Source organism: Tasmannia lanceolata, unplaced genomic scaffold, assembly GCF_043159265.1.
Source record: "Tasmannia lanceolata isolate RefF3 unplaced genomic scaffold, GAP_Taslan_0.1 ptg000008l, whole genome shotgun sequence".
Classification (NCBI taxonomy): Eukaryota; Viridiplantae; Streptophyta; class Magnoliopsida; order Canellales; family Winteraceae; genus Tasmannia; species Tasmannia lanceolata.
This window is the reverse complement of record NW_027518685.1, coordinates 13,758,449-14,046,806: the sequence shown is the minus strand read 5'-3', so window position 1 is coordinate 14,046,806 and position 288,358 is coordinate 13,758,449. Positions and strand designations below refer to the sequence as shown.

General features: G+C 37.9%; 18 protein-coding genes and 1 non-coding gene across 36 annotated transcripts; 9 read left to right on the top strand and 10 right to left on the bottom strand.

Moving 5' to 3' along the window:
- Positions 1–2,686: 2,686 nt before the first annotated feature.
- Positions 2,687–20,264, bottom strand: LOC143884461 (transcription factor HY5-like). The gene is made up of 4 exons (XM_077388053.1): positions 20,004–20,264; positions 19,360–19,522; positions 3,313–3,469; positions 2,687–3,158 (listed from the first exon to the last, which is right to left on the bottom strand). Exons 1-4 carry the CDS (start codon positions 20,098–20,100, stop codon positions 3,030–3,032), a joined length of 546 nt encoding a protein of 181 aa, XP_077244168.1. The 5' UTR covers positions 20,101–20,264; the 3' UTR covers positions 2,687–3,029.
- Positions 20,265–22,185: 1,921 nt separating this feature from the next.
- Positions 22,186–27,843, bottom strand: LOC143883172 (cytochrome P450 709B1-like). Its single transcript, XM_077386524.1, has 5 exons — positions 27,570–27,843; positions 25,142–25,365; positions 23,848–24,098; positions 23,280–23,655; positions 22,186–22,691 (listed from the first exon to the last, which is right to left on the bottom strand). The coding sequence occupies exons 1-5, from the start codon at positions 27,841–27,843 to the stop codon at positions 22,260–22,262; spliced, it is 1,557 nt and encodes a 518-aa protein (XP_077242639.1). The 3' UTR covers positions 22,186–22,259.
- An 8,979-nt stretch (positions 27,844–36,822) lies between these two features.
- On the bottom strand, positions 36,823–40,934 carry LOC143883173 (transcription factor MYB118-like). Its single transcript, XM_077386525.1, has 3 exons — positions 40,251–40,934; positions 39,857–39,983; positions 36,823–37,674 (listed from the first exon to the last, which is right to left on the bottom strand). Exons 1-3 carry the CDS (start codon positions 40,790–40,792, stop codon positions 37,087–37,089), a joined length of 1,257 nt encoding a protein of 418 aa, XP_077242640.1. The 5' UTR covers positions 40,793–40,934; the 3' UTR covers positions 36,823–37,086.
- Positions 40,935–45,090: 4,156 nt separating this feature from the next.
- On the bottom strand, positions 45,091–55,387 carry LOC143884460 (ATP-dependent RNA helicase-like protein DB10). Of its 4 annotated transcripts, none has more exons than XM_077388048.1 (9): positions 55,247–55,387; positions 53,422–53,931; positions 52,158–52,355; positions 50,057–50,125; positions 49,245–49,514; positions 47,460–47,810; positions 46,679–46,956; positions 46,061–46,456; positions 45,091–45,972 (listed from the first exon to the last, which is right to left on the bottom strand). In XM_077388048.1, exons 2-9 carry the CDS (start codon positions 53,764–53,766, stop codon positions 45,273–45,275), a joined length of 2,607 nt encoding a protein of 868 aa, XP_077244163.1. In that variant the 5' UTR covers positions 53,767–53,931; positions 55,247–55,387; the 3' UTR covers positions 45,091–45,272. The 4 variants fall into 4 exon arrangements, with proteins under 4 accessions (XP_077244163.1, XP_077244167.1, XP_077244164.1 ...); XM_077388052.1 differs by having other exon boundaries at positions 46,679–46,923; XM_077388049.1 differs by having other exon boundaries at positions 53,422–53,974; positions 55,247–55,382.
- A 1,839-nt stretch (positions 55,388–57,226) lies between these two features.
- On the bottom strand, positions 57,227–67,059 carry LOC143884459 (SGNH hydrolase-type esterase superfamily protein). Its single transcript, XM_077388047.1, has 6 exons — positions 66,769–67,059; positions 66,496–66,573; positions 61,785–61,925; positions 60,128–60,204; positions 57,773–57,937; positions 57,227–57,598 (listed from the first exon to the last, which is right to left on the bottom strand). Exons 1-6 carry the CDS (start codon positions 66,865–66,867, stop codon positions 57,430–57,432), a joined length of 729 nt encoding a protein of 242 aa, XP_077244162.1. The 5' UTR covers positions 66,868–67,059; the 3' UTR covers positions 57,227–57,429.
- A 7,431-nt stretch (positions 67,060–74,490) lies between these two features.
- Positions 74,491–82,598, bottom strand: LOC143884457 (putative boron transporter 2). The gene is made up of 12 exons (XM_077388046.1): positions 81,292–82,598; positions 80,898–80,980; positions 80,584–80,776; positions 80,323–80,461; positions 79,270–79,435; positions 78,853–79,019; positions 77,684–77,857; positions 76,150–76,245; positions 75,921–76,058; positions 75,506–75,825; positions 75,132–75,402; positions 74,491–75,052 (listed from the first exon to the last, which is right to left on the bottom strand). Exons 1-12 carry the CDS (start codon positions 81,393–81,395, stop codon positions 74,729–74,731), a joined length of 2,175 nt encoding a protein of 724 aa, XP_077244161.1. The 5' UTR covers positions 81,396–82,598; the 3' UTR covers positions 74,491–74,728.
- Positions 82,599–86,391: 3,793 nt separating this feature from the next.
- Positions 86,392–86,502, top strand: LOC143885645 (U5 spliceosomal RNA). Its single transcript, XR_013253523.1, has one exon. It is a non-coding gene; the product is annotated as a U5 spliceosomal RNA (small nuclear RNA).
- A 13,071-nt stretch (positions 86,503–99,573) lies between these two features.
- Positions 99,574–116,737, bottom strand: DRM2 (domains rearranged methyltransferase 2). 4 transcript variants are annotated; one of them, XM_077388044.1, is made up of 13 exons: positions 116,392–116,737; positions 116,133–116,190; positions 115,975–116,054; positions 115,806–115,845; positions 115,582–115,710; positions 114,176–114,272; positions 114,028–114,074; positions 111,831–111,959; positions 108,760–108,859; positions 105,043–105,146; positions 104,809–104,874; positions 102,287–103,397; positions 99,574–99,668 (listed from the first exon to the last, which is right to left on the bottom strand). In XM_077388044.1, the coding sequence occupies exons 4-13, from the start codon at positions 115,806–115,808 to the stop codon at positions 99,595–99,597; spliced, it is 1,860 nt and encodes a 619-aa protein (XP_077244159.1). In that variant the 5' UTR covers positions 115,809–115,845; positions 115,975–116,054; positions 116,133–116,190; positions 116,392–116,737; the 3' UTR covers positions 99,574–99,594. The 4 variants fall into 4 exon arrangements, with proteins under 4 accessions (XP_077244159.1, XP_077244160.1, XP_077244157.1 ...); XM_077388045.1 differs by lacking the exon at positions 99,574–99,668 and adding an exon at positions 100,743–100,983 and having other exon boundaries at positions 116,392–116,736; XM_077388042.1 differs by lacking the exon at positions 99,574–99,668 and having other exon boundaries at positions 102,052–103,397; positions 116,392–116,736.
- Positions 116,738–122,646: 5,909 nt separating this feature from the next.
- LOC143883166 (PPR superfamily protein) lies at positions 122,647–125,355 on the top strand. Its single transcript, XM_077386519.1, has one exon. The coding sequence runs from the start codon at positions 122,996–122,998 to the stop codon at positions 124,991–124,993; it is 1,998 nt and encodes a 665-aa protein (XP_077242634.1). The 5' UTR covers positions 122,647–122,995; the 3' UTR covers positions 124,994–125,355.
- A 4,416-nt stretch (positions 125,356–129,771) lies between these two features.
- Positions 129,772–134,085, top strand: LOC143884454 (putative polygalacturonase At1g80170). Its single transcript, XM_077388036.1, has 9 exons — positions 129,772–130,225; positions 130,390–130,518; positions 131,150–131,320; positions 131,424–131,444; positions 131,786–131,993; positions 132,096–132,177; positions 132,295–132,403; positions 132,488–132,604; positions 133,488–134,085. Exons 1-9 carry the CDS (start codon positions 129,986–129,988, stop codon positions 133,782–133,784), a joined length of 1,374 nt encoding a protein of 457 aa, XP_077244151.1. The 5' UTR covers positions 129,772–129,985; the 3' UTR covers positions 133,785–134,085.
- Positions 134,086–135,652: 1,567 nt separating this feature from the next.
- On the bottom strand, positions 135,653–150,209 carry LOC143884455 (shaggy-related protein kinase epsilon-like). Of its 4 annotated transcripts, none has more exons than XM_077388040.1 (14): positions 150,013–150,209; positions 144,749–144,929; positions 144,510–144,602; positions 143,493–143,552; positions 143,068–143,340; positions 139,838–139,912; positions 139,709–139,765; positions 137,762–137,902; positions 137,599–137,649; positions 137,394–137,489; positions 137,203–137,286; positions 136,938–137,040; positions 136,002–136,108; positions 135,653–135,880 (listed from the first exon to the last, which is right to left on the bottom strand). In XM_077388040.1, the coding sequence occupies exons 2-13, from the start codon at positions 144,860–144,862 to the stop codon at positions 136,026–136,028; spliced, it is 1,230 nt and encodes a 409-aa protein (XP_077244155.1). In that variant the 5' UTR covers positions 144,863–144,929; positions 150,013–150,209; the 3' UTR covers positions 135,653–135,880; positions 136,002–136,025. The 4 variants fall into 4 exon arrangements, with proteins under 4 accessions (XP_077244155.1, XP_077244156.1, XP_077244153.1 ...); XM_077388041.1 differs by having other exon boundaries at positions 135,653–135,822; XM_077388038.1 differs by having other exon boundaries at positions 135,653–136,108.
- Positions 150,210–161,954: 11,745 nt separating this feature from the next.
- LOC143884451 (polygalacturonase At1g48100-like) lies at positions 161,955–167,486 on the top strand. The gene is made up of 7 exons (XM_077388033.1): positions 161,955–162,323; positions 163,552–163,683; positions 163,913–164,104; positions 164,394–164,438; positions 164,571–164,778; positions 165,477–165,667; positions 166,623–167,486. The coding sequence occupies exons 1-7, from the start codon at positions 162,006–162,008 to the stop codon at positions 167,013–167,015; spliced, it is 1,479 nt and encodes a 492-aa protein (XP_077244148.1). The 5' UTR covers positions 161,955–162,005; the 3' UTR covers positions 167,016–167,486.
- On the bottom strand, positions 164,407–188,668 carry PDF1B (peptide deformylase 1B). Of its 4 annotated transcripts, none has more exons than XR_013252870.1 (8): positions 188,369–188,668; positions 178,592–178,730; positions 177,026–177,218; positions 175,616–175,726; positions 171,615–171,677; positions 170,108–170,214; positions 165,525–167,888; positions 164,407–165,401 (listed from the first exon to the last, which is right to left on the bottom strand). XR_013252870.1 is itself a non-coding variant. In XM_077388035.1 (7 exons), the coding sequence occupies exons 1-6, from the start codon at positions 188,568–188,570 to the stop codon at positions 170,113–170,115; spliced, it is 810 nt and encodes a 269-aa protein (XP_077244150.1). In that variant the 5' UTR covers positions 188,571–188,668; the 3' UTR covers positions 165,437–165,608; positions 170,108–170,112. The 4 variants fall into 4 exon arrangements, 2 of the variants coding, with proteins under 2 accessions (XP_077244150.1, XP_077244149.1); XR_013252871.1 differs by having other exon boundaries at positions 165,525–165,608; XM_077388035.1 differs by lacking the exon at positions 164,407–165,401 and having other exon boundaries at positions 165,437–165,608.
- Positions 188,669–191,970: 3,302 nt separating this feature from the next.
- VPS34 (vacuolar protein sorting 34) lies at positions 191,971–224,729 on the top strand. Of its 3 annotated transcripts, none has more exons than XM_077388031.1 (18): positions 191,971–192,353; positions 193,354–193,450; positions 193,555–193,651; positions 198,670–198,828; positions 199,014–199,223; positions 202,498–202,676; positions 203,140–203,287; positions 206,017–206,112; positions 208,703–208,838; positions 209,101–209,222; positions 209,414–209,608; positions 209,700–209,870; positions 211,144–211,281; positions 216,119–216,273; positions 220,210–220,353; positions 222,423–222,570; positions 222,751–222,855; positions 224,434–224,729. In XM_077388031.1, exons 1-17 carry the CDS (start codon positions 192,248–192,250, stop codon positions 222,829–222,831), a joined length of 2,382 nt encoding a protein of 793 aa, XP_077244146.1. In that variant the 5' UTR covers positions 191,971–192,247; the 3' UTR covers positions 222,832–222,855; positions 224,434–224,729. The 3 variants fall into 3 exon arrangements, with proteins under 3 accessions (XP_077244146.1, XP_077244145.1, XP_077244147.1); XM_077388030.1 differs by having other exon boundaries at positions 191,974–192,353; positions 222,694–222,855; XM_077388032.1 differs by lacking the exons at positions 191,971–192,353; positions 193,354–193,450; positions 193,555–193,651 and having other exon boundaries at positions 198,693–198,828; positions 199,004–199,223; positions 222,694–222,855.
- A 2,120-nt stretch (positions 224,730–226,849) lies between these two features.
- LOC143884449 (ADP-ribosylation factor 2-like) lies at positions 226,850–234,451 on the top strand. 3 transcript variants are annotated; one of them, XM_077388029.1, is made up of 7 exons: positions 226,850–227,003; positions 227,914–228,073; positions 229,039–229,109; positions 229,209–229,328; positions 233,010–233,128; positions 233,227–233,308; positions 234,192–234,451. In XM_077388029.1, exons 2-7 carry the CDS (start codon positions 227,926–227,928, stop codon positions 234,195–234,197), a joined length of 546 nt encoding a protein of 181 aa, XP_077244144.1. In that variant the 5' UTR covers positions 226,850–227,003; positions 227,914–227,925; the 3' UTR covers positions 234,198–234,451. The 3 variants fall into 3 exon arrangements, with proteins under 3 accessions (XP_077244144.1, XP_077244142.1, XP_077244143.1); XM_077388027.1 differs by lacking the exon at positions 234,192–234,451 and having other exon boundaries at positions 233,227–233,335; XM_077388028.1 differs by lacking the exon at positions 234,192–234,451 and having other exon boundaries at positions 226,869–227,003; positions 227,918–228,073; positions 233,227–233,335.
- Positions 234,452–235,664: 1,213 nt separating this feature from the next.
- Positions 235,665–240,457, top strand: LOC143884448 (iron-sulfur cluster assembly protein 1-like). The gene is made up of 3 exons (XM_077388026.1): positions 235,665–236,026; positions 236,198–236,252; positions 240,118–240,457. Exons 1-3 carry the CDS (start codon positions 235,735–235,737, stop codon positions 240,269–240,271), a joined length of 501 nt encoding a protein of 166 aa, XP_077244141.1. The 5' UTR covers positions 235,665–235,734; the 3' UTR covers positions 240,272–240,457.
- A 17,669-nt stretch (positions 240,458–258,126) lies between these two features.
- GOLS4 (galactinol synthase 4) lies at positions 258,127–260,991 on the top strand. Its single transcript, XM_077388024.1, has 4 exons — positions 258,127–258,586; positions 259,788–260,108; positions 260,302–260,436; positions 260,574–260,991. The coding sequence occupies exons 1-4, from the start codon at positions 258,251–258,253 to the stop codon at positions 260,781–260,783; spliced, it is 1,002 nt and encodes a 333-aa protein (XP_077244139.1). The 5' UTR covers positions 258,127–258,250; the 3' UTR covers positions 260,784–260,991.
- A 2,294-nt stretch (positions 260,992–263,285) lies between these two features.
- Positions 263,286–279,336, bottom strand: LOC143884446 (type 2 DNA topoisomerase 6 subunit B-like). Of its 2 annotated transcripts, XM_077388022.1 has the most exons (12): positions 279,258–279,336; positions 279,042–279,150; positions 278,511–278,594; positions 274,472–274,498; positions 271,435–271,543; positions 271,252–271,327; positions 270,985–271,005; positions 268,254–268,450; positions 266,845–266,992; positions 264,670–264,867; positions 264,385–264,516; positions 263,286–263,770 (listed from the first exon to the last, which is right to left on the bottom strand). In XM_077388022.1, exons 1-12 carry the CDS (start codon positions 279,291–279,293, stop codon positions 263,456–263,458), a joined length of 1,452 nt encoding a protein of 483 aa, XP_077244137.1. In that variant the 5' UTR covers positions 279,294–279,336; the 3' UTR covers positions 263,286–263,455. The 2 variants fall into 2 exon arrangements, with proteins under 2 accessions (XP_077244137.1, XP_077244138.1); XM_077388023.1 differs by lacking the exon at positions 274,472–274,498.
- Positions 279,337–283,230: 3,894 nt separating this feature from the next.
- Positions 283,231–286,966, top strand: LOC143884445 (MYB-like transcription factor EOBII). The gene is made up of 3 exons (XM_077388021.1): positions 283,231–283,408; positions 283,683–283,812; positions 286,508–286,966. The coding sequence occupies exons 1-3, from the start codon at positions 283,234–283,236 to the stop codon at positions 286,791–286,793; spliced, it is 591 nt and encodes a 196-aa protein (XP_077244136.1). The 5' UTR covers positions 283,231–283,233; the 3' UTR covers positions 286,794–286,966.
- Positions 286,967–288,358: the final 1,392 nt, after the last annotated feature.

Sequence of the window (288,358 nt, the reverse complement as noted above, 5' to 3'; positions counted from 1 at the left end):
TTTAGGCAAAATTAATTACCATACATGAAAACATCTTATTTTAATTTTGCCTCATTACACATCGATTTCCAATGAAAGAACAAATATGTGAAGTAACAAGATTAAAATGTTTCATGTGGGGACATTTAGACAAATTAATCACCGTTCAGAATGCTGTGGAGATGTCTTGTATTCCGGTGGTGATTAGCATTTTCTTAACTGAGAGAAAAGATAGAAAAGAGAGTTTTAACCTTGAGAGAAAGGATAGAAAAGGGTTTTAACCCTAATATCGATGGTAAAAGTCCATTATCAACGTAGGCACATTGCCGAACTACTGTGCATTTGTGTTTCTTTTATCTCATTTTGTCATTATGCATTTGTGTTTCTTTTATCTCATTTTGTCGTCGTTACACATCTGAGTATGTGAGATGGCTGACACTCTAGCTAAGGCGGGAGCAAACCGGGAGGACTTTGAAGTGATATCTTATTTGTAACGAATGCATTCCAGTAAGGAAGGATTTTTTATTTCTATCTTTTGGAAGGGCATTTAGGACTTCTCCTCTCTCAAATTATCGGATATGTCCGGTGCTCCACTAATATTTGTAACAGCAGGCTGGGACTACTGGTCCCGATTGTTATTTCAATATTAATGAAAATTGTCATCTTTCAAAAAAAAAAAAACATCCGAGTATATCCTTTTTTTTGGAGATTCAAGATCTCTCGGTTATTTTTTCACATAAAAAAATTCTTATTTTATTTATGCCTTATAACACAATTGAAGTCCAGTTAAAGAACAAATATGTGAGGTGATCGGACTCTAAAATATCCCATCTCAAAAAAAAAAAAAAAAAAAAGGGTTGTTTTTGACATCCCACAAACAAGTAATCCAATCACAAACAAAAGAGAGAAAGGTGCTCATACTCGCTTAGAAAAGAATTCTCCGAACAATTTTTTAAGGAGCTGAGATGGGTACAACCACTGGTTTGTACATTAGTTATAGGTGATGGATACCATCATCATTAAACTACATTAAAATGCTACCACTTCCTACTGAGTAGTCTATTTTTATTCGTTGGTAAAATGATGGGAAACAAGCATTTAGGTGGCTAGCATATAGACTTTCATGATGGGGGAAATGGAGAACCAAAAGTAAGTCTGGGAAGAAAATATGCAAAGGATTGACAACTTGCTTTTCATCTTCAATATGCATCCCTGACATCCTAATCACACGCACAAAAAAACACAATAGCAAAATATGTTTAGGATTTGACCCATCTGCCTAGATGCGCACTAGAGGTTGGAGAAACAACTAACTTTGTTGGTCCAAGGAAACAGTAAAAATGGGGCATCATCTGGAGATGAGAATGACCACTCACAAAATTATTCTTTTTTGTCCTATATGGGGGCATGCTTATGTGAAATCAAGACCGCTGATCTTGCAGAACATCGTGAGTCGACCCCATGGTCTTGGTCCCATCCCTGATGGACATCACATGCCATAATCTAAAGGACTACAAAAACAAAAAAGAAGCAATGGTTTAGTTTTTCTTGGCAGAACCCTAAGAGAGGATTGATAGATCAAAGGCCAAGGATGATCATCCGATCAAGGTGTTCTCAACGGCATTTGGCCAGACTTATGGTTGCTAATCAGATCGACATAACTGATCACGTAAACTAGGTAAAGGTGGGGCGCAATAATCATCATTCACGAAGGAGTGTAGAAATGACTTCCTTTTAAAAAAAATTTCCCTTGGAGAAATACGCATACCAAATCCCACATCTTCTAATATTGAACGAATGGAAATTGATTTCGGAACTTCGCATCCACCAATGCAGACAAAACCCTAACCAGAAAAGAAGCTAATCACCGATACACAAACAGATGACTGTTATTTTGATGTCCAAACCATAGTTGCCAGAAACTCCTTGGGCGTTGGGAAACTCGTTTCCCCTAAAATGAGGGAAACATGTTTCGGAAACGTTTCCAAAATATGATACAAAATTGAAGAAATGTTCCTGAAACAGATGGAAAACATATGGAAAACTTATGTAAATAATGTGTAAACACGTGATAAACGTATGCAACACTCGTAGAAAACGCATATGAACGTGTAGGAAACATGTGTGGAACTTAAGAAAATCATTTTAGAAAAAACGCATGATTTCCTAAGACGTTTCTCGTACGATTTTCTATTGTTTCTCGTTTCTTGTTTCCCTTGTATTTTTTTTCATGCGTTTCACGTTTCGTTTCCCGAATTCGTTTCCCACCCTGGTAACTATGGTCCAAACCCTCAGTTACCGAGTAATATAACGCCAATCAGAATAATCAGCCAGAGTTGTTGGGGAACAGGAGAAATAGTCCTATACAGCAGAACAAATACATCTAATTTAGAAACTTCTGACCATCTTTAAAAAAAATTAGAAACTTCTGACTAGATACCCTGTTTTCCTGATTAACAAGCCATCTATGGCCTTTTGATAATCAAAATAGCACTTCAATAGGGCTCCAAATCAACTATACCTAATATACATTATTCATTATTCACAATTATTGGTGTGTTTTTTTTTATTTGACAGCAACTTCAGTTAAAAATTTATTCAATGATTAGTAAGCACTTGAAAATAATACCAGGCTAGATGAAATCAAGATGATTTGTGTGACTGGGTGCGGGTGCCACTCACAAGCATTATGTTGTCTCAAACAAAATACTCACGAATGCAATAATCAATAACATCTAAGGAGCAAGCTAAAAAGTGTTAGTTCTTACAATCAGCTATTAGGAATTCTATACATATTCATCATCATACAGAGAGAACAAAGATGAGGGCAGAATAGAACTAAGACCACATAACAAATAAACAAAACCTTGAAACAGAGCCATGTCTGCAGCTGGAATGGTGGCCTCACTTTCAAATTGTTCTAGACCGCCACCATGTCAAGGTTAGAGATGAGCAAGTAAGAACTTGAAACATGGGAATCCATCTTGCTATAAACACTTTCAATTAGTTACAAGGAAGATTGCATAAATACTAGTCTGATATTTTTTGTCTTACATGTGAGCCGTTGCTTTGGGAAAAAGGCTTTGTTGAGTTGAGTTGAGTTGATGTGAGCTGTTGCCTTTCTGATCATTTGGAGGCTCTGTACTATCATCAACTTTAGGCCTTGTGTTCATAAGGACCTGTCCATCATGAGAATCTACTCAGAAAAAGTAAAGGGTAGAAATCATAACCAGTCGAGGATATGGAAAATCAGTAATAGTGATTCAATCACAGAGCAAATGGAAAACAGCAATAGATATTCAATCACAGAGCAAAACAATGTCCATAAATCACCTTTCGAAGCATGGTATTTTCATTGATAAGAGTTGAAATCTTCTCCTCTAATTTGGAATTCTTGTCTTGCAACTCTCTGGCTTTTGATTCCAAATCATTTACATAGACCTTCTTTCTCTCTCGAGCTTGTTGAGCAGAGACCCTGTTTCTCAGCAACCTGTTAATAGATGTAACTTTTTGTTCAGGAAATCACACACATCATTCATGATCATTAGAATCAGCATCAGGTGCACAAAATTGACCACTGGTCATTTTTGAGCACCTGAATTATACATAGCCATGACAGCACCTTGCCAGCAGAACTCGTCATTCATGGAGAAGGAAGAGCATCAAGGCAGCACTTCAATGGACATTTTATAGGTCCGAAATTTATTTTCATTGGTGATATGCCTCTCAGGAAGAGACCAAGGATCAAAGAAAGGGTCCCAACTCCCAAGTGTCTAGATGAAAAAGAGCCACCCACATAACAGCAGTGCCCAGAATCATGACAACGGCAGGGAAAATGTCTACGGGCTCAAGCCAAGATGAATCGACACAGAAATCAATGAGGTAATTTTTCTAAAAGAACATATAGAAAAACTTCTTTTTTCCTCTAATTACAATATCTAAAAAGTAGTCACTCAAAGCTAAATTTCCTATTTCCAAAAAATAGACTTACTCAGAGATACCATTGAATATTAATTTACTCATCTTTAAAAATACACATACCTTCTTCTATCTGAATACTTCTATTTAAGTGTATAGTGTATCTATTTCTGTTCTGTACTCAAAGCCTAAAAGTAATTACGACGAAATTCCTTATTAAGATTTTCAAAGCTACCCAATCTCAATGGTACTTATCTCTGCAATAAGCAAGGGAACTTAACCAATAGGGGTTCTCTATGTGTGATGTGCCCCAGAGGGTATCAGCTAACCCATTCATCTTCCTGTGCTAAACCAAGGAGGAAGTTGTGCAATAGAGTTATTTTCAGGGAGAATGGATTGCAGTGTTGTTTTGCTTTAAAGTGTGGACTGATGTGTTTTTGAAAGAAGACTGTTTCACATGCAATTCATTTGACACTCTTAACGACACACCTTCCCTAAGTAATAAGAGACAACAGCATAGAGGGATTCGAACTATCAATACAATTTTAGAAAAGGGATAATAGCAGAGAGGGATTGAATTATCAATATAATTGTATATGAAACCTCTATGATTCACGGCCCTCCAAAATAAATCAGAAAAATTAATGGCAAAAGTGGATATCATAAGGTCAAAGACCCCCTCTGACCACCATCATCGATATGAACTATAATATAATAAATAAAAGACTTATATTTAAGAACTCCAAATATGCGAACATTTTGATTCCCATTTCCCAATGCAAAAGGTTTTGCTCTTTATTTGGTAAATGGTAGAACTAATCTTATAGCCCAAACAAGAGGCTCAGCCTTTGTTCGCAATAAACGCTAGCTATAAAGTTTTAGTACTTTGATACCCAGACTTTCGCAACTCTTAGGCAAACCAAAGTTGATGCCAATTGAAAAGGTGAACTTCTCTAAGAAAGGGATCACGTGCAGATGTCTTGTATTCTGGCACAGGACCACGACAAACTAATGTGTGCAACACACTTGATTTACGGTTTTGCACTAAAGGCTATTTGGTAATTTTCTCTATGTAGCGGCATTGATATATAAGCCACATGTTAGGGTTATGGGTAGCTAGGCTTTATTTGTGTTTTCTTGGACAGGAAGAAGAGAAGTTTGTAACCCTAAACCGAAATAGTACTATTCTCCCGTGGACGTAGGCACACTGCCGAACCATGTAAATCTTGTGTGATTGTGTTTCTGTGCATTGTTTATTGATGTTTTGTTGCACATCGTGTTCAATCCCAGTTGAGAAGGTGTTTCTCAGTTTTTAACAGTTCATCGTCGCATGAGAATTCTCCACTTTTTTTAATATTCCCAGCCACATCAAAGAAGTATTCTGCCAAACCAGAAGCCATGGTTTTAAATCTCCACCAAAACTGACACAAAATGACCGATTGTTTTCATCACAACTGAATGTCAAAACCAAAACTGAACATCAAAGGATTATTCTGCCAAACTAGAAGCCATGGTTTTAAATCTCCACCGAAACCGACACAAAACGACCGAATGTTTTCATCACAACCGAAATGCATGCCAAAACCAAAGCTGAAAGTGTATTAGGGGTATACCATATCAACATGTGTTATATGATTCAACATGTGTTATATGATTTTATTTATATGAATTGCATGTGAAATGTGGTCTATGTACTATGTATAAATATTTATATGAATTAATGTGAAATGTAGTATGCACTGAATTATGAGACATAAACGAAGGAAATCGAAATTTAAAACCTCAAGCATACCCGGCTAATGAGAAGTCGGTAACACTTCCAATTCAAGAAAAATCCTCAACCTTGACACCCCAAAATGCTTCCTCGTAACCAACCATTTAATGATAGATAGCTCGATAATTGGTTGTTTTAAATTCTTGAATACATTTTTCTCCTTCAGTAGAAACATTATGAATTTGTTAAATGGGAAATTCACAAAGTTCAAGGGCTAATTAACACTTCTCGAATAGATCAAACGCACATTCCCTTCCAAGTAACAATGATCGTGTTTTTCAAGTTGACAGAGTATCACACAAAATGTAATTAAGCTTCCCTTGATCTAAGATTCAAACATCTCTCTCAAGTACCTTTTATCATAATCAAGAGCCTCAACTAATTGCTAATGGCAATAACCATCACATAAAGAAACTAAAAAACTATCCTTATGCTTTCTTTAAATCATGAATGGATATGGCTTGTCTCGATATATCTTCCTCAACAAAACATTTGCGAAACTAGGTTATGCAGTCCACTAATGCAAATCAAAAGTCAAAACTATAGGTCCCCCAAGTGTGAAATTAGAGAATAGGGAGACCTCCAGAAAAAGAAAAAATACCCAACTTAACCAACTGATCCAATACATACAAAAAGAATGGAGGAATATACAAGTCAAAACATGGCTTGATAGAGGCTACAGTAAAGATGCCAACATGATGTCAGCAAGTGGGTTGATAGGGCTTTCTTTGGAATGAAAACTGGCAACCTTCCAATAACTCTATCTCGCCTCATCTTATCAGGAAAAAAAGGAAAAATAAAATCTATTTCCTTGATCACAGCCAAACAATTTTAAGCAATTCCTTAACATGCCCTGTCCTCTTATCACGAGGGCTTTAGTTTTTTTTATTCATGAGAGACTTGTTTAGTTCTTTTATTTAGAATTTATTTTTACTTTTAGTTATATTTTTAATCCCACACGTGGATGCCCACATCAACATATGGCTTACCTTTCTCACTTTTTTCTCAAGGCTTACCACCACTTTAACCCAAGCACATAAATCACTAATTCAAAATATGAACTTACTATGTTTAGTAAGCACAACCTTATTGCTTTTAGTGAATATGGACTTACTATTTTACTAAGTATTGACTTATAGTTTTAGTAAATATGAACCTTAGAAAAAGACCCTGTGGCCCCCATATAAAAGACCTAAAAGAGAAAGCCCTACGGGGGATTTTGTAACGACCTGGATTATTGGATAACTTTAAACCCGGACCATTAACAAAAGACATCAATTTTTTTTTTCTTGCAAAATTGAAAACTCAATTAAAAGCTTACTAAAAAGTCTAACAAGAGGATTTGACATAATTACCAAAAACAGAAAAAAACTAAAAATAAGACGAATAGCCGCCAAGGCCACACGGTGTTGCGAACCCGAATGGTTAACGTGATTGATCTTCTTAGAGGGAAGATCAGCCTCTTGATCCACTTCGAGGGAAGGATCAATCCTCCTTTGTGCACAAAGACACAATTTTTCAGATTATTTCTTCATTCCCTTATGTGCCTATATAAAGCACTTGCACTTACAAACAAAGATAGAAAGATCTTGAAAGATCTTATGATAATAAGAGAAATAACTAAATAAAGATTATCTTAATCTAAATTAGCATCCTAATATATTCTAACTACTAAATATATAGCATCTTAAAATATTCTAATTACTAAATATATGAGATGTGGTAAGATCTAATCTTATTCTCTAAAATACCAAAGTAATTTATTCCACCCCAAGCGGGACCCGTCTAGGCACGTAACACACGGCCACACCAATTACTCTATCCTCGCTCTTGTACACCCCTTTTTATTCTCGATTTCCTCATTAGCATTTGTCTCAATGACATCAATTGTAGCAAAACTTGTGGGGGATTTTTTGTGTTAGTTCAAAGAACTATGTAGATTCATTCGGTAATAAACATATACATTTAAACAACTTTTGAATTTAAAGCATACAACTTAATTCATTAGGTGAGCACGTAACAACAATCATCTCTAAAGAAAGCTGTTAACAGGGATCATGCTATGGCATTTAAACAAACAGTTATTCTAGCAAGGCAAACAACGTTTTATAGGTAAGAAACTTATGTTTGTTATTATTATTTGTAATGCATGAAACGACTCATCCAAGACAATCAAACTCCTTTAGCTTGTTGTCCCGCCCCCAATACGTTCCACTACCCTCGTCTACAAGTAGTGGGCATGGGGGACTTTTTACGACGTGCCTACTGGCCACTCCGCCTCTTGACATCACGGTCTAAGAGGATGCATTTACCGCCAATAGGGTGCGCTAAAACCCAAGGCCAGCACGAAATTTCATTATTCCTGGACGACTCATACCTCCGCCCAATCCACCAAATCATATTTCCCAACGCCATTTATTTCATTTATTTATTACCAGTTTTTTTGGTATGTCATCCATTTTTCAATATCCTTAAGATATTCATTAGCAATTTTCTTGCTTCCAAAATATTTTTCCTTAACAAGGAAAAATATCATTCCATCATTTGTGAGCATTAGCATGTCATTATTTGTGGGCATAACATCATTATTAAATCGATTGCATGCTACTAATATGGTAAAACAAGAGTGAAATATATATCATTTAACAGCAGTTATGTCCACAAGTCATTATCATGAACCACCTATGAAGCACAGGTACAGGTACGGGGTGCGGGTACGACACGACACGGGTAAGTAATTTTTCAAAAAAACTGGGTGCGGGTACGTTTGGGTACGCCGAATATAATAATATATTTAATTACTTTATTATATATTTATAAAAATTTAAAAAAAAATTGGAGAGCAATCAAATAACAATAACATCACCAAAATGAAAAATTCTAATATTACTCTTCATTTCATAAGTGATTAAGTTCCATATTTCATAACATGAGGCATTAATACATCATTCATTTGAAAAAAAGTCTGTTGTCACAACTGTTGACCGGTGCCTGACAAGATGAATAATTTTTAGAGACCAAATTATGAGATTTTTTATACCTGACTTTTGGGATTTAATAATGTTTGGACATGATAGATTTTATGAATTTTTAAATTTTGAAAGATACCCCACCGTTTGGAAGTTAAGAAAGTTAAAATTTTGACCCAACCTTTTTTCTACGAATTTTGTACTAGAACGGGAGAGTTGACTTTTTTTCCTTTTAGATTTGGGTCTTGAAACTATTTTTAATAAATCCAAATGGGGGGTATTCCGTTATTTACATGTAAATCTTAAGTAAATGGACATTTACTTAAATGGTTTACATGTAAATACTAAGTACATGAAAGGAGAGAGAACAAGCAGGAAGGGTTAGTACAGGAAAAGAGAGAGGACAAGCAGGAAGGGTCTACAAACCAACTTAGAGAAGCAGGATGTGTCGGGTACGCGTGGGAGCGCACCCCCAACGCACCCGACACACACCCAATACTAGAAAAATGCTTCTCTTTTTTTTTTTAGTTATGGGGTGCGTACCCGGGACGTACCCAAGGCGTACCCAAACGTACCTGCATCCCATACGTGTCAGGTACGTACGAGTACGGGAGGCCCGGGAGAGTACTCGTGCTTCCTAGTAAACCACTAAGTATCTTCATTGCATACAATTAAATCAATCATTGTCTAAGAGTGTAAGTTTAGAGTACCGTCACCTACCTGTTATTTGTGATGCAAAAGAGTGGGAAATTCCTCTCTGTCTGAATAGAGTTTACTACTGGATCTGAAATAAAATAATGTATTCATTCTAAGTTATCAACCTAGATTTCCAAAGGATACACACACATACACGTAGCAAAGGCTTGTGTGAAACTATATATTGTAGGGACTCTTAATTATCTTAGTTTACACATATTTGAGTGCATATTCATCGTTTGGGGGCTGTTTTATTGAAAAGATAGGCGTAAACAATCTTCTTACATATTCTAATCCTCACTCTCATTGAAAATGATTTTACAATATATATTCTATAACATATATGAGCTGTTTTAACCAAAAGATACTCTTTAATCTTAAATGTATACCATTTATGTGCTGATTTTTAAGAAAATACAGTCTTTGTGAATAGTAACATGTACACACCATACGAAAAATATATAACGAATTAATTGAAAAACAAAAATTAATGCATGCTGATTTTGTATGAAAAACACCCTACAACCATATAAAGATCACACGCATAGCCTCAATCTTTAAAAAACAATGCCCTGGAAATTTTAGATTACAGTCAATAATATTTTTCATCAAGAAATATGTTTCTATATATGTTTGGGGCATAAAATCTTAAAAAGAAAAATCAAAACAAGATTCTTGATTTAAAAGAAAACCACAAATTCAAGAAAACATAGCTAGAAACTCTAATTAGATTATCTGCTGGGTCGAATGGGCTTTGGTGGCCGTTGGAGATGGTGGATCCGAAATTGTTTAGCGTCTGCTTGGTTCTCTGTTCTGATCAACGGCTCTGCCAAGGGTTTTTTCAAATCGACTAGAGGTTTGAGGCAGGGGGACCCATTGTCTCCTTTTCTTTTTGTGATAGTAGCAGAATCCCTTTGCAGATTGATGAAAAAAGGAAGTAAGTTGGCTCTCTTTGAAGGGTTTCTAATAGGCAACATTAGGGTAGAAGTATCGATTCTTCAATTTGCGGACGATACTCTCCTGTTTTGCCCTCCGGTTGTCTCCCAGATTCTAAATCTTAAAGCAATCTTAAGGTGCTATGAGATGGTTTCGGGCCAAAGATCTAATTTTGCGAAATCCAGGTTGTATGCGATCAACGTTCCCGAGTGTGACGCTTCCTCCTTTGCAGGTATCCGGGGTTGTGCATTCGATTTTCTACCAGCCTCTTATCTTGGCCTTCCGCTACGAGTGGGAAGACCAAACAAAAATTTATGGATCTCCATTATTCACAGAATTGAGCGGAGATTGGAAACCTGGAAGCGTAACTTGGTATCCAAAGGGGGTAGGCTGATTCTCATAAAGGCAGTTTTATCAAATATTCCGATATATTTTCTTTCTCTTTTTAAATGTCCTGTGAGTGTAGCTCAAAGAATTGAGCAAATCCAGAGAAGATTTTTGTGGGGAGGATCCGATTCTTCAAAAGGGATTCCTTTGGTTAAATGGAGTGTGGTTTGTCTCCCTATAAAAAATGGAGGATTGGGTCTTAGGAGGGTACAAGGTTTTAACAAGGCTCTATTGGGAAAGTGGCTTTGGAGGTTTGGCGAATAAAAGTCTTCTTTGTGGGTTAGAGTTATTGGAAGTAAGTATGGGTTCTCGAAAGGAAACTGGTGCTCTGCTGACAATTATAAATTCAAAGGTGTCTTGGTGTGGAGGGATATTTTGAAGGTGGAGGTTCTTTTTTTCGAAAGGCATTCGTTTCAAGGTCTATGTGGGGGATAGGATTCGTTTTTGGCTGGATCCTTGGTGCTCGGCTGTGCCTCTCAAGGAGCTTTTCCCTGAGTTATTTATGGTGTCGTCTCAGAAAGGGGCATGGGTCAAAGACTGTTTCGAAAGAGTGAATGCGAAAGTGGTTTGGACTCCCAAGTTTAGAAGAGCCTTTTTTGATAGAGAATTAAATTATCTTCAAGAATTCCTATCCCTATTAGAAGCTTGCTACATCAAGAAAGTGGGCGCAGATAGTCGAGTATGGGTTTGGAGCACTTCTGGCTTATTTTCAGTTAAATCTTTTTACCATCACATGAATTTTAGTATAGTGGAGCCTTTGTCTTCCTCAGTATGAAAGTTCTTTTGTCCGCCGAGAGTTGCTTTCTTTGGGTGGTCAGTTTGCAGTGGTCGTATTCAGACAATGGATTTTTTGAGGAAGCGTGGAATGTGGTTGATAGATCACTGCCCTCTCTGCTTATCTGATGGTGAATCAATAGATCACCTTTTCATCCATTGCAAGGTAGCTAGAGTCATTTGGGGTCTCATTTTCGCTCGCTTTGGGGTTTGTTGGGTCCCATCCAAAACTATGGCTGACTTCATTAGGAGTTGGGAGTGGAATCCTTAGAGAAAGAAAGGCAGGATTCTCTGGAAGATGTGCCTACTGGCTACGTGGTGGTTCTTGTGGAAAGAGAGGAATGCGAGAGTTTTTGAAGGAGAGGCTAGGTCTCCCTATTGGATTTACGTAAAGCTGATAGCTGCTGTTATATCTTGGGCTCGGAGCCTCCCTTTGTTTCGTTTTGTTACAGCTTTTGACCTTTGGGAAGGATGGGCAATCATCTGTAAGGAAGGGGTCAGCAAAGTGAAAATCATTCAATCTTGGCATCCTCCTTCAGAAGGGCAAATGAAGCTCAACTTCGATGGTTCGTCTCTTGGTAACCCTGGAGAATCAGGAATTGGGGGTTTATGCAGAAATGACAAGGGGGAAGTTCTTTGGGCTTACTCGGGACCTATCGGAGTAGCGGACTCAAATGAAGCAGAGGTCAGAGCTGTTCATAGCGGGATCAAGTATTTGGATAGATCGGCTTTTGACAAAATTATAGTGGAAGGGGATTCCTTAAATGTAATTCGATGGCTTTCGGGTGAGGCGATCCCTCCTTGGAGATTTTGCCTTTTTTCGGGGAGATTGAGGACTTGGTTCAGGGTTCTTCTATTGTGTTTGACCAGGAGATCAGCCAATGCTGAAGCAGATTCTCTAGCTAGGGGAGGTGTTTTTAGGGCGGCCTTAGAGTGGTTTGATTATCTTCCTCCTTGACTTATTGTAATTTTTCTCTTCTCTTTGTTTCTCTTCAGGACCATCTCGGTTCTGTTTTTATATAAAACTGCCTTATTCAAAAAAAAAAGAAACTCTAATTAGATCACATCAAGAACAAATAAAAGAAAAAATTCACAATTCAAACAAGAAATATGAGACGGATTTTTCGGGCACTTGCTCTAAGGCAAAGCCCCAAAACAGCGAAAAACATATATCCTTCTTCTCCTTTTCTTCTCTTCTTTTTTCTCTTTTCTCTCTCTCTCTCTCTCTCTCTTGGTTTTTTGACGTGCACAAGTAGGGTTGCAAAAGCTCATGTTTTGAGTTTTTAATAGCTAATGAGTTTTGTGCTTAAAGTAGGTTTCCCAATTAGACTTAATGTTAAAAGTTAGTTTCTTAATCCTAGTCTTCCACAATTAGCAAGAGTCCATCTTTATTAAAACTCCCTAAGGGTGTACTTATCAAATTTGACAATTAAACTAAAGTTTTTAAATAAAAATAAAAACCCAAAAGTTGCCTAATAAAACAAAACTCGTAACTATGCCTAACCCTAACAGAAAAATGGTCATAACTTGCACAAATCACTTCTGAATCGCTAAATCTTGGATCTGTTGGATAGGTATTCGAAATACCCATCTACCGGGACCAAAATCATGTCGAACGGACAATATTTGATGCCCCAAAAATTTGTTATACTAAAAAAACGAAATACACTGTGATTTTTGGTCCGGGAATCTACGGTCCAGATTTAATTAAGGTTATTAACTTTCTACGCCCGTTTGGGGCGAGTCTTTACAGATTTGGGCATGTGATTCCATCCAAGAGCAGCCCCCCCGGGAAGAGGGGGAGGGTTGGGGGTGGTTTGTTCCTCTTCCCTTCTCCTTTCTCTCTTCCTCTCCCTCTTCTCCCTCTTCTTCTTCTCCCTCTCTATCTAATGTATCCCCTTCTCCTCCATCTCACTCCTTTTCCACCCTTTTCCCTCCTCTGTATTCCCTCTTTCCCTCTTTCCCTTCAGTTATGTCTCTACACCTGTCAGCCTGCAGCCTAGGAATTTTCCTGCCCCCTAACTTTCCCTTCTTTCCTCTCCTCCCTTACTGGTCGGCCTTCTCCATGCACCTCAGTGCAACTGACAACCCACACATCATTTCCACTCTTGCAGCCACCAAATAGCAAACTAATATTTGCAGGTTATGGTTGCACCTTCCTAACCTTTCTTTCCTCATTACAATCTTCTCCTCGATGAGCAGCCAACTGTTATAGCTATTATCCAACCTCTACTTGATTGTTGATTTCCCGTGTTGCATGGATTCTTTGGTCCCCTATGCGAAATCCGTGAAAACACGTTTCGACATGCGAATCGAACATGGATTCGCGTGGGACACACCTGTATTCTAGTCATAGCCGTTTCTCGCACGAATTCTGTTTTTTCAGCCAAAACAAACCATCACTTTCCTCTCTCGACTGCTACTTGTTGCCCCAATTGTTCATTTACTATTTCCGCCACCTTCCCCATCATCTTTACATCATCTCGGTGGATGGTTTGGTCTTCTTGGACAGATCGGGTTGATGCTACTCCCCCACCGCTTGACATTCCTTAACAGGTTTGAGGTTGATGCACACATCACCAGTGAGACCTATCCTTTTATTTATCTTGCTTTTATCGACCATATTTGTTGTTATCCACCCTTATTCAGCCCTCCATCCACTCGTACCCCATTATTGACATCAAGGTTTTAAATTTCGGTTTCGGTGTCGGTTTCGATCACCACCGAAACCGAAACGTTTCGGTTTCGGGCAGAAATTTCGGCCGAAATCATGTAAAAATATGATTATGACTTCGTTTTTATTTTGAATTTCGACCGAAATTTTGGCGACTTCAGTGGAAATTTTGATTATTTCGGTGCATATTTCATAAATTTCGGTGGGAATTATAACATTTCGGTGAACTTTTTAAAAATTTTGGTGGAAATTTTGTAAAAAAGGCTAAAAACAAATTTTCAACCGAAGCTTGGTGACATTTCGGCCAAATTTTGGAATTTCGGTGAAATTTCGGTGGAATTTCGCCGAAATCTTGTAAATAAACAACTTAATGTAAATTTCGTTTCGGTTGCGGCCAAAACCGAAATATTTCGGCCGAAACGAAACGTTTCGGCATTAATTTAAAACCATGATTGACATCACCCTACCCTAAGTTGGTATTGGGCCCTAGTTTCATTTTATCCTATTATTATTTTATATTGTAGACTTGTTAACACATTGTTGCCCTATTTATATATGCCTGCCTCATTTCTTTTGGTGTGAACTAATTGTTGCAAGTTGGTTTGGATTAAATCAAACTCGTTGATGAATTATCTTTAAAGTAAACATCCGTATGAAACCATAGCCGAGACTTGATTTAATCTTTTATTGTCTAATCCGATTTGGATTGGTATCACTAGTTTTAATAGAAAGTTACACACATCACTACGCTCCTAAGAGTTCTCCAAGAAATCGGCGAACCCTAGGTTTGCATCAAAGTCATATTAGAGCTCAGATCCCTTATAGATTTCCTTCATTTTCAACCCCCTCATATGTTCGGTAAAATTCTAGTTAGAGTCTCCCTAAGTTATATGCTTTAGGTATTTCATCTAGCACCCTCCAGATATTTGGCAAAATTCTTATATAGTCTAGGTTAGTGACTTTTGTCTTTTAGGGGATCTTTATAAAGTAGTTGAGTTTGTTAGCATTGTACTCTACCTCAGGTTATTTTCGTGTCAGTTACTTGGTAACATGTCATTATATTTGTGCTTAGATGTCTTAGTACCTTTCTATAGTCCGTAGGGGTGTCTTGCATGCTGAATTATCCACTTTCAACCATAGCTAACAGGGCCAATGCTCCACATCAGGGACAAGGTCGAGTCCAACCTTGAAAGACATGGCAACGAGGCACTCAAACTACATTAGATCAGCAGTCGAACATGTTAGCTGAGATTACGTTATCCTAAATCGTACTGACAAACATCTTGGACAGTTGGGATTAAGGCTCACGGGGATGCCATGACTCCTAGATGCACGCCCAGCCTATCCACTGTTGCAAGGCAAGGCAAGGCAACGCAAAAGGACCCTGCCAAAGTCCCTTCTACCCCAACCAACAAAAGCCCCATGACTAGTCACTCAAACCTAACTCTTCCTCTTAAAAGTACAACAATGAGATAACATAAAGGTGAGGCAAGTGTGGGATGCGGATTTCTAGGGCCTGAACCACATGATACCAATATCAAATATTTCATGAATCAGGTTGCGGGTCATCAGATTGTCCACAACGAGGATTCAATCATGGGAACCAATTTAGCAAAACCCGTAGACGATGAGAATAGAATTGGCCATGAAGGAGAAAACGGCTCCCATGATGAAGGTTCTCCACATGAGGGGATGAATGGGCAATCTCGTGAGGATGGGCACGATAAAACTGTGGTTGATGAGGATTGTGTGAGAACAATTTGTGTGACCCAGTGCGGGGTGAGTTAGTCAATTCACAATCAAAATCCCGGTCCTATCATTTATTTCCCTATTGTCAAGATTGCTAGGGCCCTGTTCGTTTGATATTATGATAACAGACGGTGAGGCCCTATACCGATTGTTGGACTCAAAATTACTGTAATTTCAGTCCAAAAATCAGTTTGGGAGCTCACCATCGATTGTCATAATCTCAAACGAACAGGGCTTAGGAGATTTGAGTCTGTCGTTGTTATTGTTGATGGGTTCTCAGATGTGTCTCATATTTTGTGTAGCTAGGTTATCCAATGTGTCCCATTTTTGGCACATTTGATAGAGCAAAATAAGAGTTATAATTCAATTTGACAGCATATACTATCGACAGCATTTCCCCTATCAGATGAACCGACAAAAATGATCACTCACAGCTTAGGGCATTTGTGGAAGCGCTTAGCTGGTGAGGAATATTATTGATGTAACTTCATTTTATCCACGACAGAGTTTATATACTATAATCCCATGACCCATCATTTTGATACCATTTATGGTCTTCCCATTCCATACCTACTAGTCCATGCCTCTATATTCTGTCCTGGGAAAGGCAATGTCGAGGACGATGCCTTCGTTCACTGTATCGAGGAGATACATTGAACAGTGTTAGAGAGCTTACGACTAAGTATGGGCGTGGTTGGGAGGTGGCGGAGGCTATTGACAACATTCCATTGATAGTACCGATTCATGATTTGAGCCGGTCATCATCAGCACCTTGGAGATTTTACTATCATCACTTTGTCACCTTTTGGAGTTTCCAGTATGAAAGTTCAACTGACTGAGATCCGCCATGGATTTCACTAAAGATATACCTCGTTCGTTGGGGAGGGGAATTACCTGGTCGAGTGTTCGTGGTTGGATTCAGTACATTTTCCCCTTTTCTCTCCTCCTTTTCCCTGTTTTCCCTCTATTTTCTCTCTTTCCCTTTCCGTTTTGCCTCCATACAACTGTAGGACTGTAGCTCAACAATTTTTCTGCAGCCGAGAGACCTATCTTACCTTTCCCTTCTACTTTCCTCTCCTCCCTTGTTGGTTGGCCAACTCCCTGCATCTCATTGCAGCTGATAGCCCCTCTTTTCTACTTCTGTGGTCTTCGTACAACAACTTGCTGTCTGCAAATTTTGGTAGTGACTTCCCTTCATTTCTTTCCCTTGGTCATAGTATCAAACCAATAACCTCCACTTAAAGCCCTTTTAATAACTTTTCTTTTAATCTGTTAGTCAATTATGGGGCCACCACTTAAATAAATAAGCCCTCTCAATTATGGGGCACCACTTAAATAAATAAGCCCTCTGTAAAAATACCCACAAAACCCTACCAAAGCCCTATTCTTGGAAGAATGAGAAAGAGAACACCCCCCCCCCCCCCCCCCCCTCTCCTTCTCCCCTCACCGTCCATCATTAATCTCACCATCTTTCTCCCATTCTTATAGTCTTCCCTCCCACTTCGTCTCTTTCTTCTTTGTCTCATTCTTTGTAGTCTCATCTCTCTTTTCCTCTCTTTCCTTTCATTTGCATCCTCCCCCTTTCTACGCATATCTTTCCTCTTTTCTTGATGTTGATCTCTTTCTTAATCTTGATCTTTCTGGGCCCCGGCCCTAGCCATCCTCTCTGCATCCCCGTTTGACATTTAAGGAGTCCCCTTCGACCAATACTTTATTAAAATCCTCACCCACTAGGAGCTTGATCCCATTGTGTGCCGCACGCACTTCCTTCCATGACATTATTTCCCCAAAATTTTGATCGAAATTCCCAAAATTTGACCGAAATGGTCAGAACAATAAAAAATTGAAAGATGTTATGATTTGAATTTCGTTTCATTAATGTAGATAATGATATTTGGTAGGCAACATCGTTGAATTGCACATCAAAGTAATCGTATCTTATGCCTGGGATGTCAAATCCGCATGTGTCCATTAGTCCAATAATACCTTGTAACTCTATGGGGTATTGAAATGGAGTTGGCGCCCTTATAGGGGAAAATGGTCATTATTATTATTTTTGGAATGGCAGGGAGAATGGTCATTGTACTTTCTTATTCTTCATTACATTGTACTTCTTAATTGACTTTGTTGTTCCAAACATGTGGGACAATCATGTCACTAGGACCTCGATGTGATTAAGCCATTATGGATGGATTTCTTGCTTATATGATGGTTTCTAAGTATGAATTTGTGCTTATTCTAGCATTTCCCAAAGTTTCATCTTAAAATTTCATCATTTACATATGTTTCCATACATTTCCGTCATTTTATAAGATTTCTACCGAAATTTCCACCGGGTAGAAATGTTTCTGTTTTTGTGCCAATCGAAACCAAAATTCAAAACCATGTCAAAAAAATCCCCCATGTCATTATACCCCAAATAGTTTAGAGCCTCAAGATTGCCTTAAAGTGGGAACGTAGAAACTTACTATAATCAACAACCCAGAAAACAAAAGGCTGTAGACGGATGTCGATAAATCAAAAAAAAAAAAAAAAAGGGTGGGAGGAGGCTATTCCCCAGTCAAGTAGAGATCAACATTGGAGGCTCCGATGAGTTAGCTTCCAGTGATGTGCGTTATGAGCCAACTCTAGCGCATTGTCACTTCCAGTATGTTAAGACTTAAGACTCTATAAGTTCTGTTGTAGTTGTTCTCCAAAGTTTTGACCATCTCAGTGAGGTCTTTTTGGTTGCTAGTAGCCTTTTGCTCTTTTAATAAATTCTCATTGTCATTAAAAAAAAAAATGATAAAGAATATCAGAAGGAACACCAATTGAAATTGATTCAACTAGAAAAAAAAAATAGGAATAAAAAAAATCACTAGAAATCCGACCTTCAAAAGCTGCTCAGAACTCCTACTTCTAATAATAAATCAATAAGACATTAAATATCAAATGCTCTTATCAGCTAAAACAACTCAATAATAGAAACTCTGGAACTCTCCAACTTACTAGAATAATTATTGTTGTATAAATAATCTCAAAATAAAAACCAACACTTGTTTTTTGTTTTTTGTTTTTTTATTTATAGGTAAGCTGGGTTTAGGCAGGACCACAGGAGCAGGACCCCTACCAATGTATTAATATATAATAAAAAAAGATAATACAATCAAAAGCAAAAAGCACCAATCCTATCCCTAAACACCATATCTAAAAAAAAGGAGAAACAAAGAATCGATCCAATATCTATTGTGGGTGTATCTCAAAACTCAATGGATGGGTGCTGAGTTACATATGGAAAACTAGAAAAACTCTTCACAGAACTTCCACTTCCACTTGGTCCAAAATATAAACCCCCCTCCCTCTTTCTTTCCTCCTCTTCTACCGCATTAAAATTTTATTTCTGTCCCAAATTTTCATCTTGCTTGGATAGAAAGTTTCCTACTAGGAACTACATAATAAAAACTGCCTTGTCTTCAAAATTAGTTTGAAACAAACAATAGAAAGAGAAAGAATGAGAGGAATACCTCTTCAGCCTTTTGCATTCCCTATCAGCAGGATTCCTTGCTCTCCGCCGCTTTCCGGCAACTCTGCCACTGCTATTACTCTTCTGAATCTCCGTCACCTTTGCCGAATCGATCGGCCGAGCTTCCATGTCCGGAACCATGAACAGATCTTCATCACCCTCCTCTAAAAATTATAATAATAGTAATTAAAAAAGAAAATCAGTTCTCCAGTTTCATTCACAGACAGCAAAGCAAAAAAACAAAATTGCATCACAGAAACCCTAACCCTAACCCTAAAATCTGCCAGAACCGTGAACAGATCTTCATCACTCTCCTCTAAAAACTATAATAATAGCAATTACAAAAGAAAATCAGTTCTCCAGTTTCAGTCACGACAGCAAAGAAAAAGAAACCTAAATTGCATCACATAAAACCTAATAACCCTAGCCCTAACCCTAGGATCTACCAGAACCGTGAACAGATCTTCATCACTCTCCTATAAAAACTATAATAATAGTAATTACAAAACAAAATAATTAAAAAAGACAATCGACTCTCCAGTTTCAGTCACAGACAGCAAAGAAAAGAAACCTAAATTGGCATCACAGAAACCCTAACCCTAGATCTACCAAACAGAAGTCAGAAAAGGTGCAAAAATCACCAACCTACTTTGCTCTTTTCACTCTTCGCAGCAAAAAAATTCCGCCATGAAGAGCTTTGATCGTGGTTCGAACTCGCCGGATTCACGTCGGGAAGTGACATATCCGACCGCCGGTGAATTTCCGAGGAGAATGTTCTAGAAGAAGAGGATGAGAATGGTATTCTAGGGTTTCTGATAAGGAGAATTGAAGAGAAGCGAGAGAGTCCATTTTTTTTTTTTTTTTTTTTTTTGGGAGAAAAAATGGCGGGCGAGAGAAGCCCACGTTGATGTAGAGAGAACCGCCACTTTCTCTAGAAAACTGGAAATATATATTAAAATATAAAAGAAAATAAAGATACCTAAATTCCTAATATAGAAAATTTGGAATTTCCGGATTTTGGGGATTTGTGATCGGATCCGTTAAACTCCCCCCGGGAACAGATCGAGGGTCGGGAGTAACGCCAAAGATAAACGTGTTTTGGTTTTTTTTAAGAGTCTGACTAATATACCCTTTCCAAAAATTACACTTTTACCATTGATAGCAAAGGTTGCATATGATTATGATTATGGTTAAGTTAGAGGGATATTATCATAAATAAATTGAAGGTCCCTCTCTAAGTAAAATTTGAAAATCGTTTATTCAAATTATCTTTCTTTAGACTTGGACGCCTTGCAAAAACAAGCTACAAGGGCGCCCCCATCTGTCCATCTCCGCTGAGTGAGCACAGATAATTTTTTGTGCCCGCTTGGTGTAGAAGGACCAATAGGGGCTCCCATGCAGCTTGTTTTTTTCAAGGGCGCCCTTTCGAGAAAATTCCTGCAATCCAAACAGGGCGTAAATAAATTTTTTCTGTATTTTCTAAAAAATTGTAACCCTAAACTTGACTCATAATAGTTTTTTTTTTTTTTTACTGTAAATAATAAAAATTACTGTCCGGAAGCTTCCAAAATGTCGAGCTAGCCTGAACAAATAATTGAATCTTCTTTGGGTAATTACAATGAATTTAATTAAATTTACTTAAATGGGAGAAATTAACTAATTAATAAATGACCTTCATTTTTCTAGGCTTTTTGCTATGATCATCTGGCGTGGCAGATGACACCTTCGTAGAGTTCCCTGGGAGGATTCCAACACCATATCATAACCCTCAATCCAATGATCAGAGTTAAAATTATGATTGCTTGAGCTTTTTACCTTCTAACTTGTCTTCTTTCAACAAGAAAATATCACAAACTTAAACTAGTGAAAAATCATAAGGGATTTATAGGAAAGAATCACTAGATTCCAAGATTATAAAAAAATCTGCTACGAGTCTTTTCATTTTGGCTGAGTCTTTTCATTTTGGGCTGCCTACTATTTGAGTACAACTTCTGCTCTTTGTTTTTTTTTTTTTGAAATGGCAATAATTATATATAGCAAATTTAGGAGGCCGAGATGGACCACCCATATCTACAATAGGAAGCAAGAAAGAAACAGGAACGAAGAGAAAACCCCTTATCAGGGAGGAAGGTGGTCGAACCACTGCTCTTTGTTTTTTGAAACTTCTGCTCTTTGTTGCTCAATACAATCCAAGACAAATATCATAAATAGTCACAATCACAATTCCACTCTATGACCACTTCAAGATAATTTTTTTTATCAAAAACCTTTCCATCCCAAATGCCATTTTAATGTCTTTATCTACTCATTCTAATAAATTTGCAGAACTGAAGTTGCGAAAATGGAACTCTCTCGATTAAGGAAGTTTGATAATTTGCTGTTGGATCAAATATCAAGGGTGGTACTTCCATCGTATCATCTTTACGTGTTTGTACGCCCCTTCACTTAGAAGAAATTATATGATGAAAGGGCATACAAACAATACTCTTGATCCCATCCTTGATATTTGATCCAACAGCAGCTCACTTTTGAGAAGCTGCTGTTGGATCAAATATTAAGGGCGGTGCTTCCATCCTACCACCTCTACCTCTACGTGTTTTTATGCCCTTTCATCGTATAATTTCCCCCTTTTTTTAAAACTACAGGTCAGCTAAGGAACTATAAATACCAAAATCAAGGGCTAGGAGGTTTGTTACTTTGACGGTCGGGCATCATATAAAAACTCATCTGAAAATCCATAACACATTTCTTCACACAAAGCTAAAGGGTGTTCTGATCGAGCGTATAGAATAAGTTCAACACTGACATGACATGACCCAATCAAACTAGAAAGACCCTTCAATGAGTAGTGAAATAGAGAAAAAAGGAAAGCAACTTAAGACTGAAGAGTCTTTTCCTGTTTTATACATGCAAGGGTCTTAGAAAAATAGGAAGGCCAAACTCTGGCTGAAGAGTGATGTTATCTTTTGGCGCATGCTTATACTGCGGGGAGAGGGTGAAGGAGAACTTCTGAAGGATCATGGAGAGAACCATCTTTGCTTCCAACATTGCAAAATTCTGCCCAATGCAGACTCTTGGACCTATGGAGAATGGAATTAGAGCATTTGGGTGTTTCGCTGCTCTTGAGACCCCATCTGCAAATCTCAATGGCTTGAATTCATTTGCATCATCACCCCAATATTTCTTGTTCCTGTGAATTATATGCAATGGGATTGATATGGTGGTGTCTTTTGGGATCATCAATTTCCCCAACATTATATCTCTGGAAGCCTTTCTGAACATCCAAATCACTGGGCCATAAAGTCTTAGGGTTTCCATAAGAACCATGTTCACCTGCAAAATTTGTCAATATCGTTCTTTGTGTAAAATACATTAGATAGAACTATTGACACTCTGTAATTTGCAAACTGAATTGGTGTTGGTTTCTAGTCCGTTCTTAATGAACAATCAAAAGTGGTTTCATAATTCTCAAGTTAGATGGGTATCATCAATTTGTGCTCTATATGCTAAAAAATTGTGAAACAACCAACTACTCCAAAGCTTAAACTGTTAGAGTTAGTGTTACCCCTCACGTGTGGCCCCTCTTTTTCTTCTGGGGTTGCCCATACACGTGGCACATGTGGCCCCTCTTTGGGTTGGGTTCGCTGTACACATGGGCTTTTAATATTAAGGACTTGTTGGGTTTTGAACCCAGGACTTGCTGTGAGGCAATAGCTTTGACACCATGTGAAACAACCAATTACTCCAAAAGCTTACGGCGAACCCAAAAGAGCCACGTGTATGGCCAACCCAGGAAAAAAAGGGGACACAAGTGAGGGGGAGTGTTGAAGTATATAAATGTTAAATAACAACTCTTACAGCTTAAGCTTTTGGAGGAATTGGTTGTTTCACAAAAATGGAGAAAAGCTGAAGTGATCGTACCAAGTTTAACTTGCTGAGCTTGTCTCCATCTGGAATTTCCATCCCGCATTCACTCAACACTTCTTCTCTGAGTCTCTCCTGCCATTCCGGGTATAAGCTTAGCAAGAACATAGCCCAAGTTAGTAAACTAGCTGTGGTATCATGCCCCGCAAAGAAGAATGTCTTGCACTCATCCATGATCTCCTTCATATTTAGATTTGGGCCCACTTGCTTCCTATCAGATTCAGTTGAAGATATTCCCATCATCAACCCAAGTAGATCATTCGTGTTGTTTTGATCCTTGGAATTTAACCTACTCTCTATGATGTGCTTAAATACATTCTTCATTCTTCTATTGAGTTTCCACATGTGAAGGTTCAATCTTGTAGGAAGATACCTGCAATTAAAAGATCATTTAAAATTCTTCTACAATTAAAAAATCATGTAAAATTCTTCTAAAGTATTGAAATAGCATATCATGTGGCATGCTTGGCTCATAGGATGATGCATTTTATTTAACAAAATATTGCACTATGTTTAACCCATGGGTTTGAAATCCTTAAATAGAGTGAGGGAGTGAGGTAATTACTGGCTACCAGGAATGTTGACATCAATAGTAGAAGCTGCGGCCAATTGTTGAAGTTTTTTTTGCACTTCAAAGACTTCCTTTCCTTCATTGAAATTACTACCAAAGGCAGTGTGACAGATTATGTTTGCACTTAGCTCTTGAAATTCCATGTTCATCTCTATCTCTTTACATTGCCCCTTGTCTTGAATCACCAGATCTTGCCACCTATCAAGCATGGATGAAGTGCATGCTGCCATTCTCTTGGTCATTACCTTTCAAATCCAAAGCCATGAAAGATAACCTTATAATTATATATTGGAAGTGTGATTAAGCCAAACAATACAATACACAATCAAGCGCTTACCAGCTGGGAAATGATGGGACAAATTGGTATGACGAATAAATGGTGGAGAGTCAAAAAATCAGCGTAAGAAACACAAAAGAGAAAATAGAAAGAGGTATAGAAATGGGAGATAGGCAAGGCCTTATCCCACAACTTTTGCTTCTCTTTTCGTTCCATTCGGTTTCTTAAAACCATAGGTCAATCTGAGATCGGTTTCTAGTGTGGTTCGTAGCCTGATTCTTCCATCTAAAGTGTTTTTTATTTGCTTCACAACACAATGTTGTTATACACGTGAGAAGAAATATAATGAAAAATGATAGCCTAACATCTGAGGTAATGGTGTTATATATTATAAATTATATTATATTACTAATAATGTAATTGGTATTATAAATTATATTATATTACAATAATGTATTTTGAAGGGAAAAGTAAAGTCTTGAGATTTGTGAAAGTTCCCTCCATTATTTTAAAGGGAAAATCAAAATCTTGGGAGATAGAATTTCAAGAGTCCATCTACAACTATACGTGGGAAATTATTATCTTAAAGATAGCTTCCTGAAAGTACCTTGCCCAACAAATTCAACTGTTCTATTTTCTGCTCTGTTCTGTCTTATTATCTACAACAAATAGGCTGTGTTTTTTTTTTTTTTGAATGGCAAAGATATGTATGGTAACCCCTGCCGATCAAGATGATCAAAACAATACAACAAAAAACAAGAATACAACACCACGAAAATACACTCAAAGTGGTAGGAAATCAAACACTTCCCATGACAAAAATGTTTAGAAAGTGATATTAAGACCGAAAAAATGGATACCTATGTGAACTTGAGCTTAGGATCTTAATAAACTGTGAAGGTGCTCTATTAATTACATAAAAAATGGGCAGCGATACGATATTGAACTCAATTTATTGAAATGTATATATATGTTTTTACCGTCATGAAACAAAGGGAACAAGCATCTTACCTTGAGCTTGTCTATGTTGAAAGCAGGATTGACAGCCCTCCTACGCTTAACCCATTCCAGCCCCTCAGTAAGAAACAATCCCTTCCCGAGCAGGGCTAATAGTGAAGGCCTTATCTTGGGTTTGAGGAAGAAACTAAACTTGTCTGACAAGACTTCTTTGGCTAGCTGAGGTTCAGTTATGCATATCCTCGGTTCTGTCCCTAAAAAATATAAAACTCTCTCTCCTGTGGGGCAAATTACACTAGAATCAATCACTAGAAGAGAATGGAGAAACTTTTTTTTTTTTTTGATGGGCAAGCTGGGGTTCGGCAGACCCCTACCAGATTCATTAATAATAAATAAAAAAGATAATCATATTGATAGTCATATTTGTTAAAGCTGGGGTTATAGCATGGAGAAATTAACTATAATGATAATCATATTTGTTAATCTCACCGTACAAAAATCCTCTGCAGTAGCACAAATGTACGAGCACCATAGTCCATAGAGAATTTATATGATGTGACTGTACAAACCCGTATTCTTCAAAAAGTAGGATATGGCCCACTATATAAGATGATTTAGACAGTCCATTTATTGGGCATATATGTATAGGCTGTGCCCCAAAAATTATTTCCATAGGATGATCCTAACCCTCCAATCTATAGAAATTTTTATAATGTTCAGTCCCTCTATAGATCGGAGGCTTAGGATCATCCTATATAAATGATTTTTGGGGCACAAGCAATTTACGTTGTGGCCCAACAAATGAACGGTCTGGATGATCCTATGATGTGGGCCGTATCATACTTTTTGAAAAATATGGATTACAGCCACACATCTTATAAAATCTCGGGCGTCATTTCTAGTATACATTTTGGTCATCATAAAAATAGAAACATTTAAACCCGGAAGGGTGTGGCTCTTTGGCGTAAAGTCATGGGTTTGCTCCCCAGTGACGAGCGTTCGAATCCCCCGTTGCTTACCCGATGCGCATGGTTTCCAGGTGATTGCACATATCCGTAGGGACATAGTCCTACCCCATAGGGGGGTGGGGACACTCTTCGTTACCAAAAAAAAATAGAAACATCTCTCTCTCTCTCTCTCTCTCTCTCTCTCTCTCTCTCTCTCTCTCTCTCTCTCTCTCTCTCTCTCTCCTGCATATATCTCTAATTGCTGACTCTAAAGGCAAATACTAGGGGTGGACATGGTTCCGGTTCGAACCGAACCGAACCGGCACATTTGGTTTGGTTCGGTTCCATTTCTATATGGTTCGGTTCCGGTTCCAAAATCCGGGAACCGGTGAAAATTCGGTTCGGTTCTGGGTTTGGGATCCCGGCACCGAGAACCGAATTGGTTTAATGAGGGCCTGTTTGCTTTGGATATTAGGGCCTAATTATTTCCCAAATCTGTAGTTCATGGCTTCATGCATTGCCAAAATTTGTGCATGATTATCCCACCTGTTTGTACTTCTTCATACTTCATATAAGTTTTGCATTGCCCAAATTTGTGCCTGTTACTGTTAGTGCTTGTAATTCATATATAAACAGGGCCATTGGTGAAGGTTGGATAAACCCAGAACCGAACCGCACCGAACCGATTATATATGGTTCTGGTTCGGTTCTGGTTCCAATTTCAGGGAACCGATTATACATGGTTCGGTTCTGGGTTTAGCCCAAAACCGAACCGAACCGAACCATGTCCACCTGGCCCTAGCAAATACCATGAGGTAGGGTGGAAAGAACCCTCTATGAGTGCAATAGAGAACCCAAAGACATACATGAATCATCCTATGGAAAAACAAAAGAGGCCATGTACCATAAGAAAAGAGACGAAATTAATGGCAATGCATGCATGCATGAATAGTAAAAAAAAAAAAAAAAAAAACGATAATGAGATTTTTGAGAGTGAGGTTACATTTTAGTGTTTTGGACGTGTTTAAAAACTCCTTGACTCGACAAGTAACTCACGCGAGTCAACTCCTTTTTGCCTTGCCCACGTTCCGCGTTGCACCACATCCGCATTCCTTGTTTTACCCTATAGAGTCAATGTACTCATTTGACTCTCCCGAGTTATGACAGCGTCGACTGCGTCAACCACGTTTTTTGCCAGGTCCGTGCCGAGTCGACAATGATTTTTCTTGGCCGCGTTCCGTGTCACATCCGTGTTTTTAAATACTGGTTTGAAAGAGAAAGAAAGGTGACTGGGGTGCGGTTATATATTAAGGGGTAGGGGTGACAGGGTAGGAGAGTCCACCCCTTCCACAAACCTTTGTCCGAATCTTCTATATTTACTGATAGGAAGAGGAATTGGTTCACACCGGCCAGTTGTTCAAGGAGGACAAAATGTGAAGATATATATACCCACCGTTTGTTATTTGATAGGAATGAAACCCAACGTTTTACACTGAAAGATAACATAATAAGAGAAGTGAAAAGAGTGAACACACCATATTGTGAGGACCATTTGCCGTAGTGAGGTAAGACCTTGGGTATGATGTCATGGCAGTGATTATCCATGACCATCTTCTCAGCATTCTTGTTCAACCTCTTAATTTCTTCTTGAGAACCAGACATGAATGAGTATGGGGGTCCTCTTACTCCTTGCTTTGCAAACCATTTAGTTAAGGCATTAGGCCTCCACAGGACAACTTTGAAGAGTTTCCAAAGCCTTGAGATCACCACGACTACCAAAACCTCCGGCAATATGGAAAGATAATCCATCTCTACACAGATATGTGTGTGTTTGTGTGTGTGTGTGAGAGAGAGAGAGAGAGAGAGAGATCTGTTCTCAATTGTTTGATGGATGACAATGATATGGTGTTACTATTATTTATAGGCTGGACTTCATCTTTGCCTTTCCATGTGAGAGAAAGTAGTGATGTAACCATAGGCTTGGAAGAGAGAGAGAGAGAGCACCAAATCTCTTGCACATTGGTAAAATTATGTATACAATTATAGAGTTTTATATGGTGTACGCCCATCAATGCCGGATCGAACACTATATAATTCCACATAATATATAATAAGAGATTTGTTAGGCAATTCGGCCCGAAAGCCATTTTGCGGATCACTTTTGCAGGAGAGAACAACCACTTACAAGCTCACAATCTTTTAAATAGTGAGCCTGTACGTGGTTGTTCTCTCGTTCGAATGTGAGCCTCAAAATGACTTTCCTAGAAATTGTGTTGCAAATCCTAAATAATAAGGCCTCGTGTGTAGGCCCAAGCCCAGCCAGCCCGATTACAAACTTTAGCCCAGTTTCCCTCTCAAAAGCGCAAATGGGATCAACATGCATGATTAGTAATAGTTCTCAAATTTATTCAAAAGCATTTTTGTTGAATGTAGGTCATTTTACATGAGATAGGTCTATATTTTAGGCCCATTTACTATATTCTAGACTGCCCCGGATCCTGCCCATTTGCACCCTCCTATCTATGGGAAAGAGACGAACATGTAGCGTGCCTCCTCCAAACCACAATTTCCAACATGTCTCGGTAGCGTACCTCTTAAGACAACTTCCCACAGGAAAGTGATATATTTGCCCCTTTTTTTTTTTACTTGGGACAGCCCTCTCCAGTGTATTTATGACTACTCATTTACACTGGCCGGCCTATCACAAGTAAAAACAAAGGGTGAATATATTATTTCCCTTTTCCAAATATTTCATATAGGATTTGCCAGTTAATTTTACATAGGATTTGCTAGGCAATTATGCGGAAAGGCATTTCGTGGCCCATTTACTATAAACTTTTTTACACTAGAGGGATAGAGGAGAGAGGCTACCTACTGGCTCGAAATCCATGAAGAATAGGACAAGCGGATCTGCACACAAAAGAAAAATGGAAATGATATATTCGCTCCCTTTTCTTCCCAGGGCCATACCATTCCGGTGGAAAAAATGTACTCGTAAATACTCGAAAGGGGGTTGGCCCGGGGAAGAAAAGGAGAAGGACATATCACTTCCCAAGAAAAAAAATACTAAATCATATGTGGAATAACTATTAGTATCTAGTAGACTGTGGACCAACGACTGAATGAGATTAAATATGTTTTATCAATTGGATCAGCACATATTTGATTGTTTTCTAGATAGTGTGTGGGTTACTGTACGACTTAGATGACTGATAAATTCACCCCAAAAATGCCCCGTTCACCCCAAAAATGCCCCGAGGTAAGCCCAAAAAAATCCCCGGAGGTAAGCGACTAGTAACTCTTGAAAATATACCCTATAATATCTTCATTTTTATAAAGTAAATCAGCTTCCATTCTTAAATTATCAATAATTAGAGCAATGATAGAATGAAGGCACCCTTCATGAAACCACCTTCAAGGGTTGATTTTCTGCGAAGTGCATATATGGTGGTGGCGCCCGAAAAAATGGATGACACCTTAAATAGAGGAAACCGTGTTAGACTTTGCAGAAATCAACCAATAGGGGCCCTCTTGCAGCTGATTTTTTTATAGGGCTCCCTTCATTCTATCATTCCTCCAATAATTTTTTTATCTTAAATATCGAAAATTCCTCAGTATCTTGTTCATTTACAAATTGCAACAAAATATTTTCTTTGTGTATCGGTCAATAAGAGGGTTTTAAAGGAGAGGTACTGTACATTATAAAAACCTCAATATATTGGAGGGTTGGGATCATCCGGTGGACGTGATTTTTGGAGAACAACCTATTTACAATGTGGCCGAACGAAATGCACAGTTTGGATCATCCTATGAAGTGGGCACATGCAGTACTTCTTGAAAAATACTACACAACAAATCCACAAACCATATAAAATCTCTCTAAAAAGATATCTCTTAAAAATAGAGAAATTATATGGTGCCCGGACATGCTCGTGCAAGTAGTACAACAAGCATGCCACCCATGATTTTTTATCCAAATATAGGGATGAACCTGTTACCAAGGTTTAAAATTTTGGTTTCGGTACCGGTTTCGGACTCTGGAATTTCAAAATTTTGATCGAAATTTGGTACATAACCCAAAACCAATATTTTATTTTATTTTCCGAAATTTCAGTAATTTCGGTAAAATATTAAAAAAAAAAACAGTTTTTTTGGGTCAAATTTCGGAAAAACCAAAATTTCGGCCGAAATAAATGACCATTTCGGTTTTGGTCGATTTCGGTGTCGGTCTCCACTGAGATTTCGGATTTCGGTCGAAATTTAAAACCATGCCTGTTACACAATACCTGCTTTGGGCACCATATAAAAACTCCTTAAAAATGTACCCATACCTTTTTTCAAAGAGGGTTCTTAAGAAGACACCCATTTGGGGAGCTAATTTGAGATGTAAATTTTCGAGAGAACAGTAAATCATCTCTTCGAAATTCAAATACCCCCAATGAGAAATGAAAAACGAGGCTTTCTTTAAAAAACTGCAGCTTTAACCACATTTCATTGAAACTAAATCAGACTTTCTGTATGATTAGATGTCATTCATGCATATTCCTACCAGTTACTATCTTTTTAGCGTTTCTTTTTATGTATAAAAAGTTCCAATAAAAGTGTAGCCAATGGCAATGAGTCCTTGTGCTCTTCTTTTAAGCATTTTTCTATTTTCTATTGAAGGTTTGCCTATAGAAGGTTTGCTAAGATTATTTGGACTGGATCCGAAGAAGTTCAGCATGTTTTTATCATGGGTAAATTTTTTTATGGAAATTATTCATGAAAGTAAATATTCCACGAAGAGACAAGGGTTTAGCATGATCAAAATTTTCTTAGAAAACAAAACCTTCAAGTGAAAAAATCTAGGGAAAATGATTTAGCCAAATGTTGTAAAATTCATTTTCCAGAGATTTTTTTTTAGAAAATTTTTACCCTAAATCAACCAAAATCATTTTTACCCTAAATATTCCACATGTAGTCAGTGATTCAAGACATGTGCGGAACTGCGGATGCGAGCCAAAGTGGGGCCAAAGCAAATCCTTGTCGGCTCGGCATGACGCAGTTCTCAATTAACGCTGCTGTGTACTCAGTTGACGTGGTCATAACTCGGGAGATTCAAAGCTGTTTTGATTGAGTTTATAGGCAAGATGCAAGACCATGGCCAAGGTAAAAGGGAGTCAACTTGGGGGAGCCCACACGGGAGAGTTTTGACAACCGATGATTGTGACTGATGCAAAGACACCTACTGCCACTGATTTGCGGATAGTTCTTGATTTAAGATGAAACAATAAAAGAGGAAATGAGATATTCACCTCATTTTCCTTGGCCATCCCCTTGTAGCGTAAAAAAGTAGTCATAAATACACTTGAGGGGGTGGCCCAAGGAAGAAAAGGAGGTCCTGTTTTTATAATTAGTTGAGGTTTAACCCTAAGCGAGAACTAAGATACAAGATCTAACAGCTTAAACAAAGGCCATAGGTTATAAATAATATCTATCCCGCTTGTAAAGATCTAACAAGATCTAGCAGCTTAAACAAGGGCCATAGGATATAATATATATCCCGCTTGTAATGGAGCTTCGTGCCTTGGAAGAAGAAAGGGAAAATTTTGTGGGAAGTATGCTTGCTTGCCACTTGGTGGGTGGTATGGAAGGAGAGAAATGCGCGGGTGTTTGAGGGAATGTCCAAGGCTCCTCATTATCTTTATATGCGGATAATTGCATTGGTTATTAATTGGACGAGATGCCATCCATCTTTCCGGTTTGTCTCAGCGTTTGATCTTTGGGAAGGATGGGGTGTGGTGTGTTTGAGTAGTGAGTGGGCTAATAAAGTTCTGCAGAGATGGGAACCACCGCCTCAAGAAGTGTTAAAAATAAACTTCGATGGTGCTTGCTTTGGGAATCCTGGTCCAGCCGGGGTGGGAGGTTTATGTCGTGATGATGCCGGCAAGGTTCTTTGGACTTTTTGGGGCCCTTTAGGTGTGACTGACGCCACGGAGGCGGAAGTCCAAGCGGCTTTCAATGGCATAAAAAGGTGAGTAGGGACCGTCTGAAGAGTGTAATTGTTGAAGGGGATTCGTTTAATGTTATCCGATGGCTGAGGGGTGGGGTGGCTCCACCTGGGAGGTTTTTGGATCTTTTTGACGAAATGGAAGATATATTGGCGGAATCAGATATTGAGTTGATTCATGTTAGAAGGTCTGCTAACGAGAAGGCGGATGCGTTGGCTAGAAGAGGGGTGGTATGCAACTTGATGAATTGGTCTGATCAATATCCTATTTGATGTCCTATTCATTGTGTAATTAGTTTTTATTTTTTGTTCTGTAACTTTGGGTATTCCCTTTCGGGTGTCCCTTCTTATTCTTTTATAGAATTTGCCATTTCAAAAAAAAAAAAAAAGAGGATCCCACAACTCTCGATATTGAAATCAAATGCTCAAATCTCAAAACGCTTGGGCCATTGTGAGTCGAAAACTGATTATTGGACAAACTTTTTAGTCCAATAATCAGTTTTGGACTCACACTCGGACTCAAAATTTTATATAGGCCTGTTCGTTTTAGATTTGGACAACCGATTGTCAGTCCAAAACTGATTATTGGGCTCAAAATCATGTTTAACTTTGAGTCCAATAATAGGTTCTGGACTCACAATAGTTTCTCAAAATCTAAAACGGACGAGACCTTAATTTTGAGTCAAATAATCAGTTTTAGATTAACAATCGGTTCTCAAAATCCAAAACAAATCGGGTGTTAGCCTTTTCTTCTTAGGTGAGAAAAACCACTACTAAAATTCAAAAAGCAAAGAAAAATGGCAAGGAATCAATAACATGTCAGAAACTGAAGTTTAAAATTGAGAAAAGTATTTTAAATTGGACAGAACATCTATGAGTTAAATTGGGCTCTGAAATAATTAAGGTTCTGTTTGACAACTAGAAAAAAGGGAGTGACCAAAAATCATGTGAGTCCTAAGAGCTATTTAAGGTGAAGGTAGACGAGAAGGAATGCAATGTGAACAAAGGCAGTTCAATCCTAAAGGATTATAATTGCAAGTGAACCATAAATGAATTGAATCAAGCTAACATGTACCATTGGTTGCCCAAACACACTGAAAACAGAATAAGAGCATTCAGGGGTTAACAATTTACTCCATTCCAAACAAGTGAGCATCATCTAGAAATGGTTAGTATGTTAACTACATTCCATGTTTTCTTGGTTATTAGTATGTCATGTCTTTGATCTCTCATTGGATGACCTGAATATGCAGATGGTTCCAAATGTTCAGTCAATGATTAATAGTCACAACATGACTGTTGTAACATGTGAGAACCAACGAAAATCTCTAGAATGGTTAAAGAACGCACCCTAGTAAAAATAGATTATGCGCATTTTTGAACAATTCTACTTCTACTAGTTTTTCATTCATCTCTCTCAAGTCCAGTCACCAGCGCTCTTTTCTTTCGATTGCATATCTAACCCCGGCCCCTAAGGCCCTAGCCCACTGCATACCACAGTTGCGTGTCATGCTCGCTCGTTCCAGTGTGAGAATTTTAACGGTATAAGATGTAATTAAGTAGGACCTACTAGGACACTCCAATGGTCTGATGAAGTGTCCGAGATAAAATGGGTCTTGAACGAGACAAATAAATTACGATCTGAAGAACACTCGGAATCCAATCTGACCGATAAGAAATATGAATGGATCGTTACTAAGACATATCACATAGGTGTTTCCCATCGTTTCCGATCCGAAGTGGATCCATTGACACCCCTACAAATGGATAGTTGTGCCAATGATCTTTTGCGAGTTCTATAAAATTTAGAGGTGACCCACCAGATCGATTAAGGGCCCCCAAACCACAGATCGGTGTTACATGTGTCGTGGGACCCATCTCTGCGTGAATATTCTCACAGCGACATGAGCCCAACAATAGAACACATGTATTACAGCTCAAGCAATTAATCTAGTGTGCCAACTGTCATGAATTCAGTGGGTTCAATGTTGAATAATGATCCAACCGTATGTCGGGAAGGGATTTGGTTCGAGCATGTGAAGATATAGCTCCGATATTGTACCACGGGCCCACTAGGTCTTTGTGAGGACTCGGCCCACAAGCAAGGCACCAATAAGGTGGCAATCCCTGCCATGCAGTCCTCCTCAGCTAAGGCCCTGTTTGATTTCGATTTTGAGATTTGATTGTGAGTCCTATCAGTTTTGGACTCACAATCTGAAACGTCCCTTTTTTTTTGTCTTTAAATAATAATAACTATTACTATTATACACATATAATATACGTCCAAGTGATTGATGAGAAGGTGTTTTTGTCCCAAGTTGAAAATTTACAAGAGTCCTTAATTATTTTAAAGAAAGTCTTACTTGATAGATGGAAAAACTTCCTAGTCCAATAAGATTAGGATACACGAAATTTAGGAATTGAGGGACTCTTAAAGGAAATCCATAAACTTACGTTAAACACAAAACGTGCAACACTCTTCCCTAAAGAAGAAAACTTTGGAACGTGGAGTTTGGAAGAGAGAAAACTTGTTCTTCCCCAAAGGCATACGAATTAAATTAATTTTCTTATTTTGATCTTAATAATCTATTTCAAATATATAGTTATGATTAAATAAATAAAGAAAAAAAAACAAGATTTATTCTTAGATCGTCGTTATATTTGGGAGAAATCATGGCTTTTCGAAAGACCTAATGTTAGTTTATATTTAATCTGTCTGAAATCTGGGTCTAATTTCTGTTACTACCTAAAAACGAGGGTCTTCTGATTTGATATAGGTTTTGATGTGTTCTTTGAAATTATAGATCTTTTAGTCTTCTTTCAAATGGCTTTTTTTTTGTAATTTTTAGATTTCAGATGATTATTTAATGAATATTCTCGTACAGTGGGTTTAATCTGCCTGAAATCTGGGTCTGATCTCTGTTACGACCTAAAAACGAGGGTCTTCTGATCTGATCTAGGTTTTGATGTGTTCTTTGAAATTATATATTTTTTAGTCTTCTTTCAAATGGATTTGGTTTCATAATTTTTGGATTTCACTTGAATATTATATGAATATTTTTCTGCCGATTGTCTAGTATGTCTAAAAATGTGTTTGAAAATCAGGCAGTACCATTGTAGCGGGAATACACCTAAATTATATTCTAAAGATGAACTAACTTTCTAAATTAAAATATTACTTGGATCATAGGTGATTTGGAGGGTCGATCTTAAAGGTTTAAAACGAGATCAGTTGTTCAGGCTGTGGTAAGTAATCTCGTGCTTCGGTGTAGGATGTTTTTCTACATGAAAATTTTGATTTGCGAACTATTTTGGAAATTGAAAACTTTGTTTAAGAACTGATGTAAATCTCGTTTATTCAGAAGGCATGTTTGGTTTGAGAAACTCATGAAAATTGGATCAAGTACTTTGTGTTTGTTGCATATAATTGATTGTATTAAAATCTGCAAATTGAACTATGTCTTATGGTTGTTGATCTCATTATTGCTCATAAATCTTAGTGAGATATTGTTGCGATATGATGATTGCTACCAATTGGGTGATTATTGTTCGATTCAAGTGAATCATAATTTGACATTGATTGTATTACTAGTATAGCTAGGTTGTGGTATCATTAGCCGTCCGAGTGGAAGTGCATGTTGGGAGAGTTTCCATTGACATCTTTTGGCATTCCGAGTGGAAGCGCATTGTTTTAGGGGAGAGTTCCCTTTGATACCTACCTATATCTAGAAGAATACGAATTGTTCTTGTATTGTGCCTTGGAAAATTTGTTAGTTGTTGATTAGTTATTTCTTTGTATCTCTATACGATTATACATCGGCACATCACATGTTTCTTACGTAACAAGTTTTATTCTTTTAATTTGGAGGTTGTGATTTGTTTGAGAGATACTTGATCCAATCTTGCATAGAATCCTTGAATTACTTATTGAGTGTAAAAACTCATTCCACGCCATCTTTTATTTTTACAGATGTCGAAGGATAGCTTTGGATTGTGGGAATGCGGGCATGAGGAAAGCTATAGATCGTATTAGAGAGTTTAGATTTCATAGTTCAGTAGTTGCTTAAGGATTTATTTATTTTAGTAGACATTTGCTTATGCATGTAGTAGGGATTTATTTTATCATTGTGGATCGCGAGCATATTGACTCATGGGTTAATTAATATGGATATTTATGAATTTCTTTGGAATATTAAATTTGTCTTCCGCTTGTTGCTTTGAAAATGGAATATGGTTAATTGTTTTGGGCTTGCATGCCTAAGTCGTTGATTTTGTTGGAGGGCGTGCGGCAATGTTACAGGTACCCCGGCTTAGGGCGTGACACAATCCGTTTCCAAGATCCAACACAAACAGGGCCTAAGAATGTCTCTTTTGGTTATTTTCTACAAGATAAGGGGACTTTGGTCATTAACCATGAGTTTAGAGTATTTTTTTGTCATTTTTATGAGAGGGTATTTTGATTATTTTTATGAGAAACAACATAGTTTGTCATCTTCTAGAGAAATGATAAATTCACCCCCTCTTTTACATAGGACAGCCACCTACAGTGTACGTGGCTATCAGGCCCGTTGAATCCTTCTCACATGGAGTAAATCAGCCCCTATGCAGTCATAAATACACCAGAGGTGTCTGTCCCAAGTAAAATAGTGGGGGCGGATATATCACTTCCCATGTTCTATGATTTAAGGATAGTACTTTTTGTTATTTTCCATGTGACATGAATATTTTTGTCATTTTTTTTTAGTAGACAGAGGTATTTTTGCATGAATTCTAAAGCTCAATTGACAATCAAATCAAAATACTAAAAGTAGGAAAATACCATCCATTTGAAATGTTGAAAACAAGTAAAACATTCTCCAAGAAAATTACTGTTGTTGCTTACATTATCTTCCTCTCTCTATCCTATAAAACCCTAACCTAAGTTCCATAAATTTCACTTCAACCCAACCCGTTTCCCATTACCTTGCTCTTATTTTTCACTCTCACTTTCTTGGGTCTTACACCTGAAATTTCTAACATTTATCTAAGCTTTGGAAGAAAGCAAATTAAAACAGATATCTTAATTAGAACTTGTTCTTGGTCTGATTAACCATCTCCATCAAATCAATCTCCCTCTTCATGTTCTCACACGGCATGAGAGATGACAAATCCAACGGTAGATCCATCTCCACGCAACTCTCATCCACAAAGGGAGCACCATTCATCATCATCTCATCAAAAAGAGAAACACCATCACATCTCGCCGGAAGTAATTCTCCGGTGGTGCCGTCCACCGGAAAATCCATAACATCTCCAAAATCATAATTGGGGACTAATCGGTCGCTATAACAAGAATCTGGAATCTCCGGTGGGGCGGGTCTAGTACTTTTTGCAACCATTGTGTTATTTGGGTTCTTTTCAATTTTCCTATGGCCCAGCATTCCTAAACTCACACACTTTATGTAGTCTTGGAGAATGGAGCTTGTTTTGGGGTATTTGGTGCTTCGACACTTTCGCCGCGAAAATTGCCTCCTCTTGGTTGCATTCCAATGGTTCTTAATGGAGTTTTCAGTTCGCCCGGGTAATCTTTTTGCAATTTCTGCCCATTTGTTCCCTATCTCCGAATGAGCTTGGATTAGAATCCTGTCCTCTTCCTCACTCCAAGTATCTTTCTGCAGTAGTAATCAAATACACAATAACGAAAAAGAATACAACAATTTGATTTTCATGGACATTTCCCTATTATAAAATTGTGAAGATATGTGACATCATATATTAGTAAATGATATTTAAGTATTTTCAGCCTGGATAACAATATGCCAAAAGCTCAAGAGCTGATTGATGTTGTTAGGCTAGGCCCTTTAAACATGCCCTAAACCAGGCTGAGTCCCACCTAGTCCCATATACACCTAACCATGTCCTTACTCATGACCACAATATCAGGGTGGGTCCCAACGAGTCCCATATCTAGACAGGTCCCCACTCAGGACCATAGAAGACACATTTGTCCTTTACGCCATGTCTGCCGGCTAGGAATTTTTTTTCACAATTGATTGCACCTTGTCTCCAAGGTGGTGAGAGGGGGATAGGGCAGCATGAGAAGGAGAGACAATTGAGAGGGCACACTGAGATGAGCCTAAGAAGTGGCTAAAAATCAGAAAATCATTTTTTTGTTTCCTGATTTTTAGCCACTTCATCACTTGGAGACAATAGTTTCTTGTTTTCATTTCCTGACTTTTAGCCGCTTTACCCTCATCTCCACTTGGAGACACCAATTTATCATGAAAAAAAAAATCATGGTAGCCAAACGTGCCCTTAGGCTCCCATTCTTTCGACATAAATTAATTGAGTGTAAAATCTGTTTTATTCCCATTTTACGTCGAAAGAAAGGTAGACTTAAGACCGGTCGAAATACGTCTGTATCTACTTTTATGTATGAATAGTAGAAGTAAAATGGTGAGCCCCAACACATCAAAAACATGAGGTGTAAAACGGTGGGCTCCACTGCATCAAAACCTGGTGTAAAATGGTGGGCACCACCACATCAAAACATGGAATGTAAAAAAAAATCATAGAAAATAATATTTCATGGAAAAAATCCAAGGTAGAGTAGGTTTGCTATTCTTCTTGAAAATAGGGTAAAGTTTCAATTATGAAAAATACTGTCCAAGTAAAATGAGTATAGAAAATTCTAGAAAATTTATGTTCTATGGATAATTTTTTTCATAAAAAAAAAAACCGAATGACAAAAGAACACTTCACATTTAGTATATACTATAGATAGACATATAGGAAATGATATTTCCACATTTTTTTTGAATGGCCATAACATTTCCACATTTTTTTTTCTCATATTAATGAAATTTTAGGTGCTTGCCCGAATTGTGGGCTTAAGAAAAACAAATTTCCACATTGGTTTATTCTCTGCTTAAAATAAAATCAGTTTTAGGAAAAGACAAAATAAAGGGAGAAAATATTCTCATTTTAGGAAGAGACAAACAAATGCAACTATTTTTAGAAAAAGATTAACAAAAGGGGATGGAAATGCTCACAAAGGGTATGGTGACATTACTTCCCAATATACATATATGGGATTTGCTAGAGACCATCGCAGAAGGCATTTCGCGCGCTGGCCATGAGAGAGCAGCAACATAGTCTCACTTTTCAACAGATTTTGTCTTATTCATTTAATTCATCTGAGTTGGCTGCTCTCTCATGCAACAGCCGGCCTGCAAAATGCCTTTTTGCGATGGTCCCTAGCAAATCCCTACATATATACACGCACACACGTGTGTAGTTTTTCTCTAATTATTCAAAAACAATGGGTACAATTTTTCAAATGATCTCTAATTTCTCTAACTGAACAAAAACTCCAAATTAATATGTACATTATATGCATTTACATTATTTTATACATACGAAAAGATTCGTACTCCCTCCGTATTCTTACTCGTAATTATCGAATACATGACGACATGCTAAATTTGGATTGCATGCATTTGTGCTAACATGTGGCATGAAGGGCATAATTATTCGCACAGATGCGAGTGTGTATACCAGAAATCCTATTGCATGCATGTCGACAGTTTATCTTAATTATATATATATAAGAGAGGAATGCTAAACGAAAGGGCAACTTGCAAAATAAAGAAATAATAAATGGATATTGGTGACATGGATCCAATGGAGGCGCAGGTGGGCGCTCTTCAGTTTACCATTCCCCATGTGTGTGTATTGTGTGTGTGCGCGCATGTAGTGAGGGAAACAAATGGATGATCTCTAACAATGAATTTAACAAAAAACTATCTACTAATAGGGTAGGCATGAAGAAAATGGGAAAGAAAAGGAAAAAACCTTGATGTTAGGCCTTAGATGGTTGTGCCATCTTTCTCTGCATTGCTTTCCTACTCTTCCATTCAGCATCTGAGCAATATGAGACCATTTCCTCACTCCAAACTGGTCTACCAAACGAACTAACAATCTACATGTATCAATAGAAATGATCAAATACAAGAAAAAATCAAACAAGAGAAGCGATATCAAATTTTTTATTAACAAAAGACGTATCATTTATAATTCAACATATCATAAACATCAAACTCAAAAACATGAGATTGGAGATGTTTGATCAACACAAATAAGATTAAAGGAATATCAAAATCAAACATAGAAAATTAAAACGTAAGATTGAGAATCAAACACCCAAAAAAAGAAAGAAAAGAAAAGGAAATGAGAAAATTCTTCTTACCTATCTTCTTCCATTGTCCATTGCCCTTTGATAACCTTGGATCTCCTATTACTTCTACAAATCTTTTTCACCAGCACGCTCTTCTTGATCACACCCTCCTCTCCATAAAATCCATTGTCACCAGTTATGCATGAAACTTCATCAGGCAGTCCGAAACCCATCGGATCGACATTTAGAAAATTCATGATCTGATTCTGATCCAGTTCAATCCGATCCATCATTCTCTCCTGATAGTTCAAGACGCCTCGATTTTGGAATTTCTCCATGATCACATTAGCACAATTGTTGGATAAATTCGGCAAATACCCATTTGGAAAAGGTTCGAAAGGATCGATATACGGAGTCATCGAGAAGCCGAATTTTGATGAGTTTGATGAAAACACCTCAATGGGAAATTGATCAAAATGATACATATCATGAAACCCTTTTGAAGAAGGGGCTTCAAAGGGAAACCCAACTCCAAAATCAGGGTTAGAACTATTTTCAATAGCAAATGTTGGTGGGTGAGAAAGCTCTTCCCTCATTTTCTTCTCAAACTCCATGAGAGAGAGAGAGGGAAACTGTTGAATGTTGTGATCAGTGGAGCTGGTTGGTGTTGTTCTTATTAGCAAAATAAGAAATGCATTGATTCTTGTGACATTATGGCCGTCGATTTTGGGATTGATCGCACGGTTTGAATTGCACAGTAATTGTGACTGTTAAACTTCCTATGTTGGTGGTGTTAAACAGGGTAAAGGCTACAATGATTGCGTCCTCTTGCATGTTTCTATATTTAGAAGTCTTTTTTAGTCAAAACTCATTCCACGTAGTTGACGTTCATAGGCTTTGCTAAATTTATGGCCCTCACAAAAATGTAGGATAAACTCTTGTTTATGTTTTCCAACCACGTGCCAAAAAGAGCCTTCCGTTCTAACATTTTTGCCAAATGACATATTTATCCTCCCCTTTAAACAGAATGACTGAAATCATTTTTTCAAACTCGAGCTTTGTTGTGTATAAGAACATGGTGAAATTATATGCTCTCTTCGCAGTGATGTCCAGTGTCTTTCCAGAAGTACATCGTGGCCCACTTCGAAGGATGATCCAAACCGTTCATTTGTTGGGCTGTATCCGTAAATCATCTCTGCAGAGGTTTATATAGTGTTCAGTTCACTACAGATCGGAGTGTTAGGATCATCCAATGGAGATGATTTACAGGTTACAGACTTACAGCCTATTTACATTGTGGCTCAGTAAATTAAAGGTTTGGATCGTCCTTTGAATTGGGCCCAACAATACTTAGGGGGAAATAGTAGACTTAATGGGCACATACCATATAAATTCTCTACAAACATGTTGTGTTCTCTCTAGAAGCCATGGAAAACAAGCATGTGAACGGACTAGTGTGAAATGTTTATGTTGATCAAATTATCATAGCAGTTGGATCAAGTGGATGGACGGTTAAGAAAAATTGAGCAAGAAAATGATTAATTTTCTGTGTTTTGATTAGGACTAAGGGGCCGTTTGGATAAACGGATTTTAGAATCTGGGATTTCTTCAAAATTGTAGCTAAGAGACGAGAGAAGAAGCGGACCGGCCGTCGTTTTTTACTTCTCGCCCTTCTTTTCCGTTAGCAAGAGAGTAGCCCATATTTACAGGTTTTAGAAATCTCAGGATGCAGGAGAGATTTTTAAAACCTGGATTTCTCACTTTAAATTCAAGAAACGCTGTCAGGACAGCATACAGCAGCTTGATCATGAACCCTCTTTTACACTGTTTCCAAACCAAAAACCTGAATTCTAAAATCCACATATCCAAACGGCCCCTAACAATTTCTTGGTGGAAAAGCCAGGGGTCTTTTAGTAATTTCCCATTTAACTCATGTTATTTTGATTAGAACTAAGAGTTAAAGCTTTTTTTATTAGTGACTAGTAAAGCAATTTTTATAACTGAAAAGCCACATAACTCTCCTTAAATTTTGACTATTTTTCAATTCTCATTATTGTTATTTATAATTTTTATTTAGTGTGCTTAATGACAATTACTTTTTCTAATGACTCAATTAGTTTGCATTTATTTTCTAATTGAATTCCGGATCAAATGTCCCTTACTCAAATACAAAACATGCAGCTCTTTTTGCCCTAAAAACATTGATTCATTAGAGGAATTTGTCCAAGACAACGTGGACAGTCCACGTTACATACATCTGGACCGAACCTTGATCGATCTAGGCCGTTCGTTATGGTGCAACCACGTAGGCCTATCCATGTCTACCACTTTGAAGTTTGAAGATAACCTTTCCATTAAAAATCATGGAGATGGATGGAGAAGAAGATTGTAGCGAAGATTCCACAATTGATCGGATGGATAGGATTGTCCAATGTGTTGCATGAACGGTCCAGATTGAATTTTCAAGGAGCTTTGTCCGCTGTTGGATGAACATATGTATTGCTTATGTAGTATTCATTCGTCATTACATAATTATATTAGGGGAGTGATAAATCGACTCCCTAATATCTATCTTAAATCTACTCCCCATGTGTCTTTCTCTCTCTAACCCAGAGGAGAGAGAAAGACACATGGGGAGTCGATTTATCAATGCCCTTTTATTATCGTTGTTCTCGGTTCTCACCATGACATTTTCTAAACTGCATGGATTGAATTTAAATTTACGTTATTTTTTATTTAAGATAGTAAATACATGTTTCAAATGTTTTTAAGGAGAGTTACAGCATAGTAAACCCAAGTTTATGATAAGTGTTACCACACTGATCGATCTCGGCCATACAAATCAAACAAAATCCTATTGATTAGATTGTTGCGATTGGCCAATTGGTCGATCAATGGTCTATCAGAAACACGTAAGGTACATATTAGCTGAGTATTGGGATTGAGCCTCTAGCTTAGTAGTTAAGGCTTTGTTCTTCAAACTGGAGGTTAGAGGTTCAATCCCAGCTTACGAACCAAAAAGAGAGATTAGCCGAGTATCAACCATGGTAAACCTAGCACGAGTTTGTGATCAGAACCCTTGAATGGCTTATTCTTTTTGTTAACTTGTTTTTACCAATCCATTTGTAAGGCAGTGATTGGATTGCCAAGCTATGATTTTTGTTATGGCCCACTAGATTGACGGACATGATCGATCACCTTTCATGTGTGCTGCGTGTAAGATGGAGATTATGAGATAGGGACACATGCTCCACAAGGCATGAGCTCTAGCAATCTGGCCTTTTTGTTAAAAAAAAATTATAAAGCATGAGGCTCCCTTAAGTTAGAAGACTATTTCAAAGCAGAGAAAACTTTTTGCAAATAAAGATGAAAGTGAAAATGTTTGAAATACCCTCATTAGTGTAAGATTTTATATGTTATACATACGCGTATGGCATTTTTTAAAAAGTACTGGGGCCAACTTCATAGGATGATCCAAACCGTTCATTTGTCGGGTCACCATGTAAATGGTTGTACCCCATAAACCATCTACATGGGATGATCCTAACCCTTCGATTAGTAGAGGGACTGCACATGTTTTGAATCATCCTATGGAGATGACTTGCAAGCGCAGCCAATTTATATTGTTTATCATGTTTTGAATGGTTTGGATCATCCTACCAAGTGAGCTCCACAGTACTTTTTGAAACATTCTGTACTTCACCCACGCACAGCAAATAAAGTCTCCATTACTGTTAATTTTTTTAACTAGTGCTATCCTCACAAAAGCTTCTCACCAACAGCGGCATGAGAGCTCAGTGGACTCGCATCTCTCAGGCAAAACCGGGCCCGTCTTAAAACTGGTCGTAGACTCTCTCTCTCTCTCTCTCTCTCTCTCATGTGCCTTCTGTTATGCCCTGTTCGTTTCAGATTATGACAACCAATTCTCAGCCCTAAACGTACCATTGGACTCAAATCTAAATGTAATTTTGTGTCCAATAATAGGTTTTGGACCTAGAATTGGTTTTCATAATCTGAAATGAAGAGAGGGCTTCTAGAAATGATAAATTACTAAAGATCTTCTCAAAAGATAGTGGAAATTGTTTAAGGAGTCATCCCAATATAACACTGAGGAACTCCTCCGTTTAACGGGTCATTTGATGTAAAGGACACTCACTCGCCTTTGCATAAACACCCCTTCTTCAACAAAATTCTGGATGACGAGAGGAGATTGAGGAAGTTTCGATGGGAGGCTAATAAGGCAGTGGGAATTCGGAGGGTGGAAGAAAGGCTCGCTGGTAAAAAGATTCTTGGAATTAAGGAAATAGAACTTGAGGACCCCTTCGACTTCATAAATGTGCTGGACTATGAAATTAAGTATCTCTTGGGAGAGTTGGAGAAATGCTCCTTATAGGGGAAATTTTTTATTTAGGGGCTTTTTTCATTCATGGGTTTGTGGTTGGGGGAGATTCTGCTTAGCTTCAAGATCGAAGATCGCAAAATCTGAAACGAATAGGGTCTTACCATTCTAACATGATAGGGGGTTGACCGGCGTGCCATTGGTGCCTTCAGCCAAGCACTGCAGTAAGCAGAGTTTTAGCAATACACTGTTCCAAGGAAGATACAATTCAATATTAGTTTGGGATATTAGAGCGGTTCAGGGGAAGATGATTCACTGTTTCAGGAGCCCTGTTGCAACTTGGGCACCTATTCCCCTCGTTGCCATCCGTGAAGTTTTTGTAGCCAGTCGCTAGTGGATGGCTTGTCAGAGAGAGTCTAAATCCTACATGAGAGCGCCAAAATTTTGGTGTTGAGTTTGAGCCTGGAAAAGTCTTAATCCTACATGGGAGGTCAAAAGTCTTAATCTGGATGGTGCTGTGCTGCTCCTGTAACTCACAGAAAAGCAGCATTTACAAAAATTTAAACAAGAACATGCAAAAGTTCTCCCTCTCCCATATTATAAGAAAATGTAAGTTTGTAAGTTTGTAACCCAGTCTTGCTATTACAGCTAAACCTGACTACAGTGGGTACAACATAACAAATGCTTTCTCTAAGACAAAAATTCATCAAAGGCGAAAAAATCGTATGGCCACCGCACCACAGAGTGAACCACAATCAGTTAGGAGAATGGGATACCTGCAGCGCAGTACCAGGTGAAGTCCTACCATCTTCATCATCTGCAGGGATCATACCTTCCTCATCTTCTCGAATCAACCCCTCCTCTTCTTCCTCCCCGTGGTAAGGTAATGGCGGCTTGCGCTGCTGCCAAGCTGCCTCATTCACAAACCCTTCCCTCTCATGTTGCAGGGATTCTCTATGCTTCTGTAGTGGACTAACAGACCGCTTAAAATTCTCCTGGCCCTCCTCAAAAGGAGAACCACCTGATCTCATCATCTGTGGGCTCATTGAGTGAATAGGTTTGACAATCTCTCTCAATGGTGATCCCTTCTGCTGATGATGATCACGTGGTGAACAAACTCGATTCACTTGTTTATTACTTAGTGAAGAGACATCCCTCCTCGGCGAAGGAGAATGTCCACGCACTGGTGGCTCTGCTCCATATCTGTCAAAGCTGCGGCTTCTGCTTCTACTACGGCTTCGACTGTGTCCATGGTTCCAACTTCGACTTCGGCTCCTGCTCCTGCTTTTGCTCCGGCCACCCCATCCACGGCCCCTGTTCATGCTAGGGCTACGGCTTCTACTACGGCCTCTGCTCTTATCTTCTATGTGCCGGCCATTATTATCACCAGGGAACCCTCTATCATACCTACCACGTGCATCCACCTCGTGAGCATCATGGAAGCCTCGATCGTACCTGCCGTTAAAAAACTAGGTTTTCAAGAATATTCTGTGAAAAAAAAGAGAGGTCTTGGTGGAAAGATAGATGGAAGATGTGACCGTACCTGTCACGAGGCTCATGATTGTTGTGTCCACGGCCTTCTTGGCTTCTATCCAGCCTTCCGGAAGACAGTGACGGGCCCCGTCCACCCCTACCACCAAAACCGGAAGAATCATTCCGGACATCACCATTAGATCGGCCTCCATTGCGACCACCAGAGCCAGAACCCCATGGACGTCGAATCCTGCCCATTCCACCACCACGTGAAGCCAAGCCGCGAAGCTCTGGAGGAACTCGCTGATCCGCCCCTTCTAGAACCTTGATGAGATCATTCCCATACTTTGAATCCTGCTCGCAGAAGAATGTGTATGCCATACCAGTGGCTCCTGCTCTTCCAGTCCTACCTATCCTGTGAACATAATCTTCAATTCCCGTGGGGAAGTCATAGTTGATAACCACCCTGAAACAGAGGATGGATATGAGGCCTTCATTAAAATTAGTGTTGCAGGGACAGCATGATTGCCAATAAATAACATGCTGCAGGCAAACTATCTCAAAAAAAAAAAAAAAAAAAAAAAGCACCACCACCACCAGGACAAATCCAATGCAAGAAATTTCAGCCACAAATGCTTCCACTTTCTATGTGCAAAGAACCAAGAAAAGGAGAATCAGCAGTAATTACCTGATGTCCTTTATGTCCAGTCCTCGAGCCGCAACATCCGTGGCTACAAGTATGGGAGATCTCCCAGATCGAAATTGGCCCAATACCCGATCCCTCTCATCCTGAGATTTGTCACCATGAATAGAAGCAGCTCCAAACTGTCGAGTGATAGTGCGAGCCAGTTGATCACACATCCTCTTGGTCGAGCAAAAGACAATGACTTTAGAACCCGGTTCTTGGGATCGCAGGATCTGCTCCAACCGCCTCTGTTTATCCATAGGCGTGACCACTTCAATATACTAAGGAGACCAAAAAAAAACAGATAAGGGTTTTAATGTTTCTGATTCTGAAAAAACAGGGAATAATATCAGCCTCAGACCCCGCACAGCAAATGCCATTAATCTATGAGCAGAAGTTTGTTGGGTATGTACAAAATAACCAGAGGCAAATATATATTAATAGTAAGGGATTTGCTAGGGTCCATCGGAAAAGGCATTTCGCAGCTGGTCTGTCGCATGTCAGACCAGCCACCTAGTGAATGAAGACAACAGCTTTTGTCTCCATTCATGACGTGGTTGGTCTGACATGCGACAGACTGGCCGCAAAATGCCTTTTGCGATGGACGTTAGCAATTCCCTAATAGTAATTACATATCTACTTCAAGAGCACAGGAAAAACACAATAATCTAAAAGCAACGTTTGTAGGTCATGTACGAAATAACCGGAAGAAAATAAAGAAATAAAGCAGGTATCTAATTCAAGCAACAGGAGACCAGTAAGAGAAGAATTGTGACATCCATACCTGGGTGATAGACTTGTTTGCTACAAGCTCATCTATGTTGCCAATGTTAACCTGAACAGGATTAACCAGTAAATCGGCAGCAATCTTACGAACCTCCTTTGGCCATGTCGCAGTGTACATAAGAGTTTGGCGTTGGGCAGGTATCTCTTTCACGATCTTCCGTATCTGAGGCTCAAAACCCATGTCCAGCATGCGGTCAGCCTCATCAAGCACCAGGTATGAAACCTGACGAAGGCTGACTCTTCTCATCTCTAAAATATCGTTCAATCGCCCTGGAGTTGCAACTACAATATCTGTTCCTCGGTCTAAATCTCTTAGCTGTGGACCTTTTGGTGCTCCTCCATATAAACACTGGAATCAGATAAGAACTTATTTCAGCAACCAAAAAGTGAAGCATGGAGGTATGTTGTGAGGCGCTAGACCATGGCTTGAAGCATGACGTGTATCAGTTTTTCAATTGCAAAATAAAAGTGAAGAGAAAGAATGTATCATTTCATACAGTTACATAATTTATAGAAAAAGACCATATTGAATTTTGGGGGCATTTAATGTGTATTCTTGACTCTTAATCTACGCCCAGACTGACGGAGCAGAAAAATGTATGGAAAAAGAGGGGTATCTCTGTATCAGAAATTCATGACAGTTATAGCCCAGCAAACTATGTTGCATGGATTCTTTGCCACCCTATGCCGAATCCGTGTCAACACGTCTCCACATGAGAATCGGACATAGATTCATGTGGGACACACCCGGATTCTTGTCGTAGCCGTGTCCCGCACGAATGTTTTTTCGGGCGAATCCGATTCATCGCTGTCTCTTTTCCGCACGAATCCTGTTTTCCTTTTATGAATCCAAGTCATCGTTGTCTCTTTTAAAATGCGAGTCATGTATATTTTCCCTTTAAATGTGTTTTCTTAACTTTTTTATATGAAAGCACAACCCATAGTCTTTTAATAAAAACCCTAGTGCCTCGACCCTCAAACATGGACCCCCTTCCTCCTTTGACTGTCTTAATACAAAACTTGCAACAACCCTCTACCCTCAATCTTTTCATGAATATATATACATATGCATATACACACACATTTAAATTTTTAATTTTTAATTTTAAAATTTTTATTTTATTTAAAAATTACCGAATCCGAATCCTACTTTTGGGGGCTTGCCGAATCCAAGACCTCAAATCCGTGTCGGGATCACGAATCCGAATCCATGCTGGGAATCGAATATCACAGCAATTCAAATTGTGGGGAGATATTTTTTGAAAGAAAGCTACTGTCACACTCGCAACACAAAGACGCAACCATTATTCAATATCCGAATGAATGGGGGGGCCAAGGAATTTGTTATTCCTCGAATTAAGACTAAGTGACAGGGAAATTAGTTCCAGGTTATTTATCATTTGATTCTGTTGCTCTTTCCCAATGCACATAATACCTAGGCTTTGAGCATGTAATATTCAGGTTCTCTAATATTTCCGTGAAAGTTACTAAAATAAGAAGACAAAGATGTAAAGGTTTTGAAGCTAGAGGGGTTTACACATTTCCCTTTTCAGTTCAAATTTTGGCAACTGCCCCAGGGATAAGACGTCAGCCCATAGCACATGCTAAAATTGAGCCAAAGTGAAATGATAATCAGTGAGAACGCTTATGATGTCTAGCTTTTGCACAAGTGGTTAAACTAAGTCATTCTAAAGTCAGGCATGGAGACTGATACATAAGTGAACAACCCTACACGACTAATAACAACTATGGAAGAAAAATAGTCATGGAAACAGAGACATACCGTGCATGAAATTCTCGATGACCTGCCAAACTTTACGGCTTCAACTTGTATTTGCGTTGCCAGCTCCCTAGTTGGCGATAAAACCAACACTGTAGGACCCAATTGGGGATTGTTGCGAGAACGCTTGAGATGAATAAATCCCGGAACAAGATAACCCAAGGTTTTCCCTGAACCCGTCTTTGCAATAGCTACAATGTCACGACTTCGTAAAGCAATAGGCCACGACTGGGCCTGAATAGGGGTGGGCGCAGAAAACCCAGCATCCTGTACCTGGAAAAGCAAAAGAACACCGCGAGATCTCCATAAGAGGAGTACTGGCTTAAAATTTATCTTTCTGTTTGTTTTCTTTTTGGAATTAACCGGAGGATTAGCTAGGAAAGAAGAAGCAAATCCCCCATATGCAGACAGCCACTTGCTGATGCAAGCTGGAGCAGGAGAAAGGGGCTTCTTCTGTTCGGACCGAGTGGCAGAGTGAACCATCACCGGAGGTAGCCCCGGCCACGAACTGGTGATTCGGAAAGCCCTTCTCAAATTGGTCCACTGTATATGGCGCTCCAACTATATGCAAGCCCTCCCCAAGGAGTACGACATTAGCTCCTCCCGGGAGCAAATATCGCATCTGGGACAAAAGAAGTACAGACGGAAAAACGGACATGAGTCTGAAGCTCAAAGTTAGACACCTCCAGCAATCACAATAATTGCATGCAGAAACACTGTTAGGTAACAGAGTTGAGCAAACTTACTGAAGCTTCTAGACATTAATGTGCCTACAGAGGGGAAGACTAAAGCGAATGATGTGAAGCAAAGCATACCTCTCTGAGAATCTCTGAGGGAAAACTTGTAGACTCAAAAGTCATAAATGGTGCTGGTACATCATCTCCCTGAACATTTTTACATTGAAAGAAGCCTACTCTGTCAGTACGCATCAATAACTCAAAAATCAAAATAGAAACATGACACAGGAAAGTTCACATTGATTGGTAACAAAAACTCCATCAAATTCAAAACTTCCTAATGTTAACGCACAAGACTTGCAAAATCAAAACCAGCTGTTTTGGTCAGTATTGGCCTTCTGTAACATGTCTTTCACATCCAGTATGCAATCAGATTTTCGAAGTTTTTTTTTTTTTTTTTTTTGAATGGTGAATTTCCAAAGTTTTTTTACAAATTAGGTTGGCTACTTGAATCGATTTTTTTTTAGTTCCTGGGGACCGGGGACTTGCACAGGCAAGCTTTATACTTTATCTCAGTAGGAGGAGCTCGCTAACCCCCATGTTAAGCACATACCCAAAAAAGATTTTCGCTTACTGGCTTCATATAATTCAAGAAACACTAGTTTTCTCAAAGCCTCTTGCTCACATCTCTCATTGAAAGGTGCTATATTATAATGTCTGTCCAGTAGGTCTCCCGCTAACCCATGAGAGCATTCAAATATCTGTCCCACATTCATTCGCGAAGGTACTCCTAATGGGAGAGAGTGTTGGAGTTCCACGCGAAAGCAAAGATCCCGCATCGCATAAGTGAAAGGGTGTGGATGGGCTTATAAGGATTTGGGCACCCTCCCCTTAACCACTAGCTTTTAAGGGTGAGTTCTACCCAGGTCCCAACAAAAGGAAAGTTTATCTTTGAATGCCACCAAAATTGGTCCCTTTTTTTTGTTTGAAATAAGTATCAAAATTGGTCCTTATTTGCAAATAACATTATTTTAGTGAATCCTATTTGAGAATGTGACAATGGAGCCTTGTTGGAAGGCATTCAGAAATATTGTAAGTTTTTAACCATTATTTGTAAATAATAATGGTGAACTTATAAGTTCCATTCAAAATCGGGATCCTCCTCCTCAAGGACTCTTAAAGATGAATTTTGATGGATATATTATGGGGAACCAGGGTCCAGAGCGTATTGGAGGTGTTCTTTGAAATTCAAGTGGAGAGGTAATTTGGGCTTTTGTGGGGCCAATTGGTATTGCAGATGCTAGCGAGGCGGGGGTTCGAGCCGTATACCGAGGAATGCAACATTTAGTTAAAGATTGCTTGGATAGGGTGTGTGTAGAAGGGAATTCCCTTAGTGTCATCCAGTGGCTTAGAGGTTCGTCGGTTCCCCCTCGCAGATTCGCCCACTTTGTTTTTTACAAGATTCAAGATATAATTGATGGTGGCTCTACTACATTTTTTGCATGTTCGGAGCTCGGCCAATAGTGTGGCAAATAAGCTAGCAAGGGATAGGGTAGTTATGGCGAGGATTGAAAATTTTGACTTCCTCAGTGAGTTCTCGGATCCCGCGGCTTCTTTTTGTTTTGTTAATTCTGTCATCATCCTTGTATTTCTCTTCCTGTTTTTCTTTTCTTCTTCACTTGTATTGTTAGGATGGACCATCTCAGTCTTTTCCTTGTTTTTTTTTTAATGAAAATAGCTACCATTCAAAAAAAAAAAAATAGTAAACTTAAAAGAGGTGCATATAAATTATATGCATTATCTGAGGTACCCCCAAAGAGGCCCAACCATTGTGAACTAGTCACATATGCAGATATGCTTACATACAAGTTTGGGAAACAATAAAAATTTGGGAAACATTGTGAACTCGATCAAGATTTTAAAAAATTTCATCATAAAAATTGCAAGCCCCTTAATAAATAAAGGGAATAGGTCTATCCAACCAATTCCTTGGTGGGAATGACTAGGTACACACAAAATGACATGGGAGCCCCTTGACTTGGTATGGCCCCATCGCATGTATCATTGGCAAAATCAACATGTTATAATTTGGGGAAGCCCCATATAATACTAAAGTGGATCTCAACAATATATATATAGTGCAACTTGAAAACTGTAAAATAGCAGGCATCTGAGAGAACCATGAAAGATTTCATGCAAAGAGAGATGACTCTTGGATTAGAAGGCATTAGATGCATACAGAAACAGATATTTCATGGTGACGGCGATAGGACTCCGCAGATGAAGCACCACCCATATCTGAGGATCCAGGCACTCTAGCAGATGATCTTGAAGTGTGCCTTCCAGGGCCATGGTTATACACACTAGCTGCTCCATTACTAGTAATGACCGAACCATTTGGTACACTATGTAAGTGGGAACTGCTACCTCTCGCACCCTGATGCAGAAAAGAACTTTTATTAGCTTTGGAGAAAAGATGAAATAAAAAACATTGAAAAAGAAATCGGTTACTAAATCACAAAGTGACTTAACAACTAGGCAAACTGAAAGAGCTGAAAAAAAGAAAGAAAGAAAATCAATGGAAGGTGACAAAAGTCACAAAATTAATATCTGCATATCATTTATATGGCCACGAGTACCATGGTTTAAGCTGATGATTTGCACCCTCATTTTTTTTGAATGGCATGATTTGCACCTTCATCATTTTATTATAGATAAAAGGCAGAGGTCATTAGGTCTTATCTCATCATATATAAGCGAATCACAGGAACAGTATAGCTCCAGAGCTTCAATGTTCAAAGTTCAAACCACTAATGATGTACAACAGTAGCCAGATATATGGATTGCCCATAGTTAATACTACAGAATGCAAGGCCACACACACACACACACACAAAAAAACTCCAGATTTCTAGGACCACTTTCATAGGCCATCTATAGCTGAGAAAAGAATCGGTAATCACCCCCGCCCCCTCTCTTTTTAAGAAAAACAGCTAAAATAATGAATCCAACCACATAAACTAAACGAAACATATAAACAATTGTTAATTTAGCTACCCAAAAAATAGTAATACAAAGAGCATATGGTGACTTTTAAAATTAATATGAACAATTTAATAGAATGTACATAAGAATTTTTTGAATTTTAATTTGAGAGCTTTCCTTTGAAAATGGAAATAATGGAAATATTCATTAGATTCCTAAAAATCACAATACAAATCACCCAAGGGGCAAATGATTATCATGCAGCTTTTGGTTGTCACAAGCAATTGGGCCCCTACCTGATACACCAGTTTTGCCACACAAGGCAAAGGATAATCCTCTGACTCTTAGATCCCACAGAGAAGTAAAAAATTCCTTTCAGGAATGCGCACTTCAATATCCATGTATGTTACCACACGTTCACAATTTATATCGGTTTCCAGATGAACCGTTTGGTAATTAAGTAAAGAATGCCAAGAAAATAACTAATAGATATAAATGAATAATAGGATGACCATTACCTGGTGGTTCTGTGCTCCAGGAATTGCTGCAAGCTTAGGCCCACTACTACTACTGTTATATCGGCCATTTTCCTCATTAGACTTATACTGCTGCTTCCCTTGAACTGAAGAACCTGAAGATTGCTGAGTTTGAACAGAAGAACTTATAGGAACTGAAGCAGATTTTGGGGGGAGTGGGCCTGAAAGTGAAGTAGGCCTCTCATACTGGGTTACATTGGTCTCTGGATTCCAGAAATACATATATCCAGTGTTCCCATCGACCAGGCCTTTCCATGGCTTGGGGAGCGTAGGGTCTTCTGGTGCATAGCGCGGACCATTGGAAGAAGTAGATGCAGTAGAAGCCATATCAGAGAGAACACCAATTGGGTGCAGAAGCAGCAGAGAAGGCAGGGCTTGAAAGAGCTTCTCAGATATCAACACTCCAAAGACCTGATATAGTGATTGCAGAACTCTGAGTAAATCCCAATAGAGTGTTGTTTGGTAAATCCTTAGGAACTGAATTTACTGGCCCTGGAGAGAAGAACAGAATTCTTGGGGTAAATCTCTCAAGAAGCTAGACACCAAAAAACAAGCAAAAAGAAGACCTATCAATATCAGAACAGACCAACAATTCACTATACAAGTATAAATTCCAAGCTGGCATCAAAAGATAAAGCCAAAATACCCCGAAATCCCTTCAAGAATGAAGACTCAGAAAATTAGAGCAGGAACACCTAAAGCCCTATAAATTCAGAGGTCTAACAGCTTATAAAATAAAAGTGCTGTACTAAATTTCAATATTCTGCAAACCCCAGATGCGAAAGATACAGCATGAAATCAATACCTTGATGACAAAGAGATTAGAGCAAATTCCTCCCTTGCTGTAGAAACTTGGGGTCTCTAGGTTTAGTAAGAAACAAATCCCACAAACTTTGAAAACTATTGTTTGAAAGAAGCAGGAACTCTGATAGTTAAAAAGAGTTGACAGAGAGCCAGAGTCCCTCTAGGAATTTGAAGCCTAAGGTTTTGAAACGTAAAATATCCAAAATATGTAACTTTACTGACAGCCAGAAACCCAAAAAACTAGGTACAAAAGAGATTAGCCTGGGAACTTACTTTCTTTTGACGACCTATCTTTTCTTTTCATTTATTCTAATTGTTTCACACAGAAAAAAGTTCTCCTTTTTTAAATCATTTGATCCAAAGAGCTCTCGACCTAGAAATTTCAGAAGGCCAAAAAGAGTTGGAATCTCAAAAACCTAACAAAGAAAGAATTCAACTGCAATACGCAACTTTCTTCAAAGATTTACAATTCCTCCGGTTCCGGCAGGGGTACCAACCTCTAAACCTACGATTCCCACAAATCCTAGAATACAAAAGAATCAGAAGCACAAAACCCTAACAAGGGTACGAGATCGAGTTCCAAACCTAACTTTCCAATGAGATTTATCACTACTAGGGTTTCCACATGCATAAAATACTCCAAAACCTAAAAATTCTCAGAAATCGTACGATCTGAAAGGGTCAAAAGCGCAAAAAGAAAAACCTAAGAATGTAAAGAAATAGAATCTCAAAACACTGCCAAACCTAACTTCCTAAGGAGATTGACACAGTTTAAGGGTTTCTTCAAGCTAGATATACTCCAAACCTACGAATTTCGGAAGAAACCCTAGAATTACAAAAACTCGAAAGCGCATAAAGGATAAAAAAAACGAAGAATTCAAAGAGATTCACGTGCAACAACTTACCATATCTAGAAGATCTTTGGTTTTTCTAGGGTAAAAATTCGTAGATCGATGAATCTAATAAACCCTAGCTGTTAAACTAGATAGAGAACATGGCTTACCTTTGTCTGCAGAGCGCGTGGGAAGAGGAGGGAAATAAAAGGCGGAAATTTTTCCACGTCTTTTTCCTCTCCTTTTTCCCCCACCCAGAAAATGTGAAGCTTCAAACGAAAGAGAGCTCCTAAATGTTCAGTCACGTATTTATAGAATAGGAAAATGATTGTGAGCTTGAAGCTCTTATAGCTTATATGAGCCAGAGGGCCCACCACATAGCTTATATGAGCTTGAGGGCCCAAACACATGTAGGCCCACATTGTTAGGATGATCCAAAGCATTCATTTGAAAGGCCCTTATATATACAGGATGTGTACAAAAAATCAGCTTCATAGGATCATCCTAACCCATCCAAATGTGGAGGGTAAAATGGACAGACACCGTTTGCTACAAATTTGCCCATTTTTGCCCTCCGCTTTTGGAAGGGTTAGGATGATCCAATGGATCTGATTTTTGGTACACACCCTATCTATGATGGGGCCTTGCAGATGAATGGTTTGGATCACAACAAAAAATGTGGGGCTCATGTGTTTGGGCCCTCAAGCTCATATAAGCTATATGAGCTTCAAGCTCACAATCATTTTCCTCTTTATAGAATTATAGACCCTTTTTAGAGATCTAACGCGTCGGGTTCGAATTCGAACGGTACTAGGGTTACATAATTTAAGGTGTTAACTATACTAGTATCGCTCGGGCCACTTAAAATTGTGGCCCTCCATAGTAATCAAACGATCGGATGATCTTAGCCGTCCGAACAATGAAAATTGCATAGTAGAAGTAAACAATTTTGTTTTGTTTTGAGTGTATATAATTTTGATTAGTGGGCCATGGCTAGTTTCCATTGATCGAGGAGACCCTCATTTTGATGGGCCACATTGGATTTTTTTTTCTTGTTCACTGGATTGGGGCCCACAAAAAATCAATGATTAAACTTTATTCATTAATTTCATCTAACTACGATTATCTAATAGTAGTGGGCTGATGACTACAAGGAAAAGTGTTGTGGGGTCCATATAATTAGATAATCTAAAGGGAAGTGATATATTGGCCCCCTTTTCTTCCCTGGCCCAGCCCACTCTAGTGTATTTATGAGTTATGACTTGTGACTAGTTGACTACCCTTTTACACTAGAAGGGATGGCCCTAAGATTCAGTCCCTCTATAGATAGGAGGGTTAGGATCAACCTATGGAAATCTTATGGTGCGGCCATACTGTACTTTTAATAAAGTGAGGAGTGCCATCATCAAAATACAGTAATGCTGATAACATTTCCCTATATATTTTCCCTAATCTTAACGATTCATATGTAGGTCCCTAGTGTAAATGGGCCATACCCCAAACATATTCTTGATAATATGATCCTAGCCGTTGATTTTTGGAGGTTTCGATAAAGTGAGAACTTCCTGATGGACATCTCCATTTTAACTATAGTTAACGGGAGAATAGTATCCGCGCGTGCCTATTGGATTACCGTAGTAAGTGTTGCTCCGCAAGCAACAGCTGTGGGTACTTTGATAAAGGAGAGAAGTCTCTCCCTTCATAGCATGCCTCACTCTAATAGTACACAAATTATACCGGCATGTGCACCTGAAGTCCAGTATTTTTCCTTAGTAAAGTAGGGCCCACTTCAAAGTATGATCCAAACCGTTCTATTGAAGGGCCACAAGGTACATGGGTTGTACCTTTTACAACCCATTTCAAATAAGGGGTGTGGACCATACTTGTGGCTTAAACAATAAATGGGCCCACTTCAAATTAGGATGATTTTTCTCTCTCTCTCTCTCTTCTCTCTTTGCAACCAGAGCCCTCTCTCACAATTTCCAGGGCCCACACCATATAGGCCCCATAGTACAACACCAATAATGGGGCCTACAATGATTTATTATTTATTTTCTCTCATAAGGCTCCAACAAAATTAAACATGGGCTCAATCCCTGCATTACCTCAGGGCAAAGAAGAGAGCAATCAGTCATTCACAAAGAACCAAATGAGCACAATAAGATAATCATCCATCACTAATTAGATTAGTTTTACATGGTTCAATCTCTAGTTTACCTCTTAAGGCAGAGGAGATCATAAGAACCAAATAAGCATAATAATATTTTCAAGAAAAAGTATCCAGCAATGAGTCATCAAAGTAAGAAAGGGGAGAATAGGAAAAGAAATTGATCAAATAAAACAAAATCATGAATCAGGAGCTCTGGTGTTGAAAAGCATTCTCAGGCTTTTCTGGGTCAATTTCTGAATGGTGAGGGAAATCATAGGGCATCTCCGACGCAGAGAGCCAAGCTTCATTGAAAACTCTCACCACTTCCCCATGGACTACAGCATTGCCTTCTGCTGTCAGATGCAAGCCATCACTGACAAACAGAAACCACGCATAACAGTTAAATTTCTCTTTGATGAACAACAGCTATCCCAGTTATATTAATTTTGATAAGTAAACTTAATTACAGAAAAAAATTTACTGTCCTAGTATTGTTTGGAAGTCTGTGGTTCCAATAACAACTGATTAAACAATAGATCTCACTAACCTCAGGAATTTTTTCTGCCACCCTGTGGTCTCCTGCATCCTGGACCACAAATCAATGGAGGGAAGACCCAATTCTTTAGCTACATTAATGCATTGCTTCGCATAAACACCTGCCATTTCATTCGTCCTTTCGGGAAGCTTAGTGGCTTTCTCACCATAAAGTGATCTACAAAACAACTAATTAAGATGCTACCAGTATGCATACCAAAAAAGGTTAGGAAAAATGCTGACAGGTTCGAAAATTTACTTTCTGTAATAATAACAAATTTCAACCACTTCTTTTTTGGTAACAGGGATGAAGTTTGAACCCCTGACCTCAATGCTACATGCTTGATGCAGGATTACGATATCCCAAGGCACCTATAAACTCTATCAATGGGTGCAGTACACTACAATTTCATGGAAGTGTAAATATGTAACCCATGATTTACCCATGCCATACTAGGATATAATAGATGATATCTTGTAGTGAAGCCATTTTTTATTTCTAAAATATAGGCAAGAAAACTTTTAAAGAGATGGACCTCTTTCAGGAAATGACAACAATGTGGTCATAAGCCGTAACCTAGACTCCATTTAAAGGTCAAAAGTACTTCAGGTTTTCCATTTTAGGATATGGTGTTTTTGTTATCTTTCACTTTGTAGCTATGATTTGGCCGACACTTTGAATTTATTGTTGACACATGTGTCGTGTCGTGTCCGACATGACATCCGTGTCCACATGTGTCGACGCTCTTTTCGACACTTTAAATTGTCTGCTAGAAGTGTTGGTAACTTTATATGTATGTATGTGTATGGGGATGCCACTATTTCTAGATTTTTAGGGGTTGCCATGTCAGACGCCCCATATCTGTGTTGAAACTCAGCACAAAAATCCATATCCACAAATCAAAACTATATGTACTTTCTATTTCAGCTGTGTCCCCGTTTCTAAGGGGCCGTTTGGATACGCGTATTTTAGAATCCTGGATTTCCTCAAAATTGTAGTTGAGAGACAAGAGAAGAAAGAGACCAGCCATCGTTTTCTGATTTCTAGCCCTTCTTTCCGACAGCAAGAGAGCTAGTGATCGTCCCATGTTTCCAGGTTTTAGAAATCGCAAGATACAGGAGAGATTTCTAAAACCTGGTTTTCTTACTTAAAATCCAAGAAACACTGCCAGGACAGCATACTAGCAGCTTGATCATGACCCTCTTTTGCACTGTTTTCAAACTAAAACCTGGATTCTAAAATCCGCATATCCAAACGGCCCCTAAGTTTTGGTAGTTTGCCGAGTCCGACACTCAGTGTCCATGTCGACACGCGACACTCGTGCCGTGTTCACAAATCATAGCTTTGTAGGAAAACAGGAAACCTACAATTATTACTAGATCATTAAAAGGCAAAGGCCTCACACAGGTACCATCCAACTTTTCACAAATAATCAATTTATATATTTTGAATATCCGGTGCTTAATATAAAAAACTGTTTTCCACTATTACTGTATGTTACGAGCAGCTCATAACAATAAGGAATTAGGACCTTTGCAAAAACGAATAGTATAAAAAATAATAGTATCTGTGTCACTTTCATCCAATGTTTAAAAACAAAGGATTCAAACATTGGTTTCCGTCTGGACTTTGGTCCCCACAGAAGTGAAGTACTTTGTGGATGTTTATGGAAGTCCATGGAAATTTTGTAAAAATAATGTAAGCTTATGGAAATTCATGGGCATTAAAATTTTAAGATGGAACTTCAGAAAAAGCTAGAAAAGGCACAAAATACAAACTTGGAAACCCCCACATAAGCCAGAAAACTATCCATAACAGTTAAACAAAATCAAATATTTAGTGACATACGCTGTCGTGCATGTCTAGAATAGTAAGGTTCATTCCAAACATAAATATTTTAAATGTTTTGAAAGATGATGTGCCATTTCTTTTACTTTTGAACTTAGAATGGGCATTAATATTTTCTGAATACGTGATTTTTTTTTATTTATGTGCGTACGCAAAATTCAGACTTAGGTCCTCAGTAGTCGACTTTAGCCCGATTCAATCATCGACTTGTTCAAGTCAACTCGGTTTTACCTTAGCCATATTCTTGTTTGAGTCTGACTTTAGCCCTACTAAGTTAATCAAAAACTCCTTTGACTTGCCCAAGTTAAAGCATCTATCGTTACTCACTCGTGTCAACTCGGTTTTATACTTTGGTCGAGTCCGAATTTTTAGACCCTGATTCACATAATCTAGGTGAAGCAGTTCTCATTTATTTATAAAAAAACAGGCCATTCTTCAAATATTTTGAAGGTAATCTCACAACTTTACTGAACAATCGTGACATACTTAACATGAATTAAAAGGAGATATGGATCTAACCTTGCATATTCCATCCGCCCACCCTCATCAACTGGAGGTGGAGTGATTAGCACCACCAACATGGTGGGGGAACATTCCTGCCAAAGCATACACCCTTTTAAAGATGAAAATGAATTTCAAATTGCCCATTTACAAAGATATTCAATATACGCAAGGGAAACTAAACTAAGCCTGGCCATCTACAGTGTTAAAACTTCAAAGCAAGCTGAAACATTTGATGACAATATGATATGGATGAAAAATCTTTGATTATGGAGATAATCTCTTATCTTCTCGATCTTGATGGGATGCCTTGATTGCCCATTGGTGGGATGCCTTCGGTTATCCTTCTCTTCTTTCTATATCTTGATCGCCCATTGGTGGGAGGCTTTCGGTTATCCTTCTCTTCTTTCTATCTTCACGAGGTATTCTCTAATCTTCTCTTATCTTTTGTTCGAAATTCAAGATTTTCAGTTCGTGTGACTCTCTTCAAATGCGTTGCTAGTTTTATTAGAGGATTTTGTCAAGAGCATTAATTGAATTAATATGATCGACTCTGGTCTTAGATTCATAGACTTGACCATTCGATCTTAACCATCAAACTTTGTGAACTGCAATGTAATTGTTGATTTTGGATTTTAATGTTCTCGTGAATGCATAAGTATAATATCATTAAAAGGAATAATCTGAACGGATCTGATCATGATTTCGACGGTTGATTTGAGTTGATCTCAAACATCTGACCTATAGATTAGGTTGATCTCAAGATCCGAGTGTCAGATCAATTTTATCTTGATTTAATAGTGATTTTTGAGGCATACTGGAAGGTTGGATTTGATTTATTTTTAGAAAGTGTGAAACTCAAATTTTCGAACATAACATTGGAGATTTTGTATAACCTAGTTAAAGCATTGAACTTCATCTATTATCCTACAACAGAGTCCTATTCAATTATCGATGTGTGACTTGTTCAGAGTAATATCAATGCACCCACGGACATTCCAGTAAAGAAAATAACCTAGCTCATAGGAAAATAACTTTTATGCTTGCCAATGCAATAACATAGGGAAAAAGAGACCACGTCAAGTAAAAAGGTCAGCATTATGCATTGCCATGATTACCTTAACTAAGATGTCTCTTTAATTGTACTAACAACAAAATTCCGCAAGTTTTCCATGTTAAACTATGAAATATAGACCAACAAAAGATTCTGTTGATGCCTACAAAGGAATGCTCATGCTATAAGTAGATTTCCACACAATGTACGGACAAATTTGTTTTTTTTTAATGGCCAAAGATTAAATTGAGAAAAGAAATATGGGACCGAGATGGTCAAGACAGCAGAAGAAAGAAAAACAGGCACATATACGAACACTACGATAAGATATAAAAAGGAAAAGGAAACAGAACAGAAAACTCAAGGGGGAAGATTGTCATATAGCTCCAATTCCTCCTTGGAAACCCCACTTTTGGCAAGTCTATCAGCCACATCGTTGGCTGACCTCTTGACATGATTGAAAGAAAGATCCAAGGCCCCCATTGTTAAAAGATAATAAGAATATAGCTCCCAGAAATATTGCGAGTTCTGAAGAATCATAAGAGGGGCCATATGAGTGATTTGAAAGATTAACAAAGCTTGTTTCATACCATTAAAAAAAACATGAAGCATGTTTCATACCTTCAAATGATGAACAATATTTTTGAGATTTTCTGTGTACTCTTCAATCGGCACATGTTGATGTTCATTGGTTCTCCCCAAAAGGGCTGCATCATTAGCACCAAAGAAAACAGTGACAGCAACAGGAGGCATTGTACATCTCTGCAAAAGAAAAGACATAAGGCAACCCCCTTTAAGCACCTTCAGAATGAAATGGCGACGACAAATCCCTACATAACTTATCACTAGGAAAGTACAGAACCACATATTGAACATCAAATACAATGTTCCTATGCTTTTTTAATGGAAAATAGATTCATTAAAATGGACTGGCGACCGAGATGGTCAAGTACAACGAGGAAAACATGGCCAATGGAAGAACAAGAAAAGAAAAAAGCGTGAAGATAATAAAGGTACAACTCTCGAGGGGGTAAAAAGTCACACAACTAGAGCATCTCTTTCTACTCACTGAAATACCCTCCATTATATCTCATCAAACATGTGCGTGGATCTCCACGGGGGCGGCTAGCTCCCGCTCACCCACTAATAACATTAAGGGAATCCCCCTCAACTATCAATCTGCTCGGATCCAGTCCCTCAGCGATCCTTATTCCCTATAATAAAGCTCTTACCTCAGCTTCATTTGAGTTTGTTATTCCAATTGGCCCAAGAGGGACAGTATGGTATCACCCCTCTCATCTTTAAGGACTCCACCAACCCCAGCTGGTCCTAGGCAACCAAAACAGGACCGTCAAAATTAAATTTCAGCATGGATTGGCCTGGGTTCCCAACTAGGGGTAGGGGCGTGCACTTGCTTTCTACTAGCACAAATCTCTCTTATACCATCCATTAGTCATAAGAAGAGATGAAGGAAAAGTTGGAAGGGTCTTAGTTCTTAACCCGACATATGGTGAGGGCTATCACTTTTGTGCACAGGAAAGATGAGCTCTTTGTAAGGCCATTAAAGACCCTATCATTCCTTTCATTGCAAATCACCCAAATAGTAGCGAGGAGGAGCACAAGCCATAGTATATTTCCTTTTTCCGGCCAAGGAACAGCAAGCCAAGACTCTAGCAGGTGGGTCAGGCTTAGGGCCGAAATACCCAGGGCATCCCAAATCTCCTTAGGATGTAATTCCATATCACCCTTGCCATCTTGCAATAGATAAAAATGTGATGCTTCCACGCATAATGCACAATGATCAATAATGATCATCTCATGGTTTCTGAGGTGATTTACCTTGAGGATCTTATTGCAGAGGGCTGTCCAGTTGAACATGTGGACCCTTGAAGGAGCAGGAATACTCCACACCATGGCTATACGCCGGTTGGGAAACAAGTTGCAACGTGGTGGTAAAATGATTTGACATTGAACATGCCAGACAAGCTTCATGTCCAAACCCTTTTGTCATCTCCCCCCTTTTGTATACAGCAGGACCCCAATTCCTCTACCCATTCTATCTCCTCTTCAAAAAAGTTGCATCTAAAATGTACTTTCTATGATATCCTCCCCTCTACCCACTGAGCAATCTCGTACAACCGCCTATTTGTCGACAGCCACCCTGTACAACTCTTAAAAAATCTCCATTAAAGGTGAAGGCCCACACCATTTATTGTGCAAGAAACTTACTTTATCACTCATATAAACTCTAAATCTTATCCCCTCATTGAATTTGAACTTTTGTCTCAGGATTTCTCTCCATGGTGTCAGCCCACTGAATCTGTACATGTCGTCAGATATCCAGTTTACTCGAGTTAATATAATGTTGATGTTTAACATTGAACTATATCTATATATCTTTGAGTTTGATCCATGTATCTATGGGTCCATGTGCTCTTTTTCGTTATGTCTTTGCATTATTACATTAGGTCTCATTATGTTTTATATCTATTTTCTTTTATGTTTGGATAGGCTGACGACAAGAATGAGCAACTATCATTGATAACCACATTGAATGGGGAAAAGTCCATTGATCCAGTCAATAAAACTTATGGGACATGATCCATCCATGCTGAATCTTACAATTACGATGGTCTCAACATGTTGTAGAGATGTCTTCAAGTATCAACCCCAATACTCAACCCAAATATACTACAATCTGTAATTAAATAAATATTTTGTTAGAAACTTACCGACTTCTCCAAAAGCTTAAGCTGTTGGAGAAAGGCGTTATTTTATCTTTTATACTTTAACACTCCCCCACACGTGTGGCCCACTTGGTAAACACGTGGTACCTGGTCCCACTTTGGGCCGACCATCGCATGTGGATTTTTGCTATCCGGGAGGTTTGAACTCGAGACCTTTGGTTCTGATACCATGTTAACTTACCAACTTCTCCAAAAGCTTAAGTTGTTGGAGAAGGGCAGTATTTAATCTTTTATACTTTAACACTCACATGGTATCAGAGCCAAAGGTCTAAAGTTCAAACCTCCCCAATGTCAAAAAAAAATTCACATGCAATGGTCGGCCCAAGGTGGGACCATATGTGCCACATGTTTGCCAAGTGGGCCACACGTGAGGGGGAGTGTTAAAGTATAAAAGATTAGATACTGCCCTTCTCCAACAGCTTAAGCTTTTGGAGAAGTTGGTAAGTTAATATACTTGACTATTTGTTTACATATGCATGTGATATATAAAAGGAAACTGATTTGAGGACATTGCGGGGGAGGAGGTAGGGCAGGACGGCCTCTAGCTGTGAGCCCTACAAGTGAGCCAGACCCCCTACACAGTCTGGCCCACATGCAGGGTATGCATCCAAAGGCCATCCAGGCCTGGAATCCCACATGCGGCATCCTGCTAGCACTTTTTTTGAATAATAATGAAAATATCATAAAACAAAAAAGAGAAGAACAAGAAGACGGAGGAGGGACTGCTAGCACTTCTCTATAGAAAAATACATCAAGTTAAATAGAAATGCAGTAGAAGATATAATTAACACCAAAATATAGGAAAAAGTACGACTAAATTTTTTTCTTTATAATTGTGTCAACACATATCCATAAAGCCAACTTCTTGAAAACATACTTTCCTTGTTACATAGTATGAAATTTGACGAATAAATGAATACTGATGAAGATTCTGAGCTTTGAGCTTTTAAAGAGATCATGAAAATGATGGATAATGATTTACCAATGGAACTAATTTAAAAGAAAATATCACAAACTGTTCATAAAATTGGTGTTTCGTTGAGAAAACTTAAACAAATGACATTAATCATAAAACAGGAAAGAAATAAAACAATGAAATTGCAGAAGATTTTTGCGGGTTCAAAATAGAAAGAGATTTACAGAATTAAAGAAGACATTAATCATAAAACAGGAAAGAAATAAAACAATGAAATTGCAGAAGATTTTTGCGGGTTCAAAATAGAAAGAGATTTACAGAATTAAAGAAGATAGTCTTTGTCACTTTGCTTGCGCTCAAAATGCTTCACTCGATTAAAATCAGAGAAATAGAACCATCGAAACAATAATAGTGATAAAGCACAATTTTAGGTCTGACATTCTTAAAGAAGGAATATGCAAAAAGAAATTCCTATTGAAATCTAACATGTCAACTAAGTGCCTAGGCAATGACATTTAAGAACGTAATCAAAACCAACAGTCCCATCACAAATCAGTACCACCATATGGTCCACATTACAAGAAAAACATAGCACTCAGTCCTCTATTACCATAAACAAACAAAATATATTCATGCACACCTGGAATTACAGTTTAAATAGAACAGAACAAAGACATAGAAATCAACAAAAAAATCAACACATCCACCAAAAATTGATAGATATTCCACAAGATACCATGACACTCATAACTGCATATAAGATCATATTCAATCCATAAACTACAACTTTTAAACAATGAAAAGTAATCAGAACATTTTATTGAGAACTGATATGTAAATGCAAGTGCCTTTCCAGTGACATATTAACTTATGATTAAAAAAAATACCAATCAACCATCAATAAACATCGCACTCTATCCAAGAGAAGGAAAAGGGGGGGACATCATAACCATCAACAAATAAAATCACTTCAAATTCCATGGACTAAAAGCTTATACAGCAAAAGGCTAAAAGTAAAAGTCCTCTAATTGAAAGTGGTGAAAGAAAAATAGTAATGACAAAAGATACCAAAGAATTCAAGGTTTTGAATTCTTAAACGAAACCAATAAACTGTAAATAGAAATTACCTAATGAAATCAAGGCGGGAACAATTCAAGTTATTGATCAATAAATACTAAACATCACAGTCTCAGCTACAATCCTAATCTAGATGTTAGGTACCTAAACAATACGCCCAAGTCCCAGAGCTGATGGAAGACATTAGACTAGACCCTTTAAACTCGTCCCATACCAAAGCTTCGTCCCACCTAGTCCCAGGCCTCTGCCTAGGACCATAACAATAGAACACAATAAGAACTACATAGCCCAACAAAGAATTCTGACTTAAAATTGGTGCTACCTGATCAAAATAAAGAATGCCCTTAACAGTAAAGAACAAAGAAATCTGATTTAAAATTGCTGTTAAGTGATCAAAATAAAGAATGCCCTTAACAGAAAACCATTTCCATCAAGAAATGAGATCACTTCATTCCACAACCCAGAAACTACAATCCTCATAAAGAAAAAAAAACGAGACCTACTGCATCCATCAAAACTATAGGATTCAAACTACATTAAAAATGACCAATACAGACAAAAAAAAAAAAATGCAAATGGGTACGAGTCTCACCAGAGGAAAAAGGTGATTGAGCAAGAACAAAGCCCATCTGGTGTTGTATCCACCATACCCACGAACAATTACATCAGCCTGCAAATTAAAAAGGAAAAATACAAATAAGAAGAGAAAAAGGCCAATGAATTCGAATTGGGTTTTCTCCAAAATCCGTGATAAATTCGAGAAAAAGAAACAAAAAAAGAGAATTAAGAAAATAAGATATGCAAGAGTAGTATATGCAGAAAAGGCAACAAAACGACAAAAAAATTCATTAAAAAAAAAAAAAACCTTTCGAGAGTAAGAATCTGCGAGAGCTGCTCCCCATCCGCCTAGCCTAAAAGATTGCTCTGTGATTGAATCTCCAAATAAAACGATCTGAGGCCTCATTTTTCTTCTTTTTTGTTGCTTTAGTTAACAAAACAGAAGGAAACTGATTTTAGCTTTCTGAGTGCCTCTTAGAACACATAGATTCGTCTTAAAACACACAGAAACTGAAGAAATTGTACGTTACGTGTGTAACAAGATTCGTCTCTCGATATTCCCAAGGACCTGTTCGTTTTCGATTTGAGAATTGGTTTTGACTCTAAAATCGATTGTGGGACTCAAATTGATTTTGATTTTGATAATCGGTTTTGGACTCAAAATCAATTATTGAAATCGAATAAAACAAACAGACCGAAGATTGAATCCTAATTGGGCTCTATGCCTCTATCTTCGTATCATTTCGAAATTGATAACCGTTAGATGCAACCAATTACAGTGTACATTTGTGAAATGCCTTGTGATTGCCCCTCTCGGATGATCTGGAGCGTTCATCTAGTGAGTGGTACAATGTGAAGTAAAATTTTCACTCGATAGTTGTTACGAACTCAAATCGGTTCACAAAAGATTTGATCTTCTTAGAGGGAAGGTTAACCTCTTGATCCACTTTGAGGGAAGGATCAACCATCCTTTGTGCACAAAGACACATTCATTCATTTCCATTACAGTAGCATGTTCATAAAGCACTTCAAAATAAACATAGAAAGACCTTATATGATGCCCGACCGTCAAGTAGCGTCAAAAAGCTACCACCCTTGATATTTGATCTAACAGCAGCACACTTTTTAAGAGACTGTTGTAGGATCAAATATCAAGGGTCATGGTCGGGCACCATATAATTTCTCGAAAGATCTTATGATAATAATAGAAATAAATAAATAAAGATTAACCTAGTATTGACTTGTATCAAAATCAATCATATTTGCTTAATCTGCCTGATGCCTAATCTACCATCCAATTATCAAACCTTAGAGATCTAATATATTTTAAATCTACTAATTTATTCGACTCTAGTGGGACCCGTCAACAATAGTTGATCCTAACCATCTAATTGGAGGGCTTGAACGTGGATCATGTCTCTTTTTTTCTTAGTGTCCATTTAATCCCAGATATTGGGATTATTGGAAGCATTAAAGGAGTGAGATTTTAGTTGTGGCCTCTCTATGATGCCACGAGATGAATGGTCCAAATAAGACCATTACTTTTTATTTTACATCCCACATTGTATCTTCAGCTGTGGTGTGTCTATGGTGGGACAAGATCATCCTACAAATTGTTTTTTACCTTAATTGAGTAGATATGCTCTCCTTTTAGCACAAGATCAATACCCACCATGTGGATTGGAAGATCAACGGCTCTGATCACCCTATACATGTCCAATTTGTATGGTGGAGGTCCAAAGCTTTGTTGGGCCCACTGGGGCTGTTCGCCATAGGGATAGCAAGTCGGGGTTTGTTTTATCCTTGGATAGATTTGCTATCCTCTGTTCATGTAGACATTTGTGCTTGGATAAACTGCTACTAGGACAAATTGTTGAACAACGAAACAAAATAATTTCAAGTCAAAAGTTTGGATAATCAATCATAGGAACAGCTTATCCAAGGATTTCTTTCCCAGAGGTGAACAGCCGGGATGGCAAAGCCAGGTTTATTTTATCCTTGGATAAACTTACTATTCTCTCTTCCCATCAACCATTGTTCTTGGATAAAATATTGTCAGGAGGATAATGGACAAGATAATTCAAGATAAACTTATCAAAGCATAATATCCAATCCCAAGAACAGCTTATCCAAAGATTCCTATAAATCAGCCTTTCACTTTCTTGTGAAGGGCTGAGATTAAAAACCAGGCATTCTAGTGAGATTAATCTCAGCCCTTCATAAGAAAGTGAAAGGCTGATTTATTGGCGATGCATGTAGTCCGGAAGAGGTTTCCACTGAGGTGAAACGGGCTAAAATATAAAATACCCACTGTATCTCCCATGGGCTGAGACTAAAAGGTAACTGAATGTAAAGGCCCATACATTTTATAAAGGCCCATGCCCAAGATAAGCCTACAAAAAAATTTGGGGCTGGTTTTTGTGGTAATATGGAACGAGATGGGGCCCACCTAATCGGCATCATACTTTTAAGAGTCAGTTTGGATGCATGGTTTCATAATCCTAGATTGTAAAATCCTGGATTTTACAAGCTAGAACCTGGATGGATTTTATAAAATGGTTTTAGCTTATAAAATCTAGTTTTTTGCTTGTAAAATCCATGAATCCAAACTGCCTTTTAAAGGTCTGGGCAAATTAACCAGTGAACCCCCATCATTTTGATTGCTATAGCTAAAAAATTTCTCCAAGTTTTTACCCATTAAATATGGATTATTGTTCTATTGATCATATCGGTCACTGGGCTTTGCCCCATTTTAGTGAAATTAAGAAAAGAAAGATCTCAGCTTAGCTCAGACTTGATGGAGGATAAGAACCAGATTGGTAACTGTACTAAGAATTTCCTTCAGAGTATAGTCATTTGATGATTATACCAAGAAGTTCATATAAATGTTTGTTTTAGGCATTTGATGATTCCTTCTGGGTCGACTATGCTAAGAAGTTCCTTTAAATCACTACATGTTTTGTTTTAGAGTGGAAAGAGCTTTGGACAAGGTATCTAACCAAGCAAGGAATGCATAGGCATAGACTTGTGTCAGAAAACTTCGTGTGGTTTGTTTTATAAACTCTCTGCACTTAGAAGGATTCCTAGCCTTTTTTTTTCTAATGGAGTTATGGGTTTCATGCCAACGGCAAAGAACCAAATAAGGTGAGACCTGATGAAAGATCTCTCAAAGTACTTGTCTTGTAAGCAATCAATCTTATAGATTAGGCATGTGGCTCTTAAGATAAGGGCCCAATGTGGTTCTCAATCCCAATCACTCCCACATGTACTTGAAAGTATGAAATGCTTGTTAGAGATTTTCAAAATGCAAAGTGGTATTTGAAAATTCCAATGGTTTTACAACTTTTTAATTTTAAATATAAAAACTATTTTCAGACAGGGACAGTCGACTGGAGTATACCGGGCGACCGCGGATTAGTTACTGAAAACTTAATTGATTTCCAGGAAGGTGTCGGAGGTCGATCGCGGTTCTTTGGAACGTAAAAAATAAAATTGACAGAAGCATGCCGGCGGTCGACTGCGGCAGTAGGGGCGGAGCCAGGAATTTACAGTTGGGGGGGCCGGATTAATTTACTCTTGTCTGCTTTGGTTATTGGGGGGGCCATGGCCACTAAACTAGCTTGGCATGCATGTATAGCCATGCACCATATAAAGGAATTTTCCAAGTAAGGGGGGGGGGGGGGGGGGGGGGGGGGGGGGGGGGGCATGGCCCCCCTCAAGCTATATGTGCCTCCGCCCCTGCGCAGCAGCACGATCGACCACGGCTGTTCGAAAAACTATCCGTTGGGAGAAAATAGACATGGCTTTTCACTTCCATTTTTCATCATTTTATTCATGTCTTTTGCTTCCCATGAGTCATGGATGTTTTTCAAACACAAAGGACACTTTGTGGGTGATCAAAGACACTTAAATCACAAAGAGTTGTGATCGAATGGTCATTATTCAAACCAATCAAAGGGATGTCTATAAAAAGAGCAGAAATCTGTCTTTTCAATAATGAGAAAAACAGTTATTCTTGTAGTTTTCTTCTTTCTCTAGCAATCTCTCTTTCACTTGTTTTTTCAAGTTAAATTTTGTTCATAAAACAGAGCACTAAAATCTGTTTTCTGCATAAACAGTTTTAGTGATTTTTCTCTAAGGCTTGAAGTTCTTAAAAGGTGTTTTCGATTTGATTTTGCTTGTGCAAAGCGTCATCAAACATTTGTAGAATTGTTCTACAAGGCTTCATTGTATCTTGGAGACAATTCGCAGATCCCCTTTGCACACAACTGCTGGGAGCGAATATTGTCTTAAGGAAAGCGATTACGCGCCTTGAAGCTTCTCTTCTTCTTTCTTATAGCCTTGACTGAAGGACATTCCCACCAACAATGCTTAGGTCTTCAATTATTTCCAGTAACTAGGCAATTAAACAACTGTTTAAAAACTCCCTGAATCCATCATGTATTGGTATGCAATTTAATGGAACTCCATGTAGCATTAGTCCATGGCAAGAGGTTAAAAGACAAGGTTTTTCACTCAAATCTATGGGAGATTTCACAAAATCAAAACTATCTTGTGTGATATAATGGAAAGTGCTACCAACCATGAGAAAGTTTTGCTTTAGTAGGAAAAAGGATAGGGATAGTAAGACTAGGTACTCAAACAACAATCAAATTACTCACTCAGTTCAATATTCCCACTGAGATCATTTATCTTATTGCTGAAAAAGTAGCACGGATAGTGGGAGACATGGTATCATCTTCCAATAACTTGTGTGCCAAAATAGCTGAATAGCTAGAGTCCAAGAGATCCTATCTAATCAAGTGGCTGCCCTTTTACAGTATCTATGGCTAGGAAATGATGCCTAGCACATTTGTCCACAAGTGAGTGTTACTTTTTTACTTTGCTTTTCTCCTTTTATGGTTTTCAATCAGTTGATGGAAAAAATTTAAGGAAATAAGCATAATGATCCTAGGACCAAGAAAATTTTCAACACATGATAATAATGGCAGCAACTAGCATAATAGTCCTCATAACCCCACCTGCTATGTTACATGGATTCTTCTAAATGGCCAAAGTACCAGCGTTGAATGCGTGCCCTAGTCCGACACTCCATGGATTCAATCACAACACAACACTTCCAGATTCTATCTATGGTTTCAGTGTGCCTATTAAAATTTCGAATATATAACATGTTATGATCATATTCTTATGCAGACATATCAAATTTTAAAATTTATTAAAATATATTACCGAATCCATACCATTCAAAAAAATTACTGAATCCATAAGTCATTTCTTTCTAGGTTTTGCGAATTTGACAATTTGACAATTGTTACTTGTAACTTCTGGCACTCTTACCTGCACCTATGCAACATAGCCCACCAGATTAGTAGACCTGTAGACTGGCACCACTGACGATGTATAGAAACAAGAACAACATGAAAGGAAGGATAATCATGAGACTATCTATACCTCCACCAATGAACAAATGAATAGATACGATAAAGGTTCCCTTAAGTTTCAGACATTCACTTTGAACATGTTATCTGAGTGTCAACCATCAACTTGTCGAGGGAGGGGCAGCTGCCACTGAGGCATAGGACGACACCCCGGCTTTATCAGGAGAGACATGGACAACTAGAGTGGTGTAAATAAGCTAGATACTAGCAATGAAATAGAAAAAGATTTCCCATCATTATTGCATGCTGGTGGACATGAACTTCATCTGTGGCAGGCAGAGATAATGTCAAAGAGGGAAATTATCAGAAATAAAGGTTTGATGTCCACAAGAGTGTTGATGCAACATGCAAAAGCAATACATATTCCTACAATCATTCACATTTTTTTAGTAGGTAAGCTGGGATTGAACCTCCCACCTCCGGATTGAAGAACAAAGCCTTGACCATTGAGCTAGAGGTTCAATCCCACAATTCATTCACATATACTGAAAGAAAAAGAGCCTAACCAGGACAGTTGTAGTCAATGTGAAGAACCCATCATACAATCCACATTTCTTATCACCATCCTCCCTAAATATGCAGTTATATGCACAAACATATAAAATACATGCAACAAACACAAACCTATGTGTCTTAGCACCTCTCTTGCTTCCTGAATCTTGATCTATGTTGCATCAGTACGGATACGAGTGTCGAAATCCACACAGATATGGAGTTTCATATTCGATAAACAGTAAACCACAAAAAGAAAGATTTGTGGATTTGCAAAAATATGTTAATTAATTTTTAAAAATTATTTTTTTACATAATAAAATGATTTAAAAATTAGTATATTGAAAATTTAAATGGGTTAACTAAATACAACGTTTTAATTCAATATAAAAACTTCCATTAGGATGGATAAAACTCAAAACATGTGGTAATTTTAAAGTTTTGGTAGTAGTATTCAGAAAGAAAACATACAAAAGAGGTCTACTGGTGTTGCAGAGAATCCTAAACTATTGGAATCCAACACGTGTCTGACACTGATACTTCGCCCTTCAAAATAATTCATGTAACATGGATCTTGAACTACATGTACTTCAGGTATATATACATATCATCATGCATATGTATGTAGTTACATATGCATGCATGTACTTGCTAAATCACATAACGGGTATCACTCTATATGTAAATCTAGGGTATCACTCTATAAGTAAATATAAGTTATGCATGTTATGCATTGCAGTCTTGTCTATACATCTAGAGAATATTGTCTGACCAAGTAGTATTGTGTAGCTATGCATGACTCAGGATGTCTCGGGTGCTCTGTCACGATCATGGAGATACTACTTTTATTTGCACTTTTTGGAAGTTTTCGAACAAGCCAACCTCAAAATCAATCAATGAACTGGGTCAGATGTCACAGTCATTGTATCCACACTTCCATGAAATTAGACATTAGTAGATAGAGAGATCCAATTAAGATGATAAGTGGAATTGCAATTTTTCAACATAAGATTTGTGTCGGAGCATAACCTAAAGGATGTGTGGGTTAGAATTAGCTTATGACAAGATATGTTTTTTGTTATGTAGGGTACGAGTTAATGTTCAATCTTTCTTACTTGAGGGTGGTATGGCTTTCTCAGCTATGTAACTTCTTAATGAGCTATGTAACTTCGTAATGAAACTACAATGACTAATCCAGCTATGCATGCTGGGCCTCTAATTTCTCCAATGCTAATTTCTTCTAGATTCTAAAATATAATGCTGTCTTTTGGTATTTGGTCATTCAGCTACAACAGCGTGTCAAGAAATTTTGAGGCAAAGTAAGAAATCCAACAAATCTATCAAATTGAGACTCAACTCAACTCAACTCAACAAAGCCTTTGTCCCAAATTGAGAAATATTAAATAATTACACAAGATAAGAAGGAACATTCTTGATTCACTGTATTAAAGCTTTGAAGATTAAGAGCTGACCAATAATAAAGTCTTCATATTTGAAAGGATCAGTCTTAAAATAAACAAGTGGCAACATGATTTATACTACGTAACCTTAGGTGGATAGTGAAAAATATCCCTGAGATCCCAATATTTTCATGATATTAGCTGCTGATATTCTCAAGAACGAGATTTTCCTCAGATTTCCCAATATTTTATTATTATTATACCAATACGCTCACAAAATTTCTGTATTAGTATGCTTTTCTTTCTTTTTTGTATTCTGTTTTTTATTTTCTGTTGGGTATTCCCAATTATATCCCAATTCCCAAGAACAAACTTGAAAATCTCCCAAGAAATCTCTAAGTTGATAAATTTGCAAGAAAGATATTTGTCATTGTGCTTAGGAGCAACTCTGCATGGTACAATTGATATCAAAAGCTCTTCCATAGTGATTTTGGATTCTAATCCATTTTCCAAAGCTTCAAGTTCTGAATTCCCTGAGAAAAAATAAGAAATTTACTTGGGAATTCTGCCATGTTTCATGAACTTCACCTTAAACTAGAGTAATGCTTATGTTCGAATATATTATAGGATCAAACTCAACAAAAGAATGCGAATTTCAAATAGGAATTAGTAGCTTTCTGCTAGAAACGGGAATCGTGGCATAATAACATATTCCAACCTCGTATTGTTTTCAGAGATGCAAGCAAGTTGGCATAACAAAAACAGCTTACACTATTGACAAAGGTTAACATGAGACCCCTCGAGTTCATTACACAGCAAAGAAACACTACCAACAAGAATAGTTGACAAGTTCACAACTGACACAACTTACATGGATTCAATATGAGACCACTCGAGTGACACCAACAAACTACATGGATTTAGTGTTAAGGATTTAACCAAGGGTTGAACTGTGAGGGATCTGTCCCAGTGTAGAAGCCCTAGGACTGGGTGTTTGCTTTGATTCTGGCCCCTTCATGCCAAACCTCGGACTGCGTTCCATCCTTAGCTCACTCATGCGAGGGCTGAATGCCCTCTCTGAAACCCGTGGGCTGTATGTGGGTTTCAAATCATCTTGTGAATTTGTAGTTGAGCTTGTTACTTTTGGACTGTATGTATGCCGTATCTCACCACGGCTTCGAGTGATAATCTCATCTAGCATTTCACCCTCATCCGTATGACCATTTCTTGTTCTTCCAATTGCATGTGGATCTCCATCCTAAAACATATGGATTATCAGCTAAGTACAGAAATTTCAAAACTTAAGCTAGATTAAGTAATGTATCTAACCAGCTTACAGTTAATGAGATGTTGTATGCTACAGCCGGCACTTCTTCATATTCTGCTGCATCCAAGTCTTGGAGATGAGCGCCTTTAAAAAATTTGGGGAGCAGATACTGCCTCACCGGGACTAGGAGCATAATTAGCAATGGGAATAAAACCCCAGCTACAGGAATCCATGTAATGCCAAAACATACAAGCAGGTAAGTTGTCTGAAAAAAGGTGAATATGGCTACTGCTTTGAAAGGCACCGTTTCGATAAATGTGGCGTGATACTTCTCCAGCACCCTGAAAAAATTAAGGATCACCAACTCATCAATAAAAAAATAATGACGTATTTCCAAATCAAAGTGCCTATTTTTCATAGCCAAGGCATAAGTGAATAACTTACTTGTATCTTCGACTTGGAGCGGTGAAAAGCAATAATATCCTCTCCCAGAACTGATTGCCTGGCAAGCTTTCGATCGCCATGAAGGCAAAATACCCCCAAAGAACTGCTGTCGGGATTTTTTTCAAAAGAGGCATAGCTGCAACACAAGCACCAACCATCATAGCCTGAAGCAAATTGCTAAGGCGTTGTTCTTTGACCTCAACGGGGAGGAGATCATCAATATCCTTCTCCATATCAAACACAGATTCATCAACAGGGGCATCGATGGTGCCGGTGGTCGAAGCCAACTGAATTGTTGATTCTTTCAACTCCCTTAGTCCCTACTCAAAGCATGAATGTCAGATAATAGAACCAATAATTTTCTGTATTATCAGCATAGGTTTAAATCATGGGTATGGCTATTGGCTAAATTTACCAGAGCGGCTGGAGTTTGATAAACCAATGGAGTCTGCATTTGATTATACGCTTCCTGCATGCTTCCATAGAACTGACCCAAGCTTGCATTTTTACTGATACTTCTGCGTGCGGTTGATACAAGCTTATTGCGCAGTAGCTTTTACGAAGCAAGGACCACCCATGTTAAAATATACTAGATGTAACTCTTGATTGATGAATATAAATATTGGTTTAGATGTCATGCATACCTGATGTTTCAGAGTAGCCAAGCTTTTCGTATGCATTGGAGATTGGGGAATAACACCATTGGAAGGAGGGATGCCAATAAGGCCACATAATATGACCTGCCTCACAAAGCACAGTAAAAATCATCACATGCCTACCAAACTAGTAAGGCGGTGTATGTTGAGCAACAAACTGTCAAGAATTCACAGCATTCAATGCTTCAAAGGTTTAAACACGGACCTCATAAAGAAGAACATAATTCAAGAAAAGTCTCACTCAAACAAATATAAATAAGAACTCAACATACAGAATGCACAAATACAAGGTCACATATACATGTGTATGTATGTAGATGCATAAATCAGGTTGTTGTAGGATTGGATGATGAAGACATCTTGCAAGGATGCATCCATTTCCAGCTGTATTTTGAGAAATTATGTGTGCTAAAACTATAAAGGAAATCAAACGCAGGTGCTCACAAATATCAGCAATTGACAAAAACAAAAGGATCAGCTAATCACAAACACTTATGCATAACCACCCAAGAGATCAAGACGAATGGGATTTTTTCCACATTTTGAAAGAATACTGTATGCTTTTGCCTAGTAATTTTGTTAACACGTCAAAATTAAGCTAAGAGCAAAAAAAGAGCTGAGAGCCTGAGACATCTTCACTCACATCTGTCATTAAGTGTTAATGATGAAACTTAAGAACATCAACTGTTTGACGAGATTTATAGTGTTCTGGTTATAACTTGGCCAAAATATTGCTATCCACAGAGCTCTGGAAATGGAAATTTGCGGTTGAAAATCTGGCTTTCTTAGTTTGGCACCAAAGTAAAAAATGTCCCATTTTTTCTGAAGAGATCTCAATGCCCTTGATAAATAAAGCATGAAGCTAAATTTAGAGATGGTTTAGCAAAACACATAGCTAGACAATCAAGCACTTTTTCTTTCAAAAATGTCTCGATAAAAAATTAAAATCCATAACCATGATAGAACTTCAAAACAAGGTTTATAGTACAGAAAAACTTCGTTTTCTGTTATAAACTTGATTCTTGCAAAACAACAGTCATGCAAGAAGAATAGCAATCGAAGGTTTAAATCTTTTTGGAAATGACATATATCTTGGTTTCAGACAACAAAAAACAGACACTCATAGGAACCTTCATTAGAATCTAAATTTTGAAATCATGATGATCTTTAACTATAGTTAGAGTTTGTTGTCTCATTTCAATAGATGCTTATATAATAGAAAATGAAAAGTGACTAAAAATTTCTTATTTTTCTGGAAATATCAGTAAAGAATACCTCTTACTTTGTGTGTATTGTGTAAGACACTACTCTCTAGGTTACATGTATATTAGATACAAGTGAGCATCCACTCCGACACATGTGTAGTCCTTTACTATTTTATGTCCAACTGAAATGCATTAAAGAAAGGCAAGAACAAAATGTCCCAAAGAGACAAGCTATAAGGCTAAATAGAAGTTCATTTTTCCAAATTGCACCCTTTAGAACGATGAAGTAAACAAAAATTTCAATACCAATAGCTTACCAGGAAACCCAAAAGAAGAAGATCATAATGAAAAGAAGGTGGTTTCTTCAGATTGAACTCCTTTTGCTGAGCAAGTTGAGATGCAACACTATGATCAAAGTAGTAGAGCACGGCAATCATGGTGGCTGGAATAAATGCTCCGACAATATATAGCAGCGGTACATTCAACATTTCCTGTGAAGCAATCAAATGTAAATTTCTAGACGAATATGCATCATACTTGTTAACTTACCAACTTCTCCAAAAGCTTAAGCTGTTGGAGAAAGGCGTTATTTATCTTTTATACTTTAACACTCCCCTGCACGTGTGGCCCACTTGGCACCTGTGGTCCCACTTTGGGGCGACCATCGCATGTGGATTTTTGGTATCCGGGAGGTTTGAACTCGAGACCTTTGGCTCTGATACCATGTTAACTTACCAACTTCTCCAAAAGCTTAAGCTGTTAGAGAAAGGCGTTATTTATCTTTTATACTTTAACAATACTTAACAACCAATAAGTGGAAGCTAATTTACATCATGCTTAACAACTGAAGAGTAGAAGCTATTTCAGGAGTGGAGAAACAATGGAGTGGTTCGTTTCGCCTAAAACGCGTTTCTCGTGGTTGGGAAACTCGTTTCCCCTAAAATGAGGGAAACACGTTTCGGAAACGTTTCCAAAATATGATACAAAATTGGAAAAATGTTCCTGAAACACATGAAAAACATATAGAAAACTTATGTAAATAATGTGTAAACGCGTGATAAACGTATGCAACACTGGTAGAAAACCCATATGAAATGTGTAGGAAACATGTGTGGAACTTACGAAAATCATTTTGGAAAAAACACATGATTTCCTAAGACGTTTCTCGCACGATTTTCTATTGTTTCTCGTTTCCCGTTTCCCGTTTCCCGTTTCCCCTGTATTTTTTTTTATGCGTTTCCCGTTTCCGTTTCACATTTCGTTTCCCGAATTCGTTTCCCACCCTGGTAACTATGTTATAGACTATAATATAAATTAAGAAATGAGACCTGATAACATAGACAAAATTGTATAAACTGTTCCTATTGATTGCCCATAGATATTTGCAAAAACTCTTTCACAAGGTGGATGTGGGTGATGATGAGTATGAGCTCACTTGAGAAAAGCAGTTGAAAATATTAAATGGGATAGAGAAGGTAGCAATTACCTTGATCACAGTCCAATTTGAATAAGCACCTGAAGACCATGGGTTTGGGCTAAAAAGGCGCCTAGGAATCCCACTCGGAACATCTTTGGATGGTATATAAGATACAGCAGTCCATACAAGCACCATCAGAGGTACCCCATAATCCGCGATGAATCCTCGTACCCACGCTATAAATTTCAGTCTGTCATTACTACTATGATGAATTACAATGAGAAGTACATGCAAATGCAATTTTTTATTGCTAGTAACAAGTATAGAAAATCTGAGAATCACCAAGTTAGGACTAAGGAACTTATGAAACCAGAAAGTGCAGAAACTGAATCTTTAAAGAGTTAGATGACTGGCAAAAAACCATAACTTAATATGAATGCATATTTTCTCATGTGGCACATTATTTGTTAATCCAAGTTATTATACCTGTCCCATAGCGCCACGATCGAGCTTTACGACTCCTTAGTGCAGTAAAAAGAAGGCCAAAGGACATAACCAATGCAAACATTCCATTTCCAAAGCGCCATGATGGAAGTAATGCAGTCTGACTAGGGTTTTCTCTGTCTGGTATACCAAACTCATCCACAACTCCCTACAGAAGAAAATTCATGAACTTCAAATTAAAGAGCAGAGTAGTTAATAAAGGATTCAGTCTGATGTTAGAATAACTTCATAGGACTTCAATCTGAAAACATATTAATATGATGCAGTATTCATGGCACTGATTTCTGTTGGTCAATTCACAGTTCTTTCTTGAGCTATGCAGTTGAACACTGCAAAGTATAAATGATTAAATAACACCAACTCTATCAGCTTAAGCTTTCTGAGCAATTGGTTGTTTCACATGGTGTCAGAGCTATTGCCTCCTGGCAAGTCCTAGGCTCAAAACCCAACAACTCCTTGGTATTAAAAATCCACATGTACTGTCAACCCAAAAGAGGGGCCACATGTGCCATATGTAGGGCCAACCCACACGTGAGGGGGAGTGTGAAGTATAAATGATTAAATAACACCAACTCTAACGGCTTAAGCTTTTGGACTAATTGGTTGTTTCACAAACACAACTAGCTCTTACCTTGAGTTCTAGCTAAGTTGGCCAGCATTTGATGTGGGATTAACATCTGCAATTCAACTAACATATACATAGTTTCAAGGAAAAGGACAATAGGTTATCTTTCTTTTTTTGGATAAGCAGCGCACGGAGTAAACAATCACAAGAAAGATTACACTAAGGGCAAAGCTTGCACAATAAAAAACTCCAATCCAGAAACACCTTCATTAGCTAAGGATTCTGCCAAGTCATTTCTTTTAAATTCCTAATGTGATGCAACTGTTTTAAAAGAAAATTCTCCACAAATAATAATCAGCTACATAGCACATCTGAATCCAATTAAATAGCAAGATCTTCAACCAATTAGTCTTGGTAAAAAATAACTTAAATATCATCTATAGATAGAGAGGAGAATAAGGAATCCTCACACGAATAGCCTGTTGCATGAAGAGCATCGCTATCAGCAGACCGAACAGTTCACCGGCTATGCGGGTAAATCTATTGATAATGGAGCATGCACCCAAAATAGCCAGCAAGAAGAGCAACAATGCCGTCCACACACAAACCCTAAAGCCCGAAAAATTAAAGAAAAAAATTAACACAAGAAATTAGTTTGACATCCATCAGAAGTGTGATTGAAAAATAGGTCTACTGGATTATGAGTCACAGTGCAAGAGCATATGATGTACCATCCTGTCCAGGCTAAGAACAAATTTTGCCCCAAATCTTCTCTGTCCTTCACAAAGTCAAACATGAACGTGTACATTAGTACCGTTGGCTCGGCAACCCCTAATATAAGCAATGGCTGTCCTCCAATTATTGAGTGTATGATGCCACAAAGTGCCGTAGAGGCAAGTGTTTGAACTGCAGTTATAGTCCCATCTGTGACAGCCCAAATGAAGCATGCCATTTAGAATTTGAACCCATGCTAAGTTAAACACAGTAGTGAAGAAACTTGAAGAAAGGCTTAAAGTAAGAATATTGTTTCAAGAAGTCCTCCTACTTGTATTCCTCTCCAGTTGCTCCCCAAATGATATGACTGGAATAGCTGAAGCAAAGAATATGTATGTTGTGGGAGCAAGGATCCTGCATAATCAAAGCATGCCATTTCTTCATGGGAAAATTAAATAACTAAAAACTAAAATCCCCATAATCTGATTATATAAAGGGACTACCTACCAATGTTTTGTTCTTAAGGGCCAAGCATGGTCAAAAATAAATTTAAAAAAAAAATATGCAAATTTTGAATATTGATTTCTTAAATGCACCATTAAAAAAAGAGATCTTAAATGCAAAATTACATATTCACTAAGACCTCAATACTAGCATCTCTATATCATGAAATAAAAGAAAAAAAATGCTCTTGATGGAAGATAAGCCTTTTAGAAAATTAATACCTGAAACCCGCACGGAAACCACCTGTCCAATCTTGTTTGTAGCATAGTAATCTTCCTTCCAGATCATTCTTGATTCCGCGGAAAGGCACAAATGTTTCCTCCATGTTTAAAAGGGGATAGACAAAATTTGAAGGCTTTGAGACTCAAACAAGAGATACAAGAGACCTACAAACAACACTAACTCGGACACAATTTTATGGAACTCGAGAGGCCATTACGATACGTAAACTTGCATCACGTATACCTTAAATCAATTTCATCTTTCCTATGGGAAGTGAGAACAACTATGGGCAGATGAACATGAAAGCTTGATACTTAAAGAATCAGGGATAAAAAACTGACCCTTGAACAGTTCCATGAATTAATCTGTACAAGTTTGAATACTACATCTCAAAGAATACAAACAATTGACTGCATATGAATGAAATTTTTTTTTTTAAAAGAATGGAGCTACCAATCTTGCTTACTTGAATTCCATCTCTCCACAAATCAGTAATGGTAGGGCTCAAAGTTCAACCTAACTAACATAATTAACGAATGCTCTCCATCTGATCAAATTATCAACTAACAAACGAACTCAACAGACATCGGATCCATCTCCCCCTCTTTCAATAATAAAAAACTTTTACTCATCAATCAGTAACAACCAAATCCGATTGCTCAAAAAGAAACATAAATGGCTCAGAAACTAAGTAGTCAATTACATGAACAGACTGTTGTTATAACTCACAGAAAATCCTCCTCAGTGGACTACAAGGGTCTACAAGTTTGATACCACGAAATTAACGAAAACCCATTAGCAGAAATTGATTTGGTGTGAATTAGAACAAGTTAAAGAGAATGGGCATTGGAAATCAAAAGATTAACGAAAACCCATGAGCAGGAATTTATTAGATGTGAATTAGAACAATAAAATGGGAATTGCCATATCAAAAGACTAGAAATCTGAACAAAATAGACACCGACACAACAAAAGACAACTCAACTCAACTCAACAAAGCCTTTGTCCCAAACTAGTTGGGGTCGGCACACAACAAAAGACAAGCAACCAATAAATCCTTTGAACTCTACATGATTCAAATAAAAGCCCTTTTCAAATAGCAGCAAAATGAGAAACTCTAGACACAGAAAACAGATTATAATCTTCTTACATAATCCACAACAAAAAAGCACCAACAAGATTAGCAGAATAGCATGCAGTTTACAGAAAATCAAGTGATTTAAATGTACCCAGAAAGTATTTTGAGGAATGTGATGAGAGTCTAAGCAAGGAAAGTTGAGAGAAATGAGAAATCAGCCTGTGTGAAAGTGGGTGTAGGGAGAAAGAATATATATAGATGGTTCAAGAGTTGATAAAAATACATAAAATATGAAAACAGTTGCAACTGAAATGTAATTTTGTTGAACTTAGAAAAAAAATGGGTTTTTAGAAAAATAAGTTTTTAACTTTATCTTGTTTTTTCTTTCTCATATCACATATTGGCACTACCGTGTTTTGATATATGCACTAACTCACCTTGTTTTTTTAATATTTAACCAACTGTGAAATGGTTATCAACAATTTCCGAAGATAGATGCTCGCTTTCTAGAGCATCTATCTTCGGAAATTGTGATTATCATTTCACAGCTGGATACATAGTAAAAGACAAGGTGGGTTACTGTAATTATCAAAACATGGTAGTGCAAATATCAGTAGCCAAATAGCATCAGCTACTGAGATCCGCACAAGTGCACAACCATGTTTTGATGATGGGACTAATCCCTTTGTTTTACATTTTTTTTCTGACTGGCTACTGAGCCGTTAAAATATGTAAAACAAGGTGAGTTCGTCCTTATCAAAAGATGGTTGTGGGTATATCAGCAGTCTATATTTTATAATACCAAATGGACATTTTGGGTACCAAACAAAGGGCATGGTTTAATGAGATGGTTTCAGCCTTTCACGCTTTTGTGTAGGGCTGAGATTAAAAAAACATATTTTTCGGTGAGATTAATCTCAGCCCTTCACAAAAAAATGAATGGCCGATTTTGAGCACACACTTAACCCTCAAACAGTTAAAGTTGGTTATTATTATTACTATTTCCTGTTTTTAAAACTCAACATGACAAAATTCCTGAAGAATGTAAATTGGAGAGGAGGTGAAGGAGATTATAAGATGCAAATGAGAGTACAAGAAAGAACTTCAAAATCCAACTTGTTCTCTCAAGGGATTGGCTTTATTTCGTAATCTCTTCAATAATTCATTCATCCATTAGCATTTTCTTCTAGATGGATTCTATGCTTTGTTTGGTTGCCGGGTTTTTTTTGTTCCTGGGAGTTTTGTGGGAGAGTAAGTTAAATTTTGGTCCCATCCCATGTTTGGTTGCCTTTTAGCACTAGGTTTATTTTAATCCCACTCTTGTAATGATTACTTGTGGGGTGAATTTTTTAATCCCACTTTTGTAATGATTGCCTTTTCATCCCATCCCAAGATAACTCAGGAACAAAAATAAACTCAGGAACCAAAAATAAGCTTGAGAAGAATTTTTTTCTACCCAACAATTCAAGCAACCAAACAAAGGTTTTTTGTTTTCCCACCATATCTCCCAGGGTATTTTTTTCTCCCACATAACCAAACATGGGATTTTTATTTTACCAGGATACTTCCAGGACTTTTTTTTTCCCACCTATCTCCCAGGGTATTTTTTTCTCTCACATAACTCCCGGGAACAAAAAAAACCTGGCAACCATACAGAGCAAGAGAATCCTAGCAATAACTCTCTCTAATTGGCAGTTTGGATATATGGATTTTACAATCCTAGAGTTTACACTCTAAACTTGAATTTTAGCCTGTAAAATTCATGATTTTTCAATCCGGATTATAAAATCCATGTATCCAAATGATCCCTAATTGGGTTATTAAGGATTTTATCATTTCACAACTACTTAGCGCATGTTTTGCAAGCATGAAAATCTACATTCATGTTGTTTGACAAACATGACTGTGGTGGAGAAGTGAATTCTAGGATTTTGTCATTGGAATTTTAAGAAAAAACGAGGGCAGAATTAGTCTTTTTTCCATCGGTGACGAGTTTATTTCACTAAATAGCGTACAGTTATTTGTCCCTTTCTATTGAGGCAACTGAAGTGAGATATTGGTTTATTTAATTCTGATTTGCTTTTGGCAACGATAACTTATAATAATTTAAAATTAACTGGTTATTATATTAATTAGTAGAAAGTAAGTACTATTCACATCACGTGGATTGGGCTTTAATTAATCTTTTGAGCCTATGACATAGCTCTTTCAGGCATTTCGACGTAAGGCTTTTCTATCCTTACATATTCAAAGACAATGAGATCCTTTTTCCGCATTTTTCAATATAATAATTAGGGAAATTTATTTAAAAAATGCAAAGTTTTGCTGAAATTATGAATCAAGGGCAAACTTTTGAAAATCATGATTGACGAATTGTCAGGTACGGTCAGATGTGTTTTAGGACAAGAATACCCTTCTTGCTTTTCCCTCCATCTTTTAGCACTGATCAAAATGCCATTTCACCTGCCCTTTTCACTTTATATCTTCCAGTACGAAAAGAGTGGTTTCATGATAAAAAGAGTGGTTCTAATATCAAAAGAGTGGTTCCAATATGAAAATAGTGGTTCCATTATGAAAAGAGTGGTTCCAATAGCAAAATAGTGATTCTAGTATGAAAAGAGTGGCTTTGCATTTATGAAAAGAGTGATTCCAATATCGAAAGAGTGGTTCCAGTATGAAAAGAGTAGTTCCTAAGTCAGAAATAGTGGTTCCATTTCCAAGATAGTAGTTCCAAGATTTAAAAAAGTGCTGCCAAAATCAGAATTGTTGTTCCAAAAGAAAAATTATAGTGATTCCATGGTCTAAAATAATGATACCATCACAGAATATCATCACTGTCCAACACATATACACCACCGGCCAAATATGGAAAGAGTGGTTCCATTATTATCCAAAGCAAAATAGAGGACAATGGACATATCATAGCATAGGTTTAGGGAAATGTTATCAGCACTATTGTATTTTGATGAGGGCACTCCTCACTTTATTAAAAGTAAGGTATGGCCCGCACAGATCGGAGGGTAAGGATCAACCTATGGAAATGATTTTTGGGGCACAATCTATTTAGGCTGTTTCCCATCTAATGGATGGTTTGGATCATCCCATGGTGCGAGCCATACTGTACATTTAATAAAGTGAGGAGGGCCCTCATCAAAATACAGTAGTGCTGATAACATTTCCCTAGGTTTATTATTATCCAAAGCAAAATAAAGAGAACCAATGGACTTTTTTTCCTAATAGCAATGACAATGGAGTTTTTTCCTAATGGCAATGGTAATGGCAATGACAATGGCAATGGGTATGGACTTTTACCGTTTGGAAGGCTTGGGGAAGAAGAAAATAAAAAGTGAAAAGGGTAGGTGAAATGGCATTGGGATCCGTGCCTAAAAGGTTGAGGTAAATCCAAGAATTGTATTCTTGTCCTAAAACATATCGACGCACCTGACAGCTCCTCTCTCATGATTTTCAAAAGTCTGCCCTTGATTCATAATTTCAGCAAAACTTCGCATTTTTTTAATAATTTTTCCTAATAATTATTATGATTATAGAAGGAGCAATGCTAATCGCTTTCACATTTTCATGTTTAGCAAGACTGCTTTCATATATATACAAAATTGCTTTATCACTAAGATTATGTGACTTGCCAAGTCATTGGAACATAATAATAATAATAATAATAAATTGGAACGCGTCCTTGCTAAAAACAAGGGAGCCCCCATCGGACCGTCTCAACAAAGTCCATTTATTTTAGATAGAAGCCTAAAAGAATCAACGGTTTAGATTTTTTCCAAACTTGGGGTCCTGTGTTGAATCAAAAGACCAGATCCACGTTCATGTTGCATACGTGGGTCCACACCACAGTGACCATAAGCATTTATTGGGTAAGCTGCCTTAGTCTGTGTTGAAAGACTGCAAGAGTAGTAGTTGCTGAGACCTTTTAGTCCCACATCGGATGATTGGAGAAATCTCCACTACTAGCACTTGTATATAATAGAAAGGAGAAGGACGTTTAAATCCATGCCCCCTCGTGGTTAGCACAGAGCGAACTATTCTGTCGCCTTCTACTAAAGAATACCGTGTGTTCGCCACCTCAAGAGGCATACGCCTATTTTTGGAGGGGTTTTTTCACCCTACGGTGGAAAAAGCCCCAGCAAATCAACGCAAACTTTGAATCGGGGATTCCTTTGATTTTAGTTATCTTTGTGAATACCCTAGATTCATGAGCCCAGCCCTGCCCAAGATTGTTTCTCTTGGTCTGGTTTTTATTATTTAGGATACTGTTTAATTTCTACTTTCAGTTTAAGAAGGAACTAGCATAAGGATAATGACTAATTTCTAGGACCAATTTAAGAAGGAAGTTATTTTTCCACATCCAAAAGCATGATCAGCCCAATTAAAAAAATTATATCAATATATTAGAAAATAATCTGCCATGTTATTCAAGAGAGTTAAGAAAGTAATAGTACACCTATAAGAGTCGGACTTTTCAACTTAAAGACCTACCCAACCAAGTACCCATGATTTCTTAAAACCTTGGTTGGGACTATATCTCATTGGCTGGGGCATTGTATCTCAATCTCAAGGTAGCAGGTTCAACCCCAACTTGTATCTCAGCCTTGAGGTCGTGGGTTCAATCCCAACTTACCCACCCAAAAAAAAGATTTTTATCTAAAGTCCCAGTAGTTTCGCTTGCTTCATAGGATGATCCATACCGTTCATCTGTTGCCCCCTAAATCATCTCTATAGGATGATCCAAACCCTCCATAGGCTGCTCACAATCACTTTCCCTATATATATATATATATATATATATATATATATATATATATATATATATATATATATATATATATATATAGAGGAAAGTGTTTCTAGTCGGTAGACTAGATAAGCTTATCTACTCCGCCTTTTAAAAAAATACAGTGGGCCCACGCTTCTTGGATGATCCAAACCATTCATAGGATAGGTCTTAACATAGATAGGGTGTGCCCAAAAAATCAGCACCAAAGGGTCATCCTAGCCCTTCATTTTGTTGGGCATTGTGGTTCCCAGAATGGACACATATAAACGTCCACGTTTATATGCGTCCATTTTGGACACGGTGTGCCCAACAAAATGAAGGGCTAGGATGACCCTTTGGTGCTGATTTTTTGGGCACACCCTATCTATGTTAGGACCTATCCTATGAATGGTTTGGATCATCCAAGAAGCGTGGGCTCACTGTATTTTTTTAAAAGGCGGAGTAGATAAGCTTATCTAGGGGGTAGACTAGAAACACTTTCCTCATATATATATATATATATATATATCAGATCCCCACGATAGTAGATCAACCAGGTTTTCATGCTACTTTTTTGATCTCTTGCATCTTTTTTGGATCTAATGTCATCTCATGGGACTCCAAGCAACAACCAATGGTTCCACATTTTATCACGTAAGCTGATGCATCATGGCTGCAAAACTTTTATTAATCAAAATCACGTAGGGATTTGCCTACGATCTCCAATAATGAAGCCACGTGCTCGGTCGCAAATCCGGTTTTTCGCCCAAATGTTGGGACCCGGGTGCAATTCACCCATAAAAACTAGCCGTTAAGGGGAGGGTGTCCAAACCCTTATAAGCCCATCCACATCCAGATCGGCGAACTCAATCCTTAGGGTTGTAGAGGAAGCACAAGAATTTAAATTCTTGCCAAATAATTAGAATATCTCTTCTTCTTCAACAAAAACTCCATTTACAAATGTTTGCTACACTTTTAATGGAGGGCTACTTGAGAAAAAACGTTCAAGCGATCCCACTGACTAGTTTAGGGACTCATACTCATAAATAACTTAGGAACTCTCAAACACCGAACTCGGTTAGTAAGAGACACATTCCGCTAAAACAGTCTTAACACTCCAATCACTTTGTCCAATTTACAAGTGGCTATACTCTTTGGAAATATCTCAAAAAGATCTACAACTTCTTAGTTTACCAATTTTTCAGATTCTGCCATTAGTAGTCCAAAAGTCAAGCTGAAAAACGGGTTGGCGGGAATGCACCTGCATCATCATGGCACATAGAAATTGACTATATATCATTTACTTAAAGAATGTATGACTAAGTGATCCAGGCCATCTTTAAGTTGTGGGTGTCTTCACCGAAGGACGGTCATGTTTCAATCACTACCTAACAAGCTAACTGTCACACCCCTGACTCAGGTTGGCTGACTAAGTTTGGAGGACTTAATGCCATTGCGGGTTGCCTTCGAGAAGAGCAGAATTACCCCCTGACACTAAACATGGTTATTGGCGATAACCATTATCTCCCTTTGGATTGTATTAATTTGCTGTATTTTCTTATCATCGCTGCCAATGAATCATTTAATCCTTATCTCCTCATTGGGGACTTAAGCAATAGACGTGACCACCACTTTGCTACAAGTACAACAATTTACAAAAGAGAAAATATTTTCCCGGATGCCTTCCTTGAGCAACTTCATTTACTCCCAAATCATTCAAACACGACCTTTAGAATGTACAAAAGTGCAATGGAACTTTGTGAACACCCCACACACACACACACAAAAAAAATTGGTTTTTACAGTTTCCTCCAAGAGAATCAAGGAAATTTGGAGAGGGCGATATGAAAATTGAAAGGCGGCTATTTTTACTTTTATGATAGAGGAGACAATGACCTGCAAAAGAAAATTCATACGTGAAATAGCCCAAGATATGGCAAGGGCTGTGTTGTGACCACAAGCTATGATTCTCTACCCACTTGACTGGAGTGCAAAACAGTCCAGGTTCAATGAACAAAACTTCACTTTGGTATGCAGACGTCCTTACAGCTTTGAGATTTCATCACAAGTCTATTATTAATCAAACATATGGAGACTATAAATAGAGAAGAGGGTGGTCATCTCTTCACGCATCAAACCATCTTAGACATTTAGGGTTGACACTTTAGACCTTCATGTGTTTTTGTTTGTGGGTTTGTGTAGGGAGGCTCAACAAGTTGGGTGTATCCCTGAAGTTCCTCTAACCAATTCTGCATTACTCTGCAGCGTTGCTGAAGTGTTTGGGGGAACTCTGGGTGTTACTCAACACTATAACAATCTCCCAAGCCTAAGAGATCTCAGTCATATATGATAGAAATATACAGCTAAGTTGGGATTGTACAACAAGTTGGCTTTCCCTTGGAGTTCCTCCAATCACTTCTGAAGTATCACGCTCCAAGTTGATATCTCTGAAGTGTTTGGAGGAACTCTGAGAGTCGTCCAACACTAGTCATTTCCGGCGCCGGAGAGAACATGGAAGTCCTGTGTTTGGGTGAACTACAGAAGCTGGTATTTAGTTTTCTCTCTTCTTTTTTTCTGATTATTTATGGACAGGTAGGTTTTGTGAGGACATTGAACCTTTATGGCAATAGGATTGGCTCAAGACTCATGACTTTGAATGAAATTTCATGCAGAGTGAGAATTTTGTGTGGAAATCCTATAGTGGGATTTCTAGGATTTCTAAGGCGTGAGAAAGGAACCATTAATGTTGTGAATAAAAATCTAATGACTTCAATTCTGAAATAAAAATGATTTTCATCGATGGGCAAACCTATAGATATTGAACTAGCTCTATGAGAATACACGCAATGGGGCTGTTCTGTATGGGGATAGCTAGCTGAGGGTTGTTTTATCCTGGGATAAACTTGCTATTCTCTGTTCACGTCTACCTTTGTTCATGGATAAAATTTTATTAGAAAGTGGAGGAGGAAATTTTAAGATATGCTTAATCCAAGCAGGATAGTCAACCCCAAGAACAACTTATCCAAGGTTTTTAAACCCCGTGGTGAACAACCTAAACTCAATTCAAAGTTAAATCGAAATGTTCATCAAGTGGGCCCCTTTGTAAATCCCTCTGCATGACATATAGTATAAACGCACATTCAATGGGAATAGACAAGTGAATATTGTTTCAGTAAAGTAAGCTAGCTTTGTCATTTTATCGACAAAATAGGGGTGTTTGTTGTAATAAAAATTATTTGTGTATATGGTCCACAAAAGAAAAGTGGGGCCCACGTTACTTGGTCATCTAAACTATTCATTTAATGGGCCCCAAAGTAAATAATAGGCTGTGTCCGGTGTCCCCCCCAAAAAACACTTCTCCATAAGATGATCCTAAGTCCTAACCCTCCTCCGATTTGTGAAGGTTTCCATACAGTGCCATCAATTTTAAACATAAATAAATCAGAGGATTAGGATCGTCTTATGGAGAAGATTTTATTGAATATCTAATCCCAGAAAGGTTTAGATTGCAGGAATTTGTGGAAAGTTTGGAAGGGAAAAATATTTCAAAAAGTCCTTATTTTTTACAAATGAAAGAAGATGACTTGAAGCGACCCTATTCAATTTTTATTTAGAGGGGCCTTCAATTTATGATAATATTAGTTTAAATTAACAATAATCATGTCATTTGGAAAGAAGAATTTTTTTTTTTTCCGTCGGAAATGTTTTTCTTGCAATCCAAATGGGGCCTAAGCTTTAACTGTGTAAGTAGTGCATATGAAACTCTGATAGACAGCCCAAATGGATTTGAAAGACACTCTCCTAAAAGGAACGGACTAAAACGAACGCTGAACGGATCTTGACTAAGAAATAGTTGATTCGATCCCAAGTGGGTCCATTGACAACCCAATAGAGAAAGGTAGCTCAGCGGATCTTGACTAAGAAATAGTTGATTATATCCCAAGTGGGTCCATTGACAACCCAATAGAGAAAGGTAGCATTTCCACGACGGTAGAGATATGCCCGCAGGCCTGCTTACAACTTATAGGTATTGATTGCACTATTACTTGGGACACCCAGCAGCAATGTATCAATGACTGCAGAGGGGCTGATGTACTTCACATCAGAAGGATTCAATGGAGCTGATTGCCACGTATAGACAGCGGGATTGGGTGCTTTTTTTTAAAATGATGTATTTGGTCAAACGGTTAAGATCACTGCAAGCTATATAAATATTTTTAGGCAGATTCTATTGGTGCATCATGGCTCAAGTGTCTACATCATTTGACAAGTTCATGGCCCGCGCATAGCTATGCGAAATGTATGCTGATAAATGGGTTTGGGACAATCAAGGTTTTAATGTCCCAACAGTGACGATTAAATTTTGTATTTCACAAGGGGATATGCATGTGTAATCGAGACCGTTTATCCTGTAGATCATCATGAGTCGATCCAAATAATCCTAGTCCCATGATGAGCAAACGTTCCATTCACAAGATAGATGCCTAATCGCTTTCGCATTTTCATGTTTAGCAAGCTGCTTTCACATATACAAATTGCTCTATCACCAAGATTATGTGACTTGCCAAGTCATTGGAACATAATAATAATAATAAATTGGAGCGCGTCCTTGGTAAAAACAAGGGAGCCCCCATCGGACCGTCTCAACAAAGTCCATTTATTTTAGATGGATCGATGGGGCCGGCCTTGTAGATTGATTTTTGCAAGGCACCCTTCACTTTAGCATTCCTCTAATAATGATAATAATAAGAGTAATGCTAAAGTTCGGGTCGCCCTTGCAAAAATACGATGAAAGGGCGCCCCCATTGGTGGAAAGTCACCGAAGTGCATTCAATGTTCATTGACTTTTACATTTTATAAATGCACTTTGGGAAATTTCAATCAACAGATTTATTATTATTATTATTCTAATAATAATAATAAAATAAGAGGAATTCTAGACTGAAGGGAGCCCTTGCAAAAAAGAGGTGAAAGGGCTCCCCCATTGGCCGCACATCACCATCATGTTTGACTTTTCAGCCATTATTAATGCATGATGGTGATGTGTAGCTAATAGGAGAGCCCTTTTACCTCTTTTTTACAAGGGCTCCCTTCAGTTTAGACCTCCTCTATTAATAATTATAAGGAATTACTAGTCAATTTCATTTTGTGGCTCACTCTTGCATGCGATAACAACCACATAAGCTCACCTTTTAGCAGATTTTGTCTTATTCATTTAATTCATCTGAAGTCGCTATCTTTTCTTGCAAACATGAGACGCGAAATGCCTTTCCACCAAATGGCCTAGCAAAGGAGCTTTTATATGGGGTCCACATATATATACTCACGTATATTGAAAAAAACAACAAGCGCCCCCTCCATTTGATGATATGCAAACCATTTATTTATCCGTGTCCCCCAAAACCATCTACATACAATGATCCTGACTCTCACATCTGTTGAGCTTTCTATGAAGTTCCGTCCCTCTACAGAAAGGAGGATTAGAATCATCATACAGAGATGATTTTCGAGGCAAGGCCTACTTATGTCCCAACAAATGAATGATTTTATGATTTGGATCATTCTATCGATGGTCTCTAGTATATCTTTTTTTTTTTAAACATGTGCATGTGTGCATGGACAGCATATAAAGACTCATAATAAAGGGGGAAGATACTCTCAGGAGTTCAACTTCTAAGCTGTGTGGTTAGGTCCACTCGATAATTGATCCCAATTAAGCCAAAGGCGTGCAAAATCACAAATGTCTCGTGTAGGTGTATCTTATAGTACGATTCCCCTTAAATTAACAAATTCTAATTACAAAGATGATAGTCAATTTTTTTTATGAGCATATATAGAGATCTTCATCGAATTGCTGACATTTCCTTCAGATACTCAAGTTCAAATCTCAAGATGGGTGTTCCCTACACAAAAATAGAGTTACAAACAGAAAGCTAAAATGATGGTTTTAAAAGAGAAGAGAATATTATATTGTCATGGTTATGCTTAATTTCTTCCACTCTACAGAAGGATTGAGTGGTTTCAGATTGAATATCTTCATCTCTTGATGTCTTTGCCAGCTTTGATGGAATGAACGTTCTTTCATAAAGTCTCGATATTTTTGAGATGCTTTGACAACCAAATTATGAAAGTGAAGAAGAAAGGGGCACTTTAAATAATGTATCATGGGGATGGAAATTAGGTCAATGGTTAGGTAGAGAGAGAAAACCTAGATAGCCCAAACCTCATATGAGAGAGAGAGAGAGAGAGTCATATGTCTCTTTAGAGCTTGGGTAGGTAAGCCAGTGACAGATGAGCCTATCAAATTAAAGATGTTCGGACTTCCGATTCAGAGTTTAAGGCAGGATTCCCTAGTGGTTCCGGCGTATAAAATGTGGTTCCCTAGTAGTTCCGGGGTAGAAAATGTGGTTCCCTAGTGGTTACGAGGTAGAAAATGTGGTTCCCTAGTGGTTCCGTGGTATAAGATGTGGTTCCCTAGTGGTTCCGGGGTATAAGATGCGGTTCCCTAGTGGTTTCGGGGTATAAAATGTGGTTCCCTAGTGGTTCTTGGGTATAAAATGTGGTTCCCTAGTGGTTCCGAGGTATAAAATGTGGTTCCCTAGTGGTTTCAGGATATAAAATGTGGTTCCCTAGTGGTTCCGTGGTATAAGATGTGGTTCCCTAGTGGTTCCGAGGTATAAAATGTGGTTCCCTAGTAGTTCCGGGGAATAAAATGTGGTTCTCTAGTGGTTCCGAGGTAGAAAATGTGGTTCCCTAGTGGTTCCGTGGAATAAGATGTGGTTCCCTAGTGGTTCTCGGGTATAAAATGTGGTTCCCTAGTGGTTCCGAGGTATAAAATGTGGTTCCCTAGTGGTTCCGAGGTATAAAATGTGGTCCCTAGTGGTTCCGAGGTATAAAATGTGGTTCCGGGGTATAAAATGTGGTTCCTTAGTGGTTCCAAGGTATAAAATGTGGTTCCCTAGTGGTTCCATGGTATAAGATGCGGTTCCCTAGTGGTTCCGTGGTATAAGATGTGGTTCCTAGTGGTTCTGGGGTATAAAATGCGGTTCCCTAGTGATTCCAGGGTATAAAATGTGGTTCCCTAGTGGTTCCAAGGTATAAAATGTGGTCCTCTAGTGGTATAAGATGTGGTTCCCTAGTGGTTCCGAGGTATAAAATGTGATTCCATAGTGGTTCCGGGGTATAAAATGTGGTTCCCTAGTGGTTCTGGGGTAGAAAATGTGGTTCCCTAGTGGTCCTGAGGTATAAAATGTGGTTCCCTAGTGGTTATGGGGTATAAAATGTGGTTTTCTAGTGGTTCCAAGGTATAAAGTGTGGTTTCCTAGTAGTTCCGGGGTATAAAATGTGGTTTCCTAGTAGTTTCGGGGTATAAAATGTGGTTCCCTAGTGCTTCCGGGGAAGAAAATGTTGTTTCCTAGTGGTTCCGTGGTATAAGATGTGGTTCTCTAGTGGTTATGAGGTATAAAATGTGGTTCTCTAGTGGTTCTGAGGTATAAAATGTGGTTTCTTAGTGGTTCCGAGGTATAAAATGTGGTTTCCTAGTGGTTCCGAGGTATAAAATGTAGTTCTCTAGTGGTTCCGGGGTAGAAAATGTGCTTCCCTAGTGGTTCCGTGGTATAAGATGTGGTTCCCTAGTGGTTCTAGGGTATAAAATGTGGTTTCCTAGTGCTTCCGAGGTATAAAATGTGGTTCCCTAGTGGTTCTGGGATATAAAATGTGGTTCCAAGGTATAAAATGTGGTTCCCTAGTGGTTCCATGGTATAAGATGTGGTTCCCTGGTGGTTCTGTAGTATATGATGTGGTTCCGTAGTGGTTTTGGGGTATAAAATGTGATTCCCTAGTGATTCCAGGGTATAAAATGTGGTTCCCTAGTGGTTCTGAAGTATAAAATGTGGTCCCTAGTGGTTCCGTGGTATAAGATGTGGTTCCCTAGTGGTTCCAAGGTATAAAATGTGGTCCCTTAGTGGTTACGTGGTATAAGATGTAGTTCCCTAGTGGTTCCGAGGTATAAAATGTGGTTCCATAGTGGTTCCGGGGTATAAAATGTGGTTCCCTAGTGGTTTTGGGGTAGAAAATGTGGTTCCCTAGTGATTCTGGGGTAGAAAATGTGGTTCTGATTCTGAGGTATAAAATGTGGTTCCCTAGTGGTTCCGAGGTATAAAATGTAGTTTTCTAGTGGTTCCATGATATAAAGTGTGGTTTCCTAGTGGTTCCGGGGTATAAAATGTGGTTCCTTAGTAGTTTCGGGGAAGAAAATATTGTTCTCTAGTGGTTCCGTGGTATAAGATGTGGTTCCCTAGTGGTTATGAGGTATAAAATGTGGTTCTCTAGTAGTTTTGAGGTATAAAATGTGGTTCCCTAGTGGTTTCGAGGTAGAAAATGTAGTTCCCTAGTGATTCTGTGGTATAAGATGTGGTTCCCGGGGTATAAGATGTGGTTCCCTAGTGGTTCCAGGGTATAAGATGTGGTTCCCTAATGGTTCCATGGTATAAGATATGGTTCCCTAGTGGTTCTGTGGTATAAGATGTGGTTCCCTAGTGGTTCCGGGGTATAAAATGTGGTTCCCTAGTGGTTCTGGGGTATAAGATGTGATCTTTTGGAACAAACTTAGATGAACCATTTGTTTGATCAAGGGTCTAGGATAATCTAATCAAACTTATGGATCTCATATTTCTTAGGTGGGACACAGGTGGGGCCCAGTGAACATAAACCATTTATTTGTTTGGGCCTGTAGATAGATAGGACTTGCTTCCAAATTGGTCTCCATAGGATGATCTGAACCATTAGGATTATAAAGGGTTAGAATGAATGGATCCGATAAAAACAGCCTTAACAAATCAGATGGTTATGATCATCCTGTAGAGAAGATTTTATGGCACTACATGAAAGAGCCCAGCAAGTAAATGATTTAGATCATTGAAATAAGCAGGCACCACTATATTTTTTCCCCCATATCCTCCACTGTCTGTCTAACTATAATATGGGATTTGGTAGGGACTTTCGCATGAAGGCATTTCATTGGTGGAGTTGCATGAGAGAGCAGCCAGTATGGCAATGGAGCTTTTTCACTATGGCTCTGTTCACTTCTTTTCCTCGGAAAGGAAAGGAAAGGAAAGGAAAGGATTTCATTTTCCTTTCCTTTCTAGGTGACATGGCAGAAGGAAAAGGAATCTAGGGAAATTGTCAAAGAAAAGGTTTCGTTTTCCTTGGAAAGCCTCTTTCCGATATATTTAATCGGAAACCAAATCTCGAGTAACAAGGAAAAAGTCAATTTCCATGTCATTTTCAGCTTTTAAATAAGAAATTCCACATCTGATAATATTTTTCCCTGGAAAAGAAGTGAACACAAAAATTCTGTCTTGTCAGGGAAAAAAGAGGCTGTTTTCCAGGGCCAAGGAAAAAAAGTGAACAGAGCCTATGACAATGGAGTTTTCACGTTGGAAGGAGGAAAGCTTAGGGAAGAAGAAAGAAAAAGGTCAAATGGGTAGGTGAATAATATAGGGATTAGAACCACAAAAAGTGGTGGGAAAAAGCAAGGGGGGTATATTTGTCCTAAAAGCCATATTCTCTTACTGACAGCCCCTTTTTTGTAAAATTGAAACTTCTACCCTTTTTCACAATATAACCAAAACTATGCATTTTTTTAAAATAATTTTTCCTTATTATTATTAGAATAATAATAATAATAATAATAATACGGGAATTGCTAGTCAATTTCATTTTGTGGCTCACTCTTGCATGCGATAACAACCACATAGGCTCACCTTTTAGCAGATTTTGTCTTATTCATTTAATTCATCTGAAGTCGCTATCTTTTCTTGCAAACATGAGACGCGAAATGCCTTTCCACCAAATGGCCTTGCAAAGGAGCTTTTATATGGGGTCCACATATATACTCACGTATATTGAAAAAAACAACAAGCGCCCCCTCCATTTGATGATTCAAACCATTTATTTATCCGTGTCCCCCAAAACCATCTACATACAATGATCCTGACTCTCACATCTGTTGAGGTTTCTATGAAGTTCCGTCCCTCTACAGAAAGGAGGATTAGAATCATCATATAGAGATGAGGCCTACTTATGTCCCAACAAATGAATGATTTTATGATTTGGATCATTCTATCAATGGTCCCTAGTATATCTTTTTTTTTTAAACATTGTGCATGTGTGCGTGGACAGCATATAAAGATTCATAATAAAGGGGGAAGATACTCTCAGGAGTTCAACTTCTAAGCTGTGTGGTTAGGTCCACTCGATAATTGATCCCAATTAGGCCAAAGGCGTGCAAAATCACAAATGTCTCGTGTAGGTGTATCTTATAGTACGATTCCCCTTAAATTAACAATTCTAATTACAAAGATGATAGTCAATTTTTTTTATGAGCATATATAGAGATCTTCATCGAATTGCTGACATTTCCTTCAGATACTCAAGTTCAAATCTCAAGATGGGTGTTCCCTACACAAAAATAGAGTTACAAACAGAAAGCTAAAATGATGGGAAAAGTCCGAGAGAGAGAGAGAGAGAGAGAGAGAGAGGAATAATTTTACTGGGAGATGGATTTATGGGAGAAATTATACGATGAAGGGCTGTAGAAACACATACTCATCATCCCATCCTTGATATTTGATCTAACATGTACTTCTGTCTTACCACTTTTACGTGTTTCTGTGGCCTTTCATCATATAATTTCTCGGATTTATCGCGCACTAGTAGTAAGCTGACATACATTAAGACTAAGGTAGCTGATCAATAAAACAAATAATAAAAAAATAAGATTAGACGGAAAGGTGATCGAGGTGATGGATACATGCAAATAATAATAACAATAATTTATTTTTTTAGGGTTTTTTTTTGTTGAATGTGGTGGTTTTTTAGTCAAATTCATGCATTGAAAAATATAAAATTTTAAGCTACCATGTCGTCCAATTAAATAAGGTATAAAGTCACCATTATTATCACTTGGATTACAATCAAGAACAGTATTTGACCTTTTCTCATTGCCTAGCTAGTAAGAATTTGGTCACATTGGGGTAGTTTGGGGGGCTTTTCTTTTTATTAAAGAATCACATTTCAAAAGAGAAGAGAATATTATATTGTCATGCTTATGCTTAATTTCTTCCACTCTACAGAAGGATTGAGTGGTTTCAGATTGAATATCTTCATCTCTTCATGTCTTTGTCAGCTTTCATGGAATGAACGTTCTTTCATAAAGTCTCGATATTTTTGAGATGCTTTGACAACCAAATTATGAAAGTGAAGAAGAAAGGGGCACTTTAAATAATGCATCATGGGGATGGAAATTAGGTCAATGGTTAGGTAGAGAGAGAAAACCTAGATAGCCCAAACCTCATATGAGAGAGAGAGAGAGAGAGAGAGTCATATGTCTCTTTAGAGCTTGGGTAGGTAAGCCAGTGACAGATGAGCCTACCATATTAAAGATGTTCATATGATGTGATATGTTTATAAAGATGACAACTGTTCATTCTTTCTTCCATTCTTTCTTTTTTTATTTGGTTTTCAATAACTGCAAGGAGCAATCATACTACATGTCTTGCTTTGAAATGATGTTAAGACCTCTAATTAATGAAAATAGTGATTAATTTTAATTCACAGCCCAAAAGCTTGAAAACTCCGACTAGTTGAATGAGTAACAAGTCAATCCTTTGTATATAAGCAGACCCAAGAGATTATGGGGGATAAACACAAATCACAAGGCATGTGATGATCCAAAAAGTACTCGATTAAGATCAAATCTATAAGGCTACTTGGGCATTGACCATTTACCTGTAAGAAATTCCTTACAATGGATAGTTGCAACTCCGAAAAATTGAATTCAGCGGACATTAGTCGAATCACTATATGTCACAGAAAATTAGTACCAAAAAAAAAAGAAGAAGAAGAAGAAGAAAATGAAAAACTTGAGGGAGTGGTGATCTAGACAACTTGGCAGATTGGTCTTGGCATAGTCTCTTATGTTCTCCAAAACTTGAATTCTTATGGACCGGATAGTAATTTTAAACACTATTTTAAACTAAAACTTTGCTCAATTTCTTGATAGAATCGAGCTTTTCATGTATTCCACTCATTTTAACTAAGGGAATCAACCACTTTATGTCAAATTATAAACACTTGCTTAATTTCTTAACGAATAGATCATTTCTGAGAATCAGACAAATTTTATCAAACACGTACGAGCAATATCTCTAGGCACTATTAGGATTAGTAAACCGGCCCAATCGCCAGAAAGAATCAACCTTCAAATTTGAAAAACTAGGACAATTCTAGAGATGAGAGTCGACTAGGCTGTGTCATATGGTTCATTTTCTTTTTGCTTAATCCTGTTTGGGGCTAAAAAAAAATGGATTAATAAATTTTTCAAAGAAATTACAGAATTTTGCTTTTCATCTGGAAGACAAGGTACAAAAGCTGTAGTAAATGTCATCTCAGGTCACGTACTGCTCTTGTGGTGAGTAACATCATACCGAAAGTTAGTTTCATGTGGGTGGTGATTCCTGCAATAATACAAGATATCCACTTCAATCAATGGAGCACAACTTCTCTGCTTTTAGTAGAGCATTAGTCAGGCCAATGTGAAAAAAGGGAATGCTACTTCCAGTAGCATGTGTCTGGTAGTGAAAGCCCACATTCCTTTATATATATAGAGAGAACGACTAGACCTTTTCCTTGCACCTACACTGCATTATTTTACTTTAGATAGTACATTCCCTTAACATCCCGACAAGTCCCTATACAACCATGTGTGTTAACAGTTCTTGTAACTCTATATAAGTGTTCAGACGAGTGGGATTGGGATTATGTAACAAGTGCAGGCTAAGTAGTTTCCAAATTGTGGGCCCCACAACAGATCAGCCCATCAGTACAAAGTTCGGGTTAGGAATAATTCGGTGAAGCAAATGTTTGAAAACTAAAGGACTGTTTTGAGGAAATTTTGGAAAAAAATGCACGTTTTTCTCTATTTGCATTAGGTAATCCCGAACTTTGAGTAGATTTTTTATTTTTCATGTTTTTCAGCCCCTTCTCACCCTTCCCTCAGTCTGCCCTCTCAATTCTCTCCATCACCCACCCTCCTTGCCCCTTTCCCGCCACTGGATAAACTTATTTTCCATGAAAAAAAAAAGTCACGGCTGCCAAACATGTCCTAAGAAAGAACACAAGGCATGAAAGGGTTACTATGTCCATGTTTTTTTTTCTTTTTTAAAAAAAAAAGTACTATGTCCATGTATTATTGTATTTGCTAGACCTAGGATGTGGGTTTAGTTTTCATGACTGAATTTTTCATTAATTTTGAATATTTCACAAGAAATGTCCGAGTATTCATCAAATTTGCATTTAATTATAAAAAGAAGAAGAAGAATTTCTAAATTCTAATGTGCTTGAGATTTTCTTAATTCAAAATGGAGAATAAAAAATATAGGAATTTTTTCAAGAATTTTGTAAGTTTGAATTGGCCACACCCGTTGGATAGTTTACTTAGCCATCGCATCTGTTACTTTCAATGGTTCATTTACAAGCCATCGGTGGCACCACTAAATAAAAGGCTACATAGAATTTTCATTTTGTGCATATTGTTTTTAAAACAGAAAGACAATGGGGCCCATATTATTCAGTGATCCAAACCATCCGTTTAAAACATTTCTAATTACCTGTTTAAATACTGTCACAGAAGAGCTACCAACATCCTATCAACAAAGTGTTTAACAAAGGAGTGCCGCTATTAAAATGTGGGAGTGCAGATATTTCATGTATTAAGATTACAACACATCGTAGCCATTGATCCCACGGGCAACTGTCAGGCATAGCCATTCTCTGCAATATAGTATATTTGTATGTGTTCAAAAAAAAGAAGAAGAAGAAGAAACATTACATCAAAAAACAATTTTATTATTCATCAAAGTAAAATATAAGTTTCAAACCCTTGATCAAAGGTTCCTTTTAATTAATTAAACATGTAACTTAGGAGATTTTATATGGTGTAAGGGCTTACAACAATACGGTAGGGGTCCCCTCCCCTACCGCCCTTGATATTTGATCCAACAGCAGCTCACTTTTTGAGGAGCTGCTGTTGGATCAAATGTCAAGGGTGGTACTGTACAGAGGCCTTATTGTTGTAAGCCCTTACACCATGTAATTGCTTGTAACTTAGGTGGTAATTGATGGGTATTGACCTATTTTCACTACGTTAGTCAACGATCATTAAGCATGTTAAAAGATCACAGAAAGGAGCTATTTGGTTGACTACGTCACACACTGTCACACACTGGGCTTCCAGTTCTATCATTTTTCAGGATGATATGAAGCTTCTAATGAAAGGCATAATTTACAGACAGGATATGAGTGTATTATTAAGCTCATTAACAGGAAGGGCCAAGAAGCATACTACAGAAATGAACAAATTACCCTGTTCATCAGTTCACTTGATTCGAGTTCGGTTTATATGTGACTCAGACCCCGTTCATTACAAGCAGAATTTCCAGGGGAAGTTTGATGCGGATCAAGCAGCGAAACTCACCTTCAATTGTCTAAATCATGTAGATACATGTGATCCGTAAACAGAGTAAAGAGTTTTGATGTTGAACCAAGGGGTTTCAGAGCCAAATCGAGGTTAGAAACAGTTCTTCAAAAGAGGACAGCAGATTATCCAGATTTACACTCTAGGATTAATTCAAGCACTGTGTGTCGTGGAAAATTACAAACAAAAAAAAAACTCAGTTTCGGATATGCCATTAAGCTTCGTTTCATATGATAGATAATTGTTCAGGAATTGTTGAGTATATAATTCCGCTCAGAAAAGTCTCTGACACTAAATGTACTCAGAACAATTCATGAGACATTTGGCATTGACGTCTAGTAACTGGAAATTGTAGTAGATCTAAGTAGGTAAAACAAACATGAAATGGATTTACGGAGTTCATAAGAACATGGAAATGAAATCAAATTGAAAGGAATTCATATCAGCTAGTAAACTTAAAGCTGAAAAGAGAGAGAAGAGAAAGGAACCTAATTCCTCCAAGGTGCTTTCTCCTAAAAAACAATCACAAGGTTTTTTGCATAATATTCTTCACAATATCTATAATACGAAAATACTCAAAGAAGAGAGCAGAATCCTTACCCTCGAGTCCATCTCTGCTCACCCTATTGCTGCCAGTAAGGTTATTGCATGGACTCCCACCGATAATCAAATCGAAACCCCCAAATGAATCGATCATCTGCTCCAGTCTGTCACTATTCAGTTGCTGCACATCTGCAATATCTATCAAATTTCCCTGCTGGTTTGTCTGCTCCCACCAACTTCGAACAATGTTTCTATTGATTTCCGATATCTCAACCGAAACAACCGTCTTCAGTGGAATCCCCAGCCGATGTAAAGCAACCTCAGCACCCCCAATACCAGAAAAAAGCGACAAAACATTGATTCCATTAGGGAACATGTCTTTCAAGACAGAGAGATGGTAGGCCACTGTGTCAACCTGAAAAGAATTGCCCAATGATTTATACCTATCTGTCCTACTGATTCCACCGCCTCTGGTGTGGTTCCTTGGGAACCCAAGTAGCATCTCAATCTCATCTGGCTCCAGAGGTGCGACCTTATGAGTGCCGACCCAAACCAAATTCCATTTTCGGCACTCATTAAGGACATACTGTTGGATTTTTTGAGGTGGTGGATCATCTGAATCGACAAGGGCTTGCCGTATTCTCTCTGCTAGCTTAGCACTCGCAATGCAAGTTTGTAAGCAGTTCAGTTGTGTTCTTGGGTCCCACGAAGGCCACCATTTTCTTGTCATTGGAAATGCTTCATGTATTGTGCGTGGGGGGAGTGGCTGAAGTGGAAATCTGCCGTGAATGGGAAGGTTGTGAATGTAGCCTCTTTTTCTTGCAGCAGCACAGAAATGCTTAGAGTCGACAAACTCTGGCTCGATATCATACAAGAAGCGTGATATTGTTTCCCAAACACCTTTTGGAGCGAGGGCCACGTTTTCAAAATAGAAATAAGGTGGCCCAATGGCTGCTTCTGGAATCTTCCTGTGAGTTCTGACCATTGGCTCATTTGGAACACCAAAACCAATCATATGTTTTGGAACATTCAATCTCAAGGGCCTATCATCCTCATCCAGGAAAATATTCTTCTGTGAATGAATGTTTCTTCTAGAACTCCCTTCTCCAGACCATTTCTTCCTATGCTTGGATCTAGAGGAACCATTATACATATAGCTCTGGTCATCCTGTAAATATATACAAAAAATAAAAGATCAGACAATCACCAAGGGTATTAGTCTGTCTCATGGTTTTAAATTTCGACCGAAATCCGAAATTTCGGTCATTCGGTCGGGACTGACACCAAAATTGCTAAAACCCGAAACGGTACTTTATTTCGCCGAAATTTCGAGAATTTTTACTACAATTTCGGTCCGAAATTTTAGGAATAAATTATATTTTATTCATTATCTAATATTCCCCCGAAATTTCGGGTGAGTAATTTCGGCCAAAATTTGAGGCGGGATAAAAAAAGGCCTTTTTTTATTCCGTTAGATTTCGAACGAAATTTCGATTTCGGTGGGGTCCGAAACCGGTACCGAAATCGAAATTTAAAACCATGGCCTGTCTGCAGAATGAGTAAAATCGAATCATGCAATAGATGTTGTCTCATAATTGGCAATCAACATGAATGTAAAGCTGTTGAATGCATGTTGAAAATGATATTAGATGGCTTCTCATGTAATACATGCTAGCTTATCAGATGTGGTAATAAATTTCCATACCAGTGCTAAAAGTAAAAAGAAAAAGAAAAGTATAGTTCGATGCCAAGACGTATTAGACATTACATAATGGATTGTCAGGTTACAGACAAGTGATACAGGACGCATATAATATGCATCCCCATATCATTAGTATAGCATCATACAACTAAGTCGAGCCAGACTATAAGAATATACAAGAAATAAGATCATCCATAACCATGGTATTAAAAATTAGGAAAAGGTTTCTGAGCTCGAGCTCAGACTGAGCTAGAGCTCAGAAACCACATCTCCCATTGTTGTTTGAGTCATCCAACCCATTAGTTCTATAGGTTATAGTTAGGATTATGGTTATGGTTATGGTTAGGATTATGGGTTATGGTTAGGGTTATGATTTGTGGAGGTTTAAAATGGATGGCTAAAAATTATGGTCTTATAGATCGGATGGTTAGGATTATGGTATGTAGCTGGTTTGTTAGGAACACCCTATCTATGTGAGGTAGTATAAAATGAATGGGTTGGATGAGTGAAACTACTATGGGAGATGGTGTCTTCTAAGCTCTAGCCCAGCCTGAGCTAGAGCTCAGAAACCACGCCCTCATTAAAAATTGTATGTTTGAGAGATGATACATATTCTGGATTTTCAGGTTACGGATGTGATATGGTGCAGTGTATATTATGGACACCCATATAACAAGATCATGCATTTATAGATTTCATTTTTCCAGATACTAGATGAAAACATAGGGAAGACTTTTGCAGGCTTTTAGTAATTACAAAGAGCTAACATTTATAAGTTCACAAAAGAAAATTAATCGTAACAATCACAGAGATGCATATCATTCAGGAAAAAAAAACATTCATAGAGATGAAAAGTGCAATGTGTAGAGCATAGTACCTCATCTTCAGACCATTTCCTCTTCTTTTGTCTAGGGGAATCATCATAGAAACGCCATGGCACAGTCTGCAAAAAAGAGATCAACAATCATAAAATCTACTAGATATAGCTTTAACAAAGAGGAAATGACAAACGGGTCTGTAATAATTCGAACAAGCAGAATTTATGGGATTCATTACAGAAATTTGAACTGCATAATACTATAGACGAAAAGTAGGATGAGTAAAAGGGCACCTCATTTTTGTCGGAACTTGTTAAAGATAGTTCATTGTCTGATGCATTTTCTGTTTGGGCGGCATATATGGAATCCGCGAGCTCCACAAGTGAAGCATTAGGACCTTCAATATGTTAACAACAGAATTTGTAAGAATAAGAAGCAGAAGGTACTATTTAAAAGAGACTGGAGAAGATATACACACTGAAGGTGCCATTTAAAAGAGACTGGAGAAGATATACACACTAGCAAAGTATATTAGGGACAAATTTGTCATTATCCAACCCAACGTAAGATTTGATGGCACAGGTTTCAGGATCAAACTTGAGAACCTTCATGCCTCGCAAGGACATGAATACGGACACAGACATGGGAAAAGGACACAACTTTACATTTTCCAAAACCTGTGACCCAGATGTGCGTACAGGTATCACACACCATGAGATCAATCACAAGACATATATAAATATAATACTATAAGAGAAATTTTATGATGAGCGGGCGTAAAAACTCATACTCATCATCCCATCCTTACTATTTGATCAAACAGCAGCTCACTTTTTGAGATGCTGCTGTTGGATCAAATATCAAGGGTGGTACTTCCATTGTAACACCTTTACATGTTTGTAAGCCCATTCATCATATAATTTCTCATATTATAAGTACTTAAACTACAAATCTATATAACATATACTAAAAACTACCGTTAAAAAAAAAACAATATACTAAAAACTATAGTTGCAAATATGAGACACTAACAGACAATAACCATCATAGTTAATTCCAAAAGAGTGGCATGTTTAAAACATGAGAATTATTGACCAAAATAATATCCATGAAGTGTCTGATATCCTATCGTGTTTGACACAATACCTTGGGCCAACAGAAGTATCGAGTATAATGTAGGGGAATTTATAAACAGGATATCAGGGATTAATATGAAAGAAAATCAGAATAAGAATCAGTCACACAGTAGGTTGTTCAAAACTACAGAACCAGATTTGGATTCATTGATATCTTTTCCACGTGATGGTTTGTCTTTTATTCCTATTTGATGGGATTAAAATTGAAAATGGATCCTGTTCTAGTTCTTTGGAAAAAGATATCTATCAAATTTCTTCAATTGCATTCCTACTATTATCCATGTCCCAACCTTCCCTTCTAACTTGGTATTTGAAAGTAGCATCACTAAACAATTGAATTGTAGCGTAACTTTTTTTATCCCCTCACTACATTTTCAAGATCTAGAAATGAAGTAGATTATTGGTTTTGGATGAGGATAACGAACTCCGTACAGTCATCCCTACAGTGTGTCATTCAGAGTAAGGCGATCATCCCACTAGAGTGTACATGTCGCATTGTCACTTACTCACCTATGACATATTTAGTTGAAGTCTTTTAAATTTTTATTTCCGAATCACTTTAAATCAAGTAGAGTCAAAGTTGAGTTGTGAGACCATTTTTTAAAACATTGTAGAACGACTTATCCATTCAGTATCAATAAAAGTTCTATTCCATTCTCTTTAAGTCATTTGGATGTGTGGCGTCCTGCTCCTTTAGTATCTGCTTCTGAATTTCGGTATTTTATTTTGTTCAATGATAATTAATCACGTGTTACTTGGATATATTTGATTAAACATCGTTATAAAGTCATGTATATAGTCAAGATCTTTTACAAAATGATGCAAAAATCAGTTTGCTGTCACATTTGGGTATTTAGCTCAAACCAAGGGTTTGAGTATCTATGTGAAAGTTTAAAGGAGCATTTTCTTGAGAATGGTAGTACACTCAACTTTCTTGTGCCTACACACCACAATAAAATGGTGTGACAGAGAAACAAATGTCACCTACTAGAAGTGACTTGATCGCTTTTCAACAGGATGAAGTTTCCCAATATCTATTGGAATGGAGCAGTTTTAAGTTTAACCGCATCCTACATAATTAATCAAATGTTTACACCTACCCTGGAGAGATATTATCCATTCAAACTTCTCAAACTGTATAATAGATTGTTCTCTCCCTCCAAAATATTTGGGTGTGTGTGCTTTGTTCTTGTTTTGGGTCCAACAAGGAACAAGTCAGATCCCAATCCAGGAAGTGTTTATTTTTAAGATACTCTAGTATCCATAAGGGATACAAATGTTTGTGTGCTTTGTTCTTGTTTTGGGTCGAACAAGGAACAAGTTAGATCCCCAATCCAAGAAGTCTTTATTTTTAAGATACTCTGGTATTCATAAGGGATATAAATATTTCTATCTAGTCATCCGGAAACGATTTGTATCAAACGATGTCACTTTAAAATAAAATAAAATAAAATAAAAAGGTCCATGTATTCCTACTTCTCTATGTTCTCTATTCCTTTATCCTCCTCTAATTTGACTATTGCCCTCAGTAAAAAAATAGAGGGCTTGAACTCGTCATCCTAGAGATCATTTTGTTACCTATAGTTCATTGTCACCTTCTTTTCAAGCATATCTTATGTCTTTTTCCTCTGTTTCTATTATTACCAAACTTACAGATGCTATCGTTCATCCTAAGTGGAAAGAAGCTATGCCTGAAGAAATGGAAACACTTAGGAAACAGATAATTTGGGATCTAGTTCACTTACATGAGGGAAACCATGTTGTTAGAAACAAGTTGATTTACACTGTGAAAGTACAAACCCGATGGAGATGTTGATAGATATAAATCCCACCTTGTGGCAAATATCTTTACAGAGATCTTTAGGAGAAAGTATGCATGAAGCAACCTAAATGGTTTCATCATCAGGGATGAAAGGGATGGTGTGTCGCAGTGTTTAAAAACGTGGATGTGACCCGCGGAACATGGCCAAGAAAAATCCTTGTCGACTCGGCGAGTACGCGGCCAAGAACGTGGTTGGCGAGGTTGACACGGTCATAACTCGGGACAGTCGAAGGAGTTTATTGACTCTGTAGGGCAAAACATGGAATGCGGATGTGGTGCAATGCGGAACGCGGCCAAGGCAAAAAGGAGTCGACTCGGGGGAGTTCCTTGTCGAGTCAGGGAGTTTTTAAACACTGGTGTGTTGACTTAGAAAGACCAATTACAAGTTGAGTTAATCATCAGAGAAATGGTTCAAATGGCTCAGTACTGCTCTTTCTTCTACGGCTTTCAAGAAGTACTTACGTTGACCAAAGCGACAGTTCAAGCTAGTTGCCATGATACTTTGGGCAAGTTGGGCATGCGTGATATTTATGCACCAACTTAGAGGTGTAGAAGAAATAGATATGGCTTCTCATGTATGATGGGTTTCGCTTTTGGTTTTTTTATTTCATATAAGTGGTTAAGTTACTTAAGTGGCTTATTTTGTGGGGCCCACTTTCGTCTTTTTGCATAGACGAGTAAAATAAATTGTTTGTGGGTTGGATTTCGCAACCTCACTGACATCATTCCCTTCTATCAACATTCTTCTTTTGTCTCTCTTCTCCTACTTTCTCCAAATCTCATTGTCCTCCCTCGGTTGCAATTTCTTCCTGGTCAGTTTAGAATATATTTTATATTTATATAGCAAACAGTCTAGAATTGACATGACATCAAAAGTAGAAAGAAATAGCACAATGGAATTTATAACTTTAGAGCCTAAATTAAAAAACATTTTAAGTAACCCTGCAAATTAAGGCAATAGCAACAAAAACACTTTGCTTCCATCATTCCAACATCATGCCCATACAAAGGTGTAAACCAATACAACTATCAAATAACATGTAGAAACAAACCGCATCTGTCCATAGCTGAAGAAGCTTCATTTGTGTCGAAACCCATTTCCACTAAGAGCAAAAAATTCTTCTCCTTCTCAGACAAAGTATCCATGGTTACCTGGCATTACAAATTGGGATCACCAGCTGTATTGCTATATTAAGTCACAAGTTACAATAAATATTATTTAATCATACATGAACTCTAAACAATACCCATAAAAAAATCATACATGAACTCTAAACAATACCCATAAAAAAATTCTAAACAAGTATCAGTTTCCCATAAAGGTTGCGAATTTTGAAAAATACTTGGGAAGGCATTTATGAGATGTATCATATGCAACAATACTAACAAAAGAAGCTATATGATGTCCATCAATATTTTATCATAGGTGGAGAGCACTACTTAATCTTAACAGTTTGTTTGCCCTCCCTGCAAATATACCATGCACCAACAATCATCTCCAAGAAAAGATCATGGCCATCCATATTGCAGGGTATGATATGGACAGCTCAGAAAATAAAAAAACAAAATTATAGAAAACTCCACAAATGATATGGTAAGGATTGTCCAGTACAAGTATTTTTGGTTCACTACTCATCCACTGGAGAATTCAAATGATCAATGGTTTTGAACGCCAAAAAGTTGGACTTCATTTGTACTTTTTGTTGCATATATTTTTCCAGAAAAATACACGCAGACATCATCTAACAGCTTGTGTAACAAATGCAAATGAAAAACTCGCTTTTACATAGTTCTATGTTAGAAGCAAGCAATAATAACTACTTCAGCACAAAACTAATTGTCAATCGGATCATACCAAATATATGGAGCATAAAAACAGAGGAGTGCAAGAAATTTAGAAGGTGCACTTTAGTATTTTCCTTGAAAACCCATGAAGTTTTCTTCCCCAAACACGTGCTTCTTAGAATCCATGTCCTTGCCGTATCCAATCTAGGGGTGCAACTAGGGTCTGGTTGGGTCCAACCCAAACCCAACCTGAGGAACCATTTACCCAACCCGAACCCGACCAAACCCGAGTTCCAACCCAATTAGGTTCAACCCGACCCAACCTAAGGAACCATTTTTTTTCCAACCCAAACCTAACCCAACCCGAGTTTTTAAGCTTTAAATGTACAAACTAAAAAAATGCCGGGTTTCACTAGGGTCAGGTTGCCCAAGCACTCAACCCGAGCCCGACTTGAACTCAACCCGGGTTAGTAAAACTCAACCCGAAAGAAACCCGACCCAACCCCACTTTTTTCAGGTTGAACCCGACGCGGGTTCGGTTGATACCGACCTGAGTTGCACCCCTAAATTCCAATATGAAAAATCTTAAAATCGTTTTAAGTATTAACAGTTATATTAGTATTTTTTTAATGGTAAAAGTTATATTAGTATTTACTCAACATTAGTTAGTATTTTATTCATATAAGTTTTTAACTAATGATTTAGATTACGATTACACGCATCTATAAAATTCACTGGCCTATAAAGATATATTTTTGACTGATGATTTAGATTACAATTACACACATCTATAAACTTCACTGGCTGATAAAGATATATTTTTGATCTGGGAATAAAATAGTGTTGGAGCTTTCACCGTAAAATCCCTCTATACCTAGTTTCAGAAGGAAATGGAACCCTTCCTCCTAATTTTGTGGTGTTCCCTACGGTTGGCTCCTTACAGAAAAACATTAAATGATACTCAGCTTGAGTAAACAAAAAATTGTTCAATGACCTAATGCAGTTACATGGGAATCCATCTAAAGAACCCTCGCATATCTTTGTTCAATTCTCATGCTCTCTCAAGTCGCAGGAATGGATATCTTCTATTTATTTAGTCTTTTTTCAATCTTGTAAATCTTCCTCATTCTGGGAGTTTCGAAAATAGTTGTGTACGCCCATGAACAAGGCTATCTCAAATAGCAAAAATAAATATGAGCATGAACAAGGCTATCTCAATAAGCACGATATCATATAAATATGAGCATGATTATGGGCATCCATATGAAATAAATGAAAATATGCTGAAAGGCCATACAAAACTCCTACAACACATCTCTTTGCACATTGTAGATAAATGTTGTCGAACTTGGGGTCGTTTTTGTAAAGATCTTTCAAAAAGTCCAAACATACGACGTCAACTGCAAGTTCCTAACAAGGCTACTCATCAACTCAATGCATTTGCTACTTGATAATGTGTATTCTTACAAAAACGCAACACATTTATCGTATCCAAGGTTAAGCTTTTTATGGGAATTGAGATAGTTGAGAGCCTCATGATTGAAGATAAGATGAACTCACAATGAACGAAATATTATCTCCAAAATTACAAGACTTAAATGGCATATAACTCTACATTATAAGTTGGCTATATGTGGCATGTAAGCAATAGGACACTCTTGATTTAAGAGTGCATCAATGCCAATCTGTGAGGCATCGTACTCAACCTCGAACACCTTGTTAAAAATCAGGCAAGGCTAGAATGGCGTGCAGGAGATCTTCTATTTGATGAGTTTAATACTCATTTATAAGGGTCTACTTGAAGGTGACAAGGTTCATGCAATTGTTGATTGGTGCCCCCAATGTGCTGAAGTTTATGACGAAACGAATATAAAAGTTGCAAATCCATGAAAGCTCCTAACTTGCATGGTAGTAGTTGGCGTAGGCCATTCTACAATAGGCTTCACTTTCTCTTCATCAACTTTGGTGCCTTCTGGTCAACATACGAACAACCAAAGACCTTTCCTATGGCTAGCATTGAATCAAGAGAAATTTGGTATTACACAGTTAAAGTTAATTTAGCCATGATATCACCAAACTACAACCAGTGTAAAAACCATCATATACCCAACAATACATAGTTTTTGCTACAAATATGAACAGGCATATGGAGAAGACGTTATAAGATTTCCCAACAATTGATATCCATATGCAGCCAGACATGCACATAACGTGTATTTAATATTTATCAATATTATTGCTGCCAGCTAGATATGAGAGTAGCAAAGGAATGTATGAAAGAAACCAGCACATGTCATAACAATTATAAATGAGTTTTTGGCAGAAAAAAATGGAGTACCTCATCTTCCTCATCTCCGGGAGAGCTATCAAGGTCTGAAAGCTCAGTATCCAGATTATCCCTCCGGCTTTCTGAAGAACGTGGATAAGTTCGGAAGCTTGCACGTTCCAAAGGTGAATTCTCAAGAGCCTAATGGAAACAACTTAATGTTAATACCAAGTTTTCTTTGAGATAAATGAATAACAGTTAAGACCTATACATTGTATCCTCATCACCTGTCAAATAAAGATTAGGATACAAAGTATGTACTTGTAACATAGCATGGCATATTATAGTTTAGAAATAGAGTTTTGGTAGCTCTGCTACCGACCTTGCCTGAAACAATATGCTAACCCACTTAAAAAATTGAAAATCCAGAAAGAAGAATATTTCATGGATAGCACCTTTTAAAAGCATTCGAGAGACACAGATCTAAACCATGGGCAGCTAACAAACGATAGATGAAGACACTACTAAAAAACACATTTTCCTTACACAAGCAAAAATGCCTAGCAGAATTTTGAAGTTATTTTTGACAACATATAAAACCCCATCTATATTCATGCACAAACAGAAGCAGTGTATATGACTCCCTGTTTGAAAATCTTCAAGATTATTGTCATAAAGTGTACGAATATATGTACATATCTGCTACTTAAACATGTTTGACAGCCACAAAATAACATGAAAATACAAGATCGCCACCAATACCGGGACATGGTTGCTGGAAATTCAATACACGAGAAAACAAACATTGCCTTAAATCAGAGAGATTAATCAGCAACAGTGAAAAAACAACCAGGTGTGCTGCTTGGAAAGCCCTCCCAAAGTATATGTAGTTTCAATCATATTGAACTAATATCAAATTGACCAGAACAAACAAAGCAAAGTGATACAAGAGATAACACTCCTGAACAAAATATATTTTGTATCATTTTAAGCCAATAGAAAATACCGGGTATATGTTAACAAAATATATTTTGTATCATTTTAACAAAAGGGAAATGATTTCGGCCCCCCAATGTTTGGATAAGCATGTGCTCCCATGTTTGTCGTGTAGTGATTAAAGGGCTTTAAGAGCTTTTTGAGAACCTTAATATTCCTCTGACAGCCCTTTAAATACTACACGACAAACATGGGAGTGCATGTTTATCAAAACATTGGAGCGCTGAAATAATTTCCCTTAACAAAATATGTTACTTGGACATATTTCAATGGTGCCATGCCCGTCGTTGCTACAGCAGGAAGTATGTGGGAAGCAAAAGCAGAAGTGAGAATTCTAAAAATGCAGGCAGTGACGAGCACTGGAAATGGACAAAAAGGGATAGGAAGCAAGTAGAAAAAAGAGTGGCAGCAAGCAAACATAAAGTGTCTTCCGAGCATCATTGTTATATATATATATATATATATATATATATATATATATATATATATATAGAGAGAGAGAGAGAGAGAGAGAGAGAGAGAGAGAGAGAGAAAGAGAGTAGCTTAGGAATGCAAGCCTTAGAGATCTGTGGTTTTGCAACTTGAATGAAGATGATCGGAGTGGTAGCCCTAGAGGGATAGCACACCACAGTACTGAAACTTTGAGTCAGCTCATTGCCAAGGCAGGCCCTCTCCCATTACCACGCTTAAATTTAATTTGAAATTGTATTCCTATAAAAAAGGATAAGATTTAGAAAAAAAAAATAAGTTGCAAGAAAAGTTCCCTTCGACACTAGTTTTTTTTTTTTTTTTTTTTGGATAGGTAGGCTGGGATTGAACCCCTGACCTCTAGATCAAACAACAAGGCCTTACCATTGAAAAAAGAAACACCATTCAACACTTGTAACTTTTAAATACCCTACGAAAAAATCACCTAAATAGGAGAAGTGACCTTAAATCTTAATTAGAGGAAGGAGGCTTCCGTAAATGAGTTTCTAAATAATAGAAGGTGGCGAACTGCATTCAAATTAACTAGGAAGAATACGGGTATAATTAATTAGGAAGTATGCTTCCACAAGACTTTAGAAGCGAGAAAATTTAGCATCTAAAGCAAGCTCTCATGGAGAAGAACTCCTGCAAACCAACCATGGTCACACCCTTGTTAAGGCGACATGGTATAGAGCATTATTCTATAAGTCAAAAAGACTGAAGAAAAAAAGTGCCAAAAGATAGAATAAAAAATCAACCAAAATAGATGAGAAACAATTAAGGGCTAAAACACAAATGCACTCACTGAATATGTGAGCAAAATTTCCAGTATAGCCTCTACATCCCCTTCTCCTACATGTCATACAGCAAATCTCACTTTACAACTTTCAACAGTAACACTGTGCATGTACCATTTGTTATATTCATTATTAAAAACGACATTTTGTGCGTACCATTTTCCTCTATTGCTTTTGTGACCAAGTCTTTAGAAAAGCCCATTTCAGCAAAATGAGAAACCAACTTGGAGCAGGAAGGGCCCGCAGCATTTCCCTAAAACAGATAAAAGAAAAATTAACAAAAGTAAACAGAGGAAATAATGTTATAAAAATATCCAACAAGGATACATGCAACACATGGTTTCACAAGCAAAAAAATCAAAGGCATCAAAAAGTAAATTGCAAAGAAACTCAATTAAGTTGTTGAAATCCAAAGGCCAAAGTTTAAAATTTAAACATAAACCGCCAAAGGGCAGTAAAAATAAGAACTACCATACATTTAAAGGTATACCTTCGGGCTATGCAGTCACATTCACCATCCCCTCCTCCCTCCCCCCAAACCCCCACCCACTACGCTCACCCAGCCCACCACTTATCCAATATCTTCTCTACACCCAGCATCTAAAGGAGCATATGGGAGTATATCTTGGGCCTTGTTAGCCCAAATGCACCCTAAACAACAAAATTCCATAACCAAGTCCGCATCAATTACCCAGAACAGATTGTTAGAAACCCCATGGAACATCAACGTACTAATCACAATCTATATCAATTAAGAACTCCGATACTAACCTAGTCTATAATCTCCGAACGCCGGTGGTAAATCGCTACTAAGGTTGTCTATAATCTCAGAGCGCCAGTGGTGAATAATTCATTCAATAACATGGGAAAGAAACCCCAAAATCGGATTAAATCCTGACAAATCAAGTCACCTGTATTCAAGCATTTAACATAGCAAAGACCTGATGAAACCTATGATATCTATATACAAATACGGATGCAGGCAAGGACACAAGGAGAGGAGATACGAATTTAGATTTTTTGAAATCTAAGATGTGAATAAGGATTTGTATTAGATAGCATGAGAAATGTGCAACTCCAACAAAAGGTCAGTGTTACAGTTAATTGGGCAAGATTGGCACATTTTTAAAGCGTGATAGTTTTTTTTAATGGTAGAGCTTTATCAAAAGCAAAAAATAAGGCCCTCGATGGCGCTCGATCAAGGTGGTCCAAGCCAACAATGTGTGGAGTTGACTAGAATACATGCCAGTATGTTCCGGTTCACAGAAATAGAATGTTCCTAAAACTCTGCACAAAACTATAGTTACAAAATGGATGATTTGATTGAGTTCAAATCTACCAAAATAATTCATTGAATCTAATCTTATTATGCATAAAAAAAATCTCCAATGTCAAAGGACCAAATACATTCAAGAAAGAGCTAATGCTGTTCTGGCACCAAAAGCATTACATGTTCATGCTAGTAAATTTAGAACCGAAAACTTTACTATCCAATCTTTGTGCTATTTTCGGAACTAAAGTAATAACGGGAATTCACAAAAAGGTCAAAAAACACTCTTCACCTGTCCTAAGCCAGAAACAATGTCTTGAGGAGGAATTGTAGCACTTTGATGAGAAGAAGATGCCACGTCAAAATCATCTTCACTATCCCAATCGAAGCTCTCATTATCTCCGCTATCGACACCCCCACCCTGGACAAACAAGAAGCAACAATGAAGAAAATGAAAAAGAAATACTAGAAACATGATATTTAGTTGAATAAATAGTTAAATACAAAACTACTCACCATTTCTCAACAAATCGTAATTGCTAACAGCCAGAGACTCCTACAATGTTAAGAAGCAGAGTGCTACAATCAGCTCCAAACTAAATCCTTCTAAAGCAAATTATCAAAAAGACCAAACAATTGAAACAACACAGCCATGAAACACCAAAAATTCGCTTCAGCGTCTTACCTTACCAAAAGAATATGGCCTAATATCCTCAAAGAATACCAAATGTACAGAAATCCTTTAAATTTGGCAATTAGTAAACCCTGAAAACAGAACAAAATTAGAAGATTATAAAACCCTAACAAACAAATTTCAAAAATTAAAAAGATTAGATGATATACCAAATGAGATAGGGGAAAGATGCCAAATTACAGCATTCAAAACACCAAGTTTAAAACCCTAAAAATAAACGGGTTTCAAAAACACAAAAACACTCAGAAAGATCAAATGAATGTAAAAAAACGTAGAAGCTAGCATGCAGTTTAAGCCGATTTTCATTAGAAGTACTCTGATTTTTTTGTTTTTTTTTTTTTGGATAAAACATAGAAATTAGAAAATGAAGAAAGAAAAAATCATTTTCCAAATGGAAAGCGATTTTACCTGTGTGAGAAAAATGCTGAGAATCTCACTCACTCACTCTCTCTCTCTCTCCTCTTGTAGAGATGCTTGGAGAGGAAAAATGATTTAATAGGGTTAGAAAGATAGGGTTTAATGGTGGAAAGAAGAGATTCAAGTGACTGAAATTCACAAAAAAAATGGTCAGATGCAGTAGAAAGGGAATTCAAATCCCTTTTTCAACGGAAATGGAAAGCTAATTTACAAGTGTGAGAAAAATGCAGAAGGAATCTCACTCTTTCTCTCTCTTCTTGAAGAGGAAAAACGACTCCTGCTAGGGTTTAATGGGAAAAAAAATGTTTGCATGCAGGAGAGAGAGAGAGAGAGAGAGAGAGAGAGAGACTGAATAAAAGAAAAGTGAAATTGCTGTGTAAGAGAGCTGAAAGAAGGATCCCAAAAAATCCCTAACAGCCTTTCATATTACGCCACGTCTTGAAAACGTAATAATATTGCTTCATGATCACAAAAATACCCATATAGTTTTCTAAAATGACAGCATAACCTAAAACGACAGTCCTCATCGTTTACCCTATGATGACGACATGAGAACGTTTTTGACATAATTCACATCATATTTGGCGGGTATGCTGACAGGAAACTCGATTTGTACTTTTAACCGTTGATTGGGTATGTCCCACAAAACTGTCACTCATCTAACCATCAAAACTAATTTCCATGGGTGCCCACCAAAAAAGAGAGAAACAAATTGAATTCATCGCCGCAATTTTTAATAACTTGATCACTCAAACTAATTTCCATGGCTTAGATTGTTGACTTTTTCGGATTTTCGCCCATCGTGGTGGGTCGTATGGTTACTTACATTATATGGGATTTCCGCAAAAGGCTTTTCGCGAAATAGGGCAATGATAAATTCGATCTGACCAGCCGCGAAAAGCCTTTTGCGATTTACGCTAGCAATTCCCACATTATATATATATATATATATATATATATATATATATAAGGAAAGTGTCTCTAGTCTCTCCCCTAGATAAGCTTATCTACTCCTCCCTTTAAAAAAACACAGTGGGCCCATGCTGTTTGGATGATCCAAAGCATTCATTTGATAGGTCCTAACATAGATAGGGTGTGCCCAAAAAATCAGCACCAAAGGGTCATCCTAGAACTTCGTTTTGTGGTGCCTTATGGTACCCAGAATGGACACATATAAACGTCCATGTTTATATGCGTCCATTTTGGACACGGTGTGCCCAACAAAATGAAGTTCTAGGATGACCCTTTGGTGCTGATTTTTTGGGCACACCCTATCTATGTTAGGACCTATCAAATGAATGCTTTGGATCATCCAAACAGCATGGGCCCACTGTGTTTTTTTAAAGAGAGGAGTAGATAAGCTTATCTAGGGGAGAGACTAGAGACACTTTCCTCTCTCTCTCTCTCTATATATATATATATATATATATATATATATATATATATATATATATGAGAAAAGAGAAGGTACTCCCTGGAGTAGATAACTTATCTACTCCCTAACTTAAAATAACAGTTGGGGCCACATTGTTTGAGTGATCCAAAGCATTCATTTGATGGGCCCTCACACAGATGGGGTGTGCCCAAAAAATCAGCTCGATAGGATCATCCTAACCCTATGAAATATGGAGGCAAAAATGGCAAAAATTTGAGGGCCCATCAAATGAATGCTCTGGATCACCCAAACAATGTGGCCCCAACTGTTATTTTAAGGTAGAGGGTAGATAAGTTATCTACTCCAGGGAGTACCTTCTCTCTCTCTCTCTCTCTCTCTCTCTCTCTCTCTCTCTCTCTCTCTCTCTCTCTCTCTCTCTCTCTCTATATATATATATATATATATATATATATATATATATATTCGCACTCCTGTAGGATAATTCACACCACAGTAAAGGAGGATATGTGGCAGACTTTAACGCATTCTAACGTGACACTGGTGTTTTTGGGGGGGTTAGTCGCGGCGGATTTAAATGTGCGGACAAACTGTCCATGACTTTACAGAATTGTCCATGACTCTCTGGGGACTTGGACTTTAATGTGCGGACACTTGGGACTCTGGGACTCCAACAGGAACTTTTTAGAGTCACATTGAAATCGCACGTTAGTCATTAACAAATACATGTATTTGAAGTCCTAGAGTTATAATAATCAATTTTTAGTATCATCCGGTGGATTTGTGGGCCTTACTAAAATACCTAATTACTGTTGTGATCTTCTGGGTCCCACTAAGAGGTCCAAATAAATGAAGGTTTGTGAGCCCAACTAGTGCATGAAAACATAGATTTTAATTGATAAGAATTTTACTTTGTTAGAGCATGCGTATAAAATATGTTTGCATGGTTTAAAAATACAAATTGATAATTTTCAATAAAATATATTACCCAGTTTAAAGATCTTGGTGGATTCGAACCACCATCCTCTTAGGAACATTTTGGTCATACCTCATTTCCCAAGTGCTTTACCATTTAAGCTAAAGATCCATAAGCTAAGGACAGTACGTAAATGATTTTTAAGGAGTGAAACGAGAAGTAAAGAAGTTCAAAAATAACTAATAGGGCCATAAAATCAAGTGACTCTGCCTCAGGTTTGCACTTGTGGCTAACATACATACTGAGAATACCACTCTACATGGGGCTGGTAAAAAATACCTAATACACTGATGGGGCTGTCTCTTATCTGAGTACCCTGGTGCATGGAGTTAGTATTGTAAAGCCTTCACCTTTAGGAATTTTCCCCAAAACTTCTTCCGAACTCGAGGAGTTATTTCCATCATGCTCAGCAGCAATATCAATGGCAATTCCTTGACATTTAAAGAGGGCAACCACAGTCCAAAAGGATCTTTAATCAACCTACTCTAAGATCTTTAATCAGCCTACACTAGGATTGGTTCACTGCCAATGAATAAGTGCTCTAGGCTTATATTTTTTATTACTAGAACTGAGTGTAACAGCCCATGAGTCTAAGACCAATTAACCGTTATAATGGGGAGCCAAAAGATTTAAGGATTCATACAATATCCAGGCTTCCATTGCTAATCAGGAGACTAGCAATACTGGTTTCTTCTCGAAACAGGGTCTTCAAAATGAACCTGGAATATAACTATAGATCTTTATGCCCTTGAGTTTGTTCTTGAAGAACATAAAGCTTTGCATATAACGTAATCTTAAGAGGAAAACTAGTGAAGCCCAAAGACTCCTTGGCCAAAAATCCGCTCTTCAAGCTGTTAGCGAATAGCATGCAAGTTCCATTTGTACTTAACAATCTCAATCCAAATGGAATCATGGTTGTTAAACTCAGTATCAACAGCAAGAGTTTCAAATCATTGAAATGCTCACTAAAGAGGGAATTTCAAACTGAGGATTGGGAGTTATGACAAGCCATTGGGCATCCGGATTGAATCATGGATAGATTTTTGGCTCATAATATTATTTTTGTCTCATACCCGGACGGGGTTGGCACGCCGGCTAGCGTCGTGGGTCTGCTCCCATAGATGCGAGTTCGAGTCCCCTCGGAGTTACCCGATGCACTGGTTTACTAGTGATTGCGTGCATCCATAGGGATTAGTCCCGCCCTAAAATGGGGTGGGGATGCCCTATGTCATCAAAATATATATATAATGTTGTAAAAGAAAAATACCAGCACACATATTTCTGAACCCACTATTTCTTCACGAGCTACTACCATTTGCTGCTAGAGTATTTGAAAATGAAAGAATTGTATTTCTCATGTAGGCATTTATACAAACATGTAGTCTTTATGAACTGCTGAAGCAAATATCACTAAAACAGGCAATTTGGATACCAAAAAAAAAAAAGGACGAAGAAGAGATGATGGATTATAAAAAACTAAGCTTTTGTACAAATATGCTATATTATAACAAAAATTCCAACAAATTGAACAAAAATATGAAAAAAAATGATTTTGAACAAACTGTGACATATCAATTAAGAAAACCCTCAAAATTTGAGAGAATTCAAAGGAATGGAATTTCTTATCTTCTTTTACTTTACCGGTCCAAGAGAGATAAAGAGAAAGAAAATGAAAAATATCAGTAAGGATCATAGCCAAAAATCTCTTAAACAAGCAACTCGTAAAACCGAAAAAACATGCAACCAAACCTCATGAAACCAGGTCCAAAATACCCATGAGGGCCGAAAAATCTCTTAAAAATGAAGGGATCATGAAGAAAAAAATGGCAGAGAGAGGGAGAAGAGCATACCTCTCAGAAACCCTAGCAATGGAAATGGATGATGAAGAATAAAATGACACAGAGAGAGGAGCATCCCTATTGAAACCCTAGCAATGGCGTTCTCTTTTCCAGAGATTAGGGCAGAGTTGCAATGGAGTTCTTTCTTTCCCAGAGATTAGGGTAGAAGCTTGGATGATACGATACCCCGGACTTTTTAAAGTTTCACCTGTGTGAGGCGAACATTATAATCGAGCTTTTCTTTTATAACTCGGAACTTCAAGTTCGCGCCTGCATTAAAGATCGTGACTTTCCTAAATTCCGACTAAGGGCGTACTCTACAGTTCCTGAAAAAAGGCACGTCCGACTAACAGAGGATTCTTCAAATCCGCCGCGACTAACCCCCCCCCCCCCCCCCCCAAGTAGAAAAAGGGGCGAATATATCATTTCTCAAAATAAAAGTAACACACAATACATGCGGCACATAAATTTGGTATTACAGCTGTTGAAGAGAGGCTTGTTTGAGCGTACACTTGTTTTTATATGTCGTAAGCCCGTATAGTCCGGTATTTTTTCAACAAGTATTGTACGTACAGATTACAGCATAGGATGATCCAAACCATCCATTTGATGGGCCACATCGTCCCATAGGTGATCTCAACCCTCCCATCTATAGAGGTTTCCATAATATGCAGTTCCTCTATAGATTGGAGGGCTAGGATCATCCTATAGAACTGATATTTTGCACACAAGTTATTTACGTTGTGGCCCATCAAATGGACGGGTTGGATCATCGCATGGCATAAGCCTTACCGTAGTTTCTGAAAAATACTGGACTATATGAGCTTACACCGTAGGCACCTTTTTTATAATCATGAATTGTTTGTTTTTCCATCTTAGGCTCCCTTTGGTTAATTTTTTATAGATGTAAAGTGAAGTGGACCCAAGGAGCTGTAGAAGTGGGGTAGTGTAAAAATAAAGTTAAACGGAAAGTGGGTCCATCATATCTCCCAACAAAAGTTCCATATGGCCCGAGACCCACAACCAAAAAATGCACCCCTTCCTACATGAAAAAACCGAAGGCCAAAGAAAAAAACAGGGACATGTTATCAGCACTACCATATTTTGATGATCGCACTCCTCACTTTATTAAAAGGTAAGGTATGGCCAGCACCATAGGATGATCCAAACAGTCCATTAGATGGGTCACAACCTAAATAGGTTGTGCCCCAAAAATCATTTCTATATATTGGAAAGTTGCCTTATTTCCCACCCACTGTAGCTTGCTTGGGTGGGAACTTGGGTGGGAAGGTAAAACACAAATATAGTAAGTTTTTTTTAGGTTTTGGAAAAAACCGGCAAGAGGCTAGGGTGTGTAAGGCTGCCCTAGGGTAGAGAGTGGGAAGTGAGAAAAAGAGAAGGGAAGAGAGAGCAAGAGAGAAGAGGAAGAAAGAGTTTGTTTTTTTTTCTTTGGTCTTCTCTTGGGTTCTCTTGGGGCTCTTTCTTGGGTTACTCTCTTGTACGGTCTTGAGTTTGAGAAGCAACGAAAGGGTTGCGAGTTTGCGGGTTTGGGTTTAATCCATTGTAATCCTTGTATATTGTTTTTCTCATAGTGGAAGATCGTATTTCTCGCCCGTGGAGTAAGCTTGGCCGAACCACGTAAAATCTTGGTGTTAATCTTGTGGCTTGTTTATTTTACTTTTTTGTTTAATTGTGCACAATCGGATCGGATTGCCCGACGGATTTTCCCTACAAATGGTATCAGAGCTGGGGAGTGGTAACTGGACAATCTCCCCCTCCACGCGGAAGCAACGTGGACCATCTCGCCCCTCCACATGACAGCAATGTGGGAACCACGAGATCTTCTTCGAGGGAATTCCACCGTCCTCGGAGGCACACCGGGGTTACCGAGATTTTCACGGGAGTTACCACGCCCCAGCTCTAATACCATTTGTAGGGGAAATCAATCGGGTAGTACTCACCCCGAAATGCTTCTAAACTATATAAATAGTTGGACATTACCAGAAGAAAGTTAAATTAATTTCCTAATCATCAATCATCCTCTCTTCTCTAGTACCTGTGTAAAAAAATTGAGTGCCTTTTGCACATATATTGGTGCTTAGTTGGCTTTCTTTTTACGTACTAAGTTTATCCCTGCATTGGCTAATTTTTTAGCGAAGGAGTTGATGAAAACATTAACTTCTCATACAAGACAGTGGAACACATTACTTCTGGTCCTGATCATAGATTTTTTTGTATCTGTTGGTAAAGGGAAAAGGTTCTCAAAACATTACTGATTATCTGTAAAGATATTCTTGAAAGCTATCAACAAACTCTCTCTCTCTCTCTCTCTCTCGATAGAAGTGAGCACCAGTTCCCAAAAAAAATGTCCTTCCGCACTTGTTATTAATGCATGCTAGAAATCTATTATCTTGTGCCCGAGGATTAACTACCAACTTGAAAGCTAATGCAAGAGCTTCTGCTTCCACATTTCAAAGATCAGGAGAAATTCCCATTGTTGATGTCCCTTCTTACAATCGAACAATCAATGAGTCTGTCAAATCTGGTTTCCTGGATTCTGCAATCCAATTATTCAAGGAAATGCCCGAACATGACACTATCTCATGGAACCTGATAATTGCTGGCTATGCTCGCCATGGATTTCCAGAACAGGCATTAGATGTCTTCAAGGAAATGGTTTCTCAAGGAATCAAAGAAAACCCATCAACATTTTCATCAATTTTGGATATCTGTAGTGATTTTGGATTCTATCGAGAAGGTCTTCAAGTTCATTGTAGGGTGATTTTCCTTGGGTTTTGTTCAAATTTATTTGTTGGGTCTGCGCTTGTGGATCTTTACATGCAAATGGGATTAGTTGGCCTTGCACTGAGATTGTTTGATGAATTGCCCAAGCAAAATTTAGCGACGTGGAACTTGATTCTGCGTGGGTTTTGTGGATTGGGTCGATCAGTTGAGTTGATTGAGTTGTTTTGGAGGATGCAAATTGAGGGGGTCAATGCTAATTGTGTTACTTTCAGCTATTTGATACGAGGATGCAGTAATGGAGGATTTTTAGACCAAGGAAAGCAGCTACATTGTCACATGATTAAGCTCGGATGGATGCAATCAAATATATTCATTGCAAATGCCTTGGTAGATCTTTACTCAGCTTGTGGGAGCTCAATCGATGTTAGGAAATTAATTGAGTTTATTCCAGCCAAAGATGTGATTTCATGGAATTCAATTGTATCAGTCCACGCCGATAATGGATTACCATTCAAAGCTCTTGAATTTTTTTATACAATGAGATTATGGGGGAAGAGGCCATCTGTTCGTTCATTTGTCGGGTTTTTGAACTTATCCAGTCGGACTCAAAATCTTCTTCTTGGAAAACAGATTCATGGGTTTGTTCTGAAACTGGGTTTTGATTCTAGCAGTGTTCATATTCAATCTGCGTTAATCGATATGTATGGAAAGTGCAATGAGATCAGATCTTCAGTAACATTGTTCAATGAAATTCCTTTGAGAAATTTAGAGTGTTGTAATTCCCTGATCACTTCTTTCTTATATTGTGGCCTCATAAAAGATGTGATTGAGATGTTTAGGTTGATGGTCTACGAAGGAGTGAGACCTGATCATGTGACTTTTTCCACACTGATTAAAACACTGTCCTTGTCAGCCTCCGCGAGTTTGTCAAGCTGTCAACTGTTACATTGTTGCGTGATAAAATCAGGCTTCGAATCTGACATCGTAGTGTCGTGTTCTTTGATTGACGCTTACTCAAGATCAGGTAATATCAAGTTTTCCCACCAGATTTTCGATCGAATTTCAGCCCCAAACACCATTTGTTACACTTCAATTATCAGCGGATATGGTCGAAATGGAATGGGAAGAGAAGGCCTAATAATGCTAGATGAGATGATCCACAAGGGTCTAAAACCAGATGCAATTATGTTCTTGTGTGTTTTGATGGGTTGTGATCATTCAGGCTTGGTGGAAGAAGGAAAATCAGTGTTTGAATCAATGAAAGACAGTTATGGGGTAAATCCAGATCAAAGGCATTATTCATGTATGGTCAATCTCCTCGGCCGAGCTGGGTTGTTAGAAGAATCTGAAGAAATGCTAAAAACTGCGCCTTTGGAAGGGGATTCAGTTATGTGGAGCTCTCTGTTGAGGAGTTGTAGGGTCCATGGTAATGAAAAGGTGGGTAAGAGAGCTGCCAAAGTGTTGATGGAGCTAGAGCCTGAAGATCCTGCAGCTTATTTGCAGGTTTTGAGCTTTTATTCCGAAATTGGCGATTCGGAAAGATCGGAATATGTTAGAGAGATTATGGCAATGAAGAAAATCAGAAGGGAGTTTGGATACAGTTTGATTGAGGTTAATGACAGGTATTATCTACAAGAATAGACTCTCTCTTCCCCTCTTAAGCTGTTAAGCTTGTTGCATCCAAACCAAGAGATGGATGGCCACCAAGAGAGGTTGTTTCACCTCCATTGCCACGAAGGATCTAGGTTTCATCGCGATCTAGCCGTTGTATTTGAGTGACGGTCTAGATCATTCTCCATATGGTTCATATGGTTCAGTACATCGTGGGAGTAGCTTTTATTCATGGGGATTTTACAATTTCTATTTATTTTTTTCTATTCTTTCCTTTTACTACATATGGATTTTTGAATGGTCATTTTCTCATTTTCAGTATTCTTTTAAATGTAAATCATCTGTCAATTGAAGATTCAACTTCACGATTTGATTGAATTTGGAACTCTGCATCTGCTGATTTATGACAAGAAAATATGATTCCGGATTTCAATTTCCAGCCTTTTGGGTCAACAAAGTCACTGTCCAAATCTTCCTTCCAACAATAAAATGTTTCTATCATTGATTTGTAAGTGTAAAATATTGAAGATTTTCACTAATCTTGGATATCGTGGATTGAATTACAAAGACAATTGATGGTGCTGATAAAGAGCACTTACATGATAAACATAGAAATAAATTACGACAACTATGGAAAGAGATCAATATAAAATTCCTACCTACTAAGATTGGCCTAATTGCTAATTTAATTAAGCTACCTAATCTAGCTAGCTTTCTCATTCAACCCACTTGCATAATCCCATTCAACCCACTTGCCTAATCTACACCAAGATAATCCAACGATCTGATCTGACAAATCTTAACACGCCCCTTCAAACGTATATTGATTGAAAATCAATAAACGTTTGCTTACAATAAAATTTTCTAAATTGATTACAATAAAATGTCCCCAACACACTTAGTGGTGCAATGCACACCAAGCTGATGAAGAAGGTCTTGATTGATGCTTCTTGCCAAATGTACACCAAAGCGGGTTGCCGAAAGGAAGCCACAATGGGCTAGATGTGACTCAAGGCCTCGATGGGTGAGTCTACATAAAACGGGCCACAATGGACCAATGCCACAATGGGCAAAGAGATGGATCGACTTTTGGGAACGATCAACAAAGAAGTTGAAGACTTAGTCAGGCACACACTCCATAGGTCCGAGGCATATTACCTCAATGGATTGAAGTACCTCAATTGAGTAGAGTAGCTACTATTTCAGGCATACACCCCAAAGGTCCGAGGCATATACCTCAATGGATTGAAGCACCTCAGCTGAAATAGTTTGGAAAAAGAAAGATTTGAAAGAAAAATAAGATGGAGACAAACAACAACTAACGGCTCAAGGACAACAATTATTGGCAAAAATGATGAAGCAAATATCACCAAAAAATCTGGATAGAGCATGAGAGGATTTAAAAACCAAAAATGAGGGTTGTGCATATCAAATATTAGGGTTCAGATAAGACGAGGTGAGACTCGGATAACTATAGTGCGAGGGGGTGTCATTACAAATATTTAGGGTGTTATGTAAATTCAGCCAAGAAATTGAAACATAGGGGCTGTAGGATTCAAAAAAAATAAAATGCGTGATATTTTCACACCTTTCATCCCCATCCCATCTTGTGAGAAACCCTCTATGGCAAAGATTCAGAGATCATGTCTTTTCCCGTCTCTTCTCTAAAGGTTATAGATATCATAGGATATCATAGGGATTTTTCAGAGAGAGACAGAGAAATATCATCTCAAATGGCAACAAAAGAGGAGCATATGGTTTATTCCCAACAGAAATCCGGAACTGACTCACTGAAAATATGGGTCTTTTAGCTTGGACCGCATCTTCATCAATTAGTTTTGGAGAGATGTAACACAGGGGCTTGTAGCAGGAAAGAATAAGATTTATAGAAGATTTGGGATGGGATGGTCGAACCAGTATAGGATGATTAAAGAGCAACAAGCCAGAGAACAAAGTTTGATGAGATAAAACCAAACAAGGAAGCAGAACTAATGATTTACTTACTATGGCCGGGTAGAATTAAAGAAGATGATGAAAAGGTTGTGTTTGCAATGGCAATCGATTGGGGCCCGGCGGACGGCCGATCTAGCTGTCCGGTGGAAGACAAGCTCTGCGAGGTTGTGATCAGCGCAAGGGCAAATTGACCCGTTTTGATACCATGTAAAATATTGAAGATTTTCACTAATCTTGGATATCTTGGATTGAATTACAAAGACAAGTGATGGTGCTTATAAAGAGCACTTACATGATAAACATAGAAATAAATTAAGACAACTATGGAAAGAGATTAATATAAAATTCCTACCTACTAAGATTGGCCTAATTGCTAATTTAATTAAGCTACCTAATCTAGCTAGCTTTCCCATTAAACCCACTTGCCAAATCTACACCAAGATAATCCAACGATGTGATCTGACAAATCTTAACAGTAAGAAAAGAAAATGCATATAAGTAGCCATGAAATGGAACTGTTAAGTGTACTCCGTTCGGCACTAGAATCGGAATCGGTATCTTATTCCAATTTAATCCATTCCGGCATTTGGTTAAAAAAAAATGAGCAGAATCAATGGGCAGCTTTGACTGCAGGCAAAATTAAAGTTGGAAAATGCTGGAATCCTTTCCCCGGCCTAAGAGTTGGTATTCTGATTCCCTCCTGTTTGGAGTGAAAATTTTACTAGAATATTGTAAATTTTAATGTTTTTTATTCCATTTAGAGGGAAAAACCCTAACCCTATTGATTTATATAAAGTATTTTGAGCTTATCAACATATAATAGAGTTAGAATAATCTAATAATGTTTGTTTCCTAGAGCCAAAGCTTGATTTTAGTTCAACACATGACCTTATTAGCATGAGTAGAAGAACCCTTATTTTTTTTAAACTTAATGAATTTCATCAAGCCCCAACTAATTCAATGTAAAATGGGGCGTAAATCAAATTTTATGCTCATTTTATTAGTGTAAAAATGGGCTTAAAATTTGTTTCTACGCCCATTTTACGTCAAAAGAAATGGTGGTTCAAAGAAAAATGAGAAACATAAAAGGAGAAGGGCAAAAGAAAACGGAGTAAATAAATCCAGAGGGAAGAGATAGAAGTCTACTATGAAAAGTTTTCAATATTTTTAAGAATTGAAAAAATAAGCTTCTGTCCAAAAATTTCTATATTTTATTAAGTTTATTGAAACAAAAGTCAGTGATAGATTTTAAACATAAGCTACACCTGCCATTGGTTGATCTAAACCGTCCATCTAATAGGCCCATTGGAGATCCAACCTGCAGCATATTAGATGAATGGTCTTGATAAACGAAAGATGGGGGCCACTATTGTGTGCCTCCTCTTATAACAATCAAAAGATCAATCCGAATTGTTGGTGTGAAATTAGACCCAAATCACACTAGAATTTGGGAAGTCTAGTGAGAAAGCAAGAACGAAAGAGCAAAACATGGCAAAAAGGAGAGCAAAAAGGCCTCTGGAAGCTCTAGAAATTACAAAAAGTTGGTGTGCTATTATCATTTCCCTTGGTGTGTTTTCTTATATCTGCAATGATGAATTTTCTTATCTTTGCAATGATGAATTCAGTCTTTTTATAAACTTAGGGAAATGATATCAGCACATCAACTTTTGTTACGAGCGCGCTCTAGCTTGTTTTTTTCTTTTTTAATTGGCTTGTAAGAGTTTTTTGGGAACCATAATGACCTTTTGACAGCTCTTTAGATACTAGAAGACAAGATAGGTGAGCGCATATATCAAAACATGGTTGTGTTGATATCATTTCCCTAAACTTATTGCTATTATGACTTTTTAGTGCAGGTTCAAATCTGACCGTTCAACCACCTTCGATCAAGACTCTACGGTCGTATCAACTACATATTATGACCTTCGACGAGAGTAAACCCCTATCTCGCCCCATAATGGTTATTATAACATTGGATCACATCTGATTGCCAATTTGACCATTGGAGAGTGACCGATCGCCGAGCTGTGTCCATATAGATCTTGATGTGATTGGTCGTGATCCTATGGTCCAGATCGCACTCGCTCGACTCCCGACTGACAATGCAAATGTGCAAGGTGCAAAGTACGCCAAAAACGCTACTAACGCCTATTGCCTGCGCATGTGTGTGGTGAATTGCATCCTGTCCTATGGCCCAGTGCAAAGCTTGCTTTAAGTAAAGAGCTAAAGATGCTCTATAACTTCCACTCCTCACATCTCAACTTTCATGTGGGACTAAACTTTAGCCCCCCCCCCCCCCCCCCCCCCCCCCACAAATAACGGTTTCTGTTAGAATGGTTCACTCCTTGAGAATAAATTCACCCCCTTTAACATTTTTCTTTGCCTTTTAAACTTAACGAATAACGTTGAGGGCGGGGGGATTTTATCCGTCGGTGGGGTAGGGAATATCATTTCCTTTTTAAAAATATTTTCCAACATGATAGGAAGAGGAACATATGAGGTCAGATATGTCTAACAAAATTATTCCCTACTATTAATAGCAACAATTCTGAAGTCAATTATACAGTGATGAACCTTGCACACAAAACAATCCATGTCCAACTTTATCATCACCATCTGATCATGGATGGGGATAAGTGGGACCCACTTAGGATCACTAACCCTTAAGAAGTGGGACCCCACAATTTCCTTACTCAATTTTTACACTGGATCTCCCACAACTGTATCATCATCATCCCCAGCTTACCCATAAAAAAAAAACTATATCATCACCATTGCCTTTTGAGCTGTGTGAAATTTCAGTGCTCCAAACACTATTTCCTTCTACTTAAAGTCCAAAAACTAGGGGAAGAGTAAAGCAAAAAACTCCAAAAACTATTTCCTTCTACTTAAAGTGTACACATGTAGAAAAAAAGCCCACCTTCATCTCCTTCAAAGCCAAGCCATATATATCCCCCAAAGCCCTTCATTTTCACCACTAATTTACCCAGGTTATAAATCAAAACCCATTTCCTTGAATGATTTGTATAAAGCTTAGAAGCCTTGAAAAATAACATAGTTCATAAAAATATGGAGAAAATCCTCTCTGCTTGCCTTCTTGTTCTACTGGTCACAGTTTACATAGTCGAAGGGAAAACTATTACTGACGAAATTTTCATGTCAACAGAGACTGAAAACTGGTATGAAGGAGGTGAAGAAATAGAAGAACCATTCGAATTTCTAAAACTGAAGAGTGAAGGTGGTGGAAGAGTTCTTGTGAATGTGGATAGCTTTGGTGCTGTTGGAGATGGAGTTTCTGATGATACCCAGGTGAGATTTTTTTTTTTTTTTTTGGGTAATTTCATTAAAATATTCAGCTGTTCTTATAATTCAATGTATTAAAGCCTTCATTTTTATTTTTATTTTTAAATCACAAAATAAGTATTTATTTGTATAATTTATCCTTTAATTATTATTTATAATGTTATTTGTAGGCATTCCTGAGCGCCTGGAACAAAGCTTGCTCTATAGATAGATCAGTTTTTCTGGTGCCAGAAGGACGACGTTATTTAGTTAAAGCAGCAAGATTTAGAGGGCCCTGTGCTGATAAATTAATCATCCAGGTATGCTTAAATCATCACCTTTTATCACCAAAATCAATATTTTAATATTTTCGAGGGAGACTACTCGAACACAATTAAGACATGGTTAAACATGATTTTGAGACTAATAAATAATTAAATATACATACAGAACAGAGACATAGCATGGTTTATTGTCTCATTCTGTACAAAGATTGAAAATGGGAAATGATAATTGCACTCTGTTGTTTTGATATTCCACTACCTCGTTTTGATAATGGCACCCTCCACTTTATTCAAATTATCTTTTCTTTTGAGCTTTTTGGGAACGGTAATGACCTTTGAATTAAGGAGGTGGGTTGAACTGGTACATAGCCCAAACTAAGAAAGTAGGATCCAACCTATAAGGGATCCGAACGAATCGTGACCACGACCTAGGATCATTAGATACAAAGTTGCTCTATGAGAGATCCAAGGTGGGCCACAATCTAGACAATTCGGATCAATCTTGGTTCATCTCTACACAGGATGAACTTTGCTTTAGATCATTCCTCCTAATTATTTTACTCTTGTGGTTACTTAATGGCTCCAAATATAGAATGGGTTAGTGATTGTTTAGCAGTATTACTTTTCTTTAATTATATTTTTAGTAAGATACTCAGGATTTGAGCAGATAGCTGGGACCATCATAGCACCAGAAGAGCCTAACGACTGGGACCCAAAAAACCCAAGAGTTTGGCTCTTTTTTTCCAAGTTAAATGGAGTCATTTTTCAAGGTGGAGGAACTTTGAATGGCGCAGGTAGTAGATGGTGGGCATCATCTTGCAAAATCAACAAAACAAACGTAAATCTTTTTACCCGTCCTTTTGAGCATTCTTTCATTTGAGTTCAACAATACAATTTGTGCACTGATTTTTCTTCGTCTTTCCATTTATTTTGCCTTGCAGCCTTGTCGAACTGCTCCCACTGTAAGTTTTATCTCTACAGATTACCCATTTCTAAACCTCACTACTTGAATTTTCAAAAAAGGGTTTGTTATGTGTGGAATGATTCACACTTGGATGTTGAGATCTCGATCCCGACCATCTTCGAATAATTCAAATTCTGTGATCGGAGATTGTAGAGATGAGACCAGTGGAAATCCTTTGCTGAACCTTAACTGATGGACGGTTCAGATCGGGATTCCACCATCATCAAGTGTCCTGTACAGAGAAAGCAGAAATGGAATCTAGTTGACAGTTTAAACTGATTCTTTTCACTCTAGACCTAGAATTCCATAACCAGACCTTAAAATGTGGATCAATGGCAGGCACTAACAATTGACTCAAGCTCGGCTGTGAGGATTAAGGACCTTACCCTCAAGTATAGCCAGCAGATACATTTCACCATAGCCCGCTCCGATGCCATCCGTGTCTCCGAGGTTCAGATCGAGGCCCCATCCGACAGCCCAAATACAGATGGGATTCACATCAGTGACTCGACCGATGTCGTCATCCAAAATTGCAAAATTGGAACAGGTTTTTGCCTCAAATCTCACCCAAGAAAACACGACAAATACAACCTAATCTTCATGGAATATCATATACTAAAATCAAATGTGTATGCATTTGTGTTTCCAGGAGATGATTGTATTTCCATTGTGAATGGTACCTCAAATATCAGGATGAAGAATATTGACTGTGGACCAGGGCATGGAATCAGGTTTGTGTTTCTGTATGGTAAAGATTAGAAATGAAACTCAAACATTAGCACTTAAATAAGAATTACATTAGGTCAAGTGAAGTCTGGATCTGAATGTTTTTTTCATTGATTGATTAGCATAGGGAGCCTAGGGAAGGACAACTCAACTGCCATTGTTACAAAGGTGGTTTTGGACACTGCAACCATTCAAGGAACTACAAATGGTTTGAGGATAAAAACTTGGCAGGTAATTTTTAAGAACTGGGAAAGTACAAAGCTTATTATCATAAGAAGAAAGCTTGAATGAGTTGATTTCCCCTTTCCTAAACAGGGAGGGTCAGGCTACGCCCGCGCCCTGCGCTTTGAAAATGTGAAGATGATCGATGTCGCCAATCCCATCATCATTGACCAGTTCTACTGTGATTCCCCATCTACTTGTCAAAACCAGGTGTGTGACCTCTATTCTATAACCTTTTACCCTCCAAAGACAAGTGAGCCATTTGCTCAAATCCCAGTAACCTATTTTCATTAATATCTACATTTTCTTGAAAGATGGGGTGGGCCTAAACTGTACACTTCAACATGCTGTATAAACATCCCTAACACCCAAATGAGACAAAACCAGCATCAAGAAGTAACCTCTTGGATGAACATAGCCAGATTGAATAAGATTAACAACCATGAAAACTATTCCGTGGAATATTCATGGGCCCAACTGTGTGAGAGGCGCTGAGAAGGAGAGGGAGAGAATTGGGTGGGTTGGAGTAGAAATAGCTTCAAAAATCCCTAAAAACTAGTGAAAACAAATACCTATTTAGATTTTTATTTTGGTTCTTATAAGCTTTTCATGCTCCCCTCACTCCCACCACCCCAAGTCTCTCCATCTCCCGCCCATCTCGCACAACTGCTGGGCCCACAAAAATATTCCATGAAATATTTTTCATGGTGGCCAAACATGGCCCAAGTGTTCAGTCAAAGGACATCGTTCTAGATGTCTTCAAAAACATTTGTCAACTGTTCAGACACAGGATGTGGTTCCATAAAGGCAAGGCAAAGAATAAAAAAAAGGGCAAGCTATCATTGTCCAATTGCTGTAGTTTTAAGGCTATGGTCCATCCAAGTGATGGCCTATTGAGTGGACAGTTCGGATCAATAGCATGCATATAAGTATTGGTTTGGTGATGTTTTTTTTTTTTGGGTTGGTGATCGGTTTATAAACTAAATTTTGGAGTACAGTCGCATACCCTATTTTGCAGCAAGTTTATCATCCTATTCATAGCTAATCATGTGAGAAAGTAATTGGGTGACGTGCTCTGTCTGTTGATTGTTAGACATCAGCTGTGAAGATAAGCCAAGTGATGTACAGAAACATCAGTGGGACATCGAATACACCAAACGCCATGAAATTTGCCTGCAGTGACACAGTTCCTTGCAGCAACATTGTCTTGACCAATATCAACCTAGAGAGGGACAATGGCACCGCAGAGACCTTCTGCAACTGTGCCACAGGATTTGACTATGGGGTTGTGCACCCATCAGCTGACTGCCTAAAGAATTCCCTTTGCCATGGCAATGGGGTGAAAGATGGTCATGGGAAAACACACAGCCCCGTTCATTCAGAACTATGACTTACCAACTATAGATGGAAACTAAAACTACAGTTTACGGTAGATTTACCTACCAACTATAGACGGAAGCTTAACCTACAATATATGGTAGATTTCTAAGGCAGATAGTCAAATGAACTGGCAGAAGAGGTTTGTTGGAGAAGGTATGAGGAACAAAACTCAGGTGTAAGGGAACCTACTGATACTTGTTTACTTGATATTATATACGTAACCAAATTTAGTGAAAAAGGGGATCAGTCACATCTTATGCATAAGTACTCTTAATGATTTTAATGAGATAGGTTTTGGTTATTTTTATTAACTCTATTTCACTTGTTAGATGTTTTATGTTTTTTATTTCCTACAAAGAAGAAAGAAAAAAACTGTCCAAATGATGAGGGTGCCTGAAGGATAGGGGGAGTGACACATCCAGCCATCCTGCAAACTCATTTGCAAAGATAAGCCACAGAATGCAATCATGAAACTACATAACTCACAAATTTTGGCTGGATGAAATGATTGATTAAGCGTCAGTCTGGCTTAAAGCTTAAACTAAACTGGAACTCAATTCAAACAGTGACGTGTACATAAAGGTAAGCATTTCTAAAAAAAATAATTATAAGTAATACAAAAAAATAAAACAAAAAGAAGGCCTAAAATGGCACGAGAAAAGACAGAACAATATAAGAAAATAAAGAAGAAAAGGAAAAACCAGAAAAAAGTCACAAGTGTATACTTAGGTCTCAAGGCATTCAAAATACAAAGGAGCTACCTATTGTCTCCCTCTCTAGCTAGTGAAACCAGTCTCATTACTACTTACGGGATGGGCATCGGACACACATAAGGGTATTAAAAATCTCAAATTTCCAAAAAAAACTTTTTTCCATTTCAAAAAAAAAATCTCAAATTTCCAAAATGGAATTAGCCAATCTCCAGTTTCACTTGATGTCGCCAAGGTTTTAAAAATCCAAATTGATTTGTGTATCAATCTATGCCTATATTGGGATTGGCCAATATGCCCTTCTTTTTTTGTTCATGTAGTCCAATAAACAACTTGGGTAGAAACAGTGAGGAAAGACTTGAGGGCTAGGAACATAACAAAGAAATGATCCATGTAGATGAACCCAACTAGCGTCAGGAGTAGACTTAGTCAGTTTGAGAAGGATAGATCCTTTCACTTTCCTCATGAAAATTTTCTAAAGGGTTCATTAGCTGACCCCAACTAGTTTGGGACAAAGGCTTAGTTGAGTTGAGTTGTAGTCCAATGAACATATCAATATCATTGCTCCACAAAATTCCTACGCACTTTACTGTAATGATTTTTTGGGGTATTTTTGTCTCTCAATCCCAGCCCCAGCCACCAACATCTACTCTTCTGATGTAATCTAATCCTAAAATGAAAGCTCTGATACCACTTAATGCATATTAGGTTCTAATAAAATGCACCGATACCAACTTTGCCAAATAATCTAAAATCCATATCTACTACACTCACAATGAATGAATCATTGTTAACGATAAAGGTGAGAAAGACAGAATAAGTGTATGTCATGATCTCCACGTGCCTATTAAGCATTAAGGCCTTTCTCTACATCAGATGAATAAGAAAAGAGAAATGAAAGACAATATAATGTATTAAAGAAACATGGTCGAAAGAAGCCAACCACCACCATCCCAGGACCTACACACCAGGGCGGAAATGTTTATGCATGAATGATTCTGTTATATTCCCTCCAAGAATTACTTCAAGGTGGCAAAGAAAGTACTCTTAGGAACCATTCAAAAAAGAAAAAAGAAAGTACTTTTCGGTATAATAAAGCAACACCATATGCCTTCAAATATACGCATGGGGTGTATATCTGTGCACTTGCGAATGTATATGCTCTATGTTCTAGAAGACCATTGATTAGGCAAAACAAGTCAATTCATACATAATGTCAACATACAAGGAGGTCGAAGGTCATAAGTACCTGATAAATCGAAGGCAAAAAATCTAAAGGGGAGTTCGTCACACTACAACAACAGTTCTCGGATTAACTAACCCATTTTCTCCAGATCCCTTTCCATGTTAGGGACAAGAAAAGCGGCATGTGGGGTTGGGGATAGAAAACCAACACCTTCCATCAGTCAGGAGTTTGGGGGAGAAAAAGATGGAAACAATAAACAACAAGCCAGAGCCATTTCTTCAAACCACACAAAGGACATATATGATACAAATGCACAACCACTGGCGCATACCTTGGGTCAACACAGTGAGCAAATCTAGAATCCAAGGAATGGACACTGCTTCCTGGCATGTTCTGGTATCAGCTTTGCTAGGAGCTCCAGAGACGCCCCTTTCAGTTCTGCAAATATAGCATCAGTCATGAGAGAGAGAGAGAGAGAGAGAGTGTGTAGGTTCTGGAATTTTTATGTGCTTGATTTTAAATAAAAGTTATTTCTAATGGTAGAAGATAGTTGTATAGCATCCAAATAATAAATTTTCAATTGCTACCACATGTACATCCCACACCATCTTAACAAGTCTTGTATTTTACGTACACTTAACATCAAGTTCAATATGCTAGCAAGTCCACAGCAGTGGTGTTTCTCATAATGGGTGTTTGTGAGTAAATCTAACAAGGCAACTTCATAATTAGCAGCTGTACATAAAGCCATAAATATTGAAACTGACATGCTCCAATTTTACAAGGTAATCTATGTAAAAACTCCAAGTGACCCCTCTATAATGTTCCCAAGCAACAAACACTTGGGTGCAGTTTCTTCAAACCTATTTTGGTTTCTTCAAGCCTATTTGGCTATTTTTGTTAAGATGTTGCTTTCTGCTTGGAGCCAAAAACAGACATCCCCAATAGGCAAAAAATGTCACACATTAAATATTCAAAAAGCTTATCCAACTGGCCACTAATAAAAATTCATCCAGAAAACTATGAACTTGTTGACTACGCTGAATGTGTCTTTATAGAAATATAAGATATAATATAATAACGGGCAAAAAGCAGGCATTCCTTGGAAGATTATCCTCCGCCAGTTCAGTAGGTGGAAGTGATGAGCTCATTGACATGATACAGGCCCCCCACCCCGTATTGTCATAGGTCCCATCAATCCCACTAAGGAGAACAAGAAGAGAAAATGGTCCTTCTGTGGAGGGTTAAAGAGCCCTTTATAACTAACCTTGGGGCCTAAAATTGAAGAGAGGAGGCAACGGGCGCCCATTCGGGAGACGCGTATTAGAGTCACGGAGTTCATCAAAGAATGGATGAATCAAGGCTTCCAACTGCATCTCACAAATAATAAATAAAAGCATTAAAAAAAGATAATTAAATAGGGTATAGCCAGATCCATATAATTTGGAAAGGCGAGTTCAAAAAAAACAGTGAGTGCACAAATTATACATAAGAAATATGGAAAAAAAAAAGAATCAGCAGAAAGTACTCACTGCAGTACATCGGAGATTTGGGGAATACTGAAGAAGTCTTGAGACAAGATCTACCGCCTCTGGAGGCATGCGCTTATGGAATATCTGAATTAATATTAAAACAGTAAAAATCCGAACCTTATAAATGGAAATAGAAAATCAAGGTTGACAAACACATCAGAAGACCAAACAACAAGATCCAGGGTTCTGACTTTGTGCCATGGATGAGCTTTGATCTGCGGGAATTTAAACTCTGTGTAGTTTGGATTCATGCATTTGATTTCCTCCCGTGTAGGCGTTCCAAGAACCTGCCAACATATTGAAAATGATTAAATCTGATTTTCCAAAGCTAGTCAATAAAAGGAAACACCCAATAATAGAAGCCCTTTTCCTTCAGATGGACTCCAGGAAGCGCACCTTGATTATCTCTACAAGTTGGTCTACTCCGCTCTCTCCTGGGAAGAGAGGCTAGATAAATTTGGCATGGGCAAGAAGAAAAAAACAAAGAAGGATCAGTACTTTTCCTGACTTTCACCACATATGGATGTAAACAGAACCATTATGCCAGATTGTAGCAAACCTGTCCAAGTAGTAATTCAGCTACAACGCAACCCACAGACCAGATGTCGATTGCAGTCGTATATTCTGTTGCCCCAAATATAAGTTCAGGTGCTCTATAATAACGAGAACAAATGTAAGATATGTTCGGTTCGCCTTTGACCTGTTATAGAGAAATGTATCCAGATGGAACTAATCAATTATCCAATGGGAAAGACCTAATATTCCTAATAAAAAGCTAACTGCACAGAAAAAATGCCATTAAGATGGTAATAAGCTTAGAAAGAAGGCTAAAGAAAGAGATATCGCAAACATTCTGTTAATAGTGAAATTTCATAAAGGAATGCAGCCAACAGATTTTTCTAGATGCATTTGTAGAAAATGTAGGGTTGGGTTCGCAAATTTATTACAAGAAATGAAAAGTTGAAAAAACAAATTCATGCTTTTTCTATTCAAATTCATTTCTGCCCTTCTGAAGGGCATAACTTGGCACTTAGAGCATAGGTTTCAGCCCGTAAGTACTTATTTTGGAGATTAATTCGTGATGTACGATTTCCACCGCTGCCTCTGCAAGTGTAACCAAATTGGCAAATTCCATCATTTCAGAACTCAAAGACAGGCCCAAGCTTTTTGTTGTTGTTTGAGATCAGCAAATGAAGCAGCAGACTCATTGGCCAAGGAAGGGATGCTGAGAGAATCTACTTTTATAGTATCATCTCTCTCTTAATCTGTATTAGACTTCTTAATGTACTTGATGTAATCTCAGTAGGGGAACAACTTGTTCCAAACTGACACTTTAGCAAATTAATAAAATGTCAATTTTCAAAAAAAAAAGAAAAAAGCTTTTCTTTGTTGAATGATAATGGAGAATGATATTAGGGAAAAATATAAAATAGAAAACGCTGAGATAGTCCCACAAAAATAAAAAACAATAAAGAACAAAGCTATAAGATCACAACAGCAACAATCTACCAACAGATACAGCTTCTCTCTAAAATCTGTCCTTTACCAGCCCATCTGGCATCTCATTAGCATTCCTAGGCATATGCTTAAAGGTCAGATAGAGATCACTAATTGCAAGAGTAATGTCAGCCAATCTCGAAGGATCCTATTTAGGCTTTGATGTCGGAGTGAAGACAAATAGAGACAATGACTGAGCCATTTGTTCTACTTATTATGAAATCCCTAAATTTTGCTTTGTTTATGAAAAATGTGAATGGAAAAAAAGAATTGCATGCGCGTCAACCGATACATGATACATATTGCCATATATGTACCGATTTGGGCTATACGCAAGAGATTTCTATGTCCACATGCAACATTGGAATATTTCCCATCGTTAATCTGCAACTACAGCATGTTTTCCATTTCTAGTGAACACTTAATCTTTCCTTGTAATAAAATCACAATTCGTTCTAACTAATAAAGAACATCATTTTTCATAGATGATAGAACCAAATAGGTATTGTATAAAAACCATGTAAAACTACCAATAACTCCAAAAGCTTAAGCTATTGTAGAAGGTGTTATTAAATCTTTTATACTTACAATCCCCCTCACGTAGTCACGTGTGACCTCTCTTTTTTAGGGTTGGCCTACACGTGGCACATGTGGCCCCTCTTTTGGGTTTGGCCATTGCATGTGGATTTTTGCTATCAAGGAGGTTTAAAATCAGGACCTTTGGCTCTGGTACCATGTGAAACTACCAGTAACTCCAAAAGCTTAAGCTATTGGAGAAGTGGTTTTTTTTTTATACTTTAACAAACTATTCAAAAATATATATCTATTGCATAAAACCACTAATTAACTGGAAATTTAGGACTAATTGGACTTGTAGACTGATTGCAAATAGAACCAAATAGCATACAATTTGAAGAAATTTGCAGCTAATGCCAGGACCTTCAGGACTTTCACGATACTATGCTAGGACAGAAATAACAGTGAAATGCCTAATAATTGAATATAATACCAGCACTTTTGCACTTCCAAAGTCGCATAGTTTGAGCTGATGAGTATGAGGGTTAACCTGCAAGAGATGAAGGATAAGAGGAGCAGTTTATTGTGAACAGGAAAGATCGGAAATTTTTTTTATACAAACCAGCAGATTCTGTGGCTTAATGTCCCTGTGGCAAACTCCTATACCGCCATGAATATATGCCAACGCTCTACATATCTGCATATTTATCAGAAATTAGAGCACTTTCTCGGGCAACCAAGTAATGGTTACAGTGGAGTGAAATTAGATAAATACAACGAACATAGATTCCAGCATGTAATGTAAACTCCTATACCCCCCATGAATATATGCCAATGATCCACAGATCTGTATATTTATGTCAAATAAAAACGTAATGATTAAAGCTTAGTGAAATTGGATAACTTCTTCCACCAACCAATATTGTCACACCATGTAATAATGCAATTTCAAGACAATAGGAGAACCAATGCTTCTCAATGTAAACAATATTATTAAAAGTACTCCAACAATGTCTGAATAAACCAATGGTCAATTCAAAGAATAAGGGTTTATTTTAGCAGATTGAAGGGCAAGCATGTAGACATTATAATTTTGATAACAGAACCAAACAAACCCATGACCAATTTATGCAACTTTAGTGGGCCCATAGGACCCCTACCAGACCAACAATCAAGTTTACTTGCAACCAAAAGGAGCTCCTTGTGGTTTTCATTTTGGCATAATTGTGATTTTTTTCTATATTTTTAGAGTTTTTTTTTTATAGGGTGTCTTGGAAAGGTCCCCCACACACGGTTTTTTCCTAGATTTAACAAATTTTGAGTGTAATCCTTTTCGAAGAAGCTTTTCCTTAAATTAAGATGGTGATTTTGGTTTGGAGTCCAAATTAGGAATTACATCTATTTAGGGGAACTATAGTATAAATATTCTTTATGGACAAATTAGAAGGTGGGAAACATGGACTGAGATTCTCATGGTATTGTTGAAGTTGAAAATGTGTTTTTCCTTTGGTTTCTAATTGCCAGCATAACGCTTTTTTGTTATTTCTTTGACAACCTGAATTCTTTTGTGCTGAAAACCCATTTCTTTCTTGATGTTGCATCAAGTGGTATCAAAGCTTAAAGTATGTGATTTTCTTGGGCTTCCTTCCATGGCTGGTAGGGGAGAGGGGTGAGATCTCACTAACAAAGTAAAGCATCAAGCAATGTAGAAGGTGCGGGCATGTAAAAGTTAAATCCAGAGAGAGGAGTTTCTTCAATTCCATCTTAAAACCAACTAAGGCTTCCAAAATCTAAAGGAAATGATAAAGGAACCTGAGGCAGAGTGAATAGAGATGGAGACAACTGAGATGATCCGAAGATTGACTCTCAACCCTCTCCAGTTCAGCCTCTAATTAATCAACCTGTCCATTGAGCTCCAAAGACAACATGAACCAATCATAGGGGAAGTTAATTGGGTGTCAAATTACCCCAATTACCAACTCATTAACCCAGCTCAACTCCGACAAAAACTGTACATTGGAAGAACAATACTGAACTGCACCATTATTCAAGTTGGTGGGCCAGCGGGAATGCTGGAACTCATTATGTTTTAGGGTTTAGTAAATAGGAGGTTTCTCTCCATTTTAGGGCACTTTTTGCAGAATTTTTGGAATTGGAGACTTGGGTTTCTGTTGGAGAGAATTCCAACAGGTTGTTCTAGCTTGGGAGTGTTCTAGGAGTGAATTTCCGAGTGATATTTCTGCATCTTGGACTCCTGTACTCTCTTGTTGCAGGCAAGAATTTTTTTTATTATTTTTTTTCTTTTGGGAAGAACTCATTAAGTCCTTTTGGCCCAACGAATGGAAGACATTACAGTGTCTCTGGACTATAATCTGTTGTTGTTGAATGTAATTCTCCATTGCATCGATCTGACTCACAGATTCCTTGAAGTTTGCTGCTAGTTATTTCTTTTACACTCCACTCTGTAATCATTGTGATCTTTGGACTTGGAATGAAAATATGAATTGCTGGAATTCAGGATTTTCTTATGGGCAGAAACCTCTAAAGATTTGTGTTGAAGTAACGAACCTTACTGCTCAGAACTGAACTGAAAAGAACCGTGAAGAAGCTGGATCTGTTAGTCGGATCACAAATCCTTCTCAGAACTGAACTGAGAAGAACCGTGGAGAAGCTGGATCTGTTAGTTGGATCACAAATCCTAGGTAGAGTGATCTTCGGACATTGTATTCCATTCAATGTTACCTATACTTGTTAATGGAGTTTGTCTATCTTTAATGGTTGCATGAGATTCATAAATCTGGTTTAGATCTAAGGAGATCAGTTTTCCAAACGAAATCCTCCAGACCCGAACAGTTCTGTGCCTTGCCTCATATTGGGCTTGAGTTAATTCCTCAAATCCAGGTTTGAATAGGGTTTTAACTTTTAAGGGTCTGAATTGCAAGAAAGCTCATCTCGGTTTCACTGAGTATTTAGAGGTGAAGTTGGCTGTTTAAAAGAATTTCCTCTTGAATCTTCAACCATCGTCAATCTATGGGACTTAGTGTAGTGTTGGGCTTTAATCAAAAGAGAAGAGGCCTCAATGTCTTTATTGGGGCATATTTGTGTCCACTTTAGGGCATGAAGAATCATCATGTAATTCTCAGGTTGGATTAGTCCCTTTCCTCTGCTGAAGTATGTGCATCTCACACTCGCTATTATGTTTCAATCCCAAAACAATTGCTATTAATTCCAAAGGCTCAAATAGGAAATGAAACCAAGAACTGTCGCAAAAAACAGAAGTAAGAAAGTTTACTTAAAAGAATGACAAACAATGAAAGAATAATGAAACCAGTTTGAAATGTCCAGACAACAGATGGGAAATTGGCACCATTTTAAAAAAGGAATTTGGTGGAGAAAATATTAGATAGAGGAAATGCTAGGAGGAACAAATACCAAAGCATTATGGAAAAAATTGGCATATTCAAAACCAGTCATTCAAGCACAAGTCAAATACTTGGTAAATATTTACATATCCATTTCTGGAATTCTCTCCTAACTCGGTGTAGCAGTTCGAAGAATAACGGTTTAATACGCTAATTTACTTCATGAAAAGACCAAGCGTCTAATTCAAGTTACTTGTTTCATTGGCTAAACAAGATTCATTTGGCCTAGCTAAATATATATGTACTGGTTTCATGACTCAATTTACTCAAGCAACAAATTCATTTGCATGTATAATAAAAAACCAAAAGGGATCCGAAACTGATCCTTAAATTATGTAATGAAAACAGCAGTAAACAAATATTTTGTGTTCTGTCCAGTATCGCGTATGAAATATAATATAAAGTTGGCTACACATTTAAAATTTCAAACCTGATACGTATATAGTTTGACATATATTAGAGGCATGCGCTGATTTGCCCTGCTGTAGTGTTTTGCTACCCGATAAACGGTCTCAGGTACATATTCAAGCACCAAATTCAAATAGAGCTCGTCCTTCTCCGTAGTTGAAAAGAAGCAGTGCTTCAGAGAGATAACATTGGGGTGATCAAGAAGGCGCATAGTTTGTAACTCACGGTTCTTATACCTTTTATCCTGCAAAACCTTCTTGATTGCTACAGTCTCTCCTGTTTCTAGGCACTTAGCCTGTGAAAAGAAAAGTGAAGCTGAACAGTTACGAATTTTAAACTGCTTAGGCAGAAGCAAATGTCATAAGTATGTCACAGACTCGCAGTAATATATACAAGTGAAAATTTCAACCTAAAGATTGGTTGTGAATCAGAAATATAAGGAATCACCTGAAATACGATACCAAATGATCCTTGTCCAACCACACGCTCCGCCATGTAGCTTATAGTCTGAGGTATAAATGGGAGCATATTTTAGCATACAAGCTAAATAGCTGTCTATGATGATTGAACCAATCATTCACTTCATTAGTTTATCAACATATGCCTTACCTAGTATATGCCTTGCCTTTAAATTTCACTTCATTACAGAGAGCACGATTCAAAAAAAAAGGATGAAAGAGAAGAACATGATAACAGATAGCCTGATGGGGGAAGGGGAACAAATAAATGATTCAAAATTGATAGTGGGATGATCGATTCGTTTTCCTACTACCCCGTATCAGTTTATGAGTTAATTTACTTAAGATCTTAAATAGTTCCTTAACTTATGCACACTTCTTGTGGGACACTTGCCTACATTATGAAAACATGCCTCCCATTTTCTGCGCTAGTTTGCAGTAATTTCCACCACACTGTATCTTCCTTCTAGAATCTTCCTTAACTTTGATATTTTAATTCTTTTGCTAGATGGGTTTTTTCTCAAGAGAACATTTTTAATATTAACAAAAAACGAGATGCAATCTGAACTGAAGAAAGGTTTTTGGAGTCAGCTCACACCCGCGGGATCGTGAATCTTCCTATTCGTGGGTCAATTTGGGCAGGCTGGAAGAGCCCATGCAGCTGCAGGGGGATTTGAAAAATGAATCAATCATGATTTTGAAGTTGTTCTTTCTATGACCCTCCTTAACTGACACAGGAGATAAAATGCATCTTTGATTCTTTTTTGAAAAAATGGAAATAGATTTCGGTGGAGTGATGAGACTATTTGAATTAAGAGACTCGTAGAGAAAGAATCTCAATAAATGCAAAGTGGGAGTATCTTGTATCATTGACACTTTGACAAAATATATTCATCTTAGTGATCACTAGAGCTTTTATGTTTTCATTACATTGTATCATGGAGTTCATCGTTCCAAGTTAAAATCCTAACATAAATCAGACAATTCAATTACCACCAATAGATACCTGCTTGGGCTGACCATTTCTGCCACCAATTGTAGTTACTATTATATGCCCAGTTTCAGTGCCATTCCCATCTACAACCATCGCTTCCATTTCCTACCCCAAAACATATACATATTTGTCAATAACAAGAAATATAAAAGAAATCCAAACATAGCATCACAAGAGAGAGAGAGGGAGGGAGGGAGAGAGGGTGCGCTAATCTTGCACTAAATTAGTTGGGAAGGAACAACATACTCAACCTTATCATCCCTGATCTTCATCTCATTAATTTCCTCTGGCAATTTATCAACAGACATTGTATTCCCACTGGGTTTGACAACTGCTGAAGGGGGTCCTATATCTGCAGAGGCCATGCGATTTGAAGAGCCACTACCGCAGTTTCTCACTCCTTCAACTCAAAGATAGACACCTTTTTTTACCCTAAACAGAAACAATATATCAGCAAGACCTAGCAAAGGAGAGAGAGAGAGATACAACACATTCAAACCAGATATAAATAGAAGATTGGCTCTTTTCTTTTCTTTTTTGAAATGGAAAAAGCAAAAAACATAGCAGATGTCTAGGATTCCTGAGTGCAAGTGCAACATGGCTTTGACGGACAAACCAACACTAATGCGCATCCATTGGATGCATTTTCTAATCATATGGATTCTTTTAGTGGTCAAGCATGTTCTGATTACTGATGTCTGACGAACACTTCGTCTTTTTCCTTACTCATTTTGCACAAACACTGACATGTAATATCATTTTGGTTTTTTTATTAAACGATACTCCCATTTTATGCCTCCAGTGTCCATGATAAACTTGAATGAATGCACCCATAGCATTATGTACACATTCATGCATGCAGACGGATGTTTGTCTATATCTTATCTTCAACATATCATACACGAGCAAATATGATTATATGAATGAAATCATGGATTGATTCTGGTATTTACAGGAACTAGATTATTGAACTGCAGGAATAAGTCTTGTGGACATGTGTGGTCACACAAACATGAGAGTCTGGCGAAGTTTGCAGGGTTGCATAACTCAATTGCCATGTCACCTACAAAAGGGACAACATGCTGGTCACAATGACATGGGGCTTGTGATATGCAAAAGCAACCTGTGAAAATATCACGTGAAGTGGATGTACATGTGTGTGTGTAGTTGCACCTTGCAATTTCACAATGTCCTTTCTCATATTACAACCACCAAGCATTATCAAAGTAAGGTAAAACCAGAAATCCAATAGGAAAACCTAGTAATTATTCATTAAACTCTCCAAAAGTACATCAAGACTTCATAACTCATAGTACCAACTACCAAGGGCCCAATAAACCTTGGTACCTAGTTTCAACCAAACTCATTGGTTTAGGATCAATTGCATTCCTTAGATCAACCTAAATAAGGCCTGATTTCCATTTTATAGCATCCCAAAATAAAATATAAAGCACACTACTTATTGGAGGAATCTTTCTAAAACTATTAAAATCTCTCTAAATTAACTTTCTAAACTTCCATAGGCCCACTGAAACTTATTCTACCAAAAACCTAAATATAAAAGACAATATCATCGGATATCATCACATGAACCAATCTGCCAATTTGGATTGTGAAGATAGATAGCATGACATCGTGGCAACGTTGGAGGCTTTGTTCTACTTGGACCCTACTTTTGGGTTTCAAAAAAGTCTTCTTCCCTCTAAAATCATTTGTACTGAATTAAGGGCTTGTTCATGGACTTTGCTCACATCAATTCTCCACGAATCAGAGTGAACTCACCTGGAGTTAGCATCTTCAAGCAACATCTTGTATTGCTCCAACTTTCACAAGTGCTCTTTGGAAAACCACAAGCATTCAATCGTAGCTTTTCTCTTCCATATTTCACTTCTTAATTCTTAACCAACCATCTCCGAATAAGTTGAGGCGACACATTGCCAACCTCTCAATGTTTGCATCGACCAAGCTTAACTAGCAAGTTATTGATTCTAAAGTTCACTTTAAGCTTTACCTTTCCAACCAATAATAAAAAATCAATCCCCCTCTTTGTTTTCTCTGTTTCTTCTTGCCAACAGAATGAAATATTTCTCATCATTCTTGAAATAAACTCATTGAATTTGATTCACTATAAAAATATGCAAGATTTGGTTAAGTTGTTGTACCATGAAAATCAAAATTCACGGAAGGCATGAGAATCACTTTCCCAAATATCTCTATTAAAGGAATCATATTAAGAGAAGAAGTTCCATTTCATGACAACCATTTTCACAAACAATACTTGAAATAAGGTTGAGCTTCATTCTTTCGTCTGCATCAAATCAAATATCTATATTATCTTTTCCATCATTATCATAGATGGTATCAGTTAGATCCCTAATAATCTTCATGTTTTCCATTGTTTTCAAGAACCAAATCTATGTTTATGTAAGAAGAGGCACTACAGGTACAGGAATTGGTGTAAATTGAATATCATCCTTACCATATAACACATACTCAACTCCCAATTTATTGTCTTCTACAAACTTTTGCAAATCAAGAATGTTGGGATTCCTTTCAAAAAATAATTGAAAAAGAAAAGAAAATTAGGATCTCCCTAATGACACATACTGGGTTAAGATCTTTCTTTCGTCGGAAAAAGTGTTATTTTTTCTCAATTTACAAAAGAACAGGAGTTTTTCTTTCCACGTTGAATTGTATCGTGAACACACTTATTATAAACTCTCAACTCTCAAGCAATGTGAGATGCATCCACCAAACTATATCACGTTACACTTCTTTGCACTTTGGTCCAATCGGAAAAGAAACAAAGCATCGAGTAGTAACAATTAACAAATATTATACCTCCATGAACCATGAACCACTGCATTTCATACAGATGGAGATGCTTTTTTCTTTCAATTGTAAATTGCCTACCATCTTCCATGAAACGTCATCATTGGATCTTCCGTCGATATTAAGGTCAAACAATTTTCTATTGGGGTAGGCTTATTTCAAAAAATGTTGCTATGTCTCTTCATTTTATTTTATTTTTAGAAGTGAAACTTTATTAATCAAGAAAAAAGCAAGCTGGCCAAGGCTAGCAAGGGAAATACAAGGAGAAAAAAAGTACCCCCAAAAAAAGCCACAATCTTGGCATCTTATGCCAAATCTTCAAACTCGAGCAAGAAACCCCAAAATTAGCCTGTTTCCTTCCTTATGAATATGAGAGAGGGAGCACTCGATATCCCACAAAAAAGTTTTTAAAAAAAATCTCCCTAAAGAAACGATTAAATCTCCAGTGAAGGGAAAGTGGGAAACAGCCTCTCTGCAAAGCACGGGTAAGGCTGCGTACATCTAGCCCTCACCAGACCCCGCAATGGCGGGAGCCTTGTGCACTGGGCCGCTCCTTTTTTTTTAAAGAAACGACTAAATCTCCATACCAATTATCCAACTATTCACACCACTGCCCACACAAAAGGATAGCTAAAAGGAGAAGGCTTGATATTCTAGTTTCCAAGCTTTACACGTGAGAGAGCCATTAGCTAGTCACTCTCCGAGACGAAGGCATATTCTATCTTTTTTATTCTTGTAGTAACTCCCCTCAGCCCATAATTCTCCCTTTGTAGGTGAAAAATCTCCACCACCCTTAGAAATAAGGGTCAAATTTTGGGTTCTAACGTTCTTGATGCCAAGACCACAAGTCGATTTTGATTGACACACTTGCTCCCCAGTCAATAAGATGAACCCTCCTAAAGGTTGAAATGAATCATCATTTTACAAGAAGTTATGATAGCCATTGTTAATCATCTCTGCCACAATAGAAGGAACCATGTAAAGGGAGAGGAAGTATGTAGGGATGTTGGAGAGTAACGCCTCAAGGAGGGCGATCGTTCTCATGGAATAAAAAAATACTTACATTTCCAAGGTCTAAGACGCGACTTCATTCTCTCCATCACTGAATCACGGACATCAATAATTCCCATCCTTAAGGGGTGTGTTTGGTTGCACAAAAGCCAGGGAAGGCTTAGGGATTTTGCTTGGCATTAGGGTGCCACATCAGCAAAACTCCTTGTTTGGTTGCCAATAGCCCAATGCAGCATTAAAATCGATGGAGACTCCCATGGATGTGTCCTAGTTAATCATTGCATGTCTGGTAACATGTCACCCTTGTTCTCTCATGAAAATCAGGACAAAATCAACAAAAAAGGTGAAATTTTGCTTGAATTTCTTGGGAACGGTGCTCTCTCTCTCTCTCTCTCTTCCCTCTCTCTTCTCTCTCTAGATTGGTAATGACACTCCCTCCCCCTCCCACTATTCTTTGAGGTTGACAACCAAACACTAATACCACTATTCTCCCAGGTAAGTTCTAGACTTTCAGGTAAATCCAATGCTTGTCTCTTCCCTGTTGACTACTTAAAGTCTTAAACCACTACTCTCTGAGGTAAATACCCACAACCAAACATAGCCTAAGGGGAGGCCAAGGTATTTGATTGGAACAAAGCTGCACTAAAGCCCAACATGAGGCAAGTATCTCAAACCCGATGAAGTCCACACTGAAGCCAAAAACTAACAGTTTGCTTCAATTAATTCTTTGCCAGATAGTTTCCTTAAGGGGAGAAATAAGACCACTAATCAGAGCAGATTGGGTTAAGGAACCCTCCCCACAAAGAAAATTCTATCATCCAAATAATATAGATCAGACGTGAGAGGGCATTAGGGCAGGCAGTGAGACCCTTAAGCATGTCGAACTCTGTGGCCTTGGTAATGATATAATAAATATTCTATATAGCTAGCACAAGTAATTGTCCATCAGTAATAGTAATAGAGAAAAGAACCGTCGAGATACACCACTCTATCTACTTTCTCCACTCATAATTACCATCCATTTTTCGCAGGGTCCACATAAGAAGATGGCACGCCTCTTCATCAACGAGCTTTGCACGTGATAATAGTGTCGTTCGCCTCACCACTCTTTTATTACCGATTTTATCGATTCCATACTCACTGGACGAGGACATCAAACTTTAAAAGCATTCAAAGAAATCGATCCTCGCGATAATTCCATCCTCAATCTTGATCATCACAATCTCAACCAAATACCTCTCTTGTGTAGCCCCATGAACATGAAAAGGATTGATATTGGCATTTTCTTCATCAATCTCCTTCCCGAACCTTTGTTCTGTGGTTCCTCCCCAAGCAGTGAATCCACAACCATGCAAGTTAAACTAGACTTTGCAACTCAAGATCTACTTATAAATTCAACTGAACATCAAAATTCCACGCCAAAATAAAGGCGCAAGTTCACATATTTCTTTTGTGAGACAGTAACTAATCTCAGCCTCAATATACACAGGAATAATAAAACAAACAATAATCGCAAGAAATGTACAAAAACACAACAAACATACAAAAAATCCCCAGTCTGGTAAAGAAAAAAGGAACCTAAAACGGCACCGACAAACTAAGCATCACAAAAGGAACAAGAAATCCGTAAAATGAGACGGAAAAACGGGAAATGAGATAGAACTCACAGTACCTTCTGCTCAAAGCTCTTGCAATTTACGCAATGGAATGGTAAATTAGGGCTTTTCTCATCAATCTCATACGCAGAACGAGGGAGAAAGATGCAGCAAAACAACAAAAAACTGAAAACCAAAAACCCTAGATGTCAGTTTCGCTCTCACAGAGATTTTGAGATTTTTCTGCCAAGTCTGTACTCGAATTTGTCTTTTACGCGTGCCTTTATAGTCTGCGGGTGAAGGGCGGAACGCAAGACGATTCCTTAAATCCAGTTAACAGATGCTTTTCAAGTCCGCAGCTACCCTTACAACGACACGTGGCAATAAATGATTCGGTAAAGCGTGAGTCACGTTGCTGACTCGCTAGCCTGCGGTCGACATTGCCATTTTTTATCGCCGATATGATGGTTGAAATGACTAAAATACCCTTAATATTGGTACGTTATGTAAATCGAATAAGGTCATTATAGTCATCGAGAGATGCAGGTGATTTGAAACGGACAAGCCTCGAGAAATAGAGGAGAACGACTATAAAAACAGTACCGTCGGGATCAACGGTGATGATCAATTTCAGGATCCCACACCCAGATATCTGTGTAATCGAGACCGTTGATATGATAGAACATCATCGGGCGACCCACATGGTCTTGGTCCGATGCAGAATGGACAACCCTTGAGTAATAATGAGAACAACAAAAAAATCAACAATGTGGCCTATATTTGGTCATTTCAAATATAGACCACATTGTTTTTAAATTTTACTTTGATCATTTCAACAACTTGCTCTGTTTAGACCCTTGATCTTCATGCATTCCTTTGATTTTGCAACCCTTGATCTAATGGATAGGATCTTTTTTTAGCATGGGGCTTAGATCCACAATGTCGATGCGTGGTGGCCCATCAGATCAACAATTCTTCCACCCATCTGGGTTAATTAACATAAACATAATATATAAGTTAGCTAGGCCACAAATCGTGTCTTTAACGACCCTTGGAGACTAGACTAACTTTGGTTGCTGGGTTTTTTTTTTTCCTAGGATTTATGTGGGAGAATATTTAGTGGTCACATCAGCTTTATTTTTGTGACATCAGCAAAATCTTGTATTGAAAATGGTGGTCTCTCTTTCTCTCTCTACCCTCTCTCTCCACTCATCATAATATCTTTCTCTAATTAATGCTTGTCCCCTCTTTTGTCTCCTACCTTTACCCACATAAATCCCAGGAAAAAAAAAACACGGCAACCAAACGGAGCGGCTTGTTCTTTTGGTCCAAATAATGGCCCACTATAGTAAGGATCCCGACAAACCCGGACCATTAACAAACTTAGTTAGAGATTAACATAAATTGCTCTGTCTCTTTACAAGTGGATGGGCCCAATACTAAAACCGTGGCAATTAGTCTGTCATACCAGATCAATGACTTGAATGTAGATATGGTTAGAGAAAAGGTTGGGCAAAAAAAAGATAAATAAATGGCTACTATTCCATAGACTAATCCCGATTTGCTATCCATGTTGTGGGCCAAATTTAGTGGTCTTAGACACCATGCACTTGTTCTAGGTTTGAGAGGTGATAAGAAAGCCCATTAATACAAGGGGTTAGGATTTTTAGTTTTTAGTGATTCTTTAAGCTAACATGTATGGATGAATAATGAATTGATGATCACACAACAGATTGGAATGTTCCTTTTGGATTTTGAGAATCAATTTTGGAAAATTGATCATTTGACACAAAATTAAGTGCAATTTTGAGCCCAATAACAAGTGTTGAACTCGAATTCCAAGACGAACAGGGCCATACTCCCTAATTCATGGTCATCTTCTCTTTACAAGTTTAAAATTAAGGGCATGTGTTAGCAACCATGAAATTTTGGGATTGTCTAAGGCAATTTCGCAAAAAGCCATTTCGTGGCTCACTCATTTCTGCAGGACAGAACAGACACCTATTACCAGATTTTGTCTTATTCATTTAAGTCATCCGAGTGGCTATTCTCTCCTACAAAAATGAGCCGCCAGGCGCCAAATGACTTTTTGCAAATTGCCTAGGTAATCTCTGAAATTATATTTTGTTGGAAAAATGATATTTCGAAGGCTTTGTAATGCCTTTTTCAGGTAAAAATTATTCCAACTAATACTTTTCCGGCAAAATATCTTAGAAAGCTTTCCCAATAATAACTTTTACATAAAAAATGGTTTAGCAAGCCTTGCAAAAATCACTTTCCAGAGTAAAAAATAAGAACTTTTTTCGTGGTTGCCAAACATGGCTGTTTGGATCGAAGGAACAAAATTGCTGGAATTATTTTGCTTTTTTTTTTTTTCTTTTTTTTTTGTGGAAAGTGGGTTTTCCTGGGTCTGGCTAACTCATTTTCAATGAAAATTTTTTCCACGATCTGAAATTTTCCTTATTTTCTTAGAAAATTTCATTACCAATGGACCTAGAAATTTATTTTTCCATAAAATATTTTTTCCAAGATTTTTTTTTCTTTGGCTCGAAACAGACGGTTTGCAAATTCCTTTTTCAGGTTAAAATTTTTTTGTGACAAAGCCTCTTGAGCAAAAGGCCTTAGAAAGTTTCACCTGAAAAAAAGGTTAACAAGCCTTGGAAAAAATCATTAATCAAGGAAAAACAATTCACGATTGCCAAACATGAAGCAAAGAATTTTTTAGGCTGATGTGGAAAGCCCTAGTAGAGAAGAGGGTGGGGATGGGGACATTCTTTTTCCCCTTAAAATGCACTTCCAAGAAAAGCCTAAAAGACAATGACTTTGATGTACTAGTAGGGGAAAAGGATGGGTTTCTACCCTCCCAATTCCTGTTAAGTACACCCCAAGTTGTCATTGTCCCAAACCCTAAAGGGAGAAATGCTTTGTTGCCCTTTTGGCCAATGTCAGACCAAGACCAGTAATGGACTAGGCATGGCTTTGGTACTAACTGTTGGGTACAAGTCCATGTGACACACTCAATGTGCCACAGAAGGCCTGACTTCTCAATTGTATGGTTATTTGTTCTTAGACAATCCTCATTAATTGAAAAAGGTGATGTTAATCTTGCTAACCTGAAAAATAGCTCGTGTATTATATACTTACAAGTGACTTAAGTGTAGTTTGGATGCAGGGTAAAAATTTTCAAGGGAAAAAATCCAAGTTTAAAATTTTCTTGATTCTTTAACGTAAAATTACCCCTATGACGAATCGATGGTGCAAATTCCGATGAAACAAACACAAATACTGATCACTTGAAAGATAATAAAAGAAAGAAAACCCTTTCACAGAGGAGAGGAGACTGGGAGAGAACCATATATTCTAGGTTTTTATATTTCTATGTGGAAGAAGCAATGTCTTCTTCGTAATAAACTGGACGTGCACTGAATAGGGGAAGTAACATATGATCAACAAGTTACAAGATAGTAACGAAACAAACATATGGATTCCGTAGTCATCACACCTTGCCTCACCACAATGTGAGTATTGAGAAGTTAATTCTCTAAAGTGTCTTTAGTCTTCTTTAGATTCTAACCATTAAGCCCGGTTTGGATTGCAAGAAAACCATTTCTTAAGGAAAATGTCTTCTTAGGATATTTCTTTTTTTGTCTCCACAATTTTGAGGGAAATAATATATTTTAGGGATATCATCATAAATTAAAGGTCCCTCCAAATAAAACCTGAACTCCGGTTGTTCAAGTCACTTTTTCGTATGTAATCAAACAATAGACTTTTCGATTGCCTATCTAATAAGCCCATGATCACACAATTTGGACATAATTTGAGGAAGTTATACACAATTTATGAATTTATGGAGTTGATATATGTCTACTACATGATTTGTAAAATTTGTACTGTTATTTAGCATACTTTAGATTGACGACTAAAATTAGTTGTTTATGTCTTAAGTTAGCTTTAATGATTTTTTTTTCTTATAAATAGATGTTATCGAAGCATTGTAAATTTGTAATGGATTTCTTTGAATTATTGAATGAAAATTGGCCCTTAAGCTTTTATGTTCTTTGAGAACTTTTAAGTTGCTAGGATTAGAAGGAGTGTGTTCCAATTTCACTCTAAGAAACTCAGCTTCGACACGATCGGAGTAAATATCATCCACTTCGATGGTGATCGAAGTATTCTATTCTCCCTACCACGGTGATTGAAGGGCCCTTCTTCTTTATTGTATCTTTTTTACTCTGTTGCACTCAATAAGGAACCTCCATTTTTTGTTGAATATATGAGAGTGTAAAAGAATTCAATCATTATTGAGAGAGAGAGAGAGAGAGAGAGAGAGAGAGAGAGAGAGAGAGAGAGAGAGAGTTGATGAGGGTATTTTGGAGGTTTGAAATAAATGGTATAATATATTAGAGGGAATGAAGTAAGTGCAGTTGCATAGATGAGCTATATGTGCATGGCTCACAAACCATAGTAGGGGCCACAGTTTTGGGGGGATCCAAAGCATTCATGTGGAAGACCCTTCCATGGATGGGGTGTGTACAAAAAATCAGCCCTATAGGATCATCCTAACCCAATCAAAGTTGGAGGGGAAAATGGACTGACACTGTTTCTGCCCATTTTTTCCCTCCACAAATGGCAGGGTTAGGATGATCCTAAAGAGCTGATTTTTGGTACACACCCTATCCATGGAAAGGCCTTCCAAATGAATGCTTTGGATCCCCAAAAAAATGTGACCCCCACTATGGTTTGTACAGCCATGCACAGATAGCTTATATGTGCAGCTGCACATACTTCATTTATATATTTTTTGTTTATGATGGAGAAATGCATACATGGCAAAGAGAAGACATGGGGTACATTTGGAACCTTGGAAGTTCACTCAGATTGGGTCCTATTAGAAAGAAATTTATGCTTAAATTTCATTATAAAATGATCCAAATTGCAATATGCAAATGCAATCTAATAAGATCCAAATTGCAATATGGGTGCACACCCAAATGCACCCTAAATAGTGATACAACTTTTTAATTCGGGGATAAATACTATAACTATTTCAACTTTAAATATCATTTGTGGAACTGTAAGCTTGTATTTTAATAAGTAGAAGTAATTTTTTATCAGGAATTACAAATGTAAGTATAGTACTACTCTCTCTTTTTTCTACCATTGGCTGTATGTAGCCCATGGAACTTTGATACTATTCTATGGTATGAGAAATGCAACCTTAACCATCTCAAGCATTAAAAGTACATCTTATACTTTTAAATATCAATTAGATTAAACACACTTTATTTTTACAAGTGATTAAAAACATAATCCCGCTAGGATTGAAATTGAAGAATGGAAAGACAAGCTTTCAAATGGGATAGAATGTTCGGAGCACAAGATGCATAGGGAATGTCACAATATCATCTTTCCACAATGGGATTTGAATCTGTTTTGTGATTTTTCGATGATCTAAGATGGGTCAACCAAACCTTAATAAAAAATTGCATTTCCATCATGTGTGCCCGATCATGTGCCCATCCACCAATTGGCATTTACACAGATAAATCTTGTGTATATGCAGGCGATGGAGCTGTTAATGGGCCACCTGGCTCGACTGGCTTATAAAGCCCATCTAACAACCAGAATATGTATGTATGTATACTCACCTAAATGTGGTTATTAGTGGGCCCGCCGGTCTGATGGACTTGAAAAGCTCATCCCGTCTTGGGTGGGTTTCATCCTCACTTGGGCGGTCTCCCATGGTCTAAGTTAGGCCCTAAGAAAGCCCACAAAGAATGGCTGGGCCTAAACCTCACATCAATAAGCAATGGTCCGTTGTACCAATTTCTATTACTATGTGCCTGTAAATGTCTAGAATGCTGCTAGGAACGGAAAAGTTTCAACTAAATAACAAGTATCCAATTGGTCTAACTCTCTCTATAAGTTAGCAACACTCTTTTCATCTCCTTTATGACCTCATTTCTACAGCTCTTAATCCACACGCCCCTCTCCTCAAAATATACATCTACCATGTAGTGGACATCCACAAGCAGTAACCGTTCGATCTTAGAGATCAGACGGTTATAATAACAGCTGAAAAACATGGTGTGAGTGAATTTTCATTGGATCATTCCTCTCTAAATCAGGGTCAGCCAATCCCATAAAGACAAGCATTGTGTACAATCTAAGTACACACACGTCATGTGGGGGCGCTCACATGTGTGCATACACTGTAGCTTGGAATATATGCCAAGTATAATGCAGATCATGTCTGTCACAAGTTGGAAAATTTTAAGATCCGTGAAGGGTGGGGATGTAGGGACTTAAATGAGTATTCTAATGCAAACAAAAGGTTGCAGCCTTCACCTTTGTCTTCCTCCACTATTTAAGAAGATCGAGAAAGCTTACACACAGAAGCTCCCAACAGAAACTTCACATGCAGAACAACAACAATAGAACTCTTTTGAAGGCAGGATAAGACAACTTTGTTCTTAGCGAATTTATATATTATTCTTCGAGGGAAATTCTAGAATGATCCGTGACTCTCCTAGATTTCCATGAGATTATGGATTTAAGCACTTGGAGTAAATAATTTAATCTTTTACCAAGAGGCCCACGTACGAAAGTTTTAGATCTTTCACTTTAATTTTAATTTCTTGGCACTGCTATGCACGTGATAGATATTCTATAAATGAGGCTGCAAATTTGCATTTGACAAAGGGGGCATTTTGGGAGTATTGGGGGGAATGAATGGAAAATTTGCACATACTAGGTGAGGATAGTTTGGGAATAGATATTGTAAATGCTTAAACTGGTTGCAAAGTTGACAATTAAATTGTGAGTGTTAATTTTAGGAATAGATGGTATGAATAATTGAAAGAGCTTCAAAATCTGTCTAATGAGTTGGGTCTATTTGGGAGTAAAGGATATTAATATAACATAATTTAATAGGTATTATAGCCTTCCACATTTTTGTGAAGGGCTGAGATTAATCTCACTAAAAAACTTGTTTTTTAATCTCAAAACTTAGCAAATAAGTGAAAGGCTGATTCTTGGGCGACCAACTTAATTTCCACTTTTTTAGTAAACAGCTGAGATTAATCTCCATGAAAAACATTTTTTTTAATCTCAGCCCTTAACAAAAAAAAGAGTGAAGGTTGATTTTTGGGCGAGCACTTAGACAGACGTAGGTGGAACAATCTCTATCTAGAGGAAGTCTAAATTGAAGCGAGTCCTTGCAAAAAAGAGGTGAAAGGGCTCTCCCATTCGCTGCACATCACCATCATGCATTAATAGGAGAGCCCTTTCACCTCTTTTTTGCAAGGGCTCCCTTCAGTCTAGAATTCCTCCTCTTTTTAATAGGTTATGTTAGAATAAATAGTTATTAGATCATTATATTTGTGTGCAAAGCTTATGTTTCAGATTGGTGAATATATGCATATAACATTATAAATAACATCTGCATATCCTTATTTTAATACTGAAACTCCACTTTTTATCTATATTTTCTGATTAGATGTTAGAGGTTGTTAACATCCACAAAAAGCCATCAAAAGCCAATTAGAAAATTCATTCTAAATCTGCCATTCTTGTAATCAAGTCGAAATGAGCAAGAGATCATGAGGGTTTGGTTTTTATTGATAATGCATTAAAGAAGCAATCATCTAGTACTGGACAAAGAAACCATCAATATTACATTGGATAATTAAATGATATACACAGCCCATTTTTAGAGAATTCCACTCATCATATTGTTGAAATGATGAATGGACTTTAATATATATATATAAAGGGGTAAAAAAGACAATCATGTGAGCTATGATATAGTTGTGAAACCTAATAAAAAAGGCATGCATGGAGTTCACGAGAGTGTCCAAGTTCACGAGCATGTTAGCACAAAAAGACGGCTGAAAAGGTCGTCCTCGATCTAGCCTTTCCAAAAGTCTATATCATATTTATTGGGGTGGTCATATCAAAAGCTCAAAGAGAAACTTCAGGGGAAAATGTTTTTTATTTTTATTTTTATTTTTGTAAATGATGAATGATTTAAATAAATAATAAATATGTGTGGCATTTATCCCCTCAGGTACAGGAGAAGGAACCATGGTTATGTGGTGGAGAATGTAGAAATTAAAGAACCATAGCCTGTGGATATCTTACTTTATAAGGCCAAGAAATAAATGCCTGCCTTTTGTATTATACATTTATTGGCCTGGGATGTCTACTAAAATACAACTGACGAATAGAATTTGTTTTTATCAATGTAACAACTAACAAGGGTATTCTTTATTTATTTTTTTAAAAAAAATAAATGATACATGAAATTGAGTAAATGTAAATCTTTATATAAGATAAGATATGGGTTTGTGAATATATAATAAACATAGGGAGATAATATCTCTTTGGGAAGTGTGAGTCTCTTGAAACCAAACGAAACTAGAAGGAACATTGGCATTTGCACCATTCCTAGTCTCTCAAAGAACTAACAAAGGGGCAACCCATTATCTGTCTCGGTCTCCGTTTAGCATCATATATTGATCTAGAGAAAATTTGTATATATTGAATGTAGTGATGCAAGATTAGATTTAGGAGTTGCCAGAGGAGGAGGGTTGCCACATCCCTTAGTTTTGTTTGGGTAGGATCCCCATTTTTTATGGGCCTGCCTAATCCTAAAAAATGGGTTCTTGGAGAAGTGTGGTAGGTGGAGAATAAGGGGATGTTGCCGCCTGATAGAAGCAGAAGCCAGAGTCAGCGATGCTATGTACGTAATTATTTTAAGATCCATTGCTGGATTTTGCATGCTCCGCTCCAAAAATACAAAGAGACTCATGAGGGTAGATCAAGGTTGGTTGGTCCGGAAAGTCATGGGAGAGGCGGGCTATGTGAAATATATAGTAAAGATACTAGGGCCCCTATAGAATCTTATGAATCATGCAAGTAAAACTTTCTATAAATCAGTCTACAAGGTGAACAACACAGCATGTTCGCCACCACACTGACTGGCTGGTGCATTGTTCAACCCGAATTATAGGGATATAATATCTCCTATAAGTTGTTTAGGTTGTTTTAATTCACAGAAATTTATCAATTGCACACACATGAAAAGTTTTAAATAAATAGAGATAATTATTAAAATAAGAGTGTAAATATTATATTCCTGACCGTGTGTGTGTGTGTAATTTGGAAGTGCCAAAAACCATAGTACACCAGGAATCTTCGATTTCCAACAGTCTCCCAAAGGGGCGAAGGATTGAAAATGAAGGGTAAAATTATAGGCATGCATATGTGTACTTATTACGACCCCCATATAATATACACATATTTTGCTCCTTCTATACACACATTGCTTCTTGGAATTTCTGGGTTTTAAAATATTTTTAAAGTCTTGCCGCTTTTCATTGCTTGCCACGTTGCCTGTGAGCTTTGATGTGCACAGGTGCCAGACTGTCGGTGCTGGAATTCGCCAACGTAAATTTCTTTATAGTTATTAAAGGAAATTGATATTTCCGCTCCCCTATGCTTTGGATATTTCCACTCCACTTTTAGACCTGGATTATTCTAAAAGTGGAGCGGAAATATCAGCTCCCTTATTAAATACAATACATTTTAATAGATATAAAGAAATGAACAAACCCGAGAGAGAGAGAGAGAGAGAGAGAGAGAGAGAGAGAGAGAGAGGGGATCACATGGGAAATTTGAAATCTTCTTAGAAACAAATGATGTTACTTTCAATACTTTGAAAAATGTCTCACTCTCTGCTGAATATGAGGCCAAACAAACGTCCAACACTGGCATTTTCGTAATTCATGTTAACTATAATAACGACATGGATGTGGAGCCGCTGAATGTTTAATAAATGCCAGGAACCCGAACGAAAAAGAAACAACTGAACGAGGACATATTGGTCGGCCATTGTTTACCTGTTTCAAGGGCATATTGGTCACTCCACCTCAAAATTCTTTTAACTTAGCCCTTTTTATCTTGGGGCTAAACCACCCCTGCAATTATTTGACAATTTTGGTGGGCCCATCATTGAGATAACATTACTTGAAAATAGAATCATCGAAAGATCGTAACTGCTCAATCGTGGCTTAAAAATTAAAAGTAATTGAATGACGGTTCAGATTTCACTGATGCGGCTCCTCCATAGTGGGGCCAGCATAAAAATCCTAAGAAATGCAAGTGGTTCCAAGAAGAAGATGATCCCCAGTCACAATCTCATCTGATAATGAAATTGATACAGAATGGGAAGCAAAGTTGAAACAGCCCCCAAAAGCTCAGAAGTTGAGGAAGAGCCAGAGAATAAGGAAGTTTAATAAGAAGATGAGATTCATCACTCGAGTATGGAGGCCGGCTCTAGGGAGAACCTGTCTCCCAAGCAGCACCAATTGCACAAAACCAGCATGTGTATTTTCTTTTCTCATGCTTGTTTTGAGTTTGTATTTAACAGTATCCTGATCTGCCCTCTTCATTAGACATTGTCCTAAGGATCGGAAGTGGTCTTGATCTTGCTATTTTATCAACTTTCTTTATTTAATATTTTGGTAAGGGTCCGTCTATCCCCAACTTACCCATAAAATAAATAGCGGGGCCCACCTGATGACACACTGCTGACCTTCCATTTCCTTCATCAAAAGTCTAAAATGTCCTTACTCTTTTTCCAAATACCCCCACTTTTTCTTCTTGTTCTCTAGCCCAGGCAAGGATCGAACATGTCACCTCAAATCAGGGTACTTGAAATTAAATAATTGACGGTTGGGTTCTTCATTTTTATGCATGAAATCTATGGTAAAAACAGCATTTGTACTCTATCCATTTATTTATTTTTAATTTTTAATTATTAATTCGTTTGTAATTAATTTATTAAAAAAGAAAAATGGAAAATTTAACGACCCTTACCTAGGGTTTCTGGCATTTGCTGTTGAGAAGACAAAGTACAAAACCCTCGCCCGTGATCGTTGCATGTGAGCGTGAAGAGCTGTTATAATCAGTGCCCTTTGACAACCTCACGTGTCTCCCTTTGGCTTTTTTCTAAGAAAAATGAAAATAATAACCGAAAATTTAATAAAACCCAATAAAAGAAAGACACTGAATATCAAAAAAGAAAGAAAAAATCCCTAAGGCCCTGTTTGGATTGCAGGAATTTTACGGAAAAGTTTGGAATTTTTATTTTTATTTTTTGCAATCCAAACAGGGCCACAAGGATTCATGACCGTATAGATTGTCATTATTTTCAGTTTCAACATGTTCGTCATTCGGCGAATAGTGAGGGTGATCGACTAGCTAGAGAAAACAGAGTTAATAGGGTGAGATTGGAGACATTTGATCATCTTCTGCCTTGGAATTTTGTTGTATTCTCATTTTGCCTCCTTCTCTTTTGTATTTTTTACCATCATGGTCTTGGAGGCTTTTCCCTCTATTTTAATATAATTCTCACCATTTCTAAAAAAAAGGGGGGCCACAAGGAAATGATATTTCCACGCACTTTCCTCACAATTTATCATATAGTAGGATGCAAATATTGACACTATATTTGTATTCACGCATTACCTACTAAAATATGTTTGAACGCAATTTAGCATTAGGAACTGAGCAAATTTGTGTTAATTATTGAGAATTATTATATTTTGTTATATTAAGCACACGCTTCTTGGTGATTTCAAGAAATTTGGTGATAAAAGATTTTTTTTGTTTTAAATTAAAGAGAAATAGGTGGTTATAATCTCTCCAAATCAAATTGCTTCATTCGGAATTTTCTTACCGATTATATGACCTTTTGGAAATTTGCACTTATACCTGCGTGCGCGAAAAATGTCCGTATCACGTACGGCGTACAACGAAGGACGATTAATTCCCTTGATGTGTTAGTTTAATTCCAACCAATTGTCACAAAAAAGAAAATTCTAGCAAACATAAAGAAGAAGAAAAGGGAATGAAACATTAAATGGGGTGGCATTATCAAACAACTTGCTTATGTGTGTGCAATGAGTCATGTGTGTTAGAAATATGGCTATATAAATCCCAGCCATGCATCTCCTTTGCTACTTAGCCACAGAGTCAGGTACTCTCTCACATACAGTAAAAGATGAGGAAGGGAATGGGTCTAAAAAGCCTCTCTTTGATTCTTCTTATTCTCTTAGTTGTTATGTTTTCTACATTTGATTCTTGCAATGCAAGAAGAGGCAAACATTGGAGGCAGAAGAGAGCATCTTCAGACTCTCTATCTAAGAAGAAAGGAAAGAATAGTGGAAATAGTCACCACCATGCCGGCGGGTCGAGCCATTCACCTCCGACCAGTCCAACACCTCCGCCGAGTGCTCCACCGCCGAAGGGAGATGGGTATTCAACCTTTGATGTATTAAACTTTGGTGCAAAAGGCGATGGAAGGACCGATGACACGAAGGTTATTAAGAATTTTTAATTGATAACCCGTTTTGATTGTTTTTCAATAACTCGCAACGAGACGTGTTCTTCATTTTATGATGATCATCGTCACGAAAATCTGAACAGAGTAGGAACACAATTATCATAATTATCGCTCCTAAAAACATGTCACGAATGAGGCATGCCCACATCTTACATTTTTAAGATTTAAATAAATTCTACTGATATTTGCACTGCCATGTTTTGATAATGAGACAAACTCGCCTTGTCTTTTCCTTTTTAGCTGGCCGCTAAGGGGGTTTTGAGTTGCCATTAAGAAAAGGGGATTTGGGGAATTGTAATTAAATAATAAAAGACAAGGTGAGTTTGTCACGTTATCAAAACATGGCCCTGGGAACATATATAGCGTTAATAAATATGTCGATATAATTATTTTGGGTTCTGTTCCTAAGGTGTATAAAAATTAAATGGAGAGAAATTCTGTTTGAAATTGATAGCTTCTCTTCCTTGTTTTAATAATGGCACTCCGACTTGTTGGCTCTTTTGTCACAAATTCCAAGATTCTCCCAACAGCCAGTGAGAACAGAGGTTGATGTAGTACCGAGTGCCATTATCAGAATAAGAGAGTGCGGATATCAATTCCGTTCGTTTTTCTGAAACAGTGACACAAAAGCACACCGGCGGATGATAGCCAGCGAGTGATCTGAGGGACCTTTTGGCCGGAGAGTTGGGTTGTCTGTTGGTAGTATTGGACCTTTTCTAGAAAGTAAAGGGTAAAATGGTCTCATTTGTATCTTTATATGGGCTCAGGTCGACCTCTGTTTTTGGATAAAAAAATTGGTGGACACTGTACAATATATTTTCAAGATTTTGTTATCCCCGTGACAACCAGCCCCAATAAGATTTGTTCACCTCAGGAATAGTAAACTTGTGGTTAAATATAGCTTTGGATAGTCTTGCTATTCCCGATTCATGCCGATAAAATATTACTCAGAACAAAAGTAGTGATAAGCGGAAAAGATAATTTTCTAAGATAAACTTATCCAGGCAGGATATTCTATCCCCAAAACAGCACATCCAAGGAGCCATTGACAACCAATCTAAAAAGTGTTTGATAAAGTATGGGAGTGTCATTATCAAAATAAGGAGTTTTGCTATCATTTCCTTCATTATTATATCAAAATTCAATATTGTTGTTAATGGTATTAAACTAATGTTTTTTCCTTGATTCTCTTAATCTAATGCAGGCATTCCAGGCAGCTTGGGCAGCTGCCTGCAAGGTGGAAGCATCGACGTTCATGGTCCCATCTGAGTTCGTATTCCTTGTGGGGCCAATCTCATTTTCAGGTCCATATTGTCAACCAAACATCGTAATTCAGGTATTTTTCACAGAGTAAAAGTTAGAAAATCAATTTCCAAAGAAGAAAACGATTTAAAAAACTGATCATACAAGGAACCAATATCACTACCTTCAAAATTAGGCACTTCCAATCCTTGTTGTCAGAATGGTCATGCCTTATCAAGTCAATCAAAGTAGTCCTTCTTTAACCTTGGCTAAAGTTCGCGTCTAAGTCCTAAGTTTTTAAACTTCCTTGTATAATTCCACAGTTAGATGGAATGATCATTGCTCCGACGAGCGCTAAAGCTTGGGGCTCAGGGATATTACAATGGCTTGAATTCTCAAAGCTAGTAGGGATTACAATTCGTGGCGGAGGAACCATTGATGGACAGGGCTCAGTCTGGTGGGCCGATACACAGCTCGGTGATCCTGGCTGGAACAACACTCTCACAGACTTTCCGGTAACTCTCTCTCATGGTTTAAAATTCCGAAACCAAAAATTTCCGAAATTCAATTTTTTGCCATGTACCAAATTTCCGAAATTTCAAATTTTGGGTCCAGAAGTTGGAACCAAATCACCAAATTTCGGACCTAAATTTCGGCGAGATCCGAAATTTCAGTTTTTGGTGGGATCCGAAACGGTTACTGAAACCAAAATTTTAAACCATGCTCTCTCTCTCTCTCTACAAACTTTGTTGGATTTTGGCCTTTTGGGTATAACAAGCTTTTCTTAATGGTGATTTATGACAGATAAGCAGCGAGCTCAGCGGAACTATGCCCAGCATTAAGCCAACGGTGAGAACTCTGCTAATCAGAACACAATGCACCAGTGTTTGATAAGTGATTTTCAACATAATCTATGAGCATAAGAAAATGACCAAAATGCCCCTACTCACCGACATTGATATAAACAATATTTTTGGGCAGGCTCTAAGATTCTATGGCAGCTTTAACGTGACAGTCACGGGCATAATGATCCAAAACAGCCCACAGTGCCACCTTAAGTTTGACACCTGCGCCGGGGTTCAGGTCTTCAACATGTCAGTTTCGTCCCCTGGTGACAGCCTCAATACCGACGGAATCCATCTGCAGAACTCTAGAGATGTGGCAATCCACGGCACCAATTTGGCCTGCGGTAATTTCAATACTCAGTAAGGGTAGTTTGGTCTTTCACACTTCCCATGCTCCATGTTAACTGCGGACCTAAAAGATGATTGTGTGGTAAACAGAATTAAACCCTAAGCATGGCAGAAGAATAAAGGAAAATGGGTGGCAATATCGTAAATTTCCTAAACACAGTGTCCTAAAGTTTATCACCATTCCCTTTTTGAGCTTCAGGCCCTGCCCACCACAAGATCAATATCCACACGGCGAGCTCATGCCACGTGGCAAAATCCCATTCAGTCATCTTGCTCCCAATAACAGATCAACAACTGGGAACTAGACTCTGTTTTTCCGCGTGTCAATCCCTGATTGGTCAACAACCCATCCCATTAAAGATGAGGCTGTGGGCCTCACTCCCCCAGCAAGAAGAATCTTCTTTCAGCTGCAATCCTTTTCAAATTCCTTTGTCATTGTCACAAGCAGCATTTCTTTCTTCTGGATGTTCTTTGGATAACAAAACCTTCTCTGGGGAAACAGAACCACATTTTAGTGGTCCCTGTGGGACCCGAAATTTGTGGTCCCTTTCCTCTCATTGACAAGAGCAGTGGGGCCCACCCATGAGATGAGGTGGCAGGGTCCCCCACAACAGAATACCTGCAAAAACAGAAAATAAAAACAACAAAAACCCACATGTGAACAAAATTTACCAACTCCTACTGTACTGTGCAGGAGACGACTGTATATCCATACAAACGGGTTGTACAAACATTTACGTACACAATGTGAATTGTGGGCCGGGCCATGGAATCAGCATCGGAGGGCTCGGAAAGGACAACACAAAAGCCTGTGTCTCGAACATTACTGTGCGAAATGTCAACATGCAGAATACGATGAATGGTGTCAGAATCAAAACATGGCAGGTAAACCACATAACTGTCTCTAGCTTCTTTTTTTGTTTGAAAGGTAACTGTCTCTAGATTTTTAGTTCTTTCTACCCCATGTTTTGTGGGATGGTAACTTGCTAAACAAAATGAAACTGAATTTAACATTTTACTTTGTGATATGGTAGCTTGGATGCAATGTTCTGAGCTTCAAAATCCTAATTGACTATTCAAAGAAAAAACTTTGTCAAGTCTGCTTGATAGATCAGGACTCAGTTCAAGATAAGGGGATGATGTGGTATCTGACGAAAAAAACTCGAATGGCTACGAAGAAAACTGGACCCAGATTGAGAACTCTTGAAAAAACCTTAACCTAGACTTCAAAAGCTCGCGCAAGCTTTTTAAAATAAAAAAACTTTCTATACTCGCTGACTCAGTTTCAAATTAACAAAGACAAAGGCGAATACCGAGTCCAAGTCAAGTTTATAGATATTAAACTTTGTAATAACATGTGTACAAAGCTTAAATTACTTTCAGGTTTCCAGATTTTTTTGTGTCATGACACTTCACTTTCCCTATTGCCGATAGGCTGTAGTACTCACCAGAGCTTAAAAGGTCAGCCGAGAATTCACCGATTGAATCATGTAGTAATCCTATTTTCCATCAGTTACCTTTAGAGAAAAAAATCCTATTTCCATAAAAACCAAGACAACTCATCTGGCCATTCAAAAAAATCAATTGAGTACTTACAAAATTCAAACTTGCACCTAAGATTTCATGTCAACTCAGACAAGATGAAAAGCTAAAAACACTACAGGTTTTCCAGGGTTACCACTCCATGTAGTACCTCATGGAGATTTCATACTTCCACATTTGTGCTCTTTCTGTGTTCTTGTTTATAATCTTCCATACCCGAGCTTTTTCCTACATTAGCTTTTTTTCTCTGGTCTCCTATATCCAGTTTGTCTTAACAGTTCAAATCTTACTCCTGCAGGGTGGCTCAGGCTCTGTTCAAGGTGTACTGTTCTCTAATATTCAAGTCTCTGAAGTTCAACAACCCATTGTAATCGACCAGTTCTATTGCGACAAGAGCACGTGCAAGAATCAAACATCAGCAGTGGCACTATCCGGTATCCAATATGAGAAGATAATAGGGACATACACTGTACAACCCGTACACTTAGCATGTAGTGACAGTATGCCGTGTATCGATGTGACCCTAACCGACATCAAACTCAAACCGGTACAAGAAGGCTACCACATGTCTGAGCCACTATGTTGGCAAACCTTTGGGGAGTTAAGAACTCCCTCTCTCCCACCAATTGACTGCTTGCAGATTGGCAAACCATCAAGCAACCACATCCAATCCAATTATGAATCATGTTGAGCATAGCCTAGGAGATGGTGTATACATGAGTGGTCGTCATGATTTCTGACCCCTTTACACCATAGCTACAAGAGTATATAAGGTGATAGTATTTGCTAGTCATCTCGATTTTCATTGTATGTACATGATATATAGGAAGTTTTATTTAGTAGGGGTACATTTGGGCACCCATCTTGAGAGGATATATAGGCATTGTAGTTTCCTAGATTCTGTGTCGATTCAGCATCTCTACAGTTGATTTTAAGGCAATCTTGTTTGCTAGGGTGGATGTCGATTCCCCATCTTGGGAGAATATACAGGCATTCTTTTTTTGCTAGATGTTTTTTGATTCACCATTTGTATATTTTACATACACCCATCATGTTTGTAGAAGCTTTGATTCACCATCTCTATGTGTTGATTCACCATTTCTATGTGTTGATTCACCATTTGTAAATTATACATAACCATGTTTGCAGATGTTTTGATTCACCATCTCTAGAAAAAATAGTTGCACAATTGTTAGCTGAAGTGCATGGAGACATGCACATCTTAATTATTTCAATATGGGGGATTTCTTCCTATTGATGAATGAGAGATGTTGAATGCTATATGTTTAAAATATGAAAACAACATCTGCAGCTAACTTGTTTCCAAAAGTTCTTCCCAACTCTACATAACATCTTTGAATAACATTCAAAAGTAACTTGATGAAATGGATAACAGTTAGTATGAGATTCGCACACTTAAATGTATATAGTATATGTGCATTTCGGAATTTTGAAAGGAATAAATGACCATTGGCCCTGAGCTTGGCCATTTCGTGTTTCTCTCCATAGCACAGCTCCAAAGAATTTAAAATTTCAGGCCAGTTACTAAAAGAGCATGATAACCCTGAAGTTCACCAAAACAATTGCAATTTCCATTCAGTAAGGCAGGGGACCGTAAGGAAATAGAGAAAATTTCATACAGTTGCAAATTAAGAAACAAAGAACAAATGGCAGCAATATGGTATTCGACCACACCGATGAGTGATTTGGATGCGAATGTTTCCAGTAGAGGGAAAAGTGATTTAACCGCTGAATGGAGAGCACATGTTGTTTTTCAATGACAAAAGGTAAAGAAGAAATCTTGGTGTTCATCCAGTTTAAAACAGCAATGTATAAAACCAGCATATACAATGTCAGCAACAGACTCGCAGCACAAGTGAAATTTCAGATCAAGAATAATTGGATTCAAATGCAGATTCACATGCAACAAACAAAAGAATTAATAAGCATAAATGCATAATCTTTTATCATGTACAAAAGAAATAAGGTTAGTTGAGTTGAGTTGAGAATCTTTTTTCATGATATGGGAAAATCACAATCAATGATAAATATAGAAAGATAAAGTCTACAATGGTAGCAAAAGCTTCTATCAAGCACCAGATTGGACTATGCTGAAAGATTTAGTCCAATTGTTAAACCAGAATTTGTAAGTATTCTTTGTTTATCATGTACAAATGGTTGGTCTGTCAATAAAATGGACATACGAAAATACATTATCTCTATGGAAATCCCAAAGACAAGGGTTCCAAGGAACACTTTCGCACAGATTCCGATAACTTTGTTCAATAGGTTCTATTGAGCACCCTAAAGGGCCTTCTTCTAGAAAATAAACCAAATTGATGCAGAAAAAATTCTTTCCAGAAATATAGCTTCAACTTATAACCATTTTCCCCTGTCATCCCAAAAATTTTCCACTCTAAGTCTCACTCGAAAATCACAAAGAAAAAAAATGCACCCAATATTTTTCCTTGAAAACTCGAAAAAAAAAAAATCATCAATTTGGTGAGCATCACACCACCGATCATGTAGCATTGCCCCACATATGCCTTACAGAATTACTTTACAAAAGGAGCCTCCAGTATTACACCCAAAAAAGAAGTAACATCCTTTCAATGGCAAAAAGGCTCCAAAATATATCAAAAAGCACTATACACACAAACGCACACACAAATGTATATATCCCTCAAAACCCTAGTCTATACTTGATTTTGTCCCAACTCTTCATAGAAGCTCTTAAAGACACCCAATTCACCCCAGGGACACCTAAAACGTTAAGATACTATTGACGTTTTACAATGATAAGATCCAAAAAACCACTTGAAACAACTTAATTAAAACATTTTTACCTACCCCTAGTCTGCAACTTTCAACAAACTTGTAATCCACACCACCGATCATCCAGCAAGCAGTGGCCAATCTCAGCTTGAGTAGAATCCATAGAAATATTGTCAGTTACCTTTAAAATTACGTAATGTAGAAGTGTATTACCCTTACAAGTCTTCAAAAGTATATTTTTCAAATCCCAAAAGGATATTCAACCCAATCATCTCTGCAACTGCAAGTTTGTACATAGTCTCATGTTTCAGCAAGAGTAGGATTCATATGATCTCATTTGAAGTTTTTTTGAGGAGTCCACTTCCTTTATGAATCTAAAAGAGGTGAAGAACAATATCTTCATAGTTTGAAAAAGATTAACCACTCACATCATCATTTCTCGAAAAGTCGCAGGCACTTACGTCATGATCCACTCATAAGCTGAATACTTTCTTATTGAGATAGTGAATCTCCCAATTTTGTATGCCATATAATTTAAGCCAGGAAAATCATTTTCCATAAGCATTTCTGCAGTCAATATCTATCCACATTACCAATGGACAAGTCACGCGCATTTATAATATATTTTAGACAAGCAAAAGAAGTCATGATCAGCTTGCAAGGGACAACTTACTCTGACTTTTCGATATTCTTTCTCAGCATACAGAATGGTATTTTATTCAATCAAAACTACCGTTAGCATGATATGGGGGATGTCATTGCTATAACTAAAAGAATCCTACTTGTTAATCAACGACCATTCTTGAATTATTCCAGTCACATCCAAATGCATACCTTGTGCATTGAGCTTCATGTACATACAAGTATACAACCATCTTAGATAAAAATATACACTGTGAAAAATAAGTGCACTAAACAAAACTGTGAATCAAATGAGTATAATCATTCAAGAAATGGAATAAAATTTGGTACATATATTAGCTTGTATGGTTGGGGAAGGTTGTGTACAGTTTTCATGATCTTCCAAAACCGGCAACCTCCTTTCTCCCCTTGTGCTTATCAATCTTTTCAGGGCTCGGCAATCCAGTCCTTTTTTCGTACTTGTTCTCTAAAGCCTGAATACAGCAAGTAAAAATGGTAAGCATAAATACGAAATAGAATTTTGCAATATGCCAATAACTGAAACATGGATTATAACAACTGAGTAAAGACCCCATGGTAAAACTGTAATTTCCAGTCTACAAGGCTTTTAGAGAGAAAAATGTTATTCTCGTCACAGGACAACTAGGAAAAAGTTTCTGAGAGGTGTATTTTGAAAAATGAAAGTTTGCGTGAGCTTAGGTACGAGCAGAAGCAACGGTAAACTCGGTTATAACAGTGTCTTATAGCAGTTTAGCTACATCAGTTTTTCAGAGCAGCAGCAAAATAACCAGAGAATCCAGATAATGAATAATATACCTGACTATAAAAAATCCTTCTTGGGAAATTATAAAAAATTCTTCTTTTCCAATAATTGACTTTTTTGCAAATAAACAATAGAAGAGGACCCTTATTTCTTTTGAAGGATCAAAATATGCTGGCAACAGGACATAAATCTACCAGTTGTAACTTGTAAAATTTGCTACATTGTTGCTATAAGGATGATGTTTTGGACTGTATCTTCTTTCTCTTCTCTACTCTGATTGCAACTCTTACAGATGCTTCTCTGGCCTACAACCTTTTTCCACATTTTAGAAGGCTCTGTACTCTATGCTATATTTAAAAGTATCGTAATTTTTCTAACATGTAAAAGACATGGCAGATCTTGCAATTTCTCTCAATCCTAAAAAGTAAGTTTTGCAAGTTAAGGGTATTTAAAATGATTGGCCTACCATTTCAAAAAAAAATGATTGGCCGCAAATAGTAATTTAAACAATTTTGGGCACCTGAATTGAAAAAACCATGGCCACTCATGCAGTTTTCTAAAATAGTTGAAATTCTTCAAAGAATATAAAGCTCCCAGTAATTAAAAAAAATAGAAAAGCTTTTTCAAAATCAAACTACCAGCAATTCTCAACTTCCATGAAAAGGATTGGCAGTTACGATTGTTTGTTGGCAGTTTGCTTGCACTTAAATATCATGACTATATCCCTTGGCAGAATATTAAAACTATCTTTTAAGAGTCAGGGTAGCATGCCTGTAAAAAAAGGTAAAAAACTTCAAATCTTGTCTCAAACAAGTAAACAAAATATTAAAAAGAAACAAGAATTACAACACGGGTGCCATTTCAAAAAAAGAAAAAAAAAAGAATTACAACACGGGTAGGTCTGCAAGGAAACCAAACAACATAACAAAGAAAAGCCTAGAACGCAAGGACTGACTTCAACTTGGACATTTTCCCCTACACTTTTAGATTAGTACAAGCAACCCGAAATTAGCTAATAAATCTGCTCAAAGTTCCCTTCTTGATGGATTAGAGATATATATTACAAGAACAAATTTTATAAATGGTAAAGGTAGGTATGCTTCTACTCACTTGGAGCTCTGGACGAATACTGTCAAGCACTTCTTCGGTCATTCTATCAAAGAAAAGATATCCCTGCAAGTTCAAAGCCAGATCCAAATCATATTTTTACAGGTGATCCAGCACAACAGGTTCTTAGAAGAGGACCAAAGGGGACCAACCTAGTGGTTGTTGTGGAAATTTTAGCCGGTTTGGGAAAAAATAATTAACCAAGTGATGATAAATTTTTTGCCCAGTCCATGCATTTCTTAATATTTTTAAGTTGAGAAAACACATCACATATACTTGAATTATGAATTTTCTTCATGCCATTGCAAAAACTGCATTAAGTGTAATGAATTAAGGAGATAGAAGAGCAAAATAGTGGAGTCTCAACTATGTTCCATTCATTCAATAATGATCTAAAACACATAATGCGACTGGCAACTATATGGCATTGCCCAAAATACCCCTGGTATTAATTTTGGCCAGTTCTAACGTAAGCTTGGTTACTAAATGATGGTGATGAAATGATCAGTTGTAAGTGTAGGTCCCTTGGTGAAAACTTCTGCAATGTGTTCATGACTTGTAACAAAACAAGGAAACACTTTGTCATTCTCTGCTTTCTCAAGAATGAACATAGCAAAACGTGTTACGGCAAAACAAACGGGAGGGGAAAATATGAGTTTAATATAGTGTTGGCTCAAAAAATTAAAAAAATGGTCAAATAAACAAAAACGCAAAAAAAATACTTCAATGAATAGTTATGTGTTTAATATGTTTTGTTTTTTTTGTTTTTTAAATGGTATACATGCATTATGTGTGTTTGTGTATCAATGTATACATAAAATAAAAATTCTAAAAATAACATTAACTTCAATATAAAAATTATAAAAAATCTTATAGCAAAAATGTTATGACTTGTCGATAAAAGACAAACATCAAGTGTTACATAAAAGACAAACATCAAGTGTTACCCTTCTAGGGGATAATTTTGCAATTTCTAAAATATAAGTAGGGGTAAAGTTGAAAAGTGCATACTGTATATATAGTGTATAACGTATACTATATAATGTATTCTTTGTCATTTTCTCTGTTTTGGACCATCTCGGTCTTATTTTAATGAAATTTATTGCCATTCAAAAAAAAGTAGGGGTAAAGTTGAAAAGTTCGCCAAAAAAGTGTGTAACATCTAAAACGTGTTTTAAACATTTTCTTCAAAAAATGCACTTTTTTTGCTATGAAAAGTATTAGATGGAGTATTAAACAGTAGCCCTACAAAATGTGTTTTATTTTAAAAGAAGGTCCTTTATTAACTAAGCAAATGAAGTGGTAGTCGATCTCAATATGTTTGGTCCTGGCATGGAAGACATGTTTTGTGACAATTTGATGGCACTTTGGTTCTCACAAAAGAGCACATGAGTATCTGACCTGAGATGGAGTTCTTGCATAAGATGTCTCACCTATGTGAGCTCTGCAATACTAATAATAATAATAATAATAATCACTCTGAGCTCAGCTTCCGCCCTTGATCGGGCTACTGACTTCTGCTTCTTACTACTCCAAGAGATAAAAAAAATTATTTATAAATACAGAGTACTCCATAACATAATCTTTGTCTGGCAGGATTGCCAGCCCAATCTGCATCTGAGTAACCACATATCATGACGACTGACTTTGTAAAAGGGTCCATGATGTATTGTCCCTCTATGATACCACAAAATGCACTTTGTCGTCTGTAATTGGTTTCTTGAGGATCATGTGAGTGCCGACATACTTGATTTACAACATATGTAATATCTGGTCCGGTGGGTAAAAATATTGTAAACCCCCTCCCATTAAGTATCCAGGTATCGTGTCGTTTTGGACAAGTTGCGTTGGGTCTGTACAAGTATCCGAGTATCATAGCATATGAGGCACCTTACTTTTAGGGTAGTTCATTTGTAAGTCGATACTCGTTGGGCCTATAGAAGTATCCGAGTATCATAGCATATGAGGCTCCTTACTTTTAGGGTAGTTCATTTGGAAGACGATACTCATACAAGATTCATCACCCAGTTCAACTAAATGAAGTAAAAGCAGTATGGTGCAACACTACCAAGTAGTTATGATGTAGCGTAGGTTGTTGGTTGGAAGCAGTGAAGGAAAAGAAAAACTAGAACGAGGGTCTCTGAGGTATTTGATGGGTTTTGAGATGTGATTCTTTGATGTCGATTTAGCGGCTTGATCAAAAGCGATGCTTCGATCTTCGGAGTCTCGGATCTTTGGCTCTGATACCAAATTTGATGTAGGAACGGGAAGAGAAAGAGAAGAGAAGGAGAAAAATTAAAGATCAGAAGTAGAAGAGAAGAAATTAGGGAGAAGTAGAAGAATAATAGGGGTAGAGAAGAGGAATAGAGGAAGGAGAAGAAACCTGTAGAGGGGAGAAGCCAATCAATTCAATTAATCATCCAAAAGTTAATAATTTTAATACAATGAAGCCTATATATAGGCAATTGAACTAAAATTCTATGGAAAATAAAATCCCTAAAAATAACATGGAAAATAAATTCTAGAAACAAAATAACATGAAAATGAGAATTATAGAAACTAAATAACATGGAAATAAATCCCTAAAATTCCTAATGGGCAAACATGCCTCTAATTGGGCCTACAATTTGCATCAAGTTTCTTTTTGTACACTGCTCATTACAACTGGACAAAATGCAACCAAGGGATACATTTATTAAGAATTTAAAGACACCCATTTTTTTCTAACAATCTGCAATATCCATGAAATCATGCTGTTGGAGATTCTTTGATATCAGGACGCCAATCATGCATCCTCTCTCCTTAAGACATGCAATGCACCAGGAAGCGTGATGGAATTAAGCAGAAAGTGATCCTCATTGATAGAAGACAAGAAATGCTCCTATATCCTAATATTAAATTATGCGTACGAAATTTGAGCAATAAAATTAAGCAACTCACTGTCGAACAAATTTTGGAATATACATATGAGAAAAGAGTTCCAACACACTAGTGTATGTTAACTTACCAACTTCTTTAGAAGCTTAAGCTGTTGGAGAAAGGCGTTATTTATCTTTTATACTTTAACACTCCCCCGCACGTGTGGCCCCCTTGGCAAACACGTGGCACATGTGGTCCCACTTTGGGCCGACCATTGCATGTGGATTTTTGCTCTACCGGAGGTTTGAACTCGAGACCTTTGGCTCTGATACCATGTTAACTTACCAACTTCTCCAGAAGCTTAAGTTGTTGGAGAAAGGCAGTATTTAATCTTTTATACTTTAACAATGTAGATAACTTATCTACACCCGAGCTTAAAATACAGTGGGGGCCGCATTGTTTGGGTGATCCAAAGCATTCATTTGATGGGCCCTCACAGAGATAGGGTGTGCCCAAAAAATCAGCTCCATAGGATCATCCTAACCCTTCGAACTATGGAGGCAAAAAATGGACAGATTTGTGAAGGTTTATACATGTCCATTTTTACATCCACAAATCGTAGGGTTGGGATGACCTATGGAGCTGATTTTTTGGGCACAAACTATCTATGTGAGGGCCCATCAAATGAATGCTTTGGATCACCCAAACAATGCGGCCCCCACTGTATTTTAAGCCTAAGGTGTAGATAAGTTATCTACACTAGTCTGTAGGAACTCCTCTCTCTCTCTCTCTCTCTCTCTCTCTCTCTCTCTCTCTCTCTCTCTCTCTCTCTCTCTCTCTCTCTGTGTGTGTGTGTGTGTGTCTATATATATATATAGTATCTATACATATGTCTATATATAGACATATGTATATAGATAGATACATAGATACATCATCGTATGATATTGAAATAATTGGCATCAGTATGAAATGACCAGGAATTTGGGCTCAATTCGACACTGAAGAATTAAATCAAATCTGAACTTTGGTCACCTACATGATACTTTTGCCTAAAAAAGGTCAGGACATGAGATTTTATGTTTAAATTTCAAAAGAACACAACAAGAAGAGAACAACAGTGATATTTTATCAAAGAAGAAAACCTGCAAATGGTCAAATTCATGCTGGAAAACCCGTGCTGGAAGGCCTGACAAAGTGACTGTAAATCTTGCACCAGTAATGTCTCGAGCATCAACTTTTAAAGAGGCCGGTCTCTGCAAGAAAAAGAAGAGAAGGTTTCTGATCATCCTTTGAAGATCAAGTTACATTATGAGCATAAAAATTCTCCAAATCTGTGTGAATAAGATTCAAACTAGCACCATCCTTTGAAAATCAATGTTTTTCAATTGATTCATGTTTTATAAAGGTAGATTTTGGTTCAGACAGACTCTGAGTTTCATTACCCAATTTTAACACATCAGGAATTCTCTTTTCAACTAAAACATTCACTTCTTGAATTTAAATCTTGTCACAGTCAGGATGAATCAAAATTTAAAATCTTGAAAGCAAATATAGAAACGTTGGCCTTGAAGGATAATATGACGTGGTTAGTTACAATTGTGTCTTAAGCCAATCTTAGAAGAACAAGAATTCAAGATATTCAAGAAAAAAGAATTCAAGATATTCCACATAATTCTTCCCATCTACAGAAAAAATAAGGAAACTGAGGAAAACATTGTCATTGAGAATGGACCACAGCAATAGCCACTGATTGCCCACATCCTCTCCAAGGAGAGAGAAACCCACATTAGAGGCATCAATCTCAATGCCAATTGATCTAAAGAACCCATGAAGTCAACAAAGGAAGAGTCCCAAATGAGAATAGAGATCCCAACACAAACAAGAAAATTTTCAGAAGACTAAGCTAACATTCTAGAACGAGTGAAAGAGACTAATTCATCACTTCCTTACCAGATTCAGGCAAATGTCTATTGAAAATAATAAACTTCCAAAATTATCTCATGTGTTTGTCTTTTGTCTTTATTTCTTTATCTATCAATTACTTTTTTTATGACATAGAGGCCCCCATTTTTAGGGCGGGACTAATCCCTATGGATGCACGCAATCACCCGTAAACAACATGCATCGAGTAACTCCGAGGGGACTCGAACTTGCATCTATGGGGAGCAAACCCACGACACTAGCTGACGTGCCAACCCTGTCCGGGTTTTTATCTATCAATTACTAGAAAAACAATGGGGTTAACCAGGTCCATCTTCAGAGTGTTCATTAAAAAAACTAAAAAAGGATTGTAACAATAACTTTGGGTTATTGTATCTGTATGTTAACCATATCCATATTCTACCAAACCCTTGCTCATGCCCTACATTTCCAAGTTTGTAAACAAACTATCTAGTGATACTACTTAACTCCAAACTGCCTTACAATTGAAGGTATCACTAAAGCTTCTAAACCATGGCCGCTGTTCCATTTTGAAAGAAAGAAATCAAAATAATTACTAAATAATTATATTGATACAAATTAAAATATTGAGTGAGAAGCTCAATCACTACCTCTACATCTGCATATATCCCTGGAAAGGACAAGCAACCTTCATTGAAGAGGAGCGTCTTTTTTGAAAACTTGTAAACTTTTGGGTTTACAAGGACAAGTTCCTCTCCTACACCACGTTCCCCGGCAGGATTGAACACTAGAAGTTGAACATTGACTCCTACTTGAGGTGCTGAGAGCCCAATGCCATCAGTTCTGCACAAAAGGAAGCCAACATTTATCACACTCCTGAAATTATCAAGTATTCTTCGAAGCATATGAAATAAAAGCAAAGAAAATAAAACTATTCTAAGCCAACACATATCGGATCTGAGTAGCAAATTCCCATATCAGCACTTGAGTCGATATTATAAACAAAGTAACAAACTCTAGATAGAGGCCTAGTGCAACCATTCATAAATAAGTGGTGAATGACAAGAAAAAGAAACATTGCACATTAGCGACGCCCCGAGCACTCATCTTCAAATATCCCACAGATCTTTTTTATAGAATAAGATAAATAACAATGGAGTAAGGGTTAATCCGAAACATTCCACAATAGCACTACACCGAGCACTCATCTTCAAATATCTCACAGATCTTTTTTATAGAATAAGATATATAACAATGGAGTAAGGGTTAATCCCAAAACAGAGAGCAAAAAGAATTAGAAGGTTCAAATCCACTTTCAGCCTTCCAGTCAACAGATTTGTAGCTTATACATCTGCAACAACTTTCTAGTCCGCAATTAAGAATAGGACGCATCAGAAACTTAGCTTCTTACAAAAGAAGGTCAAACAGAAGAAGAAAACACAATAACTAATTTGGTAAGTTGGGGGCATAATATAAAAAAGGCACACATCCACCAAAATCAAAAGAAAATAACTGATACATTTCAACTTCCAAAGATAAATGGTTTCCACGAGGCACTTCTACTAATTGTCCGGACAACAATGGGATGAAGATGGAATTAGTAAGAGACCTAGAACTAGGAATTTAAGTAAAACTAGGAAGAAACATGATAATGTGGCACCCCTTTTAAGTGGCCTCTGAGCAAAGTTGAGAAGACATCGTTAATATTAAGACTATAGGGGGAATCTGAACGAGAAGCTGATTGGGAGAAATTAGTATGAGGCAAAGAAAGCTTTAGGCCCTGTTCATTTTAGATTTTGACAACCGATTGTGAGTCCAAACCGATTATTGGACCCAAAATTAAAATCTAAAATGAACAGGATCTTAGCATCCTTTGGTGGTTGGATTATCGATGGCTTTCAAGTTAATATTAGATTAAATTTTCAGCTATAAAAGTAATGAATGCAGGATGTAATAAATGTGGGATACAACATGCTCATCGCTATTCAGAGTCAACAGCAATTTCCCATGTAGAATAAGGTGAAAAGAATTACTGAGAATACCAGTCAGGTTGCTGCAACTAAAATACGTAGCAGTATGAACTGCTGAATATACCATATAATCACGTGCGCTTTTATAGTACAAGCATGAATTCATGAATAAAGAGGCAAACTGGAAAAGAGCAATAGAATAACCAATGCTTAAATTGTAAATTAAGGTAGAAAAGAGAGGCTTACTTGTACATAACATCAAACATCTCATCAACCAACTTCTTCAGGTTCTCATCGAATGTATCAATCCGTTTGTTTCTTGCTCTCAATATGGGATCGGGATACTCCACTATTTTCAACGGTGACTCAAAGCACAAATCAGAAGCTACAACCATAACACAATTACAACAAATTAACTTTGCACTTGCATCGCAACCTAAGCCAATTCTACAGTATCCCACAGTGCAGAAAAAACAAATGCCACGAGTAGGAATTATCATCTCTGCACCATATAATACGGCAACTCATGAGTAGGGAGCACGGACTGTCAGAACATCTGGTTGGCCCCATCTTACGGCTTTGGATTGCTCAGATGGCCAAAAAGTCAATCCGATGTATTGATCCTAACCATCTGACAAATGGAGTGCTTGAATATGAACCATTGCCTTCTTCTTTTTTTCTCACCATCATTTGCAAACTCTTAATCAGATGGTTAGAATCATCTGAGGAGAGCCATATTTCAGGGTAGAGGTGATCCAATCCAGGTGGACGGTTTGATCATCAATCTGAACCATCGGTGTGCCAATACACTTGAATTGCCCAGTAATATGGTGCACAAGAGTAGCATGAGATAACTCCTCGAAAAGAGATTAATATCAAGAAAAAGAAAATAGAAAAATGAACGATGAAGTAACAACAACGCAGTTGATTGCGTAACAATTTACCAATGGAACAGAACTAATTAACATATAATCATAAAGTTAATAGAAATTATAAATTTTCCTGGACTTTGTTAGGTTCTGAGCCCCTCATATGAGCTAATTTGAAAGATAACAAATGGAAGCACATACAGATCAGCTTCGAAGGGCATCTCCTCCTGTTTTTCTCTATGCTGTAGAAATGTTTTGGTGGGTGAAAACTTGCATCTCATTCTGATTTCATACGTTCAAATACATTCCAAATAACTGACCCATGACTGCTACAGTTACTGAACTACAACTCAAACAACAACCGACTCAGACCCTTTTCTACCACTACAAGACACGACTCATACAACGACTACAATGCCCAACTCACCCAATAACTGGCCCATGAGTCCTACAGATACTAAACTGCAACTCAAACAAAACTGACTCAAACCCTTTTCTACCACTACAAGACACGACTCATGACTGCTAATCTTATGCACATGAGACCCATATCAGTCCTCCTCCCTTGGATTCAACTTGTCCTCGGGGTGAAATTCAGGATATCGCTCAATCAAGGTGTGGTAGCGCTCCCAAGTGGCATCTTCTGGTGGAGCGCCATGCCATTGCACCAACACTTCTGGGTCTACCATGTTCCCTCGCTTGATCATTCGTCAATCAAGGATGGGCATGGGATCTTGTTGTAACTCTCCTTATAGAATGAGAGGGGTAAGTGTGCGTTGGGCTGTATAGATACTCCAAGCTTCTTCTTACAGCACGAAAAATGGAAGACATTGTGAATCCTGGCTCCAACTGGCAGGTCTGGCTTGTAGACTACTGCTCTAACACGTTCAAAAGCCTTAAATGATCCATCATATCTTGCTGACAGTTTGAGATATCATCGAGATGATATTGCAGACTGCCTGTAAGGTTGCAGATTATGAAAAACTCAATCTCCAACATTGAATTCACATTCAGTGAGATGACGGTCAACAAACCTTTCATCTGTTACTGTGCAACTTCCAAGTTGGCTTCGAGTTGACACAAAACTAGGGAGCAATCACGAAACTCGGTATCAACCGCTTGGACTTTAGCGGTTCCAAGCTAACAAGACAATAATGTTGGCAGTGATACTCGTACACAGCCTCATCTGGAGTCATACGAGTGGCAGAATGAAATGTGATGTATACCACCACTCAGCACAATGCAACCATCGCACTCATTTCGTGGGATTGGTACTAGTGAAACATCTTATGTATAGTTCTCAAGGCACCTATTTAGCACCTCTGTTTGACCATCGGATTGGGAGTGATAAGAGGTGCTCATTTGAAGATAGCTGCCCCGTAGGCAAAACAACTACCGCCAAAATATATTAGTGAAGGCAAGATCTCGATCGCTCACAATCAAAGTCGGCATCCCATGTAATTTTAAGATATTTTCCATGAAAACCCGAGCAACTGAAATAACTGTGAAAGGGTGTGGCAGTGGAAGAAAATGTGCATATTTTGACAAGCGGTCGACCACAACAAAAACCACACTTCTACAATGGACGGTGAAAGACCGTCAATGAAGTCCATATATATGTCGGACCACACCTGATTATGGATAGGTAATGGCTGCAATAACCCAGGTGATGCCACTTTTTATATCTTGTGTCGTTGGCACATGTTGCAATGGTTTTAAATTTCGGATTTCGGTTAGGACCAAAATTTTGAAATTTCGGATTTCGGCATAGAATTCAGCTGAAATTGGGTCATTTCTGGCCAAAATGACCGAAATTTAAAATATAAAAAAATCGGTTTCGGTCGAAACCGAAAATTGAATCCCTGCGTAGCATTCACAAACCCGCTGCTTAATATCTTTGAGCATGCCAGACCAATAAAATATTTTTTGATCTGATGTAAAGTTTTGCGGCAAACCCGCTGCTTAATATCTTTGAGCATGCCAGACCAATAAAATATTTTTTGATCTGATGTAAAGTTTTGCGGCAACCCGAATGACCTCCCATAGGTGAGCTATGCAGCTCATGAAAAAATAAATATCAAAAAGACAAAGTTGGGCTGATCATAAGTCGACCCTTTTTATGAAGAACTCCACTTTGGAATTGATATTGATTCTGGTCAAGAGTCCCCACTCCCCCCTTCATATGCCTTTATGAATGTTGTTAGAGAATTGGCGGTGGACTCTTCAAGAACATGTTGTAACCAATTAGAGATTGGTTTAAATAACACCAGAAACTCTCTATCTTCAACTTTTCTTGATGGAGCATCAATTGCCTTGTTTTCTTTGCTGTTCTTGTAATCAATTGAATAATCATACCTGATCAACTGAGAGAGCCCACAATGTTGGGCTGGTGTAGTGATGTGTTGCTCTACTAAATATTTAAGACTTTTCCGGTCAGTACGTATCACGAAACTTGGTCCCGGTACATAACGTTGCACTACTAAGATAATGGCAAGCAGCTCCTCATAAGTTGACATGGCTTAGTTGTTCCCGTGCAAGGCCTAGCTCAAGAACATTCTTGGTCAGCCTTCTTGCATCAAAACACCTCCAATTCCTTTACCTGACGCATCACACTCGATCGCAGGGTTTAGTAAATTTAGGTAGTGCTAACACTGGCGCTTGAGGGCTGGAAATGCTTTTTCAGCAAAATCATTCCAACCCCAAGCATTCTTGTTTTAGTAAAGAAGAAGAGGTGAAGCAACCTTACCGTAACCCTTAACAAACTTACAGTAATACCCAGTTTAACGCAAAAATTCCCTCAACACCCTAAGAGATTTTGGTCGTGATCATTCTGTCATACCAGCAATTTTACTTGGGCCAACTGCAACCCCGCCATGCCTGATTATGTGTCCTAAGTAGTCAATTTCTTGACTCCCAAACCGACATACGGATTCCTTGGCAAATAGGTGATGCTGCCTCAAGACTTCTAGAGTTGAAGATGGTGCAAGTGTTCTTCTCATGTCTTATTATAGGTCAATATGACATTAAAGAAAAACCAAGACAGTGCCATAGATAGGGCATGAAGACATCATTCATTAAACTTTGGAATGTAGATAGTGCATTAGAGAGCTCAAATGGCATTACCATGAACTCATAATGTCCTTCATGAGTTCGGAAAGCTGTTCTGGAGATGTCTGCCTCATGTACTCTAATTTGACGGTAGCCAGAGGGCAAGTTCAACTTGGAATAAAATCGAGCCCCATGTAGCTCATCGAGCAACTCATCAATGACAGGAATTTGAAGTTGTATTGCTAGAATTGCCGGCAGCTACCATTACATAAACCCTTTTCATGTTATTCTCGAGCTTCACGTGATGTACGCTTTACCGATGTTGGGATTGAAGTTGTACTGCTAGAATTGCCGGCGGCTTCCATCCTAGTGCCACCAAACCGCAGGGGTATTCAGTCTATATTCCTGCAAGCGAGCTAATCCAATGGCCGTAGCTAGAGATAAGGGATGGAACATCTGCACTTCAAGTTGGATTTCTCCTTCAACTCACTAATAAAGGAACTAACTAAAAATCCTCATTAAGATGGTGAGTACAATTGGACAAGCGCTCAAATTGACCTTGGTAGTCTCTTACCGTTGATTTTTGTCGGAGCTTAGCTAAGGCTCCGACATAATCCTCATACTCAGATGGGCCAAAACGGAGTTTCGGGCAACAGCGAACGTTGGCCATGTCAATTGTTGGTGGAACGTGTCATACCACATAAACGATTGGAGAGCTTCAACCTCCATATGAAATGAAAAAATAGTGAGGTATTGGTTCGTGCGAGTTTGGTGGCAAGAAAAAAATTGCTCTGCCCTATATATCCAACCCGATGGGTCATTGCCGTCAAAACATGAAAAGTCGAGTCGAACAGTTCGAGTTTGAATAGTGTTAGAAGGTATTGCATAGCCTAAGGGCATAATGGTCTTTGTATGTTCTCTTTATAAATACTAAAGTGAGGGGGAGTAAACCTAACTTCTTCATTTTCTTCTCATTCTCTTCTTTCACTCTAACATGGTATCAGAGCTGTAGATCTCGGCCGACGAGGATATGTCTGCGGAGGAGCGGGAGGAGGAGCCTCAGTAGCCTCATGAGCCTGTAGTGAAGAGGAGGGATCACAGACAGGAAGAGTCTCAGGAACTAATACAGGAAGGGAGAAGAGAGGAGCCGGAAGGGCGGGGAGGGAAAGAGAAAGGTCCGAGTCAAGAACTGTGGAAGGAGTCTCATGAGAAGATACAAAGTAGGACTCAGACTCGAAGAATGTGACATCGGCAGACACAAAGGACCGACGCAGGCGAGGATTGTAACAGTGATATCCTTTCTGGGTACGGGAGTACCCAAGAAAGATGCATCGTTCAGCCCGAGGGTCCAGCTTATCAAAGCCAGGACCAAGGTGGTGAACAAAACACACACACCCAAAGACCCTAGGGGTGATAGGAAAGGGGTCATGACCAGGGTATAATACAGCAAAGGGGGAAGAGCCACCAAGAACCGAGGATGGAAGCCGGTTGGCAAGGTGGCATGCAGTAAGAACAGCATCACCCCAATAGCTCTTGGGAACTCGCATCTGAATAAGAAGAGAGCGAGCCCCATCAAGTAAAGAGCGCATCTTCCTTTCAACCACACCATTCTGCTGAGAGGTGTGAGCACAGGCAGACTGGTGGAGAATACCCCGACTAGAAACAAAATCCTGGAACCCATGGGTAGTGGAGAAATATTCTCTAGCATTATCTGTGGGCAAGCATTTGAGGGTACAATCAAACTAATTTGTAACCTCAGAATAAAAAGTACGAAAAGCAGAGAAAACCTCAGAACGATCGTGAAGCAAATACAGCCAAGTCATGCTAGAATAGTCATCAATGAAAACAACAAAATGTCTATATCCAAAAAAGGAGTTCTCAGGGGACCCCATAAATCAGAGTGCACTAAAGCAAAAGGGTGCGAGGCCCGACTAACAAGCCTAGAGGGAAAAGACACACGGTGGTGTTTTCCAAGTTCACAGGCCTCGCACTGAAAATACTGAATAGGAACAGAAACTATAGAGGTGCGCAGTAAGCACTCAATGCATGGATGACCAAGGCGGCAGTGCCACTGGTAGGCGTCGACAGAACTGTGTAAAATGGTACGGGGGGGACCTCCATCCAGACGATACAACCCATCTACCTCACGTCCTTTACCAATCGTCCTCCCAGTCGCAAGATCCTGTAATAAGCAATAAGATGGATAAAATGAGACGTAGCAGTTAAGATATTTAGTGAGCTGACTGACTGAAAGTAAGTTAAAGGGAGACTGGGGAACACAAAGCACAGAGGAGAGGGTAAGACCAGGATAGGGAGAGGTACTCCCTGTACCAGAAATGGGAGTAGTACGGCCATCAGCGAGGGTCATAGACTGAGAGGAAAGAGGGTGAAAAGACCCGAGTGATGATAGAGTACCTGTCACATTGTTCGAGGCTCCCGAATCAATGATCCAGGAGCTCGAGCTACTGAGAAGAGAGGCAGGAGTGCTACCTGGCTGTGCAAAGCCAGCACTGGGAGGATGGGCGGCCAAGCGTAGGCGCTGGAGCTCATCATAGTCGGCCTGAGTGAAAGACGGCTGGAGCCGGAGGAAGATGCTCGAGGATCAGAGTCTTCCAAAGTAGAAACGTGCGCTGATCGCCCGAACTGAGATGGCGGCGGGGGACGACGCTCAGGATGTAGCACATAACAGGTCTCATCATGGTGGCCCTCGCGCCGGCAATGTGTACAATATGGACGAGGTCGGCCACCATATCCCCTGCCACTAGAGAAATCCGTACGCATGGTACGTCCGCCACGGCTAGAGTCACGGCCACGGCCTCGGCCAAACGGCCCACCACCACGGGCAGGACGATCTCCTACTGCATATGCCGCGGTAGCATGCCCATAAAAAACAGCAGGAGTAAGAGAGGCTCCACCTAAACATTGTTGTGCCCGCTGATAGACCTCCTCGAGGGAAGGCATAGTGCCAGAACCATAAATCTGCTGGCGAAAAAATATAAACTCGGGGCCCAAGGTCTCGAGAAACTGAACAACTCGAAGCTGATCCCACTGCCGAGCGGCGACGGCTAAGTCGGTCGTCAAAGGCATAAAAATGTCGAGCTGCTGACAGTGAGAGACGAACTGACCATAGTATGTAGAAAGATGGGTGTCACCACGCCGAAGATACATCCACTCAGAATATATGGCACAAATACGGGAGAGGTTACCGACGCCGGAAAACATAACCGCAGTATGATCCCAAATCATTTTTGCAGTCGGAAGCTGCATCATAGTTCCTGAAATCTGTGGGATCATACTCTGCCAGAGTAAACTACGGATATGAGCATCATCCGTTTCCCACTGCTCATAAGTGGAATCCAAAGCCGCAGGAGGGTCACGACGTATGGTGTAGACCTTTCTTTTGGTAATGAGATAAACTTCCACCGCTACTTTCCAATTTATGTAATTGGAACCATCAAGCTTGACCGTGGTCATCGGGAGGAAGGAGACATGACCCGATGAAGGGAAATTAGGGGTAGAAGAAGAAGAGGCTGTGTGTGTGAGAGGGATGCCCGTCAAAGGGGTTTGCCCGAGAGAGGGATTTTCTATAGTAGGAAGCTCCATAGAATGATGAAGATGAAAGAGACACAACACACCACGTCAAAGCAAGGGAGAAGAGAAAAATGAGAATGCCTCTAGGACATAAAGGGACCACTATGTGTGGCGAGAGAGTGTGTCGCGGCTCCGACGAGCTGGAATAGAAAAAGACGACATAGTAGAACCTCTAGGGCATAAACGTAGCCGCGAACGAAGAAGAAAAATAGATAAGAAGAAACTTAGACCATAGAAATAAAGAGGAGAAGAAACTTAGGGTTGTTAGGTTAGATTGGAAGTTTAGGAAGGGGAAATTTAGGGTGGGAGATTATTTGGGAAAGAAATGGAGGGGAAAGGGTGGTGGGGTGTGGCGGAGGGTTTTACGGCAAGAGGGGCGGGGGGGGGCGTGAAGGTGAGGGAGGGGCGGGAGGTGAGAGAGGGGCGAGGGACAGGTTGGGTTGGGTTGGGGCGTGAGGGAGAGAGGGGCAAGGGTTGGGGCAGGGGAGAGGGGCGAGGGTTTGAGAGAGAGTGGGAGTGGGAGGTAGAGAGAGGAGGGGCGGGAGGAGAATGGAGAAGAGGGGCTTCTCCAAGCTCCCTAGGGCACAAAATCCCTAGGGCTCTGATATGTTGCTCAGGGGGAGATGTCCTCCCCAGTATGTCAAGAATGCCTTTTTACATGGTGAGCTTACTGAGGAGGTGTATATGGAGCAACCTCCTGGGTATGTTGCTCAGGGGGAGATGTCCTCCTCAGTATGTCGGTTGCGGAAGTCTATATACGGTCTCAAGCAGTCTCCTAGAGCCTGGTTTGGACGATTCAGTTATGCTATCATGCACTATGGCATGAAGCAATGTGCAGTTGATCACTACGTCTTCAGTTCTCATTCCACTACTGGTTGTGTGCTATTGATAGTATATGTCGATGACATCATCATTACAGACAGTGATTCAAAGGGGATACGCAGGTTGAAAACCTTCTTGCAGAAAGAGTTTTCAACCAAAGATTTGGGTCGTCTCAGATACTTTCTTGGCATTGAGGTTGCATATTCTACTAGAAGTCTCTCCCTCTCATAGAGGAACTATGTACTAGATCTTCTTGAGGAGACAGGTCACCTTGGAGTGAAACCTGCGTCTGCTCCCATGGACCCAAATGGGAAACTCCTTCCAGAAGAAGGAGATTTATTAGATGACCCTGACAGATATATGAGGCTGGTGGGTAAGCTCATATATCTTACAGTCACTCGTCCAGATATATCATTTGCTGTTGGCTCAGTCAGCCAGCATATGAGCTCACCCCGTACTTCTCACTGGGCAGCAGTGATTCAGATTCTTCGCTACTTGAAAGAAGCACCAGGGAAAGGACTCGTATTCAAGAAGCATGGTCATACCCGGGTAGAAGGCTTCTGTGATGCAGACTGGGCAGGATCTCCAGCAGATAGGAGATCCACCACTGGATATTGCACCTTTGTTGGTGGCAATCTAGTGTCGTGGAAAAGTAAGAAGCAGGTCATAGTCTCCAAGTCGAGTGCCGAATCAGAGTATCTTGTTATGTTTCATACCAGCGGGGAGCTTATTTTGTTACGTTCTCTCCTTTCAGAGATTGGTTTCTCTTCATCTGCTCCAGCTCAGCTGTATTGTGACAAAGCTGCAATTCATATAGCTACCAATCCGGTCTTTCATGAGAGAACTAAGCATATAGAGGTTGATTGCCACTTCATTCGCCAAATGATACAAAGAGGCGAGATTCATGTTTCTTTCACGAGATCTGCTGAACAGTTAGCAGATGTGTTCACAAAGCACTTGAGCTATACAAAATTGAGTGACATATGTAACAAGCTTGGAATGTACAATATATACATTCCATCTTGAGGGGGAGTGTCAGAAGGTATTGCATAGCCTAAGGACATAGTGGTCTTTGTATGTTTTCTTTATAAATACTAAAGTGAGGGGGAGTAAACCTAACTTCTTCATTTTCTTCTCATTCTCTTCTTTCACTCTAACAAATAGGTCCTAAGCTACTCATGCCTGACCCACGCACCACATCCGTTAGGGTGTGGGTAGTGATTGAATGCCTTATGGACGTCTCTTCTTGCTCTTGAACTTGACTCCGAGTCATCTAATCAAATTCGAAGTCGATGGCCGTAAGCATGTTATGGAATTGATCAAGTTGTCAACTACGTTGATCAGAGGACCGGTGAAGCCCATCTAGTCACTGTCCGTGTTGCTCCAAAGTATCTTGAAGGCTTTTTACAGCGTGTTCCATCTTAGCAAATCAAGTTCCTTCGGCCATTCGCTGGTTTGACTGCTCTGATACCGCTTTGTTAGGTTTGGAGCCCTTTTTACAAGCTATTTTGAAACCTAACAAATGGAAACTGATACAGATCCACTTTGAGGGGGATCTACTCCTGTTTTCTTCTATTCTACTGAAAACAGGAATTTTCAAAAGTGTTCATACAAAAAATTAAAGTACTTGGAAACCCTAGAAGGAGAGAGAGAGAGAGAGAGAGAGAGAGAGAGAGAGGTATTTTGCACTTACGAGAAGCGATTTCGTCCTCTTTCAAGGGAAAGCCTCGCCTGGCGTGTACAGACACTTCCATGAGCGGGGTTTTGACGATGGTGGGAGAGGAAAAATGGCGGAGGGTGCGCACGTTAGAGGCGAGCCTGACCTGGCGAGAGAGGACGGGGAGGAGTGCGTAGGATAAGGGGCAGGTTTGTAGCCATGCCTGAGCGCAGGCCATTATTTTCGCCACGACAACGGGGTTGCTCTCTGTCTCTGCGGGTGGAGATGACAAAACAAAGCGGCTCAATTTATATGAAAAGGAAAAAAGGGGAATGATATCTGCGCCAGAGTGTTTTGATAGTATTTAAAGAGATGTCAGACGATATTACGGTTCTCAAAACACTCTTAATGCCCTTTACATACTACACGACAAACAGATGGAACGCATGTTTATCAAAACACTTTGGTGCAGATATCATTTCCCAAAAAATTGAAAAATGGAAAAAGGGATCGGCGTGGTGCAACTCGGGTTTATTTTTGGAAAGTCGGGTTGAGCTTTTACCATTGAATCAGGTCGGGTTCGGGTGATTCCAATTCATCTTTTACAAGCTCAACCGACCCAAGTTGCACCAATATTCGGACCCCCAATGGAACTTTTAGTAGGGATGCAACTAGGCTCGGGCCCAACCAAATTTTGGCTGGGGTTTTGTTGGCTTTTTCTCAGGTTGGGTTAGGATTGAAGCCTGGGGTGATTAATCCGAGCCCGACCTCCGTTCTCTAATTTTATAATGATTTCTAAGGGTTATTTTTTGTTATTTTTTGTTTTTTTGTTCAATCCTAGGCTAAACCGACACCAACCCAGCTCTACCCATACTCATTTGGAAAAATGGGTTAGACAGGTTGGGTCAGGGTTCGTTAGAATTGGATGTGGATTGGTCTGGAATCGACCATGCTCAACACGAGGCTCGGGTTAGCCGAACCAGATCCAATCATGACAAATTTTACTTGAAATTGATTTTTCCAAAAAATGTATTTTTTGTGTAAAAATTATTCCGGATGAAACTTCTTTCAACTAGTTGTTTAAGATTATGAGGACCGGTTGTCAATCCAAAACCAATTGTTGGCCTCGAGATTGGCTCCTATGTACCCATAATTTTTAGACCAATAATTAGTTTGGGCACACAAATTGCTTTTCATCATCTTAAACGGTCATGGCCTTAGTGCTGGGGTAAATTCTAGCAACCAATCGATAACTCACATCTATCACTTGAGGACTCCAAGGCGGTAGGATAAAAGGATAATTTTGCCATGCTAGAAGCCGAAACCATATAAATTGCAGTTTCCTTAGCAGGATGAACTTAGAAACCGATATTCCAAGAAAGAAACTTTGAATGGCGTTGGGGGTAAAATCGGTATATCCGGTACCGACCCTAACACCAACTTTAAATACAAAACATGCTCATCATAAGCCCATGGAAAGGAACTATCAATGCCGACCCAATCTTCTCCCAACATCGTACCGAAGCTACATCCCACATCATCAGTACAGACTCTCCGGAAAATGAGACACAACAGAGGAAATCCCTCCACCAAGCGAAAAAACCCAATTGACCGTTACACCAAACCCGCCTCCCACGTCAAATAGAGGAATCAAAGGTTCCCTCCAAGACCACCCCCCCCCCCCAACTCCGCCTGGGTATTCAGAAAATCATGCTCCCACGATTGTAACCGCTGCCCATTCCGTCCCACGTGGCAAAATTAAGGGCACGACTAGCGTTGTGGGCATCACGGATCTCCTCTCCTATAAAAGGACGTCCACACACTCGAGCAAAATCAACCTAAATTCTCTCCACCTTACTGGTAATGTGCCTTGGCTCCCACACCTTCTCATTGTCCTCCTGTATGTGTTGCCCATCTGAAACTCGAGTGACGAAGTGGCCGCCCAGAGCCACAATTCCGGGCCCACCGACGCTTTGTCTGTGAGTGCAGGATCAGAAGCTCTACCAAGTTAGTACGTGTAACCGGACTTTGGGCAACTTCTGAGATTCCTTCATGGCTGATGGCTATGCTCTGTAGAGGGGGGACGAACTTTGAGGTGCACATCTTTAACTCTCATTCTAGAGCTCTCCTTTTATCGGATAGCCTAGCTTGTATTGTCGCCATGTCTAACTTAGGCATCATAGAGTCTCCCATAGTCTAACTCCGATCGTCTTTCCGCGTCCTCATGTGGTTGCAGGTCATCATTCCTGGACCAATTAAACACGGTTCATCGTTCAAGAAACTGGCCCAGATTTCAGCGGCAATAGTTAGAAGGCTCAACAATCGTTTTTCAATGAAAAAATTAATATTGCCGCACATGCTCTTAACGAAATTTATTGGGAATGTTGCCTTTTCTCTCATTCACTATTTCTTCCACTCTCTCTCTTCCTACCTATCTCATCTCTCTGTATTGGTAACCACACTCCCTCCTTATTGCTCTACTCTTACAGTCTATGCTACGCAACTAAACACTACTCACCACTATGCTTTGAGGTAATTTCATAGAAATCCAATTCTCGTCCCCCTCCCATCACTACTTATTCCACTGTTCTCCTAGGTAACAACTTTCTCATCAAAACGAGCATTTTAGTTTTTTTCTTCTACTTATAACGTTTTCTTCTAATGACTTTGTACTATTAATTGAGCTGCGAATGTCATTTCCTCCAAGAAAAGAAATGGGAGATGATATGCTCTACCCATTTTTCTTACTTGGGACAGCCCCGGCGTAAAAGAGTACTCACAAGAAAGAGTGTCAACAGATCCGGTTCGGATCAGATCCACCTATGTTTCTGTCTCAGTCACCTATTAATATCTCCATCGGATCGGATTCATAGTATTATTCGTATTCTACTTCATATGTCTAGGTACAATCCATTTCAAATCGGTCGCCTACCGGAGTGTTCCAGTAGGTCATACTAACATTTTAGACGGTTAAAATTCTTGAAGAGGACGAATGCAAACGTGCCTAATAGCTGCAAGGGTGAGCCACAACGGAGACAAAACTGTGGTGGTTAGAGAAGATAAAAATTTGTATGACTTGAGAGAGAATGAAAAAATACTAAAAATTCATTCGAAAAACTACACGTGACTTGTTTTACTGAAATACCCCTAAACAGATACTTAAAGTCATAAAAATTAGAGGCCATTTTTGTAAAATAGTATAATAAATTTGGGTTTAAGACTGTCCCATGGGCTTTTCTTGGTTGTATGGATTTAATCGGTAATAATTATGGATCATATGGGTCGCAAACTATCGTGTCTACATCCTGTACGTTTCGGTTCGGATTATGATTTTTATCGGACCGTCCAGGTTCATTGACACCCCAGACATAATTCATGGGTTTAAATTTCATCCGAAATCTGATGGTTGGGTCGCAGCCATGGTTTTAAATTTCGGCCGAAATCCGGATTTCGGTGGGGACCGAAACCGAAATTTGGAAATTTCGCAAACTGGAATCCAAATTTCGGTTTCGGTGACGGCACAACTATATCCTAGGGGCTCTCCCAAGAAAAAAAAAGGGGCGAATATATCACTTGCACCCAAAAAGGGTTGCGTATTCGTGTCTGTTTGTCTGCTTGTTCCTTTTCTGTTTCTATGAAAGGACTTTCTCCTCCCTTCATCCCACTCGTTTTCGTCCCTCCCTCCTTCGAAAATTTGATGTCGCGCCCTAGACAGACTTTCGAGTGACCATCTCGTAAAATCCTCCGTAGAAAGTTGAATACGGAATTCTGTATAGCGCTTCGAAACCTTAGATGCGAAAAATCTCCGGCCCGTAATTCTCCCGTTTACCGTTGCGATAAGCTGGAACAAGTTGAGTGTATAAAGGCGTTCGAGACCTTATATGAAATTATTGGGCCTGTAAATCTCCCGTTGCGATGAGCGGGAACGAATTCCGATTCTTCCTTTCTTGCGACATAAATCTGCCCGTGACCTTTCGCATTGAGCGATTAGAAGGGAATTTGCCTCCACTTCCTGAAACAGGTAATTTATCCATTCTAGGGTTTATGGTTGCAATTGATGGGGTTTCGTGCTAAGGGATTAGGGTTTTTGTATGTTGTTGCACATGAATTTTGAACTGTAATGTCTTCCCCCCCCCCCCCCCCCCCCCCCCCTAAATTGTCTATCCATTCTAGGGTTTTTGTTTGCAATTGATGGGGTTTTGTGGCTTTGAGCGTTGAAAAGAAATAGAATTATCTACTTTTTTCTGCGTGCTAAGGGATTAGGATTTTTGCAAGTTGTTGCTGATGAAATTTGAACTGTAATTTGAAGTGCTGAAGGGTTCTAAATAACCTCCACAGCTATTGCATTATAAAATGATTTGTGGTTCGGAAAAGAATTCAATGGTAGGAGAACATTTTGCTTTGGTTTTGCACCTTTGATCCAAAACGCATATTTGAAAAAGTTTCTTTATGATCATATACTGTAAATTAATAAAATGCAGAATGATAACATGATATTTATTTGTTTAAGAGTTCTCTCGAGATGTAGTGACGGGACCCACGCACTGGATGTCCGTTAAATCCAGACCATTCATCTATGGGCTGCACCGTGCAGATGCTACATCTCCAAAATTTCGCTGGTCGGATAATCCTATCAATCTGGTCGATGATGGTGTTTTAATTGGCTGTTAAGAAATTTCGAGCAGCAATCCATGTCTTAGTTGTATAGCAATTCATGTCTAATTCGTCTGGTCAGATGGTTGGGATAGTCTGATGAATGTCTTAGATTGAAATTCCATTTCAATGTTTTATTTTCCAGTAACAGTTTATGTTTTTGGTGCGTTGGGTTCCTGTGAAAATCTTGTTTCTTTATCAATCTTGTTCAGATTTGGTCTATCACCTGTTCTTTAGTGAAGTCATAATTATATTTGTTTGTTATTATTTTACTTATTACGGCATTGCTCTGGTAACTGCAGAATCACAACTACACTTTTTGTTCAGTATGTGTATCATGCTCACAACTCATTTTAACTATCCTGCAGAAGTTTATTCTTCCGCTGAGAACAGAAAAGCGGAGCTATATGTTGAGTGTGCATTGTACATTGATGGTGCTCCATTTGGGCTTTCGATGAGAACAAGGCTAGTTCTGGATAGCTTATGTATACTGGACATGTTCTTCCTTTCTTTTTTAGTTTCTTTAGATGATTATTTTCTGAGATTTCATCAACTTGCCTATATATCAGGCTGGAATCTACAGGACCAACCTATTGCTGGAACGAGCTCATCACACTCAGTACAAAATATCGAGACTTGACAGCTCATGCACAACTTGCACTAACTGTAAGTTAAGAGAGGCTAGCTCTAAAATATATTTTGTTGTGATTCACTGACATTCTTAGATAGCTGATGTAATCTATTTCAGATATCATCTTTTGGATTTTTGTTAGAGTTTGTACACTCCTGTTTGATGATCTTAATGTTACAGTTTTAGCTCTAACTGAATATCTTTGGATATGCTATCGACAATTCTTTTGAATTTTCCACTGGGAGGTCTTATTAGGCAATGACTTATGCCGTGAAAACCCAAAGTATAGTTGAATCTTTGGTGGCACTTGAGAAAACAGTAAACATTATCAGCAGTAGGGCCATAAGGTTGTTTGAAATGGTTTCTTTTATTGATTCCATACTAGATTCAATTGTCCTCGCTTGGTTAATCCAGAGAACCTTGAGGAGCTAAATGAGTTAGGGGGCATAAGGATGTTTGAAATGGTTTCTTTTATGGATTCCATACTAGATTCAATTGTCCTGGTCCTGGCTCAGTGCAAACCCTAGGTTAATCCAAAGTATCTTGAGGAGCTAAATGAGTTAGTCTTCCAATTAAGATAGTCCAAAGTCCAAACTAATCCCAATAATCATACCAAGCATTCAAGAAGTAATCCAATTCGGTTATGCTCCGTTTGGTTGCCGGAATTTTTTTGATTCTTGGGACTTTTGTGGAATTTCCGGAGGAAACCCATGTTTGGTTGGTGGGCCCAAAATAATCCCAGGAACCAAAATAACCCCGCACGAAACCCCAGGAAGGAAAAAAAAAATACTCCCTGGAACCAAAAATAAGCTTGCAGAAGAATTTTCTTCTTCCCAACAGTTCAAGCAACCAAACAAAGCATTTTTTTTCCCCACCATAGTCCGGTCAACCAAACATGGGGTTTTATTTTACCGGGATACTTCCAGGGAGTTTTTTTTCCCACCAATCTCCCAGGAAGTTTTTTGTTCCACAAAAATCCCAAGAACCAAAAAAATTCCGGCAACCAAACGGAGCATTAAGGAGCTTACTTCAAGTTAACATTTTAGATAACACAACTATAAACTTGTAATCTATTCAAACACGCATTGCAACAGTAGCTCACACCAAAGGCAAACAATATATATGGGATGCAAGTATGAATGATTTGTATACAAACTGAAAATAATGAATGTGTAAACTCTAGGGCCCAAATAACCACCTACCTAAGGTAATCAGTCTCAAGCAAGGTTTTAAATTTCAGTTTCGGTCATGAGTGAAACAAAAACATTTGATTTCGGTACGAATTTTTGGGTTGAAATCTTGTAAAATCACAGAAACATTTATGCCTAAATCTTGTAACATTTTGGTTTAAGTATGAAATTTGTTCTCATAAAACTTTGAAGCCGACAACCAAATTCAGTTAAGATTCTCCACTGCATCTTTTTTTTCAGAACTATCTTAAAGGAAACTTGTTATTCATGTCTCTTTTGCTAGTGGAGTTGATATTTGTTAGGATTTCTGTCGAAATGTCGATTCAACAGAAACTTTGCTATTTTTTTATCTAAAAAGTTTCGTTTTCACATATTTCGACGGAAACATTAACTAAATCCTGAAATTTGGGTGAAATCTGGTATTATTACGAATTCAAATGGATACCATTTCAGTAGCAGCCAAAATCGAAATATTCCGGCCGAAACGAAATGTCTAGGCCGAATTTTGAAATCATGATTTCTTGTGAAACCCATGGCCCATCTATGCCATCGAAATGTCAATATTATAAGTTCTAGATGGTAGCAGAGCGATGATGGTTTCATTAAAAAAACAAAGAGATGATGGTAATCTTTGTCTAATCTCCAAGGCGTTGACGGTGAACAACTCCAATCTTGAATCGGTCATATCGAGGAAATGTCGTCACTAGGCCCCATGCTATAGTAGTGTTCTCTCTGCAACTGATTAGCAACCAACTCTTACCTCTAGCTACTGCTTACATTCGCTCTAACACCTCTTGTTGTACCTCCTTAATGTCCCGAACGAAGTATTCAGCTACGGCACTACGTCTCCCATGGTTAGATAAAGGGGTACGATCTAGAAGTTATGGAATCGAATGACCATGAGTTGAGAGCGGGTAGTGGAACTATGCTAAGTGAACTCTGCCTGGCTAGACTTAAGTCCCATTGATGGTGTCTTTCACCATCTAAGCATCTCGACAAATTTTTTAGGTTGCAATTGACCACTTCTAGTTGTCCATCCTTCTAGTTCTAATTTCACTGCATAATATTCTCCATAAATCACTCAAGAATCTCGTAACTAGAAAAATCTTCATGAAATGAGACATCTCGGAGACCCTAACCATAATGGAAAAGATATAATCAATCCTAGTTATGGCCTTGGTCATAGATGCAATAACGAACTCGAATCTCGTAACGAACTGACTCGTCCTTACGAATGGGGAGCATTGGTCTTATTAGCTGTAGTCCAGATATGTGGAATCGATGTGCTTGACAACCTACTGACTCCGGAAACAACTGAGACTCCTAACTAGAAACTAAGATGACCGTAGACAATGGAAGCTGACACCGAATTGATATGGGACTGATCCGACAACCTAAAGACAACACTCAAGACTCGGTTCTTACTGAAAGATGCCCTAACTGACAAAAACGACTAAACTACTCCATGGGGAATTGGATCGAACACCTAGTGTGCGATAGATGAACAACCTAAGGCTATAACTAAGGGAATTCTATTGAGACTTTATCGAACACTCAGAGAGATAAAAGTGATGGAACCCAACAAGTAATATGAGCTCTGAGCTCTGATTCCAGTTTATTGCAAACCTAGTTTCATGAATCGAGTTTTGGGAATTTAGGTGCAGAAGAAATAGTTTCTAATTCAAATTAATAGTAACTTGGATTGCGTTTTTAACCAATATTTGGTGCAAAATTTTAATTTTTCACTCAAAAGAATAGACAAAAAAATGGTGTGCTTTGACCCTTCTCTGCACAGATTCCGAGGCTCCTTTTTAATTCTTTACGACTGTTTTTTGGAGCGACTTTTTGGCACTTCAAAAAATAAAAACTGATTTATTGGCCTCTCTCTCACATTTTGTCAACTTTCGACAAAACCAACCTATCAAAGCAGCTATGATTTTCCATAGTTCCAAGGCTTACCACCCAAAATGAGATATGTTCAGGGTATGAAGCGAGGGAAATAATTTGAGATAGATTAGGGTTAAGGTTGAAGGGAAAAGTCAAGCGAGATAGGGTAGGCTAACAAGAAAAGGAGTAATGGATTCGTACCCGGGATGACGTACGAGGCCTCGGGCGACTTCTTGCTGCGGGCGGTCTCTGAGGGGAAAAAGTGATAGGCTGATAGCTAGAGTTTAGAGGTAAGAGATTGATCTCAACCGGGAAAGAGGGAGATCAGGATCAACAGTGATCAAGATCAAGAAAAGAGGAAAGATAGGGGAGCAATATATGAACACAACTACGGGGGAAGTGGTTTATGAACCCAATCAGGTGTGTGTTGGGGGTGGGGGTGTTGGGTTTAAAACAAAAGGAAAGGGAGAAAAGAACGGGAAAAGAGAAATGTCACCGCAAAAAATGGTAGAAAAAAGAGGGGAGTGGGTGAAAAGAATGTAAGAAGGGCGAAGGATGGTGAGATGGGTGATAGAAGGTGGGGGGAGAAGGGAGAAAAGGGGAAAGATGGAAGGAGAGAAGGAGAGTTGAGGGAAGGTGGCATTGACATAGAACACAGAACGGTGATTGAAAATCACATACCTACGATGGATGAGGTGGTACACGGTTAAAATCTTGTCTAAGCATTCATCCAGCTAAGGCATATCCAGAATCACCCACTGCTTGTATGTAGGGACCGCTCTGGAATCTCTCATTGACGGCAAATACATGGACTTCATCGTGAACGCATGAGATGGGTGTCCATTTCTAGATGTGATTTTCAGATCCAGATCTCTTGATGTAAACAACTTCGAGCCCTACCACCATCTCTGCCACCCTATTCACCTCATGCTAAAAAAACACCCTCCTAAATGGTATGAACCAATGGCACAATCCCCTCCTTGATCATATAGGGATCCTAAAAAGTTGCGTCTTTAACCAGGATCATCCCGAAGAAGAGAGAGGATAGAGGATAGGTGGACTGATGGATGATCATCACACTGAATATCTATCCATAACCCTAATCTTTAATTACATCAAATCCAAAAAAACATGGAACCGTCTCGTTCCTTTATTGGGATCTGCTGATTTTACTTTTTGGGCTTTGCCAAACCGATCCTGTTTCCTGATTCTGCAAACCATGGTGCATGTATATATAGCTAGTTTCTTCTTCTTCTTTTTGTTTGTTTAATCCATAAGCATTTAATATACTTTATTGATATATTTTTTGAAATGTACATGCGCTTAAGTATTCCTAGCAATAGTTTTCTTGCATAAAATGACTCTATACATTTGAATATTTCCAGATTTGTTTGGATATAATTGGTACGCTTCATGAAAAATGAGGAAAGTCCATTAAGTTGGAGTAAATGAAAGTTTATGTTAACATGTTTGTAACTAGTGATTACTTTCCTTAATATTCTAATGCAATATTTGCCTTCATTTTTGTTATTTCAAATTTTTACTTTTTTTAGTTTGTCAATTTTATGCTAATAACTCTCTGATATTTTAATTTTAACCTAGGCAATGATCTGCTTATACTGTGTTTTTTACGTTATCATATGTATGTGAGAATTTAATTTAAATAAAGATGACATGTATATGTTAGAGTTGCTCGTGACTTCTTTGTTCGTCTGCATTGGATCCATCAACATTATCAACTTTTTGTCTGATATTTTGTCGTTCAGTTATTTCTAGATCACATTCCCTTCCAGTATGGAAACCTACATTTCTGTTTTCATACCAGCACTTGTCTTGTCTTAATTTTTTTTATATACTTTTTTTTTGACATAGGGTATCCCCACGCCATTTTAGCGTGGGACTAATCCCTATGGATGCATTTTTTTTGGTTATATACTTGCGGGAATCCATCTTCAATGTATGTGTTGAACATGCAGGTCTGGGATGTATCATGTGGGAAGGATGAGGGATTAATTGGTGGGGCCACCATTCTTCTATTTAACAGCAAGAAGCAACTTAAATCAGGGAAGCAAAATCTTAGGCTCTGGCGAGGGAAAGAAGCAGATGGATCATTTCCTACGACAACACCTGGAAAGGTTTCTGGTTAATCTTTGAATACTGTGTATGGTCCTTTATTTAAGTGTATTTCAGATAAGCAATTAAAAATGTTTCATCTCTCTGCCACAGCTTGACATGTTTTCTTCTCGAAATCAAGTTTCCCCATTTTATTTTAAGATCCTTTGGGTTCTTATATATGCTTATGTGTTTTAGCCTTCTATAGGTTCCTAGGCATGAGCGTGGAGAGATGGAGCGTTTGGCAAAGCTTCTTAATAAGTATGAGAGAGGACAGATTCAACGTATTGACTGGCTGGACAATCTCGCATTTAAATCTATGGAGAAGATCATGGAAAGAGAAAGCTCTAGATGTGGAAATTCTAACTTAAACCTTATTGTTGACTTCTGCAGTTTTGAGCACAGAGTTGTTTTCCAGGTTAGTTCATTCCCCATTTGAATTAATACATGTGTCATGTTTCTAGTTTAAGATTCCATGCAATATTATTAGTTTAGCGGATATTCCTTTGAATTTGATGAGTAATCTATATCTTTCCGTTGAAAGTTGAAACCATTCTACTTTCTCTTTCAGAACCAATTTATGTTACCCTTTCCTTTAACCTAAGGCTGTGTTTTGTTGCATTCCTTGATATGGAATCCCTGAGAAATGACGTGGCAAAAAAGAAAAAGAAAAGAAAAAGAAAATTATAAACATGGAAAAATGGGCGTTCTATGAGAAGGAAACCAAAAATGAAAGTCTTGGATTGTTGTCTTCTTCTTCTTCGTGCAATAGCAACAGTGAGCAATACAAAGGTCTCAAATCCAACACCGATTGTATCACCTCAATAATGGTATCTCCTCATCTTCCTGTCATGAAACCCCTTTGATGGGCATTAATCAAAACCCCTTTGCCATGAAATCCCCTTCTCATCTCCCTGCCATGAAAACCCTTTGATGGGCATCAATCAAAACCCCTTTGCCATGAAACCCCCACGTCATCTCCCTGCCATGAAACCCTTTGATGAGATTTAAGCAAAACCCCTTTTCCATGAAATCCCCTCATCTCCCTATCATGACACCCCTTACTATGAACCCCCTGCAATGAAACCTCTTTTATCTTGGCCAAACAAACCAAAGATGTGGTCCATGGAAGGGGTTTATGCTCTCCCTCTCCCACTCTCTTCTTGGCTGAGCAAACCAGAGATGCGGCCGAGAGAGAGAGAGAGAGAGAGAGAGAGAGAGAGAGAGAGAGAGAGAGAGAGAGAGAGAGAGAGTTAAGCGTTTCGATAGTTTTGGGTCTCAACCCACACGATTCCTTTGAGATTTTAGCCATTTCCTTTGCTGTGGGACAGAATTTCAAGCGTGGATTTTGACGTTACACATCAGCAAAATGGAATCCACGTAGGATCCTTAGATTTTCAAAATAGGGCAACAGAACGCTTGGAATTTTATCTTTTAGCAAAAAAGAACCTTTTTCCATTTCCTTTCCCGACAGAGTGGCGCAACAGAACACAGCCTAAAGGAAAACAAAATGTACCTGGTTGACGAACAATGTTCCATAAAAGATTTGTGGCTATGCATGCTGGTTAACTTTTTATGCTTATCTTGAAATCACCCAGAACTTAGTTGTGTTTGGATTACTTTTGTTGCCTTCTCCTAGAAGTTATGATTTCTTAATTTCTTAATTATGGAACCGCGTTCTTTTCTTTGCACCTGAAGTGGTTACTTCATGAATGTATAAAATCTGTCTTGGATACTAGGTCCAGGTTTCTTTTCTAATTGAACCTTCCTCTTGTGAGAGAATGCTATTTGTTATTGAAAGTTGTCATAGTGAGTCCATTGTAGCTGTTTATATATTTATTTTAATATTTTTTTGAAAGGAGCAAAAGTAATCTATTGAAAAGAGTGATAGCACCGGGACAGGGTTGGCGCGTCTGCTAGTATCATGGGTTTGCTCCCCATAGACGCGAGTTCGAGTCCCCTCGGAGTTACCCGATGCATGTGGTTTACGGGTGATTGCGTGCGTCCATAGGGATTAGTCCCGCCCTAAAAATGGCATGGGGATACCCTATGTCATCTGAGTGAAAGCAAATTTGGAAAAGGAAACGAGATGGCTCCAAGAAAAGCAAAGCAAGAGACAAACATAAGAGACAAAAGCATAAAAAAGAAAACAGAACAGTTTCAGGCTAGCAACCATTGCAAATGATTCAAATACGTCCCAATCATTAAAACAGTTCTACCAATACCATCTTTAGCTAAAGGATTCACCAAGTCCTTTTCATTTCTAGGGATTGCTTGAAGATGGGGTGAACATCCTTCCCAATTGAAGAATCTCTTAAGAGTAAGAGTCCCTTCCACCCAAGGAGTACCGGACATGGTCCTACACTCCTACTTGATAATTTGACTTCTGTTGTGGAGAGTACGTACACCAACTTCATTGGAAAGCACTCCCACTTCATTGGAAACTACTGATAGGGTTGGAGAAAATCTTGAGGCCTTCCTGTTACAATTCTCGGACACCTGTTTGATGCCTGTAGGCCCTGCGTTGCCTCTTGAACTGCAATCAAAGTTCAACTTAAGGGCATTAGCTAAAGCTGAGATTCCTTTGGCCACTGCCCTAGCCTTAGATGGGCATTTAAAATAAATCCGCTTTCACATCTGGAACAAGTTTCCAACTGATAGTCCCCAAAACTCCTTTCTAACAAGCACCCAAGACGACCTAGAAACAAAAAAACTATTCTCTGATTCCTCTCATTCCAAATCATCTGACGCACTGTGAAAGACGACTTTTAACTTGATTCTTTCCACACTTTATCGGTTTATCCCTTTGCTTCACGTTGCTTCCTTAGCCCGCTTCAATTCTAGAGCCCTTCCCGTCTACTACTACTCCTCGCATCACTTCCTGCATTCACTTGCTTTGGCACCTATGATCTTGATGGACTTTTGTTATGGATTAATGGATCATTGCAAATTATCATTGTTGTGTTTGAGCTTTGCTCTTGATTTGATTTGGATTGATAATTTTGGTACTGAATTTCTTCTCTAAAATATTTGTGATGGTCAATTGGATTGCTATTTAAGTGTTCAATTCTCTAACAAGTTTTCTATAGAAAGTGGGTTCCTCGTAGAATACTTGCATCAATCAGTCGCACAACCGTTTGTGGAGCTTCGTTATCACCAATTGAACAAATTGAGTGGAGTTTCATCCATAATACAATGATACTAACAGAGTATAGGAGACCTAACAATTGATTGTGACTTGTTAGATTCGTAGAGTATGGCACCTTTATGTGTTGCTTATGCAATTACATGCTAGCTTAAATATTTAGAACGTGTGTGTGGGTTAGTATGTATAAAATTAGTCAAGGTATGTGGGTCGTGGTGTATAAAACTAGTAGAGGTATGTTGGAAAATTCTAAGATAATTAAAAGGCATGTTTTATGCTAGTTCATCATGATTTCGTTGATTGTTTGTTTGAGTAGAGTGATACTGTTTAAAGCTAATAAAGAAACTTTTTCTAGCTTAATTTGATTTATCACTTCATGATAAAGGCTTAAATTGTTTTTTTTTTTTTTTACATTGCCCTTGATTTATGAAGATAAATGTTTATTTTCTTTCCTATTTTAAGTATTTTAGTGTTTTCCTGTGAATATATTTTGACTACTAATGCTAAGATTTTGGGTGATTGTAACTTATATATGTTGTACACATAGGAATCAGGAGCGAACTTTTTTTCACCATCTCCTGTATCCTCGACAAATGAACTTGTGATTGTATGGGATCCAGAAGTGGGAAGAATAAATCCTTCCGAGCATAAGCAACTCAAGCTAGCAAGGAGTTTGACTCGGGGCATCATTGATAGGGATCTAAAACCAAGCTCTAACGAAAGGAAGTAAGCCCCAGCTCGAAGTTCTTAACTTGAATGTGAATCATAAGTGTCATGCCTTATTTGGTAATTTTTTTAGTTTTTCTCTTCCCAATTTTCTTTTGGGGCCTAGTATTGCCACCCACATGTTTTGGTGCTTTCTACCCGTATTATATTTATTGAGAGATCTTTATTGAGAACTCAAAGAATTCTTAGTAAATGATATGGTTGTGAAGCACCACAACAGGTGGGTGACAATACTTTTTTTTAATTAAAAGAGTTATTTTGCTCGCATTGAAGTTTCTAAAGACCTAAAAGTGATTTTGCTTAATGGTTCTTCCCTTCAGCCTCGGAGGCATAAATTTGATATTTGTAGCCAAGGAAACATAGGGCCTTTGGTTGTGGAGGTGCACTGTAATTCTATCTTGTTTTCATCCATTGTTATGGAATGGTGGGAAGCTATATATTTATAATTTTTTTGTTTCACTAGGTCAATACAAAGAATCTTAAAACATCCTCCGACACGCACCTTGAGTGGAGATGAGAGGCAACTATTGTGGAAGTTCCGTTTCTCCTTAATGTCAGAGAAAAGGGCCCTCACTAAATTTCTTCGTTGCGTTGAATGGAGCGATGTTCAGGCAAGAATATATTTTCTTTTATTTTTCATTACAATGATATCTTTGTCTCTATTGTTTTCGACCTCGCCTTTGTTTTGCATATTGTATGCTATTCTAGTTTTGTACTTCTAATGGCTTACAAGGCACCAATTGATTAATTGACTGAGTGCTTTTTATTTTATTTTATGTTGATTATATTTGCTTCCGATAGCTGTTCGAATATGTTAGAGCTTAGAATACAACTTAGAATAGATGTTCACATGGGCCAGAAAGACTCAGTCCTAGGAACTTAGACCACCTGCGTGCTGGAAAACGAAAACCACGTCGACCGGATCAGAGTAAGCAAAAATGTCGAATCAGGACGCTCCTTGAAAGAATTCACACGCCCAAAGGGCCGGCTGAAATCATGTAAAAATTCTATAAAATTTTGGCCAACCGAGAAAGGATGTGCCTGGAAAAGAATGCATAAACATAAGTTATGCACTTTCAAATAATTACAAGAAAAAAAACCTTTTTCCTCAATGTTCACAACCCTTGCAGTATCTTCTCGTTATAGCAGCCCAAAAAAAAAAACCTTAGTTCCTTTTCCAATTGCGGAGCATCATATGGATGATGGAAAAAAGGTTTTTTTGTCAATGTTTGCAACCCTATCCAGAGGAAAAAATTTCCATTTTCTGCGAAATTTCGCCAAAATCTTGTACTTTTCTGATTTAATGTGAATTTCGCGTCGATGTGGGTGGAGATCCGAAATTTCGGCCAAAATGTTTCGGTTTCGGCCAAAATTTAAAACCTTGGATGGGATACATGTAAAAGTCGATTAACAATATAGGTCAGGAAAATTCTCTAGCACATGCAGATCTACCAAAGGAAGAGGATGCGGCAACTACAGGTCAAAAGGGTTTCTCAAGCTGAGATCAGCTGCCACCGATGTCCTTATTTCCTATCTTGTAAGTGGCTGAGATAATCTTGCAAAACTCAACATTATTTTCAAGAATTCTTGCTGGATCGAAGTGATAGAGAAAGCTATTCAATAGGGATTCAAGTAACCACTTACAAACTGTTTGTGCTGGGAAAAAATCATAAAAAAAAGAACTGTTTGTGCTGGGATTTCAAAGGCTAAGCCTCGTGGAATTCGTCACTTACAAAAGCAAGATGTGGATGAGACAGACCCACATCCAGCTCAAGAGGTGTTGCTAGAACATTGAGAAGAGGGAGCCGATCTTCTTTGCTGATTTTGCAAGCTTCCAAACATCTGAAATTTGAGGGAAAAACTACACCAAATGCAGCCGACTAGGAGGATGATCACGAACAGCCCAGGTCGAAATTTATGCTCCATTCCTATATGGTCTTGAAATCAAATTGATGTGGCTAAGCGAGGAGACGCGAAGCCCCTTTTGCACTGAAACTTCCTTGCTAAAACAAGGAGAAAGATATAGGCATAGAAAGATAAAAGCTGCAACAACAGGCTACAAATCTTCTCTTCCAAGGATTTCTTGCAAAGAAACCCTAAGTTCTTAAACTCCACCCTAATTCATTTTAGTGAAAGCTAAGGTAAAAAGGAAAAGCAATGGGCTTTATATCTCAGCCCTAATACAAAACTACTTCCTAAACTAGCCCTAATAATTCTAAAAGACTTAAAAGACAATTAAATCTGCCAAAATTATAAAGCTATCACTACCAATACAAGATAAACCTAATCTAATGGTCAATCACAAGCCGATGTAGAGATTCTTGGGGATGCTCCAGCATCCCATAAATACCTTGAAGTTCATGCACCAATCTCCCAACTTTTATTCTAGTTTTAATACCAATTTAGATGACTTCTCCTTGTCCCAAATACCTTCCAAAAACAACAATGCTTCTGCTAATAAAGAGGTTTCTTAATGTAGGAAACAAACTTCCTAAATCAGCATAGCACCTATGGAAGTATCTCTTTTTTTTGGTAGGTAAGCTGTGATTGAGCCTCCGACCTCACAGTTGAGGAGCAGAGTCTTAACCAATTGAGCTAGAGGCTCAACCGCACCTATCAAGAATCTCATCTAGTCCTTCTAGAGAATAATGGCCATAGTTCATGACCCTGACGAGAAACCTAAAGTTCCAGCAGAATTGGCAATGGAAGATATTTCTATTGAATTTTCTTTAATTCTTTATTAATCCAACTGTTGACGTTTGAGCCGTATTTTGAGACACAAAATGGAAAAATCATGGAAATAGTTATCACGGGTCATGAAAAGATCTTTGAAACAAACCGTGGATTGCTTAAAATAGATATTCAGGTGAGTTTTTCGCACCAATGTGAAGAGCTTCTATCTTCTGATTACATCAGGTGGTTATGCCCATTTACTCATTTCTGTATATAATGGAGTTTCCTCAATTGTTCTATTATGACTATTTTCTTTTTCTCATTACAAAATTCTTCTTTTTCTCATTACAAATTTCTTCTTTTTCCTCAATTGTTCTATTATGACTATTTTCTCTTTCTCATTACAAAATTCTTCTTTTTCTCATTACAAATTTCTTCTTTTTCTCAAAGTTGTTCTGGTTTTTACTGTATTTTATAATCTAAGATAAAGGTTGGGAATTCTTAGACATGTTAAATTGCACATTTCCCCTTAATGTTGGTACCTGGTATAGCTTTGTTCTATTCTCTCTGAAGTTTGCATTCTTTGTTTTGCTTGTTTGCTTTCATTGGTGTGCTATAAGTAAGAAATTAATTGTGCCGGAATATTCATATGCTAATTTATTTGCAGGAAGCAAAGCAGGCATTAGATTTGATGGGAAGGTGGGAATCCATTGATGTTACAGATGCATTGGAGCTTCTGTCTCCTGTTTTTGAGAGTGAAGAGGTGAGTAATAAGGAAGTGTTCATTGCCAGGGTTTTCCAAACCATACAGTCCTCTTAACGTCAAGTAAATATAATATTTTTCTCTTTAAATTATACTACTCGGTGTGCATTAGCAGGTCATAACCATTTATTACTAGATATGTTCTTTCCCAGAAAATAAAAAGCCTTTTCCCATTACCTTTAGTTCGCTGTTTCTTATAGACTGTGATTTTGCCTAAAGCTTTTCGAACTGCGATTATTTTACAGATTTCACCAAAATATCTCTATATTATTTAGACAAAAAGGATTTCTCATGTCGTGATCCAAGTATTCTCCTATGAACCACTGCAAGTTGAAAACCTGCTTGAGAATTGAACCAATGATCCTATAAATCGTATAAAACAATGAGAGTTAAAATGACAATAAAATTTGATGAATCAAGATCAAAGAAGAAAGCTGAAAAGCTTCGCAAAGAATTTGTGTAGCTCTTTATCAACCTAGACAAACATGCATCAAACTACACATACATGCACAAGCAGAAACCCTAAAAACAAAGCCCTAATTTCTATCTTAAGAGAGCCCAAAATAAATTTTTGAACGGTGAAAATAAATGAAAATTTTAATTACACTTTCCCTAAAACATATACCACCATCTGTTCTCTGATGGTAAACTTTTCAAAATGGAAAATACATATACACCCATTCAACTTTCTGACAAGGGGTGTCTTTGATGAATTTTGAACTATAAGGTGAAAAGTCAGGGGGTCTACTTCATGGACGGTGAAAAGTCAGGGGGTGTCGTTGATGACTTCGAAAAGTCAGGGTTATCGTTGCAAATGTCAGAAAGTTGAGGGCGTGTATCTGTAATTTTCCCTATTTTATATTAACTTTCTAAGCTTTCCTACTATTAAACCCAACACTTCTTTTGTGGACTTCTAAACATGTTCAAAGGGCACTTTCTAAAATCCTGATAACATTGCCTGAATTGGCTATTTAGAAATTGTCATCTTTTCGTTACTAAATCTACTTTTTGAGGCTTAAAATGCTGCAGTCTTGTAAAATCTGTAGTAGTGGCGGTGCCAATTTCTGCTTTCTGACACATCTTCAAAACCAATTATAGATCTCTTAGAGCTGATACTCATGTGCAATTGCCTTTTAGAATTTCTTGCATAAATTTGAAGAACTTTTTTTTAGGTCTGATGAAACTTGGCAAGCATTTTAATGTTTCTTGCATCATGTTGCATGTGGGGGCATTTCATTAGACCCTCTTTGTTTTGGATTTTGAGAATCAATTGTGAGTCGAAAACTGATTATTGGACTCAAAATTACATTTAATTTTCACTTCGGTTATCAGTTTTGGACTCACGATCAGTTCTCAAAATCCAAAACAAACAATGCCTTAAGGACATTTTAATTAGTTCTAGGAATGTATTTATCATTTTGACGAACACTGGGACTTTTCATCCTTGCAGATTGTTAAATGTATTTTTCATTTTCTAAATTTATAACTTGTCAAAATCATAACGCATGGACAAGAGAGCAGAATTCTTGTTGAGATTGTCTCACCCTTTGATCCCTATAAAGCACGCCCTCTGGGGGCCAATCGAATCAGTGATTCAAGCACGTATGAAGAGCCAAATCAGCTATATTCATTAAGATAAACTACAAACAGTGCATTGATCTCTACCAATTCATGTCAATCTTATATGCATCCCGCCATAATGTTTTGCGGCTATGTCTGATTTATACAGGCTGCTCATTTGGTAGAATAATACTCATGCTATGGATATGTCCTACACAGTTAGGGTTACATTTGATGAATCACTGGGCAACATAATTTCTTCTTTTTTCCCCATCAAATAGTGTGGGCCCTATCCATGGGTTGGAATTCTATGCATAGATGTACTTGATGTTACTGAACTCGCTGATTCCGGCATTAATTTCGAACCAAATCAGTTACATTCATCAAGTTGGTCGTCAATCTTTGTGCATCCTGCTTTTATAATTGTGGCTCATGTTTGATTTATCCAAAATCCTTTTCATAAAAATTCATCTTATTGACATTTAAAAAAAAAAATCATCTTATTGATATGTCCTTCATTGGCTTGCATTTCCCCCCATTTTCTTATACTTTTATCGGTTTTTGGGTTAATTTTGTTTTAGTCACTGGATTACAGAATTTCTCGACATGTATGCCTTGTAGAGTTTTCTGTGTTACATTTTAGGCTTGTTATATCCTGAAAAAATCATCCACCAATGGAATTTGTTGTTATGCTGACTCTTTCCATTTGTGACCATGGAGTAGGGTACCAATAATTCATATTTATTAATTGGGAAATGAACGAAGAACTAAAGATTCATCAAGGCAAAAAGAACAATTTTTTGGCACTTTCTGCCCATTAATTTATTGGATTGTTTCCCTGAGTATATTTATAACTGTGTCAAGTTATTCCTTACACAGGGCCACCTGTTTCTAACAGTTGATCCTTCATTATTACTAAAAAGTTGGATTGTGTCATATACTGAAGTAATAGACTATTTGTTTGCGTGAAAATAGTATGCTCAGTTGGTTCTGAATTTACTTTTATGTGATTTCATTTTCCTCTGATAAGGTTCGTGCATATGCCGTGAGTGTTCTTGAAAGGGCGGATGATGAAGAGCTCCAATGTTACTTACTCCAGCTGGTACAAGCTCTTCGATTTGAGCGATCTGACAAGTCTCGCCTCTCTCTTTTCCTTGTGCAACGCTGTATGTTTACTTAATCTCTCTGAGTGATCCTTCAAAAAACTATGTGGTTCTATATGTATTTTCTTTCTGTTAGGTATTTCGTTTGATGACATATGGTATGTGTCATGGCTTATTGCAATCCTTAGGTTGGCAAGAGGAGCTTCATGTTGCATATTGAATTTTTTTTATTTCCTTTGAAACTAGCTCATTCTTACTTGATATGCAATTTGATATGGCTAGCATTTTGGTGGCATCTGACTTGGGCACTTTCTGACTTTGACAGCATTACGCAATATTGAGTTGGCTTGCTTTTTTCGTTGGTATGTGGCTGTAGAACTTCATGATCCCGCGTATGCAAAACGTTTTTACTGTACCTACGAAATCCTAGAAGAGAATATGATGAAAGTATGGTGTTCTCATCTTTAAGCTCATTACTTTAGTTGCATATTTCTTTCGTCTCGATAATAGTAGGCCAGAAGTTGATAGCATATATGATTAGAACTGAATTAATGTAACTTGAAAATGCATACCGAAATACTTGCGTTTATACCAGTTTGTCACAAATATGAAATTCTGTTGTATTTACTTTTGAACAGTTGGCATTTGGTGTCAATGGAGAGGACAATGGGTTCAAGTTGTGGCAAAGTTTGGTTCGTCAAACAGAACTGACTGCTCAGTTATGTTCTATCATGAGGGATGTAAGAAATGTACGTGGTGGAACCCAGAAGAAAATTGAAAAACTAAGGCAACTTCTTTCTGGTCTTCTTAGCGAGCTTACCTATTTTGAAGAGGTATTCTTTTATTTGAAGTTCCTCATCCGTTGTTCTTTCAATGCATTTTAATCAGTATGTGTTACTATCTTTTTTTTTTTTGTATTTTCAGCCAATACGGTCACCATTGGCACCTGGTGTATTAATCACTGGGATTGTTCCAGCTGAGTCATCAATTTTTAAAAGCGCACTGCATCCTCTGCGCCTGACATTTCGAACTGCAAGTGGTGGTAGTTGTAAAGTAATATTTAAGAAGGGGGATGACATTCGGCAAGATCAATTGGTAGCTGTTAAACTTTGTCCATTCCATGAACTTTTACTAAACCTAAGACTGTTGAGTCCTTTGTGTTAGTAAAAGCTACCTAGCTGCCCTTTTTTGGATAATGTGTTGCCTCTAATTTAATAACTTCTGACTAGTACAATTCTTTTAATTTGATAATTACTTACCTCATACATCTCTTTAAATTTAATAAATCTCCAATCAGTCAAATCTGTTACCATTATCATTGTGTATTGTACTTGGAAAGTACATTGTTATTGTAGAATACCTGATAAATACCTTCTAGAATATGGATCAACTACGATTTGTAGCAAACGGAAAAATAAAGCGGGGAACACAATTACACAGTGAGATGATTTTCACTATTTCGGTCTAGGGTTACAAACTCTCCCCTTGGCCAGGAAATCGCAAAAGATAATTTGCTACACGCAACCCTAACATGTGACTTATATATCAACGCCACTACATAGAGAAAAATTACCGAAATACCCTTTAGCGCAAACCTATAAATTAATTTTCCTTCTAGGACGCTGACCTGGAAACCCCAGCAGGGGCGCGCTGCCCCCTGCACCCCCAGTGAGCTGACCACATAGCTCGACCTGCATGTACGTCGTGCACATTAGCCCGTTAGGGGTCCCATGTAATTCCAGAATACAAGACATCTCTACAACACTTATGTGGGGCATGCTATTGTCACCCTTACATTTAGGCATGCCATCCATGCCAGTTTGTCCTTTATGTTGAAACTTAAAGTAAATCAAATAAGAATTATGGAAATGGTTGGTAATGCTTAAATTTTTGGCTGCAATAATGTCTCCCCTTCTGATAGAATTTCAGATATTGCTTCTTTGTCAGCAAAAGCATTCCTCATTAATTTATTATTCACAAATTGTGGAACCTGCAAAATTTTCTGAACTCTTTTTGTTTGGTAGACACTATATAACATAGCAATCATGATCTTTCGTACTAAAGCTACTTGTTTAAATATTTCTTAAACTACTGTCCAACACATTCTGTTTACTCATGATCTCTGGATTCTATTTAATGCACAATATAAAGTACATAGCTCTTGCTCCATGCTTTTATTCACTGAAAATTTTGCTCTCGCTCGCTCGCTCTCTCTCTCTCTCTCTCTCTCTCTCTCTCACACACACACACACACACACACACACACACACACACACACACAGTGCCAGTGGAGTGTCTTGTAAGACAACTCCCGAATCTGGGCTGTTGCTTCTGAATTCCAATCTCAATGCTCGGTGGTTCTTTGCAGGTTGTTCAAATGGTTTCTCTCATGGACCGGTTGCTTAAATTGGAGAATCTTGACCTGCATTTAACTCCTTATCGGGTTCTAGCAACGGGGCAAGACGAAGGAATGCTAGAATTCATACCATCCAGTTCTTTAGCACAGGTAAAATATGGCTAATGGCTCATGATTCCTCATGCACTGTATTACCATTCATAGCTAGATTTTGCAAACTGCATCTGTTATCGCAATATGTGATATATCTATAAAGGTCCAGTGAAGATCAGAGGATAATTGAAATTTATTGACCCCTTGTGATAGTTGAGGTTGGAAGGCCAGTTGAATCCAATGCTTGAGAAGGCAGGCTTTTACCCATGTTTAGACTTGCTACCCCTAGTAGTGATTCTAGGGACTCCAGACTTAAAAGGAGAGGGTATTTAGTCACTTGAAAGGACATATTGGATTGGAGCCTAGTTGTTTTTCTAAGACTATTGTATTACGCTTCCTTTGTTTTTGTAGGACAGAATATTGTTTGCTCTTATACGCATTAAAAGATTAAATAACATCTTGGATTTAGAGGCGTCTCTTCTTCAGAGTTTTGAAACTCTGTTGACTGAAAGTGCTAACATATGAAGAAACTTGGGTTAAACATCTCTGAAGTCCCACAATGTCCACCTATTTTTAGAACATCAAGGTCTGTTTCATAATGGTTTCTTATATCCTATATATTGATCCTGTCACCATGGATACAACTTAGGATTTGAAATGAAATGGCCTGGTAATGGAAATTGTCAAAAAATATTCTTGTTGTGAGGGTTCCCCCTCATTTGATCAATGATTTACACTTCTTTCTCTCAACATAAATGAATTGAGCATCTATTTTCAATAAGCAATTCTTGGATTAAATTAGTGAATTTTGACTTGCATTTAACTCCTTATCAAGTTCTGGCAATTGGGCAAGTCGTAGGAATGCTAGAATGTATACCATCCAGTTCTTTAGCACGGGTAAACAATGTTCAAATGATTCCTTTCAGCCTAGAATTAAGATAGTTAATGGCTTATGATTACTTGATGTGATCCGGTCATCATCTTAGACATTAGACTATTGGCCATGTATTATTTTCCTTTAGGTAGTATTTTATTTGATTTACTCGCATTTTTATTTAGCTTTGATGTGAGGGATGTCCACATCAGCACATCGACCCCTTATCTATGGCCCACTTATCATTTTAAATCATCTTTTAAAGACTTTTAGCCTTGTCCCACTTATTTCTTATTTCCGATTGGCAAAATCCCTAAAAATCCACTTAAAGTCCTTCTAATATTATCCTTTTCTTTTATAGACGTGATTGTTATGCAATTATCTTAGAAAAACAACCAGGCATTAAACCTTTATCACATATCGTGGTAACATACCGCTTTACAAAATCTAACTATGGATGGTAATACAGTGGATGGGTAATGGTGCAAAACTATACATTCTCGCTGATGAATTTCTAGGAATTTAGGAGCATAAAATGAGTTATAATTTTAATAACACAACAACATGCATTCCAAATCAGATTAAACAGGTCATAATAATCAAATCAGCCGAGGTTCTTGTAGAAATTCTAAGCTATGGATTTCGTTCATCAAATATAAATTAAATAACCCATAGAAGTTAAATACAATAATTCTAAAAAAAAACAACTAATGGGAAATAAAATCAGATCTCAACTAAAAATCTGTCGTAACGATCATATCTATAAACGTCTACATAATTATGACCCAAAATGATATCCAATAGAACCAAGAAAATAATGGGTGGCAATATGACCTGAGTAAGGTATTAAGAATGACAAGGGCAGGGATGATCAGGACAAATAAAGGTCTAAATCTGATAGAGAAAACTTAGGAGGTAGGGAATATGGGGTTAGGTTGCTAAAGTGAATAGAAAATGATCCATTTGTGGGAATGACGTACCGTACTTCTTGCCTTGATCTTCTGCTATGGTAATGGCCGAGTCTATAAAAGTCTACATAATTATGACCCAAAATGATATCAAATAGAACCAAGAAAATAATGGGTGGCAATATGACCTGAGTAAGGTATTAAGAATGACGAGGGCAGGGATGAACAGGACAAATAAAGGTCTAAATCTGATATAGAAAACCTAGGAGGTAGGGAATATGGGGTTAGGTTGCTAAAGTGAATAGAGAATGATCCGTTTGTGGGAATGACGTACGGTACTTCTTGCCTTGATCTTCTGCTATGATAATGGTGGAGAAAAGAAAGAGAGAAAGCTAGAGTGAGGGAAATAAGGGCCGATCTCAACCAAGACAAGGAGAGATGAAGGAAAGAAGGATCAAGATCAGGAAGAACTCACCTCCGTTGAGTAAAAGCCTACAACATCCTCTATCACATCCTTGAGAAGTCACCGCAACTGTACTGCATCTAACCACAAACAATCGAGCTGATAAAGCCCTCTCCAATGAATGGGGTATCTCTAGCGAAACCCGCGATGGATCTCTGTGGATCGACCCTTCAAAGCTTAAACTTCAAAATGTGACGAAACAATGATAACAATCTCTAAGAAATCTCCTAGGCATGTATGATAATGGAATCCAATCGCTTCGAAGAAACATGGTCACTAGACCCCCATGGTGTAGAAGTGATCTCCCTGACGATGATGAACGGACACTTCGTTCCTCTCAATACTCAGTCGCAATATCTCTAATACCTTGCGGTGTACCACCTCGATGAAGTGGATGAAAGCGTCGGCCTCGATACTGGGCTTCCCAGGACAGGGCAATAGGGGTACAGTCTAAGAGGTCTGGATGGGAATGGCCACGAATGGTTTCAAAGGAATGAGCAATGGAGCTATACTATGTAAACTCTGTTGTAGGCTTAATAAAGTTCCATTGATGATGTTCTTCAACAACTAAGCATTTCTACAAATATTAATTTTGGCCGACACCGAAACTGAAATGGCAGAAATCCGAAATTACCGAAACGTACCGAATTTCGGCTGAAATTTTGGTAATTTCGGCGAAATTTCAAAGAAAACATTAATTTTTTATTCCTTTACAAAATTTCGGCCCCAAAAACCGACATTTCCCTCGTCTTTACTGAATTTCGGCCAAAATTTCAGGATTTCGGCCGAAATTTCGGTTTCGGCTAGGTCCGAAATATATGCCGAAACCGAAATTTCAAACCATGGTACTGACCACAGGGAAATAGATGACAATTATGGAAGTTTGAATTTTAATGGAGCGACTTACCTTGCGCTGGGTCACACAAACTGTCCTCACATGATTCTCATCAAGTACTATTTCATTGTGCTCGTCCTGACGAGGTTGATCATTTGTGATTTATTCCCTCATGTAGGGCACTTTCATCATGGAGACCGTTTTGTACTTCAAGGTCCTTTCTTAGCTCATCATTTATAGGTTTTGCTAAGATTGTTTGCGGATTGATGTCCTACGTGGACAATCAAACAATCTGTGACTCAGTTCATCACATTTAAAATATTTGGAGGTGGTCTTTTGCAAATTGGATCTTAGAAGTTTGCTCGTTTCATCCGACAGTTTGGTGGGAGTGCTCTTAGAAAGGAGAGGTGTTCAAATGACTATCCATGGGATCTCTAGTGGATAACTAGTGGACCTCTGTCAATGTCCTTTCGTCTCTCCTTCCTTTGTACAAGTTGATAAACTATATGTATATTTCTAGGGTTTCGACATTCCTGAGAGCCTCAAGCCCAATACGTTTTCTAATACGATTTAGGACATTTGCTAATGAGATTCAATGCAACTCTAATCTCGACTAACATGTTTGAGTGTTGGCCCAACTTAGCATGAGTGTGTTGTTGTGAGTGTTGGTCCAACTTTAGCAAGAGTGTGCTGTTGCCGGGCCATTCGGGGCTGGACTCGTTCTGACCCCTGTTGTGGCACAATTGCCCCGCAAACCATGGTTTAAAGTGGATAATTTGGTATAGAGGAGGAGAACTCTTGGGGAGACTCTAACTCAGACTTTTACCGAACACTTGGGGGTTGGAAATGAATGAACACTCTAAGGGATCTGTGCTCTGATACCAATTTGGTGGAAATTTATAGGTTCACAACAACTTGCATTCCAAAATCAGATTAAATAGGTCATAATAATCAAATAAGCCATGGTCCTTGTAGAAATTTTAAGCTTTGGATTTCATTCATCAAATAGAAATTAAACAACCAATACATGTTTCACAGTCCAAAAGGAAAGCAGCCACTAATTGGAAATAAAATCAGGTCTTGATTTTGTTATGACAAATATTCTCCTAAGTACGACAACTACAAGGTTGTGGCCTTTTGGGTTCAAGCTAGCTAACCTATCAGAAGAAAAACAGATTGATCAGCATCCTAGATTTACATGTATCCCTTATTTAGAGTTATGAAATAACATGTCGGCTCTGTCCTGGTCTTGGAAATTGTCAAAAACTATTATAATTGTCAGGGTTACTTCCTCATTTAATTAAAATTATTGACACTTCATCGTTCCAAGGGAATGAATTGTGCATCTATTTTCAATAAGTGATTCTTTCATTAAACTTGCCCAACCACATGTTCTGCATCTTGAAGAACAGTAGTAAACTAGTAAGATCTGGAGCCGATTTTATTTTTTGAATTTTATATCCTTGTAAACTAGTAATATCTGAAGCCGCTTTTTTTTTTAAAAAAAAATTTTATATCCTTCATGCATTCGATTGAGTGGTAGAGTGGCTTGAGATGGTCAGATTTTCTTTCAATTTATATTGTTAGTTGTAAAATAGAAAGGTAATCTAGAACAATTTAAAGGCCAGGTGCTAATTTTTTGTTTGTTGGGTATTATTGATTTATGATTTGTGGTTCTGATGTACTTATATTGGACACGTTTTGCCAAGTTTATACTCATGTGAACTATGGTATTTAACTATGAAGTTAAATACTCTTATGTTTTCCATGACATCACCTTTCATCTTGCAGTGGTCTGATGTATTGTTTTTCAGATTCTATCAGAGCATCGAAGTATTGTGAACTATCTGCAGAAGTTTCACCCTGATGATGATGGACCATTTGGGATAACAGCCACATGTCTTGAAACATTCATCAAAAGCTGTGCTGGCTACTCTGTTATCACTTATATCTTGGGGATAGGAGACAGGTAAACCACTTTTCATTCTGTGTTCCAGATTGTGGTTGATATATGTTGCTCAAATCTTTACTGGGATCCATTCTAGCGAGACACATCATCCTATAAAGACGAAGCTGTCATTGAGTTTGTTTATGCAGCTACCATGTACAAAGATATGCACGCAAAACAAAATTACAATTGTAAGAACTGTAGGGGTACCATAGTTTTTTCCATTAAAATCCCTCACGTTTTTTGAGTTTTTAGTGTTGTAAATAGGTCCCACATATGTATTATGGAAATTTTAAGTGGGGAGCAAGTGTTTAGGTTTTTAGAACTATATACTTGTTAAAGTATAAAAGATAAATTACGCCTTTCTCCAGCAGCTTAAGCTTTTGGAGAAGTTGTAAGTTAACAATACTATACTTAACTCAACTCAACTAAGCCTTTGTCCCAAACTAGTTGGGGTCGGCTAATGAATCCTTTAGAAAATTTTCACGAAGAAGGTGAAAGAGTCTACCCGGCTCAAATTGACTCAGTCTAATCCTGACACTAGTTGGGTTCGTCTACATGGATATTTTCTTCCATTGTCTCCTATCCAAGGTCATGTTCTCTGTTATGTTCCTTGCCATCAAGTTTTTAGAACTATATATATATATATATATATATATATATATATATATATAGTCTATGTTACAAATATCTCCAATATTTTCAAAATATAGCGTTTTTATCGCGACATTTTGATAAAACGACAAAAACTCGAACTAATCCCGAGATTTTAAAAATATAGCGATACTTTCCTTTCTATCATAAAATATCCCGATAATATCACGATATTATCCCGATATTTTCACGGTATTTTTTATTTTATTCTTAAATTTAATAAATTTATATATTTTTAACTAATTTTATTTTTACGGTTTTTTCCCGATAAAAACCCGAAAAAAATAAAAAAATGTAATATATCCTTAGATCTTCCCTTGCTGAGAAATTCCCGAGAAGGACATTTGTGACATAGTATATAGTAAGCCCCATGTCGCTTTTCTTTTTATAATGAGAATGATAATGATGGATGTTATGGATGTATGAATGAATGACATAGATTATTCTTTGATACTTTGCAAAATTGTGGGTGTGAAGCTTGCATCCTAAGTTGTGATGCCTTGATCTTCTCGAAGGTGCGAAGCCTGGAACAAGGGTCTGATGCCTATGGTATTGCAAGTGTGATTCTAGCATAATTTTCTTCATCTTTGGTTGGGATTCCTAGGAAAACTCTTGGTGGGATACCTTGAAGTCTCTTGTTTCTTTGAAGTCTCTTGTTTCCCTTGCAATCTGTATTTTTCTTTTTTTCTTTTCCCTCTCTTCCGTTCTTAGTTTCTTCCACACAAACAATCTGTTCAGGAATCGGAAATATTCCTTTTCCTTGCCTAAAACCTAAAAACTCTATTTTTTCTTCTTTTTTATCACATCTCCTCTCAACCAAAACCCTGTGTCCCTTTCCCAAAACCCTTGCTTGCAACTTCCCGGCATACGTGTGAAGCTTCACGGCATATGTTGACAATTATCTGGCATATGTATGTGCCCTTCTAAACCTACCTGAAGGCTAGTAGTTTTTTTCTAATCGAATCACATACTTTAGAATCCAAAACCTTAACTTTCCCCATCCTTTTTCTCTCCTATTCTCAAACATATTTTCCCATATTCCTAAATCATCCAGATTTTCCTCTTTTTTGAACCTTAAACGCCCTCAAGAGCCTTCCCTTAAACTTCTCAATCCGTGATTAAATGTGCAGACATCATCCCTTCCATAGATTCATCCTACTTTAGATTTGGCATCAGAGTGAAGTATCAGTCTTTCCTTCAATAGTCCAGCATCAAAATTGGTACCAAAGAAAAGTATTAGTCCTTCCTTCAACCATTATTCATCATGTCCTTTGACGAACTTAAAATAACACCGGGCGCTCATGGATTTCCATATCTTCCTCCTTTTCTTTGCCATAAATTCGTTGGGCTCTTGATGCAAAGCGAATCCATAGGTCCGTTAAAACAAAAAATTGGAGAAGGATGATTTCTGAAGAAAGATATTTTATGACTTTTTTTTTTTTTTTTGGTGAGTTTTAGAAACATCATGTTACAGGCGAAAATGGGGTTTGAAGCTTCTAGAATTTCAATTTTGACGTATGAAGGTTGAATAAGGAGTGGTCTGTAATTAGAAACAATTTAGGATAGAAAGTAATTCTTTCAACAGAGATTTTTCTTTGGAAAGAATCTTTTTTTTTTTTTTGAAATAATTATTGCTTGTTTAAGACTGTTTAAAAGCGTTGTAAACTTTGAAAGTGTGTAAGACAGATCTAGGATTTTGAAGAGAAAGTATTATGGACTTGAAAATAGTCTATTTATATGATACAAATACTCTCCTTGGGAGTTCTCGATTAATAACGAATTTGAAATGTACGCAGGTTCTATTCTCTCTGCTGTTTTCTCTTTGAGGTGGCTCTTCTTGTCATTTATTGAGCTATATGCTTGGTTTTGTTTTCGGTTGAATTCTTGAATCTAAGTTCAAAACTTGTGATTTTCGTTGTATTTTTGCTACCCCAGCTCTGTTTTTCAATTTTTATGAATGCTCACAGTTTTGGTGGTTCTGTAAGACCTAATCCTTTTGCTATACTCGGACAACTTAATGTATGCTTTGTTAAAACTTAGCGGCAACCTTGTAATGGAGGCTTTCCGCATTAATTGAGTGTAAATGCTTAAGGAAAATCTAGATATTGTCACCAATGCAGAAAATAACGAGGGTTCTTGACATAATTATTTTGTTGTTGTTATGCAGGAATTATAGAATAGTCCTGGCACTAAGAAATTGTGGAAACACCCCTGTATGATGAAATGACAAATAATTATTCCCATCATGCATAGATTTCAGCATAACCTCATAGAGTTAGACATCATAGAAATGCTGTTTAGTGTTGGAAAGAGTAAATTAAGTAGAATATCACTAAATGCTGTTTAAGCACAAAATATCAATAGATAAAGAAGTTTGAAAGTGTTTCATGAGCCGAAGTTTTAAACGAAGCCTAGCTTATTTGAACTGAGCAAAGCCAAGCTGTATGCTGTAAGTTTCCTTCTTCCTATTTCTCTTTCGAGTGTCTATTGTTCCCCCACCCCTCCCTCTTGTTTTATTGCATTTCCTCCTATTCTTAGGTCTGTGTGTACCTCGAAACTTGGGCCAGATTCTTTGATAGAGCTCCCCTTCTCAACTAACACACACACACACTCTCTCTCTCTCTCTCTCTCTCTCTCTCTCTCTCTCTCTCTCTCTCTCTCTCTCGTGTGCGCGCGCGTGAGTGTGTTTGTGTGTGAGTGTGTGCGTGTGCATGCATGTGTGTGTCTATCTGTGCCTGCATGTGCATGTGTCTCCTTGATATCTTCTCATGATTTGGAGATGGTTAATTATTTATCTGAGATATGATTTGGTAGTACAGATAATTTCAGTGAATCTTGGTGTTAGGCCAATAGACTAGGGGATCTATTTCTGTCTCACTTGCTTTGCATCTATATCACTTGTTACACATACACAACCATTGGAACTATTCTAATCTCTGTCTCATGTGAAGATGAACTTGTAAGTAGATTATTACTTTCAAGCATGTGCGCGCGCGTGTGTGCATGTGCCTGTTTCCTTTTATACCTTCTCATGACTTGGAGATGGTTAATTATTTATGTGACATTTGATTTGGTAGTTCATATGCTATTAGTGCAGCATGGTGTTGTCTACGACGACTTAGGCCAATAGATTAGATCTATTTCTAATTCATTTGCTTTGCATCTATATCTTGCACACACGACAATTGAAACTATTCTAAGCTCTATATCATGTCAACGTGTGATAGTGCACTTGCAAGTACATTATATTGCATGTGTACTTTTCTGAAGTGGTCCATTGAATAAATTGATCTTGGTGTGTAGGCATCTAGATAACCTTCTCCTCAGGGACGATGGACGCCTCTTCCATGTTGATTTTGGTTTTATTCTAGGACGAGATCCTAAGCCATTCCCTCCACCAATGAAACTTTGTAAAGAAATGGTCGAGGCCATGGGTGGAGCAGAAAGGTATCATCTCTTTTTTTGCTCTCTCTCTCTCTCTCTCTCTCTCTCTCTCTCTCTATATATATATATATATATATATATATATATATATATATATATATATATATATAATGCGACTAATTAACATCTTTAGCTAATCATCAAATTACGGATTCTCAATATGCATAAAATGCTACCTAGCTTTTGTGTTTTTTTCCTTTTTAGCGATTCTAGCTAGATAGTGTTAATTTATTATACCATCTGTATGTTTCACTATGAGTGACAACTAAATGATTAATATGCAATAAATTTGATCAAATTATGCACATTCAGGTTATGCTCCATAATGTTAATTTGATATATCTTTCATTAAAGAAGACAAAAATTTCTACTTATTGTATAGTTGAATTAGAGCAGGATTTATTTTCATATTTTGTATTCATTTAAAGCCAGTTACTAGACATGAGAGAAGTGATTTGTAGGTATCACCTCCCAATGTGTAGGAGAGACTAGGCCCTGAAAAGGCAAGGCGAGGAGTTCAGTAGGACTGGATTGACGTAAAATGAACAGAACCGTTTTAGCAAATCTTTTTGGACCAATTGGAAATGGAAATTAGATGGTTAATTGAATAACACTGGGGATTAAGCTAATCTGTTATTGAGAAGAATGCCATAGATAGTATTGAATTGACTGCTAACAGTTTTGGGGGCTAATTGATATGATAAAGAGTTAAAATATGTGTGTGCTATTGATGCATGCATACAGACATACACATATACATACAATCATACATGTATTAGTATTCCCGGCCCCATGCTATGCATGGGTGTAAAATGGCGGGCCCCACCCTATAACAGTTGGTGTAAAATGGTGGCCCCATGTTATGCATAGGTTCACAGATGGTTGACCACCCCGTCGAAGCTTGATCTACCTCATCCCATAAAAAATTTGAGGTGTAAAATGGTGGGCCTCACCCTATGCATGGGTGGGTGGAGATGGCGGGCCCACCACGTCAAAACATGGGTGTAATTTGGTGGGCTCCACACATGCTAGGCATGATTATAAAATGTTGGGTGCACCCTCATCACAACATAGGTGTAAAATAGTGGGCCCCACCATACGCATGTGTTTGGGTAGAGATGGTGGGCTCACCAGATCTAGTGTAAAATGGGCCCCCACCCATGCTATGCTTGTGTGTAAAATGATGGCCCCAACCCTATCTAAACAAAAACATGAGGTATCAAGAAAAGGTTTTCCAATAAAATATTTTCTTGGAAAGAAAGAGAATGACAATGGAAAGAAAGATGCTGTGTGTGAGATAGATAGATAGATAGATAGCGTCATATTTTTATTTTTATTTTATACCATATATATTTTGTTGCTAAGTACTTGGTTTTTTTTTTTTTTTTGAAAAATGGAAAGTACTTGGTTAATTATATGATATTCATGAAAAAAACTGTTGTATTAAAAATGAAGTTTTTGTGGCTAGATGAAAAACGCAAGCTGGAAATGAACTAAGCTGTTTCAAAAATTCTTTTTACACTACCATTTAAAAAAAAAAATTCTTTTTAGACTTGCTAGAAAGCACTTGGTTAATTATATGATATTCTTGAAAAATCTGTAGTATTATAAATAAGTGAACATAACATCTAGAGTTATGATCAATGCATAGCTGTTTTGTTTGTGGCTATATGATAAAGAGCGAGAACATGTGCATGGTATTGATATTTTATTTATTGATGCATCATGTATTGATATTTATGACTGCTTACAATATTTTTTTTTAATTCAAAAATTTACTCATTCTCCCCTTACTCCCGCAACCCAGCGTAGCATACAATCTTTTCTCTTTCTCCGTGATTGGTGCAAATTGAAGACGTTCCTTGCTGTTTTGTTCCCTCTTTCTAAGTGCATTCACATATTTATGCATGCATTGTATGTTTTTGTTACACGAATTTGTGTATTGTCCATGTGTTTAGTTGTTTGCATGTGCGTGTGGGATTATGCACATGCGGGTAGCTCTGATTATCTGTGTTGATACTTAATAGGTGTTCAATGGTTTTTGTCCTGATTCCGTCCTTGTCTATGTGCAGCCAATATTATACCAGGTTCAAATCCTACTGCTGTGAAGCATACAATATTCTTCGAAAATCTAGTAATCTTATCTTGAATTTGTTCCATTTGATGGCCGGTTCCAATATTCCTGACATAGCTATCGACCCTGAAAAAAGCATCCTGAAGGTGGCTCTATCTTTTCTTGCGATTACCTCATGCTTTAAGCCTCAGAATATGTGTGTGTGTGTGTGTGTGTGTGTGTGTAATTTGTTTTATTGTAACCTTAATTCCTCCTTGTTCTCTCTTTAGCTTCAAGAGAAGTTTCGGCTGGACTTGGACAATGAAGAGTCTGTCCATTTTTTCCAGGATCTTATCAATGAGAGTGTCAGTGCATTGTTCCCTCAAATGGTTGAGACCATTCATCGATGGGCTCAGTATTGGCGTTGATGGCAAAATCTCCTTGATGTGACAGTAAGTTTTTTTCTTTCTCTTGTGATATTCATTGGGTTACTTTTGTTTGTTTTGGTTCTTGAAGTTTCTTGGATGCTGATCTTGCAGCTTTTCTCTTCTGTTTGGAAAATGGTCAAATCGCCACGCCTTTTTTTTTTCCCGAAGTGATCATAACTTAAGGGAGATGATAAATCCGCACCCCCTGCAGGATTATTCGCACCCCTTTAACGTGATTTGATGTCAAAAAGCGTTAAACTTTAACGCTTTTTGACGTCAAATCACATTAAAGGGGTGCGAATCCTACAGGGGGAGCAAATTTATCTTCTCCCTAACTTAATTCATAATTCAGATGCCACTTGTTTCTTGATTCAAGCATGGAAAATGCTAGTGATTCTGAGAAATGATGGAAGTGTGCTTGGCAGTTAAGGAAAATGCTATCAAATTTAAATGCTGCATCTAAGATTATGCAGACCACCAGCTTGTTTCCACCATTTATTTATTTTCATTCAGGTCTTGATTTCTTAACCCTCAACCCTTGTTTTATGCTCAAGATATCTCCTTCACCCCTGGTACCTAGCCGACCACTAGCTTTTTTCCACCTTTCTTTCTCAGCCTATTTCCCTTCCTAGTCCAGTCATGAGCTCCCTACCAACCACCAAACATTTCCTTAATATTCAAGAAAAAAAACCTATATTTCCTGCCCACAATTTGCCCTAACCGACGACTTCAAGAAACCCTGCAACCTGTGTTCCTTTATTTTATTTAAAAAAAAAAAATGCGGGTCTTTCTGCTCAACCGAGTTCCAGACCAGTCGTAATTCAGTCCACCTCTACACAACCCCACCGCAACAGTCCAGAGCTATAATAACAGTTTAGATCTGTAATAACAGTTCAAATCTGTCATTCCAGTCCTCACTTTAAAGTTCAGTCATAATAATCCTCTCTATCCATCATGCAGTTTACCTAGTTTGCCTCAAAACCCCTACAGAACCTGTTCCACTATTCCCTTAAGATATATTCCTCCTGTAGCCTTAATAAACTTTTACCCCTCTCCTTACTGCTGTGAATCAAATCAGCAGACCTAAGTTATCTTCCCTCACCAGTCCTACATCAAGTGTTATTAGAGATAAAATATCTACTTTTCGTTCCTTTTGGTCATGCATCAATTAGACACCAATCGACACACCACTCGCTGTGTAACAATACAATACTCTTTACAAACCAAAGGGAAGCTATATATAATTTGTTTTATACTTGACAAAACGAGATGATCTCTATTGAAAATGGTCTATTTTATTGATCCATGTCAGAGAGATCTAGATATGAAGATCCTTCAAACTGAAGATTTCTGAATTAAAAAACTGGTTTTTATATTTCGCTTGGGAGAAGGAAAAGTGGAAAACTAATAAAGTGCAGCCTTTAACAGCTAATTGAAAGGTATAAATGGAGAAAGGAGCATGTTTACGAAAACAAGGGACTGGATGTCGTTTCCCAATTTATATTATGCTCTCGACTGTCCATAATATTTTGATCAGTTCCAATGTTTTTTTTTTTTTTTTGGGTTTCTTATCATGCCCTGTGATGTTTGACATTTGTTCAGATAAAGAAGTAGCTTGGCGGATCTCATCAAGGCGCCCTGTGGAGGAGCAAGCCACATGCTTTCTGTATATTATTTTGTACATATTCAGATCAAAGGTAATCTATGACATCTCATACGAGTCTATTACATTCTTGTGAAAAACATTGCTAACACAGCCCTCAAGTTTTGGGGTTTTTTTCGTTTCATTATTAGCTAAGCATTAAGCACAGTATACACAATTTCAGTCAAGATTATTAGGCCTGTAAGCAAAAGGAGTATTTTAGTTATTTAAATTCATACCATTTGATGCCCACAAACTACCTGTTTGGATGCCCAATATTGATTTCTCAACTTTGGTATGGATTTGAATGATTTTCTGAACCGGGTTTGTGCGAAAGTTTGCTAACCACAAATCCCAATCCGAACCAAGTGAACTGATGAAACAGGTAGCATAGGTTGAGCGCATTATGGAAATTGGAGCAGCTTTTAAAAGCTAATTAGAAATGTGTGGTGTCATTATTAGAATAGGGGTGTGTGGAAATCATTTCCCTTCTTTTAGTTGTGCATTTTTTTTATTTTTAAGTCAATCATTATTTGCTTTGGTTTTAGTCACTTAGATGACCAACATTTGTGCATGGAGTAGATCCACATGCATCCACATGCCCATTCTCTTCTCTGACTCTAACCACATGCAACCATATGAACATCTATTATTCTTCTATCAAGATATTGATGTGAGAAATAGCAGTATCATTGGCCAACTATCCTTACCCGGTCTCCCTGGCAAAAAAAACTACAGGTGGCATGTAGTCTTGGGGTGATCTGGAACGTTCATCTCCCACTATGCCAAATAGGTGGTTCTAGCTATTCGATCAAAAAAAATTTGTAGGTGTTTTTTTATTTTTGGAAAAAGTTATTCTTGATATTTGTAGGCATTGATGATCGATTGCAAATCTCTCTCTCTCTCTCTATCTCTATCTCTCTTTAAGTGAAATCAAGTGGATCTTCCAAATGGAATATCTGTGGGACATAAGGCCCTGTTTGGATTGCAAGAGTTTTTTGGAAAAGTTTGGAAAGGAAAAATATTTCTAAAATTTCTTATATTTTTATACAAAGGAAAAAAATAACTTGAACCAACGCCATTCAATTTTTTTCTTGGAGGGGCCTTCTATTTTTTATAATCTCCTTCTAAATCAATTATAATCATATCAATTTCCTCTAAATTATGGAAAAGAAAATTTTCCCAAGAAATTTTTTTCCATCGGAAATATTTTTCTTGCAATCCAAACAGGGTTGAGGTTATCACAAATTTCATAATTTTCCGATAAAATCATGGGGCCACATTATTGGATGATTTGACATAAATTTGCCCACTTTTCACGTCAAATGAGGTTATAACTTATAACGGGGTGTGCAAGTACTGCAAGTAAATAGAAAAGATAAATGTAGTTTTTCTCCAAATTTCTCCAAAATCCTCCAAACAGTATTCAATTATTAGGAACATTTACGGTCATAAATATAACCAAACAGCTGAAATTATATATTGTTCATGCATTTTTGCATGCAGTGGATCTCCAACATTGGTGCCACTACCGTTGATATTTGATCCAACGACAGAGCTGTCTTGGATCAAACATTAGAGACGGCGTAAAAACTTGATCAAATAATATCTGTCTCAAAAAAATGATTATTAATATAAAAGCATAAAGAGAAAAATAAAATATGCAAATTTTAAAGTGGTTCAACAATAGCCTACATCCAAGAAGGTGAAGCTGCTCTGCTCTACATTATTTTCATTTTCTACTAAGGCTCTGTTCACTTGCGTTCCCTGGAAAGCAAATCCTTGGAAGACAACCTCGTTTTTCCTTGACAAGATAGAATTCTCGTGTTCACTTGCTTTCCAGTGAAAATAGAATTATACATGTGGAATTTTTGCAATAAGTCAAAAAATGACATAGAAAAGCCCATCCCCCCCTTAGAGATTTCATTTCCGACCAAAAACACTCGGATTTCGTTTCCCTAGAAAGCTCGTGCAAAAAGAAGGACAAGTAGTTTCCCTGGAAACCTTTTCCCGCGCAAGTGAACTGTCCAAAAACAGTCCAGGGGAACCTTTTCCTGCACAGATTCTCCGGATTTCTTTTCCTAATGCTACGTCAGATTCCCGAGAAACATTTTCTTTTTCTTTCCTGGGAAAACAAGTGACCAGAGCCTAAGTTACATTAGTCATCGTTTCTCATATTTAAGAGAAGGAGAAGAGGTAATGTAAAACACGGAAAGGGAGATTGAGTGAGAAAAGGGGGAAAAAAAAAGAAAAAGGGAAAGAGAATAAAGGAAATAGGAATTGAGAAATATGTTGATGAAGAGAGGAGTGCTAGTATCAAAATAAGGGGCTGATATCATCTCGCTACTTTTTATTTGTACTGTGGTCCACCCTGAGGGTACTTTCGTTATTATAAGCCGAATAAAAGGTTACTTTGGACCTGACAGCCTTTTTATTCTCCATTGCTCATTATTATGTTTCCCCATTTCCGTTGGTGAAAAAAAGCAACTCTCTCTCCCTCGAAAGTTTCTAGGGTTTTCTTCTTGGAAAGGTAAAATCCTCGTAACGATTTTCGATTTTCTTCTGCCAAATCTCTATCGAGGGTTTTATAATCTGTAGATCTCTTAACATCATCTATATCCATCGTATGTATCTCGTATGTTTGCAATTCCTTGAAGAATAGTGTTTTTTAGATCTTTGACGTTGTGCTAGATCCAAACCAGATTTCTTATGGATTGATCTGATTCCACTATTTTCATTTCTTCAATCCATTGATTTTAGATATTTGTAAGTTGAAATCGTTTTTGCGTTTTGGAACCCTAATTTATCTTTTTTTTTTTTTTTTTTTCTATGATCGGTTTTTTAATCTGGTTTGGATCGAGCTGATTCAAGGTTTTTTGTTTATTTTTTATTTTTTTCTATCATAAGATTGTTGAGATCTTTGAATTCTTCTTCTAAACACTTTTTTGTTTTGTTTTGTTTTTTCTTTCGGTTTTCCTTTGAGCTCAACGCGTAGATCCATTAAAAGTATTTTAATCTGCAGGCGTTTTGATCTGTCTGAAATTATTTGAAGGTCGCCTGTTTTGGATTATTTCTGGTTTTAATGTGGGGTTTCTGGGGTCATGTTTAGTTTTTGATGCTTTTTTGATCTTATAAGATTTTATTGGAGATATGTTGTGTTTTCCTGTTTCTAGTTGATCTAATTTAATTATATTTTGTGTGATGGATCTCTTACCCATAAAGAATCATGGAGGAGGATTGATTCTTTGGATGTGTCCTCTTTGAAATATCATCTTTGGAAACTGTTATGTTTTTATCGCATGGCTTTTTTTAATCCTTTCTTGGGTTCATGTTTAGTTTTTATGCTTTTTTTATCTTATAAGATTTTATTGGAGATATTGTTGTGTTTTTCTGTTTTTAGTTCATCTAATTTAATTATTTTTCTGTGATGGATCTCTTAGCCAGACAGAACCATGGGGCTCACTTTCACGAAGCTTTTTAGCCGGCTTTTTGCCAAGAAAGAGATGCGTATTTTAATGGTTGGTCTTGATGCTGCTGGTAAGACTACTATCTTGTACAAGCTCAAGCTGGGAGAGATTGTTACCACGATTCCGACCATTGGTATGTAGAAAGTTTGAGGAATTAAAATAAAGCTACTGTACTCACTTTTTATTTTTTTGGAAACACTTATCTTGATATTACAGGATTTAATTGATTGTGGTCTTTCCATATGAAACTGCTGAAGGTCTATTTAGTTTCTAGTATGCTTTGTCGGCAATGGATATACTTTTTTCTTCTGAAACTTTGTTGTTGGAGAGAAATTATCAAACCACCGTGTATATTCTTTTGAGGCAACTCTTCAAACATTTTTTTTTGAAAAGAACTCTTCAAACAATTTTATTATTACAAATCCTGGCGTCTATGAGAGTCCTCCTGGAAGGGCGAGTTTTATTTTGGAGGTTTTCCTATTTTATTTATCTTAGTGTAATTGAATGGAGTCTTTTATTAAAGTGGGTAGATTCACGGCCATAGCTCCGCTTTTGGCTAACCCTTCTCTAGCTCTGTCTTTGTGAGCTAAATAGCATGCATAATTTAAGCTCATTCCTGTGAGGGTCTTGTTTTCCAATTAATTGTGATAAAGCTATTTTGTTTATTGTATCTGTACATGTGCGTAGCTATGTTATTTGTTGTATGTGTGTACATGTGGGAAGCTATTTTGTTTTTTGTATGTGTGTGCATGTGTGTCTGTGCTGATGTTTTTTCTTTGAATTCCTTGAGCAGAGGCCTTATTAGCTATTATTGTTGTAGTTCCTCAAATGATTGCAAATGCTTTATTGAGTAGCATTATGTGAACCGAGAAGTTTGCTTCTTTTTTTTCAATGCCCATGCCTTTACTCTTTATTTGAGACCCTAAAATTTCTTGCAAGACCCTTTATTTGAGTACCTAAAATTTCATGCATGCCATATGCAACTACAATGTTTTCATGATGGAATTGAATGCAGTTTTATGGCATTTTATTGATTTTTTTTTCTTTTTAAATGCAATGTGAATGATTTAAGTAAACCAAGCATTTCTTGTTCTTCAGGGTTTAATGTGGAGACAGTGGAATATAAGAACATCAGCTTCACTGTTTGGGATGTTGGGGGTCAGGACAAGGTATGGGTTTCATTTTTTGTTTCCCAATGATACACAATTATTAAACGGAATTTTTACAGTTTATAATTTTCTAATGAGCAATAAATGCTATTTCTATAGATCCGGCCATTGTGGAGGCACTACTTCCAGAACACCCAGGGTCTTATATTTGTGGTGGATAGCAATGATCGGGATCGTGTTGTTGAGGCCAGGGATGAGTTGCATAGAATGTTGAATGAGGTATATTGCATTCATGTCTTAGCTAAATCTATTTTCAAAAATATATCAGCGTGCTTTAAGTTAATGGCTGCTTCAATGGTGTTCTAGGATATTTGAAGTTGTCTCTTCTGGATATTATCTTCCATCTTGTTATTGCTTTATATGGATTGTCAACTTCTTTTTATTTTAAAAATGAGCTGACAAAATCTGTTTCCAGTGTGACGTTCCTCTCTCAGTGGTGGCCTATTGCATAGGATACCAACACTGTTTTGAGGACTTGATACCAATTGTTAATAGTTTTCTCTTGTCATACCACAGTTGTCTAGCCTAACTATGCCTCTGATTATTATTATTTTTATTATTTTTGAAATGTGACAATGCCTCTGAATCATGGTTTCAAATTTCGGTTTCGGAATGCGTTTTGGTCCTCACCGGAACTGAAATTTCGGTCTAAATCTGACGAAATCTATGAGAATAATTTTTTTCTTGTACAGAATTTTGGCCGATTTGGCCGAAATTTCGGGAAAATATTAAAAATGGAACAAAATCAAGAATTCCGTACAAAATTTCTGGAAAAACGAAATTTCCGTCATTTCGGACAAATTTTCTGGGTATACACAATTTAGGTTTCGGTCTCAACCGAAACCTGAAATTTCTGACTGAAATTTTGGATTTTGGTCGAAATTTAAATCCATGCTCTGAATTACATACAACATTGGAAGTGCATTCTGAATATGCATTGCATATGTTGTTTTCTGGTGACATGCTAGCTTTAGAATGTGGGGTTCTTTTGTGTACCTTTGTCACAAATATCTCCGATTTTTTCAAAATATAGCTGTTTATGAGACGACAAAATCCCAAAATAATCCTGAGAATTTAAAAGATATAGCAGTATTTTCATTTATCGTGATAATTTCACTATATTTTTACGATATATTTTATTTTTTTCTTAAATTATATATTTTTAATTAATTTTATTTGGGATTTGCTAAGCGCCATCGCAAAAGGCTTTTCGCGGCTGGTCTGTTGCACGTCAGACCAGCTACCTCGTGAATGGAGACAAAAACGAGGTGGCTGGTCTGATGTGCGACAGATCAGCCGCAAAAACCCCTTTGCGATGGATGCTAGCAATTCCCATTTTATTTTATTGTTTTTCCAGAATTAAATCTGAAAAAATAAAAATAAAAATAATAAATCCAGAGATTTTCCCTTGCCGAGAAATCCCCGAGAATGATATTTGTGACTTAGTTGTGTACCACATGAAGGATTATAGAAAACCATTTTTTGCGCCATTTCATTTGGGTTGCCCTACCATGGATGCTCTGTAGTCCTAAACATCCATTGAGTGGAAGTGAACTGTTCGTATCATCAGATCAAATGGATTTTTGCATGTTTAATGTTGATTGTCAACCACTTCCAAAGTTCCATTTGCAAGCTATCAGTGAATGTCGTTTTTGTACCTCAGTGGACCCTTGAAACAAAAAGGGCGATAATTACCTATGAGGAAAAGTCTACTCCTTGGAAGGTTAGGATTGTCTTATTACTGTCAACATTATAGTCTGAAATTTTGCGAAAACCGGATCCTTTAAGCCAAAGCAACCCAAACGATTCTTTTACTTATCCTGACTCATATACTGAAGCTGTGGCTTTAATCATTAGCGCTCATTCAACCTTTCTTCCATTAATTGAGTGGTTGTAATCACTATAGTATGTTTGGAGGAGGAAATGATTGCAATTATGATTTTCAATCGTTTGTGTTTGATATATATATTTTTTCTCTACCAGGCCCATCAGCCTGCAGGTTTAACATTGTCGAACAGTTTTTATACCTCAATGTACCCAAGTCACGGTGTGAAAGTTTGCAAAAACTGAATCATTTAAACCGAAGTGACTCAAACGACACTGTTTCTCCCTATCTGTGTCATATCCCAAAGTTGAGGTTTTAATTATTGGCCCTGATTCAACATGCATGAGTCTATTAATTGGATGGTTAGGATCATCTCTTCACCAGATTTTTTTCACGAAGGGTAATCACTACATAGTAAATAGGAGTCGATTGCAAGGATGATTTTCTATGCTTTTTGTTTGATAGAAAAATGTCCTATTTGTATTCGCTACCTCGTCCATCACCCTGCACCTTTAACATTGTCTAATGCTCTTGTAAATCTTCCATTCGTCCATATTTCTAGAAAAAATATTTCTTGTTTCTCATTCCCATTCCCACAAGTGTAACACTATCAAATCATACAATTGTAAATGCAAATCTATGGCTGGAGATGCTTTTGAGAAGCATCTAAAGTAGTATTGATATTGTGAGTTCCTCATAAAATTTTCTGTGCAAGCACCGTATCAGCCAGTGGAGTTTGGCATACCCTTCATGTTACATAACACTTATCAAATTGTCAGCAGATTTAGATTTAACACAAAAAATTATATTACAAATTTACAATCTTGTTAATTTTATTAATCCAATCTTTTAGATGTGAATGTCCTCTTTTTCACGCCATTCAAGAAAATTAAAATAAAATAAATGTTCTCTTTTTTCACTATAGTCAATATCTCTAAGATCATAAATGTTCGATCAAAATAGCTATATTGGCAAAAATATTGGCTGTAATCTGAAGAAGTTTTGATGGTTTGCCTGTAGTCTGAGTTTTACAGTTCCTTGGAGAATGAAACTTTGGGTATCTGAAAAGTCTTGTTCTACGAGAATTTCTGGAGATTTTTGTTGTTGTAAGAAATGATATGCTGTTGTCGGTGATGGTTCCTGTAAACAGAAAAAAGAACAGAATGGGTAAAATTTCATAACTAACCTTGAATGTGTACTAAATCAGTGATAGCCATTATTATGCTTTTAGAACATCGAAGTATCGAACACTTGAATAATTTAAACCTAAGGGTCCATTTGGAGGTACGCAGTAGAGAAGTGAAAGGAAATGAACATAGATTCCCATTTCTTTACTATCCTTTTGGAAAATTTACAGCCGACAGGGACTGTTATGTGAATAGCAAATGGTGATCAAACAATGCTAGGAAAAGGAAAATACATCCTTTTATTGAAATGCATGTGAAACACAGTTCTCACCATGGCTGGTGAATACCAATACATGACAAAATGGCGCCTCACTTGCTCAAAATTCGATGTATGATTCGTGTTCATACATGCACATCTCACTTGTACACATCCTTCTAGGTGGTAATTTGCTTTGCATAAAGCTTCCCCTTCTCTGGTATTTCTTATGTTACCATATTGTGCCTTAATGTGTATATAGTGTGGGTGGGGTCCCATATCAGTGTGCAATATGAGGTGGCATATATGTAGTGGCATGTTGGGTTTTCAGTCTTGTCATGAGACTAGTAAACGTAGCGCAGGTCAGGTATCTTTAATTCGCTACACAAGTTACACTTAATAATCAATCTTTAATGTTAGAATTAAAAATCAATCTTTAATTTTCAATATGGAGGAGATTCTCTGTCATGGTCATGTTGTCTTTAATATTGTTATATTAAGTTCTATTTTTTATATTTTAGGTATCCATCTTTGAAGCTAATTTGTGTTGCCCCAATTAGTTTCCACTTTAATTGTTTTTTGAAAATTTTTATTGTTGTTTTTTGGTTGAGTATATCACTACTCATTAATTGATTTATATAAATAAGAAGAAATGAATAAAAAGGACTGACATCCATAAACCCTGGTGGTAGGATGAATTGCGAGATGCTGTGCTGCTCGTATTTGCTAACAAACAAGATCTTCCTAATGCAATGAACGCGGCAGAGATAACTGATAAGCTTGGTCTTCACTCTCTCCGCCAACGCCACTGGTATATTTCCAGTTGTACCTTCCCAGTACTTATCTAATTTATGCAGTCTTATCTCTTGCCTATGAGTTTGATTTTATGTGATCATCTTCCTTTTTCAGGTACATCCAGAGCACATGCGCCACTTCTGGTGAGGGACTCTATGAGGGGTTAGACTGGCTCTCAAACAACATTGCTAACAAGGTAAGTACTTGAAAACACCATCCTCCTGGTTTGAATATTTCAAAATGCATTGAGAACTATTAACCTGATTTCTCAAATAGAGACTCCTGCTAGGAAGATATACCTTTGAACAGAGGTCCTTAACAAACGTCTATATTGCCACAGATAGTGTTTTACGTGATGCTGTCATCACGTAAAACACTATTTTTATGACAAAAATACTCTTTGGCAAGATGATAAGCATGGCCTCTCTCTGGTTTATGTCCCAACATTAGGAAAGCTGTTTGGGGCATTCCTAAAACAAGGGTGTCTTGGTATTGTTTTCCTTTCAAATATGCTAGGAAGGAAGGCACGAGACAAGCTGGACGCACAAGGGAGGGGGGGGGGGGGGGGGAGGGGCTGAAAACAGACATTTGTTAGTTTTGAAGGGGTCGCCCACATGGGGAGGGAGGGGGAAGGGTTGAAAACAGACATTTCCTAGTCAGAAAAGTTATGAGAGGGATAACTGGGCCTTGTGGCAGCCAAGTGTTTATAGCGGCGATGCTTTTTTATCGTTCGATGCCGCCGGCTCTCCTATCATTGTGAAGCAGAATTCACCCTAAAACTTGGGTTTTTGATTTTTTTTTTTAATTTTCCATAAAAGTTGGGAGCGTGGGGTGCTTTGCTTTTAGTATAGTATAGATAAATTCTATCTTTTGGTTAATTTATTTAGGGCGATGATAAATTCACACCCCTCAATAGGATAATTTGCACCACTTTAGAGGAAGGAGGTATGTGGCAGACTTTTAACGGTTTTTGACGATTACAGGGGTGTGAATTATCCTAGGGGGTCACCCTTTATTTATCTTTACATAATTGTTTATCTATCAGATTGCATGATTTGTTCTTTTATGTGCATTTGCAGGGCTGAGATGTTGAGGTTGCTGCTATCTATTAGATGTAGGGGTAAATATCATATAGGATTTCTCGAGGTAAGGGAGGAGTGTTTTGTGTGGTTGTGATTGAAATTTGGGAGACTCTTTTGTCGCTTGTGTTTTAATATGTAATAGGAAATATATGGTGGATACTGCTACATTACCACCTTTTGATTTGGACTGGATCTTTGTTTGAGCTAAGTACTTTAAGCTGCAACAGTAACTACTACTAGTTACCCAATTTTTTTTATATGCGTCTGAAGATTTACTAGTTTCTCCTTTATATGCGTTTGAAGATTTACTAGTTTCTCTCTCTCCTCTCTCTCTCTCTCTCTCTCTCTCTCTCTCAAAATGTCGTTCTTACATATGATGGATGCCGTAGTGGGGCCTAGCCCCTATCTGTTTTTGGATTTTGAAAACCGATTGTGAGTCGAAAACTGATTATTGGCATGGGTCTTGTATTGGGTTGGGTTTCAGGTTGAAGACTTCGGATTTAAAGAAAAAACAGAAACTGGAGCCAACATAATTACTTTTTTTTTTTTTTTAAATTTTAAATGGACATTTATTATTCCAAAGAGTGCGAAACAAGCGACATGTAAATTATTAAATATCTATTAAACAACGTAGGCAAATTATTTAATAAAATATTGATATAATTGTTTTCATTGAGGTGATCAGGTTGTGAAGTGAAAAATAATAGAGTTCCTTCTTAAATTCAAGCATTCAGAGATTTTTTGTGGGAAGTTCTGTCTTTTTCTACGATCTTTGAAATTAGTCACTATCCTAAACTAAATATTAAACCGGACCTATAAGTTTCAGCGTTTTTATAAAAAAATCTGACCCGACCCAAACTGAGAAAAGTAGTTTTTGCTAACTATTCTTAGATGCTAAAAATTCTTTCTATGTCGAATAAAAGACAATATTCCACGACCGAATCATATATGAACACTATTCCTTGTTGAAATGCTCCTTTAATCCTTGCTTCAATTGATAAACCACTTGGCCTTGTAGACTTAAATTCACACTTGAAATCCTTCGAAAGAATCACACCTTAATTTTCTGTAGAGTAAGGATAAATATTTGGTATAGATTATTGGTGGTACGCAACCTCAATTAAGGTTGAGACCGACTGTTGTATAGTGAAGCACGGCATTATCTTACTATGGGCCCACTTCTTAGGATGATCCAAATACTGGACTTCATCCTCACGCAGCGTGTAAAAGCTCCACTAATACTTCATATTCCATGACAACTAATGGGACCCACCTTTGTTTGCCCTTGCTCTGATCAGACGGTCAAGACCCACAATAATCAATCGAAAGGTGCTTAGATCAAAATAGTTAAAAGATCTTTTGTCTAGACTTTGATTCCAACAGCGGTCCCACTAAAATAGACGGTTTAGATGGATGGACACGCGTCAAATATCCATGAAACAGATATCACCAAACTGGCATTTTTTTTATTCACAAACGAATCGAAGAGAAAAGAGGGAGAGGGTGCGAGAGAGAGAGAGACAGAGAGACAGAGGGAGAGATGTTGAGAAATTGTGGAAGGAGAATTCTAGGGTTAGGGCAAGAACGTACAAACCCTAGCGCCTCAATTGTGCGTCTGTACCACGAGCGAGTGGTGGATCACTACAACAATCCCCGCAACGTTGGATCCTTCGACAAGAATGATCCAACGGTGGGGACTGGCCTCGTCGGAGCTCCGGCCTGTGGGGATGTGATGAAGCTCCAGATAAAGGTCGATGAAGCTTCTGGAAAGATCGTTGATGCGTGCTTCAAGACCTTCGGATGTGGATCCGCGATTGCCTCTTCTTCCGTAGGTGCGTAATTTACGAATCCATGGAATTTTTTTTTTTTAAAAATCTGTAACTTGATGACTTGTTTCAAAGGGTTCTAGGGCTTTGTTTATAATTGATTTTTTTTTTTGAGGATTTTTGGTGAATTTCCTTTTATTATGGTTTTGATACTGCTTTCTAAATTCTTATTTTCAGCTACTGAGTGGGTGAAGGGAAAACAAATGGAGGAAGTGGTCACCATCAAGAACGTGTGAGTTGTCTTTTTTAATTTCATTTTCCTCTTTATGATAAGTATATTAGCTCTGTTCTGACATGTTTTATGTATTTTGATTATTGTTATTTAGTTAATTTTCCTGATCTATCATATGTTTATTATTGTTATTATTATTATTTGAGAAGATCATATGTTAAAATTTGCATATGCAGCTTGCATGGTAGGTACTTGATGGAAAAATTAAACTGTCTCTTTGTTCAATACTTAATTTGAATAAGTAACATGAGTCTTAGCCACGGCAGTGTCTTTATTTCCCTTGTTTAACCTTTCATTTCTCTTAATACTATTTAGTTTGTTAGAGTATGACTGGAAACATGGGTAGTTTCATCATGGTGAAGCCTTTGTTGTCTTTATTCTGCATATACAAAACCTCCAATCAAACTTTGTTGGTTGGGTGTTAAAGGAGAGGATTGTCATGGGCACCTTGTTTCTTGATGTGATATAAATCTCATGGAGGAGCCTAAATGTTGGCCTATTTGTGACCTGTGGTATCTTTCATCTTTGCTCATAAAATTTTATTGGATTTACCCAAAAAGGTAGGTCTCAGTTGGAACCAGATGGTCCAGATCACATAAAAACTTGCTTCTCCATCAATTCTTAGATGTAGAACAATCCTTCCCACAACATAGCAATTGATCACCTTGCACAATATTGATTTCAAAATTATCGAGAGCCATTAATATGTCATAAATTTAGTAAAATATGGTGGGGAGATTCAAGGGAGACATGTATTCCTACTTGTGACTTGATGTGACTCCATTCATGAGTCGTACAATTGTGATTGTTTAACATTTTAGTCACCCATTAACTGTTAAAATTTGCTCATTTGGGATATGATAAATTCCAGTTGAGCCATTCTACCAACCACCCTTAGCCAACAATCCAGCTGCTTCCGTTGACTATACAGTCTATGCAGTTGGTTCTATCGCTTTAGCGGAAGAGAGCAGCATAGACTGTTCAGTAAGAGAGCTCTTTTGTAATCCTCCCCATCAGTCAATTTGAGGATGAAGTAGTTGTGGCCCAGGTCAATGAAGTCAATCTCCTCATTTGGTCTCCACATTTTCAGAATTTTATTATGGAAAAAAAGGTGCCAAATGCAAAGAATGTAGAAAGGTTCATTACTTCTTGTTCTGGAGGACCAAAAAGCTGCCAATCTTAGAAGGTACATGCAATTATCACTCCTCAAATTACATGTGCTGACTTGGATTGTGAGGAGAACTTTAATACCACTAATTGATGCAAACCCTAGGTTGTGATGCCAAATTGATGTGAACCCTAGGCTCTGATGCAAATAAGTAGTGTTTGGTTGCCAATCTCGTAAGAGTAATGGGAGGGGGTGTCATTACCAATGTAGAGAGAGAGAGAGAGAGAGAGAGAGAGAGAGAGAGAGAGAGAGAGAGAGAGAGAGAGAGAGAGAGAGAGAAGGCAAAATTCTACTTGACAAATTCTTCATTTTTTAAAGGTGGATGGCATGGAAGGTATAAGTATGAAACATGGTTGCCACATCACTAGACATGCAATAATTATCTTTGAATCTTGTCTAGTAGTCTCTAGGTATTGTGATGCTAAATTGGCTACTAGACACCATAAAGTTACCCAAAAAACTTTTTTCTACTTGAGCCATCCTTTTGAGGATGCCAAGCATGTGGCAACCAAACAGGCCCTTAGGAGCTTGATATGTTAGATTTCAAGTAAAGTAGCACAACCAGTCTTAAAATTCTGATTAAGCGACAAAGAAGTTAATCAAAATTGTATTAGGGTGTTTACCTTGAGAGATAAATCATTAATAGATATAACTCACCTCAAGCATCATTAGCAATAATAATACTCACCAAAATGACAATTATATAAATATGAGAAGCAACAAATAATGGGTTTGGTTATAATATAAAAATAGAGAAAATGAGGACTCTATGGCCCAAAATAACCACCGGTCTGGTGAAAGCAATCTCAAGGTTAAAATAAGTGCAAAGGTCGTAGGTCAAAAGGGTACTGGTGAACCAAATCAGGGCTAATTGGTCTGGAAATCAAAAGGACCAGATCCACCCAAAAAGTAAGCGCATCAACCCAAATCTCATATACCAGAGGTCCAAGAGGGTGGTGTAGAAGCCGTGTATGTCACAACCGCCACCAATCATACGGCCAAAGAGGGGGAATATTATGGAGACAGGCTTGTGTAAACGCCCCAAAAATCACTTATATTTGAATGAGAGGCTGAGGGCTACTTGTATCGGTCATAGACGATAGGATCCAAATTCTTGTGGCTAGCAGCTCATCGATGACTAGTTCATGTGGTGGTGCGTGATAAGCCACTGAAAAAGGGGCAGCATGGTTTGGTGCTTCATTACCAACCTCTAAACCCTATTAGATTGCAGATTTCAACCAGCAGAGATAGGTCCTTGAGTCCATTGTAAATGTGGGGGATGTAGGAGCACTCATGTTGGCCTTAATGATGTTGAAACTCTTTGCAGCTTCCAGGGTCCAGTGGAATACACCTCTCTTCACTCACTCGGTGAGTTATTGGATCCTAACCATCAAAAGTTTGACATGAGTAGAATGTATTCCTACTGACTACAAAAACAAGAGACAGATTGCAGGGACCCACAATACTCAAAACCCATATAATCTCGCCATTAGTCAGAATTGCTGAAAGCTGTCACCCTACAACCTTTTCAATAAATCTGAAACAACTGCAACCTGGGTTCCCAATTTTGTTTCATCATGAAGTATTCAATATTCTATTGGTGTCTTTCCATACTGATCTTGCTAGGATGGTGCAATGGGCTGGCTTCAAACCATCCTGGCTGCTTGCTTAAGCATGACTTCTTGAGGTGTGAATCTTTTTCTGAAACTTCGACCCTGGTCATATCTTCCTGAGAATTCTTTCTCCCTCTCTCTCCTTCAAGTCCTATCCTATTTTTTTGTCACCTGTGCATTAGTTCCATACTCGTTTTGCTGCATAGGCCATCACCAACCCCCTTTCTCAGTCCTCACTCTTCTCTACCTTTTCAGTCATATGCTGCCAGAACACTTCAAAATGGGTCCTGGCATCAATTTGTAAGTGTAAATTTGATACCCATGATGCACACAAAATATTTTCTCTTCTTTATAATAAAATCTGTTAAAAACAAGAAGGGAAAATTATGCATCCATGGGACTATCAATATGAAGTAAGAATTCGGAGCGAACTCACTCCAGAATACCCACTTCATTTCTCTCACTTTTCTGCTTTTTTTGTCAGTGATTTTCGGTCAAGCTCATAGCTACTATGAAACCGAGTCTGGGCCCCGGTATGAGATTTACTTGTGATATCTCATCCTCATACCAAATTTCCCACTGGTGAGGTGTGATTTTGTTATATATGAATGTAATAGCTATATTGTCTGAACAGTATTATAAAAACAATTTATTGTGCTTATCTTGTGCTTTTGCTTTTTGTTCTCAATTCTTTATTTGTTCTGACCATCTCGGTCTCCTCCGTCTTTTCGTCTTAATAAAATTTCTAACATTAAAAAAAGTATTATAAAAACAATTAAGCATCCATATTTTGTAACATCTGGACGGACCATAAAATTTAGTAGTGGCCGAGTGGGATGACATTCATGAAATGGAGGGATCACATTCCTAGGAGGCATGGGACAGCACCAGCACCAGCACTAACCTGCATTTTGCAGTGGGTCTCCTTCTCTAAGTGGCATATCGAGATTTTGGCAGAAATTTTTCGGGATTTCGGCTAGGTCCGAAATTTATGCCGAAACCGAAATTTCAAACCATTGTTAACATCATTGCTTTGTTATTAATTATCTTCTTTTATCATGTGCATTTTCTCATGATATTGCAGAGAGATTGCAAAACATCTATCACTTCCTCCGGTGAAGCTACACTGCAGTATGCTTGCAGAGGATGCGATCAAGGCAGCTGTCAAAGACTATGAAGCTAAGAAGGCGAGGTTGTCTGCCGAGTCTGCACCCCTTGAGAAAGCTGCTGATGCTTAAAAACAAATGTACACACAAAAATATCTGTCCACAAGGAATTATACGTTGGTATTTGTTACAATAACGGATGGTCTTTGATGTTTAGCCAGTTGCTTCTTTCGGTATCTGATAGACTGATATGTGTAATTAGTATTAAAAATATTATGTACTAGTTGGTTATGTATGTTTGCGTGTATGTTTACAAGATTTTGGAGTTTTTGTACAGTGGAAAGGCCATGCTTGTAGTGCAGCCAAAAAGGATGTCAGTGGGTTCATACGAGTTGGTGATCAAACCCGTTAATTTGTTGGGTCCCACATAGATTGTTCATGGCTTCATGCCACTACACAAGGTGAGGATCATCCTAGTAATTATATGGTAACCACGCGCGTGTAGTTCCGTATTGGTGATACTACCCTTGATATAATGGTATTTGATCCAACAGCAGCACACTGTAGCCACTGTTGGATCAAATATCAAGATAGGGGTTAGAAGATTTTAGAGGCAGGTCATTGTCCTTTCTACATGGGAGCTTAACAAATGAATGGTTTAGATTACCCAATAATGTTTCTTTTCATTTCGGTTTTTTTTTTTTTTTTTTTTTTTTTGCCGTCTCATGTCTTTAAAAATACTTCACGGGCGGCCACCATATAAAAACTCAAAAATAAAAATAAAAAATACTCTTTACTTTGCTCGTTATCTGGTTAAATTGTTCACCGGCCAATCAACCGTGGACTTCGCAGACTTTGAATGTGCGGACACTTGGGACTCTTGAGAGTACATGGACTTTACCGGGAACTTTTTAGAATCATGCGAACATTAAAATTGCATGTTAGCCATCGACAGGGTTAATATTCAATTTTTACTACTACCCTTTGGGTTTGTGGGTTGGATTAGTGGATCTAAATACTGGTGTGCATTTGTGGGCCCCACTAATGCCCCTAAATAAAGAAAGATTTTAGGCCTAAGTAGTGGGTAAAACTTATTGGAATCCTCAGAAACCAAATCCTCTTATACATTTTATTTTTTAATCAAGAAATTTAAATCCAAGAATCTTGTAGTCATAAAGAAATGTGAGGTACTTAATAGTCATAAAGAAATGTACAACTACAAATACAATGGCCGGTTAATCTGGGCCGGATCCTCATATAAACCTAGCTCGGCCCGTTTACCATATAATCCTCATATAATCCCAAGCCAATCTTCTTATTATTAGGACTTCTGAAAACCCCTTGAAAGTCCATTGTAGTTCCTTGCCATGTTGATCGCCCCTTTGCAACCTTAACTCATCATGCTCGAGAGGCCTGTGATTACAGCCACAAACGCTCAATGTTGCCTTGTTTTGAAAATGAAATTTCCACTCCTTTCTAGCATTTCCTCCTCCATTTGTTTGTCTTTTTCCCTAAAAACAACAGCATTTCAATTCCCTTTCATTTGTTTTTTTTCCTGAAAAAGAAGGCACTTTCAGGAAAAGACAAACAAGAGGGGTTGGAATATCATTTCATTCATACCTTTAATTTGAATAAATGATTTGGATTCATATCATCACCCTCATCCGTCCTTTCCACATGAAGAGTCAGACCAGCTATTGGAGATTCTAGAGAGTGAGAGCCCCCCACTTGCAGAGTATGTGAGGTTGAGCTTTGGTTGTATACACACTCTCTTGTTCTCATCCCATTTTTCCAAACCCATCACACCAACTTTAAGGGTCATATTTGAGAATTGAGTATGAGGAAACGAATCTCTCTTTTTCTTTCCTTGAAGCTTCCAAAATCATCCCCCAAACTTTTTTGGGTATGGGACAATCGAAAAGGAAAAGTAACCGAGCAGCAGCAAGGGACTCCCATAACATGTTGGGCCACGTTAGTAAAGAGGTGCTTTGGTTAGAGCTTGTCTTGCAAAAATCGTATTGGCTTCATGTTATTTTCTAGGGAATTTCGAAAGGTAGCTCGCAGATAACTTTTGCTAGAGAGTAGAGCTACACAGGCTCACTTTTCAGCAGATTTTGTCATATTCATTTAATTCCTCTGAGGTGGCTATTCTTTCCATGCAAAAGTCAAAAGTCAGCTGCAAAATGCCTTACCATGAAAATATATATATATATATATAAGGATTTGCTAGGGAATTTTGTGAGAGCCATTTCACGGCTGACTTTTGCATGAGAAAACAGCCACCTCAGATAGTCAGATGAGTTAAATGAATAAGACAAAATCTGCTGAAAAGTGAGCCTGTGTGGCTCTTCTCTCATGCAAAAGCCAGCCGCGAAATTACCTAGCAAAATCCCCCGTATGTATATTGTATTTTGGGCAGTGAGAAATCGACACCCCCCCTGTGTCTTTCTCTCTCTAGCCCAGGGGAGAGAGAGAGAGAGAGTCGATTTATCACTCCCCTGTATTTTTTTAGTGAATTAAAATCAGCTCGCCCGTATTTGATAATGGCACTCCTTTCTTTAACTTCGATTACCATAAAAGCTATCAACATCTAATCATAAAAGTTCTTATATCTCTCAGATAATGATGTGAGATTTCATTTTCACTACAATGTCTTTTTAATAATTTTGAATTTCTCTTGGGATTTTTTTTATAAAAAGGTAGAAAAGAAAAGTGATGAATTCATCAAATTCGTGTTTGATTAAAAATATTTAGGCTTAATTTAATTTCTTATTTATTCAATAAATGAGAGTAATTTTCAAATATTCTATATTTTTTACAATTTGAAATTTGGCATATGAAATTCGGGATTTTTCAATTATTCTTAGATTTTTGTAACTATGCTCCAAAAACTCAATTGAATGGCCAAAATATCCGAAATATTGGGCCCACAAGAAATATTATATTCGATGATTACAAATATAAACGAAGTGGGACGTCAGTGGGGTGACATGGAAGATAAGAACTGATCAAATGCTGACACGTGTCTCTCTTAGTGAAGATCGTTTGGATGAATATGTATGTCCGAGGAGGGCCCGGATAAGGGTCTGATGGGGTCGTTTGCCGCTATTAATTTGAGAGAAATAATATAATAACACGTGTGTCATGATTGTTATACTCTTGTTTTCATAATGGCCACACTTTATTCACTGCTTCTCTCATTGGCTGTTTAGATTCTATGGGAATTGTAACCGTGCGTTTGGATTGTTGGAATTACGGGTGGACATGGTTCGGTTCGGTTCGGTTCGGATCAGAAAGATAGTGGTTTGGTTATGGTTCAAAGGTTTTTGGGAACCGTATTATTTTTGGTTCGGTTCTGAATTTGGGGTCTGGAACCAAGAACCGAACTGAGAACGGAAAAACATTAGAAGGGAAAAATACACTTAGACCCCCTGTGGTTTTTGACACATTCAACTTAACCCCTAATGTTTTAAAAGTTACAACTAGACCCCCTGTGGTTTCAGACGCATTCAACTTAACCCCTAATGTTTAAAAAGTTACAAGTAGACCTCCTGTGGTTTCAATTTGTGTAAGGCAGACCCCCTCAGTTGACGGTTCGTCCATAGATTGAAGGGATAGGATGATCCTATACAAATTGAAACCACAGGGGGGTCTACTTGTAACTTTTTAAACATTATGGGTTAAGTTGAATGTGTCAGAAACCACAAGGGGTCTAATTGTATTTTTCCCACATTAGAATATTTAGAAAACAATAAAAGAATAGGGTTTTGAATTTTACTTTGGCAGGGTGTGGATTGTTTAAACAATTGATGTATTTCTTGTCTGTATGACTGGTTAGAGATTTGTGGCACTTATGGTGGACAATGATTGAGGTTATGGTTTTGGGTGTTGGGTTTTTGCTATTGATTGAGGAATAACAATTGATTTTGATGATTTTATGATATGGGAGTTTATGAAATGTATGCTTAGGTGTATAATTACTGCAGAAGAAGTTATTCTCATGAATTCTTCGGCAAAAAAATGAAAAAAATAAATAAATAAAAAGTTGGGTAAACCCAGAACTTAACCGAACCGAACCGATCAAGTTCGGTTCTGTTTCGATTCGGTTCCATGGGTCAATGGTTTGGTTCTGGTTCCAGATTTTGGGAACCGACAGGGATCGGTTCGGAGCCGAACCGTGTCCACCCCTAGTTGGAATCACGATCTGATTCCAATTCCTCCCAATTCTGGTGTTTGCTTAAAAAATAGGAACGGAATCAAGTAGGTAGAATTGACACTGATGCAAAATTAGAGGAGAAAGTGCCCTAATCAATTTCCCGCCCCAAGAGGTGGTATTCTATTCTGTCCTAGTCTGAATGAATTTTTTATAAGAATTTTTTTGAATTAAAAATTTTATTCCGTAGAAAACCCACTCATAAAATTACGTATCTTCCGCTAAGACTTGCTTCGCACATAGCCACTGTCGCTGTGTAGTGTGAATTAAACTAGGAAGAGTGGTAGTTTTGTTATTTCGTGGCATTAAGATTAAGGTATCTTATGTTCTTGGCTCTAAGAAATACACGTGGCATCTTCTCGGCCCCTGGTTTCAATTTCCGCTCACTTTTAACTAGAACGGGACAGCCATTGCTTTCTTTGCTAAATCAGGATAGCCTGCGGTTTAACAATCCTTGCCATTTTTGGCAACCTCAAACGTGGCATCAAGTCATTGGTTAGATAATAGCCACCATTTAATGGTGATTGGATTCTCTCCTTCTGGAAAAGACGGAGCTAGGGCTGCACAGGGGTTAGGTCTGGTTCGGTTCAGGGAGTTTTTTTTAACCGAAAGAAAATCCAAACCGTAACCAAACCGATCGGGGGTATAACTAAACCAAACCGAACCGATTTTGACCGGTTCTGTTCGGTTTGGTTCACAGCAATGAGACTGGCAAGCTCTCTCCTCTCACGAAACAAAAAATGAAGAGACCCCTCCCTCTCCAACAATAATCGAGGCCTTATAAAAGGGATGATATATTCCCCCCCCCCCCTCTTCTCTTGAACATCCCCTCTTAGTATTTAGGACTATTCTTTTTACACTTCTAAGGGGTGGTCTAAGGGGAATGGGTGAATGTATTCTTTACTTTTGAATACAAGGAATTGATATAGACACACCTCCATTGTTTAAATCGCCCCTATTCTCTTTGCAAATGAAATAACTCACCTTAGATTTGATATTGACACAAAATCAGTTCGTCTTTTCCTCCATTTTTCAAAAATCATGCTCACTTTATTACTGGTTTGCGACAATTCAGTCATATTAACTGTTTACTTTTGGTAACTGAACAGATTCATTTGTGATGTTTTTCAATTGATCAATCGTTAGTTCTAATTTGAAAAGTAGTTTAGTTCAATAATAAAGGGAACCAGTTTTAGCTGAACTAATTCAGACATAAATTGAAATTGCCATTCAAACAGGAGAGGATAACTACTTGTTTGAAAAACTGAGTTTTCTTCCCAAGTTCATTCCTTCAGTTTAATCTAGTGGTAATGTTTGTAATTCAAGGAGTGGATGAAACACAATCTATTTCCAGCAGATAACTAGTGTGATTTCAATTATTGCTTGTATGGGTACTGTGTATTTCCATATAATGAAAAGAGTTAATTATGTTTGGCTGTAGTTCTCTTTTGAACCTGATAAGCCTAGCTTGTTCATGTTTTCTAGAGACTCATATAACAATACCAGTACCAGATCATTTAAGAAACCTATACCATTGCAGGCGTTCTAGTTCCTTTTATAATCTGGCTATTTTCTCTTGATTCATCAAAGGGTATTGTGTAGCCTCCAATCACCTTCATAACAGCGTAGTCAGATTTTCACATCCCTCATTCCAGGCTGTCTAGCTTGGTCTGGCATTACCTCTCACTTGTGCCACCTGGCTATTTATTTACCACAAAATCCGTCACACTTGTCTTGGCCGTGCGAGTTCATAGATATAAGTGTGCATACTCATACATAGATACCGCACCCACCTCATTCTCCTAGAGCTGACCTGATAATCATTAAGCTTCTCATTTGCCGCTATTGCCAATTCGCCTTCTGTGTCCATTTTCCGTGGCCCATCCAATGGTGATACATCTCATCAATCCAATTGACATAATCGTTGCATGGATCACTTTGATGCACAAGCACAATTTATTTATACCCAGGAAAAACAACTTTTGGCAAGTGCTATCAACTTTTTAAACAAAGCCCTTCAAACATAAGCTAGGTGTTTTAGCCCTTTGAATCCTAGCGGTTTAGTGTCGTTCCGCGATGGTGCATCTCACTGACACATAGTGCATATGTCTTTTTGCAGTTAAGGTAGGCTAGAAAGTTTTTAATTCCATCTTGACATGCCATACAATATATGCACTGATTGTTAAGAAGATATACTTTAAAATTATGTGCATTATGCCATTACTTGCCACTTTATGCCATTAAATGATAGAATTTTATTGATGGTGTTATTTGACTTCGAAGAAAACATTTAAAAGTTGGAAGTGGGGTAACATGCACTGCCAAAAGCATCCGAAATACAGAACAGGTTATGGAAGCCGTGATTGTGATAGTGGAAGTACCTGAGTCATCAGATTGTTCCTGCTTGAGGGCATGCAGTACAACAACAGAGGTTAGAAACAAGATACTTTTCTTGGCATATGCATATATGATGTTTTAGTTACACTCGTTCAGCTCAGAAAACAGTGGGGCCACATGAATGTATGATCTAAAGTTCTAAACCATTCATTGTTGGGCCCCATCATAGATAGGCTGTGTTCCAAAAACGGTTCCCAAAATTGAGTGGCTTAGATCATCCATTCATGTGGGTATGCTGTCCCTTTAGGCTGCAGATATTGGCATTTCCCTGTTTTGATAATAGCATTAACTCATATTGTGTTTTACTCTTTTAGAAAAGGTTATAGCAATTCCCAAAAAAACTCTCAAAAGCCGTCTAAAAAAGAAAAGTCGAGGTGAGTTTATGTAATTATCAAAACATGGTAGTGGCAACATCAGTAGTCTAAATTTTTCTTAAAGATTAATTACTTTGCAACCTAATAATATTAAATTAATTTTTTTCACTTCTTCTTTGCAATTATCTGAAATATTTATCATCATTCTTGAAAAGAAGTTTTTTTTTTCGAATGGGTTCTAGAAAAGATGTTTAAATTTCTAAAATATAATTTATCAATTTTCATTGTAGGATCAAACTCTTCTACTTTTGAAAATCAAACTCATGAAAGGCATAAATTTTCTTCCTTGAACACCTTCTCTTCAAAAATCATGCTCAATTTTGGAATAGTTTCTATTTCAAAAAATCACTTAATAGTCATAAAGAAATGTACAACTACAAATACAATGGCCGGTTAATCTGGGCCGGATCCTCATATAAACCTAGCTCGGCCCGTTTACCATATAATCCTCATATAATTCCAAGCCAATCTTCTTATTATTAGGACTTCTGAAAACCCCTTGAAAGTCCATTGTAGTTCCTTGCCATGTTGATCGCCCCTTTGCAACCTTAACTCATCATGCTCGAGAGGCCTGTGATTACAGCCACAAACGCTCAATGTTGCCTTGTTTTGAAAATGAAATTTCCACTCCTTTCTAGCATTTCCTCCTCCATTTGTTTGTCTTTTTCCCTAAAAACAACAGCATTTCAATTCCCTTTCATTTGTTTTTTTCCTGAAAAAGAAGGCACTTTCAGGAAAAGACAAACAAGAGGGGTGGGAATATCATTTCATTCATACCTTTATTTTGAATAAATGATTTGGATTCATATCATCACCCTCATCCGTCCTTTCCACATGAAGAGTCAGACCAGCTATTGGAGATTCTAGAGAGTGAGAGCCCCCCACTTGCAGAGTATGTGAGGTTGAGCTTTGGTTGTATACACACTCTCTTGTTCTCATCCCATTTTTCCAAACCCATCACACCAACTTTAAGGGTCATATTTGAGAATTGAGTATGAGGAAACGAATCTCTCTTTTTCTTTCCTTGAAGCTTCCAAAATCATCCCCCAAACTTTTTTGGGTATGGGACAATCGAAAAGGAAAAGTAACCGAGCAGCAGCAAGGGACTCCCATAACATGTTGGGCCACGTTAGTAAAGAGGTGCTTTGGTTAGAGCTTGTCTTGCAAAAATCGTACTGGCTTCATGTTATTTTCTAGGGAATTTCGAAAGGTAGCTCGCAGATAACTTTTGCTAGAGAGTAGAGCTACACAGGCTCACTTTTCAGCAGATTTTGTCATATTCATTTAATTCCTCTGAGGTGGCTATTCTTTCCATGCAAAAGTCAAAAGTCAGCTGCAAAATGCCTTACCATGAAAATATATATATAAGGATTTGCTAGGGAATTTTGTGAGAGCCATTTCACGGCTGACTTTTGCATGAGAAAACAGCCACCTCAGATAGTCAGATGAGTTAAATGAATAAGACAAAATCTGCTGAAAAGTGAGCCTGTGTGGCTCTTCTCTCATGCAAAAGCCAGCCGCGAAATTACCTAGCAAAATCCCCCGTATGTATATTGTATTTTGGGCAGTGAGAAATCGACACCCCCCCTGTGTCTTTCTCTCTCTAGCCCAGGGGAGAGAGAGAGAGAGAGTCGATTTATCACTCCCCTGTATTTTTTTAGTGAATTAAAATCAGCTCGCCCGTATTTGATAATGGCACTCCTTTCTTTAACTTCGATTACCATAAAAGCTATCAACATCTAATCATAAAAGTTCTTATATCTCTCAGATAATGATGTGAGATTTCATTTTCACTACAATGTCTTTTTAATAATTTTGAATTTCTCTTGGGATTTTTTTTATAAAAAGGTAGAAAAGAAAAGTGATGAATTCATCAAATTCGTGTTTGATTAAAAATATTTAGGCTTAATTTAATTTCTTATTTATTCAATAAATGAGAGTAATTTTCAAATATTCTATATTTTTTACAATTTGAAATTTGGCATATGAAATTCGGGATTTTTCAATTATTCTTAGATTTTTGTAACTATGCTCCAAAAACTCAATTGAATGGCCAAAATATCCGAAATATTGGGCCCACAAGAAATATTATATTCGATGATTACAAATATAAACGAAGTGGGACGTCAGTGGGGTGACATGGAAGATAAGAACTGATCAAATGCTGACACGTGTCTCTCTTAGTGAAGATCGTTTGGATGAATATGTATGTCCGAGGAGGGCCCGGATAAGGGTCTGATGGGGTCGTTTGCCGCTATTAATTTGAGAGAAATAATATAATAACACGTGTGTCATGATTGTTATACTCTTGTTTTCATAATGGCCACACTTTATTCACTGCTTCTCTCATTGGCTGTTTAGATTCTATGGGAATTGTAACCGTGCGTTTGGATTGTTGGAATTACGGGTGGACATGGTTCGGTTCGGTTCGGATCGGAAAGATAGTGGTTTGGTTATGGTTCAAAGGTTTTTGGGAACCGTATTATTTTTGGTTCGGTTCTGAATTTGGGGTCTGGAACCAAGAACCGAACTGAGAACGGAAAAACATTAGAAGGGAAAAATACACTTAGACCCCCTGTGGTTTTTGACACATTCAACTTAACCCCTAATGTTTTAAAAGTTACAACTAGACCCCCTGTGGTTTCAGACGCATTCAACTTAACCCTTAATGTTTAAAAAGTTACAAGTACACCCCTGTGGTTTCAATTTGTGTAAGGTAGACCCCCTCAGTTGACGGTTCGTCCATAGATTGAAGGGATAGGATGATCCTATACAAACTGAAACCACAGGGGGTCTACTTGTAACTTTTTAAACATTAGGGGTTAAGTTGAATGTGTCAGAAACCACAAGGGGTCTAATTGTATTTTTCCCACATTAGAATATTTAGAAAACAATAAAAGAATAGGGTTTTGAATTTTACTTTGGCAGGGTGTGGATTGTTTAAACAATTGATGTATTTCTTGTCTGTATGACTGGTTAGAGATTTGTGGCACTTATGGTGGACAATGATTGGGGGTTATGGTTTTGGGTGTTGGGTTTTTGCTATTGATTGAGGAATAACAATTGATTTGATGATTTTATGATATGGGAGTTTATGAAATGTATGCTTAGGTGCATAATTACTGCAGATGAAGTTATTCTCATGAATTCTTCGGCAAAAAAATGAAAAAAATAAATAAATAAAAAGTTGGGTAAACCCAGAACTTAACCGAACCGAACTGATCAAGTTACAGAACCGAACTGATCAAGTTCGGTTCTGTTTCAGTTCGGTTCCATGGGTCAATGGTTCGGTTCTGGTTCCAAATTTTGGGAACCGACAAGGATCGGTTCGGAGCCGAACCGTGTCCACCCCTAGTTGGAATCAGGATCTGATTCCAATTCTTCCCAATTCTGGTGTTTGCTTAAAAAATAGGAACGGAATCAAGTAGGTAGAATTGACACTGATGCGAAATTAGAGGAGAAAGTGCCCTAATCAATTTCCCGCCCCAAGAGGTGGTATTCTATTCTGTCCTAGTCTGAATGAAATTTTTATAAGAATTTTTTTGAATTCAAAATTTTATTCCGTAGAAAACCCACTCATAAGATTACGTATCTTCCGCTAAGACTTGCTTCGCACATAGCCACTGTCGCTGTGTAGTGTGAATTAAACTAGGAAGAGTGGTAGTTTTGTTATTTCGTGGCATTAAGATTAAGGTATCTTATGTTCTTGGCTCTAAGAAATACACGTGGCATCTTCTCGGCCCCTGGTTTCAATTTCCGCTCACTTTTAACTAGAACGGGACAGCCATTGCTTTCTTTGCTAAATCAGGATAGCCTGCGGTTTAACAATCCTTGCCATTTTTGGCAACCTCAAACGTGGCATCAAGTCATTGGTTAGATAATAGCCACCATTTAATGGTGATTGGATTCTCTCCTTCTGGAAAAGACGGAGCTAGGGCTGCACAGGGGTTAGGTCTGGTTCGGTTCAGGGAGTTTTTGTTTAACCGAACCAATCACATTGGTTTGAAGAAAATCCAAACCGTAACCAAACCGATCGGGGGTATAACTAAACCAAACCGAACCGATTTTGACCGGTTCTGTTCGGTTTGGTTCACAGTTTATTCGGTACAAATCCAAATCAAGTAGTTAAATATGTTTATCTATAAAAAAAAAGGTTTATCTATCCAAATCAACCATCAACGGTGTGCAATGAGACTGGCAAGCTCTCTCTCTCTCTCTCTCACGAAACAAAAAATGAAGAGACCCCTCCCTCTCAAACAATAATCGAGGCCTTATAAAAGGGATGATATATTCGCCCCCCCCCCCCCCCCCCCCCCTTTCTTCTCTTGAACAGCCCCTCTTAGTATTTAGGACTATTCTTTTTACACTTCTAAGGGGTGGTCTAAGGGGAAGGGGTGAATGTATTCTTTACTTTTGAATACAAGGAATTGATATAGACACACCTCCATTGTTTAAATCGCCCCTATTCTCTTTGCAAATGAAATAACTCACCTTAGATTTGATATTGACACAAAATCAGTTCGTCTTTTCCTCCATTTCTCAGTTCGGTTTTGAAAATAGACTAGGCAACCTAAGAGGGGGTGAATTAGGTTTTATAAAAACTTAGTTATTTTGAAACCCTCGTTTTAAATAATTGTTCTAAATACTTTAAAGATATCTAACAAGTGCTTGTAAAGGAAAGAGGTTAAGATATTACCAATGTATTCACAAGATGATAGAGAGTGAGAGAGTAGAAGGCACACCACAAGAACACAAAGGTTTATAGTGGTTCGGTCTACTCAAGAGACCTACTCCATTCTTCTTGAGGTCGCACTCAAGGATTTCCACTATCGGAAGACCACACAACTCCCGGCTTCAAGGCTCCTTATAAGGACCGAGTCTTTAAACTCGCCAAGGGTCACAACCATTTTCTTACAATGGTAGAAAGCAAGTAAATGCTCTCAAGCCTCTTCAATAGGCAAGTACAAAGGTAATGGCACAATAATCACTCTTGTTTCACTCAAAAGTACAAACCCTAAAGAATCTCTCTTGGAGGATTAAATGCAATAGCACTAGAGAGGAATGAATGAAGGTAAATCTCACAATAAATATCAAGATGAGTGTAGGTGAGAGTTAAGAGCTTTAAAAATGGTGGCTATGGTTTTCAAGAATGAAAGAGTTATGAAGTAGGGTTGCCAAGAGTTGTTTAAACACCAAGAGAGGCAAAAACCCTAAATTTGGCTTCCAAAAGCGTCGCGGACGAAGTCCGGACGTCCGCTAAAACATAGCGGTTTGAAATTCCAGGCACGCGCCAAAGTCCCTCCACGGACGTCCGCGATATCCCGGACGATGGCCGTTTTCTCAGTTGTTTTTGCTAACCCTTTCAGGGTGCAGACGGACGTCAGCCAATATTACGGACGACTGCGATTCTCTAGTTATTTTTGTCAAAAACTTCAGGTTCAGACGGACCTCCGCCAATATCCCGGACGACCGCATTTTTCTCGGTTATTTCATTTGAAATTTCAAAGTTCAGGCGGACGTCCACAAATTTTCTGGATGTCCGTATTTTCCTTAGTTATCCAGTTTTGATTTTTCGAAGTGCAGACGGACATCCGCCAAAACTCCGGAAGTCTGTAATTCCTCTGGATACTTGAAATCATGTTTTTCTGAGGAAATTCACTAACGGACTTGGGTCTGTTATAGGGAGTGTGTTTCCTAGATATATCTAAGTTTATTTTAGATCTCCCTATGTGCCAAATACTCAATCAACCAAGAGAGACTACACACTCTAATCATCATGAGTCACATCCTCTCTTCTGGGTTTCTTAAGACTTCAATCTTCTTCTTGTTTGCTTCATTCGACCTTCAAAATATGTGCGTCACGATTCCATAGGTCGCTTGTGATGATGTTCACGTTGTCTTGCTTGCTTTCGGTGTATCAACCCTGTTCATCTCATAAGCAAAACAACACGGCATAATCAATCAATATGGGTTTGGTTATAATCAAAACATTGCTGATCAATAGCCTTCCGGCTTACAGGTTCGGTTAGTTTTCGGTTTAAAACTCTAAAACCGTAAACCGAAAAATTCTAAACCGTGACCGAACCAACGCCGAGAAAAACCAAACCAAACCGAACCGAAAGGCCCGGTTCGATTCGGTTTATCGGTTCGGCCGGTTTTTTGTGCAGCCCTAGACGGAACAGTAAATCCACGTCACAGTTACTGTCATTTTTTACGGAAACGAAGACCGTTATACTCTACCTTAGCCGTTAAAGGCGAGTTTCATATTCTCTAAAACGCAATGTTTTAAAAAAAAGGAATTACTAGCATCCATCGCAAAAGGGTTTTCGCGGCTGGTCTGTCGCATATCAGACCAGTCACCTTGTTAATCAAGACAATAGCTTTTGTCTTCATTCACGAAGTGGCTGGTCTGGCGTGCAACAGACCGGCCGCGAATAGCCTTTTGTGATGGAGCTTAGCAAATCCCTATTAAAAAATAATTGTTATTACGTCCCTAAAACATTTAGCTTAAAATTTTTAAAATGACAAAATTACCATCAATTTTAAATTGTTTTACGGGCCCATCTTTGACTTAACCTTTTATATAATTTATTTGAACTATGATATCCATACCCCTTTGTTTCAATGATGACACTCCCTTTTGGGTTAATATTTTTCTAGTCCGTTATTAATGATCTCAAAATCAGGTGATCCAGGCCATTCACCAAGTGGAAACCATCTTGTAGGGCCACTGCCACAAAAGAACCACAATTGATCCTAGCCATCGGATCCAATATGCACCAATAATGTATGCAAATGGCCCTACCAGTACCAGCATACTATGCACGTGTATTATTCTATGATTGTAATTGATGAGACCAATCAATTCACACGGTGGGATCCACTTTTAGTTTTCAATGTCACTATTTTGATCGGCTGCCGACATGGGTTTTCTCTTTTTGTCAAATTTTATTCTCAAAATTTATTTGCATGCTCTAGATCCAACGATTAAGATCGTTCAAACCCTAACCAACATAATCGTTGGCCATTTGATTGATCAACATTTCAGAACATAACACTAAATGGGCTTCATGCATCAATGGGTTGGGATAAATCGACCATGGCATGATAGACAACAGTGGGCCAGAATTGCAACCGGTGATAGGATCAACGGACGTGATCGCGTCCACATTGCACATGTGGGGCCCAAAATGTTGCTATTAGAAAGAGAGCCTAACAGCCACGTCTTCTTAGCATTTTCTTGAACACATGCATTATATAAGCCAAAGATGCGCTAGTAAAACCACTTGTGGGGAATTTTGCCATTTTAAAATAGAGGAAAGTGTCTCTAGTTTGCCGACCAAAAAAACATTGGGTCCCACCATATTTGAGTGATGCAAAGCATTTATTTGATGGGCATTGACATATAGAGGGTGTCCACAAAAAATCAGCTCCATAGGATCATCCCAACCCTATGATTTGTGAAGCTTAAAATGGATGGTTATAAACGGTCACAAATCTATCCATTTTTTAGCTTCACAAATCGAAGGGTTAAGATGATCCTATGACGCTGATTTTGTGAACACCCTATCTGTGATGGGGCCGCCTATCAAATGAATGCTTTAGATCACCACAAAAAATGTGGGACCCATGTGTTTTTGTTCGGTGGACTAGATAATGATCTCTTTCTCTAGTCGGCAGACTAGAAACACTTTTCTCTTTAAGATATTAACTTTTGCAGGGCTATTATGGCAATTATTTTCTAAAAGCATTATTTTTTAGAGAATACAAAAATCTCAACAACTTGATAAGTAAATTAGGGACTATTTAGCAAAAATCCCTAAAAAAATAAAAAGGAAGTCAAGGTGGAGGTGTCAATATCAAAATAAAAACAGCCAACAACGTCCTTACCTTGATAAGTAATTTAGAATCGTCTAATGAGTGGAATCAAGGTGGAGGTGTCATTATTAAATCAGCCATGAAGGCTTGCTTCATAAACATAGACTACTTGGAACTGCTAACTTAGTGCAAACCAAGAAATTTTAGGTGGTGCTGCTGAACATCAATCCTTCAATCCTTTTTAGGTTTTTATCCAATCCGATTAAATGGATTTGAACATTACATTTTAATCCTTGGATCATATTCAGGTTTTATGTACATGTCGAAATCAGATTTGATCTACCTAATTTTTTAGAGATTATACAGTGTGGGCATCAGTATTTTTCAAAAAGTAGTGGGGAACACTTCACAGGATTATTCAAACCGTTCGAATGTTGGACCACAACTTAAATAGGTTGTACCCAAAAAAGCATCTCCATAGGATGATCCTAAACCTCTGATACGTAAAGGGAATGCACATTATTGAAACTGTGAAACAACCAATTACTCCAAAAGCTTAAGCTATTGGTGATGGTGTTATTTAATCTTTTATACTTCAACACTCCTCCCGTGTGTGGCCCCTCTTTTTAGGGTTGGCCTACACGTGGCACATGTGACCCCTCTTTTGGGTTAGCCAATACATGTGGATTTTTAATATCAATGAGGTTTGAACTTTGGACAATTGCTATGATACCATGTGAAACAAGCAATTACTCCAGAAGCTTACACTATTAGAGATGGTGTTATTTAATCTTTTATACTTTAGTAGAAACTTGTATAGATGATGGGGTTAGGATCATTCTATGGAGATGATATTCGGGGTTGTAGCCCAGCCATAGTTAGCAAAACATTTGAAAAAAATGGGAATGGAAAAATTCAAGGTTAAAATGGTATTGGTCCAATAAAAAACGTCGTAAAATAAATGAAAGTACAAAAAAAAAAAAAAAAAACACACACACTTAAAATTTTATCATTTACAAAATTTAGTAAGGGTAAAGATGGAAAAATGGCCAAAAGCATGTTTAATACGTTTAAGATGCATTTTAAACGTTTTCCTAAAAATATGAAGTTTTTTTTTATTGTAGAAGTTTTAAACATTGTATTAAACGGCAAACCAATAAAACGCTTTTTTCAGGAAAGAATGCCTTTTAAAATGAATAAAACTTGGGTCCAGACTGGTCTGGAGAAACTTTCCTCCAGACCCCTCGCTTATAGCGCAATAGTGGCAGGTGTGGAAATATCAATTCCTTCTAAAAAATAATAAGTAGGGGTGGATTTGATATTTCCACCACCCCTGCTATTAGAGGGGCTGGAGGAACTTCCTCCACACCGGTCTGGAGCCGAGTTTTGTTCTTTTAAAAGGGTGTTTTCCTAACTAAGAGTCCTATAAACGAACAGTTTGAATCATTCTATGATGTGGGCTCAACTGTTCTTTTAAAAAAATATTGAACTTCAAGTTAATGCAGCACATGAAATCTCTGATTTTTAATATGCAATATGACATATTAGGGTTCCATTTCGTTGGATGCAAAATGGGTGTAAAACAAATTTTACTCTCGTAACAAGAAAATGACTATTCCCCTCCACTGTTCTCGGTTTTGTTTCTTCTTGGCCTTGTTTTCGATCTTCTCGATTGCGGGTTGTCTCCCGGCAGGGGCAGAGGCACATATAGCATGAGCGGGGCCATGGCTATGGCCCCCCCAATGACTAGCAAAATCTCTTTTACTGTACATGGCATGCACATGTATGCTTGGATAGTTTAATGGCCATGGCCCCCCAATGACCAATGCAAGCCAATGTAAATTAGTCACCCCCCCCCCCCCCCCCAAGTGTAAATTCCTAGCTCCGCCCGTGTCTCCCAGGCTTCTTTTTTGACTAATATAATTCTTTTTTACGGTAAACAGTCCTTATCACCATAAACATATGCCACACATGCATTACATCATGATTAGTTCATTCATCAAGACGAGACCATCTTATTATCCTGTTTCTTTCTTTAAACATGATTTAGTATAAATTTTAAAGGTGTACATAAATGAGAGGGGAATGCTAAATGCTAAAATAAGGGGCGCCCTTGCAAAAACGAGCTTATATGATGTCAAGGTGTTTTTACAAAATGTCCGCCCTTGTGCGTATTTTTCAATAAGTATGTCTGGCCCACATTGTTCGAAGAACCAAATTAACTATTCATTTGGGAGTTTTTATATGGTGTCTGGACTATCAAGTACCGTCAAAGCGGTACCACCCTTGATATTTGACCCAAGAGCAGCGCACTTTTTAAGATGCTACCGTTACATTAAATATCAAGCCAGGGTGGTACGTTTGCGCACTTTTTAAGATGCTACCGTTACATTAAATATCAAGCTAGGGTGGTACGTTTGACGTGCCACCTTGACTGGACTTCACAGTCGGCCACTATATAGTTTCTCCTCATTTGGATCCCTAACATAAATAAGTTAGGCCCAACAATCATCTCCAAATGATGATCCTAACCCTCCGATCGATAGAGTTTTTGTAATGTGTCTCCTACCGATCAGATAGTTAGGATCATCCTTACGAGATGATTTTTGGGGCCCATGTTATTTAAGTTGGGGTGATCTAAATGAATGGTTTAGATCTTCCAACATGTGGGCCCCACTATACTTTTTGAAAAATACGTAAAATCTCATTACTCGAGTATAAGGCAATTTCACAAGCATCGAGCCAAACCAGGTTCAAGCATTTAGGGGAGTCTCTAAATTTGAAGGAATCAGGCTACGTTTGGCACTTTGGCCCCCCACATGCCACGTCATCCGAGCTTTCCCCAATCCCCACACGAGTTCTACCTCCCTTGACGCTTTCCCATTAGAAAATGACACCCACTTGACGCCCGCCCCAATAGAGATGCACCTTGCGAATATTGTTCTCCAAATAACAACGACCCAACCGAATCTAAGCCGTTGATTCTAGTGATAAGGCTAGATCAACGGTAGTTCGTACGATTTTCATTCCTTCCGTCCAAATATAAGCTCATTAGAAACCAAAAAAACAAGCAAGTAATAATTAAGAGACGAAAATGACCTCAATTCTTCATTTGAGTTTCATTTCATGTCATTCCGCACGCATTAAATCATCATTTGAGGTTTATATAAGAAAGGTTGCACCCATACTACAGTTCAGGAACGAGGCAAGTGAAGTAGCCACTTAGTACTGTTGCTCTTTTACTTCCCTTACCTTAACCCTGATCCTTCTGATTTTCCGGTCACCGACGCAAGTTTTCGGTGACTAGCAATGGCCCCAGGTGCACCAATCGACGCCTTTTCCGGCACCGGAAAGGTTGCGACGATTAACGCGGGTTACTCTAAGAGGGCCTTTGTGACATTCTTAGCTGGTACTGGGGACTATGTGAAAGGTGTGGTTGGATTGGCTAAGGGTTTGCGCAAGGTGAAGAGTGCATACCCTTTAGTAGTAGCAATGCTTCCTGATGTGCCTGAGGAACACCGAGAGATTTTGAGGTCCCAAGGTTGCATTTTGAAGGAGATTGAGCCAATTTACCCGCCTGAGAACCATGTTCAATTTGCCATGGCTTATTATGTCCTTAACTACTCCAAGCTACGTATATGGGATGTAAGTGAATACAAAAAAAATAAAAAAATAAACAAAAAAGAAGAAGATTACCATACTATTTATTTAGTTGAAGGGATTTCCTAGGAAATTTTGTTCACTTTTGCGAGAGAGGACAGCGACCTCAGATGAATTAAATGAATAAGACAGAATCGGGTAAAAAAGTGAGCCTGTGTAGCTGTTGTCTCCCGCAAAAGTGAGCCGCGAAATTGCCTAGCAAATCCCTTACTGGTATTAAGGCTAGAAAAAATGTTCCTAGTGAAATTTTTTCATCTCCACGATTTAGAGAAAATTATATTTGTTATGGCTTATTTTGAGGGATATAATTATAAATTGAAGGTCCCTCTAAACAAAATTTAAACTGCAATGGAGTTACATTTTTTTTCATTTGTAATCAAACAATTGAAAAACAAGAAATTTAAGAAAAGTTTTTCCTTTCTAAACTTTTTCAAAAAAATCCTTGCAATCCAAACAGGGCCTAAGTTTCATAAATTTCCATGTATTTCCCATATAGTTTCATTAAATTATCCATCAACTCTTCAATAGGATTTTCTGTTGTGCCTGAGTTAAATCGTCCGATTTCAAGCCAACTTGTCGAGTTTTAGACTTTTACTATAGTAATATGGTTACCATATTTTATGGGAAATGGTATCCACACTTTTTTTTTAAAAATAATGGCACTGCTATATTAATTTCTTAATTTAATTTACATTTTCTATCACTTTAAAAATCTTTTACAGTCCCAAAAGCTATCAATAATAAATCAGTAGGGTGTGAGGATAGAGTGCTGTTATAAAAATTGAGTGCAGATATCATTTCTCTAATTTACACTGATATTTTGTCTATTGGTGTAGATGGTACCTTAATGTCCTTAATCAATACAACAGTCTAAGCTCAGTTTTTTCCACATGTATTTAGTTATTTGCATGAGAAGAATGGGAGTTTCCCTACATTCTAGTTGCAATATTGGACAAACTCTACCATACAGTGCATGTTTGGCTACCATGATTTTTTTTCCTGTAATATTAGCTTTCCTTTTTCTTTAGGCCATGTTCCTTCCAGCGTAAAATGGGCGAAGAACAAATTTTACATCCATTTTTTAATGGTCGTAAAAAGAACAGATTAGTTATATAATTGATGTATTATATGGTTTTATTGATTATCTAGTTAATTTATTAGTTAATTGGGGTTAATTTCACTGTAGTTTGAGGAGTATAGCAAGATGATTTACTTGGATGCGGATATTCAACTGTTTGATAGCATAGACCATCTCTTCGACCTGGCGGACGGGTACTTCTATGCTGTAATGGATTGTTTCTGCGAGAAGACATGGAGTCACTCGCGCCAATATTCGATCGGGTATTGCCAACAATGCCCGGACAAGGTGAAATGGCCTGTGGAGATGGGCACCCCACCTGCTCTTTACTTCAATGCAGGGATGTTCGTGTTCGAGCCTAGTCGGTTAACTTATGATACTCTCCTTGAGACTCTTCAGATTACTCCCCCAACACCCTTCGCGGAGCAGGTAAATTATAAGCACATATGATGCAATTTTCTTCCTTTTTAGTATTTTTCTTAACTATATCAACGTATATTCATCAACTATGGATTATTTCTTCATATGATGTTAATGATGATGATAATGATATGTTAGTGTAATGAAATATGGCTTCTTCTTTTTTCTATATCTCATTTTCCTTCTTTTACGTCATTTGCAGGATTTCTTGAACATGTTCTTCCAACACACATACAAGCCAATCCCTCTGGTGTACAACCTTGTTCTAGCCATGCTCTGGCGTCACCCTGAGAACGTCGAGCTCGAAAACGTTAAGGTGGTGCACTATTGTGCAGCTGTAAGTCTTCCTCTTCCTTTAAATTCGTCCATTATATTTCCCACAAAAATAAGGAAAAAAAAGAAACATTTTAACTACCTAATATTTACTCTAGGTCTTGAATGGTACTTCTCTCTTAACCTTTAATTTTCATATAGGGTTCTAAGCCATGGAGGTACACCGGATTGGAAGCCAACATGCAAAGGGAGGATATTAAGATGTTAGTAGAGAAATGGCAGGTCATTTACAATGATGAGTCGCTCGACTTCAAGGCCGAGGATCCTGTTCCTGAGGGTGTGAGGCCTTCGATCATGGCTTCCGTGCCCGAGCCCACAATTTCCTATATTCCTGCATCCTCAGCTGCATAAGAGTCTTCAGAGTGATTAAAAGTGGTGTCCTCTTCAAAATGTTTAGTGTTCATCTCCATAAATTCTATCCACTTCTAAGAGATGGGAGCATACTTGTTGTGAAGCTATGTTTAGCCCATTGTTATTGTAAGACTCTTTAGTTCATACTTATTGTGAAACTCTTTATGGATGCATATTTAAGTTTTTAAGTGGTATTTTATTCTGTGTATATGACTCTCTCTCTCTCTCTCTCTCTCTCTCTCTCTCTCTCTCTCTCTCTCTCTCTCTCTCTCTCTCTCTCGGACCCCGTGTGTGTGTTCTTAATGTTTGTGCCACCTCGCACTCACGCATTCATGGGTGCATATGCATGATAATTTTTATTGAAAGAAAGATTAGAGATAATTAACCAAAACCCTAATCACCAAGGCCCTCTTTGGATATCATAATGGAAAGTCTTCATGTTGCACCTCTCTTTTCTTTCTTGGGATTTAGGGAAATGATATGATTATGGCTGATCTCTAGAGGGATATCATAATAACGTTAAATAGGACCGATTCAAGTTATCTTTTTTCTTGTGTAAAATAAGTAGGAACTTTTAGGCCATGTTTGAGAACCAGGAATTTGATTTTCATGGAATATAAACTTACTAAGTGTTGAGAAAGGGATTGACGGGGAGAGAATTGAGAGGACATGAGTGAGGAGATGATGTGAAGTGGCTGAAAAACACACACACACAAAAATCCGGGTTTTCATCCACTTCTCTTCCTTTCCTTACTCATAGCCTCTCAATTTTCAGCCTCTCCCATCCTCTTGCCCTTCTCCACTCTCCACCAATTGATAAACCAATATTTCCATGAAAAACTTTTATGGCTGCCAAACGCCTTATAATTATTTTTCCTTCCCAGACTTTTCCAAAAAATTCATGCAAGTGAATGAAAAAATAAACATCGGAAGTAATCAGCTGAATCCATCCAAAACTTGTTTAACCTCCACATATGGAAGGGTCGGGACGATCCTATGAAGTTGATATTTTGGGCACACCCTATCTATATGTGGCCCTATCAAATGAATGCTTTGGATCATCCAAACAATGTGGGCGCCCTATGTTAGTGAGGTCTAGCTCATATAAGCTTTATATGAGCTCTAGCTCACAAACATTTTCCCCATATCTACAGTGCAATTGAGAAACCACGATGTTGTGGCTACAGAGTCTCCTTTTTTTAATTATGTAATTTTTTTTCAACAAAAGTCTTGATAAAAACAACCCATGCTATAGCTGTTCTCTTTTTTTCCTTGGAACATTTTTCAAGGAAAAAAAAATGTTTTCATTGAAAAAGTTGAGCTGAGCAAGACATGGCATAAGGAAAGATCTAGCTTACTTTCATCATGTTGATCAGGACATATGAGTCTCCTTCAATCATTATCTTGGGATGTGAAATTAATGCTTAATTCATATATTTTACTAAATGAAATGAACAATGTAAAAAAAAAACAGCCCCAATGGGTAAGGTATATTATTATACAAGCAGGGTGAGGGATCGAAGGTAAATTCAGGATAAAATTATCCGAGCAGGGTAGCCAATCCCAGGAACAGCTTATCCAAGATTTAGAAAAGCCCCTTTGCTTTTGATCTTCTCTTTTCTTTAGTATATTTAATAGGGAATGATTTTATGAGATGAAGTTAATCCAATATTTCCCATGAGAAGAAGCATTGCTTGGGCAATGGTATCATTTGGGTCCTACCTACCATGGGTATGCAATAGTAAAGACTGAAGAAAGTCTCTCTGTTTGGACAAATTCTAACCACTTGACAAATGAGAGAGAGATTGTTGGGGTGTGTATGAGTATGACATCTCCATTAATGTGCCCACTGGACGAACAATTTGAAAGATGTCCATGTCGTGTGAAAAATACATTTTCCTTCATCTTCCAAAATCTTTATTGGTTACAAAAATATTTGAATAAAAGGGGACTGATATCAGCACTGCCATATTTTGATAATGCCACCACTCTGTTCCATGCCCTTATAAAGCTTTTATTAGATGTAACAGTACCCAAGATGCTAATGCTATCAACACCTAATCAAAAAGTATAAAGCAGGCTAGTGGTGCCATTATCAAAATATGGTAGTGGAGATATCAGCTGGTTAAATATGTAGTGCAGGTTTGATAGAGGGGAACCCCTTTTCTTGAAATTGTCAAAATTCAGAGATTGCCAGGTGGCAATTTTCCATAGGATGCCTCATCCTAGACCATTGGATAGACACAGGGCTCCTTATCGTCTCCGTGTGTATCAAGCTGACGGGTGAATCAAAGATCGACTCGGATCGATTTTTCATTAAGGGTCAAACTTGGTCAAGGAATAACTGAGTCAACTCAGGCGAGTCGATACTTCGCTGGGAGTTTTAAAAAATGTAGGCCATCCCACATTAATGGCCATGATATATTATTTGACCATATCATGTACCTATCATTTATAAGATGAAATATAGTATCTAACTCTTGAGGCCAACATGCAAATGTATATAAGAATTTGGATTGCTTACCTCAGCTTCTCTTCCTGTAAGTGCAATACAATGATGTATGGTATCTAACATGATGGAGTTCATCATTTATAATGGATGATGTCATGATGTGTAAGAATATGTTGGGAATTTGATCTTGTTAAACAGAACTGTAATGATTAGCAAAGACTTAAAGATCCAAAACACTAACACCTTCCTCGCCTTCTTCATAGTCATCATTTTCATCCCGATAGTCTTCGTCATGAATGCCATCGTCTTCGAAGAGGCAGGGTGCGTGATCTCTGCCTCTCTTTGGTCTTCTATCATTCATCTCTATAACCCCAATAATCTTTTCCCTGATGGAAGATTCAACTTTTCCTTCTTCGCCAATATCTAGAGGGTCCAAGCGAAGAAGAGACGCACATTCTCCTCGGAACACTGAATCATTGGATGACAATATCAGACCCGCAATTGTTCTTGAGAGATCAGGGGCATAGCTTCGAATCTGAGAATAATCAAAACCAAAGCTAATGACAAAGGAGTACCAGAAAGAAACAAAGATAGAGTGAATGACAGACGCTAGAGAAAAGACTAGATACTTGTGACAATGTAGAACTGTTGATTACATGCTACTTGCACTGAGGCCCTGTTTGTTTTGGATATTGATAACCAATTGTGAGTCCCAAGCCGATTGTTGGACTCAAAATTAAACGTAATTTTGAGTCCAATAATCAGTTTGGAACTCACAATCGGTTATCAAAATCCAAAAAAAACAGGGCCTTAATGTTAGATGGATGTAGATTATTACTTCTTGTTTGTGATAAAGGGAATTTTTGTATTGACTATATTGAGAATATTATTTTAAAAAAACTGGTTCCCTGAAGCCACATCTTTTTACCTCATCTTTTTCCTACCCAGTCAGCAAATATTGTTCAAATTTTCAGATGCATGATTACTTACATCCTTGCAGCTTCTGGTTTTCCTGCCCTTGGTTAAAATAAGAAAAAATTGGTGGCTAGAGTACCAATTTCAGAATAAAGGTATAGAACCAGAAAATTACCAAACATATTTGGAAACCTTCAATGTGTCATTTATCAGGAGAAAAAGAGCCAGATTTACCTTCAGAGCATGTGGGCTGAGAAAAGTTCCCATGTACTTAGTCTTCAAATCATCTATGGCGAGCTTAACTGCTTTCTTTACAAGATTTCTGTCAACTTGAGTTCTTTGCTGTGTTTGTGGTATCATGGCCTTATCAACATGTCAAGGAATGGATGAACATCTTGAAGGAGAGTAACAAAATGTCGTTTACTGAAAAACTACGATGCATGTAACATAATAGAGGTTTCTTATGATAAATGTGGAGGATTAAATAATATGACATGACGTATAAACAAGTGGATATTTTTTATGGTAACTGTGGAGAACAATATCCATATGGGTAAATGGTGGTAGATTCTCCCATTTTAATACTGCATTGCCATCTAAATCCACATGATTATCTCTCAAGGTCAAACCATAACTCTGCCAGTCAATGCTTGTCAATGCATTCAGAGATGAGAGTGGGATTGAAGAAGAAGGTGAGAAGTCCTGGAAATATAAAACCTGGAAAATGATTTATTGTTAGACAGTCCCAAGTAATCAACTAAATTTCTTAAGCAATAAAATGAGCAATGGATACTTGTAAACTCTAATACTGAGAGTTTTTTAAATCAGTGTAAGGAATTTATTAAGCTGGAAAGAGAAGCAAATAGGAACCATTCTAGGATGGGCTAGACTAACAGATCATCTTGGAAGAAAATGATGACCCCATCAGTAAAAGCACTAAAGAGTTTGTTATAATAATACAGTGAGTATGTCATTTCTGTTACAAGCGTCAAATATCATGGAATAATTTGGAAACACAGTCTTCTAACTAATTTCTTGCTGGTTAAGGAGAAGTAAGGGCATTTTTGGAGTATGTTCAGGGTCTACATCTTGCAAGGCATTAACTCTTCTTTATATAATACTTGTTGTTATCCCCACTCTCCTAAGCCTAAAACACTAAATAAACACTCTTCAAATATTATATTCATTGTATCCTATTGGTCTCTGTTTCTCGATGCATATTGGAGACTAAAGATAACTTGAATGCATTGCATCTGATTGTCCCATGTTTCTTTGAGACTTATAGTTGCTTAATCCTAAAATTTATTAGTTTGTTAAAGGAATACCATATTTATTTCGTTGCAAATTATAATTAGTAATCAGTAATTTTATATATAAGTACGTGTACGGGTGTGTCTCCGTTTCTACATTTTTTGGGGTTTCAAGTGTTAGACAGCTCGTATCCGTGTCAACACTTGACACACAAGTCTGCGGATATGTCTACAGATCATAGGTTGTTGGGCAATCATTGCCCACTTGAAATTTTTCTTCTTTTGCTTTTTTAATAAATTTTCTTATCATTCAAAAAGGAAAAACAAGCAAAATGACTAATTCCATTATGATGTAGGCCAGGAGAACAATGACGATCAAGATAAATCCAAGAGGAGATCTATCAAGAGGAGCCCATGTTTTATCAAATTTGGGAACACGATTCATCAATTGATAGCCATAACCATCAATCGAGATAGCAATTTATTGATCGAGAGCTCCAGCCATCAATCGATAGATCTGACCACAAATCGATTGATGAGCGAAACAGCATCGGTTTTTTTTTTTTTTTAAGTTGAGGTATTTTAGAATACCTCTTTTTTTTCTCTCTCTTTCCTCTCAATAGCAATCTTGAACCCTACACCTCATGGCCAATGACACTTACGGCCTCAAACCACCAGAATACCAATTACTGAATGGAAGTTGAGTGAGATTACTCTTATCTTCCTGATTTCACCTATTCTAACTTGCAAGCTGGATTCTAATCCTCCAAAACGTGATTTTCACTTCTGTACTGCATCACATTGCCTCAGATCTTTTAGGGTTTTCTGAGGTAGAAAGGCGTATTATCGTCAAGCATGTAGTTCAATCATTAGTCATTGTTGGGAGAGGCCACTCATCACAAGAGGAGAACAATGAACTAGTCATGTCACACTTTTTGTGCAGGAACATAGTGCAGATGATTCTGTTAGACTGTAACATGGTAATTAACAGCCTGTGGACAGGATGCCCTCAGAATAACTAGCTTAGAAAATTCCTCAAAAAAATTGAAATGGAAAGCTGTTTTTTTTTTCAAATAGAAAAGTCCAAAGTTAATCCAAGGTATATAACCAAATGAGGCATTTAATCATGAAATGCATATCATATGCCACTTTCTATATGTAAAAATGGTGGTGTTTTAACATTAAATAGTATATATGCATGAGTTTTAATGGTACATGCACATGCAGCGCTTGTGCAGCCTAAAGGGACAGCATACCCACATGAATGGATGATCTAAGCCACTCAATTTTGGGAACCGTTTTTGGAACACAGCCTATCTATGATGGGGCCCAACAATGAATGGTTTAGATCATACATTCATGTGGCCCCACTGTTTTTTGAGCTGAACGAGTGTAACTAAAACATCATATATGCATATGCCAAGAAAAGTATCTTGTTTCTAACCTCTGTTGTTGTACTGCATGCCCTCAAGCAGGAACAATCTGATGACTCAGGTACTTCCACTATCACAATCACGGCTTCCATAACCTGTTCTGTATTTCGGATGCTTTCGGCAGTGCATGTTACCCCACTTCCAACTTTTAAATGTTTTCTTCGAAGTCAAATAACACCATCAATAAAATTCTATCATTTAATGGCATAAAGTGGCAAGTAATGGCATAATGCACATAATTTTAAAGTATATCTTCTTAACAATCAGTGCATATATTGTATGGCATGTCAAGATGGAATTAAAAACTTTCTAGCCTACCTTAACTGCAAAAAGACATATGCACTATGTGTCAGTGAGATGCACCATCATGGAACGACACTAAACCGCTAGGATTCAAAGGGCTAAAACACCTAGCTTATGTTTGAAGGGCTTTGTTTAAAAAGTTGATAGCACTTGCCAAAAGTTGTTTTTCCTGGGTATAAATAAATTGTGCTTGTGCATCAAAGTGATCCATGCAACGATTATGTCAATTGGATTGATGAGATGTATCACCATTGGATGGGCCACGGAAAGTGGACACAGAAGGCGAATTGGCAATAGCGGCAAATGAGAAGCTTAATGATTATCAGGTCAGCTCTAGGAGAATGAGGTGGGTGCAGTATCTATGTATGAGTATGCACACTTATATCTATGAACTCGCACGGCCAAGACAAGTGTGACGGATTTTGTGGTAAATAAATAGCCAGGTGGCACAAGTGAGAGGTAATGCCAGACCAAGCTAGACAGCCTGGAATGAGGGATGTGAAAATCTGACTACGCTGTTATGAAGGTGATTGGAGGCTACACAATACCCTTTGATGAATCAAGAGAAAATAGCCAGATTATAAAAGGAACTAGAACGCCTGCAATGGTATAGGTTTCTTAAATGATCTGGTACTGGTATTGTTATATGAGTCTCTAGAAAACATGAACAAGCTAGGCTTATCAGGTTCAAAAGAGAACTACAGCCAAACATAATTAACTCTTTTCATTATATGGAAATACACAGTACCCATACAAGCAATAATTGAAATCACACTAGTTATCTGCTGGAAATAGATTGTGTTTCATCCATTCCTTGAATTACAAACATTACCACTAGATTAAACTGAAGGAATGAACTTGGGAAGAAAACTCAGTTTTTCAAACAAGTAGTTATCCTCTCCTGTTTGAATGGCAATTTCAATTTATGTCTGAATTAGTTCAGCTAAAACTGGTTCCCTTTATTATTGAACTAAACTACTTTTCAAATTAGAACTAACGATTGATCAATTGAAAAACATCACAAATGAATCTGTTCAGTTACCAAAAGTAAACAGTTAATATGACTGAATTGTCACAAACCAGTAATAAAGTGAGCATTGGACTTTACGAAGCTTACCTACTTGAGAAGCAAGTCTGGAATTCTCTATCTAAAGCATTTCTATGCTTGAGAATATACTCTTCAACACCAGAAGTTAGGCGTTCAACATATGAGACCGAACTAGGTAGGAGAACGCCCTCATTTGCCTGAAGAAAATATTCATATCTTGAACTGGGACTGTTCATATGTTCAACTATCAGTTCAACTGCAACATTCTGGAAAAATCACAAGAATCAAAACTGACCAATGCAAATAGCTACCCATCATCCCGATAGATGCATAACCAAAAGAATTAAAAAATTAGGTATGCCTGAAATATTTATTTGCTGTGCAACACAATATGCTGAAATAGTAGATAAGTGATATTTTAACACAGATGAGTGAATTTTTCTTGAATCATAAAACAACAATTGACTGAATTTAAAACAAGAAAGTGATAGCAAGCAAATAAGCTACACAATCTCACTGACTGCTAATCCCAACAACATAAAAAATCATGCAAGGAACACCTTGAATGATTAAAGGAAGGAACTGTGCAAGTATGCAATACACTAACACAACTACATAATAGGTAGTAGACCTAGGTCAAAGAATGTCAAATATCAAACCTAAATGAAAGATACATATGAAATAAATAAAAATTAACAAGAAACAATGCAAAAAAGTAACAAAATGAGCACATAGACCCTACATGGATCTGTAAGATCTTATGAGGGCAATCACTGGTCTTAAATCAATGGTCTAAATTAATGAATGAGATTAAGTGTGAAATTACTGGATTTACCCATTGATCAGAGTGATCAGTAAGGAGGTGTAAGCGTAATCAGTGAATCTTATCTTATTGAGACATTGAGGGCGATGCCATCATATTTTCCGAGAAGGCCCACCTCGTTTTCATTATGCTCATGAAGAAGACCACCAACACCTGCCGGCCCAGGATTTCCAAGCTGGAACCATCAAAATTCAACTTAAGGAAGCATGGGAGTGGTAGCACCCATTTAGGGCTGCTTGGCTCTAAATGGTTTTGCTTAATCAAACCTCATTCCATGATCATCTTATGGAGTTTTCCGCAACTTCCTGAAGTTTCATCTTAAAATTCAATCATTTGCATATGTTTCCATCAGTTTTTGCGATTTTATAGGATTTCTACTAAAATTTCCAACCGGACCCGAAATTTAAAAATTTGGTCCATTCACGAAGCCTTAGCAAGCAAATCAGTATGAATAGATATTAAAATATAAGAAAAGAAGTGTATCTAATAGTTTCTCATGTTGAAACCTATGGTGCCCAGATATGGATATGGTCATGGGAATAGAGATACGGATCGGTATTTTCTAAAATTCTATAGTGCGGATACAAACACGGGTGTCCCGCAGCATGAGATAGGACACAGGATATGTATAGATAAAATATTATAAAACTTAACGAGATTAAACTAAAACAATGAAACTAATAGTAAATTTGAAATAACAGCTATATTACATTATTACTCACATGTTCAAAATTATATTTGAAAATATGTGACAATAACAAGAAAAAAGTCAAGAGTTAATTTGAAGAGAGTGATAAATGCTTCAAAGTTCAAACATTATAGTTATTTTGACCAACAAAAATATCTATGAAATATTAGAGTATCCAAGTACGAGTATCAATATTGCAGTGTGTCGGACATGGTACATTGGACCTACATAAGTATCAGAGTATCATAGATTGAAACCTTTCAACACAACGAATAATATTCAATTTGGCAATGAGCCATGAATATCAAGAGGATACAACTTGGTGGGAAGCAATTCGGTTAGGAGAGAAAATAGTTTCTTTTCTTTTAGGGATTTATGTAAATTCATTTTTTTGGCATTGTGTGTGTGGTGGTTCATCCTGCTACTAAATGAAATCGTTTTTCCCCTCCAAATCAGTCTAAAGCTAATAGATCAACTATATCTTCAACAAACCATAGTTTTGTGCAAACTTGCAAAACCTCTGCAAATTGTGCATATCTAATTTTATCCAGTCTCCACTTAGAAGTCTGCTGCTTATTTGCTTATGATATGTTCTCATCGGACATTTTGCAGTGATATCTGCCTTGTCCTCAATAAAGGAACCAATTTTCTTTGATGAAGCTGTGTTTTGATCTTTCACAAAGCCATGTAGGAAACTGGAAGCGGTTGCTAACATGAAACAGAATTGCATTTGGGATTTCATTCCCTTAATAAAGGTAAACAGGCAGTTGCTTGTAAATGAATAAGTAAGTTCAAATTCTAAGTAATAGACATACTCCTCAATGAAAGGTCGAACAAGACTCATCACAAAATGGTTTCCTGAAGATATGGGATCAAATGTGAAGAAACCTTCCCCCTTGGTAATGATGGCTACTGTCATGTGCTCCGTCTATGGCAGTGATAATCAAAGTTAAGGTACAAAACCAATATAAAATGACAATTAAAATTTCACATGAGACCTGAAAGTCTGAAACTTGCATATCTACAAAGAAAATTGTATTTGATTTTACTGAGTCTTTCCAACAATGAGATTATGTGTATCTAGGAGAAATAAACTAAGCAGCATCGGCAATAAAATTCTCTCCGTATCTCAAACAGAAGTGAAACAAGGAACTCTTCAAAAAAGTCATTGGATTCAGCTCCGTAATCACGAAAGTTTCTTTAGGTGCCAAAATGTTGTAGTACGTAAACATAAAGATCTGAAAAAATGTTGTAGGTAAACCAAAATGACAGTAATGAATGGAACTTACAGGAATTTTTAAGATGAGTATCTGCAAAAAGGAAAAAACAATGAGAAACTGTAAATCAGACACACTATCTTTGAAACACTTAAAAGAAAGAAAGCAAGTTTTGGTTACTTAATTCCTCTCCCTAATTTTTGGTTGTCCCATTATCAGTAGGCCAGTTAATCCAATGGTCCAGCTCAAATGGTTTCAGTTAAGTCTATCACTCTGGCGCAGTTTAGATATTGACCCTTCAAGGGAAATTTGAAGTAAGCTGCCAGGAGCAAGCCAAACCTTTCGGCAAAAGCCAGTGATCCATGCCACAAATTCTTCAATGCTCCCATTGGTGGAGAAAGATACTTCAGTACCACTGAAAGAAATCATTAGACAGTTGGAGATATGATAAGCTGAGGAGCCATCAATGATTCATCGAAAGGTGGTTGAGAGGAAAAGAACAAATGTGGAAATTTTGCTTGCCTAAAATTTCCACCCTTTTTGGCTGTTGCAGGTAACCTTGTTAGCCTTGTTGTAGCAATAGTTTCTTTCAAATTTAAACTGTAACGATAGATTTCTTTGTCACAATTACCTGAAATTCCCCCCACATGGGAAAAACATGAGAAAAGAATACTAGCCGCAACTGCATAACCATCCATTTCTATGAATCCAGTCGAATAGTTAAGGTCATCTAAGCAAGGTGATTTTTGAGCTGTGATGTAATGTGTCTACAATAGAGCCCACTAAACAAAACATCCTGATTGCAAGGGTCTTGCAAGTCTCTCATGGATGGGAACCTCATAATATCAGTCCCCCAAATTTGTTTGATGGAATCATTATTGCAAGTGTTCACTGGTTAACAATGCAAATCATTTTTGGAAAACTCGGCGAGTGAAGTCAGATGGAATACTTGATCAAGTTCTTGGATGACTCGATCCCGTACAAGATTCTGCAGGGATTTTAAGACTCGAGCGAGTTTTGATTTATTCAGTCAGTCCACCACATCATAAAAGTCAGTTGGGACTTGTAAATGTAGTTAAAAAATAACTTAGAAGACCAATTACTCCAAAAGCTTACGCTTCTGGAGTAATTGTTCGTTCACATGGTATCAGAGTAATTGCCTCACGGAAGGTCGTGGGTTCATAACACAACAACTCCTTGATATTAGAAATCCACATGTACGGCCAACATAGAAAAAGAGGGGCCACACATGAGGGGGAGTGTTGGAAGTATAAATGATTAAATAACACCAGCTCTAACAGCTTAAGATTTTGTAGTAATTGGATACCACCAATGACTCCAGGAACTTAAGCTTTTGTAGTAACTGGTTGTTTCATAAAAATAAAAATAAGAAACATGTAATCTTATTCTTTAAGCAGAACCAGTCAAATTCATGGATTGGACGTAGCTGTTAATAAGCGAATAATAAATATAATTAAAAATTTTTAAATTACCTGAACTCTTTAAAATCCCATTTGAGAATCCAATCCATGGAAACATATCTCTTCAATTAAGAATACATTAGAGAGTAGGGTTCAAGGATGGAAAAACAAGACCAAAATACAACAATTGAGGAAAAATGGCATGAAATTTTTTTCCTCCCAGCCTTGTAATTTTCCTTTATTTTTTCATAGACTAGGCTATAAAACTAGAAGTTTACGGCCAGTTATAATGATAATTCATGCAGAATTTATCATTGATGGAACAAACATGTATTAATTTATGCCTAGCTAACAATTAGATCCATGACTCATAAAACCCAACAAAATCCATAATGGACCACACATAGAAATCAGATCTGTGATGTATGAAATCGCAAAACCCAACAATATGAAACTATTAATTCTTATGTATGCATACATACATACATACATATTGCCATTCTAGAGAAAATGAATGCACATATATTTAGGGAAATGATTTCAGCACAACAATGTTTTGATACATGTGCGCTCTTGCTTGTCGTTTAGTATTTAATGGGCTTGTAAGTGCTTTTTGGGAATCGTAATAACCTTTTTACAGCTCTTTAAATCTTAGAAGCAGGAATCTTCCTCATGGGGGTCGCTCCCAATCGAGAACCGCGATTCAGCACTCCGTAGGAAGGGAACCGCTCTCATGGCGCTCCTGAATAGATGAGAACCGCTCCCATGATGCTCCCAACCTATTTCTATTACTCCATGAGTCTTACCATCACCAACTAACTTGCATCAAATTCCTCAACTCTTCAAAGTACTTCATTAGAGCAAGCACAAAGGCGTCTTCAGAAAGCATGAGGAAAGAGGGCATGCAAATGAAGATGGTTAGAAATTACTACTTTTTCAGGTACTTAGATTTTGAAAGATATACAAAAATGATTAGAAATTTTTTTTTTTTTTTGATGTACTTGAATTTTGAAAACATATAAAGAAAATATTACATAAACGCTCCCATGGCTCTCCCAACCTTAGACTCTTTTAGACCCTCACGCTTCCCCACACCCGCTTCGTGCTTCTAAGCTTTAAATACTAAAAGATAAGCTAGGCGAGCACATGTATCAAAACATGTTTGTGCTGAAATCATTTCCCTATATTTATTAGTCATTTTGGTTAGCGTCTCAGACAGTTTCATATATTGATCAGACCAACTGTCTGCTCTTTCTCTTGGTAGTGTGTGATCATTTATGAAAGTGGCGTGACAATGATATATGGATGTCTTAATTAATGAGAATTGAGAACGAGCATTGTACGATATGCCCTATACCCACATGCATGATGATTAGGTCGGTGAATCTTGTCCGCCAGCACAAGTCCAATACTCCAGTCCATTGCCACCGTTACCACATATATAAGATGATGCTAGCCCCTTGATCTAGGGTGATGAAAAATGCATCCTTTTGGGTTTCTCCAAGCCATTGATTTTTTTAACACCTCGATCTTGTCAATGAGGTTAGGTACCTAGATCCACTAGGTACCTTAGTGATTTCCCATCGATTAATCAACGGCTTTGATCGCCAAGCACATGTGCCCCATTTATGGTAGGTCCATGGCATTCACAGTAATCAAGACAAAGTTTGTCTTGCTATTTGATCTCTATATCTGCTTTGGGAGGATGGCACGCAGACCATGAGTTTGAGCTCGTGATTGATGTGATGCTCAAACACAATAGGTTTATTACAAATTTACCATTATATTTTACATGAAACAATATTTATTCTTACAACTACAAGATGATTCTCATATGTTTACATTTTAAAGATTTAATCTAAATTTTTATTTTGTTTTCCTTTATGAGAAAAACTATAAAATTTTCTTATTTGTTTATTAATTTATATATTTTGATAATACCATGTCAAATGTTACGAAACTCAGAGTAAGTAAAAAAGATTTGGCAAAACTAATCTGAGCCAGAGCTTCAAGTTTTCTAACTATGCTAGAAAAGATTAAAATGTATTATCTCACTCAAAAAATTCTGTAAATAAATAGGAATATTTCCTAATAAAATTAGAGAATGATCAACAAACCTCAAGAGATGAGGAGCTTACTTGTAGTTGTAATGGAGAGCAATCCATCTGCATTCACAGCATAGGAAATTACACTTAGGCTCACTCCCCAGAGTTATATTTCGCAGCAACCTCTAGAGCAAATTAAATGAAACATGGGCAAGGTGCCGTTTTTAGATATTTGCTTTGTAAGGTCATTTTTACTATATGGAAATCCCTCATAACCTTTGTTGAGATAATCCGCCGTGCAAAACAATCTGATCGTGCACAAATTAAACGGGAAAGTAAAACTAGTAAATCAAGCCACAAGATGAACACCAAGATTTTACGTGGTTCGGCCAAGCCTACTCCACGGGCGAGAAACACGATCTTCCACTATGAGAAAAATAATATACAAGGATTACAATGGATTTAACCCAAAACCCAAAACCCTTTCCTTGCTTCCCAAACCAAGACTGTACAAGAGTAACCTGAGAAAAACTCACAAGAGAAAACCCAAGAAAAACTCCAAGAGAAAGCTCCAAGAGGAACCCAAGAAAAACCCACTTTCTTCTTCTTCTCTCTCCCTCTCTCTCTCTTTCTCTCTCTCTCTCTTCTCTCTCCTCAAGTTGCCGTTCTCTCACGCACAAGAGAGAATGCCAACTCTCTTTTTACACTAGGGTTTTCCAAAAACCGAAAAAGCATCTTGCCTATTTCCCTTTTGCCTTCCCACCGACTATGATGGGAAATAAGGCAACTTTCCAACAATCTCCACCTTGGCTTATTTCCCAGCCACCTGAAGATTTTCCGTTGATGTCACCATCGGTCCGCTATTACCGCAAACCACCATTGGCCTTCTCAAGTACTAGCTACACACTCTCGAATCACCTTGGTTCTGACTCCTCCCGATTTGATCAACACGGCCAATGCACATGTGTAGCTACCAACCTGTTGACTCACCTAGTCAACCTTGGAGAGGGATCTCGATCCATCCTCCCCAACGCAGGTACTATCATACTCTCACCATCGTCTGCAACATGGAAACCTATCTCTGCACCAACTGCGAAAGAGACCCTACGTGTGCTCACACCATTACCCTGTTTTCATCTAGCCATCGAGATCTTAGGAACACTAGTCACCGTGTCCCCGACCATACGATATAATTCCCCACACTTCTCTCCTTTCACCAAAACCATAAAGCCGCGTGTGATTTTCATGGCTCCACCTGCAGCTGAAAACCTGCAACCTCTGGAGTCCAATCAGCCAAGAGATATTAGATTCTTCCGTATCTTTGGGACATACGTAACACCACCCAAAGTACGAACCACTCCATCGAACATCTTGATCTTCACCGTCTCAACTCCCGTGACATCACAAGTAGACCCGTCACCCAAGGACACTACACCATCCCTTGTCTCCTGGAATGTATCAAAATATTCCCTCCTGGAGCATACATGAACAGAGCAACCTGAATCTAAAATCCACTCATCATGAGGAGAAGTGTGATTACCTGTTGAGATTGTGAGAACGTCTCCAAACTCTTCACTCTATTCATTCGTTACCGCCACCACAGTATTCGTAGCACCATTGTCCACCTGGTCAGTTCGCTTTTCATAATCCCGCTTAATGTGGCCATATTCCTTGCAACGGTCACATTGCACGCCCTTTCCGCCGACCCTGGATCTTGACCTGCCTTTTCTTGATCCCCTGTCAGACGACCTTCCTCTTTGATTCCCACCATGAACAACCAACCATTGTTCTCCACTTACACCAAGAACAGGTTTCTTCCTCATCTCATTCAACGTTCTAAAAAGCGATGGGCGGAGCTGGGCGGCTTACTAACCTCCCAGCGCCCAGGCCGCCCAGACCGCGCCTAGGCGTTTTGAGGCGTTTTTCATTTTTTTTTTAGATATTAATATATTTTCATAATATCTTGCATTTTTTTATATAAAATACAAATACTTGAATACATAACAATCCAAACCATTTTATGCATAACCACTAAACATTAAATAATAACAAAAAGTAAAAAACGCCCAGGGCCTGGGCGGCCGCCTAATAACGCCCAGGCGGTGAGACTGCTTTTTTAAACGCCCAGGGCCTGGGCGGGGTGTTTTTTCTGCGCCCAGTGCCTAGGCGGCGGCCTTTTAGAACAGAGATCTCATTCGATAAGAGCGACGCCGTGACTTCCTCTAACTTTATTGTATCTTTACCATACAATAAAGTTGTCACCAGGTTGTCATACGAATCAGGAAGTGAAGTAAGAAGCAAAAGGGCCTTGTCTTCTTCCTTCAACTTTTTGTCAACCTTGTGGAATTGATCCACAAGCCCGTTGAACACCGTAATGTGTTCCAGAAGATCCCCGCCTTCCTGCATCTCCAGGCCGTACAATTGCCGCTTCAGATACAACCGGTTGGCCAAGCTTTTGGACATATAAAGCTTTTCCAACTTCTCCCATAATTTAGGCTCATCTTCTTCTTCCATAAAGTTAAACATAACGCTATCTGCCAGACATAGTCGAATCATGCTGACCTCCTTCGACTCAATGTGTTCCCACTCGACACCCGTCATCTTCTCCGGCTTCCCATCCTTTCCCTTCAACGCCTTCGCCAAGCCCTGTTGAACTATGATGTCCTTCACCCTCATCTGCCATAGGGTGAAACTGCCATTTCCGTCAAATCTGTCGATGTTGAACTGGGTAGAACTCGATTTTACCGCCATCTCAGATTACTTCACACTTCTCGGTGTAGCACTCCACCTCGAACAAGAATCTTCTTTGACAATCTTTCCACCCCAAAAAATCGCTCTAACCGCGATCCAATCACAACACCCACGATCACTCCGCCCGGCCTCAACGATCGCTCCACCTGAACTTTGATACCAGTTGTTGAGATAATCCACCGGGCAAAACAATACGATCGTGCACAAATCAAACGAGAAAGTAAAACTAGTAAATTAAGCCACAAGATGAACACCAAGATTTTACGTGGTTCGGCCAAGCCTACTCCATGGGCAAGAAACACGATCTTCCACTATGAGAAAAACAATGTACAAGGATTACAATGGATTTAACCCAAAATCCGCAACCCTTTCCTTGCTTCCCAAACCAAGGCCGTACAAGAGTAACCTGAGAGAAACCCACAAGAGAAAGCTCCAAGAGGAACCCAAGAAAAACCCAAAGAAAACCCACTTTCTTCTTCTTCTCTCTCTCTTTTTTTCTCTCTCTTCTCTCTCCTCAAGTTGCCGTTCCCTCACGCACAAGAGAGAATGCCAACTATCTTTTTGCACTAGGGTTTTCAAAAAACCGAAAAAGCATCTTGCCTATTTCCCTTTTGCCTTGCCACCAACTATGGTGGGAAATAAGGCAACTTTCCAACAACCTTCTATATTGTAACAGCATCCTTTTGAAATTGGAAATTATAACTAAGCCCTTCATTTTTATATAATCCCAAAATTGCCTTTTAACATTTGTAACTACTCTAATTTTTGCACTTATAAAATAATTATGCTAAAATATTTACAAAATGATGTGCCAACATTGAGACTACCATACCAAAATATTTGCATAATAACCAAATATTCTTCATATGCCTTTGCTTTTTGTAATATAAACATTTAGGAGCTTTCATATGGTGTCCATGTGTATTTTCCAAAGGAAAAATCTGTGCACCAAAAGTACAAGTGCACCCAGCTGTTTGGTGATCAAAACCACTCATCGACTGGACCAGTGGACCCTACAATAGATTATTAATCACCCAAAAAATCACCTATATGTAAATTTTGGTTTTTGATAGGTAAGCTGGGATTGAACTTCTGACCTCAAGGTTGATTTGAAAAGCTGGCTCAACCCCTAATTATAATCAGTCAATAATCTGATAATGCAAAGCCTTAAGCCCTCTTCATTTTAGATTGTGAAATCGATTGTGGGCCCTCAACCGATTATTCCAGTTGAGCTAGAGGCTCAACCCCTAATCATAATCTGTTAATAATCTGATGGTTATACGCATTACCATAAGAGTACTACTCGGTTTGTTTTCAGTAGTTGCATTATTAAAACATGGTAGCATGGATATCAGTAGTATAGAATTTCTTATTCCATTACCCCAATTCTCAGCAGAAACATGATTCCCAGCATAACCCATGTCTTGAAACTCTGCCAAGCTGCTTCCAGCACCTGTATCTGAAACTGAACAAAGGGAGGGACATTTTCGTTATATCGCCCAACATTAATGTCAATATCCATATTTGAATTCCAGAACCCGTATCTGAATCTCACAACAACAGATGAGTGTTTTCAATTTTTATCCCATTTTTATATCAATTGGACTTGCATTACCACCAGGATTTAAAAAATGACAAATGAATCCAAATTGTCCAATAGTTCAACGCATTTTCTGCCGATTCCAATTTACAGAGAATAAAAAAATTAAATACTTTCACTCTGAGAAATAAAACGAATTATTCCATGAGAAAAAATAAATTATTCTAAAATATAGTAAAAGAAATTTTCAAAAAATTACAAATTATTCAAGATAATTAAGACCATAGATCCACGAATTATTCCATGAGAATGTCGATGAATCTTCAAAAAAATTACAAATAATTCAAGATAATTGAGACCGTAGATCCTTACTCGCGACTCGAACAACGGCAGGATCGAGATCGGGAAAGCTTTGGAGAACAACGGATAGTCTGCAGAGATTCTCAGAGATTCGGCATCTTTGAATTGAGAAAGCGATCAGCTGAAAAAATAAATGCAAAAACAAAGGAAGAAAAAAGGAAAATTACTGAGGAATAAATATATTAATTAGATGAGATTTTCAAAATAATGGCGTTTTTAATCACTTACGTTTTGGCAGAGCTTTCGAGCTGAAGAGATTTCCATGGAAAATTTCCCGCGACGCTTAGAAAATTTGATATCGTTTAGGGTTTTTTGTAAAAGAGGGAGATCAAAATTCAAAAGTAGGGTATTAAAGTGATATCCGCACTTCCACATTTTGATAATGGCGCCTATTATTTGGACAGCGTACCATTTGGTTTTTTTTGGCCTATCGCTTACGTGTGCCACGTGGGCTTGATCGGAACCATTGATCCATCTGGCTACCGCAATTCCAGCCCTTGTAGTCCTCACCTTGATTGCATGATCTAAGCCCTTTGTTCTATCAAACATCATTTTGGGGTCCCATCATGAAAAGCTAAACCGTTGATTTCAAAGGCCTTTAGCTTATGGATGGGATCTCCGTTCAGAATGGGTGAGACCTCGTGGAAGGCCACGTGATAATTTAAAATGGCAACGTCCTGATGATTCATACTGGAGAAATTATATGATGGACGGTTTGGATGATCCTATGGTGTGGGTCCCACCGTACATTTTGAAAACACGTACAGCCTAAAAATACAGTGGGGCCACAGTATTTGAGTCTCCAGGCCATTCATTTGTTGGGCTCTGAATTAGACATGGTGTGCCCAGAAAATCTTCTATGTAGGATGATCCTAACCCTCCGATTTGTGCAAGTTTAAAGTGGACAGCACAGTATACAAACCTCCACAGATTGAAGGTTTAGGTCAGGGCCCAACAAATGAATGGTTTGGATCACCCAAATAATATGGGCCCTACTGTATTTTCCGGCTGCACGTGCATGCACAATTGCACAGCAGTCCACCATATAATTTCTCAAAAAATTGATATTTAGGATTAATTCCAAGGGTAACCCTCTGCCTAGTCGCACTCTTTTTTAGAAGTGTGAAGGAAACTGAAATACCCCTTATTTCGTCCCACCAATTTACCTCTTGGAGTAGTGGTGTATTTAGAAACAAAGGGGAGACGAGCATTGGATTTACCTGGAACTTACCTCGTAGAATAGAAGTAGTATTTTTGGTTGTCAATCTCAAGAAAATCAAGCAATAATCACCTTAGATGGTCTTTTGCTCAGATTTTACGGGGAGGATACAAGAATGACATTTACTTATATATGAAATATACAACCAGGAGACATCTCCGGTAGCCTCCACTCTCCAGGGGTTTCATTCGTCGAATGGCAACTGAACAAAGGTTTTTTTTTGGGGGGTGATGTAGCATGTGCATTCAAACAGAGCCTTAGCCAAGAAATTGAACAAGCGTGGTAGGGGTGTCAACAGATCCACTTCGGATCAGACCCACTTATGTCTCAATCACGATCCATTCAAATCCCTTATCGGTCGGATCGGATGCAGAGTGTTCTTCGGATCTTACTTCTCATGATCCATTTCAACTCGGACCATCCATCGGAGAGTCCTAGTATGTCCTACTTATATTGTACACAATTCAAATGTTAAAAAGAAGTTGGAATGATTTAATCGACTACGAGTAAACCACTGTCCTTCACTGGAACATAAGTTACGTAATATCTCCCAAATGACTCAGAGCCCCAGTACTAGCACAATGATGGAAATTCATGAACAAAGTTGTTCACCAAATGACATCCAAACAGGTCTTTTGAATACACAAATGAATAAAAATGTGATTCTTTTTTATCTTGACTAAAACTTGAAGATTGCAAATAGAGAGTGAGCTAAAATTGTGATCCAAACAGGTGGTTTCTTTGTAATTTTTGCTGATGGTGCTGGTGCACATGCAAGACAAGATTGATACTATCGATGGAATGGAATGGCCTAGTGGATTAGTGTATGGGTGAGTGACTAGCAATGGCATGAATGGATTGGCCAAGTGGATTAAGGTCACAGGAAGAAAATGATGGGAGCAAGAAGAAGAGAGGTAACGATCGACGAAAATGGAGGAAATGGAAAGTGAATCACAAAATCGTAGAAATGTAAAATTTATTCACTTTTACATAAATACCCTGCACATTACATATGTTTTTACATACTTTATACATATTTTTGTAAAAATATTTCAGATCGTGACTATCCATTGGATTTGCTTTGAATGCCTGGATCTAATCCTAAAAAATTTCGGATCCTATGATGAGGATCCAAAACGCGTCCATGGATCTTTCTAGTATGCCTATACCCCGTCCATCAAAGTTCGGATTCAGAGTATCCATCGGACCGTCTGGATCCATTGACACCCCTCAGCGTGGCCACTCACAGCACACTACTTTCTCACAATTCTCCCTCTATTCGCCCATCTTTCACAACTGGCCCACTAATATTCCATGGAATATTTTTTCATGCATACCGAACATTCCCTTAGGCGTCAAAATCATGGAATTTTAAACATCTATCGGTGTACTTGTTCGAATAATGAATGGATTAATCATCTATCTAGCTATCCTTTTCAACCACCCGAGATGTCTCAATTAAGCAAGAAGAAACATAACGGCCCTCCTGTCTTTATGTACACTTTTCTTATAAACTGTGAAAGTTCGCAGTTTCAAAAGGAGGGATTAATAAAATTCTTAGTGCCAATAGGAAAGAGTCAAGTAAAATGAGGAGTGACATTATCAAAGCATGAGAGTAGATATCATTTTCAACATTGCCAAGGCAATAATCAACACTGGTATGTTATTTGTAGTACATACATGACACTGTGTATGGTGAGGGTTATTGATCCAATGAGCCCACTAAGGAAATGAGCCGCATTCCAATAAATGAGGCAATCTGATGGTCTTAACATCCTAATATCTGACAATTAAATCTCGATATATTAAAGAGAAACATCCAGAAGAAGATTTCCTCAACTCCCAGTTTTAACACCATTTTTGCCTATTCGCGGAGTTTCACTCACTACTGAAAAAGGTAGAGTCACAACATTCAAGCTTTTATCTATCAACTAGCTTCTAACTCTGATCTTGATCCTATTCCACCCGGTTTTGACGAACTCATTCTTCCCACGCAATGTAATAGTCCCACATCGGAAGCGGAGAGAGAAAGTTCACGGGTTATATGTGTAGACCCATTCCCTATGTAGAAGCATTTTCCGTGGGATGGCAATTTCACGCCTCAATAAATGTAAATTTACTCGGCATAATTCACTTTAGGTTTAAGGTTTAGTTAAGCCCATAAAAATTCATCAAATTTTTGGGCGATTCGGTAATGCTAAAAGAAGATTTGTGTATTAGATTGAAAATTTTCAACTTTTTAAAGTATTATTACTTTTGGGATTTGCTAGCGTCCATTGCAGAAGGCATTTTGCGGATGGGCTGTTGCACGTGAGAGCAGCCACATCATTGATGAAGACAAAATCTGCTGAAAATTGAGCAGGTGTGGCTGCTCTCACGTGCAACAGCCCATCCGCGAAATGCCTTCTGCGATGGACGCTAGCAAATCCCTTCTTCTTCTTTTTTTATGGTGTATAATATATTAATATTTCACACGCAGTTCTATAAAAGGACCTGATATTTCGACTCTTGTTTCGGAGCCTTCCTCTTTTGATTTAAAACTCTTCCATTCTAGCAACCAATGGAAACGTAAAGAAAAAAAATTTGTGGAGGAGAAATATTGTGTTCTTCCCTAAATACCCTCACATATTACACAAATTTTTATATCAAATTTGTCATCCTATTTGTAAGACTTCTATCACGTGCATTTTACTAGCATATGCATGTATTTTTTAAAATACTGTGGGGCCAACCTTTTCAAATATCCAAACCATTCGTTTGTTAGGTCCCATCGTAAATATTCTGCGCACCAAAAAATCATCTCCATCGGATGATCCTAACCCTCCAATCTACAGAGGGAAAAAAAATGAGCCCCACTATATTTCTTTAAACACACACTGCCACATCATATAAAACTATTTTATGAATTATAATTTCTTATGTATTAAATGTTTTGTGTTAGGTTCTCTATATAAAGCCCATTGCTCTACCTTCCTTCACATATATATGTCTCTCTCCTTTCCTCCCTCTACTTCTCTCTCAGACATGGATAACAAAAGTTGCAACACACAGGAAGTTGAAGTTAGGAAAGGCCCATGGACCATGGAGGAAGACTTGATTCTGATCAATTTCATTGCAAACAATGGTGAAGGTGTATGGAACTCGCTAGCTCGATCCGCAGGTACGGATTTAGTCTCATCACCATAGATAAATTTATGAATTTCACTAAACTTGGATGATTTTCGTTGATCATAGCAAGTGCCTATATAGAGCACATAAAGATAAACATATAGGGATAACTCTAATCTAAGCTAGAATTCTAATTTATTTAGGTTACCTCATCTAACCCACTTGCCTAATCTTTCACCAGGGTGATCTAATGGTAAGATCTCCCACAATCTAACAACGATCGGATTCCGATCACTTACTAAACCTTGTCCTTTCGTCCTTTGCAGGCTTGAAGCGCACCGGAAAGAGTTGCCGGCTCCGGTGGCTTAACTACCTGAGGCCGGACGTCCGGCGGGGAAATATCACTCCTGAAGAACAACTGTTGATTATGGAACTCCATGCTAGGTGGGGGAACAGGTGAGCCTATATATATTCCCAAACTACCCTCATATTCCATGTCCAAATTTTATGATAAAGCCTCCTTGTACTCCTAAATAACTTCGGATATTTTGGATCTTTGTGACTGAGTTGTGAAAAGCGGTGAGCTTTGAAGTATCTTGAGGGCTTCTGTTTTTTCCTTTTATTGTGAGACAATGAGAAGAGTTCCTCTGTCTTCCAATGAAAAGTGCATGTGTTAAATCCCTATATTTGCAAGACATTGAAGACCCATCTCTTTGTCGTGGGGGGGCTTTTTTTCTTCTTTTAAATGGGCGCATGGTTCCTTCTCACAATGGCATGAGGTTTTTCGTTGAGACAAAATCATAAATATCTCACATTATATGTTTCCATTTGTTTCGAAAGATCAACAAAGAAATGTTAAGAATGGGATTAAGGTGACCTCTCTAGCTAGTTTTTAGATTAACTCTTGCCTGTTGCTTTTTTTTATCACAATACACAATTTTTACCATTACTATTACTATTATTATAGGAAATTGATAAATTCACCCTTTTATTTACCATGGCACCCAACTTCATCAGTATGGAAGAGATGTCACAAAAATGCTAAAGAAGGGTGGCCATAGTTAAAACAGGGGCCACATTTGACACCAACATATACAATGACAGCTCTGAAAAACTGCTATCGGCTCAAATTAAAAAGCGGCCCCCTAATTATGTGCACCATACACCATATAAAATCTCATACATACATATATACATGGGATTTGCTAGGGTCCATCTCAAAAGGCATTTCACGGAGCGTCAGTTGCTTGCGAGAGCAGCCACCTCATGAATAATGACAAAATCTGTTTGAAAGTGAGCCTATGTGGCTGCTCTATTGTTGCACAAAATGCCTTTTGCGATGTGCACTATCAAATCCCTATATACATATGCATATACATATATATGAGTGTATTATGTATATTTATATACACACATGTCTACATGTGTGTGTAAGTATACATATACATGTACAGATAATACATGCGCGCGCGTAAGCATCTCATCGTTTAGTATTTAAAGAGCCGTCAAAAGGATATTACAAAAAGCTCTTACAAGACAGTTAAAAAAGAAATGACAAGCCAGGACTACACTTTTATTAAAACATTCTAGTGCTGATATCATTTCCCATATACGTATATATGTATGTATGTATGTGTTTATGTATGTATATGTGTCTGTAAATGCATAGATAGGGGAAATGATAAATACCGCACTTTATTTACCGGAGCAGCTTTATATATTGGTTTTAATAACTAGGAAAATAGTCACAAGAAAAGAAATGTGAGCAGAAATTGTTAAAACAATGGGCAAAATTATCATCTAGCATTCCGCTCCTCTTGTTTGTATTTTCCTTAAGATAAGTGCATCTTAACCCTCTTTTATTTGTCATTTTTCTCTAGAAAAGGCAAATTAAAAGAAGCGAAAATATCATTTTAATTTATATACATAGGGAAGTGATATATTCCCCCCTTTTTTTCCCGAAATCAGCCCCTCCGGTGTATTTAAGACTACTCTGGGAGAGCGGGAATATATCATTTCCCTGTATGTGGGTGTGCGCGCGTGTGCGTGTGTTACACGACTCCAAAGGAAGGCCAAGGGCTTAGAATTGTTCTACTCATGATGATGACTATTCTAACTGTTGGCCCACATGTTTTGCTTTTATGCTCGGTTGTTCAAATCATTGTTGTTATTTGCTAGTTATTTCTTGGATAAGCTCCACACATTGTACTTGTTATTAGATCAAAGATTTGAGGGCTCTAGCATGAGTTTTGGCCCGCATGAAAACGGCCTCCACAAACACAGCTTGTCTCTTCTAAACAGCTGTCAAAGGTAGTTACAGTACCCAAAAAGCTCGATTAATTAAAAAGTGCAATTATTAAAACATGGTAGTGCCATTATCAGTAGCCTAAAACAAGGAAAATGGTATCTGCAATCCCCGACTTTGATAACGACGCTTAGTCACATTATTACACACTTTTATGATTTACTGTTATAGCTTTTTGAGAATCATAACACCCTATATAATCTAATTAGGAAAGGGAAGTGATATATCTGCCCCTTTTCATTACTTGAGTCACCCAGCGGCAGTGTATCTATGACTACAAAGGGACTGTTGTGCTTCACATGGGAAGGATTCAACGGATTTGATTGCCACGTACAGTTGGCTGTCCCATGTAATGAAAAGGGGCGGATGTATCATTTCCCTTAAGAAATAGGCAAAATAAAGAAAAGGGTGACATGATCAAACAAGAGAGTGTGGATATATATGTTTGGCACAGTTGAACTGGACATGAATCAGATGCCTTTTGGTCATGGACCCATTGGCCCACATGATTAACGAAGATTGAAGTTATAAATTAATGACATAACACCAATTTAGAGAAAAAATGGAAATAATGTTATAGTTTTTCCAAATCTATCTCATTTTCATTTCTCTACTCCATTGCAACAATTTTTTTTCATTTCTATTATGTGTGTGTTGTGTTTGGAAAATTTGTAGATAAATATTGAAGTTTAGTGTTAACAAAATCTATAATTTTCCTTAAGTTTTCTAGCAAAAATTTTAATACGTTTTACCACCTATGGTGTTCGACTTCGAACTATGATATGTGGTATCTTAAATAAATGTGTATTTATTTATTTTCTAATTTTTGCTATTTCTCTAATGCAGGTGGTCAAAAATTGCAAGGCATCTTCCTGGTAGAACAGATAATGAAATAAAGAACCACTGGAGAACAAGAATTCAGAAACAAATTAAGCAGTCTGAACCACCCCCCAACCAGAATTTCACTGTCCCAGAAAATGCAGGCACGAGCCACACATGCGATATCAACGAGGGAGTGGAACCCTGTTCTCCAGTGTACATCACAGGCAATCCTGAGGCATTTGCAACTCCATTGTCTAATGAATCCAACGATAGCTGCTTCTGGAGCATGGAGGAACTCTGGTCTACATAAATATTAATTTTGTGTTATTGAATAAATATACTTTTATCTATCCAAAGTATACGTGTGACTCTATGAATGAAATCTACTTTTTAGCATTTTCCAGAATGCTACTTATATAGTAGCTGATGCCTGTATTGGTACTAAGAAATTGTTAATAAAATCTAATGGTGTATGAATGAGTATTTACTTGTTTTCTTTAGTGTAAATTGGGATCAAACACATGACCTTAGGAGAATCAATGCCCTTGAGTGTTCAACACATTGATGACATCATCATCAATTCACACGGCTAGCGGCAGCAGTCATACAACCATGGAGTAGGTCAGAAACCTACATGGCTTGGATACATATATCATTCTCGTTATTATGGTAATTTTAAGAAACTTTTTGAGACTTATTTGATTTTTTTTTTCTAGAAGAAAATCCAGAAATCTTCTTTTGGGGGTTGATGTGAATTTTCTCTTGGTACCTGTTTGAAAGGTAAATTACTTCCTTTTGGGTCATTGTTTGCATACGAATACAATGCTTGTGTGATGGTGTTCGAATTTTATGACTGCATCCATAAATCTTATTTTTGGGTTGATGGGAGTTTTCTTTCAGTTTGGGACCTATTTTGAATGGGGATTGCTTCGTTTGGGGTCTTTTTTATGCATATAAACACAATGGTGGTGTCGTTTTTATGATTGGTGCTCGTGTGAGGGAGTTCCATCACCTTTTGTGGTTCAGTGGTTGTATTGCTTGGGCTTTAATTCTCTATTTTTTGGGGCTTGTTTCTTCTCGGATATGTGTATTTTTTACATTGATGAAATTTAGGGGTTGAAAATCTACCCCTTTGGTTGGTTTGATGTATCTCACAATAAAAAATGGCTTCTAGCAAAAATGCTTTTAATATTGTTAGGTTTGTAACTAAAAAAAAGTGGGGGTACTTTCATCAATTTATGAGAAAAAATGCTTTAGGGGTTGTGAAAAGTCATAAGGGGGCGTACTCATTCTGAGGAGAAGGGGGTGCATAACTTTGTTAGACTTTGATAGTGTTGTGGTAGATGTCTTGAATTTTTGTTGTGAATGATCACTAGGATAGTCTTGTGCAATTTATTGTTTTATTTGTGGATGTTTGTTATTCGTTCTCCTTATTTCTATATTCGTGGACACTTCGATTTAGGGTTTTTTAAAACGCTTAGAACTTAAATTTTGAGAGTGATGACGTGGAGAAAAGCATGTAACATAAATATTAAAGGTAGTGAGCCTCATTCCAATGGATCCAACTGGATCGGTATTTTCAAATCTCGAATACCCAAACCAATTCTTCTTCATTCATTTTCGTGGGGGAATGACATATGGCTTGTTTCCTCTTTTTCTTGTTCATGATCAAATTATCTTCTCCTTTATGGACATAGATGCACTGTCCAACCACTTAAATTTGGCTGTGTTCTACATTCATACTTTAGTTTCTTTAATGCTTTGGTGAATTGATTTAGGTTTACTTTAAATGTATTGGTTTTATTTACTTTTCAAGCACTAATCAAGAGCTCCTGACTTCCCTCAATAATTGAAGAACAATGTACTTCTCTAATT

Coding starts and splice junctions, on each gene's coding strand:
- LOC143884451 (XM_077388033.1), top strand. CDS start 162,006: ATGAGGAAGGGAATGGGTCTAAAAAGCCTCTCTTTGATTCTTCTTATT. Junction 164,105..164,393: donor ACACTCTCACAGACTTTCCG/GTAACTCTCTCT, acceptor GATTTATGACAG/ATAAGCAGCGAGCTCAGCGG. Junction 164,439..164,570: donor TGCCCAGCATTAAGCCAACG/GTGAGAACTCTG, acceptor ATTTTTGGGCAG/GCTCTAAGATTCTATGGCAG.
- LOC143883173 (XM_077386525.1), bottom strand. CDS start 40,792: ATGGAGTTTGAGAAGAAAATGAGGGAAGAGCTTTCTCACCCACCAACA. Junction 39,984..40,250: donor TGGACAATGGAAGAAGATAG/GTAAGAAGAATT, acceptor TGATACATGTAG/ATTGTTAGTTCGTTTGGTAG. Junction 37,675..39,856: donor ATCTAAGGCCTAACATCAAG/GTTTTTTCCTTT, acceptor TTACTACTGCAG/AAAGATACTTGGAGTGAGGA.
- GOLS4 (XM_077388024.1), top strand. CDS start 258,251: ATGGCCCCAGGTGCACCAATCGACGCCTTTTCCGGCACCGGAAAGGTT. Junction 258,587..259,787: donor CCAAGCTACGTATATGGGAT/GTAAGTGAATAC, acceptor ATTTCACTGTAG/TTTGAGGAGTATAGCAAGAT. Junction 260,109..260,301: donor CAACACCCTTCGCGGAGCAG/GTAAATTATAAG, acceptor CGTCATTTGCAG/GATTTCTTGAACATGTTCTT.
- LOC143884455 (XM_077388038.1), bottom strand. CDS start 144,862: ATGGCCTCTGCAGATATAGGACCCCCTTCAGCAGTTGTCAAACCCAGT. Junction 137,650..137,761: donor CTGAATTACTACTTGGACAG/GTTTGCTACAAT, acceptor AAATTTATCTAG/CCTCTCTTCCCAGGAGAGAG. Junction 136,109..136,937: donor CTTCAATTTTAGGCCCCAAG/GTTAGTTATAAA, acceptor CTATATTTGCAG/AACTGAAAGGGGCGTCTCTG.
- LOC143884457 (XM_077388046.1), bottom strand. CDS start 81,395: ATGGAGGAAACATTTGTGCCTTTCCGCGGAATCAAGAATGATCTGGAA. Junction 79,436..80,322: donor TCATGCAACAGGCTATTCGT/GTGAGGATTCCT, acceptor TTTCTTCTGTAG/GGAGTTGTGGATGAGTTTGG. Junction 75,403..75,505: donor GCTCCAAGTCGAAGATACAA/GTAAGTTATTCA, acceptor TAATTTTTTCAG/GGTGCTGGAGAAGTATCACG.
- LOC143884454 (XM_077388036.1), top strand. CDS start 129,986: ATGGAGAAAATCCTCTCTGCTTGCCTTCTTGTTCTACTGGTCACAGTT. Junction 130,519..131,149: donor CTGATAAATTAATCATCCAG/GTATGCTTAAAT, acceptor GGATTTGAGCAG/ATAGCTGGGACCATCATAGC. Junction 132,178..132,294: donor GGACCAGGGCATGGAATCAG/GTTTGTGTTTCT, acceptor TTGATTGATTAG/CATAGGGAGCCTAGGGAAGG.
- LOC143884459 (XM_077388047.1), bottom strand. CDS start 66,867: ATGAGGCCTCAGATCGTTTTATTTGGAGATTCAATCACAGAGCAATCT. Junction 61,926..66,495: donor TCAATCACCTTTTTCCTCTG/GTGAGACTCGTA, acceptor TTTCTTTTGCAG/AGATGTACAATGCCTCCTGT. Junction 60,205..61,784: donor ATATTGTTCATCATTTGAAG/GTATGAAACATG, acceptor ATGCTTTGGCAG/GAATGTTCCCCCACCATGTT.
- LOC143884446 (XM_077388022.1), bottom strand. CDS start 279,293: ATGGAAATCTCTTCAGCTCGAAAGCTCTGCCAAAAC. Junction 274,499..278,510: donor TGTTTCTGCTGAGAATTGGG/GTAATGGAATAA, acceptor CTGTGAATGCAG/ATGGATTGCTCTCCATTACA. Junction 271,544..274,471: donor GCTCTCCATTACAACTACAA/GTAAGCTCCTCA, acceptor GGGGAATTTCAG/GTAATTGTGACAAAGAAATC.
- LOC143884449 (XM_077388027.1), top strand. CDS start 227,926: ATGGGGCTCACTTTCACGAAGCTTTTTAGCCGGCTTTTTGCCAAGAAA. Junction 228,074..229,038: donor TACCACGATTCCGACCATTG/GTATGTAGAAAG, acceptor CTTGTTCTTCAG/GGTTTAATGTGGAGACAGTG. Junction 229,329..233,009: donor TGCATAGAATGTTGAATGAG/GTATATTGCATT, acceptor CCCTGGTGGTAG/GATGAATTGCGAGATGCTGT.
- LOC143884448 (XM_077388026.1), top strand. CDS start 235,735: ATGTTGAGAAATTGTGGAAGGAGAATTCTAGGGTTAGGGCAAGAACGT. Junction 236,027..236,197: donor GATTGCCTCTTCTTCCGTAG/GTGCGTAATTTA, acceptor TCTTATTTTCAG/CTACTGAGTGGGTGAAGGGA. Junction 236,253..240,117: donor GTGGTCACCATCAAGAACGT/GTGAGTTGTCTT, acceptor ATGATATTGCAG/AGAGATTGCAAAACATCTAT.
- VPS34 (XM_077388030.1), top strand. CDS start 192,248: ATGAGCGGGAACGAATTCCGATTCTTCCTTTCTTGCGACATAAATCTG. Junction 208,839..209,100: donor TCTTTTCCTTGTGCAACGCT/GTATGTTTACTT, acceptor TGACTTTGACAG/CATTACGCAATATTGAGTTG. Junction 209,871..211,143: donor ACATTCGGCAAGATCAATTG/GTAGCTGTTAAA, acceptor GGTTCTTTGCAG/GTTGTTCAAATGGTTTCTCT.
- PDF1B (XM_077388035.1), bottom strand. CDS start 188,570: ATGGCCTGCGCTCAGGCATGGCTACAAACCTGCCCCTTATCCTACGCA. Junction 175,727..177,025: donor GGATATATGCAGATGTAGAG/GTAGTGATTGAG, acceptor TTTTTCTTGCAG/AGACCGGCCTCTTTAAAAGT. Junction 171,678..175,615: donor ATGAATTTGACCATTTGCAG/GTTTTCTTCTTT, acceptor TTGAACTTGCAG/GGATATCTTTTCTTTGATAG.
- LOC143884460 (XM_077388048.1), bottom strand. CDS start 53,766: ATGGCTTCTACTGCATCTACTTCTTCCAATGGTCCGCGCTATGCACCA. Junction 50,126..52,157: donor ACCATGAAATATCTGTTTCT/GTATGCATCTAA, acceptor AAAAATGTTCAG/GGAGATGATGTACCAGCACC. Junction 49,515..50,056: donor CCTCAGAGATTCTCAGAGAG/GTATGCTTTGCT, acceptor TTGCTTTTCCAG/GTACAGGATGCTGGGTTTTC.
- LOC143883166 (XM_077386519.1), top strand. CDS start 122,996: ATGCATGCTAGAAATCTATTATCTTGTGCCCGAGGATTAACTACCAAC.
- LOC143884461 (XM_077388053.1), bottom strand. CDS start 20,100: ATGTCACTTCCCGACGTGAATCCGGCGAGTTCGAACCACGATCAAAGC. Junction 19,523..20,003: donor GAGTGAAAAGAGCAAAGTAG/GTTGGTGATTTT, acceptor TATAATTTTTAG/AGGAGGGTGATGAAGATCTG. Junction 3,159..3,312: donor AAAATACCATGCTTCGAAAG/GTGATTTATGGA, acceptor CATGATGGACAG/GTCCTTATGAACACAAGGCC.
- DRM2 (XM_077388042.1), bottom strand. Junction 108,860..111,830: donor CCGGAGATGAGGAAGATGAG/GTACTCCATTTT, acceptor TTGTAATGCCAG/GTAACCATGGATACTTTGTC. Junction 104,875..105,042: donor CAAGTTCCGACAAAAATGAG/GTGCCCTTTTAC, acceptor TCTTTTTTGCAG/ACTGTGCCATGGCGTTTCTA.
- LOC143884445 (XM_077388021.1), top strand. CDS start 283,234: ATGTCTCTCTCCTTTCCTCCCTCTACTTCTCTCTCAGACATGGATAAC. Junction 283,409..283,682: donor CTCGCTAGCTCGATCCGCAG/GTACGGATTTAG, acceptor CGTCCTTTGCAG/GCTTGAAGCGCACCGGAAAG. Junction 283,813..286,507: donor CATGCTAGGTGGGGGAACAG/GTGAGCCTATAT, acceptor TCTCTAATGCAG/GTGGTCAAAAATTGCAAGGC.
- LOC143883172 (XM_077386524.1), bottom strand. CDS start 27,843: ATGGATTATCTTTCCATATTGCCGGAGGTTTTGGTAGTCGTGGTGATC. Junction 24,099..25,141: donor TCAACATAGACAAGCTCAAG/GTAAGATGCTTG, acceptor TGGATTTGAAAG/GTAATGACCAAGAGAATGGC. Junction 23,656..23,847: donor GTCAACATTCCTGGTAGCCA/GTAATTACCTCA, acceptor TTTTAATTGCAG/GTATCTTCCTACAAGATTGA.